Consider the following 288358-nt stretch of genomic DNA (forward strand, 5'->3'; position numbering starts at 1 on the left):
CAACAGCGTAAGACAACATTCCTTCCTACCTACCTACATGCGGATGGATGATTTTGCTTAAAGGTTGCATGCATTCCAGAAATTTCTGAAGTCCACATTTGGATGCAAACACAGTAGTTTGCGAAGAAATGATTCAGTTTCAGGTCTTCTTATACTCACCCAGAGTATTGGTGGTTAAATACATGAAGGAAAAGATACCCATTTTATAGCTAATGTGACACATTTTCCATAGTGTATTCAGCGTAAGTACAACTGGAGTCCTTTCCTATTTTTCAGTTACAACAATGTTGACTGGATTTAAGAACTGGTAACAATATATGGCACTTAGGAATTATACTGTCAATCACCCATGAGCAATCGGGAAATAATTTGGAGTTATCAAGTACAGGGTTGTCCTGCTTTAAATGATCCTTTAAGTAATGCTGACCAGGGATTGTGACTTAGTCACTTCCCATCTTGACTATTGCAACAACTCTACATGGGGCTGCCCTTGAAGAGCATCTGGAAGCTCTAGCTGATGCAAAATGCAGCGGTCCGCATGGTTTTCTGCAGACCTGGGTGTGCACATGTATCCTCTCTCCTGCGGGAGCTGCATTGGTTGCCAATTTGCTTCCGAGTGCAATTCAAGGTGCTGGTTGTCACCTTCATGGCTCGGGACCAGGTTATCTGAGGGACCGTCTCTTGCCGGTCACATCTACTCAATCCACCAGAGCAGGGAGGCAAGGAATGTTGTGGGTACCAACCCCTAGGGAGATATACCTGGTGTGACCCAGAAGAAGGGCCTTCTCCATACCCCCCCAAGATTAGAATAGTCCCCATTCTAACACTCTTTTGGAAGGCGCTGAAGACCTCGTTCTGCCAGCGGGCCTGGGGAATGCAGAGTGGGATGGAGCCCATTAAATGGCTCGTGTGATGTGTTGTCACTGGGGTGGTGGTGGGGTTATTGTATTATATTTTATGAATTTATATGATTCTATTTTTTTAATATGAGATTTTTATATTCTTGTAAGTCACCTTGAGTCGCCATGTGCGAATAGGCGGCAATATAAATTTCCTTAACACATTTTCCATGTTAATGTCACTGAAACAAAACAAATGAAGCTGGAATCCCAAAGGTTGCTCAGATTTTGGGTGGTCATTTCTTTTTTCCTTTTGTAAAACACACTCTGTGGTGAGTGGTCCAATACTGGAGGTTTTAAAGAAAAGGTTGGAAAATCTTTTGTCTGAAATGGGTTTTTTGCCTGATCAGAGGGGTTGGTTTCATTCCAACTCTGTTATTATCTAGCACAAAACTATTACAATAGCACAGAACAATGAAATCGAAATGTACCATCAGTATCTAATAAGACCTATGCTTTCTCCTGAATTCCCAGTGTTTAAAATAACTACTCAATTGAGAACACAAAGCATGATTGTGGGGGTGCATGTATAGCTCTTCATTTAAATGCAGTTCATGATTCCCTACCATTTAATATTTGGCATTGACTGATACTGGTCATCTTTTATTTCCCACTTAAAACTTTTAACATAATTCCCATCAAAGCCTACAGAAAATAACCTAGATATCTTTTGCTTCTTTTCTGTTTTTTGACATGTGGTACAAATAGTGCGTTGAAAAATTCATTATGCTGAGATCCCTTCAAGCACATATATCAATAAGCAATATATTTTTGGTGCTGGGTGTAAAATATTCTTTCTTTTCTTCTAGAAAACCCCCTTCGAAACCCAGATGAGTAGTTTTTGTATCTATTATTCCTCTAGTTCTATTATTCATGTTTCAATTAGCCATTATTTGGAAATTCAATTTATAAAAAATAAAGGCACCAATATTAACAGGTTAGATACCACCATGGAAAAATCAAACACAACAACCCACAACTATAAAGTGTATTGATGAATTACATATTAGAATTTAAAATATATTGGAGGTAGAGCTGTAGATAGATGTACAAATCAACTTGAGTATATGAAATAAATGAGGTTTTTATTGGCATTTTTAAACAGTGTATTCATTCTTTTCAAAGGCAAACTTAATATTATTTTTAAAATAAATTATGCAAATGCTTTATCTCAGGTTTTGGTAATCTCATAAGATTTAAAAAATATCAGTTTGAACAAATTTATAAAATAAAGACAATGTTCTTGACACATGAAGATTTATAGGTTAGGGTTAATCTTTTCATAATTTTTGTTTTTTGATCCATATCCAATTCATTCACCCATGTTTATTTCTAATAATCTAGCCCTAAATTTGCATGATGAAATTGTTGTCATTCTGCTTTTCTTCCATCCAACATTCCTTCTGTTGGTTCTATATTTTCTATTTTAAGAAAAAAGAAGGAATTAACACCTATAAATCTGTGTAATTTTTAATGACATCTTGAACAAACCATTTAATATTCAGCTTATATAACAGTGCTCAATGGAACTGGACTTGTTAATGTCTACATTTTAATAGACATTTTTCATGGAAAAAGTGTCAGGTCAATCTAACCTGAACTGACAAAAATGTTATTTGCCTTAAACTTTTTGCTCCACCAAATCGGGATAGTGTAAATAAATATGGAATTCCAACTGAAAGGCCCAATATACAATTTTCCTTCAAGGATCAACACCATTTTACTGTCATAAAAAACTTCAATAAACTATGAAATAATGAACCTATTGAAGATCTGACCCTACTCTCAATGACATCATACAAGTACTGCAAAAATATAAGAACTGTAACAATTCTACTTTTCCAAAAACTCTTCACTTTTTAACTTGCAACCATTTTTTTTCTTTCTCAACAAATGTATATATCTATGTTGAACTACAAGACTATCAATTAACAAATCTACCTCTGAATGAAGTTCTATAATTATTGATTTGACCAACCAACAACTCATTCTAGGTTTTAGGGTTTGTTTGGATGTTAATATATTATTACTCTCTCTGAAGCAATTTATGAATACAAACACACACAGGTGCAAGTTTACAATTTAGCACGAGAATATAAAATCCACAGTAATGTTGAAGGAAAGATTCCAAGCAGATCTGGTTTCTGATAATTTCCATTCTTTCCTACAAAATTTGCCTGGATTTTTTAATTCGTGCTTTATTGTTAGCTTTTCTGGAAAAGAAATACTGGACTTAAAGCAGTCCACCATTATGCAGGATAAATTAATTTGAAGACATTAACAAAGTTGTATTTACAACACAAATATCAAATTCTTTTAGCTGCTACAGCAATTAGAAGTGCTAAGTCTGTGGGTTCAGGTGAACTCATGATATACATATATATAATTCTTGGCCTTAGAAATTATCTAGGTTTGATAACTTAAAAAATACACATGCTTAGATCCCAAGAGTTACATTCTGCAGAACCAAGAAAGAAATGTTTACAATCTGACATTCAATTCACTGAATCCTAATTTCGAGGTTTAATCCTTAGTAACTTTTAATTCTACTCATAACATGTTTCAATTTAGGTAATATATTTCTTGTTACAAAGTGAGTGTTTCTGAATAATACAATGTAAACATTTTTTTAATATCATTTTTCTTATTCAAAATTTATTCAGATCTGGCAATATGTCCCTTAACATAAATAACCGGCTTCCGTAAATACTATGCTCACACAGATTTCCACTTATTTTAACCAGATTTTTTTTAAAAATCAACTTTAAAACTTCAACGTGGCAATTTCTTCAAAAATGTTTCTTGTCTTCTGCAAGTGAAGAGATAGGCAATGATCTTTAGATATGAAATAATGCATCAAGTAAAGAGTTGATAGATTATAAAAGATTAAAAGCAGGCATATTGTTCTATCAGTAGAAATAGCAATTAATGTTTACAAAGGAGGGAAATAACAGTTTTGATTTTGCAAATGGCCCAAGTCTCTTCTGTTCCCTATCCATATTCATTTTCAATTCAATGCTATTTTTCCTACCCATGAACAGTGCATTTAAACATGTGTCAGTTGTGCTAAAAAAAAAACAATTAAAAAAGATACTGTGCATTTTTTTAAAAAAAGAAACAGCTTATATCCTGACTACAAACAATGTTTAAATTCAATATTCTGGATTAATTGCAATTTAAAAAATAAATGGCCTATTTCTACATATCCATTTTTTTAACAAGGGCTGCATAAAATAAAGCCCCCTTTTCATGACCATTATTTGTAGACCATAATTACTCTTTAAATCCTTACAAGATACTGGGGCAGACCACTCTTCCACCTGCCTTCATTATTTTAGACACTGTTTTGCTATCTTACAGCAAATTCAAGAAATAAAATATTGCTCCAGTGAAACTATTTTATCTCCAATGATTACACAGTATTCCTAACACCCCTAAGCAAAACCTTTGGACAAGTCAGAAAGAGAATACAGTTGAAAACGAGTGTTGTTGGTTTTTTTGAAACAAAACAAAACAAAACGAAAACAGATTGGGTGTTTATGTGGCTATTCCAACTCTTGATTAATGCCACAATCATAACCCATCATCAAGCCTAACGGATCCTAAAGGTCAGTCTGTCAGCTACCAGTCCTATTTTGGAGGGTTTCCTTAAATGGCAGCCTCAAACAGCGATGGTGGGGAAAGTCCATTGAGACTGGGATAGGCCAGAAAGTGACCAAGACCATGGTGTTGTTATTCAGCAGCTGCCTGGCCTTGTCGACGGGAACAGCACCACCATTTTGCCTACCTATGGCAAGTCTGAAGACGTTTCTGCACCATCCAATCCTTTCAGGTTGATATTTTGTTCAGTGATGTCTGACAAACTGTCCATCTTGAGGAGTCACTGGGGAAGAAGCCCCAACATTATCTCAAGCTCTTGTCGGGACGTTGATTTGTCATGTCTTTGAATAAAGAGATTTCTGTGTCTGGAAGTAGCTCACTTCGAGAAACGAAAACATAAAAATTGAGGTTTATTTTCCTAAACATTTAAATCACTTATCTGCCCTTTCTCAGGACAGATTTCTGCTCTTCGACGACTGTTTTGTCTGCAGTAGCAAAGTGCACAGTGTGGCTCTCTCCAAGCCACTTTGAAAAGTCACATTAAATTCCTGCTATAGGCAGTCTTTACATAGTGCAACTTGTCCTTTAAGATAGTCTCTACAAGGGCAGATCCTTTTATGGTTTAGATGAGACCCTGCGCAGCTGAACAACAAAAGATCACCCTGGAAAACACAGTGCTTTCTCTTTTCATCAAAAGATGGGACCAGAATATCATTTGCAGACTCAGCAGTATGACACTGAATGTTGTATCTGGAAAATGAAGGGGAAAAAACCCATGAGATACCTAATCCTATATTGTACATATTGTTTTGTAGTACAAACAATTGGGATAATATTCATATTTTATTACTGATGCAAAACCTATTTTCATTCTTTCTTGTTCATGTTTGTTTATATCTATCATCTATGTATCATCATCATCTATCAATCATTATCTATCTATCTATCTATCTATCTATCTATCTATCTATCTATCTATCTATCTATCTATCTATCATATCTCTCTCTCTCTAATATATTCACCCATCATCTCTCTCTCTAATTATCTGTCTATCCAGCTATATCCTCCTACCCCCTCCTCCTCTTCCTATATATCTCATTGGCACCAACCAGCATGGGCAATATACTGCTAGGAGTTGCCACTGAACAACCCCTGGAGGACCCCATGGCCTTCACACTTGCACAATCTGACATGACTGGTAGAAGGAGGCCAGCCGTTTTGCTTTCCCCCCAATTGCAGTTACACTGAATGCAATTCTACTTCTATCATCAATAGCTCTGAGTAGTGAAAGGTAATCTTAATGGACATAGAAACTTTCCTTATGAATTTCTATATAATTCTATCAATAAATTACAGTGAACAATTGATAATTCTGATACTGAAAGTGAATAATGTCTTGCTGCAAGTGGTTAAACCTAAGCATATTAGAAAAATTCTCTATTTAGGATAATTCTTGTATTAATCAAATTAAACTCTGGGAAACCACCAAATAAAACAACAAATGTAAAAACAATGGGTATAAAAATATAAAAATCCAGAAAAATAAATATTGCAAAAATGGATTAAACAAGTCCCAAGCAAAGAGGATAAAAACAGCAATCTCAACAATGCAGTCATCTAAGCACACTTGCAACTATTGCAGCATCTCCATGGTCACATGATCAAACTTGGCAACTGGCATGTATTTGTGACAGTTCCACTGTCCTGGGGTGATGTGATCAGCATCTGTAACCTTCCTGGCCAGCTTCCAAAGAGCAAAGTCAATGGAAAAAGCAAGCTTCGCTCAATGACTGCATTATTCACTTAACAACTGCAGTAATTCACTAATTGACTGTGGCAAAAGATGTTGTAAAATGAGTCACAATTCACTTCACTGAGTTAGCAATGAAAATTTTGGGCTCAATTGTGGTTGTAAGTGGAGGACTATCTGTACACTGTTTCTTAACCTATAACTATGTCCCCAGAGAACTGACACTGCGGGAGACTCCAGACTGTTACAACTGTGGTGTACAATACATGTGAATCTGAACCTATCTCACAGTGAAAGGGCTTCAGGAGAATCTTGTGGCCACTCCTTGTATGATGTGCACAACACTTTTGTAATATCTCAGAGCTACTGAGCAGTAGTTCCTCAATATACATTTCAGATTAAGAAAACATTTCAACCCTTCCTTGCATTCCACACTTACTTCAAGAGATCTTTGTCCTTATTCAAGTGCTGGAAAAAAGATGGTTCACATATGAGCTGGTTTTCTTGACAAACCTGTTTACACGATTTTCCAGTTTCAGCCATTTTGACTTGAAGAGCACTTAACGGAGGCCACATCACTTGGCCATGACAAAAATCCTGAAACAACATATGAGCGGTTCCATGATTTCCTGAGGGAGAATTACTATGCTCCTATAAAAAGCTGGAAAGACTGTAGTGCCTAGCAGCAGGGAATCCCACAGCCCAGCATATATATTTTAAAAATGATAATCTTTCACATATAGATGAATACTAATAAATGTATTCCTTTTAAAAACGATATTCATACACACACACACACACACACACACACACACACACAACATTTGATGGTCTTCATCTTATAAAGTAACAGCGTAATTGAAAACAATATATCACAAGAACTGTAATTTTTAAAAGAAAGTTGAAATCTCTTTCCATCAATAATTTTTACCTCTATCCTTTTGATATACCACATAATCAGACAGAATGTGAAGAAAACTGGCAAAGTTCAAAGCCCCATCTTATAAATGTCTAACAATCAGTTCTTTAGGCTAGGAAATTTGAAGGATAAAACAGAGACAACTTCATTCCACTTAAATATTTTATCCTCTTAGGCAAACATTACCTAACTGACAATCCACAATGAATGCTTAATTGGTCTTGCCCAAGGGTCTGCAACCTTAAACACTCAAAGAGCCGTTTGGACCCATTTCCCACAGAAAAGGAAACATTGGGAGTCAATAATTTAACAACCGGTGTGACTGGGTGGGTGTAGCCTACTCAACGTCACTCACTCCCACCCAGTCACCTCCTGCTTTGGAATACGGAGCGAGTCTCCATCCCCTGCCATCACCCTTACCTTCTCAGGCCAGGCCAGGAGTGATGGGGAGGGAAGGGGCCAGCCAATGGTGGGAACAGCTGATAGGGAGCTGCAGCAGAGGGCCGAAAGAGCCACATGTGGCTCCAGAGCCACAGGTTGCAAACCCTTGGTTTTGCCTAACCCTATATATTTATCATATATTTATCAGTCACTGCAAATATTAATTAAATATTGCTGCTCTGAATTATGCAACAATGACAATATAGCAGATATCTGCAACACTGTGCACAACCTTCACTATTACTCTAATTGCCCAAATATATTCATGTAGAAAAGAAGCAGGCTCATTTATTCCAGTTTCAAAGGACTACTTGGGAATATCAAAGCCTGCTAAATGTCATCCTCTGTTTTGTTTTGTTTTTCCAATTGCCAGAAAATTTTGTCCCAATCCTTCTTCCTTCTAGGATCGAACCTGCCTTGCATAATGGGCAGACGAGATCTCATCAGCACTTATCTTTCAATTAGGATACTGCTCTGCTGGTTACAACTCCTATTTATTTATTTGATGAGGGCAATGCAATTGGAGGCCATAGTGGTGCAGTGGTTAGAATGCATTATTGCAGGCAAATTATGTCCAGCCAGGAGTTCAATCCCTTCGATCCTGACTGGTTTAAGGTTGATTCACCTGTCCATCCTTCTGAGGTTGGTAAAATGACAGCCTAGATTGTTGGGGGCAATAGGCCGACTCTGTAAACTACTTAGAGACAGCTGTAAAACACTATGAAGCGGTATATAAGTCTAAGTGCTATTGCCAAGTGCTATTTCTGTAGCACCAGTCTTTCATTTCTCTTTGTTTTTCCTCCAAGATACTAAACTGTTTGCTGCAAGTTGGTTACCTGTTGCTAAACAAGGTGCTACTGAATTCTGCAGAATGACTGCTTACAAAAGCAAATACTTTCCACATATGGAAAATGCAGAGATGGAGATAGAGCTGAATCGCTAGCAGATCTACCTTCTATTTCTGGGTTGAATGATAATAGCATGTGCAGAAATTGTGTGCAGTAAAACTACTAAGAACTGTTGTGATACCAATTGTCCTACATGAAACTGTATTGAGCAAAGTATTCTTTACAGAGTCCACTTTGTTTTGACTCTTGGTATTATCTAAGAAATCATATTATTTGATTCTAAAGAAAAAAAGAAATCTAGTATACATAATGACCCTACTTAACGTTTGGGGCAGAGAAATTGTTAGTATTTTGTCTACGGTATAGTACAAATATTTAACTATAAATCAGCACACTGTAACATCCGAAGCCAAGGAATATTACTGAAGTGAAAAACAGCTTAACTAGAGAGTCAAGGTTGGATCTAAAGTAGGATATAATGTGTGTAACTGATTTCAATATCTGCAATTACTCAGCAATATTTAATAGGGGAAATTGAATCAGGTAATTCAATATGTCAAAAATCTATATGCATTTTTTTTAATGGGAAAGTAGCTTTGAAAGCATATTCTATTGGTGATTATGACCCCAGACAGAGATCTGATTAGAGGTGCAGGCATGGAATAAATTTCCATGAATCCTCTCTTAAATCTTCAGGTATATTCAAAATAAAGGAAGAGAAAGGGTCGGTATATCAACTGCTCATAGAAGACAGTTAAAAGCTAATTTGGTTCTGAATAATAACTCAATTAAAAAGAAATTATGAACTATGATTTCTTTTTAAAAGTGAAATTGTTGCATGCTTACGAACAAAGGGAATGACTATTGATGTAGAAACCATACCTGTTTCTCAATGAACACATTCATTCTCTGAAGCATTCCTTCACACGTGAATTCAAAAGGCAAGTAAGGTTCAATCTGTAATATAAATACATTTCAATTGTGCAATACAGAGCACACTGTTCAAAGCGCATCAGTCTGCTAAGTAGTTGAACATATGCTCAGTTAAATTCATTAGTAAATTCTGAATGGTCACCAAGAGTTGATGGCATGACCAACAGGAGGAATTCCTTCTTACAACCTTAGCTGTACTGGGATCTTTTGAGAAGAGGAGAAAGAAAACAAAAGGCATTCCCATTGTGAAAGCTAACGTTCACTTAAGTAATATTGGATTACTTCAGTAAGTCCCAGATTTCTTGGGATTACACTTTCTAATACTGTCAGTCAGGTGCCTGGGAATTATGTCAGATGTAATTCCAATACATGTAAAGAGCACGTGCTTTGAGAAGCCTATCATTCTCATGTATAATTCACTTTTTTCCAATTGGAAATATTCTGGTTCCCAACACAGCAGGATACCCAGAAAACACAGGTAGTCTTCAATTTATGAGCACAATTGAGCCCAAAATTTCTACTGTTAAGGCAGTTGCTAAGTGAGTTGTGCCCCATTTACGACCCTTTTGCCACAGTTATTAAGCAACTCACTGCAGTTCTTAAGGGAACCATGCAGTCTTTAAGCTAAAATGGCTTCTCCCAGTTTGCTTGTTGGGAAGATTACAAACAGTGATCATATGACTCCGGGAAAGTCAACTGACATAAATACATGGCAGTTGCCAAGTGCCTTAATTTTGATCACATGATCATGGGGATACTGCAATGGTCATAAGTGTGAAAACTGGTCTTACAGTCATTTTTTTCAGCCCTGTTGTAACTTCAAATGGTCGCTACATGAATAATTGTAAGTGGAGGACTACCTGAATTACAGCAACAATATCTGCAATCCAGTATTTTTATTAAAATCTCATTTATAATTTTATGCTTTCTCTAATATCCTTATTCCAAGTATCTAATCTTTAGTACTGTAGCAACTTGTTTCAGTGCATAATATGGCACTATTTCCCTTAAATAAATACCCATGAAGTTAGAGATATATATGGAGTTACATAAAAATGTCATGTTTTAGAGATATCCGATGAGCATTTCCTCCCTCCCTCCCTAAAATGATCAATGTGAGTATTAAAAAAAGTCACCCCACATATTTTTTCCAATGCAACTTCTCTTCCAAATAATGGAAAATACTTGACACTGTTTTGTTTCTGCAAATTTTAATATATAGGTAGCCCCACTTAACAAACTTAATTGGGACTAGTAATGCCACTGCTAAGCAAAATGCTAAGTGGGAAGTCGCATGACTGCGACTGGGCCTTCTGAATGGAAAGAGACAAGACCAGTCAAGTTCACATCTTTGACTTTGTTTGCCTACTTTGGAATACTTACTGTTTTGCCTTTGGAATACTGGGGATCCCCTCTCTTTGGAATACTTGTCTTGTATACATTGAAAGCATAACGTGAGCATGGTTACATTGCTTTCAGTGTATGCAAAAAAAAAAAAAACACCTTAACTCTCTTGAAATCTCTCCAATCTCCCCACTCTGCAGGGGGAGGTAGGAGCCAGGCAAAGGAGAGATGACCTCCAGAAACCCCTTGCTTTCCCCCCCCTTTCTCCTTTGCAGAGAAGAGAGTACAAAGAGGAAGTTTTCAGGAGAGTACTATAAGCTGTTTGTGTAGCAAGCCCACAGCTCTCAGCCTTGGGCTGTGTAGAAGATCAGATTATTCTCTTGCAATCCCCTTTTCTCCAATGTTCCTCTTCTGAAAGGGGTGAAGCAAAAAACACCACAGATCAGGCACAAGATAATGCATACTGAATATAATGGCAGCCACATGACTGAGGGAGGCTGCAAAAGTCATATGTGGTGGTAAATGATCTGTAAAGTTATTTAATTTCAAATGGTCACTGAATTAATGGCCAGTAAGCAAGGATTACCTATAATTCATATTATCTTAAAATTATTATATTTGAATTCTATGTTACTTGCTACTTAAGGTATTTTTTATTCATAAGAAATGTTTAATGCTACTTCATCTTCCAACCTTTCTTTGGGTTTATAATATTAAAGCAAAGGTTTTCTAGAATGCTTATCTTTGTTTGGTAAAGCTTTTTTTCTCAAAAAAAAAAAAAAAAAAAAAACCCTTACAATACAGCCTAGCATGTTTGTTTCATTGTAAAACACTGATGAAGAAGATAATTATCTTTATTAACCTTTTGGCTGGAAATTGCTTTCACGGCCTGTTCCACTTCAGAAAGATCATTGATATTTACTGTCCAAACATGAGGTTTCCCAATGTAGACTTCAGCATAGGGATGTTGAGATGTCAACTGAAAGAAAAGGGGGAGAAATGCCATATTTTTAGAGTTTATGTTCGCTTAGTAACTTTCAAAGTTGTATATTTAGAAGGCTTTGTTTTTTGAAATCTTGGCTATCAAAAAAAAATACTTGTCATACTTTTAGGAAACCCTGGAAAGAGAAGCAGTTTTAAGCACTTTTTTTCTTCTTTTTCTGAGTGTCTTTGAGTCAGACTTAACTCCTGGTTGGCTGTCTGGACAAATCCCTGCAATTGGCTTGGAAGTTCAAGGAACTCTTTTTGAGCAGAATGTGACCCAGCCAAACTGATATTCAGAATATCTTGATTGTTCCAGTTTTGAGCTGAAATTAAAGCTGGAGAAATCATCTAAGGTAGGGAGGACACGTCCTGGCCTTCCATTGCATGACTTGTGAGTTTGTGATCTGCTCAATGCCTCCTTATCTACTGAGGTGTCACCATGCTTGAATTCAAGGGTGGTATGTATGTAGTGGGCCTCCCTATGCCTCCAACACATTCTTTGCACTTCTCTTGTACTTCCCTTCCCTTGGCTGTAACTATTTAAAAAACACCACTGCCAAGGGTTTATTCTTCTTTTTTGTTTTCACCTGATAACCTCCACCTACAATATGGCTTTTTTTTTTTAGATCTGTCCCAGAAGAAAACATGTGTTCAGTCCAGACATGGTCTGGCTGAACACTTTGTGGCATTCCTAACTTTGTCACCAAGAAGCCAAAAGACTGGGGGGGTAATCTTAGCTTTGAAGGAAGTCTGTTCAGTCATTTATGGTGAAGCAGGCCAACTTTATCTGATAAGCAGGTCTGTCTGGGAACAGAGATGTTCTCAATATGGCTGCTTCTACAAGCCTTAATAGCTGGAGAAGTTAATAATGGAGCTGAGACAGGGCATTAAGCCTTAAGTGGTTCTTTAAAGCATGAGTGATCAAAACTAGCTTTCAAAAAATGGTTGAACAGCAATTCCATCATGTCTACTGAAGAAGATTCAATGGGATGGAAACCAATTATGGTAATTGTTGCTGGATCAGCCTGATTAAAAACCAGAGCATTTTCAAAGTAAATTATATCTGTCTATCTCAGATTTGAACTCTGTCAATAGCATGGCCTGATAACAACAATACATACTATTGTATTTCAGTACAGGGTTGGGTTAGAAGATGTGTTTCAAAGGACACTGTTCATATATCTAATCAACAGTAATTACAAATAAAAACATACCTCTCTAAGAGTTGGCTTGCCTTTGAAGAAGTCTGTGTTTTTGCTGCTTTTTGGTGGGTTAAACTTTGGGTTCAAAAATGCACATCCATTTGCAATAGCCTCCAAAGGTGCGGGACCCTCATATGGGAAGCCAAGACCCACGAAAAGCTGTAAAACAGAAACTCCCAAGTTAGGTTTTTCTATATTTACATCTTGAGAAAACTTGCTTGAACCCAAGCGGGTGGTGGGCTGATGCTGGTTCGGACTGGTTCTAGCAAACTGGTAGTTCTGACCATCAGCTGGCTCCGCCCACCCACACCCATCCTATCCGGTCCTATATTTCCATCTTTCTCAGCTCAACTGATTCCCGTGGCACAGATTTCTGCGCCTCAGTTGTTCTACTTACCAGGCCTACCCTAGAAGGTAAGCTGTTGAGGTTAAAATCAGTGTTTTTTGAGCACTGAACGCGCTCACCAAACCAGTTGTTAAACTGGTTGCAGCCCACCACTGAACCTAAATCTGTATTTTTGAAGAGTACTGAGAACCTGAAAACTAAATAAGACTCATTTCTTTCCCCAAATCTTTCATCATCTTTTGCAAGTTCTGTTCCAAAATCTTTTGCAATTTCTTGCTTTTGCTGTCAAAAAGAGGCTTTTAAGGTAGCCAGGATTTAGGTTAAGCTTGGCTGGGTTTGAGAATGTTGTAAAGCAGAAAATAACTTGATGGCAAGAGGGGAAGATCTTGTATCTTTTCAGAAAAACAACCTTCCAAGAATGGACAGTGCTGTTTTTTGTGACACAAAAAGAGGAAGAGAAATAATTCTGCTTTGTTTCGTTGTATTAATTTTCTCAATAATCATTTCGGAAAATAACTCAGACAGGAGAAGTAACAAACCAGTATTACTACAGTATTCAAACCTCTTACAAAAATGTTCAGCCAAGAAGCTTCAGTTGCTCAATCCAAAAATAGCCTTAAAATATGTTTATAAATAACATTAAAATAGGACTGCTATTAAAGAACTGAGACTGATAGAATTATTCCTTAATTAACAACTCTAAACCTTATGTAGCCCAGATTAGAAATTAGTGTGATGTGTATTTTAGTACAAGTTTACTTAGTTTGTATTTGGCAAATAATTTACCACAGTGATCTTTAAGAATTGTATTTTTGTAAATTTAGTAACAGCTTTGCAAAAAAATGTACAAAAGTGGAAATAGGTGGAAAATATTCACAAGTTATGTGTGATACATATATGCAATTAATTAAAAATAATAGATTATAATAGGGCAATTTGATTTAAATGTATTTGGAAAAGTACCCCAAATGTACAGAATGCAGATTTTGCAATTTAATTTAATTTTGCTTAAGCCATTTTTTTGTCAAGTCGCCCCCAGTGCTGTGGATTGTTAAATGTTCATATCATTCAAGGAGTCAAAAAAGTTCCAACTACAAACAGTAGGTGGCAGCAAAGTTTACACGTGAATTTTTCCACAGGGGCACAATTTCATGGAAAGTTGTATTAAAAAGCTATTCTTAGAAATTAATGTATTGCAAGAGAATTGAACTGAAAACACAAATGATTCATAAACAGGAAATACAACAATAATTACTGGGATTTAATTCATTTTTAAACTGTTTCCTGAACACTAATATACTACGAAAATTTGTAGTGAGAAAAGAGGATAAAACCACAGGATTATAGCTGCCATCTGATTGTAAGACGTCACAATGCTTACGATAGATATATTTTATTAAGACGCCAAGAATGACATTTTGACTTTGTAAGAATGTGTGCCAAATAAAATGCAGAATGGTAGGTAGATCAGAATTGTTTGTTATCCCCCTGTATTTTACTCCCTCATACACACATTGGTTTAAGCAACACTGTAATACACAAAATTATCCATTTCTGAATTGTTGACTGAAATGTCTGATTGAAATAAAAAATTAGGAAACCTCAGACTTTTTTATATTAATTGCAATTGAAACATGGCTGAAGGGCATTAAAATATCACCAATAATTTAGTGCTGATTTGGTTTTAATTAGATGCAGACATTAATATCATTGGTTGAATAAACATTGTTTGTTACTTCAGTCCAGAGATATTGTTTTCTCTTCTATACTGTCAATATATTAAGGAAAATCTCCTTTTTACTGAACCCGGGAGCTTTGCCTTTTGACAGACCAAGAGAAGATTCTGTCACCATTTAACAATAAATACAAACCCAATTGCTCTTCAGTCATTTTAAGTAACTATTGCAGGCTATAAAACCTATTTTAGAAGTTATTACATTATTCACTATGTCAGCCCGATCAAGCCAAAGGTACCACATTGATGTACAACTTCATTTTAAATGGAAAGGTTTTGTTTATACATTATCATTTAAAAAAGCAACCCCGGTTAGTCATGCTGCAGGAGTGATCTTTTAGAATTAATAAAACCCACGCCAACTTACGTAATACAAAATCTCCAAAACATTATTAGTAATGTCCGTGCTGTGAAGGGATAAACCACAGTAGAACTTTATCCAGATTGTATTTAGGTTAAATTACAAATTACTCAGGGTTCAAATTAGTCCCCAAGACCTAAATTCCTTCTTTGGGGATTTTCAGAAACTGCATCCACTTACCACTTCCAAACTTTAAAGTGTAGGATTTCAAAGACAATCAATGCAAACTGAAAAATATGGGATTCATGGTTTCCCAATGTGTCTGGCCATACTGAAAGCCACGCAAAATTGTTCTAAAAACAGGAAGAATCTGGGTCCCCCCCCTTTTCTCCCATCATCTTGGAAAAGCGACAGGGTGTTCTGAGGAACACCATGGATATTTTGCACAACATTTCAGGAACTTCAGGAAATGAACAGGGAGAGATGGCTATAGAAGAAGTGATCTTCAATGGTTTGAAAAGCAAAACTTGAATACACCGGACAGAGTCCTCCATCTGTGAAGAACTTATTTTCCTAAGGAAAATTCTAAATGTTTACTGATAGTGTTTGCTTCATCTTTGAGCACTTGGGTCAATTATACTCTAATCAGAGAGGCAGAATGTCAAACTTAAAAAAAACCCAACCTCTTAATGCATCTAATTTTTAAAATGACCCAGGCCTTACTAGGGGAGGATAAGGGGATATAATTTCTTGGAGGTGTTTTGGAGGCATCTGGATGGCAAAACCACTATGATCCATTCCCAGCTGAATATCCGCTGTGCAAGTAAGTCCCAACGAGGTGATTGTCTTGCAATGTGATGACCCAGGGCGCGGCACAAAGTCAACACAGCCAGATAATAAATAGGAATCCCTTTGTTAGCTCCAAACTTTACCCCCCAAGGTCCTGGTTACCTTCTGGTCTGGGAGAAAAAACTCTCCCAGGAATAGCCTTTGGCTGCAAAGATTCAAGTCCAAAGCATTGTCAACAAAAACTGTAACTATAAGTCCAATCAAGGCAAGATGAGATAATTAATCCGGCAGGGCAAGATAAGGAGTTCCAGAAGTACAATAACACGGCAGTAAATCAACCCAGTTGGGAGGATGCCAGGAACGCAGATAACCAGTCAACACAAGATAAAGTCAGGTTTGTTTCCGGCAAACAGAGCTCTCAGCTGCCTCTCCTTTAAACTCTCTTCCCAGGTGTGCCTAGTGAAGAGAATCAGGGCCCTTTCCTCCCTCTGTAAGCCACGTTGCTCTCTTCTCCATTCCCCCCTGCATGCCCTAGGATGAAGAGAGGGTGGGCCTGGGTCTTCCTCTGAACTCCCTCTCCCTTGTTCTACCTCTTCCCTGCTCTGCCCAGCCTGACTTTGCCCTTCCCCAGTTTCCTCCATGGCCAATGGAGCCACACTTCTGCTCCCTGTCAGCTGTTCATCTTCCTCCTTGGATTCAGATTCCGACAGGGGCATGACATGTGGATTATCTGCAGTAACTTTACTCTGGGATTTCTGAGGAAGTGAACAGGGTTCTCTGTAGCTCTGGCTCTGCTACTTTGGATGGACCATGATACTTCCTGATACTGAAAACCTCTGGAGATGGGGGTGGGATGGGGGCTGGGCCAAGGTGTTGATAAATGAATGAAGGGATGCTATTGTCCTCCCCAAAGAAGGCAGCGGTGTGCTTCCTTTTCAAGAAGTGATTACTTCTGGGTAATTCTGACTGGTCTTCATCTTCAGGTTGATTAGGAAGTAATGGGGCAGCAGCTGCAGAAGGCCCTGGAATAAACATATTACCTAGACCTATTTCACTCAGGCTTCTGGCCCAGGTATGGTATGGATACAGCACCAACTGCAGTGGTGGATTATCTCTGGTGAAACGAGAATAGGGAGTGTATGGTCCTCTCTATATTACTTGTCCTCTCATCAGGCTTGAATACCGACAACTACAGGTAGTCCTCGACTTATGACCACAATTAAGCCCAAAATTTCTGTTGCTAAGTTGTTAGTTTTTGTCCCATTTTATGACATTTCTTGCCACAGTTGTTAAGTGAATCACTGCAGTAGTTAAGTTAGTAACACGGTTGTTAAGTGAATCTGGATTCCCTGTTGACTTTGCTTGTAAGAAGGTCGCAAAAGGGGATCCCATGACCCCAGGACACTTCAACCGTTGTAAATATGAGTCAGTTGCCAAGTGTCTGAATTTTGATCACGGGACCATGGGGATGCTGCAATGGTCATAAATGTGGAAAACACTTAGGTCACTTTTTTCAGCGCCTCTGTAACTTTGAACAGTCACTAAATGAACTATTGTAAGTCGAGGAATGGTATCCTTGTGCCCCTGAAAGTTGAGAGTGAAGGATAGTGTTCTGCACTATCTTCTCCTTTTAAATGGGGCCCTTCCAGTCATTGATGGTAGAGAAAGACTGGGCCCGTAGGATCCTCAGTTGTGGGGTGTCACAAGGCACCCTGTTCTCCTTCCTTCTATTCAACATCTACATGAAGTAGGTGACAGGTCCTTGGTGCTTTCTGAGCTTGCTTGTTTTCTTGCAGATGTTTCATTACCCTAACTAGGTAACACCATAATTGCTAGTAAGGAGTGCTGCTTGCTGTCTGTTTATATTCAATTTATTTTCAATTTCATTGTACACGTTGTGCATTGACAATAAATGTTTGATTGATTGAGTCTGGTATCTTGTCTGTCTGTGGTCATTTGCTAACATGGCAAGGGTGTCATCTGTTAGCTGATAATACTCAACTTCAATTCCATCTCTGAGCTAACCAGTGATGCCAATGAAGTGTGGTCCAGGTGCCTAGAGGCTGTTTGGATCTTCAAAACAAGGCATTTTGAGAGCACACTTAAAAGAAAGGTGTAATTGGAGCCATGGTGGCACAGTGGTTAGAATGCAGCACTGCAGGCTACTTCTGCTGACTGCTGGCTTCCAGCAGCTCGGGAGTTTGATCCTGACTGGCTCAAGGTTGACTCAGCCTTCCATCCTTTCGAGGTTGGTACAATGACGACCTAGATTGTTGGGGGCAATATGCTGACTCTGTAAATCGCTTAGAGAGGGCTGTAAAGCACTGTGAAGAGATATAGAAGTCTAAATGCTATTGCTATTAAAAATACCAATTTCTCCTAACAATGTAACATCAACATTTGAGGAAGAAACTTCCGTAAGCACGGAATTAATTTTGAAGGCACCTGACTGAAAAAACACAGTTGAATTGAATTGCAGCCTTGAGTATGTATTAAGTATACTACATTACCTGACAGAATGAAAAAAAAACAAAACGCAATAGCAATAGCACTTATGAGCATCCTCATTTTGTGAGACCCGAACTGCCAAACTGCTGGCAGCAGGTGATCAACGTAAGTAGCAATGGGGTTATTATGGAATAGGACTGTGCGATATTTTGGATTTGATTCCCCCCAAGTGCTTCAAGACATAAAGGCCTATAAATTAACCTCTATCTGCAGGAACCACATTTAAAAGCAACCACATCCTCCTCACCCGCTCCCCCCCCAATCACACAGTATAGTTGTAGAAAGCTACTATGTTCACCCTTCTGTATATTCCAAAGGACTTTTTTTGGAACTGAACATATGATGGAGCCATGGAGCGCAGAATTCCAAGTAGTGAAGATTAAAATAATTTAAAGTAAAGTTGGATCATACCCATTTCGACTTTTGAAAAAGCCAGCGAACTTACTTTTGTTCCCCTCAGCAAGAATTGTAAATCTCGGCCACTGAGAATCCCATGGTTTTTAACATAGCTGGGCATATGGACAGCACTTGTGCCATGGACAGTCCCATGAACTTCTGTATAGGCATGAATGACATCCAAATAAGACTTTTTATCCTAGAAAGAAAGAAAAAACCCCCACACAAATTAGGTAGAGGAATCAACAGAGCATCTGTGTGCAATTGTTTGTTAAGTCAGCAGTGATTTACCTATTATAGGTAATCCTTGGCTTACAACCATTCATTTAGTGACCGTTCAAAGTTACAACGACACTGAAAAAAGTGACTTATGGCAATTTTTCACACTTATGACCATTGCAGCATCCTCACATGATCAACATTCGGGCACCTGGCAACTGGTATGTATTTATGAAAGCTGCAGTGTCCTGGAGTCATGTGATCACCTTTTGTGACATTCTTACAAGCAAAATCCATGGGGTAGTCAGATTCACTTAACGACTGTGGCAAGAAAGGTTGCAAAACTCACTTCATAACTATCTTGTTTAGCAATTTAAATTTTGGGCTCAATCGTGGTCATTAAGTCAAGGACTACCTGAAGTCAGAAAGAACCAGAGAAGAACTGCTTTTTCAAAATATGCAGAGTTAAATAAACGTATGGTGTTAATTTCGCGTCACTGCCTAATATAATTCCAAAAAGGGGATATTCCTGTTCAGCAAATTTACAGCCAAGCTTTATTTAACCACTTAGCCAAGCACTATGGAGAAAATTTAGACATTTCAGATGGCTCTTGAAGTCTAGGAAGAACATTGGTCTTTCTTGTATTCTATCTAGAAGGCAAATCTTCTTGTAACATAAAGAAAAATAGAACAAATTCCCTTGCCCTTGCAGACTAGCTGGGAAAAAATAAACACTGAACAAATTTTGGAAGGTTCATTGCTAAACATTAGGATTTAAAGAATCACAAAGTTGATTCATTATGTACCATGTATATTCTCAAGAGTGATCCACCTGATTGTTCTTCCAAAGAATGTTAATGATAGGATCGCCAACAGAACAAAATAAACCATTTTAGTTTCATCATAACATCCCCTGAAAGTTATCATTCACTTTTTAAAAATTAAAATACATTTTGTCTTACATCTGTATTTTGAGATGATTAAAGCTTTTGTTAAAACTTAAGATCCTTAAAGGAATTATGACAATGTTTTTTTTTTTTTACATTCAGAGAAAATGACTGAATTTTATTAGAATTAAGAAATCCCTATTCTTTTATTATTGTATAATTGCACCATTGACACTGCCTGAATCTTTTGGAGTACAATGGCAAGTGCCCATAATTTATGTTTAAATGCCTCAAAAATAAAACAGATATAAGTATAAAATGATCCTTAACAATAAATTATATTGACTTGGCAGCAACAGTAAGATAATATAATTTCCAATCTTATCAGTTAGAACTATGTCCTATTATTTATAAAACAAATAAATACCGTATTTGCCGGCGTATAAGACGACTGGGCGTATAAGACGAGCCCCCAACATTTCCACTCAAAATATAGTTTTTGTTATATACTCGCCGTATAAGACGACCCCCACACTTGGAGGCATGCTTTTCAAGGCAAAAAAGTCGTCTCATACGCCGGCAAATACGGTAAGTTGTAACACTTGGGGTATTCTGGATATAATTCTTGATTGACACCCCCCAACCCCTTTCCCCCAAACTTACAAAGCCACCAAAATGCTTTAGAGAGGCAGCTTCGCCTTTCTCAGGCTGGCACTCAATTCCTCTCCCTTTCTTTGTGACAGCCCCCGCGTGCGTGCCATTGGGACTCCAAGGGTGGGGGATGGACAGCTGCCAACTCTCTCTCTCTGTGTGTGTGTGTGTGTGTGTGTGTGTGGGTGTGTGTGTGTGTGTGGTGTGGAGGTTAATTCCGGCTATCTCTGGCCTCCGCTCGGTTTTAAAATCGCTTGGCCGGTTCCCAAGTCTCAAGCGCGCGCTGGCCGGGAGACGCGGCGCCGGGTGGAAGCTCGGTGCAGGGGAGGCAGATCTTTCTCTCTTAAGCGGGGAGGAGGAGGGGACAAGAGGAGGGACGGGACGGGACAGGGGGTGGGAGGAGGCGCTCGCCTTCTTCCACCGCCCACCGGACCATTTTCTTCCCAAGGGACCCTGGAAAGCAGCTCGGGAGCCGGGTGGCCCTGCCCAGCGGGGTCCCATCAGGAACTTCCTGAGGACACCCCCGCCCCAAGCACAGCCCTCCCGGTCTTTCAAAGAGGAAGGGAGAAGCGGGAGGAGCAAATTGCCGCCCCCCGCCCCGCTGCCCAGAAGGAGGGGCGCCACAGTCCACCCCCACCACCTTCTCCCCCCCACTCCCCGGGCCATTACACGGCTCGGGGCTGGCTGGGCGAAGTGGCCCCACCAGAGACCCTCCCGCTCCACCCCCACCCCACCTCCAGATTGGCCTCCACAAGCTCCCCGAGCCGGGCAGAGGGTGGGTGGGTGGGTGGGAGGAGGAGGAAGAGAGACTCCGGCTGGGCTTGAAGGGGCTTCGCAAGTTGCGGAGCTCCGCCCCCGTCGCTCTTGCACCGAGTGACAATGTATTTACCGGCGTATAAGACGACCCCCCCACTTGGAGGCATGTTTTTTAGGGCAAAAAAGTCGTCTTATACGCCGGCAAATACGGTAAATGTGTTCGGATTATATACTGGCAAGTATCAAAAGCAGCTCTTCACTAGAACAACAATACAATTTTGTCTGCACTTTCCAGATTTGTTTTTGCAGGACCCTCTTTAAAAATCAATGTACTTAATAGACAAATCATGATTATTTATAAAACAGTACACTTTAATCTCCTTTTGGGGTATTTTTTTTACATAAGGAAGTTCGTAGGCATACTTTGAACTGAGTTGCAAAATTCTGATTAATGGATGCTAGAATAGAATAGAATAGAATAGAATTCTTTATTGGCCAAGTGTGATTGGACACACAAGGAATTTGTCTTGGTGCAAATGCTCTCAGTATACATAAAAGAAAAGATACATTCATCAAGAGTCAAGGATACTTTTGTAGATTCAATATTATATGGTGTCCAGGTTTAATGTGAGGATACTGCAGGAGACAATTTCACACTTACAGAATATATTTCTGTACACTGCTCTGAAATTGTGAACTCTGAAAATGTTCAGGAGGAAACTGCAAACAGATAATTTTATTTCTAAACCATAAAGCAATTTTAGAGCTCATTATGTATGAATGCAGCAGAAGCTGAACATCATAATTATAGCATTCTCAGCATGTCCTCACAACATATCCAAAAATACCTACTGACCTAATGAAGCAATAGAACACAGACAAAGGAATAATTAGTTGGACTGATTATAACATAATGTTCTTGATTTGATAATTCACTCTCAGTCCAAACTTGATCATGCATCTGTAGTCTGCCTCATTTTCTATTCCATTCCCATAAATTACAATTTTTTCATTCTGATGTAATTTGCAGAAAAATATGACTAAGCTAAGATACCAAATTTGTAAATAGAGTAAGAAAAAGAGGTGAAAATATATCACTTATTCGTAAATTGATGTCATAAACCACATTAGATTGCTTATTTCTGAATGGCGTCATATTTGAAGTCCATTAATGTTAAATGAGCAACACTATGATTTAATGAACCCTCAAAAAACTGAGTGTTAAGTTTGTTCAGTGAAGAATCGAATAATAAACCAAGGATTAAGGGAACATTAAGGAACTGGGGTCCTTTTTCACTACTGAAAGTTTTTTAAAAAAAAAAGGATCACAAGAAACTCTTTAGACATGTTGGGTAGAAACATAGATAGTTCTTGACTTACAATTACAATTAAAGCCCAAATTTCTGTTGTTAAGTGAGATATTTGTTAAGTGAGTTTTGCCCTTTTTTCATAACCTCTTGCCACAGTTGTTAAGTGAATCACTGCAGTTGATAAATTACTAATCCGGTTGTGAAGTTAATCGAACTACCCCACTGCCTTTGCAGAAGGTCGCAAAAACTGATCACATGACCATGGGACACGGCAATGGTCATAAATATGAACCAGTTGCCAAGCATCTCAATTTTGATCACATGATCGTGGGATACTATAAAGGTTATAACTTTGAAAAATGGTCATAAGTCACTTTTTTCAGTGCCATTGTAATTTTGAATGGTCACTAAATGAACTGTTGTAAGCCAAGGATTACCCACATTCCCAAAACAAAATGAAATACCCATACTGCTTAGGTGCATGAGATTTTAAAAAATAGGTCTCCAACACTAAACACATAGAACAGCAGTGACTAGATGTAGTTTGTCAATTTTCTTGAGAACTATAATAAACTTCCATTTACAAAAAAACCTTTTTTATCATCATGCATGCAATTTTTATTATTTCATGCTTTTTATTTCCTCTACACTTAAAAATGCCTCTTTATAAAACTTCTTTTGGTTGACCTAAGACTGAAAGGGATTTTTAATTCTCTCTTTGAAGGCAATTTTAACAGAAAAATATAATCCTGAGAATTTGGAAAGACGATAATTGGAAATTCAGTATCAGTAAGTTATAAAATCAGAATGGATTGACAAAGGGATGGATGAAACTTTTCCTTGTATATTTTTAGCTTGTAAGCATGCTGTGTTATTTATATCATTTACCCGGAAGCCAATTCTAAAAAAAACCCAACAAACCAATCAGATCATTCTGTGTTTTCCCCAGAAGAAAGAGGTTTAAAAGGTAAGTCAGAAATTTTTGGAGGAGAAAGGGGGACCAGAATTTTAAAGTATTCATAATCCATTCTAAAAGTAAGGATACCATTCCAAAGTTCTATTCACTTTTTGCCTATAAAGAACTTAATACTCTGCCAGCATTGTGACTTGAGCTGGAATTGGCCAATACTGTAATTGTATGTCCTTAACTGTTCTATAATTGTTCTTACAGAGAATAATTCTTACAGAGTAGGACATACATGTCTAATGGTTGGTTGAAGATTAAATAAACTTTAGAAATGGCAGAATGTGGATTAAAATGTTTTTCCTAACATTTTCCTAACATTTAATGCAGCCAGATGAGTAGAAAAAAAAATTATAGCTCTTAATGACATACATTTCAAAATCTCATAAGGGCATAAGCTCAAGCCTAAATCCATTTCTGGCGTTACTTTTCAAATCTGCTTATTTCTTTCTAGAGCAATACTATACCTTCTTGAAAAAATATTTCCCAAGAAACACGTGTGCATACCATTTTTCCACAAGTATCAGCTGGATGAAATCTTGTGCAAACATTCTTAGGATGTGCTTTAATAGAATATTATGTACATATCTCCCTCCTATCTTTCATCACTTTAGAAAATTTAAAGCAACAGAATTGATTTAACAGAAGTTTTTTTTAACATCAGATACAGAATGTGAAATTTTCCACACTTGCAGAATTGGAAGGGAATTATAGGAACTGAAATACAGTGAATCTGGAGAAATGGTTAGGAACGACTATTTTGAATACTTTTAATAAAACCATGATTTTATCTTTGTTACAGAAATATGGTAGATTGATTTGGGGAAAGAAAAACTAATAATTTTAAAACATTAAAGCAATAAAATAAATAGTACTTACTGTAATATATCAACATATATTACAGATGATTTTGTACTTTATTAATTCTAGCAACTCAACAGATATATTCTACAGAATACTAAGATGACTAAGCTATCTAATGTGTTTTCTTTAAATGTAATAGGGAAAAATTAGATGACATTTGGGAAGAAATTGCTAAACAGACAGGTCACTGATAGATGCACGTTAGAGCCAATGGTCAATCTTCAGAAACAAAGAAGGAAACAAATAAAAAGAGATATAACTATTTTCAAAGCATAATGTGATATAGGACCTAAATTTTTTAGATATAAGCAACTGTAAATGTATGGTTCCCCCCCCTTTTTTTATACTATATATACTTATGCATATATTAATAGTGTACTGTAGTTTTAAATTATGTGTCTTGGTTTTGGACGATAAGTAAATAAATATATAAAAGATTCTAGATGTGAGAGCCAGTTTGGACATAAAATTCTTAAAAAGTATCATCAAATTAAAAGTCTTCAACTTTGTGTTAGCTCAACTGAAACAAATTTACTTAATCTGGCAACTCACCTTCCAGAAGTTATCAACTTTCCCATAAACAAGTGATTGATCCTGCCTTTTAATGACATTGAAGTGTTTGATATCACTGGAATTCAGATACTGTTCCACAACAAATCCAAGGAAACTGTTATCTGGAGTGTGAGCTGCAGATTAAACAACAAAAGTGTATTCGTGCATCATTCACTGTAATGCTTGCAAAAAAAAAAAAAAGGACAACTTACAGCCTGTAAACGTGTGGAAGATGCATTGACACAAGTTCAAACATGAGCTGATTTCAACTGTTGAACTACATCCTTAACAGGAAATAATTGTAATCTTATTTATCATCTTATTTATCTGATTTGTCTCTTATACATAAATGATTTTTTTTCTTTCCTGTAATACATTTGTTTTAAAGTCATAAGAAACGAATCAAACATTATCTAATGCAACTTCTTTTGGAAAAGAATACCAGGACAAAATGTCAAGCTCCTTATTCTAGAAGTTGCACAACAAACTTGTTCAAATCCCTTAAAAAATTGCTGTATTTACTAGAGCCATAATTCCTCTGGAAGAACATCTGAATCAAGCAACAATGCATGAGTTGAATACTCTGTTAAGAAACACATTGAGCCAAATCAAACTTGCCTTTTATTTCTGCAAATATTTTAGAAACAAACTCTTTAGGCTGAATTAATTATTATGGGAGACCCCATTGATTTTAAAAACATATTTTTCCATTTTTACAATACCTGGGATTGTCCTATTACATACGATTTTCATAGTGGAAGGCTGAAATTATATTTGCCACTGGAGTTTGTATGAGTTATCATCTCCACATTAAAGTAAGCCATGAGAGCTTGGGAAGGGTGCAAATCCTAAAATGCTTTCTAGATGAACTCACAACGATTAGCAATATGGCAAAACAATTTGGCAAGTGTGATAAAGGATCTTATTGGATGGAAGCATTGTGAAGTTAAATCTATTTCCCATCCCTCAAAAGAGACATTTCGTAGACCTGCTGGTGTCTTTATCATATTATTCAAGACTCTTAAGACATCTTTCCCAAGTGCATATTTGAAATAATAATAAAAATAGTCTTCCTTATCCCATTAAATGCATTAGGAGCATTATTTCCCCAACTTCAACAATGTAATAATTATTTTAAGCAAGAAATTACTAGCTGGGGCAAAATTCCAACTAGAGGCAAAGGAGCCCTAGTGGCGCAGTGGTTAAAGTGCAGTATTGCAGGCTAACTCTGCCCACTTCCAGGAGTTTGATCCTGATCCATCTTTCCGAAGTCAGTAACATGGGGACCCAGATTATTGGGACAATATGCAAATAATTCTGGCATTATAAACCAGTCACAAATGTAAAGCACTATGGAGCAGTATATAAACCTAAGTGGTATTGCTATTGTTAATACTTTAATTATTGGCTTAATTTTGAAGACGGCATGAAAAATCCTCCTAAGACAAGCACCAATTGCGAGTGACATTGAGTTATTTTATTGACAAGACTAACTTACGAAACATTGTATAAAACTGCTGTGGATTAAGGTTCCACTTCCCCCACGGGGTTTTGTGGCCTTTAGACTGGGCGTAGTGAGCATGATTAAACTCTGGTTCAGTCCCAAAGGAATCTAGCACCCGTAACATACACCTAGAAGGAAAAACAAAACACAATCACAACAGATTATATTAGAAATTGTATCTTATAAAAATGAAACACAATGTAATTTGCATCTTATAAAAATGAAACACAATGTAATTTGTATCTTATAAAAATGAAACACAATGTAATTTGTATTGGCACAATGAGGAAAAGAACTATGCGGAAAAGCAAGGTGCTTGAATAAATTGCAGTGATGCCCCTGGGTACAGGAAGAGATTGTGTCTCATAGGACTTGGGAATTGTGCTCTCAGCCACTTACTGGTCATTGAGGAAGGGGTCTTGTACCCAATGGTGGGTGGTTGAAAAGAAACGAAGAGATCCTTTGTTTCCTAATACACATCGTGCGGTTGAAATATATGCAGAAAGCTCGCCTTACATCTAGATTGTGGCATTGTCGTGCCAGATTTTATGTCGGTTTCAGACAAATGTGCGGGAGTATCAGTTCCTATGGTCTGTGGATACCAAAATTTATCTATGGGTGAAAGATGGATCTGGACTAAGGACCACTTTGTCTGTGTAAAAAATACAGAGCTCCTGTCTAACTGACAAGGCTACTAGATCCAAGATGTAACTGGCCGATGTAATGGCAAACAAGAGAACCACCAGATAGGAAACTATCTGACTGTTAGTGATTCATGTGTCCAGACGGTCCCTGGACTCTGGAGAGAAAAAGTTCCTGGTAGAGGGAACGAAGGAACCTCCAAAAAGCTAGGAAGGACTACTTTGGGTTCTATGAAAAGAGAGGAACTTATATTCTGCTTCTAGTCTCTATGAGAGATAGGTCAGGGGCACCACCAACCAAATTATCTCCATATATTGGGGAGGAAGCAAGCTTCCATTAGTTGTGTGATATCTGCTTGCCAATGTCTGAGCCATAGCAGTAGGCGAGGAGTAACCTGAAATGCCCTGGCTTGAGCAGATAATTTAATAGAGTTTTGCGGCATCCTTGTGTGCCCTGATGTTGGAATTTGAGATAATCTCCCTCAGATGGCGGAACAACCTGAGAGACGATCTAGTAAAAAAAAGGGGGGGGATGCGGCCGACTCCGCTCTTATGGCCCTCACATCAGATCAACATGCCCTACATGGGGACAACTCGACCCTGTATATACCCTTTGACTTGAGAGCCTCTTCTGCTTCTGTTGGAATTGCAGAGGAGGATGATAATTGCCATTATTGTTTTATCTACGATCGTGGTGATGAGAACTTTAGCAGAATCAGAAAACCAAATTAAAAGTTTTCTATCATATCCTGTAAGAGGGGTATACGCCACGGAAGAGACCCCTTGTTTCTGGACGAGGTCCAAGAACCTCTGTGGGACAGTTATGACTTCCTCTTACATTATTGGTTGGGAGAAGATTAAATCGTCTGACCCCCCCTTACAGTAACGATTGTTGGGCCGAGGGGAATGGAATATCAAGGCAGGCAGTAGGGTTTGTTTTTTTTTTGAAACAACAGAGACTTGAAAAAAGTCTGAGGGCTAAACAGACTTGAAGGTTGGTGGTCTGGCTTAATGCCTTCAATGTCTGACATGCCCCCCTTATTTAGGGGATCCGCCTCTGACAGATTTTGGTCACTATCGTGAGTAGACCCATCCTCAACCTGTTCCATCTGGTCTCTAGTTCTCCCTCATCCTGTGCATCATGTGAATGTGTAACAGGATTATATAATACTCCCCTGAAGGAGGTACCTGCTGGTAATGAAGGTCCATTCTGCATAGTAACTAAATGCTGTGTCCTGCTTAGTGACCGGAGTTATAGGGAATTCCAATCAGAAGGAACACTCTGTTGTTGGCCAGAGCAGTATGCTGCACCCTCACAGAGATACATTGGCGTATTGCTAATTCCATCCACAGTCTCATCTTTGTGGGGATCTTTTCCGGTAAGTCATCATCTTGATAAAATCTGGCCACTGTTAGAGCAATGTGGCCAGAGAGTCACTTCGAGTCACTTGTACTGATCTAGATGGGCTACCTGATCTTGTACAGCTGCGCTGCGTCTGGATTACACAGACAGATTCAGGGGTGGTTGCAGAGGGTGATTGGAGCCGAAGTAGGCCTGGAGGAGATGAGGTTTGAGAATTTTCTTCATCCTCCCACATGAACTTCTTCATGTGTTTTTCTAGTACCTTATGGCTCATGTTAGCGTCTTTTTCTGCTGCTTAGGAGGTACACTTAGAATGCTTCAATTTGTTTTGAGAATTTGACATGGCTCTTGAGCTACTGCCACTTGCCATTGTGTCCGCTTATTAAATTTTACTGTTAATGAGGCTGAAATGTTGGGCGGTTGGCACGCCCAGGGGCCTGAACCAGCAATGGCCAGGGAACCCTAAAACAATGCTCCCCAGTTTTGTATAATCTTATGTAAGAATATTGAATTCTTATTCTTGTTCCTATTATTATTATCATTATTATTATTTTGTTATTAATATTATTATTTTCGAATTAGCCAAATTTGGAACACCTCACAGGCCTAGAAAGGAGGAATTGTTGAAATAAGATGTAGGCCTGCGACAGCTTCCTGCACAGGTGGACACGGGCCTTGGTGCTCGCTGTGGTGCTGCTGTTTAATTCTGTGAGGGCATAAGCCAACAGTTTCCTCCTTAATGAATAAGGGTCCAAAATAGAATAATTATATCTGAATATCTATATACATACACAAACACATACATATATGTACACATATATACACGCATATAGATACACGCACATATGTATTAGGGTGATTTCCCTCAGGTTCCAGGGAGGAGACCCCTGCTTGGGGAAAGAAAAGCCTCACAGTTCCAGAAATAAAATGCAGATCACTACCGTATGGATAGTGAGTCTGCAATGGCGCCAGCCGTTATCTCTTTAGGCGCGTAATGAGGTAAATCGGCTCAGCAGCACTTCCACGCCTTGTGGGGAGTCGATACTGCAGAGTTTCCCCTTGAATAAAAAGGCGCGGTGGGGCAGATGGGTGCTGATGCCCCCACCCCAGACGGTGTTCCCAGGGGAGAGAAAAAAGCCTCGGATCCTTTTAAAATGGAGCCTCTCCCTTCGGGCGCGGGCGGCAGCGATCATAGCGGCTCGGCTTGAAAAGACTGTAATGGTATGGGCTAAGAAATGTGAATTTTTAGCCATGCGGCTGAGGCGTTATCTCCTCCGATCGTCCTGGGGGCGAGAGATCATTATCTGAAGCTACGGTGAGCTCCCTTGGCTCAAGTTATATTCCGTAAGGAGCTGCTTGACTCATTGAAACTAAAAGCCTTAAAGGAGTTGTTTAGAGTTTAAAAGCAAACCTTTTTGTTGTCTCCTTTTGAAGCCTTTGCTATTCCGGCCAAGGGAAAGGAAATTAAGCTACCTATATCCACGAAGGCTGAGCAAAAACTGGGGACGCTAGGGAGGAGTCCTGTGGAGGAGGAGGAGCGTCCTCTCAATGAAAGCCCAGCCTATCAAACGAGCGACAGAAGCATCATCCCAAACAATGGATGCTCTGAACAGCTCATCTGGAGAAGAGAGAGATATTTTGGAGCTCTGCAGCCACCAGGAGAGTACAGTAGTTGGAAGATATTTTTTCCTCAGAAGGAATGGATGGTCCAAAAGAGAGGAAAACAAGTGCAGGCTGTCCTTGACTTATGACCACAATTGAACCCAAAATACTCACTGCTAAGTAAGACAGTTGTTAGGTGAGTTTTGCTCCCTTTTATGACTTTTCTTGCCATAGTTGTTAAGTGAATCACTGCAGTTCTTAAGTTAGTAACACGGTTGTTAAGTGAATCTGGCTTCCCCATTGGCTGTGCTTGTCAGAAGATTGCAAAAGGTGATCACGTATCCCTGGGACACTGCAACCGTCATAAATGCATGCCAGGTAGCCACCGAATTTTGATCATGTGACCATTGGGGATGCTGCAACAGTCATAGGTGTGGAAAATGGTCATAAGTCCAAAAGATAATATAGGAAGTGTTTTATAGCTGCTCCTAGATCTGCGTAAGTTAAAAAAAGATCCACCATTTCTAGTTTTAAACACGGTTTAAACATTTTGTTGTTTTTCCTCTTTTAATGGTTATTTGGAATACAAATAGACCATAGAAAGTATGATAAAAGAATGCATGGACTTTATATGAAGTACAACATTTATATTCCATATCTGAACAATCTTGGAGAACTTGTAGAGTTCTCCAACACCCTGGCCTTCAGTGAGATATAACTCCAATTTACAAAATTTTCAGCTAATGAAAGCAGCACATATACTGGCTGAGAATTTTAGAATTTGTGGCTTCAACATTCCCAATGAGTGCTTAGTTAAAGAAAACTTAAGATACATGTTAAGATAAATGAGAAATCAAATAAACCAACACAGGTACTATGCTTTAAAAACCTCTGTCAACTGCTTTTCATAAAAATATTTTAAGCAGTAGACCTAGGTTCCACCTGAGTATTTTTTAACGGAACCAGCTTACAATTTCACAGAATAAAGCCATCTGTGCATCTGAATGTTCAAATCACAGGGACGCCTATGTGTGCAAACAGCTGCATATCCATAAAGATTCCTTCATCTAAGCTCAGCAAATATACATCAAGGGCTGCCAGGTATGTAATATAGGCTTTCTTTGTCTGTTCTGTCTCAAAATGTTGTGTGTGAAAGCTGCTTGTAAATAGAGTGAAAAATGAAAATGTCAGGATCAAGAGATTAGTATGGAATTAAAAAAAATGTTACAGTTAGTACAGGTAGGTAGTCCTCAACTTACAAGAGCAACTGAGCTCTAAATTTCTGTTGCTAAGCGAGGCAGCTGTGAACCTTGCCCAATTTTATGACCTTTCTTGCCACAGTTTTTATGTGAATCACTGCAGTTGTTAACTTAGTAACACAATTGTTAAGTGGGTCTGGCTGCCCCGTTGACTTTGCTTGTCAGAATGTTGCAAAAGGTGATCACATGACCCCAAGACACTGCAACCATCATAAATACCAGTTGCCAAGCTCCTGAATTTTATAATGTGACCATGGGGTCCTGCAATGTTTGTAAGTGTGAAAAACGCTCCTAAGTCAATTTTTTTCAGTGCCGTTGTAACTTTGATCATTAAATGAATGGTTGTAGGTTCAGGGCTACCTGTAAAGAGAATTGTTCTGTAAAGGACAAATACTTACTGATAATGAACCCAGGATGGCCCAAGCGTTTTCTTAAACTGAGTGAGTCCCACAATGTCGATATAAATAAGCTCCACCACTTTATCCCCCTGTGTAGGACAGCCAGATCTGTTACCAACTACCTTCTTCATAATCCTAGCCAAAAAGAAGAAGAGTAAACACATTTTAAGGAAAATTCTTTTTACAGACAGAATAATTAACAAAATAGTGAAGTAAAGGCAAGGTTCTTGAAAAGGAGCACTACATCTGAAGTTAAGAAGTTTCAGTCATTTTCCCGAAGTAGTCTAACCCAGAAAATTAGCTGTTCTAAAAATGTTAATAATTATTATTAAAAATAAGACTTTCATTCAAAAAGGCACAAGAAAGTAATAACATTTGATAGCCTTATTAATACTTAAGCAAAACATTCTGCTGATACAACTCATAAATATATCCTGGCTTTATTACTTTCGTAAATAACTCAAGGTGGCAAATATACACAATGCACAGTACTCCTATTGTTCATATTTTCTTGCTTCCCATCCATCCATCCATCAATCCATCCATCCATCCAATCTCCTGGCTTTATTACTTTTGTAAAGAACTCAAGGAGGCAAACACACACAATATACAGGACTCCTATTTTCCCCACAACCATGTGAGATGAGTGGAGTTGAGAGAAAGTGACCAGTCCAAAGTCATTGAGCCAGCTTCCATGCCTGAAGCAGGAGTAAAACTCATAATCTCCTGGCTTCTAGCCTACCGCTTTAACCACTAGACCAAATTTCTTGTTATACAAGAAGAATTACAACAGGTGGGGTTTTTTTTACAACAGGTAATTTTTCAAGTCAACGGTGCAGATACTTGCTTTCACTGCTTTCTATATAATCAAAGGCAGGGCAGATTTTAGTGACAGCTACAGTCTTATTTGTTTTATAGGAAAGCAACATATAATGACTTTTGGGTTTGTTCTAATAGAGTATGAATAGCTCAACAGTTCTGTGGCCGTATCAGTAATAGTCACTGATTTGTTGCTATTCAGTTAAGTCGTGTTTGATTCTTCCCGACCCCATGGACCACAGAGTGCCAGATTCCCATCCTCCACTGTCTCCCAGAGTTTGCCCCAGTTCATGTTCATTGTGTAAATGACACTATCTAACTGTGGCTTCTCCTTCCCCTTTTACCTACAAGAATAGTCATTGATGTGACATAATGAAGTTTTTCTATTAAATAGCCTCTGCTGTGAACAAGGCAAAGCAACAAAATCTGCAGTTCTCAAGGCCTTTCCAGTGCAATATTCTCAATCAGTAAATTTAGAAATTATGGCTCATATGCAATAAGGTTGTCAAAATAGATCAAAATCATAGTAAAAGAGGTATTTTCAAACAAATTACAGTCAAATTATCCATAACAAGTTTCTTATTAAGAAATAAAGATTCATTTAAGAAAGAAAGGCAACCAATTAAGCCCATTTAGTTTTTCTGCAGATGTCTAACACACCTGTAACGATAGGGAATAAAGCTGCGTAATCTGAATGATCTAGTATTCATTTACTCAAAACTCAGGAGGAAGTACAACTACAAAATATACTATCTATTTCACAATGCATATATTTAGCTTATGAAAATAATTTTTATCACTGTTTAGGGAACTTATCACTTTCACGTCTCTCTCCCGAAAATTATAGGCTGTACAATGAATACTTTGAGAAGAATGGCTCTGCTGCTTCACTTTGAAAGTGGATTATAACCTCCTTACTCCTTGAGTTCTGCCAGGGAAGCCGAAATCCTTATGTCATGGCCCAGTAAATAGAGCGATATGATTAAATCACTCCACTGGACTAGCTCGCCAAGTGGGCCACCACTGAAGGCATTTTCTGCAATCTTGAATCCAGATTCTTTTGTGAGGAGCCCCAGATGAACAAGGACCTGCAAAAGGAAGAGACAATGAGGAACAATTTGGGCACCAACTGTTGAAAATTTATAGTACGAATTTCCTTACTTTAATAACTCTATCCTAGATCTTTGGTCAGTGACAAACCCATATATAACAAAGCTGAATAATATATATATTCCTTAAGTTTTCGCGGGTATTTGTATGTATGGTATTCAGCTTTGTTCGGGTATTTTCCCACGTCATTATAGTTGTGCTTTTTCGGCAGAATCTCATCTGCCATCATCAGGCTTCTGTATAGTGTTTGTCTGTTAGGTTTTCTTTTTCATGGGGCCAAATAACAAATGTGTCATTGATGTATCTTAACCATAGTTTGGTTTCTCCCTATGGGATCACCACTGTCACCCGTCATTGCAAACCTGTTCATGGAAGAATTCGAATCCAGAGCCCTAGCCAATGCCACCCACAAACCCAAACTATTTCCAAACACACCTAAACAGCACACACCCCAAAATCAAATTCACCATGGAAACGGAAACAAACAAACAACTACCATTCCTAGATGTACTAATCTACAAAAAAACAGATGGCACACTAGGACACACCATATACCAGAAGAAAACACACACCAACCGCTACCTCAACGCCCAATCCCACCACCACCCAGCACAGATAAACTCCGTGGCTAAAACACTAATTGCCAGAACCAAACGCCTGGCAGACAAGACACACATAAAGACTGAACTATGCACCCTGACTAAAGTACTGATAGCCAACGGCTTCCACAGAAGCAAAATCACAGGCCTCATCCACAAAAACACACTAAGACACAATGGAGACCTAATAAATGAACAGACCTATGGAACAGCTGTCCTGCCCTACATAAGAGGTACTACAAACAAAATCAGTAAGATACTACACAGGCATCACATCAAGACTGCCTTCAAAACAGACAGAAAAATAGCAGCCATCCTAAGAAACCCCAAAGATAAAATTGACCTGGAAAACCAAGGCATATATGAAGTCCCCTGTGCATCATGCCCTGCCACATATATTGGACAGACCAATAGAAGAATAAGTACCCGCCTGGATGAACACAAAAATGCAGTAAAAATGCTGGAACACACTTCCTCACTAGTCCAACACATGAAAGCCACAGGTCATAGCATCGACTTCAATGGCACCAAAACCCTAGCCACTATAGAAAACCCCAGCCACAGAATTATCAGAGAAGCCATAGAGATTGAAAAAGGACCTGAAAGCATGAATAGAAGAGATGACTCCACCAGACTGTCAATTATCTGGAAGCCTGCACTCTCAAACAAAAAAATCTCCACACCACAAGCCAGGCAAACACCTGGGCACAAACAGACTCCCCCTGATACCTCCAGCTCAAACACAACCCAACCAGGCACCCAGATGAAACCTAGCTTCCTAATAAATGATAGCCGTCCGTTTACTCGGAGCTAAGCCGCACTAAAAGCCTCTAATACAGGAAACACAATGTTGCCAATCAAGACAAAAAAAGCCACAAAACAGACAAAAGATATTAGAAACACCAATCAAGCAGAACACAGCAAACTCCAAGACCAATAAACACAGACCAAGACTCCCAACCAATCAGGATGAAGAAAAAAACCATTCTGGCACAGCAGATGGCTAGCACCAAATTTAAAACTGAAACAGCTGTGAAAGTCTGACTCACAGACGAACACAATACAGAAGCCTGATGATGGCAGATGAGATTCTGCCGAAACGTTGCTACAACTTTAAAAGCACAACTATAATGACGTGGGAAAATACCCGAACAAAGCTGAATGCCATTCATAAAAATACCCCCGAAAACTATCTATCTATCTATCTATCTATCTATCTATCTATCTATCTATCTATCTATCTATCTATCTATCTATCTCTTCATTTCTAGTACAGGTAATCCTCAAGTGAACATCAAGTGATCAAGTGTCTGTTCAAAGATACAATGGCACTGAAAAAACTGGCCATTTTCCACACAACTATTGTAGTGTCCTCAAGATCAGATGATCAAAACTCAGATTGGGCAGCTAGCATATATTTGTGATAGTTGCAGTGTCTCAGAATCATGTGAACACCCTTCGCGACCTTCTGACAAGCAGAGTCAATGGGGAAGCCAGATTCACTTAACAACCGTGTTACTACCTTAACAACTGCAGTGATTCACTTAGCAACTGTGAGAAAAAAGGTTGTAAAATGCAACAAATTCTGCAACAGTCTTGGTTATCAACAGAAATTTTGGACTCAACTGTGGCTGTGAGTCCAGGACTACCTGTACACAAGGACTAAAGTTTTATATTTTAGTTTTCCTTATTGCTTTTCATCTTAAACATCACCGTGTGATGTTTAAGATGATTGTCACAGGATCTAATTTTCCCAAATGTTGTTCTACAGTTATGTTGGTTGAAAACATTGAAAACTATAGTTCTATATTTATGAATGAACATATACATTTATTCATTCATTATTACATGCATGTCAATCAAGTAAATATAATTGTCTTACAAGTAAAACAAAACAAAGAACTTTTTTGTTGTCTTTCATTCAATCATGTTTGGTCCTTGGAGGTTGCCCGGACAAGTCCCTTCAATTTTCTTGGCAAGTTTTTTTTTTAAAGAAGTGTTTTGCTATTGCCTCCTGTCTTGATCCGAAAGAAAGTGACTGGCCCAAAGTTACTAGCTAGCTTCGTGCTCAAGGCAGGACTAGAACTCAAGTCTTCTAGTTTCTAGCCTGATGCCTTAACTACTACACTAAATTGGAACTCTTAAGTAATAGAACTATAAAAATGTAAATAATATTATAATATAATTTAAACAATCATCTGCATATTTTAGCTGTCATAAAACCACAAAAATAGCAGTATTCATATGTTAGTTTTTCATACCCATTCAATCCTTGTATCCCCATTTCAATAACATTTTTGGCAGTATTAATAATAAAGATGCTTCTTATTTATTCTTCATATTTCTAAGGATATCCAGTTCCACAGAAGGAAACGTTAGCCACAAATATATTTTCTCCAAATCAGTTCTTTCTGCTCCTCAAAGCGGTTTATTTTCTACTGATCCAAACTGGGCAGGCATATTTTAATTGAAGCTAGTGATCTCATGGACACTTACATCCCATGGCCTGTAAAAACTTAAGTAAGCCATGACCAGCAGCTTTAATTGCATCCAGAAATAAATTGGTAACAGATTCAGTTCCTGCAGTTCAGGCTTTACAAATGAGCATTTCAACACTGTCAGTTTTCAAACTGCCACATTCTGTACCTGCTACAGTTTGTGGGTGGTTTTCAAAGTTAGATCCATGTTGAGAAAATTGCAATCATCAACACGTGTGGACACATGCAGATGAAATCACCAGGAAAATGCAAAGGTATAATTAACAAGCAAACCCCATGACTCGCTGGGTCTTCATCTCAGAGGTATTTCCTCACCTAAACAATGGAACAGAATGGCCGCATGTGGGCAAAAAAAAGCAGTGAGAATGGGAGGAACTTCCAATTTCCCGCCAGCTTCCCCATTTGCCTGTGGAAAACTGGCAGGGAACATCAGAACCAATCCTTCCTTCCTTCCCTCCCCCCTCCCTCTGGCATGGAGCAGAAAAGATGTGTGGTATCAGTCAGGAAAAGGTATATGAGAGGGGCCACATTGGTTGAGGTGGACACGTGGGGATGATGCAGAGGTCAGACGCACAAGGAGTGCCATATGGGTTGAAGAGGGTCTGCAGGGAGCAGCACGGTTTGGGTGCATTAGATCAGTGATCCCCAACCTTTTTGACGCCGCGGCCCGGTACCGCATCAGCTGGGCGCCGCGGCCGGTACCGGCATCAGCTGGGCGCCGCCATCTTTTTGATGAAAAAGTGCTTCCGGTGACCTCACGGGCTGCGTTTCATCAAAAGATAAGCGCGCCGCTTTCGATGAGCTTTTCCGGGTAGAAATGGCTTTCTACCCGGAAAAGCTCACCGAGCTTGGCGCCGCCATCTTTTTGATGAAACGTGCTTCCGGTGAGCTTTCTACCCAGAAAAGCTCACCGGGCGCTGGCGCCGCCATCTTTTTGATGAAAAGCGTGCTTCGGTGAGCTTTCTACCGGAAAAGCTCACCGGAAGCGCTGGCGCCGCCATCTTTTTGATGAAAACGTGCTTCGGTGAGCTTTCTACCGGAAAAGCTCACCGGAAGCACTTTTTCATGAAAAAAGATGGTGGCGCCCAGCAAGCCCGCCCGGTAGGAGTTGTTCCGGACGGTACCGTCCGCGGACCAGTGGTTGGGGACCCCTGCATTAGATTGCACGACAGATGTCACATGGGAGAGTGCACAGGATGAAGCATGGATTGGAAAGAGTTTGTCTGGTTATGTATGGGAGCCTGAGAAGGGCCAAATAGATCAGGGAAGGCTCCTGAGGGGTGACATGAGTTGGGTACTCAAGACTGGAAGGCAGCATGGTGGTGCTAAGGTGCCATGTAGCTTAGGGAGGGCATGGAGGAGGAAGCACGGGTTAGGAAGGATGTGTGGGAGCAGAGAGCATAAGAGGTGCAGCTTGGGACAGAAAAATTGTATGGGAGGTGGCTGGGGGTCAAAGAGGGCACAGAGTGGGCTGAGAAGGGTGTGTTGTGGTTTCTTTCCTTCTTTGCTCAGCAAGCAGGTAAACAGCTGTTGGGAAAGAGAGCAAAGGATTGTGTGAGTGTCCATCTTAAAGGTATCAGGAAATGCTGAATATGAGGTTCACATGACTGTAGTATGATGTGCCACTGAGGAAGCAGCTACTTTCTCAAATTTCAGTCCCTTGGGTATAATGGATCCCAATTTTTTGAAAGTTAGTCCACCTACGGTATCTGCAGTTATGCCTCATTACAGTCATCAATGCATGCAATCTTCAATCATTCATCAAACCTTCAATTTTCGGGCACGTTAAAGACATGGGCAGATTCCCTCGGGCAGTTACTCTAGATAGACCATGGGGCTGTGGCACTGAGTTATTGCCAAGAAAAGTAAACCTGTCCATCTCATTAACAGAACTGGACTGCCACTCAAGGGGGCTTTCCTTTTTAGGTATATAGAGTTGCAATGTGCTTTCCAAGTTTAAACAATGTAAAATATATATTTTATGTAGTGAACTCACTTTTTTTCGTTTTCTCTTTTCCAAGTTTTGCTTTTCAGCAAGTGATTTTATTGCTTCTATCCAAGTATCAGCCATCCTTTTTATTCGCAGCACCATCCACCGGAATTCTTCATGTCTTGACATCATTTTATATAGCAAATCAAAATTGGTTCTGATTTCAGCCTTCAACTAAATAATACATTTTAAAAATCAGTGGTAATGCAAAATCAAAATTTCCCTGCATGTGTTTGTGTAGGCGAGAGGTTGTGGTTTCATTTTCATTAAATGTAAGGAACGTACAGATGTTTCAAAATTCAAAAATAGAAAGTTAACGTTAAAAATTAATGTTAAATTAATGTTAAAAATTATTTGCAATACTACTCACAGGTGTCAGAAAATCTTAGCTGAGTTTCTAAATGAAATGTGAAATCTCTCAGCATTTCACATGAGAATACCAAGATACAGAAGGTCTTTCTGAAATCTAGCAATGGCACTTGGGGACACCAAAGTTGCTGACCCTTGAAAAATCCTGATTTATCATATTTGGTTCCCTTACTTATCAAAATTCTAGTGAAGATATGCTACATCCTAACACAGTTCACTGACTACCAATAAATAAAGTTTCTGAACTTAAATCTCAAATACCTTTTGCAAATTCAATAAATCCAGCCATTACAAATTGAGCCATGTGTATGAATATTTGCTGAGTGATTAAATTTTTAACTTTTTTTTCTCAAAACCTATTTTCAACACACTGGTATTTTCCATAGTAGTTAAAGGGTGTGTGTGTTTTGGGGGAGATGATAGGGCAGACCATTATCAGAATATCAGCTGATACAATTGCACTAATTCTCTGTGTTGCTATCTATACTTTATTTTTCTTAGTGGAAACATTGAGAAATCTATTTAAAAAAACCTAGAACAATTCCAAAGCCAATTTGAAATGGGAGTAAGACTTACCAATGTCTTCTGATCCATTTCTTCGTTGGGATTTTTTGCTCTCCAGGGTAAACGAGGACACCAATTTTCAACCTGCAAAAGTGTTAGGTTCAGCTTCAAAATCCAGTAAAATGACCAACTGTATACTTTGTTGATGCAATTCCATCCTTATTTAATAGCACACATAATAGAACAGCTAAAGTTCAGCAGGTGACAAAAACGTTTTTAGGAAGATAGCAAAAACAGCCATGAAGTTCAAAAGATACAGGAAATAGCTTCACTTCTAAAGGTTTCCTTCTGTCCTCCAATAAATTGGTTACCTTTTATTAGGTCATATCAGTAACATAAAAACAATAGTTCTCAAGACCTGGAAATAGTCCTATCAGAATATTCACTTAGCCTGGAAAACAGAACAGACCCCAGATTAGCTGCTCTCTCTATATATATATACATATAGGCCACTACAAATTTTAGAAATGAAGATATGATACTCATCAAATGATGCAGTTAAATTTTTGCCTGACAGGCTACACTGGAGCTAATTAAGCACATAAGAACCCAGGAAATTCTGATAAGGAATTGTATTGAAGAAAGCAAGGAAGTCATTATGAAATAATTCCAGTAACTTGCATGCATCCAATACAAGATTTATAAAAAGTGACAGCAACGTTCCATTTTCCCATTGTTTATTCTGTCTGAATTCTGCAGAAGGCTGATTGCCCCCCCCTTATTTGGAGAGGGTGGCCTGGTTTCAATCTTTGTCATTTTACAATAACAGCTAGATGTGATATTGGGTTAACTTCTTTCAGTACATGAGAAACCACCCTCCTTTAGTTTCTACTGTTTTGGGGCTGAGAATTGAAATTCAAAAACCAGCTGCTGGCTTTCTGTTATCAAATAATGTCTAAAATGCTATCCACAAGATGAAACTATTCACCAAAGGTCTAAGGACTTCCAAATATACATCCAAATATAAATTGTTTACTAAGCAGAAAGAAATCATTAGAAGATAATCTAATTCCTGATAGATAGAACAACCAACTAACTACTGGGAAATAAATGTCATATTTAAACAATGTTTTTGTTCACTATCAATGTTCACTTTCTCAATATACACATACTGGTGGAAGAGACATACACAGTTTTTGGCTATGTGAAAAAAGCCCATTCAAAATATGATTCAGAACTTGAAAGGATCAGTGATGTGATATTACATATTGTACTTCTTTCCATTCAATGGTTTCAATATTTGGGTTTGCTTTCAGTCAGAAAATACTTCACTTCAAAAGAAAAAGAGAAAAAGTGACATGTAAGAGGAAGAATTTGTGTGAGAATAATGAATATTCATTCTCCCTGCGGCCCTTTTGAGTCTTCAAAAGGCCTTGTGCAAAAAATATATCAGCTTATTTCAATATCAATTGCCATGCAGACCAATATTAACATCATGCATTTCTTTATTAGATTGTGGTTTTATTCCCAGAAAAAAAAAATAAAGTAATTTCCTTTGGTCCTTTTATCCTGATATTTTTTAAAAATCCAGAAAATAATACAAACTTAAAAGCCAGAGAAGTAGGTGAATACATATGCTGAAAATGGGTAAACCAATTTTGTTATCTGAAAATAAAATACAGGGATGGCAGTGCTGAAATGGAAAGTATGATGGTGAGAAAAGTAAAAGAAAGTTAAAAAAAAGTAACTCCAGATTAAAGTAAAGCCACTCCAGATTAAATGAAGGATTATTTCACATTCACATAATTTCTACTTATGGGGTGTTTTTTTTCAAGTTTTGCTTATGAAACATATTCTTGGACTGAGCAGTGTCTGCACTGGTAATGTTTCCACGAAGATTGAATGAAGGAAAATGTTCTTACATGTAAAAAAAAAAAAAAAAGATAGCCAAAATATTTTGGCAATTTAGTCCACAAGCAACAGAAAACTGAGAAATATTTGGGAGGAGGTAGAGATACTGACCTGGTAACAAAGCCAGTATTAAAAATTCTCATATAACTTTATTTTGTAGATAGTATCCAATCCTGCATATTTTATTAGAATTAATCAATTATCAGTATTGGTTAGATAGGGGTATTTCTACAATTAAACAAATAGAGCAAACAAATCTTCATAAAGTACACTGCTCAAAAAAATAAAGGGAACACAAAAATAAGACATCCTAGATCTGAATGAATGAAATATTCTTTTTAAATGCTTTGTTCATTACATAGTTGAATGTGCTGACAACAAAAACACACAAAAATTATCAATGGAAATCAAATTTAGCAACCCATGGAGGTCTGGATTTGGAGTTACACTCAAAATTAAAGTGGAAAAATACACTACAGGCTGATCCAACTTTGATGTAATGTCCTTAAAACAAGTCAAAATGAAGCTCAGTAGTGTGTGTGGCCTCCACATGCCTGTATGACCTCCCTACAACGCCTGGGCATGCTCCTGATGAGGTGGCGGATGGTCTCCTGAGGGATCTCCTCCCACACCTGGACTAAAGCATCCCCCAACTCCTGGACAGTCTGTGGTGCAACGTGGCGTTGGTGGATGGAGCGAGACATGATGTCCCAGATGTGTTCAATTGGATTCAGATCTGGGGAACAGGCGGGCCAGTCCATAGCATCAATGCCTTCGTCTTGCAGGAACTGCCGACATACTCCAGTCATGTGAGGTCTAGCATTGTCTTGCATTAGGAGGAACCCAGGGCCAACCGCACCAGCATATGGTCTCAACAAGGGGTCTGAGGATCTCATCTTGGTACCTAATGGCAGTCAGGCTACCTCTGGCGAGCACATGGAGGGCTGTGCGGCGCCCTAAAGAAATGCCACCCCACACCATTACTGACCCACTGCCAAACCGGTCATGCTGGAGGATGTTGCAGGCAGCAGAATGTTCTCCACGGCGTCTCCAGACCCTGTCACGTCTGTCACATGTGCTCAGTGTGAACTGCTTTCATCTGTGAAGAGCACAGGGCGCCAGTGGCAAATTTGCCAATCTTGGTGTTCTCTGGCAAATGCACGGTGGTGGGCTGTAAGCACAACCCCCATCTGTGGACGTCAGGCCCTCATACCACCCTCATGGAGTCTGTTTCTGACTGTTTGAGCAGCCACATGCACATTTGTGGCCCGCTGGAGATCATTTTGCAGGGCTCTGGCAGTGCTCCTCCTGTCCCTCCTTGCACGAAGGCCTGATGCTGGGTTGTTGCCCTCCTACGGCCTCCTCCACATCTCCTGATGTACCGGCCTGTCTCCTGGCAGCGCCTCCCTGCTCTGGACACTACGCTGACAGACACAGCAAACCTTCTTGCCACAGCTTGCATTGATGTGCCATCCTGGATGAGCTGCACTACCTGAGCCACTTGTGTGGGTTGTAGACTCCGTCTCATGCTGCCACTAGAATGACAGCACTGCCAGCATTCAAAAGTGACCAAACCATCAGCCAGAAAGCATAGGAACTGAGAAGTGGTCTGTGGTCACCATCTGCAGAACCACTCCTTTATATCTTGCTAACTGCCTATGTTTTCCACCTGTTGTCTATTCCATTTGCACAACAGCATGTGAAATTGATTGTGAATCAGTGTTGCTACCTAAGTGGACAGTTTGATTTCACAGAAGTGTGATTGATTTGGAGTTACATTGTGTTGTTTAAGTGTTCCCTTTATTTTTTTGAGCAGTGTATATTCTGAAATGGGCAATTATTCAACAAATTGTAACAGTGAGTTTGCTTTTGAATTGTTCCAATTTAAATAATTATTCCTGAAGAAAGAATATTCAGTTATTAAAATGTTATGGCATTGTGCTTACTGACATAGATGCAACTCCTTGAGCCATACAGAACTTCATTCTGATGTATATAAACTGCATGTATAACCATCATATGAGATCATTATCCAGCTCTTCTATGTCTTAGACCAGGGCTGTCAAGCTCAATTTCATTGAGGGCCGCATCAGGGTTGTGTTTGACCTTGGGGGGCTGGGATGGGTATGGCCAGGGTGGACATGCCCAGCTCAACATCATTCGTGTTGGGTGCTCTTAGGGTGGCCCGAGCACTCTGCCAGCAAAAATGATCTCCCAAGTTCCATTTCCGCCTGCAACGGCCACTTGCAACTCTCTGCCAGTAAAAACCAACTGCAGCTCTCGTGAACTCAGTTTTCAGTTGCAACAACCTCCTGCCACCTTCTGCCAGCGAAAACATAGCTCGGGAGGGCCAGATCTAAGCATCCCACGGGCCAGATCTGGCCGCCAGGCCTTGAGTTTGATACTCCTGTCTTAGAGAAACTAAGTAGGCACAGCACCAGCACAGAAAAGAGTTATAGTCAAGTTAATGTTACAATTAAATATGTTTTCAATATGTTAAATGAAAAGCTACAGTGTGGCACCCCTCTCTTTGGGGGATTTCCATCAGTGATTGTTGAATATAAAATATTAGTTTTTTCCTCCTTAATATATCTAATTTTTTTACCATTAAAATTTCTAGTTCCATTTGTTTCTAATTCTCCTAAAATACTTTAAACATAAACTCTTAATTCTCTACCACTGTCCAAACAGCCATATAAAATGCCAATTCCAAATGACTTTCATCAGCCAGACTAATTCATATATCCCACACTGCTGTAATGGATACAAGAATTTCCTTTCATGTTTGCAATCACTAATACTTAAGTTTTCATATATGGATGCTTATCATAAACCGCAATATGAATGGTAGGATTAAGTGTGCATGCTGAATAACTTGTGATTAAATCCTGATGGCACTTCTTTGCTTCCCCATAGCAGAAGTTCAAACCTTCTGCCAGGTGATCCAGTATCTTTGGATAATATGGAAATGTACGAGCCCTTTGTAATTCAAGAGATGGCTTTTAGTCAGAACATCAGCCATCCAATATTCTAGCTAGTACTGTAGGTTTCAGAAAGAAATACTAAAAGGCAGCCTTTAAAAATTGTTAGTTTTCATTCATAACCACACTAGCAGTAAAGCACAAAGCTCTGCTAAAAAAAGAAAAGAAAAACTGAATTCTACAAGAAAGAGGGTTATAAAAAATTATGTCCCAATGGGATTAAATGCCCCACATACATACATATATCTAAGCCTTAATCTAAGCATGATTTTTTTACAAAGCTGAAGTATGAAACGGCAAAGTTAGGCCTATACTTTCTAATGGATGGATGGGAATATATACTAAAACATTTATGGTATTCAGCTTTGTTCGGGTATTTTCCCACGTCATTACAGTTGTGCTTTTAAAGTTGTAGCAACATTTCGGCAGAATCTCATCTGCCATCATCAGGCTTCTGTATAGTGTTAGTTTGTAAAACATTTATTCATCTATTTAAATAATGTAGTACAAAAAATGTGCTTTCTTCCTGTAAAAACTGTATCTTGGAAGGGTATCTATGTATTTTTAAAATTCCAAATAAGCCAAGCATCCATACATAGCGTTGAACTTGGTTCCTAGCATTTTCCATGAACTTAAATCTATCTAATAGGATAGCTACCATCCAATAAAAGATACAAAGGAAGACAGCAAGACAGAGGTTAGAAGAAGGGGGGGTAGGAAGATCTGGTGGGGGAAGAAAGAAAGGGGAAAGGCGGAGAAAAGCCACAAAGTTTTAAAATTGGATGGGAAAAGAGGAATCTTTTTCAGGGATAAAGGGTAAAGTATAAATTTTCTTAAAAAAGATTTTGCAAGGTACATAAGACGGTATTGTAATATTTGTATTAGAAATAGAAAATTAGAATGGCTTAAGAGTTAATAAGAAATTAAAATGTTGAAATGTTTAATAATGATTGATTTTTAAAATGTAATAAAATATTGAAGGGAAAGGCAATGAGAATGCTATAAGATTTATTATTTAGATTTATTATTTAACTACGTATTTAGGAGGATACTATGTATTTAAACATTTCCGATTTATTACTCTGTTTTTATTGTTATTAAAAGTAAAAATTAATAGATAGAATGTACCAAGCAGAATCAGATTGGATATTAGGTGTCATTTTAAATGTTAATCTAATATTTAGGGAGAGGATAGAAAGGCATCATACTCTGATTAGAGATTTCAGGAGAAATTCTTTTTTTTTTTTTTTATAAGGAATGAGATAGAGGGATAATAAAGGATGGGCAAAAGATACAAATATAATGATTTAAATTAAGATGGATTGAATAAAATAGAATTATGAAGAGTGAAATGTGTGGAGAAGTATATATAGAAGATACAGAATGGTAAACAAAATAGGTAATGATTTCTAAGATGAGCATGAATATAATTAAAGCCCATATAAAGAGAGGTACCGGGGGCCAAGTTACTTTACTAACAGATTTTTTATATGTTTGTTTGTGTCTGTTTATGTTTTTGAGAAGTATTGGTGAAACCTTTTAGAAGCACAGAAAGAGAATGACGATAATCAAGTCAGAAAGAAATAGAGGACAAGAGATGTTTTTATGCTTATTTAGAAATGGTTTAAAATAGAATTGTATTGTATAAGATAAGGTTTTATCTGACTTGTAAAATTTATAATGGAAAAAGGTTCAAATATGTAATGGTTGATGATGATTTGTTTGTTTTTGAAATTAATAAAACTTGTTTAAAAAAAAAAAAAAGATACAAAGGAACAAATGCAATATAAGTGATGACAATTTAATTGGCTCTTTCTTTCCAACTTCTAGTTACTTTTATTCCAGCAGAGTATACGGTAAAGTAGGCTACATGTCAAACAAGTAACAGTTTGTAACACTAGCTAATTATTTGGCTATTGTTATTATTATCTGTTACTATTACAATTGTTAATGTGCCAATAACCAAAGTTCTCAATGTGGATTATCAACCTATTAAAATAATAAAAATATAAAAAAGCAAACAATAAAATACTATGTATTATAAAACATAAAATGCTTATCCTTTATTGTTTGTACACTTAAAATAAAACCTATCTGTAAAAATTACAAAAATACCTAGATAAGAACGCCTCGCCTGGCCCCAAAATCACATTAATATGGGCACTATATACGACATCCAACATTACAGCAAATACTCAGCAAAGTCCTCAACTTACGACTACAATTGAGCCCAATTTTTTGTGGCTAAGTAAGACCATTTTATGGCCTTTCTTGCCACAGTTGTTAAATGAATCACTGCAGTTGTTAAACGAGTATCACAGTTGTTAAGTGAATCTGGGTTTCCCATTGACTTTGCTTGTCAGAAGATTGCAAAAGGTGAGCATAAGATCCCAGGACACTATAATGGTAAATGTGAGTCAATTCCCAAGCATCTGCATTTTGATCATGAGACCGTGGGGATGTTGCAACAGTTGTGTGAAAAATTGATATAAGTCACTTTTTTTAGTGCCGTTGTAACTTTGAACACTCACTAAACGAACTATTGTAAGTCAAGGACTACTTGTATGCAACAAGTGTAGGATTGAGAATTATGAATGCTTTCCCCCTTTGTACTCACACACCTAATTTTACTTAATGCAAACACCCAGAGGGAGAGTTTCAAGGATGGACCATTGTGTCCAGGCAAATATAGCCAGAGATATTCCTGGAGATTAATGTTATTTAAGCTCCTTACTCAAAGCAAAATAAACAGTCTGTTGGATTGGAATTATGATCTCAACCTATTTTATAATATGTTGCAGTTAATCAAAAGTAATAATTTAATTTTTCCATGCCAAAATTAGAAGGGTCAAGATTCACTGCTCTTTTTAAAAAAACACCTTTCAACCAGAATTATCACATTTCTTTTGAAGGTATGGTGGACAAGGTTTATTGTATCCTCTATAATATGCTTATGTAGGCTGTCTATAAAAAGATATTGATAACAACATTTACAATTACAGGCCAGGAATACATGTTGATGTGAGGGAGATATTAATTAGCTAACTTCTTATCTTTTGAAGGCTGACATAAAATGTACAAAAATAATTAAAGAGCTACACACATAGATGTGACACACACTATTCTGTGTCATCTACAACAGGGGTCCCCAACCACCGGTCCGCGGACCGGTACCGGGCCGCGGAACAAGTCTTACCGGGCCGCTGGTTGCTGGGCGCCGCCATCTTTTTTTGATAAAAAAGTGCTTCCGGTGAGCTTTTCCGGGTAGAAAGCTCACCGGAAGCACTTTTTCATCAAAAAAAGATGGCGGCGCCCAGTTGATGCCAGTACCGGGCCGCGGCATAAAAAAGGTTGGGGATCACTGATCTACAACCAAAGCTGATGATTTATCAGCAGATAAAAAGTATGAAACAAACAAGTGTTTATTCAGCGTAACACAATATCAAATTACTCACTTATAATTTTGCATTACAAAAATCAAGAAAGCAAACAATTGTTAATCTTCAATAAAATCCCAGGAGTGGCATATTGAATGATACCAAAATAGTAACACAAAACCAAAGTGCTGAATAATATTCAGACTAACAAGCAGTTTCACTTATCTCACATACTAATATGATAATTCTAAAGATTACAGTCAAGACGTCAACAATACATGAAAACTACCAAAGGTACACATTTGGTTTTAGAAGAAGCAGATGCACTTGATCATATTAGAGATATTTAATAAATAATGGAAAACGCAAGAGAATTTCACTCAAAGGCATTCATTTTTTGCCTTTTCAATTATATTAAGACTTTTTCACAGACTGTCCTTGTTAAACATGTGTATACTACCTATATAATGAAGAATAGTGTGTGGACCAAAAAACAATACTTGAAATGGATTATGCGGCAACTAAATGATTCAAAACCAGGAAAGAACCATTCAAAAAATAAATAAAACTTTAAAACCCTTCTTCCAGACTATTGCTTCATAACTACAGAGTGGAGTATGATGAAAGTCAAGGAAAAATTACCTTGCCTCCACTACCAAAATCTCAATAAGTGCACTGCAGAAACAGAAGGCACAAACCATTCAGCATATTACCAATGGTTTATTATCCATCATGGATAATAAGGTCAATTCACACCGAACACATGGGGTCTCTGAACCACTGCAGCATCAAGATAGTGACTGTACCTGCTCAAAATGTTTACATACAAAACTATACATTATAACAAACAGATCTAAACCACACTGCTTACAATAGATCAGTGTAAGACTTTTTATTGATAAAACATTTATCAGACTCCATAGACCAAGAACAACACATGGAGTTACTTCTGAGTAGCTTCTTTATTGTTGTTCATGTAGAATAGGGGTGTCAAACTCATGGCCCACTGGCCGGATGCGTCATGCGCTGGCCATGTCCACTTCTGGTTTAGTGAAGGGGGGAAAGTTGCAATACATCATGTGACAACAATGTGATGACGCGAGTTTGACACCCCTGGTGTGGAATATTGCAGGATTAAAACAACTTCCGGTATCTGCATAACTATAGATATACTCTGTGAACTGCTAGGAAGAATCCATTTTTACCCTCTTCCTATTCCAAGCTACGCTGCCCCTTTGCTCTCTGAAAAGAAGCTACCTAGGACCCCTGACTACATTTCAGCACAATCTCACATTAACGGAACATATTTTTTTAATTGTGAGGCCATTTACCAGTTTCAAAAGTCCCTAAGATTTGCCGGAAATACTGTTTGCTCCTTCTCCTTTTCTTTTTCTGTTATAAGTAGAACTTTGGTGCTGTGTACAGCTAACAGCAAATTGTTATGTGTGAACTGGACAAAACTGAAGTGTTAACTCTGTCCTGTTGTAACATGCAGGGATACTAACTGGGAAGAAATGAGTGTACACTACTATTCAAAACAGAGGTGGCCGGTCAACCCAGTGTCTGCAAAACACATAGGAACTTGGAATAATTAACACATGGCTCTCAGACCTTCCTCTGAAATTCCATAACCATGGAAAGAGCATTGGTTTTACATAGTATAATAGGAGGAGGAAGAATGAACTGAAACAAATTAAAATAGTTTAATAGGACAATGTATTCACTGCAATGACTGAAGCAAAAAAAATCAGGAGCCATAAATAATTACAGTAACCATTATAAACTCTGATTCTTTTATGATCAATTATCAATTGTTACTTTATACATACATACTAAGTCAATACTTAACAAATCAGTAATAAATGTGTTCATTTTTATTCAATATAACATACTTGAATTAAATTGGCCATTGGTTAAAATGTAATAGGAACAAAGGAACTGTATTGACTCTGGTACTGTAGTTGAGCAAATTTCAGAAGGCAACTAGCAACAATGAAAGAAGCCATTGACCAGGGGAAGTTTGCTTATACAGGCAGTCCTCAATTTAGGGCTGTAATGGACCCTGCATGGGTAAAGAAACTACATTGAACTAATTCCTCATGTTGTTCTTGGTTCCTTGGGTTTGGCAGCCAGTTGCCGAGCACCCAAATGCAGTCACATGATTGATCCCCTGTCTGCTGGTTGGAATGTTGGAACCAGGTTCTAAATATCCCCGGGGAGGTCTGTTGTAATTAAATGGTCGCTAGGTGAATAGTCATAAGTCAAGAACTAGTTGTATTCTACTTGGCACTTCCCGTTAACACAACAGTAACAGGCAAAGGAGAGTGGCTGTGTTGTGGCCCGCCAGCTGCCAGCAGAACTGGTGGCAGACTCGGACAGTGAGGAGGATGGGTAGGAACTTGGGCCAGTTCTCGAGTCTGGGGAAGACTCTGATGGATGCTCTGCGTCAGAAGCAGAGATGGGGCTGGGGCTGTTTGACATTTCCCAACTACCTACAGAGTCGGAGATAAGTGGGGAGGAGGAATGGTTGGAGCCTGTTCCAGATGCACGAATGCGCAGAGCTGTCAGGAGAGCAGAACAATTAAGGAACAGGGGCCAACTCGGAAGGAAAGGCACACATGGACGCTGAATGGCCCCTCCTTAGGGAATAAATAGAAGCAAATGGAGAGTGGTGGTTGCAGGAGACTATTAGTTCACATTTCTTTTGGAAGATTTGCTTATCAGACTCCTAAAATTTACAGCTTTGCTACTGAAGCTCTGGCCTGGCAACTATCCAAGGACTGGTAATGTCTGTTCTTGCAATTAACTCTTGGGAGGATTATTGCCAGGACTTTTCTGTATGTGAATGCCATGAATTCACAGTAACTAAATAAAGAGGGGTTTTTCGGGACAAGGACTCTGTTTCTTGGTTCTGCTAAGCCTGGGTCAGAACAGGCTGATTTATGATGCTCTAAAAGGGGCCACATGCAAAAAAAAACCCAAAGCCAGCCTTCATTAAAGCAAAACATTTCCTCAAAGAATGGCAGAGCTCGTTCTGGCATCTAAACCCAGTTCATATTGATAAATTATAATTAGTTGAAAAGAGGAAAAGGAGATGCCATTTTCCTCAGGAAAGAAATTTGTACAGCAAAATGAAAACTTAATATTTTCATGCTATTAGATTAATAAATTAGAGTAATTTTTCATAGGCATATCTATAGTAATCTCTTGCAGCATAAGCAATACAAACTCTTTTACTCTAAAGACTGGCAAATATGTATAGCCCAAGATTTTACATACTACTACCTGTTTATCAGATGCTTTCAGATCAACTTCACTAAAACATAATATATTAGTTGAAATGAAAATTTACTCACCTCACTGAGGTAAATAAAGAATGAGCATGTAGACCCATCAACACCGTAACTTGCATAACAAGGATCTGATCTCCACATATCTTTCATCCACTAGAAAGGAAAGCAGCAATAATAACAACAACAACAAAAATACATATGCATTCAATCAACAGGTTTGGGTTCTTATGAATCTTGGTGCAATACTAAGTACACTGCTGTAATAGCATTTTAAATCAACAAGGTCAAGGCAAAGTTCAGTTATCTGGAATAGATAATTGCTATCATTTATAGGGAAATGCTGATCTGTGGTGCAGTGGTTAGAGTGCAGTATTGAAAGCTGCTTCTACTGCAGCCAGCTGCTTACAATTTGGCAGTTCATATCCCACCAGGCTCAAGGTCGACTCAGCCTTCCATCCTTCCAAGGTCGGTAAAATGAGGACCCAAACTATTGGGGGCAATATGCTGACTAAACTGCTTAGAGAGGGCTGTAAAGCACTAAAAAGCAGTATATAAGTCTATTGCTTTTTATCCACATAGGTGACAAGAAGTTTACATTGTTTATATGGAGTTCATCCAACCAGGTTTGTCTTTGTAAATGAGACAGAAAACTAACATTTTTATGTATTTATATATTTATGTCAAAATTCCTAGATACCCATCTCCTCACAGAAGGGCTCTTTTTATTCTTGCCCTTCAAATACAATTGCAAATTACAATTTTACTATTCAACTTCTTCATAAAGAAGAGGTTTATACATTATTTTTGGCATCTGAATCAATACCTTATCAATTACTTGATCCCTTATGAATTATTACTTTGCTTCAGCTATCATACTCACATAGTAATATGTCACATGCTAAGAGACAATTGCATTTTTTTTCACCCCAGTCTTTTGATCAATTAAGAAATTGTCAGATGAAATGGGAGCAACAGAACATTTTCTGTTGGAGAATTAATACATCCAGGCAAATAAATGGTGTAATAGATGAAGCTTACTTTTATTTTGCCCTCACAGTGAGGAAAACCATCCATAGGAGGCAATTCACACTGTTCCTGGGCTCCGTTAATGAGATCTGAAGAAGAAAAATTAACACAATGTAATACGTAATATTAAACACATGAGAAGAGATTAGCATTTTTTCCACCTCAGCTGACTGAGGATGAATCATTGCCAAGATACTTATGGAGTTCTAAAAATGCAACAGTCTTCTTCCTCATCTCTTTGCTGGGAAATTGGAAAAGGGCCATGAAACCAAGGAATAATAAATGGAATGTGCATCAAATATGCTCAGACATGAGAGGTTATTAAGAATTAATGGAAATAATTGTTTATCATTTATAATTAAGTACAACTAACTTTTTAACCAGAAATGCAATTAACCTATTCGTTAAACTAAAGTACAGCTATCATTCAATTAGCTGATGGAAGTCAAAGGCCTGAATAACAATTTTAGTAAGAAGAGTAGATAAAGGCTCAAAACCCGTTAAAATTAAAACGGAGTTTTCCAATAAATACATGCATTTAAAATACTTTATTATATGTGTAAAAACAGACAGAAATGGATATTAGTGAGAACTGTAGGATCCAAAACCTTCTCTCATTTTGTTATTCAACTCAGTTGGGATTCCAAAGTTTTGGTAACCTGTCAGACATGTTGAAGATTCCCAGGCTAACGATTTTTGAGAGCAACTTTCATGTTATGACAGAATAAGTCAGGAATTCAAGGTTGCCATGACAACAAACAAGACAGTAAACCAAGATATATACTTTGTGCCACACTCTTGTACTGGTGGTATTGACTGGGCAGAAATTTTACAGTGAGGTAATGGGAAGTTGACCCCACCGTTACAGTCATTTTATTTTACATTTTATTTTATTTAGTTCATTTGGATAAATAGCTCTTTTTCCCCCCCAGCATGATAATAATAAAAAAAAATCTATTATAATGATTTATCACTGGGCAGTGATATAATCTGATGGGTCCTCAAGAGCTTTAGGCAGAGTTTTTAAGCTGACATGTTTGTTACACATGAGAAAGCTCAATCTGTATCATATGGATTATGTTAATTTGTATCATATGGAAACGAGTTTGGAGTAGGCATAATTAGCTTAAAGCCATGTATCCTTCTGCTGAGCAGGAATGCTTGATAAATCATATAATGGGGTGGAACATCAGGAACTAACGGTAGGTAATAGGTGGCTCAGACAGAAAATGTGGTGCAAATAATAACTAAAGCAGAAAAGACTATTTCAATTCTTGTGTAGCAATAACTATGGTAAAAAAGCAATAATTCTCTAAACCCAATTCTATTCTTAAAATAGATTTCTTTTCAGCAGAACTTTTTCTCTGTAGCCCTGTAATATCTAATTTTGGCTTGCTCTATTAATAGTAGCTCTGTTGACAGTTACTGAAGTATGAAAACTCTCTTAGGATGGGAATGTCAAACCAAACGTTTGGAATCACCTTTTCAAGCTACTGATTTCCCTTACATATATCGAACAGTTTAGGCTTTATGTAAAAATACCATGCGTTAGGAAGAGGAGAGAAGATAGCTGTGGAAGTAAAAAGTGTTAATTAATATTTCTTTTTAATAAAAAAGCTTATTTTTATAATAAAACACTTTTAAAATGGAATTTATGTACATGCATCTTGCTTAGTGTTTCTACTATCTTGAACTTGCAACAGGAACAAAATGACAATCCACAAACTGAAGGCTTCCTGATGGAGCAAGTCCAGATCTTGGCAAGCCTCCTAAATTCATGGCTATAGCCAGATAGGAAGGTGGAAGCCATACCAGCGTTATCTGCTGCATCCATTCCTGGAGGAGGTGCCCTGGCTACTTCTGATAATACCACAATGCCTTATGACTGACTTTATAGAGTTATTTGGAAATAAGTGCTAAAAGTAGTAGTCAGCTCTGTAAGAAATCTTCACAGAGAATATTTCAATCAGTGTTAATGCATTGGTGCGCTTTTATCACAGCATGATTCAAAGCACAAGTAGTCTTTGACTTACCACCACAATTGAGCCCCCAAAAGCTAAAACTTTCATAAATATGAACCAGTTGCCAAGCATCTGAATTTTGATCATGTGACTGCAGGGATGCTGCAATGGTTGTGTGACAAATGGTCTTAAGTCACTTTTTTCAACACCGTTGTAACCTTGATGAAAAACGAACTGTTGTAAGTTGAGAACTACCCATACTGGCTTTTGAGCTATAAAGCCTTACATGGCTTAGTGCCCAGATATTTGCAGGATTATTTCCTTTAAGTAGTACCTCTCCACCTGTTCTGGACATCCTGCGTAGGATATCAAGAGCTTCTTTTGCAGGAATTTCGAAAGACTGAAGCAAAATGCTTCTCAGTTATGGCTCCAACCCTTTGGAACAACCTTTCCATAGAAAGCCATACAGCAACCTATCTCCAAATATCCTGGGACTGTGAAAACAGAACTGCTCAAAAGAGATTTTAACAGTTAAAATAACTGTTGGTGGGTTATGTCCAATGCACATTTTTACTCATATGCTACTTTTATTTGATGGTTATGTGGTTGTTTTACTATATGGTAATAAACCACCGCGAGTGCTCAGTGAATGTAGCAATATAAAAGCAGAATAAATAAAATCAAGAAGATAACAGGCTTGTATGTTAGGTGCAAATGTAATTTATTTGCTACATAGCTCAAATTGCTGACACAAATGGATTACTTCATAATGGAAGAGTTATGAGGGGATTGACAACAGTCCAACCTGGTATACCCAGATATGATTGCACTGCAGCTTTCAAATTTATAGACAGTATCACAGTACTATAGTATTTTTGGCAACTGCTACATCAATATATCTGATATGCAGGTTATGGAAGACAAATATATGGATACTAAAGGGAGACGTCTATGAGAACAAAGGCCTTGGAACTACAAGAAGAGAAGGCAGACCTTAGTACTAGCCATGATAACTGCCAAGACTATCACAGTAATTAAGACAATCCCCTTTAAAGCCTGTGCATAATTAACTTAATCTGTACAGCTGACATTTTAGAAAACACAGGAAACCTATACACAATTACTAATTTGGCTGAGCTCTATGCCTGTCACTCAGTAGATGATCTGTAAGTAATTCAAAGAGAAGTATTCAGAAGACTTATTTTTCTGTCATGGAAGAAAGTAAGTGTAAAGTCTGTTTATAATTATCACCAAGTTTTCTTTTTCTTTTTAGAAGGACAGAAATCTCTTTCTTTTTTTCACTCAACATAGCACTATTTCTGTACAGTTTAAAGATCACAAGGCAAAAAAAAGCAACTGGCAATTTAACAAAGCAATGATTATTTTTTATGTATCTTGACAGAGACAGGCTTAATATGCTATGTCTACTTCAGGGGTGTCAAACTGGCGGCCCGTGGGCCGGATGCATCACGTGCAGACCATGCCCACCTCAGCTCCACGAATGGGGAAAAACTTTGCAAAACGTCACGTGACTGCAACATGATGTGGCGAGTTTGACACCTTTGGTCTACTTCATCCCTCCTTCTTAACTTCCTTAATAAGTTAAATATGTCACAATCATCAATTTTCCCCTCCATCCTCCCAAGATATATAGTTTGAAATGATGTGTTCATCTTAGGAAAAAAGAAAAAAAAAGGTATTTTCAGAAAACCTTACAAATAGTGAACTCACATGGAGCATGAAATATCACAATCAGACTGTTTAGGTTATTCTATTCAGATCTTGATTCCACAATCTGCAAGGTTAAACTCAGCAACTGGGACTATGACACTTCCTTTCCTGCTATGCCCATGCTGTGATGCAACTGTTAAAGAGGTGGGTGAGTTTGAGTTAAGCTTGTCATTAATTCTTAGCTGAACCTGTTCCATAGTAAGTTGTGGAAAAATTGTTGGAGTGCAATGTGTTCTATATGGCATTCCTAGAAGAAAGGTGGAATATTATCTAAGGAGTTAATCTTAGTCTTACACAAAGCTAAATAAGAATATCCAATCTTTATTTAACCTCAACTTCAGGCCTCCAAATAATTATTTCCCATATTGCTGTACTGTACTAATAGAAGGCCAGAAAAGTTCATTAAAAACACCACACTTAATATTATCATTTTAAGAACATGAAATGTATCACCACTTATAGCATAGCAATTTTATTTATGAAAAATTAGGCATAATTTCTCTCTTAATTAAACATGAATTACAACAGTACCCAGTTGCAGAATGCAGCACAAAATAGAATCAAAACATGCTCCTTTATAGCAACCAGGAAAAAAAATGAGCAGACTGATTGACAAATAAAAAACAAACAAAAATCAAGAAACCAAAGGGGAAAGATTGTTGAGACATGGTAAATAGGATAGAGGCCATAACAATTATACTTCGTAAAATAGAAGAAAGAACTATGTTTCTAAAGAAAAAAACAACTCAAAAATCAATACCTTATAAAGCAATTAACATTATTTTCATTCATCATTTTTAAAACAAGTACTCCTTTTTCCTCCAAACTGGTTTTCTGCCACAAGCTGGAAGGAATAATAGATTTTCCTTTTTCTCATTTCCTATGCTGCCTCTCTGTCCATCCATTTCTAGCACTAGTTGATAAATTATCAAGATTCTTTTTGAACTGACTTATATCATTTCTAAACTTTCAAGAAAATAAACCTTAAAAAAAAACACCAGGGAGAGGGAAATCACAAATGTCAATTCCTGTCTATGTATTGCAAATTTTCAAAAACTCCTAAAAATATAATGGACAACTCTACTCCTTTCTGTTGCTATAGCAGGGGTGCGAATAAGCCCTGCCAAAGCAGAAAAGATAAATAAGATATTTATCTCCCTTTATTTCTTTGTTGGTAAATATAAATTTAACATAAATAGGATACTTTCCTCTTTACTGTCTCAGTTTGCCTCCACAACCCAAAACAAAAAATAAATTCCCATTAAAGTCACTCTGGGATTCAAAATTTCATGTATTTTTTCCTTCCCTGAATGTTTTTTATTAGTATTCTTTAGCCTAAGATATGATGTCACATATCTTAAGGATTTCTACCTTTGCAGAAAATAGCCCTGTCCACCAGCAGCGCTTTTCCATTGGATTTATGTTTTGGTCCCAAGAGGCATATTGGCTCAGTAGTTAAAAACCCTGAGCTTGTGAGCTGGAAAACTGACAGCTGGGGGTTCAAGATCCCAGTGCTGTACAATGGGGTGAGCTCTCATTACTTGCCTCAGCTCCTGCCCACCTAGCAGTTCAAAAGCATGCAAATGAAAATTAATAAATAGGTACCACTTCAATGGGAAGCTAATAGTATTCCGTGTGCCATTGGCATATATTCATGCTGGCCACATAACCATGGAAATGTCATTGGACAATGTTAGCACCACCAGCCAAGAAACAGAGATGAGCATAGCGTCCTAGAGTTGGACACAACTGGACACGGGAAACCTTTACCTTACCCAGTATTCAATGAATATGCATGAGGTATGGGAATATGGCTGTTCTTGAGGACTGTCATTCTGGTGTGATTCCATTACAGATAACAGGAGTGATAAGAATGGAAGAAAAAATGAACATGCAAGGAAGAAGTGTATCTTACCCTGTGTCACACATTATAGAAAACAAACAGAGAGTGGCCAATGTTGTAGAGTTGTAATTGCAGGAATGTTCCAATCTTGGATGGCAAACCTCAGATAAAGAATGTTTCCAAGCAAATACAACTCAGGTAAACAAAGTCACCAATCTAAAGGAGGATTAGAGAGAGGAAGTAAACATATGTTAGACTTTAACTAGAGATAATTAATTGTATGGATTACTGTGCAAAACAGTAACGAAAGTTAAGCAGTAATCAAAGTTAACCAGCGATGGAGGATAACTAAAAATGTGTATAAATGCAAGACTAGACTCCAATAAAGATCATCATGATTCAGTTGTTCATGATCAAACAACTCGACTGCCTCGTCATTACAACACAATGTGACATAGTTGTTCAGATGTTGGATGTAACTAACAAGGGCTAGCCAGGTTTAAGTGTCCACCCAATCATTAAACTTATGAGTCACACTAGGATATTTCCTATGGCCAAGCTACAAAGTTGCTGAGAGAACAAAATGTATTTCTCCACCACATCTATATCCTACTTGAAAGGCAGAATATAAATTAAATAATCATACAGCTGTAACAGCTGTCAGGATTTAGCTAGGAACAGATAGCCCGGAGGGAATACAATGCAAAACAGAAAATGTTACTCGTTCATTACACCCTTATTACTTTTTTAAGCAATACCACACAGCTTCCAGGTTCACATTACATTGGAAGGCATTTCATAATATAATTTCATCTTATGGCTTGAGAAATTTTGAACAATTTCTGCCTAAAAGGAGCCCTACTTAACATAGGATAGATAAAAACTATCAAACAACATCAAAAAAAGAAAACAAATGTTTGTATTTCAGAATCTACAATAAAAATGGCTGCAATATTTTAGTTGGAAATTCAACTTCAAACAAGCACTACAAATCTTTACTTAGAGGCATTGTTATGCCTTTAAACAGAAGATAGATATTTGACTTCCAAAAGTCTCTCAGAAGCAAATGCGTATAAAACACATGTTCTGAATTTAAGCCCAAGAACAAATAGACTACAAATTTTCAGGTATGGGAAAAAAATCTTTACATTTTTTGTTGTGAAATATGGATATGAGGTATTTCCTCTTAATGTTTCATTATTCTGAAATGGTATAGGTCTCCTGCTTGAGCAGGGAGTTGGAGTAGAAGACCTCCAAGGTCCCTTCCAGCTCTATTCTGATTGATTGAATGTCTCTTCATTTTAAGAAAAAACGATTTAGCTCAGGACTCACTTTCATGTATTATATCAATATCCAAGATGGTAAAGATAAGTGAAACACACAGACAGATTTAACCACAATTTAAAATGGTTGGGAAAATGTGACCATCCTACACCAGCCAAGTCCAAAAAATGCCAGGGAATTTCTAGAAGCCTAGCATTCTGACAAATCAGCCATCAATAGACACACAGACATAACAACATCTATAGATTATGTAAAAGAAACAACCAACTAGCTAAAAATGGAACAAAAAGACCTAAGCACTTCTCCACCAATAATCAGCACCCAGATCAGCATAGATTAGCTACAAGATGAACATCAGACCAACAATCAAGTAATCAATATCCCAATCAAGAAACTGCCAAAGAAGCCAACAGTAAACAGCCCAACCAAAGAATCTCTAAGATCACCCTCACCATCACTGACAGGTTAAGCCACTAGAATATAAACCAACAGTAAACCCCACTCCTTACTAGCATTCATGATGTTACCTAGTTGGATAATGAAACATCTGCAAGAGAACAAGCAAACTCAGAGAGCACCAAGAACACCTCAATAATGGAGACAGCAAAGAAAGTAAGCTCTCCTGTCCTCTATCAAGAGATATATAGGTATAGATGATAGGTTGCTGGCTAGACTTTCTGTCCATACTTTAGACAATGGAAAGAGTGGATTCTTGGGAGATGGTGGAGACAGTGTCTACATTAATTTACATCACATAGTGGATAGCCAGTGACTGCAGCAGCAGCATTTCAGATAATGTGTTTGGCTTCTTCAGCTGCTGAAGGCTTTGCATGACCACCATCTTCTCAGCTATATGTGAAGCCAATCCTGAACTATTTTGTTTCAAATAACATGTTTTTGTACTTTGAAGAGGTTTCTCTGGGGATCTTGGGCCTGTGGATGAGAGTGAGGTAAATGTACTTGGATACTCTTCTCTGGGTGAGAGTGGTCAATGTCTGGAATACTCTACCCGACTCTGTAGTTTCTTCCCCAAACCCCAAAAACTTTAACCTTAGACTGTCTACTATTGACCTCACCCCTTTCCTAAGAGGTCTGTAGGGGGCGTGCATAAGCGCACCAACGTGCCTACCGTCCCTGTCCTATTGTTTCTCTTATTCTTCTTTTATTTTTCTTATATGTACCCATTTCATGTATTCACAACTATGTATACACTTATACTTATTATCTTGTAAACAATTGGCAAATCAAATAAATAAAATAAATAAATAAAATAAATAACCAGGGGTAAGACTGGTGAAGTGGCTCCCTGCAGCATGGGTGAAAGCAATTAACAACTTGAAAGGGACCTTGAAGGTCTTCTAGTCCAACTCCCTGCTCAAGCAGGAGACCCCATACTATTTCAGACAAAGTTCTTCTTAAAAACTTCCAGTTTTGGAGCACCCATAACTTCTGAAGGTAAGCCGTTCCACTGATTAATTGTTCTGATTAATTCATTCCAGTGATTAATTAGTATAGGGTATTCTTGCTAGATGAAGATATGAGTAGGGAGGCATGGTGACTTGAAGATGCTGAGAGCTGTTGCTATAGCACCTGTCGGGTTTTCTTCTACCTGTAATGTATATTGTTTAGAGTGGGGATGCATTTTAGCTTGAGAAAGGAGGTTGAGGATGAGGGATGAACAAACTGGAGGGATGAATAGGGTGAGGTACTGTATCTCAGTGGTGTTGGATATGGGGAGATATAATGGTTGGGAGATAGAGAGAGACACTCAAAGGGAACACAATCCCAATGTTTTAACCTGTTTCATGTTCTGGCCCCCTGCGCTCAACCAATTTAAGTGGTCAGCAGAACAACAATGGCCCAGGTTTTGGGTTATTGCTATTAAATTCCAGGTCAATCTTAGTAAGGCTCCCCTTATTTGCTGATTTGATCATCACGGAGAAGGCTGATCTAGTTGGCATCAGATTCCTGCTATCAAAAATCCTAATTTTTACCATGTGACTGTGAGGTGCTGCAAAAGCTGTAACTTTGGGCACAGGTCATAACTCCCTTCCTTCGGTTTTATTGAAATTTTGAATAGTCACTGAATGGTTGTAAATTGAGGAACCTTCCTTAGTTTCCTTCCCCTCCCCTGAATCTTTAAAATAATAATAATAAAATCTATTTTAGACTATTTTATATTATGTTATATAGTTCACAATTAAAGGGCAGAAACTAAGAGTCTTCAGACCTACCTGCAACATTCAGCTTTTCAGCTGTCCCCGAACTAGGAATTGCAGTGGTGGTACTATTTGTGGAATTTGTACCTGTGCCATTGATTACAAGGTTCTCAACCTTAGACTCAAGCTTCCCAATGCGCTGCAATATATTATCCAGTAAGACTGCAAGAGTTTTCTTCAAATCTAAATCAGGAAAGGAAATGAAACCAATTAGCATTACAAAAAAAAAACACATAAACAAATAGCTAATCAATATTTTCATTGGTTCAAAGCAATGATACTACATATAATTGAAGCAAATTATTATATCCCCTAGAAGTCCCCAATTCATTTTATCTGCTTAAGTAATGTAAGGATAAAGATATACCATGTGTATACAGCATTAGCATTTATGGCAATCCGTGTTTTTTTTATATGTGAATGTGTTGTGACAAATGAATGTACCGTGACAAAAATAATAGCTTTGCTATTTGAAGCAGAATCAAATATAGTACCATACATTCAAACACCAAACCTTTTATCATGCTAACTGCAATGACTTGTTTATTCACAGTTTTTGGAGTAGATTTTTCAGAATGTGCAGGAGTATATATGAAACAATTCTTTTCTAATAATTAAAAACAGCTTCTTATTTTTCATGCATGCAGTAGTTTTGCACAGGTTCCAGCTGTCTCTAAACATGTGTCCAGTTTGCTTGGCTTTCTTCAAGTATTGAAAAATACAGAAGACGCTGCTGTTTTCATAATTCAATTTATGCTTTCATAATAATGATGAACCTCTTTCAAAGGCTTTACACAGCCCTAGTAGTCAAGTTACTTCATATGTCCCTGAACATAAAACTTTTATTAATCACCTTTTTAACTCATTTATTTTCAAGTCAGCTACCAGTTTGTGAGCCGTTGTCTCTAGTAATTAAATCGGAAGAAATTCAGCGGACAGTAATACAGGTGGACATTTAACTAATCACTCATTCAGCAACTGTTCAAATTTGTGATGGCACTGAATGAGTGGTAGTTAAAACGGTCCTTGAAATTCCATTTGGCACAGTAATCCTGTGGACACATGATTGCAATCTGGGTACTCAGCAATTGGCCCAGATTTACCAACCGCTACAACATCCCATAGTCACGTGATTGTTATTTGTGACTTTCCCTTTCGACTTCTCACAAGCCAAGTCAATAGGAAAGTCTGCATAAACTTCGAAAATGTAATAAGGTCCTCTCTTAACAACATGCATGGTCCCTGCTTAATGATGGTAACCTGAGACTTGCCCGAACTGCCACCATTAAGCAGCTTGTGTTATGACTGCATCATTTAGCAGCAATTATTGTAGTTAAGTGGGGGTTACCTGTACAGTGCCACTGTGCATTTCAATAGCAGGGGTGATGGCAATGGTAGAGATCGCATCTCTGTTTTTTAAGCTTTTGACAAAAATGACTTCATTTCATTTTTGAAATGATTTTTTTTTCCTACAGAAACTCCAGTGTTGACAATAAATGCAATTTCCCAAAGGAGATTTTTCTAACAAGCAAAATTTCTTGCCAGGTTCCCTGTTACTGAAAACTTCATCTGCGGAACCAAGAGTTTGACAATTATAGCAAACAAAATTATAGCTGAAGAAACCACAAGGCAAATGAAGTTAAAATTTAGACAGGGTGTCATTTTCAATAATATAGTTGGTTTTCCTTGCCGTACAGAATTAAGGCAGAAAAACTTTGCTTCCAGGAACAGCTTTTAGCATCTGCTATCTTACTGAAACTTCTATTCAGGTTCAAAAAGAATAAATTATGGATCCTTGTGAGGAGAAACGTGGCACATCAATAGTCTTTAAATGTATTCTTTTCAAGGACAAGTTAGCACAAATTCTGGCCAATCTGCAATATTTAAGAGGAGAATCAGAATGTAAATCTTGGCTGTAGAGGCTCTACCATGCTTTACAAAACAAGCACTAATGTTACACGAATGACAAAAGCAGTGCAACAGGCCTGCTTCTAGGGACGGCAACCTCCACCTTTCTGACAGTGATCTTGTCAGAAAACGAGACAAAAGCGACAAAGCAACAATTGGGCACTTGTTCTAAAGAGCAGCTTCCACTGCAGACAGAGAAGGAGAAGAAGATACTTAGGGAGATATGAAAGGAGGTTAAGCCCTGACCTGTAAGCAGGTCTATTCAGGGAAGTTGCAGCCTTTCGGTTTTTGCCAAATAAGTAAGATTTCATGATGATAAGATAGGATGTGGAGGAAAGAACAGTTGTTGAGAGAAAACAAGGAGAACCACTTAGCATTTGAAAAAAGGCAGGCGCCTTCTGGCAAAATAAACAGAAAGGTTAGAAAGTGAAAACCAATAGCAAAAGAAACATCCTGGACAGTTTGTATAAAGCAGCGCTGATCCCATTCAGGAGCAGGAAAGCATTTTTTCCTCTCCAAGTTAGTTTTGGACTATGAATGATTATGGCTCAATATAATAGTACATGAATATATTTATTCCTTCTCTCTCCCCCACTTCTTCTTGTTTCCAATATAGGAGGAGCAAATAAGTTTGCATCTTTATTTTAAATAATCTTAAGCAGAAACAGAAAATGATACTTCTTGTTCTTAGGTAACATTTCATTATAGATGGTCCTCGACTTACGACCTCAATCGAGGCCAAAATTTCTGTTCCTAAGTGAGACATTTGCTAAGTGGATTTTGCCCCGTTTTACAACCTTCCTTGTCACAGACACGTAAGACACTTTTTTCAGCACCATTATAACTTTGAACGGTTGTAAGTTGAAGATTACCTGTACTTGCTATCCTGTTGGGATGTTTTGTAAATGATTCATTTTAGTATCGTTAGAGAAGTGGGCCAAGAAGGCATTTACACTATTAAGGGGAACTTCTGATTAAATTAATTAATTAAAGAAGTAAACATCACAAAAAATATAAAGATGATAAATAGCATACCCAGATAACAAACATTAGGAATTAAATAAAAGTATTTAAAATCTGTTACATAAAAAGATAAAAGGGCTGTCTTTGCTTTATGTATGATTATGAATGATTTTCTTCTGAGCTTGATAAATTTAACTAATAGGACAGACTGTGGACCTTTCTTCATGTAATACTCATACTGCGTTATTGAACTATTTCAACTAATAATTGTTCCAGTTTTAAAATAACCTATCTGCTTCTACAGCCGTAGCGGCACAGTGGTTAGAATGCAGCATTGCAGGCTAATTCTGCTGACTGCCAGCAGTTTGCCAGTTTAAGATTGACTCAGCCGTCTATCCTTCCAAGGTCAGTAAAATTGTCGGCAGTCAGCAGAATTAGCCTGCAATGCTGCATTCTAACCACTGCACCTCTACGGCTGTAGAAGCAGATAGGTTATTTTAAAACTGGAACAACCAGATTATTAGGAGCAATATGCTGACATTTGTAAAACACTCAGAGAGTGCTGTAAAGCACTATGCAGCTATATATGTCTAAGTGCTATAGTGCTAAGTGCTATTGCTTCTGCTATTATGTGTGTGTGTCCAAGTAATTCCTAAACTCTTTTACAGATGCAGACAGCAAAATAAAATATGTAGGGAGAATTCAAGAGGATACTTACACAGTAATTAAACCTCATTGTTTATAATGGATCCTCCAACTCCTTAATACTAGAGAGGACATTATTTTAAAATTCTTCTAACATCCTCCTACACTTTCAAAACTTTGCTAAGTTCAGTGTGTCAACAAAATGATTTTATCTGGGAACTTATTTTGCTATTTGATAGACTGTGGACCTTTTAAATATAATTTCTTACTTGGAAATTACTTGCAGAATCTGAATCCTTTAATCATCTTGAAGTGATGGCAGTTTTGTAAAAAGTATCCAGTGAAACCTAATTTTACTAGGCTTCAATGCAACTGATTTCTCCTGCAGCAGAGCATATTTCCACTGCAGTTTGCATCACAACTTCACTACACAAATGTTGTCTGCACCAATTTATACAGTGACATCATGAAAATGATGTGTACTTATGTAAATAAATCCATGTAAAGCACTACTCTCAAAATTCTTACCTCAATAATGGATAAGCCCTTCTACAATCTGCTCAATGCCATTAATTTCCTTTTCTATTGCACATACTTTACTTTTGTGCTATCCATAATGTGTGGAATAAAAGCTTCTTATATAATTATAAAGTCCATCACTGGCTTATTTCAAAGTTCCTACGGATAATCAAGACAGAATCTGGATGCAGAGGTCATTGCTTATATTGCAAATGCTCTTATTAATTTCCTCCTTGGGGACTATCCTTTGGCATCTGGTTGGACTCTGCCAGCCTTTGACACAGGCCAGATCAGGTAACAGAGATATTAGAATTCCAGAATTCTACTCTATTGAAATAAGCCATAAAACAGATAGCCTTGACTTACAACTGTTCGTTTAGTCACCATTTGAAGTTACAATGAAAAATGAAAAAAAAAAGTCTTATGACCATTTTTTATGTTTATGACCATGGTTGAAGCATCCCCATGGTGACATGATCAAAATTCAGTTGCTTGGCACTAGCACATATTTATGATGGTTACAGTGTCCCAGGGTCATCTGATCACCTTTTGCGACCTTCTGACAATCAAAGTCAAGGGGGAAGCCAGATTCAATTAACAACCTTGTTACTAACTTAACAACTGCAACAATTCACTTAACAATTATGGCAAAAAAAGATTGTGAAATGGGGCAAAATTCACTCAAAAACTATCCCGCTTAGCAACAGAAATTTTGGGCTCAACTGTGGTTGTAAGTTGAGGACTGTCTGCAGAAATTTTAAGGCCTAACAACAAAGTGGCATGATCTTATATTTCTTTCTTATATTTTCTTCTTTTCTTGAGCTACACTCATGTCTACTAACAATCACCATATAGTTTCTCTAAGGTCATCTCTGCAGTTGTCTACAGATTCTAAACGCTGTATTAAGTAGGCAAAAATGTTTTATTATTTTTTATATTTTTATTTCACCTTTTTTTCATATGTAACTCAAGATGGTATACTATATTAAATAAGTCTTTAAAACAGTAGAAATGTTTTGATGTTACACCAAGTTTAGTAAAAGAACTTTTACAGGAACTAGACAAAATGAGTATCGTACATTCCGATTCATTCTAAAAGCTTCTTAACATGTCTGGTTAACACTGGCATCTTTATGTGTCCTAACATTCAGGAAAAAAGAATTCTTTCATCTTTATTTATTTGTGGAGATTACTCCTGTAAATATTTAGGCTCTGCATGAAATAATGGGGAAATGTCACCTGAGATTTAGAGCAGGGTATACAGTAAAACTGATGTTATTATGCCTAGCCTTCCAATTCAACAAATTTCAAAGAGATGGTAAAAATTCGGCCCTGCCTCTGGGCAGAGTGGGACTGATTATGGCTTAACAAACTAAAACTGATGCCAACATCAGATAGGAACCTATGTCACACCCTGAAAAAAGAAGATATAGCTATCCAGAGCCACTTGACAGTCAACAATGGGCAGCGGATGGACGGATGGATGAATCAATTACACAAATACAAAAGATGCTTATAGAAATCCATTCTAGATCAGTCTCCTTTGAAAAGCTTCAGAGACATCAGGCCGAACAAAATGTGACCATTTCCCAATCTAGAAATCTTCTAGGATGGTGAACTTCCAGGATTCCACAGCCAGAATGATCACTATGGAAAATTTTGAGAATTAAAATCCATATAGGCACCCTGTGAGGTTTGGAAACACTGAGCTAGAATGTTAGCTGATGTCTATGGAGATTCTCAGTCATCCAGGTCATGATTGTCCCAAAGGTGCTTTTTCAAGAGTCAACTGGACTTTTTGGTTTTTCTTTCAAGATGTTTCACTTTCTCATCCAAGAAGAAGCTTCTTGGATGAGAAGCAAAACATCTTCAGAGAAAAACCAGACAGTCCAGTTGACTCTTGAAAAATCACCTTTGGGACAACGTTAGCTGATGTGTGCTTTGCAGAAGATGTAATGTTAGTTTGGATCAATTATATTATCTTTCAACTGGTATGAAACCAAAGAGTAGGTGCTGGATTTCACTAATAAAACTATGAACAGTCTGAGACCAGTGTATCTGAAAGATTATAATTGCCTGGAGGAGCATAGGCAAAATGTGTGTTTATGATGTCAAACCCTATATTTGAAAGAGGGGCTTTCCCCAGGAAGTATATACTGCGTCTTCTCTTAAATTTCGTTCTTACTTAAACCCTATATTTGAAAGAGGGGCTTTCCCCAGGAAGTATATACTGTGTCTTCTCTTAAATTTCGTTCTTACCTTTAACCCTATATTTGAAAGAGGGGCTTTCCCCAGGAAGTATATACTGTGTCTTCTCTTAAATTTCATTCTTACCTTTAACCCTATATTTGAAAGAGGGGCTTTCCCCAGGAAGTATATACTGTGTCTTCTCTTAAATTTCATTCTTACTTAAACGACCGTATTGTCTTAACCAGGGTTTTACAGTATACAGGTGGTCCTTAACACATGACCATAATTAAGCCCAAAATCTCCATTGCTAAGCAAGACAGTTATTAAGTTAGCTTTGCAACATTTTACAACCTTTCTTGCCACAGTTGTTAGGTGAATCACTGTGGTTGTTAGGTTAGTAATGTGGTTGTTAAGTGAATCCGGCTTTCCCATTGATTTTGCTTGTCAGAAGGTCACAAAGGTGATTATATCACTCCAAGACACTGCATCATAAATATGAGCCAGTTGCCAAACATCCAAATTTTGATCATGTGACCATGGGAATGTTGCAACAGTTGCAAGTGTGACAAACGTTCATAAGTCGCCTTTTTCTGTGTCGTAACTATGAATGGTCACTAAACGAATGGTTGTAAGTTGAGGTCTACTTGTAATTAAGAGAAAATCAGTGTAGTATAAATGTTTGTTTTCTGAAAATAATGTATACTATTGTTGTATCACTTTTCTTTCTGTTTTTACATTCACTAAATGGGGAGGTAAATCAAAGCAATTGGGGAAGAAATTAAACAGGTAATGTTTCTTGCCCTTTATGTGATGTATTTTTAGCTGCTGTCCTAGCAGCATATTTAATCATGTATCTGCTATTACACAATATGTTTGGGAAAGGGAAGATTTTTTTTTTAAAGCAGCAGTTCTCTGGCCAAAATTAAATCTTAACCTTTTTTTTTTTTTAATGGAAAGTGGAAAGGCTGAGCTCATACTGCTCACTGCCAACTTTTAAATAGAAGTCTCCCAAACTTTGAAATTTCTTTATAAAAATAGAAAACAAATGAAACATCGTATCCACAAAAATCTGCAAGATTCTTCTTTCCTGCTATGGACAACCACTTAAACCAACATTTAATGAATTGGAGACAAATTTCTCTTGTTTTGCTCTTCCCCACTGATAATTCTCTCTAAAAGCAAGTTAGTTACTGGCTAAATCTTGGGCATTTACTAGCTTATACTGTTTTTTCCCCTTTGCTTTTCATTCCATACTGAAATTCATCCCTGAACAAAGAGATATAATTACTGCAACACACAATTTTCCTTAATTTCAAAAGTCTAAATTCAAACTTAGGGAAATGTTATGTATACGTTATAAATATAAACAGCTGCTAAGAGCTACAATGATGTGAATGCGCTATTCAGGCTGCTGTAAACATCCATGATCCAAAGGAAGAAAACCAATGCTACATCCAGAAAGAGTGAATTCTTGTTTGCTATGAGGGGTAACTTCAACATTTAAAATTCCCAGAAATCTTCTATATTTGCTCTGGTTGCAGCTATTTTATCTTTTTCAGACTGAGGGAGATGTGTGAGAAATCAATGGTTGAAACACATTTTTCTTTTAGCAAATACCCTTGAGATCCAACCAAGTTCTCTGCTTCTCCTGATTTTTTAAAAATTGTCTGGGAGATTGGATACCAACCTGATTTATCTCTTTAAATTTTGGGGGACTGGATGTGATTATTCTTTAAATTCTGAAGGCCTACTTACAAAACAAAAGTGGAAACTGAAGCTGTCCTGAACCAAATATGAAAGGTTGGATAATGCTTTTTGAAAATTTTAGTTTAAATGGCTTTAGTTATAGTAACAATTGTAAATGACCTCACAGAATTTTTGAAAATTTCTAACCCTATTTTTCACTATATAAAGTTTTTAATTTTATATTAACTTATGAATTATTTTAATGCATTGTAGCACTTTTTGTTAAGGCATGAAGTAGGAGGCCCTCAACTTGAATCTCCTTACAAAGCTCCTTTTGATTGGGCAGATGATAAACACAGTAGCCACATGGGCCTTTACACAATTCTGGCTCATGTGCCAGTTCCAGTTGTATCTGCAACATAAGGACTTAGCTACAGTATAATTCATGTCTTCATCATCACCCAGATGAACTACTGCTCCCAATGGGGCAGCTTTTGAAGACTATCACGGAGCTCAAGTTGTTTTAAAATGCACTGCCCCACTTGTAATCTGACACACATTGCGAGGAGTCTACCACACTTGTGTTGTGGACTTGTTTTTAACAGGTATCCAAGGTCTAAAGTCAACTTCTAGAACCATACTATTTTACCAGAATCAGCCTAATTGACATGATTGTTTCAGGAATCAGGTGCTGGTTTTATTCCACTTTCTTCAAATTGGGGACTGTATGTGCGCGAAGGTGTTGGTTCTTTGTTGCGCTGCCTGTTTGGATCAGCCTTCTGGTGTTTGCTTTGAACCTAGCTGAAAACAGGTCTTTTGAAAAGGCTTTGTGAATTGAATGCTGATGTCCATTTTTTTAAATTTTGTACTGCTGCTAGATTTTACTTGTCCTTACTTACACATTAATACAGTACTTATATGTATCCTGCATATTTAGATAATGTATATTTGTTTAATATCAGGAGTCCTAAGAGATTACAAGTTGAAAAAATAAATAAAAATGGATCTCCTTTTGAAAACCTTGTAATTTTACTCCTCTTTGAATGGGCAGAGAGAAGGCTAAGTAAATTTCCCTTTGTCTCAATTAAAATATTATAGACATACACTGACAAAAAGCTCATATGAAGATAATTATCAAATCAACATCTATTTTGTAGTTTTATTTCCTTATTTTCTTCATAGCTTTATGTATTGCTGTTTCACCAAGAGCCCAAAGTGCCTTACATGGACATTTCCTTTCATTTTATCTCTACAACAGCAACCCAAAGAAGTAGTGGTCCATGATTATACATGTTATTGATATAAAGCTATTATTAGCATACACATATGCTCATTGCAATACTTCATTAAAATTGTAATATATATAAACTTAAATCAGAGGAGATGGGTATTCCTGTGTACTCTAGACCAAGTTTTTATGTGCCTAGCTGATTTAGCAATAGCACTTAGACTTACCACTTCACAGTGCTTTACAGCCCTCTCTTAAGCTGTTTACAAAGTCAGCATATTGCCCCCAAGAATCTGAGTCCTCATTTTACCGACCTCAGAAGGACGGAAGGCTGAGTCACCTTGAGCAGTCAGGATCGAACTCCTGGTGTGAGCAATGAGTTAGCTCGCAGTACTGCATTCTAACCATTAGGGCAGCATGGTTCACATACAGCACAAGCATCTGGAAACAATTTATTAAAGGAGATACTGTTTATTCTTGTAGTAGAGGGAGGGAGGGAGGGAGGGAAGGAAGGAAGGAAGGAAGGAAGGAAGGAAGGAAGGAAGGAAGGAAGGAAGGAAGGAAGGAAGGAAGGGTCTAAATCCCAGCTATATAGGCTGATGAGTTGATTGGCCAGATGATACTGAATAAGGCATGAAATATTGCTGTTTCAGTGTAGGAATCTATGCAAACCTACTCACCATATGCAGTCATTGTCCCTACGTAAGGTCCATCCACTACATTTCTATTTTCTTCTGCTAATGCTTTTATGTATCTTTTACTGAGATCTAGTATTTGTTCACGAAGCACTGAACTGCTTTCATGCTGAGTCTTCTGTTGAATAGTAAAATGCAAGAGCATCATTCCCCAAATAAAGCCAAAAGTCACCAGAAAGAAGCCAAGTTTCTGAGAAGACAATTTCCATGGAGTGAAGAGTGCCATGGCTGTTTATACACTTCTGGAATCCCTTGGAAAGATTTTGCAGCTCAAACTCCCAGCGTAGTCCACACAAATCACAATTTTGAAGTTACAGATTCTGGCTTGTTAGTCAGCATACTTTCTCCATTCAATTCCATCCTGCTGCTGAAAGAGAAAAGAAGCATATGGTGATTTAAAGAAATAAAATTCCTCCTCCCCAGATGGCTTTATATTTGTTTATTTAACTCACTCCCCACCTCTGAGTAGCACAATATATTTCCTCAGTAAATTGGCAGTTGTTGCAACTCCCTATTTTATGACATGAAATATTTCACAAGAAGAGTTCTCCACTCCTCTACTCCTTGTAGAATACCTTATGCCACCAGACTTGAAATTCTAGAACTAGAAAACCTTGAATTACGCCGTCTTCGGTCTGATTTAAGCATGGTATATAAAATCATACATTGCAATGTCCTACCTGTCAATGAATACTTCAGCTTCAACCATAACAACACAAGAGCACACAATAGATACAAACTCAAAGTTAACCGCACCAAACTTGATTGCAGGAAATACGACTTCAGCAACAGAGTGGTCAATGTCTGGAATACTCTACCCGACTCTGTAGTTTCTTCCCCAAACCCCAAAAACTTTAATCTTAGACTGTTTACCATTGACCTCACCCCTTTCCTAAGAGGTCTGTAGGGGGCGTGCATAAGCGCACCAAGGTGCCTACCGTCCCTGTCCTATTGTTTCTCTTATTCTTCTTTTATTTTTCTTATATGTACCCATTTCATGTATTCACAACTATGTATACACTTATACTTATTATCTTGTAAACAATTGGCAAATCAAATAAATAAATAAATAAATAAATAAATAAATAAATAAATAAATAAATAAATAAATAAATAAATAAATAAATAAATAAATAAATAAATATCAGAGTCAAGACCGTATTTGGAACTACATCAAAAGATGTATGTCACTAGTTGTAGAATCTACCATTCAACAACTTGAATTCAATTTAATGTTTTCAGTTTTCATTTCTACAGAGAGCTTTTTCACATGATAGCAACACAGAGGCATATTTTTAGAAGGATATGACTGCAAAACATTCAATTTAATTCCAATTTCATTGTAAAAGTCTGCAGTTTTGATAAGAACAATGGCATATCAAAAAAAAAAGTTTTCAGTAAACCTTTCAAAAGGAAAAATAATTATAATAAAAAAGCTTTCCTTAATATCCTTTCTTAAATTTCAGTTTTAAGAGTATTTAAAAATATCATTGACACTTCTCTAAAAAGAAGTTGGGAATAAATCTTGGGTTTTCCCCAATTTACGCAATCTTTTTCTAAGCTTCACCTTACAGACTGAATTACACTCCTGAAGTGTGAAATATAATTACAAAAATACATAATCTGCCTACATTTCAGGGAAATCATACATTCATGTCATAAATGTAAATAGCTGCAATGGTCTGTGCAGGAGTCATTTGGGTATATTATTTGTTTATTTAAATGAATTCATATGGTTGTCCAGTTCATGATGCATCTCTGGGTGGACCTATTTCTGGGTTGCAGAAGATCCGCCACATTCCACTGCTGTCCAAGCCAAAAAACTCAAAATCCTTTTTGCGTATGTGATAAACCTATTATCATTAATATGTATGGCTAAGAGACTTGGCAGCATTCACTACAGTTGAATGAACAGATTTTTGATTAACAAGAAAATTATCTAAATTATTTAAAATTAAGAATAGTCATGATGATCCATAAGAAAAAAGTTGAAGAGTACTTCTAAGTACAATTTCAGATGATAGCCATTGCCTTTAATCCAGTTCATAAAAGAGACCTTAGTTATCTGAGGGGCAGCCTCCCTCTAGCTGTCTGCCCTTCAGTTATGTGGAGTATCCATACTCCTCATTTTATTAGGAAATTGTTGAAGACCTGGAGCTTAGAAAAAGACTGGGGAAAACCCAATTTCCTCCAGGCCTCCAGAACAGGGCAAATATGGAGCCTCCTTTTGGTTTTGTTGTTATTTTGGTTTGATTTTTTTTTTTTTTGATTTTTCAACTTTTGAACCTCCTGGTTTGAAGTATTTTTCCTTTAATGAGTTGTGCTTTGGTTGTAAGATACCCAGTCATTTGGGACTCAGACATCCTACAAATGAAATAAAACAAAATATAGTATCTTCCAGAAGTAAATTATCTGCAGAATATGATCTGCAGAATATGCAATAGAACAGCTGGAAAAAGACATTTGGGACGAAGGTGAGAGAAATTACAAGGCAAAACCCATCTCATTTTTGTTGAGAATGTTATTGATCATGTATCAACACAGTAATGAATCTAACATATAGGCAATTTCTTAATTGCACTATGCATTTTGAAATGTCTCCAATTTTCTGCTTAAACATGTTTTCTTATACTGCTGAGCCCTACAAAATGGAATCCATCACAAAACATTTGTCCTATTATGTTCACAACCCTCCTGCCTTTTAAAGTAAAAGACCCCTGTTTTCTGTAGATGGCACAACTTTAATGACCCTATCCTTTAAGTCTAGGAAAATAAAAGATCACTGCACATTAGACAACCCCTATACTAAATGAAGCCAAGCTATAAACTAGCTTGGCTGCTTTTTGAATAAATATTCCCAGAGAAAGAAGCTAAGTGAGAGGCTGTACCTTTGTTAGGTGCTCTCCCCTCAACTAAGTTAAAACACTAAAATAGGTATTCCATAACAAGCAGAACTAAATGAGTTTTAGTTCCATATGAATTTTAACATCTGCATGTTATTTCAAGTTAACTCAATGTGGAGGAGGAGTCAGGATTTTTGGTAGAGCAGTCATATTAGGTTGCAACTATTTAACTATAGGGTTGCAAAAACTTAACTTAAAGAGGCCCCAAACTACAAAACAGAAAACATTGCCCAGAATATAGAGTATACTGATACTGAAAAGAATTTGTGAAGCTATAATTCAGAGCAGGGGGATTAACTAATCTCACATCTTGCTCATGAGACCCAAATCCCAGACTGGGTGGGGCATACATATCCAACCATACTATCACTAATGTCCCAGAGTCAGTTTACTCAAGAAATTACAAGGCAAAACAGATGACAATCACCAGTGCCCAAATAATATAGTAATAACTTATGAAAATACTATGGAGTCAGATCAAAGCCATTAGTCCTGCAGCAATAGCTACTCTGACCCCCATTAGAAGTGGAAGAAAATACCGTAGTCTTTAGCTCCCTAGAAAAGGCCCTGAAATTTCTCTGGAATACAGCTGTATATTTTTAAAAAGCTATTTTCTTTAAGGTATTTCTGAAACGTATTTCTCTCAGGACTCACATGTGCAATTGTTAAGGATACCAGAGGCTATAGTTCAGCAAGATCTGCTGGGTCAAAGATTCCCTATCCAGGAATTAAAAGATGCTATCAATATTTTTCAAAGAGTTTTATCTGATTTGGGGGCCCTTCAAGTGTGTGGGCCTCAGTTTACAAAATTCTTTAGCCTGGCTATGCCTGAGTCTACATTACTGAAAGTTGAAGCTCACATGTCTGGACATCGACAAGTGGAGAAGTCTTTTATAACATTTCAAATGTCATTTTTTTAAAAAAGGTGACTAAGACTCCTCTTACATCATCTATCTGAAGTATTTAAGTGATCTGCAGAATATGCAATAGAACAGCTGGAAAAAGACAATTGGGACGAAGGTGGGAGGTCAGTGCATTTTATTTATGTTTTCTGGTTGAAAAAAGCTTGCCTTTTGGGTAAGTTTTTATTTATTTATTTATTTTTGTCAATTGCTTACAAGGTAATAGGTATAAGTAAAAACATAGTTATGAATACATAGATACATATAAGAAAAAAAAAGAAAAGAAACAGGGGCGTTGGTGCGCTTATGCACGCCCCCTACACACCTCTTAGGTTGCACCAAGTGTTTTTTAGTTTTGGCTTATGATATATTTGGAAAGTTAGCTCAGAATAGAAATGATTTTTTTTAATTGCTGGTTATTTTCTAAGAGTGAGGAATCATTTTAAACTGACTTTTAAATTAAGTCTCTAATCAGATTAGCAGCAAAAGACCAGAGTGTTTCATCTGGATGATCAGCAGGAAACTATCATAATCACTCTTAAATAAAATTCTGAGCTTTCTTATAAATTAAATTCTGCATTGTTTCTAACAAAGACATAAATGCACACAGGCATTGATAGGCAAGTTTTTGCATCCTTTGTATTATTCCATGATTCTGATCATTCTTCTCTTCTTAAATCTTCTTATTGTCATTATTGCTCAGCTCCCAAACTGTTTGTTATTTAGTCTTCATATCACCAAGGTGCTTGTTTGATGGTCACACTCAGCAGTGGGACCCTTCTACCTGTTCTACCACCGGTTTGGTGATTGCGCGTATGCGCACCTAACGCGTGCACACAGCTTTCCACACACCAGCTGAGGCCTGCAGCGCCAATCAGCTGAGAGGCTAAAGAAAAGCGCAGGGGCAGGTGGGAGGGCCGATCCTGCGCTTTTCTCTTCTTTCTCCTCTCAGGTGACTGTCGGAAGCTTTTTTTACTACCCGTTAGGCCGAATGAGGCCGAACCGGTAGAATACCAACGCTGGTCACACTTAAAAATTAATCTATAAAATGGTGTTTAAATTTGGGGAGCATTTAGACTTCATTTTTATTCAAGAAATTCTTATTCTTCAGCAACTATTTTACATTATAATTATCTGTGTAGCATGATTTCAGACTGCAAATGGAGTTGCAAGCTATTTTTCATCATTCTCAGTGTGGTTCAAATTTGCAGTTAATCAAAGTTAATTGAGTGATTTGCCTTTAAAATCAAAGCTAGGATGACAATCTAAACGCATTTTGCATTTCAATCAGCATATGCCTCACTTTCCACAATGTTTAAATCACTGTTTAGGCAATGTCTTTTGTTTAACGGGTTCTCCCAGATTTTAGTCCTGCAGCAACTTTTCACAAAGTTTTCACCATTCCAATAAAACCAGAATACTATAAATCAGGGTTGTCAAACTGGCGGCCCACGGGCCAGATGCATCATGCGCAGGCCATGCCCATCCCAGCTCCGTGAAGGGAAAAACATTGCGAAACATCACGTGATGGCAATGTGATGCCGTGAGTTTGACACCCATGGTATAAACTATTAAGCATTTCTCATCTATTTTGCTTTATTTTTATGCTGTTAGTCATACAGGTTGGTGGAGCAGCAATATTTTCAATCTTTAAAACAAAAATGAAATGAGAATTTAAAAGTGCAATACCTGTATTTTTCATTCAAAAAGTACAATTAACAAGCTATTGAGTATTTGATTTAGATATTAAAATTTGCCAAGCATTTATCTTCTACTTTAAAGCATATCCCATGATGTGGTTTCATTCATGTATATGAGATAAATGTCTTTTAAAAGGCTTGACAAGAAACTTATCATGATGACACACCTGCTGTGCTTTATCTTTTAATAGTTTCCCTCATAGAAACTATTAAAAGGTTATATCATGTTACCCCATCAGATAATGAAATGTCTGGAAGCAAATAACCAAGCTCAGAGAGCGCAAACGTCTCCCTGGGTTAAGACAGCAAAACCATTTAATATGTAATATGTGCTACAAAGCTTTGAAAGTCACTTTGACACGCCTCAGCCTTTTTGGAATCAACTCTCACTTTAATTATATTTGAAATCAGATCTCTTTAAGTTTAGAAAAGCAGTAAGAATGTTTTTTTTCCTTAGGTCCCTGTGAAGCTGTCCTATATCCTTTATTTATTAATATAAAGGTGTTTATATTATTATATTTTATGGACATTTTACTCTAGAGGATCCTTGTTTTAAACTGTGATAACATATAGCTTGTCATAAAATTATGGCTGTTTTTATTCTACTTACATACTCTACTGTTTTTTCTTCCATTGTGCCCAATTCTTGGAGACTACCTAAAAGTCCCTGAGGTTTTTCAGAAGTGGTTTGCCATTGCCTCCTGTCTAGGGCTAAGACAAAGTGACTGGCCTTTGTGCCCAAAGTGAGGCTAGATTTTGTTGTCTTCCGGTTTCTAACCTGATGCCTCAACCACACCACCACATTCTCTGGTGAGCTACATATGAACAATTAAGTTAAAATTAAAATCCATTTTAAAGAATCACCTCTATAATCAGCAACAACTAGTGGAATAAAATCCACAGGGACTCCTAAAAGGTTATACACCTATTGTAGTTTTCAACAGAAAATATATTACCAGTATTGCTCATCAATTATTTTAATGCATCCTACATAAAACAAGCTCTATACCAATCTGACATAGAAAAACCAACCATCAAATAATTGAATAGTATAACTGAATCTCTTAAACTATAATTCATTAAAGGTGCAATTTAGTCAACTAAACCTTTGAAGTGATATAAGTTTGCGGAGTTAAATAAAAAAAGTTTTATGCTACATATATGTATATTTGTTATGATAGCTTATTATGGTCAGGATGTCAAATATCTCCCGATTTGTTTTATTGAAATGACCATTGTTACTAAGGTAGTCATACCATATACTGTATTTTTCCACTACTTATAACTATACATGTATGAGTTTTTAATTATGATGCACAATCATAATTGAATCTGATGAAATTAACAGCATAGGATCAAACACATAAAATCCTCAAGTAATAGGTTTCCTGTTGTAAGAATTTAGAAAGTACAAAAATGAAACAAAGAGTATTAAAAACATAGAAATCAAATAGCATACAGATTAGAAAATCTTCATCCATTTATTATTTGAAAAAAGCATAATCAGTTCCATCAGCGTATGCTGTCTCATACTTTACTTCATTACACAATGAAGTGCTTGGGAAAACGGACATCATTCAAGGAATAACTAAATTAAGATTCGCTAGTAATCTCTTGCTCAAAGGACAAAGTGTTCTAGTGTCTCCAAAGTACTATATAATTACATTGCATAGGCAGCAAGTGAGTAATTTTTTTTCAACTTTGTATCCTCAAATAGGATGGACTTCATCTCACATAATCTAGCTATAGTGTTATATAACCGCTGGTGTAAGGTTGGTATCGGATGGGCAATGACAGGGTACATGATTATTACCTGGACAGACAAGCGCTATCATCACTGATAGGATTTGGAAGCTATTTGTGGTTTTGCATAGCAACTGAAGTGATCCTGGAAATGACTTGGAAAATTTTAACTGTTTATTATTCAAATAATAATCTAATAATGTGTACAGTACATATAGTCCTCAAATTACAACAGTTCATTTAGTGACCGTTCAAAATTACAATGGTACTGGAAAAAAAAGACTTATGACCACTTTTCACATTTATGACCATGTGATCATGGTCACCATTTATGATGGTTGCAGTTTCCTGGGTTCATGTGGTCACATTTTGCAACTTTCTGACAAGCAAAGTCAATGGAGAATCCAGATTCACTTAACAACCTTGTTACTAACTTTGTTTAGTGAATTTTGCCCCATTTTTACCACCTTTCTTGCCAAAGTGAATCACTGCACCTTAAGTTAGTAACAAGGTGCAGTGATTCACTTAACCCTAGCAAGAAAGTTGCTAAAAATGGGGCAAAATTCACTAAACAACTATCTCACTTAGCAACAGAAACGTTGGGTTCAATTGTGGTCATAAGAACTACCTATACTGATTTTAAATGTTCCAGGGCAATATAATTATCATCTAAACCAATAGCCTTCAACATTTTGGGTGCCAGAGATTGGTTCCATGGTGGGAGGTTTTTCTGTGGACCGAAAGTGTGATTTTGTGCGCTGCCTGGATCCTGCATGTGTGGAGGTGCTTCATTTGCTTGCGTGGGCCGGTTCCTAGCAGGCCGTGGACCGGTGCTGGTCCGCAGACTGGGGGGTTGGGGACCCCTGATGCAAAGGTTCCAGAAGGCTATCGTGTTATTGTTTTAAAATAATTTATCTCTGCTCTGTCCTGAATAATAAAACAGATCAGGAATAATAATGATAATGATAATAATGATAATGATAATGATAATAATAATAATAATAATAATAATAATAATAATAATAATAATAATAATAATAATAATAATAATAATAATAATAATAATAATAATAATAATGTCCTGAATAATAAGAGATCAGGTGTTTGCTATACATTGAGTGCCACATCCCTAAATGCCATCCCCCCCACTCATATAAAACCAAATTACAGAGAGCATTGGACTACAATTAGGCACTAGAAATAGTTCAGCAATACAGAAGTTAGGATAGCCAGATCTATCACTTCTAAGTGTTATTGTACTGTGACAAGACGGGTGAGGGCAATACTCAGTCAAGCTATTCATTACTGCTTGGCTGAAACTACATGCAGGAACAGATATTACAGAATTCTCTCTAAAAGTCAACATTTCCTGCACACCCTTCAATTAAATGCAGAGAGACCTGCAGTTCAGTTCTCAAATTTCTTATGCCTTTAAGTCCTGTGGTTTGCAATCAAACAGCAAAATAATAGTGTTGAAGTTTTTCCCCGGAAAAGGAAATAAATAGTTTTTCAAAAGGAGATCAAAATTTACATGCAACAGCATATTACATCTCAGGGGTCAAAGCTTATCTTCAAAACAAATGTTGCAGTTGTTACCACTCTTATAATCAGACGCAGCCTTTTTTTGCTTTCGATGCATATTGCTTTTTACACAGAATAACACAAGAAGATGTCAAGTACAGTTAAGATGGCTTTCTGTTCAAGAACACAGAAAGCAGTTTCCCCGAAATAAAAAAACCAATAGTCTTAAAATGGGTAAATTGAGCATTAATTCCCCATTGTTCCTTTTTAACTATTTAAGTTTATTGTCTTCATTAACCAATTGGTATTCAAATATCCAAAATAAATTGACAGATTTACTGGACAGACAGTTAAAAATATATACTGGACAGATTAAAAATGGCTAAAAACAATGATTTAATATTGTTCCTTTTTAGAGGAACACAAAAAATGAGCACTCATTAATACAGGTATGAATGTCCTGAGCACTGACACTACACTCCCTGCAATAAACCAATATTTAACCCTTGTTAAATATATCGTATCATTCGTAAATTGTAAATATATTGTATCATTCATTGCAAGATCCTTTCTCACTGGAAAAAATTTACTATAGTTCTTGACTTACAACCACAATTGTGACCAGAATTTCCATTGCTAAGCAAGGTAATTGTTAAATCAGTTGTGCCCAATTTTATGATCTTTTCTGCTATGGTTGTTAAGCGACTGCAGCAGTTAAGCGAATCATGTGGGCATTGAGTGAATCCAGTTCCCATTATTCACTGTGCTTGCTGGACGTTGGCTGGGAAAATTGCAACTATTAAAAAAAATGATTTCTGAAAATAATGTATTATTTTCACTGGTATCCATGTTAGCTCATGTGCGTCTCCAGAAGTTGAGGAAGATATCACTACATTAGATGCCACAAAGAAGACTTTTTGAAATGTATACAATAAACATGGGTATCAAATTCCTAACTTGGAAAATATATGGGGACAAACACCTCCCAGAAAAGAAGACATTTTATTATTTGAAGAAATTAAATTTGGTTGTAATTTGTTTGCAAGAAATGCATCTAAGAAAAATTTAAAAAATATTTTATTAATGAAAACTTGGGAGAGGAGCTCAGCTGCTTTAAGTTAAAAAAAGTTGTTTTGTACATAAATCCCCATTTGCAACCAAAAATGATATTATGTGATGATCAAGGCAGATATATGGGAGTGGAGATTAATAAAAGATAGATCCTTTAGTGGATTTATGCTTCAATAAAAATAAATCTGATTTTTTCAATGGATGTATGGGAAAATTAATGGACCTATCATATAAAAAATGGTGCCTAATGAGAGATTGTAATGAAGTAGTCTGCCCACAGCAAGCTCGAACATTAACCAAAGGAATTTAAATTATGCAAGGCAAGCTACCAAAATATTCTTTGAAATGATGGATAATCTTGAATGAATTGATATATATAAAAATGGTGACTCTAAATAGTGTACTTATCTTTCATAAAGATATAGTTCTTCTTCCAAGATAGACATGTTTTGAATTTCCAAAAGTTTGGCCACTTGTTGAAAGTTGAAATATTGCCAAAGACTTTCTGTGACCATAATTCAGTGACTTTAATATACAAGAAGAAACGTAGAAGTTGTAGATGGGTACCAAATGAAATATGACTACAGCTTGATTTAACAGAGTACCGTAATGGAAAAAGAATCTTTTTTTGAAAAAAGAGAGTAACCTCAGCAAAATTACTGATATTAAAATGGAATGGGATGCCAGCACAGAATTGATAAGAGGACAATTTATTCAGCAGAACAATAAACTGAACCAGAAAATAGGTGAAAGATTCTAAATGATATAAAGATAAAAAAGGGCACACTAATGAGATCTATAGGGAGAAAAAAATAAACTCCTGCACTGTCAACTTTCCATGTTAATGGAGAGAAAAATGGAAATAAAATTGAATTTTGTCAGAAAACAGGAACTTTGAGTCAGCAAATAAACCAGGGAAATGACTGGCTTTTAGCCTGAGAAAGAAAAAGAAAAAAATTGATTTAACATAAGGGCAAATGAATATTTAAAGAAACAAAATTTATTAAAGTTAATAGATGCACCAAAATGATCTATTAAGAAGGAAAATTTGTCATTTAAAGAAAGGTGAACAAATTTAGAGTCCCTGATCCAGATGGATTTTTTTTGTTTCATATAAAAAATGTTTTACAAAATTTTAATCACGAAGACTTCCCTTTGTTTTTTTAACCTAAGAGACAATTAAGAGATACTACAGGGAATCTTCAACTTACAACCACAATTGAGCCCAAATTGTATGTTGTTAAGTGAGATAGTTTTTGAGTTTTGCCACATTTTATGACTTTTCTCACCACATTTAAGTGAATCACTGCAGTTGTTAAATTTGTAACATGTTAAGTGAACCTAGTTCTTTCAATGCTGCTGTAACTTTGAACAGTCACTAATGAACTGTTGTAAGAAGATGACTACCTGTATTAGAAATGTTCTTAATGTATTAGAATACCTGGAATAACACCATGAAAAACAAACTTCCTTTACATTTTTTTTAATAAAGTTTTATTGAATTTTAACAAAACAAATAAAACATCTTATTTGAGTACAGCATCGTTCCGGGTTATCACATTTCCATACAGACACATATTCATATGCATATTCATCTTATATATTCAACTTCATATCTTATTACTCTTTTTCCAACTTCTCACTATTTCTCCCTTTACTTTTCTTAATTTTCTTTTATGGTTATCTCATTTTCTTCTTATTCAATTGTATTTCTTTTACCTAAATTTCTATATATTTTTATTCATTGTACTTATACTTTCGTCTGTCTTGTTTACAATTTCATATGTTCTCTTCCAACATTCTTAAGAAGCAAAATTCCCCCTATGATTGCCAATCGAAGTGCAACACCTTTGAATCTTATTGTTATTATCATATGAAATCTCATTAAACATTGACTTTGTGCATTCTAAAATTATAAGTCAAATTTCTAATATCTATTTTATATCATGTAGATCTCATCATTCAGACTCTGCTTGGTACTTCCCCTTGAAAATGTAAAAAGAAAAATTCTAAAAACATAGCAAAATATCTCTCTCTCTCTCTCTCTCATATATATATATATATATATATATATATATATATATATATATATATATATATATATATATATATATATATACATACATACATACACACACACACACACACACACACATACACACACACACACATTAGTAAACAAAATAGTTATTCAAAATCATTCTAGTACTGTATGAACCTTGTAAATCTTTCACGTTTCTTTTCAATATCTATCAACCTTTGAGGACAATTGAAATGTTTCCCTCCCTTCTTCATTATTACCTAACTGTTAATAAGCATACCATTGGATAGTCATAGTTTTATCTTATAAATTATTTACTATTAATAAGCAAAATAATTATTCAAATTCATTCTAATAACTGGTATAAATTTCCCTGTAAATCTTTCACATTTCTTTTCAATATTTTATCAATCTTTAGAAACAATTGCAATGTTTCCCTCTCTTCTTTATTACTGCATTAATTATAAATAAATATACCATTACATAATAGTTTTATCTCATAGATTATTTACTTATTTCATTTCTAACTCATTACAGTATTCTACTGTCACAACACTATCTTTTGTACCTTTGCAGAATCCTCACTTTTAACTTAATTTAGCCATTGTCTCTGTTTTCTAGCTGAGCAAATAGTTTTAATCCTAGAACGTTTCCCCTTTTTCTTTATTTCCTGTTTTTGTCCCTCATAAGTTCTTTCCCTTTCTATCTTTCCCTTTTTCTCATCCCTTTTTAAATACCCTTCTCTCTCTAATTTTCCCTTCTGTAGTTTTCTTTTCTGCTTCTCCTTGCTGTTATACTTCTTTTTCAGACTATTTTTCCTTTTGGCTGTTCCCTTTGATCTCAAACTTTTAACTCCTTTCCCCCTTTTTCCCCTTATTACTACACTTTGCATTATTTGATCATTGAAAATGGCTTCTTCTTTGTCCCGCCCTTCTTCTTGCTCTTGAAGCTTTTCCTTTTCACAGTTCAGGATCTCCATTTCAAAAAATTCAAATATGAAGCCAAAGGATCTTCCTCCCCTTTCTGCATCTTCTGTTTTTTAAGACTCATCTTCAATTCCTCCAGGAGTGATGGCATTTTAAACACTTTTGAACAACCACTTGATTGACTTTAAGTAAAAACAGAAAAAGAAAGAAAAAAATGCCAAAAACTTTTTTTTAAATCACCAAATGATCCCAGACTGTTCCTTCTTGTTTCTTTCCTTTACTTTTCCTTTCTGTGGGTTACTGTATCTTTTAATAAGGTTTCAATTACAATGTATCCTCGGGAGTCTTTTCAAAGTTTCACTGTTAACCCTCTTTATTTTTCCAGGTGGCACTCCATTTTTCCATTATTCCAAGTCCCACCCTTTTACCTCCACTCTTCTCCTTTTTAGGGCTTTAAAATGACCAAAAAAAATCTTTATTCTCCTTTTGACACTTAGATTTCAGCTTAAGGTTGCCTATTAGTGTCAAAATAGATTAATATAAATTTCTTTGCATACCATTTGTAATTGTCAATATAAAGATTTAAAAAGGGGGGTTTTAACCTCCTTTTCTCTCTCCTTCACTGCTTAAAAGTCTTCTTTCAGAAGTATCCCTCTAGGTACTTTTAGATTCAGGGTACCTTGCTTAGATGTTCTCTGTTGTTTAGCCCGGTCTGTCCTGCTTTCCTCTTTGTCTTCCTCCTGCACAATCTTATCCAGTCGGGTTCTTCTCTGAGGTGGCCATTTCTGACCACCGCTGCAACCGCCTTCGGGGAAGGGAGTTTAGACCAGCCTCCACTCGGCTAGCAATCTCCCCCCTCTTCACCATCTTATGGAGTGGCTTCAGCCCCGAATCCAAAGGATCGGGGCTCTCCAGCTGCGAGCACAGATTGAAACCGTGCACGATCGCGGATTTCGGTCTGTCGCTGAAGATACCCAAACTGGAAGTCTTCCTTTACATTTCTTGATGCAGAGAAAGCCTTTGACAATTTAAACTGTTTTTTTCTTTTACAAGTTTGGAAGGTATGGATTTTGGAGACAACTTTATTACTTTATTGTGAAATCAATATGTACTACAAAAAGCATAAATAATTATGAATGGTGAATTGACCAAGCCAGAAAGGAACAAGGAAGGGATGTCCACTTTCTCTGTTGTTATTCATTCTGGTTCTTGAAGTTTTTAATAAAAACATAAGATGCATTGGTGGTATTCAACTAAAGTTGCCACCGGTTCGGTGGGCGTGGCTTGGTGGCCGCGCTTTGCGTGCGTGCACTTTGCGTGCATGTGTGCGCCAAACACGCACTTTGCACAGGCGCAGAGGCGTTCTAACTTGCCTCCTGCAAGCCTGCATGATGCTGGTCGCTGCAGCAGCTGCCGCATGGCACTATTCTGTGCCACACAAAGCAGGTGTGATTTGAATTCTGGCCATAAAAGTGAGTATGTGAGCCCAGGCGGGCGGGTGGGCCAACCACAGAGCAGCGAAGAGAACCAGTTCGGTCTCCACTGCTCACTGTCGCTACCAGCTCTCCAGAACCGGGCAGAACCGGTCGAATACCACCACTGATAAGATGAAACAATTGCTTAAGTAGAAAGTTAAAAAACTAAGGACATTTGCCAAGAACTTAGTTTTTGTTTTGGAGACTCTTTAGTATATAATATATAATTTAATATATAATTAATAGGTGTATTAATGGAAAAACTAAGAGAATTTAATGTAGATTTAAAATTAATAAGGATAAACAAAATTACTGACAAAGAATATTAAGGTGGAAGACCAAAAAAATTTGTCTGTGAAAACTAGTTTTCATTTTGAGAAAAAGTGAAAATCTTAGCTAATAATAAAGTATGGGATAAAAATAAGAAGTATTTATTAAGATGGAAAAATTATAATTGTCGTTGAGAAAAAATGCTATGTTAAAAATGAATGAGTTATCTAGAATGTTCTTATTTAAGACAATACTTGTTTTCAGAACTGATGCACCATTTAAACAATGGCAAAAAACAAAAACAAAAATAATAATAACCAGGATTTATATGATAAAAAAAAGAGTTAATTATAAGATCCTCCAAGATGTAAAGGGAAGAGGAGGGCTAGGATTACGCGATTTTAAATTGTATTTTCCTCCCTGCAGTTTGGCCAAAAGAACAGATGTTATTAAGAAATAAAAGACTTTTAGATTTAGAAGGTCATAGTTTGGCTGACCTGGTTATTGATGGTATGATAAAATTAAAGGAAATATAGCAATTATATTAGGAATGCTATATTATAATTATATTAGGAATGCATAGTACAATGACTATGGAACAAATACAAACCCAGGCTATGCTCCCAAATACCTTTATTGGCTTCAGTTCAAGAAGCGTTTTATGGAAAAGGAGCAGATAAAGACAAATGGTTAACATATAAAGATTTACTAGCATAGGAAAACAGGGAAAGTCAGGAAAACAATTGAATATAAAGAGATTTAGTTTTCAATGGTTCGCATACGCACTGTTAAAATAAACTTTTAGTATAGATTAAAAAGTACCAGGAACAGAATGTGATAAAACAGAATTTGAAAATGAATTTAGTGATTGCTAAACTGTATAAACTTTTGTTGAAATATGAAACAGAGAAAGAAAAAGTTAAGTAGTGTTTTGGTTGTAAGAATTTTGGTTGTAATATTCACGGGAAAAATGTTGTTTAAAGGTCTGAAATTCACATTGCCCTATAATTTAAAAGAGATTTTTTTAAAAAATGATGTACCATTGGTATATGATGCTACAGAAATTGTCGAAGATGTATAAAGGTACTTCTAATCCCTGTGGGAAATGTGAAAAACATGAAGGGACATTTTATAATGGACTTGTGAAAATGTGACAAGATACTGGATATAAATACATGCAGAGTGTTTTAAAAATTAACATTCACATGAAATTGGAACTTTTCTTATTAGGATTTATGGACACTCAACTAGGAAACGCTGATAGACAATTGGTTTTATATATGGTAACTGTGGTAAGGTTATTATACACACAATGATGGAAGATTACAGAAGAGAAATGGATTTAGAAGATGGCTGAGTTTCCAGAAATAGCTAAATTGACTTGTTTGATCAAGGAAGGAATTACAGCTAATTTTACAAAACACTGGAAACACTTTATAGAATTCTTGCTGTAAGTGAATAAAAATGAACTGCTGATTTTGGGATTTATTGATTAAAAAGGTATGTTTACCTTTTTACCTATGATATGCAATATGGGAGAATGGAGATGGTAATTGCTATGGTTGTAGCTGCTGCAAAGAAGATTGAAAGTTGCTTCTTCATATATTTTTCTGTTTATTGTTTTTTGGTTGTTTGCTTTTCCTTTTATCCTTTTTGTTTTTCTATTTCTCCTATGTTTGCAGTTTTAAATTTATTTTTTAAAATGCCTATTGCCTGAGGGGAAATTGAGAGAAAGAGAAAAAAAAATCTGATTCCCTTAAGACAGGTGAAGTGTATTTCTGCTAAAAAAAAAAAAAAAAGGATTTTGTTCCCTTGAATATATTTTTCAACATGCAGAATAAAACGGATGTGAAGTATTGTCAACCACTGCTGAGATTCTGGCACTTACTCTCCCTGGCTTTGTGTACAAGGGTATCTGGATGGGAGTTGTCAAAAAATTCAGGAAAGTTATTCTTATGTAGTTCTTGTTTACCCTCTAGAGCAGGGGTGTCAAACTGCGTCATGTGTATGCCACACCCACCCCAGCTCCGCAAAGGAAAAAAATGTCTCAAAATATCATGTGATGGCAATGTGACACCGCAACTTTGACACCCGTGCTCTTGAGTTTAGGTTCATAACTAGCTTGCCAAATTATACATTAGCACCTGAATAAAATATCTTCTCTAAACTACATTCCCGTAACGATTAATTTAGAGTTTTCATTCAAAATTGAACACTGTTCAATACCACTAAATTTTATTTAAAATTATTCTCCCTTTTTTCAATCTATAAACATAGTGCCTCTATCCTAATGGGCAAGCTTGCCAATTAGGGTAAAGATGAAATACTCATGCTAAGTAACAGGTAACAGCATAGTCAAGAAAAGGACAATGTTTAACTGTTTGTTTGGTTTATCTTTACTGAAATGAGCACAGGAATGTTTAAAATGCACATTTGAAATAAACATGGAAAATTTCCATATTTTAGAGAGAAGATGATAGCTCAAAGTTTCAAAATAGCCCCAGGTAGAATTCAATGCTAAAAGATTATGGATGACTTGAAAATAAAAATACCAATCAGATGGCAATATTAAGTTCATTGTGAAGAGCCCTTGGCTATCCAAAAATGGAACTATTTATTTGTGTCATCTCTCTCTACAGGACATGAGGCTTGCAATGCTGTGAACTGTAATTTGTCAACATGTTGTAAATAGTCCATACTAAGAAATTAATTTTCCAACACAGGAACTGAAGACATTTAATATATAATGTACATTAGCAACTAGCCAATCAGCTATGAGATGGTTCTCCAAAGAATCTTTTTGTTGGAGTTGTAAGAGAATCAGAGCTATCTCTTCTTTCTCTCATATAATCCTTGAAACCTGCCTTCCTCCATATCCCGATGTGTTGTTCTATAACTCAAATAATTTAGATCTATGTTCTAGATCAGTAATTCTCAACCTGTGGTCCACGGACCCCTGGGGAATTGCGATGTTATCATAGGAGGCCCACAAAGGCTTGAAGAAATGTTATGATTTAAATTTTGAGTTAGGTCTTGGGGGTTCGTCACCACAAAAAGTATTTAAAGAGGGTTTGTGGTGAAGAAAAGGTTGAGAACACTGATCTAGATCAATGAAGCAGATTAGGGAAATGTATATGTAAAACATTTTGCATGTTTTAGCTTGAATTGCCATTGTATTGAAATAGGTTTCAACACAGTATTGTGTCTGTAAATTATTTCTTAACTGTGAAGACCAAAACCTTCCTGTTTGGAACAACAAAATACCAGAATACTAATCTATAATCAGAAAGAGTTACCACGGGTAAAGAAAGTTCATTTGTCATCAGCAGTGATAATACAGACACAGGTAAAATACAATCTTATATCCTATGATACTCTTATTAGAGATAACTTAGTTATAATTCAATATTTCCAACTATGTGACAAAAGCATTGATTTCTCCTGAAGAAGGATATAGATATTTAATACATTTTAAAAAATCATTGGTGGTGCAGAGTTGTATGTATGAGGCCTAAAGCTGCAATAACTATATCCAGTTTCTTCATAACCTGATAACAAATATCTGAAAACTAAAAAAATGCATATAAGACCATTCAGAATCATGAATCTATTCAGAATTTTGGCAGAAAGATTCACTATTGATTTGCATTAGCAATCAATACATTCTGAAATCACATATGCTAATTAGTCACTTTTCTCTGTGCATGTCTGCTAGCTTGCTTTTCTCTTACGATGCATCAAAATGTTCTCTTAAAAATGTAAAAACAATGCTGATAAATAGTCTGCTGAAGTTGCAATAGGAAATCAGGTCCATTTTCCTGTCTCATTAACATTGCATAGCTGTTGCCATTTTACCAACAACAATAGCTTCTGGGAAGCTGACACAATCAGGTCATAGTGAAGATAAGTAGCACAATATTAGAGGACAAATCTCAATGTGAACAAAGCATGCAGCTTTCACTCTCCATTCTGCGTGAATCTTGCCCAAAGCTGAAAAATTATCCAGTTCTCTTTCTCTGTTAAACTATTTCATGAAAGCAAAGCTTTATCAAAATAAAGAACCTATTTCACACACAAAAAACCAACCCAGTGATATTATGGATACTGTTTCATATGGTCAGATAGGAAGAATGGACATAAATAATATGGAAAAGGAGAAATATAAGGTCAGGTAAAGGAAGGACCCTTGGATTCCACAATAAGACACTTCCTGTAACTGGTTAACTATATCTTAATTCTCATCAATACCAGGATGGGACATTGTTCTAAAAACTCATAACTAGAGAAGGTGAGATCATAAATATTAAGCTACAATAATGATAAAGTTCCCTCAGTTAAGATCCATTTCATGTAGTAAAGGAACTTACTGAAGAAACAGGGTTAAAAATGTAATGACAACAGCTAACATCTATTTCCTTTTCATAAAAATTGGTTTTGTGAGGAGAATCAGCATTACTATATCCATTAAACCACTAGCATGCATAAATAATGCTAATATTGATTCACAGGGCACTTTCAATTTTTCCTCATCTTTCCACTTAATTTTCATCAATAAGCTTTCTCCAGTAAAATTTCTTTTTCTACAGTTCATTTCCCTCTTTAAGCCTTATTTAAATTACCTTAGGTAGTGATTCATTCAGCTGAAGAATCTATTTCTGAAATAGATTTTAATTGGTACCTAACAATAACATCAGTCCCTAAAATGGTATTATGGCTCCACTAGAATGTGCATTGTACTTTTAAATTTGAAACAATAATTAAAGTCAAGGGCAATGCTTTGAGTTAAACTAAAACAATATATTGTTAAGAATGTCATCCATTTATTTTACAGAAATATATTTTTCACTAATACCACAAAGACCGAGATTCCAGGGATTATACAGTATAAAATCCTGTAAATTTTGCTACAGATTATCTATTTTCCTTATTAGCAATTGAAGTAACTGAATGAACAGGGAATTTGTTTTTTCAAACAAAATCCATGCAGATTGCTATCACAGAATTATACATTTCAAGAAAACATGCTTATACAAAGATATCAACATTTTCACTCTCATTAATATGTAGTTCACGAGAACTACAATAAAACCAAAATAGTGATCACAGCAGAAGCAAACAAAAGATTCTCTAATAATATATAGCACATAAAACCAATGTTATTTGTTTGAATACTTGGGTGTCTTTTTCAAGGAATCATGGTTGAAGATGCATCTGAAAACATTTTAACAACTGCTCAATTTCAGTGGGCATTATTCCAATGGGTTTTTTAAAAAAAAAAATATATCCAGAAATTCCAAAATATTTGAGGACAAAATTCTGCAGTTTCTTTATAGGGAAGACATTTGGAAATGGGATAAGAATGTAACTCATAAACTGGATATACAACAGAATAACAGTTTAAGGAAAATAATGTTTAAAAGTCTGCATCTTCCATAGAGAGCCCTTGATGGATATCTAAGAACGAAGAGAGATTCATTCTCAATATTTGATACAACCCACATACAATTACCATTACATTTTAAGAAACTTGCTAACTTCCTAGATTGGGGTGGACCCTTTACAACCTTGTGGACTTCAACTCTCAGAATTCCTGAGCCAGCCATCTTGGAGCTGGAGTTGAACTCTACAGATTGCGAAGGGGCCATAGTTGCCCACCCCGTCCTCTGTCCTAGATTATTGTTGAGTAAATCTTATTATGGTAACTTGGAGAAATTGGTAGGCAAATATTGTACCTCATACTGTGCAATTACCGTGCAATCCTGGAGTAGGGAAAATATTTGTGATTGGCTCCTAAAGTGGGACGTAGCTGAGACAAACTCTTGATCCATTGTTGAAAACTCTAACTCAGGGCTGTCAAACTCACAGCCCACAGGCCGGATGTGTCACGTGCTAGCCACGCCTACATCCACTTTAGAACAGCCTTTCTTCAATTATGGATCACTGAGCACTAAAAATAACGTAGAGACTACCAATTAAACAAATATCCATGCCGATGTTTTAAGAACTTAGGAGTTCAGAGTTCAAAATTTATTTATATATGCTTTCCCACCCTTAAAAACATTTTTGTATATAAATAATAATTAAGCATTTATTTACTACTTAAAATTATTTTGGTTACTCAAAATAATATCAATAATTATAAGCACAAAATGCAAATCAAAAATGTTCTTCAATATATATTTCTGAATATGAACTTCTCATATTAATGAGGGACATACAGTAGGTGTTCTGTTCCCATATCAGGAGATCAATTTTCAATCTTTGAGGCATAAGGTAGGAGCTAAACAGCATTTAAGCTGTTATCCGTGACAACACAGATATTGGATGAGGTGCTAAACAGATTCTGGGTTATTAACTAGGAAACCTATAGCAGACCAATGGGTACTTAGATCACATTTTGAGAATAACTAGCTTTAACATGTTGTACAGGTAGTCTTCAACTTACAACCACAACTTACTACCTGAATTATAATTTTATTTAGTTTTAATTAGGAATTCTGCTTTGTGTATTGTGTTTTATAACCACCATGTAGTTTGAGGTTTCAACAATAAACTGTATCAGGGACACTTATGAAGGGTAGCTTTAGGTAAAATTCAACAGAAGTATCAATTACTTGTATTAATTACTCCATGCTGGAAATGTGAATAGTATGCAGCATTGATCTTGTCCTGTTTATTGCCTTCCTAATATTATTTGAATAATTAAGTGTTAGAAACATCATCAGATCCTGCACTCAACAAGATTGTCATCATCTATGGCAGTGTTTGCCAGACTGAGCAAACCATTCAGATTTCAGTTTATTTATTTTTTTATTTATAAAGATTTGTTATTGTAGAGAATTCTTAGAAAACTCATATTATTGAGAACTCTTAGAATTGCATACTTCTCTTTTTACTCATGTCACTGATTAGTCGCTTTTCATAAAATGGTGCTGTTTGTATTCCTTTCTGAACAGTTGTCTTTAATCCAGAAGTCTCGCGTTGCAAATCAGACAAAAGAGTAATAATGAATTCTAAACAAAATAGTCTGTGGTGATTGATTCTTCTGCTTATTGAAGAATTATTACCCACAAATAGCAGCCCTTCTGAGAACATTACAGAACTACAGTAATATACATTGCTAATATTGTTAAGATATTGTTAGCATACACACATAATTTGGAATGATCTGGGATCAGAGAAAAAAGCAGAGAGCAAGCTAAATTCAAATTTAGCATTAACCTATCATCTCTGTCAGATATTAACTATAAACATGTTTTCATTTATATAACAAAATGACTCAATCACAATCACAAAATGACAAAGATATTTCTAGAGATACAAATGAATCAGGTTTTAAACATACTAACGTTCTAAATGGGCTTATTATTTTAATTTACAGATGAGCCAAAAATGGTATTTATTTCTCAGATTTTACCCCATTTTTATTATTTTTATAAATAACTCAAGGTCACAAACTTACATAATACTTCTGCCTTTCTCCTATTTTCTCCGCAACTACAACTCTGTGAGGTGGGTTTGGCTAAGCGTGTGTGACTGGCCCAAGGTTATCTAGCCAACATTCATGCCTACGACAGGATTTGAACTCAGAGTCTCCAGATTTCTAGGTAAGCCTCTTAACCACTGTAGTACATCAAACTGGTGTAATTAGAAATGATTCAACAGAAAAATCATCTTAGTTTCTTACATTACTGTTTTCAAAAAATAAAAAAATGTCACTACTAATCTTTATAATTTAAGTACGTTACAACTGAAGTTCTATGCTAAATATAGTGTCCTTATGTTGTCTTCTTTTGAAAGATTTATGTTCTTCGTTTAATACAAATTGATGTTTTTTTCCTGAACATTCTGCAACCAATAGTATTGTCTGTTCAGTTGTATGCCATAAACCTGTAGTTGTTATGATGATAAATAGTTAAGAAGAATATGTGCATTTAAGTAATTTTTTCCCATGTTGGTGCCTTTTAGATTTTATAATCTCCTAGCTTGACTATCAACTGCAGAAAGACTATAATAAAAAACAGTTAAGAACACTCCCTGGAGAAAAACTGAAATAGTAACCTGTTTAAATCATTTTGAAGGAATACTTTGTCCCATATGAAATGTTTTTAGTATACTAAAGATACTAGATTATCAATTGGTTATGCAAAGTTATATGTAGTGTTACCTCTTTAGAATTGAATTCCTTATAAATACACAAAGAAAAAACTAAATATTAGGACAAAGGCAACTAACTCCCTGTTACAAAATAAGACTTCATGGCTAGAAAGCAAATTTTATCTATTTATTTGTACCCCACCTTTATTATTTCTATAAATAATTTAAAACAGCAAATATAACTAATACTCCTTCTTCCTATTTTCCCCACATCAAGAACCTTGTGAGGTGAGTTGGGTTAAGAGTTGGCTTTCATGGCTAAGGCAGAACTAGAACGCACTGTCTCCAACTTTCTAGCCTAGTTCCTTAACCTCTAGACCAGGAGTGTCAAACCCTCAGCATCACATGATGTATCACGACTTTTCCCCACCTCCCTTCGCTATACCAGGGGTGGGCATAGCTAGCGCGTGACTCGTTGTCTATTGAAAAGACTTCTTTACCACAAATTCATATAAATGTAGACATTCTGTTTTCCAATTACATGCAAATACACTGATTCAATGCATGCTGGGATATAGCACCAGACACTGTATTACACCAGATTGACTTCTATCAGAATTTGTGCACAGTTCATTGAGTATGCACCATCAAATCTTTTAGCAACCACATAGATGTTTTATTTTACAAGCAATTAATTGTAAACTTCCCAGAGTTGCTGGGAACAGGTTGCATTTAAATTTATAATAATAATTAAGAAAGAAAAGATAGTAGCAATGGTGAGAGGCATCTTGAGTGCTATCCCCAAACATCTGGAGCATCACTTGAACACCATGAGCTGAGCACTGACAAAATCACCATCAGTCAATTGCAAAAGGCAGCTTTACTTGGAACAACTTATATCCTGTGATGATACCTTTAATAGCATCAAATAATGTCCACTTATCCCAGGTCTTTGAAAATGACTAAATAGGTGGAAAAATGCCAAATTCAGTCTAAACATTTGGCGATGACAACTTATTTTAACTTGCCCCGGTCTTTTCTAAAAGTGTAACCAATCTATATTTTCAGTTAAATCTCAATTACTTTTCCATTTACAAAGGCTTTTATTTTACAGGAATTTCACCAATTTCTGGGATAGATTTGGAGAAAGGCAGAAAGGGCTTCAAACAAAGGAATCAGGCCCACTATCAACACAATCAATTTCAGGTTCTGTCCCAGAAGGATGATTCCTAGACTTCTGGTGAAGTAAAAACGCTTCACCAGAAGAAGAAGAAAAAACCCTGGGATCCAACTACTGTCCCAAAAAGAAAAAAAGGGTGGTGTTGACTAGTATGTGTGACTCAGTTCTGAGAGGAATAGAGTCAGCAATTTCCACAGCAGACATGATTGCAAGGGAAGTGTGTGGAAAATGTGAAGATCCAGTATGTGATAGAGAAATTGATCTGACTAATCAAATCTACTGACCACCATCTCTCTCATCTGCTTCATACAGGAACAAAGGCCACTACCAGAAAAAGACTAGAAATTATACCAAAGGACTATGAGGATATAGAGGGAAAATAGTTTGGAGCACAAGTAGTGTTTTTGTCCATACTTCCAACTGAAGGTCATGGCCCAATAAAGGAGCAAAGGATTCTGAATGTCACCCACTGGCTCAAGTTGCCATAAAATCTTTGGATTCCGGGGACCATGGTCTATACTCTCTACAGCAGGGATGTCAAACACACGTCACGGCAGTGTCACGTGACGTATTGGAACTTTTTTCCTCTTTGTTAAACCGGGCATGGGCGTGGCTAGAGCATGATGCATCCAGCCTTTGGGCCAGGAGTTTGACAATCCTGCTCTACAGGAAGGGCTTCTGGTGAAAGATACATTTGTACCTTGCTAAGATTGGGAAGAATGAATTAGTAAGGAATCTTGCTCAGGTTATCTAGCTGGTTTTAAAGTAAATCTGGAAAAAGACTAATATCCAGAACCACACTCAAAGCATAAACCTGAAACAACAAACCTTACAACAAGAAAAGAAATGGTAATAAGGAAAGGAGTGCTCAGAAATACAGTAGGAGATACAGGTGGGAAATTAAGAAGTCTATACTAAAGGGTTCAGATTCCTGTACACCAATGCTAAGACATTATAACATACATGAAGAACATTCTGACATAAGAGACATAGAAATAGTTAAATAATATACACAAATAAATTAGCTCAAAGTCCTAGTCTGGGAAAGCAAATATAACATTCTGAAATCTAATAGAATGGAATGAAACATAGTATGTTGTTGGAAGGGTATAAATTGTTCAAAAGAAACAATAAAAGACGAAGAGGGAAATTATATTATGCATAAGGAAATAAGTGACAAGGGTAAAAATGCTGCTGAAAACATCTTAGAGAATATTAAAGGAAAAAGAAATAACAACAATAAACTGTTGTAGGAGTGTGCCATACCTAACCAAGCAGAAGATATATGAACTCTTTGGAATCAGATGGCTGAGGTGTCCATTATATACAGTTGCCTGAATAACTCTACTCCACACATAGTCTTTAATGGAGACTATGTATTCACAGAGAGAGATACATAGTGGGGTACCCATAGATCCAGTGTCATGAGCCCAGTGATCTTCAATATTTTGATATATAAATTAGGGAGACAGAAGGGATATTCAGTAAATTTGCATCGTTGCTAACAATTCAGAAAACAGGATCAAGAGGTTCAAAAGGATCTTGACAGACATAACACTGAAGTTTTCCCAACAAAATGCAATTCAATGAGGAGAAATGTAGGTTTCCATACCTAGGTAGGAAAAATCAGGTGGACAGGTACAAAACAGGCCATAATTGGCTCAGCAAGAACAATCCCAAAGGCAGACTCATTGATCAAAAGGATCTTCGCTATTAAACATTGTACAAAGAATTTCATGCAATCTTGGGTTACATCAACAGATGTATAATGTTGAGATTATGGGAAACAATCATCTTTTCTACACTGTCAGGTCAGACTGCTCCTGGAATATTGTATCCAACTGTTATCATCACAATATTAGAAAAATGCTGAGGACCTGGAAAGAGTACTGATAAAGCAACAAAGATGGTGAGGGGCTTGAAGGCTAGATTCTATGAAAAACACAGTTAAAAGCATTGTGTATGCTTAGCCTAAAACAAAGAGAAGGCTGAAGGGAAACATGATAGCAGTCTTTCAGTGCTTGAAGGGCTGTTACAGGAAGAGGATGTAGATTCATTCTCTGTAGTGTCTGAGAATAGTACAAGAACCAATTGATAGAAACTTTACTCAGAGAGATCCAAATTCAAAAGTAGGAGTAATTTCCTGACTGTGAGATTATAATGCAATATAGTTGTATAATGCAACAGTCCTATATTATGAACAGCCTAACTGTTGGAAAAATGGGTGCTCCATTACTACAAATTTTCAAACAAAGGTTGGACATCCATATGTCTGGGATGATCTGGGAATTCATGCTCAGGATAGGGGAATGGATCAAAAGACCTCCAAGATACTTTCCAATCCTACCGTGTTTCTCACATAATAAGGCCGGGCCTTATTTTTTTTGAGCCCCGAAAAAACGGCTAGGCCGTCTTTTCGGGGGGTGACTTAATTCCCCCCCTTGCATCCTCGCCACCAGCCGCTCCTAACGGGCGATCATGGCCAAGCACAGAGAGCTCCCTACTCCCACCTTTGCTGCAGACACCTTTGGCACCTTTGGTCCGCGCGAAGTTCAGAGCGAGCTGACCAAAATAAAAAGATCGCCCACCGTCATGTTTGGAGGTTCCGCATTTGGAGCTTCCGCCGCCGTTTGGAGCTCCAAACAGCGGCAGTGCTCCAAACACGAAGCCGGTTGCTAAAGAGCCAGAAAGCAGCAAGGGCGCCAGGTGGAAAGGACAGGGTCGCGATCACACGGAGATGCCCAAAGCGCAGGAGGGTGAGACGGAGGGGAGGGCGCTGCAAGGAGGGAAAGGCGAAAGCTCTTTAGCAAGGCATCGCGGTCTCCCTCTCTTGCTTGCTCTGAACTTCGCGCGGACCAAAATAAAAGATCGCCCGCCGTCATGTTTGGAGCTGCCACTTCCGCGTTTGGAGCTCCAAATGGCGACCGCGCCCAATCACGGAAGCGGCAGCTCCAAACGTGGCGGCGTAATGGGCAGAAGGAAAGCAACAGCGGCGGGTGCCAAAGGTGTCTGCAGCAAAGGTGGGAGTAGGGAGCTCTCTGTGCTTGGCCATGATTGCCCGTTAGGAGCGGCTGGTGGCGAGGAATTCCGGCCCGCCGGGCGCTCCTAATGGCAAGTCTCCCGCCCTTCCCCTTATTTTGCATATTTTAAAATAGGCCTAAATTTGGGGGGGAGGGGCTTAATTTGATTTTATGCCCAAAACACATGCTGGGCCTTCCTATTGGTGGAGGCCGTATTGTTGGAGAAACACGGTATATTTCCTTTTTCAGAAAACAACACTTACTCTTTAAGCTGAAATCTGTTGATAAAACTTTATAATTTAAAAATAACCCTTCTTTTCTTTGAAAACTTTTGAATACTTTTGGAGTCCTGCCACTGCACAATCTGTTTGAATTGCAAGCCATATTCAACACAGCATAAACCAAATCCATTTTTTCCTTGTTTCATCCCCCCCACTGCTGATCACAGATATTTTCAGAAGCTAGCTGAGTGAGTATGAAACATGAGCTGGGAAACAAAGGGTCTGATGGGCAGCTACCAGCAGAAAACAAAGCATAGGAGAAATGGCCTTGAATAGCATTTCAAAGAAAAATTGGTATGAGATTCCAGAACAGCCAGATATTTTTCAGGGGGTGCTGTGCCATTGGTCTAAGCAGAAATGAGGTACAATTCTAATATGCTGAATCTTTAGACTACAATGTGCAACATTTATAAATTAAGTTGAATAACATCTAGGTGATCTCTTTTTCACTGCGGGAGGAAAATAGTAGGGCATATGGCTACTATGGATTTTCCCTTTTTTCTGATGAACCACTTATGCTGTCTAACAGCAAAGATGTATCTATCATCACCCTTTCTTCTTTATTCATGTGTTGACAAGATATAAGGAACAATTGCAGCAGAAGAAAACAAAAAACAGTTACAGGAATTTTTGCAGGGTCACGCAGATAAGACCTAAGAGACCAAACAAATGTGATCAACAGCAATTATACAGAAGACAAGTCTGAGCATATTTAGAAATCTTTCAAATTACTGGTACATAAATATCTAGCATTACTGCTGTGCGAACATGATAATGAAAAAAATATTTGAAAGAATTATAATCAAGACCAAGACCAACTCGCCTCCCCTTTTTGTTACACCACATGCAAGTTTCATTCAACCAGTGTTTGCTTCATGTGCAACAATAAGGCAAAATCAATTTAACTTCTGAGAGAAAATAATAAATTTCTAAATAAGAATCATTAAAAAAAGAGGAAAACAACAAAGTGTTCTTTTAAAAAAGAGAACATGATGCAAATGATCTAGAGGAAAATTAGTAACTTGTTTTGTTAGGAGTCATTCAAGAGCTGTTCCAAGAATGAAACTCAAGAGACCCCACTTATTCAGAGTGACACAGTAATATTCAGTGCATTATAATCACTGCTTGGGAACTAATCAGATTTTTTTGTGATTCTTGCACGTTGCACTCTGGACAATGATGTCATCATTCAATAGAATGAGGGCAGATTATGTTCTCTGAATGGATCAAGCATGTATTATGTTAATAAAAATATCTGAATACAGGCCATGGGATCAATCATTTAATTGATATTGTTGCTGCAAGGAAGATAGGACATGAATACTTACGTCCCACTTAGAGTCTCAAAGCTGCTCATAAAACAATTGGATTTTCAATTTATGATTCACCTCATGCAAATGCCTTATTATATTCTGTAAAACACAGGGCTTCCTGCGAACACAACAGCAAAAAGGAAACATAAAACTTGATTTATCAAATAAGTTATTATAACCCTTGGTTTTAGCAAGTGGCAGAAACCTTGGTCTGAGACAAAAAATCATTCTAAGTTGGATCCGATTACTACCTGAAAGGGAAACCTCCAGAAAATATCAAGATATCTCCAGAAAATATCAAAATATCAAGCTAGGCTCAGAACTTTAAAAAAATATGCTCACAATGAAGGTAATGGAAGTCCACTTCTATACTCCTGCCAAAAATACTACATGGATGTGCACATGAAGTCAACTTGGTTCAACTTGAATGAAATTTTTGGTCATTAAAAATTTCTAACCAAAGGTAGATGCACTGAAATCACTTGAGCTACAGAGGTATCTTTATTTTAAATCTATTTCCTATGGAGGAAGGTCTTCAACTTTCAGCCATTCAGCTATCAATGCTACAATGAAAAAGCTGTGCATTAAGCCTAATGCATCTGAGCATACAAAAATCAATGGTACAATTGTCTTAGATAAGTCACTACAACTGAATCCAAAACAAGTTCAAGGAAAATACTTGATTTGGAGACACAAGGAATTATAGTAACTTGACATTAATACTGTTCATTAATTTTTGTTCTCTGTTATTCTAAAATTACATTGTCTTAAAATCACACCCAACATGTGATGATCATAATGTGATGCTTGAGCAATGAGAAAATATGTGGATGAAGTATTTAAAATTTACATTAAATTATAATCTAAAAGAAAATTTCTGTAAAATGGACTTATAATTTTTATAAGATGGACCAACAATCCCTACTCAGTCGTTCATGCCTTAGTAACTTCCCGTCTTGACTATTGCAACGCGCTCTACATGGGGCTGCCCTTGAAGAGCATCTGGAGGCTCCAGTTGGTGCAAAATGCAGCGGCCTGCATGGTTTTGTGAAGACCCTGGTGTGCACATGTATCACCTCTCCTACGGGAGCTGCATTGGCTGCCGATTTACTTCCGGGTGCAATTCAAGGTGTAGTTTTAACATTTAAAGCCCTTCATGGCTTGGGTCCAGGTTATCTGAAGGAACATCTCTTGCCAGTTACATCTATCTGACCCATCAGAATTGGAAGGCAGGGAATGCTGTGGATCCCATCCCCAAGGAAGATACAGCTAGTGGGACCCAGAAGAAGGGCCTTCTCTGTGGTGGCTCCCTCTCTGGAACATCATTCCACCAGAGATTAGAATGGCCCCCATTCTAATTCTCTTTCAGAAGGCACCGGGGGAACCCAGAGCAGGATGGAGCCCATTAAATGGCTCGTGTGATCTGTTGTCGCTGGGGTGGGAGATGGGGGGGTGATTTTATTAAATTAATTTGATTCCTCTTGCTAGTTTTACTATTTTAAATGTGGTTTTATATCTTGTAAGCCGCCTTGAGTCACCATGGGCGAATAGGCAGCAATATAAATCAATCAATCAAACAAAAAAACAAACAAATAAATAAATAAATAAATAAGATGGTGTATGATTGGTATTTAACACCAGATAAATTATCTAAGATGTACAAAAGCATGTCAAATGAATGTTGGAACTGTAAAAGCAAAAAATGGACTTTTTATCATCTATGGTGGACATGTGATAAGACAGAAAAATTTTGGAGTATGATTCATATTTTAATACAGAAAATTTTGAAAATGGAGATAAAAATGAAACCAAAACTTTTTCTTTTGGGCCTAATAGAAAAAGAACTGGAGAAAAATTTGGAACTATGTTATTATATATGTTGACAGCAACAAGACTATTGTATGCACAAAAATGGAAGGACACTTCAATTCCTACTATGGTTACAGAAGTTGATGGAGTTGGCTGAAATGGCAAAAAGGGAATTGGTACTTACCTGATACGCCCGTTCTCTTCGAGCTGTGAAGAGCATCCAGTAGTGGGAGGTGCTTCAGTCTCTGCATGTCTAGGCTGGGCTTAATTTCCGGAACACTCCTCCTCTTCCATGGGACACCTCCCCAGCGTTCCCCAGTTTTGGCGAAGACGAGAGAATAAACAACACTTGCCCTGAATGCCTTAACAATTCATTGGCTGAAACGGGACCCCACCAGATGAAAAAAGGGGTGGGACTGGATGCTCTTCACAGCTCAAAGAGAACGGGAGTATTAGGTAAGTACCAACGCCCTTTCTCCTATGAGCTGTTCAGAGCATCCAGTAGTGGGACATACCAAAGCTTGGCCTGTCCTATGGGAGGGACTCCATCTGGCTTGGAATTCCCTCCTGGTCCCCGTGGACCCGTTGCAGAATTTGTCTGCCAAAGGAGGCCTCAGCGGATGCAAACACATCTATTTTATAATGGCTAATGAAGGGCGGAGAGGCCCAGGTTGCGACTTGACAAATATCAATTATTGGTGTCTGTGTGGCCCATGCTGCCGATGTTGCTATGCTCCTTGTTAAATGAGCTGTTATGCCCCTGGGCACCTGTAGTGATTGAGTCTGATACGTTTTCGCTATTGCAGCCCGTAGCCAACGGCCTATTGTGGAAGAAGAGACCTTGCATCCCTGAGTGTTTGGCTGAAACGACACAAATAAAGCTTCCGTTTTCCGGAAAGTCGCTGTGCGGTGAATATATATTCGCAATGCTCGCCTCACATCAAGCCAATGCCATTGTAGTTCCAACCTTTGAGATGGCCTGGGACAAAAGTTAGGAAGTCTCAGCTCCTGTGCCCTGTGAAACGCCAAATTAATTTTGGATATAAATGTAGGCTCAGGACAAAGGACCACCCGGTCAGAATGGAAGACACAAAGGTCTTTTCTGATCGACAAAGCTGCCAGTTCCAAAATACGATGAGCGGAAGTGATCGCTACAAGGAAAACAACTTTGTACGTCAGAAATTGGAGACTTGATGATTTCAAGGGTTTGAAAGAGTACTTAGTGAGTACAACGAGGACCTTGTTAAGGTCCCAAGTGGGATAACAGTGAACCGCTGGCAGGTGTAAATTTGTGGCTCCTCGAAGGAAGCACTGTATGCGTGGGTGATGAGAAAGACAGTAGACCCTCAGAAGTGACAACCGATGCCAAAGCTACCACCTGCCTTTTCAACGTATTAGGTGATAATCCCTTGTCAAGCCCCTCTTGTAGAAACTCTATGATTTGAGCCACTGATGGATAGATGGGATCAGTTTGAGACTTAGTACACCATTTGCAGAAACTGGACCACGTGGCATTGTAGATGGAAGTCATTGAGGGGTGTCTGGCAGCTTGGATGGTGGCGATAATTCTGTCGGAAAACTTTTTTCTCTTCAGATGTCTCCGCTCAACCTCCAGATGGTCAGGTGCAACCATTGAGGGTCCGGATGTTGAAGGGGTCCCTGGGTTAGCAAAACCCTGTCCGATGGAATTATCCATGGTGTTGATAAGGATAGACTGTGGAGGTCTACAAACCATGGCCGTCTGGGACAGTAAGGAGCTATTAGCAGCAGCTCCGCCCTCTCGTCCAGCAGTTTCTAAATGACCTTGGGGATCAGAGGAAGTGGTGGGAATGTGTACAGAAGACCCTGGGGCCAACGGCAGCGGAGCACATTGAAGTTCTCCGCTCTTTGCTAGGGGTACCTGAAAATGAATCTGGGGGGCTGAGAGTTGAGGGGGAAGCAAACAAGTCTACCACCAGCTGCCCGAATCTCCTGACCGCCTCTTGAAACAAGGTTGGATGGAGGTGCCACTCCGATTGATCGATCGTGGCCCTGCTTAGCCAGTCTGCCTGTGTATTCGACAGGCCTGAAATGTGTTCTGCTTTGATGGAAAGTAGGTTGTTCTCCGCCCAACGACACAAGCGCTCTGCTTGCCGCATGAGGTGTTTCGACTGTGTGCCCCCCTGTTTATGTGAGCTTTGGCTGTTACATTGTCGGTCAATATTAGTATGTGTTGATTGCGTACCTGTGGAAGGAAGCTGCGGAGAGCCAGGAGTACTGCTCGAAGCTCCAGCCAGTTTACGCTGCATGACTGTTCTATGGCGGACCAGCGGCCTTGGGTTGTGAGCGATTGAACGTGAGCTCCCCATCCAAACAGGCTGGCATCGGTGGTGATGGTAAGTCTGTGTGGCTCCTTGAAGGGGCAGCCTCTGTTGACTGGTCTGGTCCACCAGAGGAGAGATGTGAGGACCTTTGGTGGTACGCTGAACTTGTGTTTGGAGTTGCTTCGGCCGGAGCGCTGGTACGGGAGCAGGAACCACTGGAGGGATCTAGTGTGGAGCCGGGCCCAAGGGATGATATACATGAGATCATCTTGCCTAACAATTTTGATAGTTTAGATAGGGACACCCTCTTAAGACCCCTGATTTCCTTAACTAATTGCTGAATGCTATTTAGTCTATCTGGTGACAGGTAAACTTTGCCTTCCACCATATCTATGACCGCCCCCCAGATGGATTAACCAAGTCGATGGTGTTAAATGACTCTTCTTCCAATTTATTGAGAACCCGTGTTGTTGTAGGGACTGTAATGTGTTCTGAGTATCTCTGACTGCTTGATGATTGGAAGATGACAAAATTAAGATGTCATCAAGGTAACACTGGAGTCGTACAGGGATATCACGGAGATGAGCAGCTAGAGCTGCGAGAACCTTCGTGAAAGTCCTGGGGGCAGAAGCTAGTCCAAAAGGAAGGGCCACATATTCGAAATGGTGGTTATTACAACAGAATCTCAGAAATTTATAGTGGGAAAGCCAAATAGCAATATGTAGGTACGCCTCCGTCAGATCTATAGACGTAAGGACGTCACCTTTTCTGATGCCAAGTAAGATAGATTGCAGGGTGTGCATTTTAAACTTGTGATATACTAAGAAACGGTTGAGACGTTTCAGATCTAATATTGCTCTCCACCACCCCGAACTTTTGGGAACAACAAAAAGATGTGAATAGAAACCCCGTCCTCATTGGTTGGTGGCTACTGGTTGGATGGCTCGTATGTCCAGTAGATGTTGGATAGCTGTTTCCATGAGATTACATTTGACTGGATCTCTGGAGAGAGGGCATGACATGAAAAATCTGGGGGAGTGGATTGAAACTCCAGCGCAAGACCAAATCTGATCGTGTCTCTGACTCAGGAATCAGACGTTGAGGAGTCCCATTGGTCCACGAATAATTTAAGGCGTCCGCCAATGGGAGTCGGGTCCAGGGAGTTATCTTGGACTCCGAAAAGACCTGTTTCCTGCTCCTTGAAAGGATCTCTTGGATTGGCCACCCCTTCTGCTCCGATCCCCGAAGTCGGATCTCTCTGGCTGCTGCCTTGGTCTGAATGATGGGGGTCTCTGGTATCTGGGTGAAAAGGGTCCCTGGTAAAAGGGCCGAAAGGATCCCCTCCGAAAGGACTGAGGGTTTCTAGAATCTGCCTTCCGAAAAAGGGAAGGTAGAATTTTGTTTTTGTTTCGGGTTTCAATTAGTAGCGGATCAAGGGAAGGGCCAAACAGTCTGTCTCCCACAATAGGAGATGAAGCCAGTTTGCATTTGTGCTTAAAGTCCGTTTGCCAATGTTTTAACCATAGTAAGCGTCGCGCTGTGACATGTGAAGTAATGGCCCTGGCTGAAAACTTGACCGCATGATAATTTGCGTCAGCTGAGAATTCAGCAGCTGCTATAAATTTAGCAATATATTGGTGCTCTCTAATGTTGGAATTAGGGACATGTTCCCGTAAGAGGCGGAGCCATTTGAGAGAACGGGTAAAGAAGGAGGCGGCTGTGGCTGCTCTGATGGCCCACGCATCAGACTGATGGGCCCTGCGTAGGGCTAGCTCGGCCCGTTTTTCCTCCGGCTTTAATGCCTCCAGCGCTTCACTGGGAATGGAGGAGGACACTAATCCCACTATAGATTCATCTACCTCGGGAGTATTCAATAATTTTGAGAAATCAGGGGCCAAATTGAAATATTTCCTGTCATATCCAGTGGGGGCCAGGTATGCTGCTGCAGACGCCCACTGTTTCTGTACCAGGTCCGAAAACATGGGAGGAACTGGGATCACCTCTGCCTCGACTACTGGTTGGTTGAAAATTAGATCTTTTGGTCCCTCTTCTGAAGGAGCTGGAGTGGTAGAAGGGGTTGACTTGTTCAGGCGTGCAATGTTTTTTGCCTTAAGAGAGGTCTGAAAAGTTGTGGGTGGAATAAGCCTGTAAATACAAGTTGATCGGGAACAAGGCCCTCATCCTCAGACATCCCCCTTTCTAAGGGGTCTGCTTCCGACAGGGGCTCGCTGTCATGTATTGATCCTGATTCAATCTGTTCCATTTGATCAATTTGATCCACTTCTTCCTCCTCCTCTTCCTCCTCCTCAGTCGGCCCTCGGAGGGGCACTTCCCCTTGTAAAGGTACCTGGGTATCGTTGACCTGGTCAACGATCTCAGCGATTGGGAATCATAATCAGCGGTTACAGGATGTTCCCTGGTCAGAACTGCGTGTTGAAGACCTGCTGTGATTCCCTGGCAGATTGCCAGCTCCATCCAGGCCTTCATCCTCTCTGGAACTTCCTCTGGAAGAATGTCGTCCTGTCGAAGACCAGCAGCCGTTGGAGTGAATGTAGCTTCGGGAGCCCTTTGCGTGGTTGGTGTTCCAGGTAACTGGGCCTGTTGGCTTTGGGGAGCCAAGCTGCGCCTGGATGAGAGGGAGAGATCTAGGGGAGGAGGAGGGTGGGAAGAGGTAGACGCACCTGGACTGGAGGAGGGAAAGTCCTGTGAGGCCCTGTGCACCCCCCGTGTGCACTTATCTATCTGCTTTTCTAATGCTTTATGGTGCATGTTGGCATCCCTTTCTGAAGCTTTAGAATTCCCTTTAGCCTGCTTAGGTTTGTGCTGAGATTTGGCTTTGACCTTCAAGGATGAGATCTGAGAGCTACTACCATGTGCCATTTCAATTGAAGGAATTACAGTATGCTTATCATTCAATGCAATACTGTGAAGGCGGTTGGCATGCCGAGGGGCCTGATCTAAGGACAGACCGGTTGTCCTGATGTTTTTATTCCCCTTTTTTCTCTCTTTTTTTTAAATACCTATCTATAATGAGTCATATCTCAGTAATATTTATTGATATTAAAATATACCGAATAAAATAATAATAATAATAATAATAATAATAATAATAATAATAATAATAATAATAATAATAATAATATCACTAATATATATTGCTATATGTATATGAATATCAATTAAATAGCACGAGGCTAAAATGTTGAAAACCAAACAGCCAAATTGAGTACGCCTAAAGGCCCAAATTGATAAAGGTAGAGGCCTTCAACAGCTTCCCTGCACAGGCAGACACAGGCCTAGGTGCTCGCTGTTGTGCCGCTGGGTTGATTGGGCTGTGAGGGTTAAGCCAACAATTTAAATGTAGGAATAGCCTCGAATGTAGAAAAAACAAGACGAGGGTATAATGATCCCAAGAGAAACCTCTGCTCAGGACAGAAAGTACCTCACACAGCACGAAATGAAATACAGTCAGCATGGCCATGAGGTCTTTGTAAGAAAAAATGGCCTCCGGCCGTTAACTTTTTTGGCGTGCTCCCCAGCAGCAAACTCCTGCCGTGTGAAGGAGTAGCCTCCGAGGGCTCTTCCTATAAGGCTAAACGGCGGGGAAGGGTGGAAGGCACTAAGCATTTGAATCTTCCACCCCCAGGCGGCGTTCAGAGGGGGGAAGGAAAGTGATATGACTCCGTTGTGAGCAAAGAGCTCACACCGCTGTTCAGATGAAAGAAACTCTGCGGCTATCTGTCAGAATGGCAGGGGTAGAAAGAGCAATTGTGGGGAGGGGGTGCGGAGCAGCGCCGAAGCCTCCCTCCGCTTCAGGGCACGAATCAGCGCTTCCCTGTAATGCGAGCGATTTCCGACTGCCTGATGTTAAAGAGCCAATGTCGAGAGATCGTAATACGATTAGAAGGCTAAAGAGTTCTAAAGACAAACTGATCAATTTTCAAACCTGCTAGTAAAGAAAGGAATTTTCCTGTTTCGGCCAAGGAAGAATCACAAGCACTGCCTATCCCTCACGAGGCTGAGCCAAAACTGGGGAACACTAGGGAGGAGTCTCGTGGAGGAGGAGGAGTGTTCCAGAAATTAAGTCCAGCCTAGACGTGCAAAGACTGAAGCACTTCCCACTACTGGATGCTCTGAACAGCTCATAGGTGAATTGACTACTTTGATTTAAAAAAAGAACATAAGTACTTTTGTTTCTACATGCTTCTGAACTTGATGTGGAAAAGAATAAAACTTTGATTTTGTGTTTTACAGTAGATTGATAGATCTTTACAGAAATAGCTTGTTCATATTATTATGAAAACACAAAAAAATATGATTTGATGTTAATGCCTGATTTTACTGCAACAGAGAGTCAGAAGTCAATATTTCTTTTTCTTTTCTTATCCTTCCTCACTTCTCTTCCCCTTTCTCCCGCACTGCTTTTCTATTTACTTTTGTATTTTGTATTTTACAATATTTTATAACTCAATAAAAATGTTAAACAGGAAAATAGCACTCAATATGCAAAGCAATATGCAAAGCTATCAGAAAAAAATACAACAAAAAAACCCCAAAGGTACCCACAACAGCCAAACATTTCATAGTGGAGATTTGGACACTTTCTACCCATACTTAGGTTGCTTCATTCAATTCCTTCCAGATACTATTGATCAGATCCTCTAATCTCATCTTGCCCTCCGTATACTACTTCTACTGTCTGCAGAGATGTTCTGAACAAATGTCAAATGTATTGATTCAACGAGCACTTAACAAGAAGTTTACATTTATTTTCAGCTCCTCTCAGGCCAAAGAACAGTCCATTAACAGAATATAACAGAGCCTCTGCTTCCTTAAGTGCAAAATTCTGCAACCTCATTTAACATTTATAGCCCGGTCCTGTTCATTTCTATGTATCCCCACTAGCAGAAGAGCGATTTCACCCTGCAGGTACATAGACCATTATAGAAAATATCCCTTTCTCAACAGCTTCCACTGGTGCAATATTAGAATTTATTATGAATACAGCACTAGCAAAACATGTAGCCTTGCACAAAGACCTAATGGTCTTCAATATTTTTTTTTAAAAGAGGAGAAGTCGTAATAGAACAGCATTACTCACAAATGTAAAAAAAAAACATCTTTTTATTCAATTTTTACTAAAACGCCTTCCAATGAAAAACAGATTTATAGGTGTTTGAAGAATTTTAAGAAATCTGCTTCTATATTTTTCAAAATAATAATCAGTAGTTAAATAAGCTACTGATGTCACCTTTTACAAATGGTCGACTTTATAACTTTCTCCCAATAAATATGAATATTAAGATTATTAATGATAACATGTCTCAGTAACTTACAGGAACTGGTTCTGTATCTAAGCATTAATGACTCATACAAAAAGATGAATGGATAACAAGTTTTGCACGAAATAGTAATTTCTGCTTTCAAGGCAAAGGTTAGTGGAAAGCCCAGCTCTCTTATCTTGACCAGACTGATGTCATAAAACAAAATAATCTTTAATCATCTATAAAGTTTATTTTACAGTGGCAAAAACCTGAAAGATAATTTATTCAGCAGACTCCAAATATATTCTTGTGTAAACATGCACATCTGCATAAACATATAACCCGGCATTTTTTGAAAAATAGCCCTACTATGAAAGGGAAGTGACAGAAGTCTAAATTCTCTCCTGAAAAAAACAAAAAACATTGTTGCATGTTTTTAAGAAGAAAACTTAACACTGTCCATCTCTGTATCTATTTTAATATAAGCAAAACTGCACCTTCTTTGATTAGGCATAGTTCACAAGTGGACTATACAGCTAATCAACTTGCAACAGTTCATTTAGTGATTGTTCAATGTTACAACGGCACTGAAAACTGTGACTTATGACCATTTTTCATACATATGACTGCTGTAGCATCCCCGTGGTCATGTAATTTACATTCAGATGCTTGACAACTGACTCATATTTATGACGGTTGCAGTGTCCTGGGCTCATGGGATCAACTTTCTGACAAGCAAAATCAATGGGGAAGCCTAATTCACTTAACAACCACGTTACTAATTTAACAACTGCAGTGATTCAGTTAACAAATGTGGCAGGAAAAGTTGTAAAATGGGGCAAAATTCACTTAACAAATTCCTTACTTAGCAACATAAATTCTGGGCTCAATTGTGGTCATAAGTTGAGAACTATCTGTATTCCAAATAAAGGACAAGGTCCTCACCACTCCCATCACCCTTTCTTTTATTGATTTTATTTCTGTTTGAGGAAATAAAGAGTATGATATACAAGAATGACAATGAAACGAACAACCTAAACTTTACTTCCATTTACTTCCTGCAACTGAAAATAAAACCTCTATTCCAATGATACAAAGTTTAATTCAAAGGTATGGTTGATTTCTGTCCACAAGATGTGGCACCTCCAGATTATACAATATTGTCTAAACAATATGTCCATTGCATTTTCCATTGTATTCAAAATATGCAATCCCCATCATTTTCAGGAAGAGACAGAAAAATCAACAGATTGTGTTATCTTGTAAAACAAAAATGGTTTTGTGACTACTGTTATTGTACAACCTTGAGAGTGTGCCTGATAAAGAGACTGCATAGAATGAATGCAAAGATTATGTTAACACTTACTTCTTAACAAGAAAAAAAAGGATGTGAAGTCCTTTTTAAAGTTAGCTGCTGCTGAAGATTTAAGGTTATCAAATATTATTGCAAATATTGACACAAAATCCAAATCCGTACTGTCTCTCCGTATAATATATTACGTGACATAATAATGTGGTACTTAAGGAGTTGAATACACCACCACGCTCATATAATGTGTCTGAAAAAAGTCCCCCAATCAGATTAAAAGAAAATAAAAACTAGAAAAAGAAAAAGGCACATTTTGAGGTTTCAATGATTTTTGTAAGGTTGGCCTTTATTTTACACAAATATGTGCAAGCCATCATATGAAATCCAACAGCTGACAAAGATACACTGGTCCTTACTTTCCTGTGCACAGTATCACATTTTTAAAAAAGAAACTTTATTAAAGTTTACAAATGCAAAGATAAAAGACTTAAGCAAACTAAGAAACATTTGAAAAGTAAAGAAAAAAGTGAAAAAAAAAGGAAAAGAGAAAATAGCAATAGCACTAGCACTTGGATTTATATATACTGCTTCACAGGACTTCCTCTCTAAGCGGTTTACAGAATCAGCATATTGCCCCCAACAATCTGGGTCTTCATTTTACCCACCTCGGAAGGATGGAAGTCTGAGCCAATCTTGAGCCCTGTCAGGATTGGAACTACTGGCAGTGAGCAGTGAATTAGCCGGCAGTACTGCACTCTAACCATTGCGTCATAAGAATAAGAAGGTAAGGTAAAGGTAAAGAAATAACTCTCCTCCTAGACAAGTATTGACCTTTAAAGTACTTCATGGCATAGTGCCTGCTGTTTTGAGGGACTATCTCTCCCCCATTTTACCTGCCTGCCTTACCACATCCAGTGGAGAATGCATGTTATAGATTCCGATTCTAAGGACCTACATTTGATTCCAAGGACCTACATTTGGTGGCAGGCCTTTTCTTCTGTAGCCATGGGCTCTGCTCTCAATGCCATTTTCAGTCCTCCCATTACTTCCCTGGGCATGAAGAAACCTGGGGTATGATATCATAACAATATTGTGTTCTTCATCCAGAAACAGGGTGGATAAAAATCTATGTTTTTTTTTTTAAATAGTATTTTTTAAATTTAAATTTGATTTTTTTTATTTAAATCTGATTTTTTTTTATTTTTATCAAATTTATTTTAATAAAATGCTTTTGGAGTAAAAATCTAAACATAGTTTTCTATTTAAAATACATTAATAATTTAGTTTATTCAGCATGAAATGGAGCTTAGTTATGTAGCACGACGCTGTATATTCTGCACTATTTACATTTTTGGTAAACTCATTCAATGAATCCAAGCTCTGTAAGCTAAATAGGAAACCTTGACTTTGTTTGCAAATAATAATATTAAAGATTCTAACTACCAGCAAGAATGAGTCATTACATTTAAAGACCACCTGTCGTTTCAGATCCATCATGGCAGCGTCTGTTAGTGGGCATCCACTCACCTGCTGCCCGCCACGTCCCTCACCTTGTTGTGTCACTGCCACATCACCAGACGTCCCATTAAAGTGAATGGGACTGTTGGTGAGTCAACTGGGTCAGAGGAGGAGCCACTGTGCGACAAGAGGTGACATTTGCTCTTTAAAAATTATTATTTAAATCAAGTTGATTTAAATCAAGCCTTTTTAGTAGCTTGATTTAAATCATGATTTAAATCGTGATTTAAATTGGCTTGATTTAAATCAAATCCACCCTGTCCAGAAAGGTGAAAAGACATCTCAGAAGAGAGTCCAGAAGAATGTCCAGAAGAAAGCAAAGAAACAATAGAGGGCCTGGAAAGAAAAAATTTTGAGGAATGATTGGTGGTGTTGGGCATGCTTAGCCAAAAAGACTGTTGGGAAGACGTAAATGCTTCAAGTATCCGAAGAACGGTCAGGTAGCAGATAGGGAAGAATTGTTCAGAGTTGTTCCAGAAGAAATGGCAAGCAACAATGGCTAAAAGTTACAAGGAGCAGATTTCATGTGGTTCAAAAGGTTTCATGTGGCGTAGCTGTTTGACAATAGAACAGAATATCTCAGGTGATGCTGGACTCTTTTTATTGGAGATATTTAAATAAAGGCTCACTGGCCAACTAAAAATAATGCTATAGTTGTGGTTACCTACAATAGATGGGATTGGATTAGATGATTTCTAAGGTTTCTTCCACCTATTGTATTTTGTAACTTCCTTGTCAGACTGACACATGAAATGTTTTACCTGTACAAAATTTGCAAAGAGTATTACTTCTGTCTGGAAATAAAGCTAATAATCCAACTATATATACCTGGAGCCATTAATTGGCCTGGATGATCAGTATGTCATATTCTCCATCTAAAAGCAAGTTAGAAAATAAGTAAAATTGCCTATTTTGCCACCATTCAAAAACAAGATTATCATTACTACAAAACCTTGCCAACCCACCACGTTCTTTAAATAACTTTCAAAATATGTGATGTTACTTTGTAAATGTATTTAAAATCTCAAAACTTTCCCTTTTAGACATCTACCTTTTGTGACTCTTCCCCTTAACGCAGATCAATACAAGTGAAATGATGTAATAGCTACAGTATATACTGTGAGATTTAAAAAAACAACTTTAATTCTGTATCACTGAGGTACAAAGAACAAAGCTTCTGTATCTATGTAGAGTTCTGAATTATTTTTAAAAAAAACATACAGATACCTTATCTTTCTAAAAAACATTATACGAATGCTAATCAAAGGGCTTGTTGTATTAATTTCTAATCAATAACAAAAATACCCCCTGAACAAGCATATGCATATCCTCTATAGCAAAAATTAATTTACACAAAATAAAACACTATAGAATTCAAAATCCTAATTAAATTCTTTTGATCCTGTAGTTATATTCCATTATGTCATTTTCAGTAGTGGTATTCTACCAGTTCAGCCTGGTTCTGCAGAGCAGAGACCAAACTGGTTCTGCTGCTGGGCCTGCCCGCCTACCTGGGCTCCCATACTCACCTTTATGCTGCTGAAGCGACTGGTAGAGTGCAGGCTTGCAGGAGGTGAGTTGGAACGCCTCTGCACCTGCACAAAGTGCCTGTTTGGCATATGCAAAGTATGTGCATGCGCGTAAAGTGCGCCCACCAAGCCACGCCCACTGAACCAGTGATAGAACTTTTTGAATCCCACCACTGGTCCTCTTACATTAACATAAAGCATATTATCTTTTTTTTCTTGGAAATAAATTCATTGGCATCCGTGATATTATTTTCATTAAAAATGTATATAATTTCAACTTAGAGACTTGATACAATTCCTATTTAGTTTCAACTTACAACAGTTCATTTAATGATCATTCAAAGTTACAATATCACTGGAAAAAGTGACTTATGACCATTTTTTACACTTACGACTGTTGTAGCATCCCCTTGGTCATGTGATCAGAATTCAGACCATTGGCAACTGACTCATATTTATGACCGTTGCAGTGTCCTGAGATCATGTGATGATCTCTTACGATCTTCTGACAACCAAAGTCAATGGGAAAGCCAGATTCACTTAACGATGGTGCTACTAACTTAACTGCAGTGTTTCACTTAACAACTGTGGCAAGAAAGGTTGTAAAATCAAGCAAAAGTCTCTTAATGAATGTCTCACTTAGCAACAGGAATTTTGAGCTCAATTGTGATTGTATGTCAAGGACTACCAATATTTACCTCATTAAAAAAATCCAAGGATGCTGATAAATATGATTTATTTCTGAAAAAGATCTGAGTTCATCCCATTGAAAATGAAAATCATTTAAAGTAAGCAATGCTATGTGGGTGTTTGTATACATATACACAGACATTCAGATACAATTTTTGTACAATCACGTGGAGCAGGTATGAGATATCAATCGCAATTCTATTCATCAGCACACAGGAATGTACCATAGTTTGCCCTGACAGTTTTGATTGGGGTGTGGTTTCTTCCTTGAGTTGATCAAGGAATTCCCTAACTCATTATCTGGTTTTCTTTCCTGCTTCTCTGGGTGTTATTGCTAGGAAGAATGTATTCTGGGTTGTTTGTTTCCTTGACTTTTGGTGCTGTAAAATGGTGCCAATGCTATAAAACCTCGTTATATAAATGAGATTTATCTTTGTGTTTCTGCTGTTGGCTGACTTGTCAGAATGCTCCATTTTCTAGGAATTTCCTAGCATTTGGAGATTTGTCTTGTTCTAAAATATCAAGTTTCTCAGTTGAAATTGTGGTTGAATAAATGGGCGTTGGTATAATTACCTGAGAATGCCCTTTCTATCTACGCTGCAAGAGAGTCCAGGATGGTATGACTCCTCCCTCTGATGTCATAGAGCTGAGTCTGCCACTATATAAAAAGCCAGCCCCTAGCTGGTTCTCCAGCTGTTAGGCAGAGATGCATGACAGACATAAGGTGCCTCTGGAAGATAAATCACAACAATTAATTTACCCCTCCCCCACCAGGACCAGGCACCTAAGGGTGGGGGCTGGATTCTCTTGCAGAGTAGATAAAAAGGGTGTTCTCAGGTAATTATACCAACACCCATTCTCATCCATGTTGCAACGAGAGTTCAGGATGGGACATACCAAAGCCTGCATGTCCACCGGAGGGTCATTGTCTGGTCCATTCACTCCCGACTGTGGGACCCTTCGTCCAAACGCTGCCTCAGCGGAGGCAAAGGAATCCAGGTGATAGTGCTGTATAAACGGAGGAGACGCCCAGGTAGCCGCCCGGCAGATCTCTTCAAGCGATGCCTGGGTATTCCAGGTGGCGGAAGTAGTTACACTTCTAGTGGAGTGGGCCGTAATGTTCTTGGGAACCGGCAGAGACAAAGTCTGGTAGGCCTTGGAGATACACGTTCTAATCCATCTACCAATGGTAGTTGAGGAAGCCTTGCTCCCCAAGGATGAAGGTTGGAGAGACGAACATGGCTTCGGATTTCCTAAAGGTTGCAGTATGTTTGATGTAGATATGAAGAGTTCACCTTATATCCAACACATGTCACTTGTGCTCCAAGGCATGGAGTGGCTTGGGGCAGAAATCTGGCAACACAATGTCTTGTGCCCGATTGAAACCAAGAATTCACTTTTGGGACAAACGTAGGGTCTAGCCTTATAATCACCCTGTTCTAATGGAAAATACACAGGTCCTGTCTAACTGAGAGTGCCGCTAGCTCCAACACTCTCCTGGCCGAAGTAATGGCCACTAGAAAAACCACCTTAAATTGAAGAGACACAGATCTAAGAGGTTCAAATGGGCTTCCTGTAAGGGCCTGCAACACTTTAGGGAGGTCCCATGTGGGACACACCTATGAACCACCAGGGGGGCAGAGATTAGAACCCCCCTTCAAAAACCTGTGAAAGGGTCCATGGGGGGGTTCGGGCGGCTGGAGCAAGAGGACAGCGCCCATCTGTACAGGGGACAAGACTGTCACCCAAAGCTCTGGGGCGGGAAGCAAAGCGATGCCTCTGTGGGAGGGCAGGTTCTCGTCAGCAGCGGGGTCTGTCCCGCCGCTGCTGCCGCTGTTGTTGGAGACGGTGTCGGCAAAAGAGGTGCCAGCACCGGCGGGAACCATGGAAGCTACAGAGGCGGCTCCCCTGCCCGAGAAGCAGCTGAAATGCTGCCGGTGGAGGAATGCGCTTGAACCATTCCTCCACCTACTGGAAGGGCCACTTCTCCGCTACCGCTATGCCACGATGTTCAGCATGGACTCCGGCCTCTGCGTTTTGCCCAATGGCAGCAGTCCAAACACAGCATCCACACCAACGCCGTCCGGCCGCTGACCCGGCCTGCAGCCAGCATCATACCCAGGTCTGCAGCAAAGGCACTTGGCGGGGGTAGGGAGCCCTCCGCCATGACGTTCTCCCCCACCCTTCCCCCCCATTTCGCATGTTTTAAAATAGGGTTAAATTTGGGGGGAGGGGCTTAATTTTACCTTATGCCTAGAAAACATGCTGGGACTTCCTATTGGCGGGGGCCATATTGTTGGAGAAACATGGTATTATATTCCTATGTTTCTGATCACCCTGTTAATTCTCATTATGAGCATTTGCTGTAGCAAGATAAAGAACTTTTAAACTTGAGTAAACATTATGCCTGGTTATTTCTATGGATTATGGCTGTGTAAAAGAACTTTACCCTAAAAACAGGCACTTTCCCCCACCCAAAATTTAATACAACATACAAAAACAAACCAAAGAGTAGGAGTGTTGTAACACACAACTGGCTACCTTGAGAGTTGCTACCCAGGAAAGGAACTTCTTCCTTTCACTCTGATGTCATGGGTAGCTCAATATGATAAAGATTTTGTAATCCTATCTAATCCCTTCCAATTTAGTATAAAGAGACCTTAACTAACCTTTGACAGTCTTTCATTTTTTCAATCTGAAAGAGGAATTTAAGAACAGGAAAGAAAAGAAGCTGGATTTGGCATTTATAATCCATGTATAAGAACAGATTTTGGTTGGCATAAAGTGGTATTTTCTATTGAGTACTCTCAACAGAATTTTCGCTTAAAATAGCAACATAAATTACATTACAAAGAAAATAACCAATGGAAACAGGAGGAATTTACATACTGCAGAGAAAGATATACTGGTATAAAAATAAATCTTCATTTCAGTAATTCAAGATAGTGGTTTAGAAATACAAGCACACAGACAATATATGTATTATATCTTTTTACACACATCTCACTTTAATTGCAAGCATACAATACAGTTAACTGATCTTCCGTTATTTTTACAGAGTTTTGTATTATTATTTAACATTACACAAACTTTTGTTCTTTTGATCCACTTACTGTAAGGAATGATAATTTCATTCATTTTGAAGTACTGAAGAGTAGTACTGAAGTACAGAAGCAGTTCAGATATAAGACAGGTAGGTCTCAAATTATAATTCATTCAAAGACTGTTTGAAGTTACAACTGCCCTGAATGAAGGAACTTATGACCAGTCTTCAAAATTCTGGCTACTGCAGCACCCCACAAAGTCAATGGGGAAGCCAGCAGGGAAGGTCATAAATCACACGAGCTAAGTCTCCCCCTTCCCCAGCTGCTGGCCTTTCTTCACTCACATGCACCACACCTGCCTTCTCATCTTTGCTTGCATGCATACTGCACCCTCCATTCTGGTCTACTTGCACTCAGGTATGTATGTATGCACCCAGTGCTCCATTTCCCTGACCTTTCAACAGTTCCATTTATCCATCCATTCACCCACCCTCCAGCATCGTCCTTCCTGGGCTGCCCTATGCTCACACATTTGCATGCATGCATCCCATGCCCTATTTTCTTGTATCTCTCTCCCCCCTCCCCCCCCCTTGTCTTTCCCCAGCCTTCCTGACTTTGTGCCACATCACAGCACCCCACTCCCCCAACTTAACTGAGTCTGTTTTTGGCCTCTAAGGACCCCCCAGCACCTCCACTGTCCTTACCTGGGGACTTCCTTTGTTTTCCACTTAATGGCCCACATGCTATAATAACCACGATTGACTAGATTGTTGTCACTAAGGGATACAATCACATGATGGTGCTTTACAACTGCATCACTTAGCGACAGTATCCAGGCAGTCCTGGTTGTCATCAGTTGGAATTGGGTATGTCTAATTTAATGAAAAGAAGGACTAGGATAACATGATAGCAGTGTTCCAGTATCTCAGGGGCTGCCACAAAGAAGAGTCAACTTATTCTCCAAAGTAGTGGTCGCCAACCAGTGGGCTGGGAACCACTGGTGGTCCGGGAGAAAATTTTGGTGGTCCGCAGAAAAATGTCACCCCCAAAGCAATTAATCCAGGCTGTGCAGGAACACAAGGCTGTGCTGCCCACATGGCCACAAGGTTTGCGTCACTTGCAGTGCGAACCATACAAGGTAGTGAGCAGAGGAGGGGAAAGGGTAGAAGGGGTAACCTGCCCCACTCGCCCCACACACCTGGCCTGGCCACCGGGCTGCTTCTTTCTGTTTCTTTCTTCTTCTGCTTTTGGCTGCACGCAAGGAAAGCAGCAAAAGTCTTTCTTTCTCCCCCCCCCAAACTCCATCAGAAATGAGTCTTTGGGACCCTGCAAGGCCTCCTGCTACAAGAGGCTGCACCGGCGCGACAAGTCTCACAAAGACTCATTTCTGGTGGAGTTTGGGGGAAAGAAAAAAGACTCCTGCTGCTTCTGCTGCTTTCCTTGCATAGAGCCAAAAGTCTCTCTCTCACACTCTCCCCCCCTCAGAATGGAGCTGGAGAAGGTATCCTGCAATCCCAAATAAAGAATGATTGATTGGTAGGAAAACAGGGTGGGGAATTTTCCTGCATACTTTTTTGGGGCTTTTCCCAGGGTCTCTGGTCCGTGGGATTTAAAATTATGAGTTTGGTGGTCCCTGAGGTCCAAAAGGTTGGCGACTCCTGCTCCAAAGCATCTGAAGGCAGGACAAGAAGCAATGGGTAGAAACTACTCAAGGAGAGAAATAACCTAAAACTAAGGAGAAATTTCCTGACAGAACAATTAATCAGTGGAACAACTTGCCTCCAGAAGTTCTGAATGCTCCAACACTGGAAGTTTTTAAGAAGAGATTGGACAACCATTTGTCTGAAATGGTATAGGGTTTCCTGCCTGAGCAGGGGGTTGGACTAGAAAACCTCCAAGGTCCCTTCTAACTGTTATTCTGTTCTGTTCTGCTGTATTCTATCATTATGAATGAATCATTAAGTGGTCACATGATACTGCACTTTATAACTTCATTACTTAGCAGTTGGAATCCCAGTCTCAAATGCAGTTATAATTCAAGGACCATCTGTACAAGATCAATTTTTCCTTTTTTCTTCCTGGTATGTTAGCTTTGTTCTCAGAAGACAAGCCATGCTTGAATCCTATGATTAAATGAGATTTGTGATGAATGATGGTTAAGTCTGTATTTTAGGCTCTAAAATGTTTGTTTCTTATATGAAGTTAAAATCCTCATAAAAAAATTAATACAGATTATGGTATTTCCACCAACATTAAGAGTCATAATAGGTTTTTTTTTAATGTAACAAAATTTTCTAAACCCATAAAGTAATACTTTTAAAATAAACTTACAATACTTTCAACTTACTCCATCTATACACCAGATTCTTTGTTTTTCAATTTAGCTAAAATAACATGTCACATTTTACATATATTTATTCTTGTAAGTATTTACTAGGGATCAGATATCTTATTCCGTTTCACTTACATTCGTAAAAGCTTAGTTACCTTAAATTATACATAATCTCTCTTTCTTATAATCACACTGCTGTACAAAGAAACAGAAACATTATTTAAAAAGCTTTCTTTAAGACGTAAGTGGGTAGGTGTGACCATAACTGATTTGTTAATTTAGTAGGTATAGCTCATAGGGAAAAATAAAGAAGTCTATACCATCAAAATGAGTCACAGAATAAAAACTTTTACCCCCATGGAGAAAGAACATCAAAAGGAAAGTTGAACTATACAAAACTGCTGACTTCAGGATATTTCTTCTTTAAAAACAAGACCAAGATGGAAATATGCATTCCCCCCTACCTCCACCAAATTGTTTCTGGGTAAACAGAAATTATTTCAGAAACCGCCTGGAGTTAAACATACATTTCAATGTATTCTCCTCCGATAGTGCTTTTACGTAATTTTGGAATCTGAAATTTATCTTGCCAGCTGTAATATTTCAACTGTGAAGTACACATATAAAATTTCACTTCCCCTCCCCCAAACCATCCCACGGTTTGAAATTGCCTTTGCATCCCTGATATATTAGAACAAGAAAAACAATAGCAGCAGCCCAGAAGCAGCTGCCAACTCAATACAAAAATATTGTAAACAAATAGATAGCAAGAAAAAGACCTCCATGACACAAAATGGTTGTTGCCCGATTTACCAAAACAGCATTACAGCACATTACAGTATACAGCAAGACACGCACACCCATTTTTAATATTCCCTGTAGTGTCTGTTCCCTTGGTAAGCATCAAGACATCTTATTTTGGTTGCACAGTTTGCTTCTTACATAATACAGACGTGTTGCCCAACTGCACATTCAAGTCATCCCTCTCTTGCAAAACCAGTATGTGACACTGATGGGTTTTCAAAAGAAAAACTTGGGACTGCTGCTTCATTTCTCAAAGGGCTGCTAACCTTCTAATGGGGTGGGGGCACAGATCTGTAGTGTTCCTTTATAAAAAGCAATTCCAGATAGTTTGGAGGAAAGAGATAAAAACCAGAGTCCTCTGTTAAAGGATATTATAGGCCTTGATAATTAATACAAGGATAAGTAATTTAAGTTGCTGGACATCGCCTTTAACACCCTGCATGTTTGAATATTTGCGGGGTGACCTTTATTGCAAAGTCAAGTACAGTAGGCTCTTTCCATGCCCAATAGCTAAAAACCTATCACTTGACAGTGAGTGACAAGATGGCTTTTATGACAGTCTTTCCTTTGTAGTAACATTCTGGCACAAAAAGCCCCTTTCCCTTTGTCATTAGGAAACTCTTTAAGGAATTAGTGGTTGAAAGTATGGTTGGCTTCCTGGTTATCTATTCCCAGTTCTAGACATACCATTTATATGGATTTTGGTTTCTGATACAATCTGAGTTACAGAGGAAGGAATTGTATGACACTTAAGAGTAGTCTGTGATTGGAGTGGCTGAAAAACTCTATGAGATACCTATACCACCACCCATGTTTTCCTTACATTAATGCCTGCCAACTGGAATTGTAGCTGCAGTTTGTGGTGGAGTCTAGAATCCCAACAAGAATTAGGGGATAAACACTGGTACAGGAAAAAATATTCTTTCCCCTGGTAGTCCCTTAATCACAATTAAGCTTGGAGTTTTTGTTGTAATTGTTGTTTAAATATTCTGTATATTCATAGACATATACATTTGCTAATGTACTATAACATCAACCCAGTTTACTGTGTTTCTGTGTTTGAAACTCTTCTAGGTAAGGTTTTCTCTGTTACTTACATTTCAAAGACCAGATCCTGCTGCAGAAAATTAATAGCTGGGCAGTAAAATAGTTTAGAAACAGGAAATTACTTACAATAACTCAACATAGGCAACAAATGGCATCATGTACATTGCAAAATAATTGGACAATGATTTAACAATGTCATGGAATGATTAGTAATAAGTCCCACATATTTGTAACTATTGTTGGTGATCAGATGTTCAATGGAATTTAAATATCAGAAGAATTGGGAATTTATGCTTCTCAGCTAATGCGTAAGGATGTTGGGAAAAAAAATTATGAATCAGAATATTTTGAAATTATGGATTGAGAATCTTGTTTTAGCATTGGTTTTATAAATTTATTATTAATCTTCTATAATGCAGATTTTCGTATACTGTACTGCAAATAAAGAAATGCATTCATTGCATGTCTTAATTTTATTAAATCAACTTAGCAGTCCTACATATTTACTAATTTTAGAGAACTTTTTTTTTTCTGTTTAGGTACATCATAAAATTACAGAAAGGGCTGGTGCCTTTCAGAACCAAATAAAAACATTTTAAACTAACCATTTCCTGCACTTCCTTCTGGGTGAGGAATGATCTCATCTGACAGCCACATGGTGACATGACAATGTAAGAAGGCATTGCTTATGTGACATGTAATTTACTTTTCAATCTCTATGCAACTTTTGATACCATCTCCATGGTATTCCAAGTTAGGGGTTGGAAATACATCTCTTGAAGTTCTACTCCTTCCTGGACAAAAGGCTTCAGATTGTAGTTCAGGTAATTATCATTCTACTTTACAACTTTTTAATTACAGGATTTCACAACTTTAAGTGTATCCCCCATGTTTTCTATCTTCTGTATAAAGTTGCTAGAAGTGATTTTCAGAGATTATGAGACTGAATACCACCTATAGGTAGATGACCACTCAAGTCTACTCCTTTCCATATTGATCAAATACATCTTTGGCTGACTTCTGGTTGATCCTGAATTATGGCAGGAGAAGCTATAAAACTTGAAACTGAAATCAGACAAATTAGTAGTTGGAGAAATTTGATTGGGGCAGAGAAGTCCTAACCTCTTTATGACTTCCAACTACACCTCTTCTTGGTTAGGTCTAATCAGGCTATTATTGTGCATGTAAGGGCTATCTACTGATTAAATAACTGTAAAGCAGGTTATCCTTGAAAGAAATTTAGAAGTTGCACTGGGTCCAGAATGTGTCATCCAGACTTCTGTTGAATGTTTCTCAATGACAGCATATAACATGTGTTCTGTCAATACTATAATAGCTTCCCCTTTTGTTCTTGTTCAAATTCAAGGTGCTTGATACATAAATCCTTTAATGCTTTGAATCCCGCCAAGCCATAAAGAGGCTCACCTGAAAATGACTAGAAAGGTCAGCTTTCTTAGTAGCATCACTGTATTTATGGATTTCCCTCTCCTTAGAAGTTCAGACTATTCCATTCTTAGTTTGTTTAAGAAGCTAAAAAACATTTTTATATCCAAGCTTCCTTCCATAACCACACAATATATTACTTAATATATTACTTAAAATTACTGCTCAAATATTTTAAGATTGGAGCTATGAATATTCACCAGTCATGGATCATAATAATTTTTAAAGATTATAAAATGTTATCAAACGATTATCAAATTTTTATTATTATTTTAGATCTATACTGTGAACTATTGTGAGCTGGTAAATGAGACAGAACAAACGAATGCTCTGGCTGTTTCTGAAGCAGTGACAAAAATATGCTGTAAAGCATAAGTCTGTTTCTATGAAGTAAAAAAAATTAATCTATAGATGGGTTTACAGTCACTGAAAAATGCAATGAAGTTTTGGTCACTAAGTATACTCTATGAATTGTGATTTTCAAACTGTGGTTTATGATGCATTTTAATAATTGTGCTTTATGTAATAAGTCTCAACTGAACACGTCATGATTTGGCAAAGGTACAAATCCAAGCATTATGTATCATAATAGTATGAAATGTCAGTCTTATCTTTAAAGCATCTCTTTCTGAACAACTAAATCTTCATCTTAGATTTATCAGAATAAAAGGCGTGGTTATCTCAGGGTTTGTACTCCAAGATTAGATATTTTACCACCCTACAAGATTTTGGCAATGACTGCAACACATTTGGCTTACTGGGTAGCCTTTTCTTTTGTGGAGAAAACTAAGCCAAAACTCTGGATGACACAAAATTCTGTTACTGGTTTTACACAACATATATCTCAAATTTAAGTAAACTTGACTTTCCCCCCACAATTTTCTCTCTTTTTTTTGAGAAATGAAATCTCATGTTCTTTTAATTCTGAATCTCACACAAGTTTATAAGTATAATTTATCTTCTACAATTATACTATTCTTCCCCACTATGCTTGTAAAAAAAAGAAAAGAAAAATAGTATATTTATGCAGAGTTCTAAATAAGTGAGTGCAGTGTATATTAAAGTTCATGTTAATTAAGCATAATGCAATAGTACCAATTTAATGTCAAGTTCTTAATTGTGATGGCCACATACTAGAGAGTTCATTTCTTCTAACTGAAGAGATCTGAGAGCACATAATGACAGAGAGAACTGCAGGGTACATGTAATCAGCAGTTTCCACAGGTCTTTAAAGCAACCTTTTAACTATCTTCCACATTGGCAGCTCTGCATTTGTTGTATCTCTGCAAGGTTTCTGAAGCAGCCAAGTTTATTGTGATCCAGTTATCACTGCAAAGTCAGCAGTGATGTTCCTTCATTGTAATTGTTTTAACTCAGTGTTATAAAATACTTCAATGTTCAGCGAACAAAGCATCAGTAAAGTACTTTAAGTCATATTAAGATGATCGCTGCAGCCCACAAGGCATCTACACAGATTGCATACTTTTTTACAGATTTTGTGGGTAATTCCCCAACAAAATAAATTCTCCTGCCAACTTGTACAGTAGTTATTCCCACATGGCTATTCTGTGTGCTAGTGCTTGCCATCTGGAAAGAACTTATGGGTGTCTCCTATAACAACTTTTAGCTTTCTACTGAAAACTAATATTTTTACTTAGGTTTTACCTGTGTGAATGATTTTTAGTCCCCTGTGTGTCTTTTTAGTCCCCCTACCCCAATTTTAAATAAAAAGTTTACTATTTCTGCATTGTTTTAATTTAGTGTACCCACACATGCATATATTTATAACAATAAATATGAGCTGTATTTGCATAGAATGGGTGTTGGTGTACCTGAATGCCATTTCTCCTTGTAGGTGAGACAGGTCAAGAATGGGTTGCTCTTGTCCTAACTGCTTGGACTGAGTCTGTCTAAAAGGCTGATTAGCCTAGCTCTGCCCACTCTGGGTGGCTCCTCCCAGCTTTTGGCGAATGCATCACGACAGGACTACCTCTGAAAAAGACAAATAGAGACCGTTATCGGGTCCCACTCCCACCTGCCCCATTACAGACCAGTTCCATCAGGGTGGGGCTGACCTGTCTCGCTTACAAGGAGAAATGGCGTTCAGGTACACCAACACCAATTCTCCCTTGTAAGGCTACGACAGGCCAGCAATGGTACATAGCAAAGCTGGATTGTCCTCGGGAGGGTCCAAGACTACTCCCGGCCTCCATGCTCCATGACAACTCTCTGCAGAACCCTTCTGCCAAACGCCGCATCTACTAAAGCAAAGATGTCCGGATGGTAATGGTGAATGAAAGGAGATGGAGATGTCCATGTGTCTGCCTTGCAGACCTCTTCAATGGACGCCTGCGTTGTCCAGGCCGCAGTTGTCGCAGCACTGCGAGTGGAAAGAGCCGTAATGCCTCTGGGTACCAGGAGGGAACGACTCGAGTATGCTTTGGATATGCACGACTTAAGCAACCTGCTGATCGTGGGTGGAGTTACTTCTCCCCCCCCTCAACATAGCAGGTTGGAAGGAACAGAAAAAGGGATTCTGTTTTGCGGAATTCCGAAGTTCCTTTTGAGATAGATTTATAGCACCCTATGCACATTTAAGGTGTGCCAAGCTTTCTCCATGTCATATACAGGATTTTGGACAGAAATCTGGAAGAACCAGCTCTTGAGATGTGTGGAACAAGGTGTTGACTTTGGGGATAAATGCTGGATCCATCCTCAAAACTATCCAGAGGGTGAAAAATACATAGGTCTGGCTGAACTGAGAGAGACAACGCGACCAATCCCGACACTCTTCTGGCCAAAGTGATAGCCATCAAGAAGGCTACCTTCAAAGTAAAAGGGTGCAGACTGGCCAATCTTAGAAGTTCAAATGGAACCTAGGTCAGGGACTGCAACACTTTACATAGATCCCAGGTACGATACCTGTGCGCAATAGGTGGGCGCAGACTGCTCGCCCCTCTGAGGAACATACGGACCGCAGGATGATGTGCTAATGACTCCAATTTGCCACATGTCCTCACCGAAGGAATGGCCACTACCTGACGATGAAGGGTGTTGGGAAAAAGACCCTTATCCAGCTCAGCCTGTAAAAAAAAAGTTCAAAAAGTTTTGCTACAGAGGCCTCCAAAGGTTGGATGTGTGATTTGGAGCACCAACGGGAGAAGGCTTGCCAGGTAGCATCATAGATGTACATGGTAGAAAGTCTCCTGGAGGCCTGAATGGTTCTGCCCACTTTATCAGAGAGATGGGCGCATTTTAACCTTCAGAAAAAAACCTAAGAGATGGGATCACCTCCTTTCTCACCATCAGTTCGTCGAAGAGAACATTTGACTCCGTAGGAGGCTGAGCAGCGGCCTCCTCTTCATCCGCATCCTTCAGATTGGCTGAGTTCCTGCTTTGAATAGCAAAGGAGTGAATAATGTATGCTTGAAACCACCTGTGAACTCTTGAGATTTCAGGGGAAAAGCCCTCATCCTCAGACATATCAGATTCTATCTTGTCTGGTTTGCCAATCAAAGAATGCACAGCAGCAACAGATGGAGCATAGGTCGATATAGGAAACACATGTTCCTGAATCAAGGAACCCCTATCTGATAGCGGCTCTTGATCCCAGGAAGGTTGCACCGAAACCTCAGAAGCCGCTGAAGAATGCCAGGCAAACCTGTGGATACCTTCAGAGATACCCTTCCTGATAGCCCTATCAATCAGGACTGTACATTAACCAGGTCATCTGGGTCAGAAGGCTTGGCAGGTCTAAGACCAGTAACAGTGGGCATAAAAGAGGCTTCCACTCCAGGCCTACTGCATTCACGCTCTTGCCAAGAAACTGCACTGAAACCTCCAAGAGGGACACCAAATGACTTCCCTCATCTGAGGGATGAGGAGAGGCCTCCCTTCATCAGGGAACCACGTTTGGGCTATGGTTCTGGAGGAAGGTCCATGTTCCTGAAGGTCAACTGTGAGGCGAAGCAGGAGATTTTTTTTCCCTGAAGATCTTGCCCCAGAGGCCTTTTGCACCTTGCAACATGCTTCTTTATGGACCTCTGGCGCCTGGAAGCATCTTTCTCCTCCGCCTTAGAGGTCTTCTTAGCTGGCTGCTTTCCTTTGCTGCTTGAAGCAGATGGAACTGCCCTGTGGGATCCTGCTGCTCTGGAGACCCTGTTGCCTCTAGGGGCATCTGCCATCTTGAAATCAGAAGGCCTTCTGGACTAACAGTCCCGTGCAAGGAGGAGAACACACGAAGGGTTTTTTAAAATACAGGGGATATCTTCTTACTTATCCCTAACCTCCAAGAACCACTCTTCTTCAGCCCTATGCAACTTCAATAGGAGGTTTTAACACCTAATACTGGGACTCATATCCATTGGGGCCTAATAGGGCTATTGAATATAGACTAGGCCTGGCCTGAAGCTTGGGAGCCCTGGTCTACCTCGGAGATAGGGATAGGTCCCCACCAGGATGAAATAAATTAAACAGCGCCTACCCTTCATTGTCTTCAGGCCTAGCAACGATGAGAGATTGTTAGCCTAGTGCTGGCCAGGTGCTGGAGTGGTGGAGGAGCAGGCCTAGCCTCTTCAAAATGGCCACCTCAGGCCTGGAAGACTTCCAAAATGGCCACCAGCGGCCATGAGGTGGTTCAAAATGGGCACCTGTGGCCACGAGGCTTCCTGCTTCACCAACGAACCCCGATGGAGGTTCTCCGGCCTTTGGCTGCTCCCTGGGGATCAGTGGCAGCTGAAACCCTAACCTCTCGAATAGCGGCTCTTCTCTTCACCGCAGAGGCTCGTAATTAGCCCCGCAGCTCCTAAAGTGCTAGGATACAGCGGCTTCCCCTTCACCGCGGAGGCCTGAAAACGGCCCCACAGCCCTCGCTGGCTGCTCTGGGGGACAGGACAGCTCTCAGCTGTAGCACAGCTCCAATAACCAGCTGAGAGTTGAAGCTGCATTATATTGAGCTTCAAGGCTTTTTTTGTTGATTTTTTTCAATTTGAGAAGATTTTCAAAATAGAAGCCTGCCTTTTGAATTTGAAGGCAGGAGAGGCATTGAATTGCAACCGTCCTGGCTGAGGACTGAGTCGAAAGCTGAGAGGAGCCACCCAGAGTGGGCAGAGCTAGGTGAATCAACCTTTTAGACAGGCTCAATCCAAGCAGCTAGGAGAAGAGCAATCCATTCCTGACCTGTCGTAGCCTTACAAGGGAAAAAAGTGTGTTGAGATATATTAAATACATGGATACATACAATTCTGGAAAGCTTCAATTAGGAATTAGAATTCTGAATACACTTTTGGAAATTAATAAAAATAAAATTGGTATCGGCTGTGTTCCAGGAGAGAGAGGTTGACTTAGGTGTGTCAAATTAACAGAAATTATGCCTTAGCTATGTGAAACCTGCTATGGGTTAAGTCACTGAAAATGTTGAAATAGCCCAGGCACTTTCATTTAATCAATATATACAGCTGCACTTCATTTACTAATATGCTCCTCAACCACTTTCTATGCCTGCCTTCTTTTCATGTATGTGTAGGCTACTTGTACTCAGAAATTCTAGTGATTATATTTAGATGTTCTGTGCTTCCATTTATATTTTGGAAATCTTTTTCTAGCATTCAAAGCTGGAATGGATCCTGAAAACTTTGGTTTTAATCTTAAATTAAATTTATAGAAGAGTTAGAATCACTTTCCCCTAATAGATACTTTGCACCCCATCCAAAAGAACTTTTAAAGCCCAGTTAGGGACGCACACAGAAAAATATATATATTTCCATTAATTTCTGTATATTAACTTATACAGTATTAAGATCTGAGGTTCTACTTTCTAACAGGAATGAGGAATGTGTTTATGCTCGGCAATCTTCTCCAGAAAAAGTAATTAAAATTCAGCCAAAGTGCCAGCATTGTTAATGTTTTTAATATTTCATTAAAATAAAGATCACATTTGGTATTCAAGTTGACAAAGATCCATGCTTACTATCTTTTATTTCATTGGCAAGTGCAAGTAAAGTATAACTCTCAGAACACCTGGTATGCCCCCAAGCACTCTCCTGTTAACACTTATGATCTAAGAAGAATGTAACATGATTAACTAGTTCTTCCAATGTTGTTTTAAAGCCAGTAGCTCTCAACAATAAGTCTTTCAAAAACAATGGGTTAGAATTTGAGAGAACCAAATAACATTTTTTATAATTACCAAACTATCTCATGCTATTTGTGGAGAAGAATTAGATGCTGGGGGAAAAAACAAGACTGTTTGATAACTATAATTCAGTATAACTGAAAGCTCTAGGACTTTTCAGAAATGACTACAGAAACAGAAAAGAAAGAAAAAAGTTGTTTTTCCACAAAGTGGAAAATACTATTATGGATATATTCTAGTTTTTCTTCCACACCTAAGTAACTATCCCTTTTCTGGTCAGGAAAAAAATCCTAGGTCAAATCGATGTAGATATCTACAGCATGTTTACTTGATTATTTACAGTTAATTAATTTGGAACACCTTTCCTTGGAGTTCCCAGCCTTCTGGAAAGTCTTGAAGAGATGGCTTTCCCCCACCTGTGTTTGGGGTATAGAAAAGTTGGAAAGTACCGGAGGTTTCTGTAATGGTTTTATATACAGTATTTATTGTTTTTATTACTATGTGCAAGGCCCATTGTGTTTAAAATGGGCAGCTATTTGTCTTTTCACTAAATAAAGCTGATAATTTCTGCACATTTATTGGGCTCTAATTTCTGAAACAGATTCTACACCCATCTCCTCTCAAAACAGAACCACATAAATAGTTTTATTTAAAGCATGTGTATACTTTGCTGTTCTCACCATTCAAATGTTGTTTTATTTAAGGCAGAAGTGGATAAAGTAGCAGAGAACACCACCTGGCAGAATACAATTAAATAACCTCACTTTATTAAATCAACTTCCTCCTTGTTAGTTTATATTCAAAGCAAATATAAAATGTCTTGGGCATAATAACCATAGTGATATTGTTAAAAATTCCTGAGGGACACGAACTGCAACCACAGCCTCAACAGAACAACAGAATACTGAGATGGAAAACTGCTCTAGCCACTTTCTCTACTCAATCAGAAAACCCCTCTTTGAGCAAAAATATATAATAACTGTTTAACAATTATAAAGTTGTTAAGATGTGCTATTCATAACAGAAGCAACGTGTCTTCTCAAACATATTTTAAGTGATCCATTTAATTATAATTTTCTTCAACCTTCTTTGAAGAACAAGACAAACTTTCTTGTTAATTCTGATTTAAATGATTAAGAGACAGCAGTCTTAGTATTTTGTGTTTTGTTTCCTTTCATCATGCACCAAACAAAAAGTAAATGAACCACTCAAATATTTTTCAAAAATGAGACCGGACTAGAAATCAGGACACCATGACATGAAATCCAAATGGGCATGAAACTAGTAGAGAAACAAGGCAAGGATATCAATTCACTCCCTTATTAACATTCATCACTGCATTAGAAATATTGGCAGAAAAATTACAAGGTGATAAAGAAGCAACAGGTTTTAAAATTCATAGAGAGAGCTTGAGAGATGGAGGAACCTAAAGGTTTCTTGGTTAACATCTTTTTCAATAATCCAACATAAATGTACTACCCAAGGGAGACTATTTCAAATGACACCAATCAGAATTTCAGAGAGAATTTTACATGAATGACAAGAAACTGTCAGTACAGGTAGTCCTTGGTTAACAAAAACTCATTCAGCAACCATCTGAAATTGTGATGGTGTTAAATGAGTGGTACTTAAAACTGGCCCCTCAAAGTTTCAACTATCATAGAACCCCTGCAGACACCTGACTGCAATTCAGACGCTTGGCAATCAGCTTGCAGTTAAAAGGATTGCAGTGTCCTGGATTCATATTATCACCATTTGCAACCTTCTCTGCTATCTTCCCATGAGCAAAGTCAATGGGTAAGCCTGCAGGGAAGGTTGCAAGTTGCCCTGAGCCCCACTACTACAGGGATCTCATATTTTGTAGGAGATGCCAGCCTGACCTATCCTTTATTTGCATTCCATAGTGCATGCGCACCCACCTGGCCATGCTCACATGTCAACACTCTCCTGTCTGTGTAGCAACACCTCTCCCCTGCCCAGATGCTGCTCAGATGTCTCTATACCATTCACACCATCTGTTGTGAGCTGCCTGGGACTTGTGACTTCCTACCGGCTTCCCCACTGATTTTGCTTGTTGGAAAACAGCAGGATGCAACAAATCACAGTCATGTGAGGTTGTTGCTTAACAACCAGCAATTCTTGCTTAACAATGACTGCCAGATCGCCATTGCTAAGCAGTGTAATCAAATGACATCACACTTTAGGAGCACTGTGGTTAACAATGAAAATTCCGGTCCCAATCATCTTTGTTAAGCAAGGTCTACCTGCAAATTCATATGGAGCAGAAGAAGAGTCAAACAAAACTTTGTACACAGAGAGAAGTAGCCTCGCCCTTCCAAACTTTATATAGTATCATAAAACAAGCCGCCTATCACAATAACAAGTAGATGAAGTTTCCAAATAGCAGAATGACAATTTTTGAAGCTGGCTTAGCCAATGCACTTCATAGGTACTTATGTTAAGAGAGTTACACAGGAGGAAAAAAAAAACTTAAGAGGACATATTACACAACTTTTTGTAAAAGTATGGAATTCTGCAAAGGGAATAGTAAGCCTATCAATTTACCTTCAGCTTCTCCTTCAAATGTTTTTCATGTCAAAGATAATTATAGCAAGAAAAAATATAATTACATATGCAGGTATAATTTACTTAGATTCTACAAATACACTAAAAACACTACTTACTGAAGGTTCAAATATTCCATGGCTGATGTATTTACAAGCAGCCACAAGGATAAAATCAAATCTTGAGGAAGGAGAGTATACCGAAAGAACAGCTCATTGTCATTTGATTCTCCTGCCAATGAACACGCCTAAACAAATTTGTAAACGTTCCATGGTAGACTCATATGCATATTGAGACAACTGTTTTGCCATTCCTAAATGCTGTTTCAGTTTTTGATTTCTTAAGGGAATCCTCCAAGACAAAACACCCACCTGGAATTTAGATGCCAAAACATGTCTCTTTTGGCACCATAACTGGCATTTGTGCATGAAACCTTAGTCAGTTAACACTCTCTTCATGTTAAAGCAACAGGAATGCCACTAAATGAATTGGGATCATGTTTTTCTTTGTTATCATTTATATTTTAGGAAAACCGGCAGTCAATATCAGAGATGAGGTTATCTGGAGATTTCCAGTTTACGAAAACTGCTTTAGAATAATAAAATAAATATTATTGAACATGTAGGTAGGAAGTTTATATCAACTTTTTAGTCTTTCCCTAGAGTTGCCAATAATGAAGTCAACTAAACACTTGCCACAAACTGAGGACAAAGGTAACAGAAAAACAACCAGTTAACAATTAGCTTCAAATTTAGAATGTGAAACTTACTCTAACTCTAACTATGAGGGTATTATAGGTTCTGCATATAAATAGACATCATATTAGCAGTGCTAATTTCTCTGGTTCATGACACTGTGACATCCCCAGAGTAATTCTGTAGGTTAAAAAATATAATAACTATACATTTACATGTATCCCCTGCCTTGTGGAATATTCTCCCCTCAGAGATTAGAATACCCCAACCCTGTTGGCTTTTTGTAAAGCTTTACAAACGTGGCTATGTATTGGGACCTGAGACTTGGAACATGTTAAAGGCCCAGTTACTTGGCTTTACTATTAGTTGATTGATTATCACAGCTGCTTGTTTGTATTTATTTTGTGGATGGTTTATTTTAATGTTTTCATAGTTTTATATTTTTAGAACTGTAAGCCACCCAGAGTCACTTGGTTGAGTTGGGCGGCCATAGAAATTGAATAAACAAATAAATAAAATTTAATTAAACAAATACAACACAAACACAGAGCACTGGATAAAAGGCAATGAATTGATAAATCTGTTCTTCCTTCTCAGTCAGCTTCAGAGAAACCCAGCTTTATTCCATGTCAGCTCTCAGTCTGTCTGGACTCTATAATGACATATTGCTTGTTTTAATTTTGGAAACCATATGCCCCAGATACAGAAATCTGTACCATTCTTAGACAGTAGAAACAGTGTTGTAATACAGTATCTTCAAAAGGCTACTTCAGATATTATACAGCTCAATGTACAGTGCTAATTTTAGATAGGCTGAGTAAAATAAGTAACGATTTCTCTTTCAACAATACTGTGGCATAACATCTCTATGGGGGATTTTTTTTCTGAGTAAATAGGCTTCAAAGTAATAAGGAATATCCAGACTGTTCCAAATATTGTAATTTGGAAATATCTGGCCTATATAATTAACAGCTGAATGACAAATAAGATGAACCTGGGTCTAATCAAAACAGAGCTTTTCCAGACCTTGACATCGAAATTCAAGTCCCAGAATCTCCCAGTCAGCATGGACATTGGTGAGAATTCAGAAATTTGAAATCTAATGTCTATATTACAAAAGGCTACCATTACCATATAGCAACAGATAAGCATTTTGACCAGCTTATTTCTCCAAAATACAAGCAAAATATCATGCTACTAAAATACCATAAAATTCTAAATTAATGTACTCTTTAATGGGCCAACTATAGTCATTGAATTAATCTGCAAATTTATTTGCAAGCTATCAAAACATTGGTCTTTTTTATAGATAGGAAGCAGAAGTTAAAAGAAATTAGACAAGATTTAATAATAACAAGCCAGAGATATGACTGAAAGAGAGAAAAGAATATTCCCTTTCTGCTTACCTATTACTTGACATATGGTAGTGAAATTACCTTAACTGGCAAACCATCTATGATAATCAGAGAAAATTACAGGAAACTATGTCAAATGTATATTTACCATCACTGTTAACTGCATGAGGAGATACAACATTTTCCTACTGTTTGCACACACCTCAAATTAGTCATGATAAGAGCAGTGATTTCTTGAATTGTATATTTAAAAAAATTAAACTTGACAAAAACGGGAAGGGCAAAAAATGAAGTCTAAAATCCGTGAAGCTATTTTTCCTCACAGCAATTTTTAATGGCCTCTCTTCTCAGGAAACAAATGAGGAAATTAAGTAAAGGCTTGATCATTTGTTAATTCTTCATCACTGTGCTATCACAACCCAATTTCCCTGTCTAGCTACCAAGTATATTTGGTCAATTATGTAGTTACATTTCATACACACAAATTACTAAGCAATACAGAAATGGAAAGTTTCAGTATTGCTGAATATGTTACTAATATACAGAAGTGTCTATTATATAAACCAGTTGTATGTAAAGCTGAAGGCTTCCCTGGAAAATCACAGCAGGACAAATAACAATAGTATTTTTAAGAGCCAATTACTAAGAATATCTTGTCTGATCCTATTCATATTATACATCAAGCCATGGTTTCTATTGCTTAGTGTACCATTAAAGATTCACAGCAATCAAATTACTGTATTTATAATTACATTATTTAAAATTGATGTAATAAGTTTATGACGAGCAAATGTAAGAGTCATACCAAAATGAAATCAAGTACTTCTACTGGAAGTTTTAAATGAAGTCTATGTAAATCATAGCCAGAGTAGAGCAAGGCTTAAGGAGGCTGTAACTATAGACTCAGCATGCTTGGAAATTAACCAGCAAGGAAGGCTGCTTCTCACTGCTTGTTAATTATTGAACTTCCCCAAAGTAGGAAGAAAAATCAGAGAAGAAATGTACAAAGCTTTTCTCCATAGTTAAAGAGATTTTATTCTTCTACTTCAGAAGAGAAGACCAATGGTTTCAAATTCCCAAATACTCCTTTGGATCTGTACAGTTTGTCCTAAGTAACAAATTATGTGTAGAAAGTTAGCACCTACCCCTCTCTCAGAAGAATGAAATACTTTAGGAAATACTAAAAAAGGAGAGAAGGTATAAATACCCCCCCCCCACTCTCAATTCCATGTGGTCAGCTGCACCAGAACCACAAAAAAGTGCTTCTGTTCATCAATAAATGGACCCTCTTTCCAATCAGCCTCCAGACTCCATTTTGTCTCAAGTGTCTTTCTCCTGGCTTGGAACTGCACTGGGCTATTTCTTCCAACATATGCATGGATCTCATAAGGAAAGTGCACAGATATTTATTACCTATTAAATGGGAGATGAAATCTCACTACTAATCTATATCAACATATGCGATCATGCTTCTGGATAGAAGCCAGTATCATACTTATTAAAATATTCTAGATCCTATCTTACTGATGTTTAACATTTTATTTAATGAAAACTACATTGATTAAAGGATTATTTTCTTCTAAAAATACTGCTCCTGAAACCAAAAGTCTTATATATTTATTTACTAGGTCAATATGCTTCACATATTGTAATCTCTCAGTAATCAATGTATTCATTTATTAAACAAATTTAAATGGGTGCCCAACTCACAGTGATTCCATGCTGCTTACAAAATTAAAATCTACAAGTCTATAAGCTCCCCGACTTCCCGCACAGTCATAACCATTACTTGATTGGCTCTGTAGCAACCTGGGGTCCCTAATCCTGAAAGTGCTTTTTCAAAAGGTAACTGGACTTTTTGTTTTTCCTTTTCCTTTCACTTCTCAGACCAGGTCAGAGCTGAAGAAACTTCTTAGATGAGAAGTGAAAAGTCTTCAAGGAAAAACAAAAGGTCCAGTTGCCTCTTAAATCAACAATGTCTGGGCAGCTTCATAAAGTTAAAAGAGCAATTCCATAAAAATATCTATACAAGTATCTATAAAGCCGCCACCACTCAAAGAAACAAAACTACACTAACGAGATTCAAAAAAAAAAAAAGAATTTGTGCTGATGTACATAATTTTCCTCCTACTCACTGCAATGGGAAGGAAGTCAGTGGACTCTCCTAACAGAAAGAAATGGGGTTAGAATAAGTTGATACAGGTAGTCCTCAACTTACAACTGTTCATTTAGTGACTGCTCAAAGTTATAACAACACCAAAATAAGTGACTGATAAGCATTTCTCATTTACAACCATTGCAGCATCCTTATAGTCAAATGATCAAAATCGGCCACTTGGCAACTTGAGAATTGTAGTATCCCAGGGCTATACAATAACCATTTTTGATCTTGGATAAGCAAAGTCAATCGGGAAATCAAAATCACTTAGCAACTGTGTTATTAACTGAACAACTGCAGTTACTGACTTCACTGTGGCAAGAAAGGTCATAAAATGGACAAGTGTCTTGCTTAGCAACAGAAATTTTGGCTCAGCTGTGGTCATAATTCAAGGATTACTTGTAGTGTAAAATGAATCTTATTAAAGCAAGTGTGATAATGAGTGCTTATAAAATATAAATTTTCTATAAATTTGTTACTTTTAAAAATATGTTAAGAGACAAATCCATCACATTTCTATATATACCTGCATATTAAGCACTATTGTTATTTAACCTCAACAGGACCATAGTATATGTATGGGCTAATACTTCTTATAGGCGATCACAGCTCCTGCATATATCAGTGGAAAATTGAATATTCAAAGTTTTTTTAAATCTCAGATATGCTGGGTCTATAATTCCCAGCCAGTTTCTGAGGACTAGGGCCAGCCTGAATCAATAAGCTACATCATACATTCCCAAACGGACAATTGATCAAATAACTTTGGTAATACCAACTGTAACATGTTGACAAAAAATAACATTAAACATTTTTGATTATGCTATAAACATGACTTCAGAACAACTTTGGGATGAAGTTTAAATTACTTTTCTGTAAAAATGGGTTATCAATACTTACATGTCTTTCTGATTTCAGTGGTACAACTTAACCTTTCAGACATGTTCAACCTGAGGCCCATGTGCCAAATGTGGCCCAGGACAAGTTAGTAATGAGGCCTTATAATTTATGACTCCCCCAAATACAAGAATTTTATTACACATATATATGTAATAAACTCTCTCGAAATATATATACATATATAAATATATACATACATACATACACACATATATATATAGTATTCAGCTTTGTTAGGTATTTTCCCACATCATTGTAGTTGTGCCTTTAAAGTTGTAGCAGTTTACGTAGCAGAATCTCATCTGCCATCATCAGGCTTCTGTATTGTGTTCTCGACATGAACACAATACAGAAGCCTGATGATGGCAGATGAGATTCTGCCAAATGTTGCTACAACTAAAAGCACTACAATGACGTGGGAAAATACCCAAACAAGCTGAATACCATACATGTAAGTACCAAAACTTAAGAAAACACACACATACATATACATATACATACATACACATACATACATACACACATACACACACACACACATATATATATATATATATATATATATATATATATATATATATACATATATATATATATATATATATATATATATATATATATATATATATATTATGTTTTCTTAAGTTTTCGGTACTTACATGTATGGTGTTCGGCTTGGTTCGGGTATTTTCCCACGTCATTGTAGTTCTTTTAAAGTTGTAGCAACGTTTCAGCAGAATCTCATCTGCCATCATCAGGCTTCTGTATTGTGTCCGTCTGTGAGTCAGACTTTTACAGTGGTTTCAGATTTGAATTTGGGGCAGCCTATTGCTGTGCCAGAATGGTTTTTCTTCATCCTGATTGGTTGGGAGTCTTGGTCTGTGTTTATTGGTCTCGGAGTTTGCTGTGTTCTGCTTGATTGGTGTCTCTAATATCTTCTGTCTGTTTTTGGCTCTTTTGTATCTTGATTGGCTGGCAGCATTGTGTTGCTTTAATGGAGGTCTTTAGTGCAGCTTGGCTTGGGTAAATGGACGGCTATCATTAGTTAGGAAGCTGGGTTTCATCTGGGTGCCTGGTTGGGATGTGTTTGAGCTGGAGGTATCAGGGGGATCTGTTTGTGCCCAGGTGTTTGCCTGGCTTGTGGTGTGGAGATTTTTTTGTTTGTGAGTGCAGGCTTCCAAATGATTGACAGCCTGGTGGAATCATCTCTTCTATTCATGCTTTCTGGTCTTTTTTCAATCTCTATGGCTTCTCTGATGATTCTGTGATTAGGGTTTCTATAGTGGCCAGGGTTTGGTGCCATTGAAGTTGATGCTATGACCTGTGGCTTCCATGTGTTGGACTAGTGAGGAAGTGTGTTCCAGCTTTTTGACTGCATTTTTGTGTTCATCCAGGCGGGTGCTTATTCTTCTATTGGTCTGTCCAATGTATGTGGCGGGCATGATGCACAGGGGACTTCGTATATGCCTTGGTTTTCCAGGTCAATTTTATCTTTGGGGTTGCTAAGGATGGCTGCTATTTTTCTGTCTGTTTTGAAGGCAGTCCTGAAGATGAACAGACCTATGGAACAGCTGTCCTGCCCTACATAAGAGGTACTACAGACAAAATTAGTAAGGTACTACACAGACATCACATCAGGACTGCCTTCAAAACAGACAGAAAAATAGCAGCCATCCTTAGCAACCCCAAAGATAAAATTGACCTGGAAAACCAAGGCATATACGAAGTCCCCTGTGCATCATGCCCGGCCACATACATTGGACAGACCAATAGAAGAATAAGCACCCGCCTGGATGAACACAAAATGCAGTCAAAAAGCTGGAACACACTTCCTCACTAGTCCAACACATGGAAGCCACAGGTCATAGCATCAACTTCAATGGCACCAAAACCCTGGCCACTATAGAAAACCCTAATCACAGAATCATCAGAGAAGCCATAGAGATTGAAAAAAGACCAGAAAGCATGAATAGAAGAGATGATTCCACCAGGCTGTCAATCATTTGGAAGCCTGCACTCACAAACAAAAAATCTCCACACCACAAGCCAGGCAAACACCTGGGCACAAACAGATCCCCCTGATACCTCCAGCTCAAACACATCCCAACCAGGCACCCAGATGAAACCCAGCTTCCTAACTAATGATAGCCGTCCATTTACCCGAAGCCAAGCTGCACTAAAGACCTCCATTAAAGCAACACAATGCTGCCAGCCAATCAAGATACAAAAAGAGCCAAAAACAGACAGAAGATATTAGAGACACCAATCAAGCAGAACACAGCAAACTCCGAGACCAATAAACACAGACCAAGACTCCCAACCAATCAGGATGAAGAAAAACCATTCTGGCACAGCAATAGGCTGCCCCAAATTCAAATCTGAAACCACTGTAAAAGTCTGACTCACAGACGGACACAATACAGAAGCCTGATGATGGCAGATGAGATTCTGCTGAAACGTTGCTACAACTTTAAAAGAACTACAATGACGTGGGAAAATACCCGAACCAAGCGAACACCATATATATATATATATACACACATACATACATACACATACATACATACATATATGTATATATATAAAGTGTTTTCTTAATGAATACCATATATATATATATATATTATACATATACATATATATATATATATATATATATATATATATATATATATATATATATATATATATATATATATATATATATATATACATATACATATACATATACATATATAGTTTATATAGACAAATTCCTCTTCACTCAGAGCGCAGGCACCTGCTGTAGATCATTTCTTACACAACCACAATAAACCTTCTTTGGCAATCTTTGCACACGATAATAGCATCATTATAGGTGATTATTGTAAGTACATTTGCCCTTCCTACTTTGTTTTACTGCCATTTTTGCTAAATGAGATCTGATTTCTCTGCAGATTAGATCTTCTTTTTTCAATTCAGTACAAATGTATTATTTGTATTAATAATGCAAAAAATGGCAGCTTTCTAGACCAGGCTGGGAATTTTAATCAAAAGATTTCAAATTCCATTCTCTGTATTTTTAGCATAAATATTAACTATATCATGAAAACTCTTTGGTATGATACCAGCCACATTATTATCATGCCTGACAAGCTAAATAATAACATGAAACTATAGTTCACGTCCTGCTATACTGCATCTTGTATATGGACTCATGGATTTAATTTATAACACTTTACCTGATAAAATATCCAGGAAACACTGATCTTTTTTATATGCAACTACTGTTATTATCAGATCAGTATGAAGTAGTTTCTTTGAATATGGTGAAATTCTGCTGTGCTGTATGTAAAATTAGTCAAACTTTAATTGACCACTGTTAATCCACAACCAACTCCAATATATTATGTCTTTTATTTTTATTTTTTATTATCCTTTAATGCATTTATTTGCTGGTCTGTACTGACCATAATAAAGATTGAAAGATCATGAAATGTAAATGCAACATTGACATGTCAACATTGCTGTATTGCTGCATTTTCTTAATATGCTACTCCCCACAAAAAATATAAGCCACGAGGCTACACTGATCAGTCAACAGAGGTCCTCAAAGCACGAACACCAGTTATAACATTTTTGCTCACATTTTCAATGCTAATACTTTAGCCCCCAAACTCAATATCCTACCATTATTTCCGAGGAGGGAAAATACTGTATGACCTGAACTACCTTGGTGAAGGAGCACAGAACAAGGCCAAAGAAAAATGGGGTATATATAAAAGGAAGGCCAACAAGTGGTTTTGTTGTTGTTGCTTCTCTTTACTCCCAAGCATTTCTATTCCTCAGCATTTCTAGCCCCTTAAAAGAGTGCTTTTATCCTCTAAAAATGGGGGTGGGGGGGGTCACTGCTAATAGGATAGGGAGGGGGTGAGAAAAGCTCCTTTCCTTTCAGAAAGAATAAATAACAGCTGTCTGCAACAATACAGACTGGAGGAAAAATAGCACTAACATGACACTAAAGGTCGCCCGTCTGCAAGCAATAGGCACAGAGGCGCCTCCTGATCCATTCAACAACTGAGACGCAACCTGCAAGACCTTGGATCCTGTATCCTCTTAAGTCTTAAACAAGGCAAGCAAAGGAGACCCGACAGCAAACAGTGATTATTAGCAGGGAGAATCAGCCACCTCTCCAAAGCGGGGAAGAAGCACCGCCAACCTTTAAAAAAAAAAAAAAAATCGAGAAAAATGAGGGGAAGGGGGAGGAAGCAGGTGTGGCAACCTGCTCTGTATCTATGGCCAAGGGAAGGAGGAGGAAAGGAAAACACTTTTTGTGCAAAGGGAAACAAAATAACGCCTCAGCCTTGCCTCAACCACACCATCCGATAGAATGAATTATCCCAGGCACCGAGGTCCTCTCTTTGCTCAAAGGAGGAGAAAGACCAAAAGCAGCAGGTGACGAAAGGGTCGGGCGAGCGAGGAGAGAAGCCGCCACAGCGCCTCGCCTCCAGCGGTCCCGCCAAAAACCAAGGGGCGAGACGACTTTGCCAAAGTGTCCCGCAAAAAGCCAAAAGGGACAAAGCGGGTCGTCTGCCCGCTTCTCCGAGAAAAGCGAGGTAAACGGAGAAAGAAAGAAGGAAGAAAAGAAGGAAGAAGACAACGCCGCTCCCCACCCGGCAGGCAAATGCAGGCATGCACGCGGGCGGGCGAAAGGAGTAAACCTACCTATTCCAGGGCTTTTCCAACGGGAGAGGCGCTCGCTCGTCAACGCGGGCGAGGAAAAGGAAACTGCTGGGTTTTCCATTGCGACCGACCGACTCAGCACGCCAGCAGACCGCACAACCGGAGGGGGGGGGGCAGCAGCGGCGGCACGAGAACCGGGAGGGAGGGAGGGAAGAAGGGAGGAGTCAGCAGCTCCCTCCCCACAGGCGCCAAGCAACACCAGGGTAGACCGCGGGGCCCTCACACGGCGCGAGCTCCGCCGGCGGCGGCGGCGGGAAAGGCTCCTCCTTCTCTTCTTGCCGGAGCTCGTGGATGCTGCTTGGTCCTTTTCGGAAAACAGGGCGGACGGGGGGTGGGGGAGCAAAAGCTTCTTACCAGCTTTCCTGGCGTCGCCGCGGCGAGGCGGACTCCCCACCTATCCACCCTCCCTTCCCCCCCCTTCCTCGTCCATCTTGCGTTCTCTTTCTCTCGCTAAGCGGGGGCCGGGGGTTGGCCTCCCCGCCGGAGTAGCGGGGAGGCCGGACATGGAGCAACGCGGGAGCGGCGGCGGCAGCGGCGCTTTGAGGGTCCGAGCTCAGGCAGCTGCCTCCGCAGCGGAAAGCCAGCCGGACGCGGCGTTCCCTTCTCTCTTCCGACTGCGGCGCGAGGCAGCCCCGGGCCGAGCAGGGAAACGTCTTGCCAGCCCGGGAGTGTAGGGGCGGAAAACCCCCAACAAAACAACCTCGCCGGAACTAAGGGAGCGTCTGCAAACTACCCACCGTCAGCGGGAGCGACCAATGCCGAAAACCCTGCAAAAGACGGGCGGGGAGGGGGGCGGGAGTTGGTGGTGGTAGCGAACGACTCTATTAAGCGTAACGCGAGAATGAGTCTATCTCCGGCCTAGGAAGACTCGCTCTCGGCAAAGGCTGGCGGGCGAAATCTCCCAGGCCGGCATGTAACCGGCCTGAAGGGGAAAAAAACCAAAAGGTTGAGAGCTGCAGCACGTCCTCGGTTCTCCCGAGTGCCGTCGGAAAGAGTCCCAGAGAGGGGCAGGAGAGAGTTAAGGCCGTTTATCGCCGGGTGTAAAACACCTTTGCCTGAGCAGGAAGCATGTGCAATTTCGCCCGGACGGCAGCATGCAAAACATAACTTGCTCCTAACTGCTTGGGCTTCTCAAGCGTTGAAGAAATCAATTTGCGGGGAGAAGGGGAGGTGGGGAGAAAAAAAGAAAGAAAAAAGCTGCACGGCGGCAGGGTCTGTTTTCTTCCTAAAATGCTAGACGCGGCGCCGATGCGATGCGCCCCTCCTGCATTGCAGACTTTCCTACCTTGAAAAAAAAACAAAACAAAAACGGAAACGAGATAAAAGCGCGAAGCGGGCAAACCTTCGAAATTGCCGGCGGGAAAAACCGTGCGGAATCCGACTCTCTTGCCTTGGAGGCGATTAAAAAATGGAGAAGTTGGTGAAAGCGGAATTGGAAACCCATGGAAATGGGTCGAGGTTCAGCGATTATCAATGCAGTGCAGCTGGCCGCCGCCATCACTAACCCCCCCCACACACAAGCATAAAAAAAAAAAAATGCCAAGGGCGCTCAGATAGCAGCTTTATCTGCTTGGCCACAACCTGAAGCGACAGATAACCTTGAGAAGAAACTGGATCATATCCCTTCACGTTGACTACAGCAATTAGTCACCGTGATATTCTCTGTTAACCCAATTTTCAGCGTAAAATACAGAACAAGTCATATTGCAGGATTTGGTCAGCATACTGGACTGAAATGAAGCTACCTTTTGGTTCAGCTTGTCACACTGAAGCACAATGACTGACAGTCAATCAATCACATTTAATCCTGATTAGGTTCCTGTTCTCTCCCATACCCTTATTAGCTCCAGAATTCTATATAGATTTGTACATATATTCCGTGGTATATTACTATACAAGGTTCTTTCCCAACTAGAAACTTTTCCTTTGGTGGAGTATCTTTGTGTGCATATACCAATGGTTCAATTAATTATTTAAATATTAAACTCTCATTAAACTGTTAGGAGGTCTCATCTATTAGTTTCAGATGAGGGTCTGTCTATCTATCTATCTATCTATCTATCTATCTATCTATCTATCTATCTATCTATCTATCTATATCAGTGGCATCGCCCGCGGCCACATCCGGCCCGGGTTGGTCTGTCCAATGCCCCGCCCCTGATCTATCTATCTATCTATCTGTCCAATCCGCCCGCCCCTGAAAAAAATCGCTGGGCTATGGCCCCAAAACTGCATGCGGAGCGATCTATCAAAGGCCTTGGCTGGGAGTTCGAATCACCTATCTCCTATGAGTCCCCGATCCCTTTTTTTCCGGGCTTCCAGGCTTAAACTATCTATGCTTGGAGCCACCCAAAGCTAGGCCGCGCACAGGAGCTTTGCCCTGCCTTGGTGCCCGTTCGGTCGGGGTCCGCCGGGCACAGCCGCCCCAGCACCCGAGGCCCTTTCCAGCAACTTTCGCTTCCTAACGGCGCGCCTGGCCCCGACCCGCCAGAAGGAAGCCGGTGGGCGGAGGCTGCTAAAGGCGACCGTGCCGCGCCAAGGCTCGCGGGCTCCGCTCAGGTGTCCTGGGCTCAGGAGTGACGGGCAGCCCGCGGCCCAGCCGCCTTGGGAAGGAAAAGGCAAAACCAGGGCGCTGAGCGAGCCCGGGCGGGCAAACCACCGCGGCTCCCTTGCCCCTTCCCGAGCTGGGACGGCGGCCGACGTAGCACTGCGCTCGAGGCCTCCGAGGGAGGGCCCGAGGGAGGGAAGGAGGGGGGGCCCCAAAATCTGGGACCCGCCGCGTCAATTTAAAGTCACGGCCCCAGCCAAAGTTTGCCCACCCTATCTATATCGTCCGTCTCTATCACTATAACCTCCAGAACTGGAGAGATGATGCAAGACTTGGTCCAATGTCTAGAAGCTGTGAAGAACTGGATAGAAAAGATCAGACTTAGAAAGAATCTCAACAAGATAAGATTGCCACTTGTCCAGAATTTCTCTGGTTCCATCTTAACTCCAACTTCTGCTGTACATAGATAGCATTTCCCCTAAAAGAGCAGGTGCTCAATCTGAGGATTTGTGCACTGTTCAGAGTCTATGAGACTATGACTCTGTGAACTGCACTGGTTGCCACTTAGCTTGTAGGCCCAACCTGTGTTCATGACCCAGATCCTTGCTGCCTGTTTGTTCTAAGTAGAACCTGCTCATCTGACTGATAGGATGTGCTGAGGATTCTCCCCAGGGTGGGCTTCAGACTGTTTGTGCCAGTTCGGCCGAACCGGGTGTTCATTTTACATATGGTTCAGTGAACCAGTAGTCCCAATGACTGGCTGCCCCACCCCCACCGTGCCCTTCCCTTCCCAACATAGTCCCCATATACCTGTTTTGGATCGCAGGTAAGTGCAGGGCCCATGTGAAGGTTCAGGGAGGGCAAAAAACGGGCCTCCCAGACTCCAGAAGGCTGGAAACGGATCCATTTCTGGCCTCCAGAGAGCCTCCAGAGCCCGATTAGGGTGAAAATAGCCCCTCTGTGGTCCGTTTTCATTCCCAGGGTGGTACAGGGAGGCTACTAGGTTGAAAACAGGGCACAGGGGGCACAGCGCAGCCCCCACATGGCCCATTTTTGCTTGGTGGTGACTAGGCCTCATCCACCCAGCAACCGGGCAGAGAAACAGTTGTTAAATTATTTGAAGCCCACCCCTGATTCTCCTATACCTCAAGTTATTGAAGGGAAGGGACCCAGAGGCAGGCCCCTTAGGGTCTAGGACAACTCACAGTGCCAACTTTCCCCAGTCAACTCTCCCCAGTCATCTTATCCTGGTCTGACTCTCCCTGGCTGACTTGCCACAGGACAATTCAATGCTTGATAACTCAAGAAAGGGAGAAGTGAATTGCTGTGGGTCTTGTCTTGATTTAGGTTTGAAACTTCTCCAGTTAGAAGTCCTCGAGGTTGGGGCAAGCTGCAATTTTACTTGTCCCTTTCTTGAGTTATCCTGCATTGAATTATCCTACCGCAAGTTATCCTATGGTGAGTTAGCTGTGGCAAGTTGTCCTGCAGCAAGTTGGCTGGGGCAAGTTGACCGGGACAAGTTGAACATGGTGAGGCAGCCAGGGCGAATTGGCTGTGGCAAATTCCAGCCCCCTCACTCTGGAAAAACTTTTCCTTTGGTGGTGATCCATACAAATTTTGATGGTTCATGCAACTCTGGAGACAAATGGCCTTCCTATGGCTAGAAGCAACTCTTTGGCAAAGTGGCTGGTATTCTGTTCAGTTATAGTTTGAGTATATGGTTTAGTATATGTTTTTATATGAAATATAAGCCACTATATTCTTTGATGAAGTGGCATACAAATTGTTGTAATTAATAAATAGATGCTTGAAAAGAATATCAGTATGAAAATGTACTGAATACTAACCAGCCAACCAAGGTGCATGGATGTGAACTTACTCAGCATGGTCACTGTTATGTCTCCAGCCTCAGTAGCTTACAGTATATAAAAGATCCTTTCCCAAGAGGTTTCTATGCCCTCCAAGATTCTACTTATCTCGTGCAGTTCAGGGATGTGCTGGGATCTTAGTACAGGAAAAGAAATAAATTAAAAACTCAGTCAGTCTATGTTGACCTTTCAGTTATATGCCAAAGGGCACACTTCAGAAAAATAGGAGAAATTAGATCAAGAAAAATTGATCAGAACTAGGACAAGTACTTAAAATAAATACATTCACAACTAACACGATAATTCCTTATAATTTAACAATATATCATCTTTTTTATTCTAAAGCTATAATCCAGTAGGGGAACTCTAGACTTGAACCTAAGATACAAAATCGCAAGAAAAATTATCAGAAAAAATGTAAAGTGGATATTTTTAAAATAGGAAGTTCAAGAATATGTATTTATATTGACCAATTGATCTGGTTACACATACATTTTGAATCTGTAAATTATCAGTATTGATTCCTATTATCCTTAGGTCAGTGATTTGATTACTAATGGACACTACCTCCAATTCTACTTTTCTCCTACGTAATATGGAGATTTTTAAAAATTAGTTACAAGAAAGCATGTGACATATTAAAAGTTTATATGTTTCTATCAATCAAAAGTATTAATGTTTCAATCAGAGTCTAATAAATTAGAAATTATTTTAGAAATGACTCAGATAGTAATTCACCCCCTTCAGACTAATTTCAAGAAACAATATTTTACCCAAAGTATGGTTGAAATTGCTATTTGGAATAAAGGTCATAAAATATGATATCAAACATCTAAGTCTAATCCTTAATTTATTTACCAAGATATTACAACATCATAAAGTGCAATTTTTTTGTCTCAGAAATATCCTCCATTACATGGAGAAGTGGTTGTGCAAGCAAAAATTAAATTATATATCCGTGGTATGTATATGTGTGTGAGTGTGTGTGTGTATTCTTTGCAGTTTTCTAAAATTAAAATGTGTTGAGTAAGTTTTTTAAATACATATATTAATTGATGTGTGGCAGGGGTGGGATTCTACCAGTTCGCACCTGTTCGCTAGAACTGGTTGTTAACATTCTAAGCAGTTCAGAGAACCGGTTGTTAGAAGAAATTACTGGCCTAACCCTGTAAGGAAGGCAGGAAGGAAACATTCTGGTGTTGCTCTCTGTTAACCCATATTACATTCTTGGCAGGACGAGACTTCCTGTCTCAGGAACTTCTCTGGAGTTATTTTTCCATCCTTTGCTGGTACTTTGTGTGGAGTGACCATTCAAAGTTACAATGGCACTGAAAAAAGTGACTTATGACCATTTTTCACACTTACGACTGCTGCAGCATCCCCACAGTCATGAGAGGCCAGGCGAGGAGATGCGTGCCTTGATGTGAGTGATATTGAGTTGGCCACCAAGCCATGTACATCCGATCACATGACCACCAAGCCACGTCCACCAACTGAGCCACACTCATAGAACCAGTTGTTAAAAATTTTGAATCCCACTCCTGATGTGTGTGTGTGTGTGTTAAGTTTTCGCGGGTACTTACATGTATGGTATTCAGCTTTATTCGGGTATTTTCCCACGTCATTATAGTTGTGCTTTTAAAGTTGTAGCAACGTTTCGGCAGAATCTCATCTGCCATCACCAGGCTTCTGTATTGAGTTCGTCTATGAGTCAGACTTTTACAGTTGTTTCAGTTTTAAATTTGGGGCTTGCCTATTGCTGTGCCAGAATGGTTTTTTCTTCATCCTGATTGGTTGGGAGTCCTGGTCTGTGTTTATTGGTCTTGGAGTTTGCTGTGTTCTGCTTGATTGGTGTTTCTAATAACTTCTGTCTGTTTTGTGGGGTTTTTTGTCTTGATTGGCTGGCAACATTGTGTTCCTGTATTGGAGGCTTTTAGTGCAGCTTGGCTCCAAGTAAATGGATGGCTATCATTTATTAGGAAGCTAATAATTAGGAAGCTGGTTGGGGTGTGTTTGAGCTGGAGGTATCAGGGGGGATCTGTTTGTGCCCAGGTGTTTGCCTGGCTTGTGGTGTGGAGATTTTTTTGTTTGTGAGTGCAGGCTTCCAAATAATTGACAGTCTGGTGGAATCATCTCTTCTATTCATGCTTTCAGGTCTTTTTTAAATCTCTATGGCTTCTCTGATAATTCTGTGGCCATACATATACATATACATACACACACACACACACACGCACACACACACAAACACACAAGTTTCTCCATGAGGTAGATGGGCAGTTTTAAAAATTAGATAAAGAAATAAAATACAATTTTTTCAGGAGAATTTCTGTAGGATTTATAGTTCAAAACATTCAGAGAATATATATCTGGTTGAGTTTGATTGCAAAACTAAAATAATGTGTATTTTTCTGGGAGAGGATACTAATGAGATTTATTTTTGAGTAAACCTATGATGATGAATCTATAGCATGCATGCCGGAAGTGGCAAGCAGAGCCATCTCTGCCGGCACACAAGCCGTCGTCCCAGCTCAGTTCCACTGCGCATGTGCGCGCGCCTCCCGCTAGCCAGCTGATTGTTGGGTATCTGCCGCGCATGCATGGGGGACGGGACCCATGCAAGAAATGTGCATGCATGCGCAGGGGGGGGGGCGTGGGCGCGCTGTGGGGGGGGAGGGGGGGTGCGGCACAGCGGGGGGGTCACGGGGTCGTGCATGTGTAGGGGTGGGGGGGGGGTGATGCAGGGAGTGTGTATGTGAACGAAAAGGTTAGCCATCACTGCTATGTAGGATTATATTGTAAAAGTAATTTGAAAGGGAGTCTTACAAATATCTGCAGGAAATGCCTTTGTTTAAATTTCCTGTTTTGACCATTCGAAAATAATTTATAACATTATACATTTGTAAGGAAAGCATAAACATATATAGGACAATCATATTATATTGTTGGAAGAAATATCCTTCTGGGTTCAGTTCCAAGTGGGGAAAAAGACACTGGAAAACATGGAGGCTGTTTGGAAAGATGGTTTAATGGTGGACAGGATCACATGCCTTGGAGCTCTTGGGCAAAGAAAAGGGAAGAGATGCTGAGAGTCCCTGGGTTTTATACCCTCTCTGGCTTTGAACTTCCTGGGCCACAGGAAGTGTATCCTGATTGGTTGCTGTCAGAGGTCATAGCTAGTTTTGTAGGTTGTCTGTGTGCTAAGTTTGGTTGAAACTTGGTGGGTGCAATGAAGGGCAATTAAATGGCTCTGCCTGAAGGAGGCAGATCTTTGTTGTGTAAAATAGACTGGCCCAGGCCTTAATGGCCATTAACAAAGGTGGGGGTGACTGAGTTGCTGCCTCTCTGAGTTTCTACTTCTCTTTTAGGGGAAATATCCTGCCTTTTTAGTATATCCTAAAATATTTCATTTTTCTAGAAGAAGGGTGGATTTCAACTTCCAAAAATATCTAACACCATATTTGTAATAAAAGCCCAATGTCCATGGTGTATTTTCAATATTTGATAGGAAGATCTTGTGTATATCCTACCAATACATGAAAGAACTAGATAATCGCTTTGTAGCCTTCCCCACTATAGTGAAATAGTCATTCTTTCTTGTGTGTGTATGTGTAATCCGCAGGGGCGGGATGTGTATGTGTACAAAGCACTGTCATTTTCAGAGATGTGTACTTTTTTCACTTTCAGTATTTGCACTTGTTAGAAAAGAAGAATGAATGTGTCTCTATTTCCAGCAATGTTTGGAATTCATTGTCATACTATTCCATTGACCTACAATGCTAACTTAATATTTAAATAACCCAAACATAGGACTGCGAACTCATGCTGAAACACAAAGAAATGAATGTAATTTGCACAGCTTCAGTTGTGCGCTGCTGCAGCGTATTTATTTTTGAAGAGCAATGGAAAGTCCATGACATCTGGTGGTTAATTTAATTCTTAGAAGGTTTTTGGGGGGTGGGTGGGGGGTGGGGTGGGGACATTTAATAGCAATAGCACTTAGACTTACATATCATTCCATAGTCCTTTACAGCACTGAGTGGTTTACAGTGTCAGCATAAGAATCTGGGCCCTAATTTACTGACCTCAGAAGGATGGAAGGCTGAGTCAACCTTTAGCAGTGTGGGCAAAAGTAGCCTGCAATACTGCAATACTGCATTCTAACCACTAATACCGCCGCAGCTCTTTAATAAAGAACCATTTTAATTGGTCATTACCACTGAAATGAGTGGCACTTTTATTCCATGCAAATGATAAAATGCTTGTGAAACATATTCAATCCCATTGCTTCTATATTAGGTCATTAACTAAACTCTCTAGTTTTCAGCTGTGTCTTGAAAAGATTGTATATTATATGATGTCCAAGATCTGACATGAATGGTTCAGTTTATGCATGGAAACTATCCCAAACTATGAAAAAACTAAATGGCAAGATAGCGTTATTTTGAGGATTAGAGCAGGCAGACTGGTACAGGTAATCCTCGACTTATAACCACAATGGAACCCCAAATTTCTGTTTTTAAGTGAGACATTTGTTACATGAGTTTTTCCCCCTTTTACGACCTTCCTTGTCACAGTTGTTAAGTGAATCACCGCAGTTGTTAAATTAGTAATGAAGTGCTTGAGTGAATCTGGCTTCCCCATTGACTTTGCTTGTCACAAAAGGTGATCACATGACCTTGGGACAGCAACAGTCATAAATATGAACCAATTGCCAAGCATTTGAATTTAGATCACATGATTATAAGGGCACTGCAGAGGTCATAACTGTGAAAAATAAATCTTTTTTTTTTCCAGTGCCGTTGTAACTTTGAAAAATCACTAAATAAACTGTTGTTAAGTCAAGGACTACCTATATTTAACACTAGTCTTTTGTTTCCTGGACCAGTGTGTTAGAAATAGTGAAATATGCAAACGTTGAAATCACTATCTGCAATAAACTGTATATACAGTAATCTATGACTGTGTATTTATTACTATATAACTTCTGCTTTCCAAAAAAACCCTTGTCACTTAATTTAGGAATTGTAATTTGCACAGGTGACTGATGATCAAAGTCTTGGACCTTTCCCATACAAAGGATGAGCTACTTCTGAAGTTTCTTCTATGGTTCATGGGCTTTGTATAACTGGGTCCTTTCACAAAATGAAAGCAGTTGAAATAATACTGTTTTCAACCACTGCAACAAAATCCTTTTCAAGAGTCTCAAGGTGAGCCAAGGTTCAGCAGAATTCTGTCCTGTATATTATGCAGAAGCAGTTTTCAGCATTTGTAAAATGTGCTTCCATCTTTCTTTTTTCCCACAAAACCCACAAGAAAAATAAATGTGGAAAGCATGATAGTTTTGAATATTGCAACATTTTATTTTTGTACGAATCATGTCTAATTACAAGGTATGATCTATGACAATCTTGAACATTTTGAAGTTGTAGTCTGTAGATGACATAATATCTTTCCAATAGATGAATTAATTTGTGCAGTCCTGTTTACTAGGAATGAGTACCTTTTGCAGATTGCAGGTTTCATACTAGGTTTCTGAGGGTGCTATGCACATAAAGGTACACACAAGTAAGGATAAAAACATATGTGAAATCAAGCAAATTCATATGATTATTAACTTAATTCAACTAAAATTGTATCAATGTGATTACATATTATTACATTTTAGATATTCAGCAGGCCTAGGACCTTGGAGTAGGTACACCTGTAAGCACTGGGTTGTATTGTAATATATTAATGTATTAATTAGTTATATTATAATGCTATAAACGTATTAGTTATAGAGTTAGTCATGACATTTACTGAATTGAAAAACAAACCATTCGTACAAATTATCACAGAGCCCTACGACAATTAGTCCGATTCTTGAGGTAAGTCTATTTCCTTTGTTCTGTTCAGTTATATCTCAAGTCTGTGTTTAGGACAGAGTTTTCATTCATTGCCTGGTCAGATTGTTATTATTTGGAAATGAACCAGGGGAGTGTGAGCATGCTCATTCTGTTTACTATTCTGGTGGCTAATGAAGTAAGCCATGGGGCTGTTTTACAATGATACTGTTTTGTTTAACTACTCTGCCTCTTTTGAATGTTTCTCAGCGTTCTTGCTTTCAGAATGTGACTAATAAATTGGGCTGCAAGTTCCTGGATAACCACCACATAACAGCAGAAAGAGAAAGATAGTTCCTTGCCATCCTCACCAGCTCATGGTTGACTCAAGCTTCCATCCTTCTGAAGTCAGTAAAATGAGGACCAAGATTGTTGGGGGCAATAGGCTGTAAAGCCCTCTGAAGGGGTATATAACTCTAAGTGCTATTGCTATCTAGTCATCATCTGGATTTTTGAAACCTACATGTGTATGCCTACTAAAATCCTTTTAAAAATTGTCTTGGGAGATCAGATACATTCCAAATCCAATCCCTTTTTATTCCAACAGCTAGTTTATTAGGGTAGGAAAATTCACAGACAGGAACATATGTTGTCCTGTAAGTTTTAATTGTTCTTGTGTCCTCTTAACTGTATTTTTCTTCTCTTCCTTTTTGCTATATACCAGATTTTTCCAACCTGGCACCCATTGCATTTTTTTCTTTTAAAGTAGCTGCTATCACACATAAGGAGGGCACCAGGTCACAAAAGGCTGTGTGTTAACTGATTTTCATTTCAGAAATATTTTTAACCTACAGTACCATGGGCAAAACAACAGAAATATGATCAGCCAGTATAGGTTATGAATTAATGGCAACTCTGTTTTCAAAGGGTATTGAAAAAGTTTAACCTCGCATAGCCTTTATTCCTCAGAGGCTAGACATTCAGCTAGTAAATATTTATCACAGTGCATGACTTCGTACAAGTTCCCTTCTAAATCAACATAATTATCATTTACTTGGTATGGATTTAGGACTTTTGAACTTCAAAAGCTGTTGGCTTGAACATGTGAGAAGACTTGAAAATGGACAGAGAACTGAACTGCATTTTCAGCCTGCTTCCTGCTCTTCCTGCTCTCTGTGCATTCAACTCACATTGTGAAGAAAAGTTGCACTCTTGCATTAGCTTAATTGCTAAGATTTCACTCAGCGTGATGCAGACAGAGGTCCAAGATGTAAATATGAATACTGTACAGATCTTCCAGTTCTAAGTTTGTACATAGAGAGATTAGGATTGACCAGCATATAAAGCCCATCCTTGCCCACTTTCAAGTCTTGACACATTTGAAGGTGGCTACTGTTGTACTTAATATACATTGATATTATGGAGCTGTAGTAACTTACACAGTAAAGAAGAGATTACTACATATCCCAAACTGAAACTGAGCTGTGACTATAACATTTTTGTGTGTGTGTGTAAATTTGAGATTAGAAATTCCCTCTCTTGTACAGATAGTCCTCAATTTACAACCATTTGTGTAGTGGCCATTTAAAGTTACAACAGCACTGAGAAAAGTGACTTGCGACCCATCATTGTACTTACAATTGACACAGCACCCCCCAGTCATGTATTAACATTTGAGTGGTGGGCAACTGGCATGTATTTACAACAGTTGCAGCATCCTGCAGTAATGGGATCACCACTTGCGACCTTCCCAGCCGACTTTTGGCAGCCAAATCAATACAGGAAGCCAGATTCAGTTAATGACCAAATCACTTAACAACTTCAATGATTTGCTTAACAACCGTGGTAAAAAAATATTGTAAAATTGGGCACAATTCACTTATCAATCTCCTTATGTAACAAATTCTGGATTCAATTGTGTTGTTAATATTTTTTTATTTAAGAAAGTTTATATGGCTGCCCACTCATTCTCAGTGACTGGGCGACTTACCAAAATAAAAACTCAATATACAAACAATAAAAGTAGTAAATTCCCACCCTCCTGGGGTCAATTAAACAAGCCACTTGATGGGCTCCATCCCATTCTGGGTTCCTCAGACCCTTTGGCAAAAGCAGGTCTTCAGGGCCTTGTGAAAGAGTATCAAAGTGGGGGGCAATCTTATCTCTGCAGGGATGATGTTTCAAACTAAGGGAGCCGCCACAGAGAAGGCCCTTCTTCTGCTTCTGGCTGATGTAGCTCCTTAGGAGAGAGGACCTGCGACATTCCCTGCCTCCCATATATCTAGAATACTACATTGTATTTGTAGTATTACTATTTTTTGTATTTTGTTTTCAATTTACATAGAAAAGGCTGCAGTTCACACCTCCAGTCTCCCAAATCCACAGTTTAATTGCTGTTTCAGTGTGACTTTGTGGTTTCTTTGTTGCTTGCTGATAGAACTCGTGCCAAAGTAAAACTCTGTAGTTTCTGCAAGTCTTCTCCTGGAGAAGTTATTTGGGTGCTGTGTTATATAGAGTCTGTTTTGGACTTTATGAATAAAGCCAGTAATTGGTTAATTAGTTTCTTTCTTCCCTCCCTGCCTCATGCTTATAGGCCACTTCATTTGCATATAAATGAGCAACAATGCTGTAATAAAGCAGAAAGATTAAAATAATAATATGGTGCAGAAACAAAATAATAAACTTTATCTCCACCATCATAAAGAATATCATTCTCAATAACATTTTAATGGCAAACCACAGAGGAAATCCATTGTTATATAAATCCCTATAGACTTAACAACAGCTTGGCAGCTTTTCTAAATGCCAACAGTTTGGGCAGCAATGGAAACTGCCCAACTTTGTTATCCCTTATCCCTAATTATGGCATGCCTGCAAAGACAGGACTTGAAGATGTGGAATTGGTGGTCTCTTGCAATCAGATTCCAAACTAAATAATGGCCATTTGGGTATTTACTACCCACCTTGAACTGCATTCATAAACCAGTAGCAGCTCCAGTGAGGATGTGAAATAGCAGTTTCCATAACAAAGTGCAGCTTCCATAACAAATATGTAACATGAGAATAACAAGTTTGTTATAAGCAGCCACGCTGTGTACCACTTGAACTTTCTAGATAATTTTCAAGAAGACTTCCAAGTTGAACGAATTACAGTAGTTTCTTTGAGAGATGGCCTGTAAATGACAATAATCCAACCTATCAAGGACTCTAGATATCTATAATGCTTCCTTTTCCAGGAAAGGCCATAACTGTTGCATTAGCTGTAGCTGAGCAGTAGCTGAAAATCCAGGAATATATGCAGACTGAAAGACTTTTTCCCCAGGGGAGTGTAACTCCAAGTTTAGTAAACGTTGTTATAATCCTAGAATAGACGAAGTTTTGAATTAACAGCTCCATTCTTTTGCTTGGGTTAAGTCTGAGCTTGTTTCTCCCTATGCATATTTTGGTATCTTCCATGTACTGTATAGTATCACATTAAGACTTCCATTGCACCTCCTGCTTGGCTTGGAATAGAGATCAATAACAGGCTATCAACTGCATATTCAATGATACAAGGCCTCATGTTGATTTTAAACAAAACTGGAAAGAGCCTAGCTCTGCCAAATGCCATACATCATGGCATGGAGTCACTACAACATGGTACACCTTACTCCTATGAGCAGCCCAGAAGCATTACAGCAATGGTTGTCTAGTATACCTTAAGTAATGCCTTAAATTCATTAGAATGCTTGATATGCTCATCCTCAAATGCAGTAAATAGAAGCTGATATAGATGCAATACCCTTTGGAACCCATTTTTGAATAGGAAGTAGGCTGCCATATTTAGATTTAGAAAATTCAGGCCCTTATTAGATTGTTGCAAAGAGTTAAGCTTTTCTGTATCCTTTTTCTTTTTTAGACAAAGTAGCTCAATTTTTAGAACATTAAATAGTAGTCAAACATGGTCATAGAACACATACCGTACTTACATATAGCATTGTAAAAAGCAAAGGATAGAGGGAAGTAGACAACCAGTACCTACTGGATCATCATTTCAGAGATGTTTATTACTAAACAGAGAAACAAAATGGCCATAGGCAGGCAAAAAGCAGTGGGACCTATCTCCTGCCACTTCCCCATTAAGTTTCCTTGTGGGAAACTAGCAGGGAGCTTCAGAAATCTTCCCTCCCGCCTTCCTTTCTCCTTCCCTCCCTCCAATTCCTGCCAGCTCTGCCATTTACTTGGCTTGTGGGAAGTTTGCAGAGAGGAAGTCAGTAGGGAAGCTAGCAGGAAGATGTAAGTCTGTGGCTAGCAGGCAGGTAAATGGCTAAGAGATGCTATTTGGGTCAGAAAAGGTGCGTAGGCATTCACAAGAGATGCCACACATGTCAGGGAAGGCACATGAGAGAGTGATGCAGGTTGAGAGGGCAGCGTGGACCAAGAAGGATACCATAGACATTTCTTTGTCCCTCTCTTTCTCCCTCTTGTTCTTCCTTTCCTTTCATTTTCCCCTCCCTCTTTCTCATCTTTTCCCTTCTCTCCACTCCCCTTCCCATCAGGCAGGTAAGTTGCTGCTGCTTGGTGGCGGAGGGAACAAGGGATTGTGTGAGTGGCTGGGAAATTGTTATGCAAAATTTAAAATATGGATCATGTGACTGTAGCAGTCTAGCAGCATTGAAGTAGCCACAACGTCCCAAATGTCATTCTTTTGAGAGTAATGGATCCCACCACGGATCCCAGTAAATTAGCCCATTTGAATTAACTTTGGTTCAAAATTTGTTGCCCTTATGATGCTCTGTTTTGCCCAGTTACAGGTCATGACAATGAAAGTTGTAGTAGTATGTCAGAAGATAGATTAGAAAGTTCATGAGTTTTTGCAGCCCATAGCAGTGCAGTAGCAGCCCCTAATTGCTGCCATGTTTGTTTGTTTTTAAGTCCGTTAATTCTCTACAATCATGCTGCTTAGGGCCAAAACAAAGTTTAAAAATAATTTGATCTTGATTACGAGTACAGTTTCATTCATGCAAATTTAAACTAGCTCTCAAAGAAGGGGTAATTTCCACATGTCAAACCCTTCTCCTAAAAAGAAAAACTTTGGAGCAGTAGCTTTTAACCGTTTACTAGCAGCTCTACAGTTTAACTCTTTGCTGGTCCTAATTTCACTGATAGAAGAGTTTAATGGAACATGTCTGGGTGTAGGCAATTGGAGTCCGAAACTATTCTCACAAGCAAACTGGTATCATGAATTTGATATATGTAAGGACTTGGTAGTACACAGGAACTAATTACAGAAAAGACCTGCGATGCAATGGGGAAAAACTATGTTTTTAGGAGGACAGGAGAAAATAATTTTGATGTTTTCCTAAAGGAAGTCCTTTAAGTTCTTCAAGGATTAAGAAACTTATAGCGGTCAAGATAATATTTTATTTCATCTTCCGCAAGCTGTTGAACTGGAAATGGTTTGTTTTTATTATGTACAAATTTTGAACACCACATCACAGACTACACACACCAGTCTTTCCTAATCTGATGTCCTCCAGTGATTTTGGACTAGAATTCCCAGAGTTCCTAGCCTGCATAAAAGACTATCAGGTGTAAGCAACCATAGCCACCGGTGAATAGCATAAGTCAGTAGCTTTGTTGTTTAACACTTATTTTACAAGGATTTCTTCTTTCCTCTCCCCTGGGAACAACCGCGTAAAGCTTGAGGGTGGGGTAGGTCCAGCTTATGCAGTTTGCAGTTGCACAATGACACCAAGTTAGGCTCTTGCTTGAACTCTCCCTCCAACCTAGCTGGAAATTCTTCAACATCACCTTATGTTCTTGAACATGAACAGATTGCAAGGTATTGAGTTTCTTTATCTGAGCTCATGGAAGAGGACCCACTGAATGTTCCTGAGTGTTCTCAGGGCAATGATATATGCTACTGGAAACATCTTCTTCCTACTCCCTTTTTTCACATTACATAAAAAGAAATAATTACATTTCATATTTTACATTTGCCATACATTCCCGCCAAATGGATTAATGGTCCTCTTTCTTTCTATGTTTATATTTCTCTAGATAAATTTCTTGTACGTTCAGGGTAAATGTTCCAAGCTAGCTCAAGCGCTGGATTTTTTTTACAGCAAATTTACAAGTAACCTTTAAATGAGCTGCCTCTAATTACTTTATTTTACAGATTATGTAAGGGACTTAATGTATTATAGATGCAGATTAATATTCATTTTCTTTCCGCAGAAGAAGGATATTTGTGTAGTCTAATGCAGTGATAACAACAGCTTCCGATTCATGTAATTTAAGTAGATGGAAAATAGTTTTGAATGAAATGTAGAGTTGCCTGTTAGTACATTTAGAACTCATATACTCTGAATGGCATGAGTCCATGCTATCTGAGGAACCATCTCACCCCAATGGGACTGTCCTGTCCCACTGATGTTGGCAGAAGGGGCATGTTGCGGATCCCATCAGTTAAGGAATTTCAGCTGTCGGGTCCCAGGGAGAAGAGGGTTTTCTGCCATGGTTCTTGCCATCTGAAAGATATTGTTCCCCGAAGGTGAGACCTGGCTGACCTTCCGTAAGGGCCTGAAGACCTGGCTCTGCGACTTGGCTTGGGGTCCAATGAGGGTGCATCACTCTGGAAAAGGTTGATGGATTAAGAGAAGGCCTCCCCCTCTCCCCCCATGCATCCTGATTCTTTCCTCTCCGTATTTTAAATTGTAATTTATGAATGTAAATTAACAATATTTATTGTTCATGGTTTTATTGTCTTTTAAGGTTGATAAGACAGAAGCAAGGTGGGCAGCAAATCAATCAATCAAATCAAATCATATACATTGGACTTAATGGGGCTTGCCACTGATTGAGCTGCCAGTCAATGAATTAATTTAATTCAGTTTACATATTTCTCCATTGTGAAAATATAAGGGGTGACAAGGAATTGACAATCAACTAATGCTGAGGTATTTGGAAAATGTATGCAATCTTTACAAATTTATTGAGGAAGTATGGCAGTACCCATTTCTGGGCAAAATACATTGCTTTATTTTAAATAACTTCTTAACTAATAAAGGAGAATATTTGTAGCTCAGGGTTGAAATTAGGGGTCCTTGGTGCTCTCTGAGCTTGTTTGTTTTTTTGCAGACATTTCATTACCTAACTAGATAACATCATCAGTGCTAATAAAGAGAGGATTTGCTCTCAGTTTATATTCTGGTGAGTTGCCCTGTCAGTGTTGGTGGGGGTGGTCTTAAAGATTATTTGATTGTCAATAGTAAACAGCCCAATCAACTAGACTTTAAGACCACCCTCACCAACACTGACAGGGCAAGCCACTAGCATATAAACTGACAGTAAATCCCATTCCTTACTAGCACTGGTGTTACCTAGTTTGGGTAATGAAATGTCTGTAAGAAAACAAGCAAGCTCAGAAAGCACCAAGGACCCTCCAACATCTTAACTCTTGGAGATGATAGTTGAAGGTGATACTGTATACTGGTAGGAAATAATGTTTGAATCCACTTGATTTATGCTAGTCAAGAACTATACAGAACAATCCTGCAGTTTCCCTCAACTCTTGGCTCATGCATCATGCTATGTCACTAATTTGTTTGTTTTTAGCTTAGCTAAATACAGACTCATATACAAAACAACTTGTGATTATAAAGATGAAATGGATGAGATCATGAATCTTTCTTCTTTAAAAAATAAATAAATCAAACTATTGTTTAGTATGATGCATGAATTGAGTGCATTCTGTAGAAAAGACTTTCATAAGATGGATGATAGTTGCTGCTGTGGGATGACAATAACTCAACATAGGAAAAAAATCTTTGTCATCTTAAGACAATTAATGATACCTATTCATTATATATGCAAATTAAATATCTGGAACAAAATTTAAATCAATCAATATTATCATAACCTATAAATGTGAATATTTTGAATGATGAACTTGTGAAACTTGGTATTATTTAAGACTATTTTCCCCCTTTGGTAGAGTGTGACACTTTGTGCTTTGATTTGGATTATCATTTTTTTTTTTTAATCTTAAGGTTCACTAGAAATATCAAGAGGTTGAGTCAAATTTTGGGGCCCCGTTTTTTCAGGGATATTGGATCTTTTAACAAATATGATATCCTTATGTTTCTGTTTTGAACTTCATTAAGACGACAACTAAAGTAGAAAACAGAGTGCTAAAAATTGGATATCTCATCCCAAATTTCAACAATTGAGCATAATAATAATAATAATAATAATAATAATAATAATACATATTTTCATTCCATATACATTATATATACATATAATCATTCCTTATTCTCTTGAATCTTCCTCTTCCCTAGCCAACCATAAAATTTATCCCTTATTTTATAATAATCCGAATCATCCTTATTTTTTAATTCCTTTGTTAATTTATCCATTTCTGTGCACATCATAATTTTCCTAATTATTTCAAATTCATTTGGAGTATTTTTACTTTTCCATTGCTGTGCGTACACCAAACTTGCTACAGTAATTATATGGATTATTAAATGCATATGTTCCTTGTCATATTTCCTCGTATTAATCCCTAACAGAAACAACTCCGGTCTATATTTTATTTTCATCCCACATATTTCTTCTAGTCACTTCTGTAATTCTTGCCAATATTTTTGGGCCTCTTTGCAGCTCCACCACAAATGGTAATAAGTTCCTTTTTTTCCCCTTATCTCAGTAGATATGGGTGCATCAAGCCAAGCATCTGAATTTTGATTACATGATCATGGGGATGCTGCAAAGGTAACTGAAAAATTGTTACTTTTTCCATGCCATTGTCACTTTGAACAGTCACTAAATGAACTGTTGTAAGTTGAGAGCGACATATAAAAGAATTCTGGACAGAATTTGCACTATCTAAAAGATCAGTTTCAAGTTCTATATTGGTTCTATGTTTTAGTTCTATGTTAATAATGTTTATTGGTCTAAGATTATATGCCAGTTTTACCATGGATAGCCTGAGAATAGAAATTCAAATCCTGGACAAAATGTATTATTCTAATGATTTTTATGTTGGAGGAATGTTATGACTAGAGTTTTATGTTGAAGGAGATTTATGTCTGGGGGCAATTTGAAATCTTCAGTTTCTTCAAACTGAATCAAAAGGCTTTATGAATCCCAGTTAGTCTATATTAGAGCAGAATTCACAGGATGATGTTTATATTTAAATCCTGTTCAGTTCATGACTCAGAGCAACTGGAGGTATTCAAGCATTTTTGCAGAATTTTCTCCTGGTAGCCCTACAATTTGTGATCAAATGGGTAGCTGTCACAAAGGGAGCCATTTCAGGGTACTACTTTGAGGAATTCCTCCCCCAATAACCCATCAGTTCCAATACTATCAGCCTCTTGCTACCAATCAAAAGTTCTTTTCTCTAATTTAGTAATATATGCTAATTTATGCTAGTGTTTTAATGTGCTGTTATTTTTATATTTTAATTGTGCAGTATCCCTTGTTGTAAAATATTATGGTGTCATAAAATATCTTCCATTTTAAAAATAGTTTTTATTAAAGACTTTACATAGATAATAAGAAATGCCTTCAAAGGAAAAGAAAAAATAAAGCATATATGAAAACAATAGAAAAGATAGATAAAAGAAAAAGGAACAGAAAAGATAGATAGATAGATGATAGATAGATAATAGATAGATAGTTAATATACAGAGAGGAAGAGTGATGTAGCTCGTGATCTTTCTCTTGACAGTGATACATAAAATTCTAATCAAATCTCTGTCTGCAAAACTTCATCATAACTCCTTTTTATAACATATTTTTTCTAATCATCAAACCATAAGTCACAAAATCATTTTCTTTCTTATGCAAAGAGTCAATAAGGGTTTTCCAGTCACTGATAAATGTCAAAAATAAAATATTTTCCATGGCTAAATTGAGTTATATCCTGTGGTTGCCTTTTTCTAACACAGGGTAACTCAATAATGTTCACTATTTCTTCCTTATCTACTGAAGTCAACCAGATCCCTGCAAAGGTAATTTTGAGAATTGAAGGACTTTCTCACTCAACTACTGTGTAGATGGCTATTAGAAACTCTCCTTATTCTTCATATATGCCTGGTTATATAAACCTGTACTTGGAATTTTGGCCTTCTGTGAAAATAGATCAAGTAGCCTATTGTATGCCATATATTAAAATGAAAACATGTATTTTTGGTATATGAAATTAACCAACTTAAAATATGATTATATATATTTTCTCTATAGGAGAGTCTTGCCTCTTCCTCATGGGTTGACAAATTGTTCAAACTCTCTTACTATACAATTATATTTCAAAGTTCTCTACTGAAGCCATATAAAAGTTGGTAATTTTTTTTTTAGAAATCTTATGTAGAAACTCTACAATCTCATAATATTTGAGGGATTTCTATTATTTTAAATGCTATGGATCCTGGGAATTGAACTTAGTATAAGTAAATATTAGACCATTAGTATGATCCTACCACAACTCCTGATAATCTTCATAAATTAAAGTCTTGAAACTTGAAATAACTGCATTTGTGTAATATCTATTACTGTATGGAAAAATACTGTAAATCAGCAGTTTGTTTTGGCCAGAGAAAGAAAAATCAATATGAATTCCACTAGATATCATTGAAAATGCAAGGAATGTTCCTTTCGAGGATGGATTAAAAAAAGATGTACACACATCTTTTGCCTGTCTATTTATTTTCTAATAAATAAGGTGTTTGTTTATATCCATCTCCAAAACACTCTGAGAAAACAGCATTCACAATTTTTAGAAGATTACTCAAGTTATGAGGAAATGGCATATACAGCAGTTGTATAATATGGATTTTATTATTCCCTACTACCAAGAAGAAATACAAGAACATCTGTGAAATTGTGATCTAATCAGGTAAGATAATTCTTACTCTTTTTGGGGGGCACATAATCTGTTAGTGAGTATATTTAGGAGTTAAGTAGTGAATATGTTGATGAATGTTTCGAAAGCAGAGGCAGATGGAAAATGAAGTTTAGAAGAAGAGTAATTGGCAACACTAAATTTTAAGGTTGGAAGTAATTTACCTATATTTCATATAAGCTCTGTAGTTTTTATAGCAGAGGTACATAGATTCAAAATCTAAGATGTGAAGGCTGGATAGGACTCTCAAAGATCTTAGATTCAACTCCCGAGAAAGTTCCAAATGCTGCTGTCAATTTATAACTCTTTATGTCCAAAAAGAAAATTATGGAATACATGATTACAAACTCATTATATTAACATTATGGGACCTAGGGTGATATAGTGTTGGTAGTGTTGGAATTCTTTTTATTTGGAAGAGCCAAGTTTAAATTGGAAGCTCACTAATGACTTTGGACAGCATACCTCTTATAGGTAAAAATCTGCTCTCATTTGTGTTATTCTGAGAACAAATTAAGTACATTAATCTCAGGATAGAGCACAATGATCGTGACTTGCAATGAATCTGGTAAAATAAATAAGTTTCATTCTGTCAAATCCAGATAAACTGTAGTTTGAAAAAATAATTATTTCTTTGATTATTTTGGGAATGGCAAAGGAATATATTTTATTCTTCAACTAAAAGTTTATGACAACTGTTAGGTTTGGGAAATAATGGAGACCAGACATCTGACCAGTGACTTCAACTCTTTAATAACAGTAAATAGAACAGAACAGAGCAAGGCTATGGGCAGCAGTAACCCTTTTATAGGATTGGCTGCTACCCTATTAACCAATAATAAGTGCATAAGGTTCAAACCAATAACCAATAAGAAGTGTCCTAAGTTTGGCCAATCAGGGGCTTTTATGAACCAATCCTTGTTCGCTGTTCAAGGACCAATCAAATGTGCAGGCTTCCAAAACCTACTTTGCATTTGGGCTTAGTTACTTTTATTCATTCACAACACCCCTCCCCCTTGGGTTCCGTTTGAGGGGAGCTGTAACAAAATCTTCAAGATAGATAGGCTGTTTGGTCTGTCTGGATGATTTCCGTGGCTCCACTGGTTTTGTCCTCAAGTCCGGTTCCGGTGGAGCGTTTGGATGATCACTATTAAGTTCCGTTTCGCTGCACGGTGATTCCGTGCTGCTTCCGTTGTGGTTGTCTCCGCCAATCAGTGTTTCTTTGGGGTTTCGCAGTTCGGTTTCCCCCGTGTTCAAGTCCCATGGAAAAGTCAACTCCCTCCCCGCTTCAATCCCCGGTACTTCGCTGGGCCGTAGGGTTTCCGTTGGCCTGCTATCCGTCATATCGAAGTCAATTTCCTCGATATTTCCTCCCCCCTCAGTTGGTGAACCCGGGGAGCCATGGGCGCTGGGTGGTAATCTCGAACGGAGTTGGTCTATGTGGCGTTTCCACACCCTCCCATCGTCTGTTAGCAGGCGGTAAGATTTAGGCCCTGTGAGGTGGGTAACGGTTGCGGGTATCCATAAAGGGTCGCCGGAGAAGTTTTTGGCAAAGATTAAATCGCCTACCTTAAATTCCCGGCATTTGCTGCTGGAGCCGAAAGGCTTTTTCGGGTGCGTATGCGGGGTGGAGCCGGTCGAGGTGCGATCGTAGTTTCCGCCCCATAAGAAGTTCGGCGGGCGTTTTGTTGGTAACGCTGTGGGGCGTGATGTGCTGCAACAATAAAATTCCCATTGATTTTCTCATCGATGTTTCCGAATTCCATTTTGTGGAGGTTTTTTTTTACAAACTGTACCATGCGCTCTGCACGTCCGTTTGCCGCAGGGTGCGCGGGTGAGGTTAGCGCATGGCGGATGCCCCGGTCAGCAAGATATTGTTCAAATGGTAATGCTGTGAACTGTGGGCCGTTATCCGAGACGAGAACGTCCGGAAAACCATGTGTGGCAAATAACCTGTTTAATTTGTTGATAACTGAGTCCGTTGTAGTTGTGTTCATTCGATGGATCTCGAGCCAATTTGAATAGGCGTCGACTGTAATAAGGAAAGTGTGCCCTTTTGTAGGCCCCGCAAAGTCAATATGAGCTTAGTTCCCTCGGAGTTTCCCATTCGGTTGGGCTTGCTTTAGATGGGGCGTTGCTGACGTCTTGGCAACGTTGACAAGTAGCGACCCAGGCCTCGATTCTTTTGTCGATTCCCGGCCACCAGGCGTAGCTCCGTGCGAGTGCTTTCATCCGCACGATGCCCGGATGTCCGTCATGCAATACCGCTAAAACAGTTTGTTGCAGTTTGCCTGGGATTACGACTCTATCGCCCCACAAAATGCAACCCTTTTGAGAAAACAGTTCGGTTTGGCGGGCTTTAAAAGGCGCCCATTCAGGTGATAGCTGTTCTGTTGGCCAACCCCGCTCAACCCAGCGTAGGATGTGTTGCAGGACCGGATCTCATTTTGTCTCGAGGGCAATGTCTCTCGCCGTCAATGGCGGCGCGTGTAGAGTCTCAATTTGCAACGTTGTGATGGTTGGGGCTGAATCTTCAACCGATTCTGGAAGCGGTGTTCTGCTCAATGCATCAGCGTGGAGAATTGATTTCCCCGGGCGGTGTTGCAAGGTGTAGTTGTACGCCGCCATGAATTCAGACCAGCGGGTCATTCTGGGGGACAATATATACGGGGTTGGTTTATTACCCGCAATAATCCCCAGTAGTGGTTTATGATCAGTAATTATTGTAAACGCATGCCCATACACATATTCATGAAATCTTTTAACTGCGGCCACAATAGCTAAAGCTTCTTTATCCAGCTGACTATAATTTCTTTCAGCTTTAGCTAAAGTTCGTGAAAAAAGCGACGGGAGCTTCTGCTCCGTTCGGTAATACGTGGGCCAGGATTGCTCCAACCCCAAAAGGTGAGGCGTCACAAGTAATAGTTAACGGTAGCGTCTCGTTGTACTGCATAAGTACAGAATCAGAAGTTAGCAGTTTCTTTACTTGTTGGAAAGCGTATTGTTCACGTTGTCCCCAAACCCACGTTGCTTTTTTGTCTAAGAGTCTATGTAATGGTTCAGCTACCGTTGCTTTATTGGGTAAAAAGACGTTATAAAAATTGATAAGTCCAAGGAACGCCTATAGATCTGCCTTGTTCCTTGGAGTGGGGGCCTTCTTAATTGCCTTTAGTTTGTCCTCAGTGGGATGGATTCCTTGACTGTCCAGGAGGTATCCCAAAAACTCCACCCTTTCGGTACATAACTGGCATTTATTTTTTTTTACTTTGAGGCCTGCGTTTTGGAACCTTTGTAAAACCACTCGGAGTCGTTTTTCTAGAATGTCTCTGTTAGGAGCGGCGATGAGTACATCGTCGAAATACGGTACAACCCCTCTTATTCCTTGTAACAGCCTTTCCATTAAGCTCTGAAAAATTCCTGGAGCGACGCTCACCCCGAACTGGAGCCGGTTGCATTTAAATGCGCCCCTATGCGTGACGATAGTTTGCGCCTCCGCGGTGGCTGGATCTACAGGCAGTTGTTGATACGCCTGCGCTAGGTCTAATTTAGCTAAAACTTTCCCGCCGCCCAGGGAATGGAGCAGGTGTTGCACTACCGGCACTGGATACGCACTTTGCTGAAGTGCGTGGTTTAGGGTGGCCCGGTAGTCTCCGCAAATTCTCAGTGACCCATCAGGCTTGGGGTTTCCCACCGGGCGTGGTCGGTGGGTTCCAGCACGCCCTGTTCTATTAGCTTATCGAGTTGTTCATCGATTTTAGGTTTCAGGGCGAACGGCACCCGACGCGGCTTAAGGCGGATGAGTGCTACCTCAGGGTTCAAGTTAAATGAGATCGGGGTCCCCTTGTACTTGCCTAGTCCGTTCACGAAAACGTCTTGGAATTCTTGCACGAGGGCTTCCTCCCAATCGTTGCTCTCGGCACGGTGGACTCCGGCTACAGTGATTCCAAGCGGTTTGAACCATTGAAGGCCTAAAAGACTAGGCCGGTCACGGTCCACGACAGTCAGTGGCAGTGCGACGGTGCGGTCCTTGAAAGAGACCTGGAATCGGCGGGACCCGACAACGGGAATTCGATTACCCTGGTAATCTTTGAGTATAACCCTTTGAGGGTTTAGGTCTTGGCGGCGAATCGTCGGGATGAGCTGTTGAAGCGTCTTCCAGGACACCATCGAGAGGGATGATCCTGAGTCCACCTCCATTACACAAGGTTTGTTTTCGATAGCGACCTTTACTCTGATTTTCCCGGCATCAAGGGATGTAGCGTGGCCTATGGTAATTGTTTGGTGGGTCTCTTCCCGCCTGGTTTCTTCCCGCCTGGTGGAAGTGGTGGACGGTTTGTTTCTGTAGGAGTGGCTTCCCCATTGGTGATTCAGTTTGTTTCGGGGTGTGCCGAAGAATTCTGAAGACTGGCATTCGGCCTGTCGGGGTTTGGAGTTGGAGTTTTGTTTGCTTCTGCAAACCTTTGCGATGTGACCTCTTTTTCCGCAAACGCGGCAGAGTGCGTCGAGGAATTTGCAGCTGGATCATGGGTGATTCGCCCCACATCCTGCACATGGTCGAGATGAGGGTTGTGTGAACTGGTCTCGTTCCGTTTGGAGTCGGTTGACCTCTTCCTCATCGCTTTCTGATGGGGATTCTAGGTCTTCGTGGTGAGTCGATACCGGGTGTCTCTCTGAGCGAGGCGAGGTATCTTTGGCGAGTTGGCGTAGCGGTGCGCTGGTGCGGCGCATTCGGGCTGCCGACTTTTTGGTCGCCTCCGCTGCAGTGGCTTCTTTCAGGGCATCGGTGAGGCTGATGTCCCCCTTAGCCATGATTTTGCTCTGGAACGTGCCGTCTTCTAGGCCCAGAACCAGGCGGTCTCGGAGGGCTTCTTCTAAATCAGAGAATCCGCAGAGGCCTCCAAGGTTGCGGAGGTCTGCGATGTAGTTGGCAAGGCTTTCGCCTTTCCGCTGGTCCCTCTGGTAATATTCGTGTCTTCTGACTAAGGTGGGCACGGTGGGTGCGTAGTGGGCCCATAGCAAAGGCTCAAGGACGTCCCAGTCCATCGCTTTTACTTCGGCTGGCTTGGCAAGTGATTTTGCCATTTTAAACACAGTAGGGCCGCAGTGGGTTAGAAATATAGCTCTTTTTTTGCTGGTTGTTGCGTCTTTCAAATTGTTGGTCTCCAGAAACATCTGGAACCTATCCATGTACGATTCCCAGTCTTCGGTTTCTGGGTCGAATGGAGCGGGTGGTACGGCACCGCTGGTCATGTTACCGTTGATGGTGCGTGTTCGACCACGTGCTCTGTTGCTTGCTCTGTAGATCAGTCAGCTCTTCGGTCTCCGCATCCCATCCTCGTCGCCAGTGTTAGGTTTGGGAAATTATGGAGACCAGACATCTGACCAGTGACTTCAACTCTTTAATAACAGTAAATAGAACAGAACAGAGCAAGGCTATGGGCAGCAGTAACCCTTTTATAGGGTTGGCTGCTACCCTATTAACCAATAATAAGTGCATAAGGTTCAAACCAATAACCAATAAGAAGTGTCCTAAGTTTGGCCAATCAGGGGCTTTTATGAACCAATCCTTGTTCGCTGTTCAAGGACCAATCAAATGTGCAGGCTTCCAAAACCTACTTTGCATTTGGGCTTAGTTACTTTTATTCATTCACAACAACAACAATTTGAAGAACTCTTTGATTCTTCTCTTGTTTAAAAGATAAAAACCAAGCAAAGGGGAAAGGCCAGAGTCTTCAAACCGCCAAGGCACAGTTGGCATTTCTGTGTTATAGTGAGACTTGGTTTTTTTAAAATTTAAATTGTAATTAATATCATTGAGTTAAAACTTTGGGTATAAATTAACATACACAAATATTATACATCTGCACTTTTATATTTTCTTGTTTTACAATGTCTTCCTTATAACTTATATGAGCAATCTGAAGAGATAATTGCTGGATTCACTCATCATGCAAGCCAAAGTACTGTATGTTTTGGTTATTTCAACTTAGTCCTATATAATTTCATCCCTTGTCATCTGCAATAGTTATTTTAAAGGAGCTCTTCGGTAAATGAAGGTGGGGTTTTGCTTTGCAGCATGCCAGTTTCTGATTTCTTTTTAAATGTCTAAATACTAGGTGAAGGAACAGAGTAATTAGTAGACAACAAAAAAGTTACTGTGAATCATAGCTGCCACATTGCTTATTCTATTTTAATATGAAGGTATTGATGGTGATGAATTTTGGGCTTAACATATCCAAAATTCAGAAAATGCCTAAGTAGACTTTGCTGGGGTGTCTCACATTCACACACATCCCAAACAAAAGAGTAACAATTCTCTATCTTCCTCACACTTAAGCAACACCCAGGTTGGGCGTAAAATAGAGGCCTCAACTTCAATTTCAGGCCTAATGCAAATGCGAAAACTCCAAAAGGCCATCTTGCACTGTTCCCCAACATGTGATTGTTCCCACATCCCAGTGCTTTCCAGGATCTGTTGCATGCTGCTTACTTTCAAGCTTTCTATGGACATGCCCCTGCAGTCTACCCCGGGCTGTTCCAGTTGCATGAGGCCTCCATTCTTGAAGCAGCTTCAGAAAATGCTCTTCCCCAGCCTCTGCAGCCTCTGCAAACTGCACAAAAGTGAATAGTTGTTGAAACGTTGGTGCATCAACCAAAATGTAACGTATCGCCTTTGACATATGTGCCATAGATTCCCCATCACTGATATAGAGCATGAGAGATACTCCTGTCTCAGAGCATGGAGAATCACTGCTATTTGGTGTCAACATCACTGAGCTAGATGGATGGAGTCAGTAGAAACCAATTTTCTATATTTTACTTTTCTAGATTCAATGCTCTTGTATTACTTGTGTATGCATGCATGTGTGTGTGTGTGTGTGTGTGTGTGTGTATAAAATATATATGTATATATAATGTATGTGAGTGTGTGTATAGTATATGCATATATGTGTCTGTGTGTATATGTGTGTGTGTACTATGTATACATCCCGTTTCCCCTAAAATACAACCTACCCTGAAATAAAAGTCCTAGCTTGAATTTTACACGTGCACCCAATATAAGACCTACCTCCAAAATAAGCCCTAATTAAGATCCCACCCACTCCAGAATGCACAAGTAAAAATTAAGTTAGGGTGGGGATGGGGATGTGCCTCTATAGCTGATAACAAAGCTCTGGATCAATTCAAAACTCTGTTATTGGCTATTAAAACTCTATTAAAATTCAAAACTCTGTTATTGGCTGTTATTGGCTATTAGAGGCTTTCAGGAAAGCCTTGCTGGTCGCAGAAGAAGTTCCTGAAGGCCGCTGACAGCAAAAAGGAGGTGACGTATGCAAGTGAGGTTAGTCAGTGGATGAAAAAAACCAGGTACCTTTTTTGGTGGCAAAAAAAAAAAAAAAAAAGACAGGGTCTTATTTTCTGGGAAACATGGTACACACACACACACGTATAAAATATATATGTGTGTGTGTGTATTATATTTATATAGTGTATCTTTCTATCTATCTATCTATCTTTGGTTATTCGGGTTTTCTCCCGCGTAAAATTGGAAGTATCTAGGCGACGTTTCGATGAAGTCTCATTCATCATCTTCAGGCTTGTGTCTTCAGCTTTGTGCTTCTCGGAGTAAACGTCGCCTAGATACTTCCAATTTTACGTGGGTGAAAACCCGAATAACCAAAGATCCACATACCCGCGAGAACCTCAGAAAACATATATATACATATATACATATATACATACACACACACACACACACACACACACACACATATATATAATTTAGGTTTCTTCGGGTATTTTCCCACGTCTTAATATTTGTACTTTTATTATAGCGACATTTCGGCAGAATCTCATCTGCCAACCTCAGGCTTGTTTATTGGGTTCTTTTTAATCTTGTGTGTCAGGCTTAGCAGCCGTTTTTTGTTTGAATTTGGTGCTGGCTTTCTGCTTTACTTGTATGGTATATGAGCTGTCCTACTTCACATTGGCACTGAAAGCATAATGAAGGCAGGATGGTCATGTCCCCTACTGAACTGACCAATCACTTCAATAAATGAGAAAGGAAGTCTCCTTCATGCAAGGAGATAATCTTATCACTGAAAAGTTCTTATCACAGGTAGGAGTCATCCCTGAACATACCAAGAAGTATGGAGATAGGAAAACTACTTCATATTAATATCCATCGCGTGCATAGTAAATAGGGAAGAGACAACATGCAGTCTCACAAATAGTTAAAACCTTGCTTTTGTTGGAGGAAATGGATCCAATGACACTGACTCTTCAATATCTAATCAACATAAGGGGACAATCTTATGTCCAGAGTTAAGAATTTACTCTGTGTCTCCTCTTTGTCTATAACTTTGCCTGCTCTTTCTCTTAAGAATTTGCAAGGATCACTTCCTCCTCCTATTCTTTCTAGGCACAAACATATTGCATGCTCCTTAACTCTCTCCTGATATAATTAGCTGGAGGCTAATCTCATGTGCATTTCCTGTAAATCATCCACCTTTCTGTTATAATACCTGCTTCACTAATCATTGCTTAGATCAGATCAGATTCCAGTTTCCGTGAACACTCTCACACAAAGAACACTTCAACCTTTAAAAGCTTTGTTCTTCACCTTTGATTAGAGACAATAACTTGATTAAATTTCTTGCGGCTTGGAAACCAGTGTTAGATTTCCTACAGGAAAAGGAGAAAAATGAAGATTTGATTTTGGGATTTGAGGATTACATCTGATTTGATTAGAGAAATATTGTGGATTTTTATTTTTGTGGTTATGATTTGTTGATAGTTGATAAGTTATTGTGCATTGGACTAAAGTTGAATTAAGAACATAGTATCAATATTGGGTTTTTAAAATATTGATTATTAGTTTTTAAAGAATTTTTAAGTATTATTGTCATTTAATTAAATTTAGAGTGAGACTATTCTTTTCTCTATGTTGGAAAAGGTTGGGGATCATTTTTTATTTGTTTTATGTATTTCTTTGTCACTTTTTAACTTTACCCTTTAATTCCCTTTCCCTTTTCTCCTTTATATTGGTTTGTATTTTAATGGTTGTTTTAAATTTAATAAAAAGAATGTAAAGAAAACTTTGTTCTTTAGGAACCATTTCTATATATATCTTTATAATCTGTATTTCACATGGAAGTACAACAGAATGAGGCTAAAGTAATTTCGATTATTTAAATGGAAATCCTTATCCAAATTTAAACTGTATTAAAAGATAATAGCCTGAAGATTTTCTGCTGAAAATTATAATTTCTAGTTGTGACTTTGGGTTTAAAATGGGAGGAAAATCATCCCAAATAACAGTTAAGATGCATTGTAGTTAAGATGGATTGTTTCGAAGATGAAAACATAGAATAAGACTGTTGACCCTCTTCATTTTTGAAGATGGAGATGGTGCTGCAGGATTTGAAGAAGCAGAGATAGAAGAAATAAATTGTTTAGAGTTTCTGTTCCATCCAGGGGCAATAAAAAGAAGGAAGATAGAAGATACCATCTCCTTACTTCTCTAGAACACCACAGAATCTCTAAGGTGTGGCACTGTTTCCAGCAGAATCCTCATAAGAACCACATACAGTGTACCAAAGCTAACCTAATTGTTCTGGCAGGTACTGGAGGGAAAAAAAAAAAAACCTGTTTATGAACCCCAAAATAAAGAATGCATAGTACTGTAGTGCAGGTAGTCTTTGATGTGTGACCACAATTGAGCCCAAACTTTCTGTTGCTAAGTGAGACATTTATTAAATGAGTTTTGCCCCATTTTATGACCTTCTTGGCACAATTGTTAAGTGAATCAGTGCGGTTGTTAAGTTAATAAGAGGGATGTTAAGTCTGGTTTCCCCATTGACCTTGCTTGTCAGAAGGTTACAAAAGGTGATCAAATGACTCTGAGGACAAGGCAACCATCCTAAATATGACTCAGTTGCCAAGTGTCTCACTTTTGGTCACATGATAATCAGCAGGGGTGGGATTCTAGTGGTTCTGTCCACTTCTGTAGAACTGGTTGCTCTGAAGAGCAGCAAACAGAGAGCATACATAGAACCGGTTCTATGTTTGCTGCTGTTTTGGCCCACCCACCCATCCTGGGCTCTTACCTGACCTTTATTTCCTGCGTTTTCAACCGCAGCTGCTTTGCGCGACACAGCTGTGGTTGAAAAAGCAGGAAAAAAGTGCTTTTTCAACTGCTGCGCATCCGCGCGCCCAGGCAGCTAGCTGACGACGATATACATGCACGCACAGTGCATGTCAGGCGCGCGTATGCGCAAAGCACAAAACATAAAATCACCGAACCGGTAGTTACACAGGTCGGATCCCATCCCTGATTATGAGAAATGCTGCAATGGTTGTAAATGTGAACAATGATTATAAGTCACTTTCTTCAGTGTTGTTGTAACTTCAAACAATCACTAAGTTAACTGTTGTAAGTCGAGGACTACCTGTATTCCCAATAAGTCTTGTCCCACTGAAGCTGCACAGCTGATTTCAACTTCTTCTGGACAACTACTTATGCATATGATTATAAGCACAGTGACTTCCATGCAACCCAATCTGCATGTTCTCTGCTTTAAGGACCTCGGTGGTGACATTTATGAATATTTCTATATTTTGGGTTATGTAGAATAAAACTTTAGTACATTACATGGGGTTAAGTACTATCTCTATCCAAGCAGGAGGGAATAAAAAAAGTAATAATTGCTACATTTGAAAGTACTTATAGAATCTATCTAATTAGCTAATTAATTTAAAAGCCTGCTGCTAGATCATTTACTGAATGTCACCGAGTGCAGAGAGAAATGCTTCTCATTAAATACATTCATTGCAAGCAACATTTATGCATAATAAATTTTTCTTTCTTATTCTTGCTTATGAATAAATGCATAATGCACTGCAACTGTTAATAACAGAACATCATCATAACTTTTGGGTACAGAAAAATATAATAATAACCGCACTATGCTTGATGCAAACCTAACTGTTATTCTGGAAATGAGTACATTAAATAATTTTCTAGGGGATTAATTGCTGAAGATGGCTAGCTATTGTTTATATATAGAAAGGGGACAGAAACAAGAAGAAAGACAAATGCATGAACTTAAAGCTGGTAAAAACAGATAAAATCATTTTAAAATATTAGGCATAATCCTAGTATCTCAAAAAATGGTTGCAGCGCATAATAAAGCAATTCCATGTATTTTTATATGTGCCACTAAATTTAATGGAGGCTCTTCCAAAGAGCCAAGGTTACAGCATTTGTGAAATTTATAAAAAAATATAGCTGAATACAGTCAGTGATTGTGATTACTGGCAGCCAGCCTCTTTTACCAATATATATTTGGCATGGGGTCAAATATAGGCAGTCCTCAACTTATAACCATCCCTTTAGCAACCATTCAAAATTATATCAGCCCTGAAAAAAGTGACTTACAACCAGTCTTCCCAGTTATGACCATTTGCAGCATCCCAATGGTCACATGTACAAAATTTGGGTGCTTGGCAACTGGCATGTATTTATGACAGTTGCGCTTCCCAGGATCATGTGATCACCAATTGCGACTTTCCCAGCCAGCTTCTGACAAAGCAAAGTCAGCAGGGGAAGCTGCATTCATTTAATGACTGCATGAATCACTTGACAACTGCTATGATTTGCTTAACAACGATTTTTTTAAAAAGGTCATAAAATTGGGCGTGACTCACTTAACAACTGCCTTGGTTAGCAGCAAAACTTCTGGTCCCAATTGTGGTTGTAAGTCAAGGATTACCTATAAGTTAATGTTGTGATTCAGCTCTGAGAATACATCATGCTCAGATTCAAATAACTGTAAACATTTTCATACCTCCAATAATTTATTTTATTGAATCTCTGGAATTAAAATATCCTGCTGACCTTTTTAATTTCTGAAGCTTCCAGCCCAGTGATCATCAAGAGCAGAAAAATGTTTTTTGTACAATATTTATTTCAGAGATGGGATGGTGCATTAAATTTACCTTGACTTGAAAAATTTAACAAGAATAAAACCATGCTACAAGGAGGTCAATGGTAAAGGAGCATCTGGATGAAATAAGCTATAAAAATTTTTGTAAGCTCTGTAACATAAATTATTCATAACACATTTCATATATACTTCATTGGGTTATTCTCCCTATCATATTCTGGACAGCTATAACATATACTTGTATCCAATTTTTTTTAATCTTGAATTTTATTGACTCTAAAATCAGTGTATGTTATTGCAAAACTGAATAAGAATCGCTATTACTGTTACAGTTTTTTGGAGGCAGAACTTTGGGTTCCCTACTTATGTAAGAAAGTGGGTAAGTATCAGGAATATGGTCTTCTCAGTGCTGGTTTTTGATCTTCTTCCTTATGTCAGTGAGTTTGGCATGTGGATAATATGCATGCCCTCCATAATACCTCGAAGCATTTTAAATTGCTCAAGACTGAATAACAAGGCTTTAAGGATTTGCTTATGGATGAGTTATAGGAAGGAAGAGATAATTTGTTCTCTTTTAAGAGAAGGAAATATTGTTAAAATTGTTTAAACGTGTGCTGAAAGGGAAGATTGTTTCTTTATATACTTCTTTTTCTTTATTATTTTTCATCTTTCTATTTTCTTCTTTTCTGCACTTATTTTTTTAATTCTTTTATTTTTTTAAAGTTTGTATTAGTTGTCTTTTTAACTGGAATTTTAATAAAATTATTATAAAAAGCAAAGCTGAAATCGCTTATATCCATATATACAGAGTTACATTTTTCCCTCCTAGTTTGTCTTGTTTCCTTCATCATTCTGAAGCATTGCAATAACTAGAATCTTCTGCAACATAATTCTGTTATCCTTCAGAAATAGTTCCATAGTCTCTATTTTATGTTGGCAGAACAAATCAAACTAGCTGTTTGTCAACTTTCCCATTGAGTGGTTTGATGTACTGTCCAACATATCTGTTCCCCAAAGAATCTTTGGCTTAGATTCTTTCAGCAAAGAGAATAATTGTGCACATCTATACTCCGTAATATGCCAGCTTATATGAGATAGCGTGTCCCTCATGTGCTATGAAGTCATGCATTTATGAATTATTAAAATAAACAGTGTACAGGAGTAAAAAAAATGGCCTCCAAGAAGGAACTGAACAGCAATTTAATAAATACTAGCTTAGACTTAGAAAGGAGGAGTGACTGAGGAAGAAATTTGAAAATACTCAGCTGCTTTGGTAAAGGGAATGAGAGAAAAGAGAATTTCAGTCAGGCTTTTGAGATTTTGTGATAAAATTTAAGAATAAAAATGAGTTTTGCTACTTCTTGTGGTATCGGCTTCTTGACTTGGCCTCTGTGAAAGGGATGACAATTAGCTTATATATAGCATTTTAATTGTAGCTGGGTTAATGTATAGCAGTTTAGTTAAATGGACTGTGCACACAGAGTAATCTTATTGTAAGAATTAATACAGTGATAACGGTGACAAGAAATGGTGTAACCTTGAGTTGCTGAAAAGCTATTTCCAATTCCCGATTTAGAACTTCCATGGATGAAACAGATTCTTTATGTTACTGGTCTGATGCTAAATTTTAGGGAGACTTATAGTGTGCTAATTGCAGAAGGAAAGTGCTGGATAATTCCATTAGTAATTTGGTTAAAAAGGATATAATTTTGGGTGTTGCCTGGGACTTTGTATGGTAAGTCATAGTAATGAAGTTTGGAGCATCTGCCTAGAAAGTTAAATCTTGAAATCCTGGATTAAATCCCTTCACCCAAACCAGATCTCATATACAGGAAGAATTGAATGTGTACTTCCTATTTAAACTAGGACCAGCTTCTCTAAATTCCTTAATATTTTTCATTTTTACTTTGGAGGGCCTTCCCCCGCCCCCAACTTCTACCCTTCAAGCTGGACTTTTGGCTGTCCAGGTCTTAATTCATCTTATATAACCACAAAATACTCAGTCCTTTGTGAAGAAAAGCTGGATTCCATCAGCTGTTTCTGACCTAGCAATGAAGTTATGTTTGTCTTGGACTTTGTTGGTAACAGGAGCTATAATATTTTGAAGTAATATCTCAAAGGACAGTGCAGCGAGAGGCGGTTGCAAGCAAAAACTAAATTGGAAAAAAGAAAAAACATAAACTTTGAAGGCACTACTAAATCAAGGAGGAATACCTTAAAATTTTCTCAATTTGAGAGCACCCTCATAAAGTTACTGTTTTCCAACTTTCTCCCAATTTACAAATACAAAATGTACACCTGTATTTTCATCATCTGTCTTGCTCTCACCACCCCCAAATATTTGATGGTTCAAATGTTAATGTATGTGACTGCATTCCAGTATTTATTTGTGAAAATATTGTATCATAAGCTTAATAGGTTCAACTGTAAATATCTGCTCAGAGTTTACATTGGACAAAAGATACAATAGGCGATAGCTTAACTAGAAGCATTTATTTCTAGTAAATTCAAATAAATTCATTTCTCAGCCTGTGAAATACATGATGTTAAAAAAAAAGCCTTGAATCTTTCAGCCTTAATATGTGAATTCAAAGAGAGCGGGAGGGAGATATTAGGAGATATTGAGTAAAGTTAAAATGTAATGTTTTTCAAAAATACAAACGGCAATGGCATCCAAAGAGAACACTACCAATGTTATGAAGAAATAAGGATTGTATAGAAGACAAGTTTTATTTTTATAAGTTCTTCATGAACTTATAAAACTTCATGACATTTTACAATGCCTTCAATAAAATAAAATAGTCTGGCTGTAACTCAATTCAAACACAGCTGCTGCTGAGAACATTTTTTTTTTGCTCTCAAAAGCCTATAAGATTTAAAACAAACAGCTGTCTGTGCAAATGGTATTGATAGAAGAATCTGGTTTCTGGAACCATGATGAAGTATTGGTATAAGATTAGGTGTCAAGAAAGTTAAAATTCTGAATGAATTAAGGTTGATGGAGGATTCCATAAAAATATAACTATTTTAAATATGCTGTTCAGTGAAAAGAGCAAAATACAACAGATGGCAAAATAAGCTGTATTACTCAACAATAACCCCCAAAAGTTCATTCATTGGCACTTGATCTGAATTCATTTTTCCAACTGTAGAGATGTATTTTGTTTTACATATAACATACTTTTGTAGCCTGAGTATGTTCACTTGAATAGCTTTCTATTAAATTATGAAAACATTTCCAGCCTACCTTCTTATTAACAGGTAAAACAAATAATGCAACCGAATAACCACCTGTAATAAAGAAAAATTTACAATTAAAGTTAATTATCATTACTATAAAATCAATCTTACTACTTGTATACATATCCAGCATGTTTCAGGGAGTCAGTATTATACGTAGTGCAAAAAAGGAGTGAAAAATAAAGAGAATAAAGAAAAAGGTATGACATAAGAAAAAGAAATAAATTAAATCCACAATGCTTAGTTTACCACCGGATACCTTTCTATCTTTGCAAACTGTCTGTGCTTTCATCATACACACTTCATGGACTATTCTTGTATTTTTTAAAATTCTGTCCTCTTTTTTGAGAATCTCATCAGTTCCTGTGAGGTTACTGGTCTTCTCCTTCCTCTTAAGTCATTCACTCTTTTTTCATATATTTGCTGTTGTTTAATATGATCCTCATTTTCACTGTATGACTAAAGCATCTCAGCATGCTTCATTTATACTTGAGACTTAGTTTATGTCAAGTGCTGGGGAAATCAGGATTTACTGCAACTTAAGCTCTCTACATGAATCTGACCAACTAGCACTCAAGGAAATGAGAGGGAGATAACAGAGGAATTCAAAGTGGGCTGGACTTAGATCTTTTGTGGGCGCACAGGGACTCATGACTTATGACGTGTTTGACCCCTCCCTCAGGCTCAGCCTGATCATCTCCTATAGTTTATAATTCATATTTACACACTTTTATATTCAAACCATATTTATTCATACTCATTGAATAAACACCCTCTTGACCTATTTTTTGCTTTACATTTTTTCCCTAAGCAATTCATACACACTGCAGTCAGCATTTAAGTTGTTCTTAAAATCAATTTATCACTTCCATATAACAAAGTGATCAGAAGCACTCTTATAAATGACCAGTTTCACTACTTCAGAGAAACATTCATTTATATTACTGACTATCTTCCTACCCGATTTGTATGTTTTGAAATTTCTTCTCTTTCTCCATTAGTAGTAAATACTCTAATAAGGTAAATGAACATATATGCTTGCCCTGCATTTTTATCATTTATGCATAATGGTCAATTATATTCTTTCCCTTAGATCCCTTTCATTAAAAAAAAAAAGAAAAGAAAAATTTCCATTAAAACTCATTCCTGTCTTCTTGGTAGTAGCACTCATGTATCATTTCCTACTTTCATGCATACTGAAAACAACTTTGATGACAACCAGCTGAAATGAAATGTTGAGTGAAATGAAGTGAATTGCAATTAAAATGTAGGATTGAAGGAACTCTTTATATCAGCCCAATCCATATCCACATATTCTATTGCAATAAAAGTGACAATCTGGAAAATCTTCACAAATAGGGTAGGATATTTTGTCGTTTGCCAACTAAAACCCATTGCTCACTTTCATAATGTGTTGTTCTGTGTATCAACAAATTGCCTCATTGCTTTTGATGGATGTGCAGTATTTATGTCATTGCCAATCTTCCAATACCATTTAATGAAGACTAACTTCAAAATTATATTTCACAATACTCAGTTTATTATTGAAATGTTTACAAAATTAATTGTAATGAGATGTGTTTTTTTTAACTCACTTTCTCTGAATAGATCATCTCTAATTTCATTCCTTGTATGTCTTTATTTGCTTCATTTGGGCATTTAAAGGAATAAGTTACTTTCCCATAGCTTGAAAATCTTCAGTTATGGAGAAGGATTCCAGTGCTAAGATGGGGAAGACTGGCATATATTGACAAAACCTCCTTTCTCATCATCAAAGGCAAACAAGGCAATAGAAGTGGAAGTAGGGTGAAAGTCCCATCAAATGAAGATAAGAAGTCATAGATCAGATTCTAGTGAACTCTCAACTTTCAGCCATAACTGCCATACATAAAGAAGCAATAAAGGAAGGTGGAAGCTGAACTTTCCCTAATTGTTTAAGAGTTATGTACATCTTTAGATATAGGTAAAGATGATCCTTCTTTTTAAGCAACTCTTGGAGAGTTGAAAATCAATATCTATGATTTGTATGAAGGTAGTGAAAATAAATAAAGCTTATGCAGTGCTTTTTATTGATTTTCTGTTGCTCCTGAATCACCTTAATTGAGAAAATGGATATAGTGCTGAGATACACTAATTGTCTTCAAAAACATTTGATTTTGAAGTTGTCATTGGCCATGGGATGAATAAAAAAATTGTGTTCAAACATACTGGACATTTATTTCTCCTGGAGATTCTTCAGGTAGCAAATTTTTCCTACAACCAGTAAGGCATTAGAAATGGCTACAATATTTATTTCTCTCTTCTTTAATATTGCTAGAATTCAGGTTCAAGTGTTGCATTTGGCTGGAATAGAGAATTGGGGAAGATGAAATATTTGATCACCAAAATGTGTAATTAAAAGTTTTTTTTTACTACCGGTTAGATAGCATTAAAAAAGGGATTAGAGAAATTAATTAGAAAGATCTATTAGCCACTGAAGCTAAGCATTAATATTCTAATCTAATGTTTCTCCTACTACTACTAGTTGTTTGTGGCAGTGAAGGAATGGTTCCTTTACTTTCTGCTTGTGCATTTCCTGGAAACTTCCAAGTGATCATCCTTTTCCAACCTGACATTTTCCACATTTTGGTACTGCAACTTTTAGGATTAGCAGCCAGCAAGAGAGTTACATCTTCTGAAGGATGCTAAATTGGGAAAGGATGAATTCAATAGGCCTTTAATCAGATCTGGTTTTGCCCTTTTGCCTTCCACAGTTCTAATTAAATTTGGTAAGGAATGACAGATTTCACATGCTTACTTTTATTGCAGCTTTTTTCAAATGTTAATTTTTTTATTAGTTTATCTAAATATAAAATACAAAGCAAAATGAAAATAACGGCAAAGTAAGGGAGGAAAAAGTATAGGGTAGTAGGGAAAAAGAAAGAAAAACATTGACTTCCAACTTGAATAAAATTATAATATACAGCCTCAACTTTTAATGTTTACATAGTACATATTAGACAATTTTATAACAGCAAACTGGTAATCAGAAAAAAATCTTTTTTTTTTTCACCTTAAGCAAAAGTCTAGAAACAGTTTCCAAGTGGAAACAAAGTTAGTTGTATTATTTTCTTCAATTAAAGCAGTTGATTTTGCCACCTCTGCTAACTCCATCAGCTTTTGCAACCAATCACCCATGTTTTATTGCAGCCTTTAATCAAAAATTAATGAATAGGTTACCTTTCCTTGGAAGGCTGTGATTGATAACCAGTCTACTAACCTAAACAAATCTATTGTTTTCTAAAATAAATCAAATTTCAGCTCTAAATTTAACCCTTTACATGGTCTGTAAAGACAATAAATATGATTACTGCTGTATTGTTAGAAAGCATTACAGCTATTATCATCATGTACCTATGTAGTGTAGGAATCACTAATAAGCATGTTTCTAAACATATAAACACATTCTCACATGGAGATTTTTATACTCCCCTTTCCTCTCCCCTGCTAACATGCTGCTCAAACCCAAAAGTGCTTTTCAAGAGGCAACTGGACTTTCTGGTTTTTCTTTCAAGACATTTTGCTTCTCATCCAAGAAGCTTCTTCAGCTCTCCAACAGTTTCAAGAAGGCTCCACACCCCATTGCAGCACTCAGGTAACCCTGGTGACACAGACAAACCTCTAGGTGGCCTCAACAACTCTCTAAAAGAATGCAAATGACCAGCTGTCTGCAAGGAGTATAAATCCTTCCATTCCCCACCATCCAGTCAGAGCTGAAGAAGCTTTTTGGATGAGAAGCAAAATATCTTCAAAGAAAAGTCCAGTTGCCTCTTGAAAAAGCACTTTTGGGACAACCATGACCTGGATGATTGAGTATCTCCATAGACATGCTGCCCAAACTTTATCAACTGACATCATCCTCATCCTCATCCTCATTTCAGGGATATTAGACAGTCCTGCTCCATTTCCTCACACTTGTCACAGTGTACATTCTCCAAAGGGGCAGATGAACAAACCAATAGCCAACAGAACTAGGAAGAGCAAGGCTTTGGAGAATGCAGAGGTCTCCAGCCAAATGGACCTCAATAATTTTTTAAGAGAATAACAGAGTTGGAAGGGATCTTGGAATAATTGTCCAATGTCTTCTTAAAAACTTTCAGTGTTGGAGCACCTACTACTTCTGAAGGCAAATCGTCCCACTGATTCATTGTACTCAGTGCCAGGAAAGGACTCCCTAGTTCTAGGTTGGTTGTCTCCTTGACTAGTTTTCATCCTTTGCTTCTTGTCCTGCCTTCTGGTGCTTTGGAGACTAGGTTGACCTTCTCTTCTTTGTGGCAGCCCCTCAGATATTGGAACACTGCTATCATGTCACCCCCTAATTCTTCTTTTCATTAAACTAGACATACCCAGTTCCTGCAACTGCTCTTTGTATTCCAAGTGTGGTCTTATTAAGGCATTATAAAGCAGTACTAACATTTCTTGATTCTATCCCTTTGCTAATGCAGCCTAGGACTGCGTTGGCTTTTTTGACAGATGTAGCACACTACTGGTTATATCTATATTGGCATTATTATTGTTTAAAAAGGATTCATAATACCTGTGTTTTGTTTATCTTGAAGTTAAATGGGAAGCTGTAGCCTGAGAAATGGGAATAGTAAAATTATAATTGACAGATAGATATTTGTTTATTTGTTTATATTTCATGTTTCTAGACTGACCATCTCCCACAAAGAGGGCCCCTGTGTGGTAATATAACCTATTGATCATTTTATCATTTTCTGTAAGGCCTTTGTATAACTAGCAGTAAGTCTAGGAAGATGTGGGCATTCTTGGTGGGGTAGGAGTATCTTTGCTCAGAGTGCCTCATTCTGTTTTGATTCTGCCAGTTTAGAAGGAATAGGAAAATGGGTGAAAGTTCAAGGTACAAGATACACAGTTGTGCTTTCTCATGGGACTTTCCAAACTTTCCCATGAGACTTTCCGTGGCTGTATGATCTCACCCTAGCAAGGTAACATCTGGGACTTTCCAAGATTGTGTGTTCTCATGCTGGTGAAGTAATCTCCTGTTGAGGTCATTGTTTTCTGAATATGCATACTGTATATTTTGCTTGTGTTTTTCTCAATAAATACTGCTACCTGAGTTCTCTCAGGGTTGGCATTTTCTCAGAGACAGTTCCCTGTGTCTCATTTCAATGTCAAACCACCATAAATGGTGACCCCGACGTGATAGCTTGGAAAGCTATACGTTTCCCGCATCCTATACTCATCGTCGCGGACGTCGACTGGCCCTCATCTTCTTCGCTGGACGAAGGTAGATTCTTTTCGTGAGTATGGGGGAGATCTCTCAAGGCTCAGAAAGAGCACATCAGGGAATTGAGAGGGATCATTGGGAATAGTTTTGGGTTTGGAATTGGCAGTAGGGGTTGTGCTGTAGGAAAGAAAGAAATTGAGGACTTACTACAGTATGTTTGGAAAAATATTAAGTCATATCCGGAGGGAGGTAGTATTAAAGTAGAGTCCTGGAAAAAGATAGGGAAATTTTTGCACGAGGAACCTCGTGCCCCTTCTTCAATTTTGTTAACCTGGAGGGTGATAATGGATGCATTAGCTACTTATGAACAACCGCTCCTATCACCCCCGAAGAAGGTTTGCCGCTTTACCATGCGGTACGTTTGTTGCCGCCGGCACGGCACCTCCAGATAAATCTGGGGACTGTCTGGCGCTAGAAATACTTTGTCAGAGGATAAGAGTTTACCTTTAAGGGTTCAGGTGGATGCAGTTACTGCAGCTATTCAAGAAGCAAAGAATAGAGGGGAACTATCAGGAGATGATTTGGTGGAGTTTGGAGTAGAAGTTCAACTTAATCCAGTGGAAATTGTCATGGATGCTGCATTAAATCCGCGGCGGGAGTGGAAGCCTTTACAGCTCAGAATTTTGAGGGAAGTTAAGCAAGCAGCAAAAGAATATGGTGTTAGAACGCCATATACTCAGGCATTGTTAGAAGCAGTTGGTTATGGAAATAAAATGATTCCAGCTGACTGGAAAGCTCTGTTGAATATGATTTTAACTCCAGCTCAATATTTGGTGTTAGATCAGAAATGGAGACAGCTGGCAGTCCAGAGGGGAACAGCAAATGTTACCCCAGATCAGCTTTACGGAGCTGGTAATTTTACAACAGTGGAACAACAGAGAGATGGTATGCCTGAGGAAGGGTTCGTTCTTCTCCCACAAATAATTTTTCAAGCCATAGGGTCTCTCCCTGATGGCGAAGGTGGTGAGAAGACCTTTACTAACATCAAACAAGGGAACAATGAACCCTATGAAAATTTCATTAGCAGATTGAAATTGGCTATTGAAAGACAAATTGATAATCAATTCGCCCAGAAAGAGTTACTTTTAAGTTAGCAGTAGAACAAGCTAACACAGATTGCAAAAGATTTTAAATCCACTGGTAGCAAGTGGGGAGCGAGAAATCGCAGATTTGATTAATGCATGTAGAAAGGTAGGGAGTCAGTCTTTTAACATGGAGACTTTAGCTCTGGCTTTACAAACAGGACATGCTCAAAAGGGGAATTGTTTCAATTGTGGGAAGCCTGGACATTTTAAAGCACAATGTCGGGCTCCTGGAGGAGGTCAAAGTCAGCAAAATAAGAGATCAATGGGACAGGGTGTTCGGTCCTAAATCAGTGTGCCCAAAATGTAAGAAAGGATACCATTGGGCATATCAGATGCTCCTACAGTTTTTACTGATGGAGGAAAGTTTTTGGTGCTTGTGTTTGGAAAGATAAATCTGGAATTTGGCATACAAAAGTGACTTCAGAGCAGAAGTCTGCCCAACAGGCAGAACTTGCTGCTGTAGTTTTGGCTTTTCAAAATTTTCACAATCAGGATTTTAATTTAATAGTGGATTCATTGTATGTGTATAATTTGTTACCCTTTGTAGCAGGTTCTTATTTGTCTCCTGGAATATCACCTGATATTTTAAGATTGCTTTTGTTGTTACAAGGATGTTTGGAGCAGCGTGTGAATGTGTGTTTTGTTGCTCATATTCGTAGTCATAGTAATTTGCCTGGAATTTTATCACAAGGTAATGCCAAAGCTGACAGTGCTGTAACTTCAGTTCTCACTGTCCAGCCATGGGACAGTCATAGTTATTTTCATCAAAACGCTAAAGCATTGGCACAGCAATTCAAACTTACTACTGCAGAAGCTGCTGCCATAATTCAACAATGTCCAACTTGTTCAAAGCAGGGCACGAATATCCCTATGGGAGTTAACCCAGAGGGTTGAAACCTTCAATGATTTGGCAAATGGATGTTACTCAATATCCGCCATTTGCGCCTGGAAATATATACATGTGACTGTGGATACTTACTCAGGATTTTTAATGGCTACCCCTCAAAGAGGTGAGATGGTTAAACATGTCATCAATCATTGCATTAAGACTTTTTCAGTTGCTGGTACACCTAAAACTTTAAAAACTGATAATGGTGCGGCTTATCGGAGCACCGGTTTTGATCAGTTTTGCAAACAATGGTCTGTGGAACATAAATTTGGGATTCCATACAATTCTACTGGGCAGGCTATTGTAGAACGTCATAATTCCACGCCAAGACCATGTTGACTAAATTAAATAAAAAGGAGGAAGCTCCTGGGGCTTCCGGCGATTCAAGATCAATTAAATCTAGCTTTATATACTTTAAATTTTTAAATTTGTCTGGTAACCCCCCTGAGCGCGCCAGCAGGCATTTTTCTTCTCCTTCTACAGATGCGGTGAGACCTCGGTGTTGGTGCGGTTCCTTCCAGATCCGGCATGGGTTCCTGCTGAGCTGATAACGTGGGGACGTGGTTATGCAGCAGTTGAACATCTTGGTCAAATTCGTTGGGTTCCTGGTCGGTGTGTTCGCCTGATCATTCGCAGGCACCTGTGAAGGAAGTTTCGAAGAGCAGGATGGCGCATCTGTGGTTCCTGATCCTGCTGATTCTGCCTAATCTGTCCTGGGCTGCTCGGGTGCGGAGAGAGCAGCGACAGCATGTTCAGCGTGCCGGAGATTTGGGCGATGATTTGTGGACAGATAATAATTACATTAAAGATTTGCGCACAACTGCCAAAAACTTGAACATCACCAATTGTTGGTTGTGTATGCACCTTCCTGGGAGAGTGGGAGAAGGACTAACATTGCATGGAGTGCCTTTGAGGAAAAAGATTTAATAAAGAATGCAACCTGAGAAAACAGTTGTCTTGTGCTACAACAGAGCAATTCCAGATGTTCAAAAGAAAAATGCACACATTATAATCGGAATGTGACGGCTAAGGTCAAGGTGTCTTTAAAGGGAAGGGCGTATGTATGCTTCACCCGAAATGACTTTGGAGGAACTTTCCTAGGGAATTGGTCCAGGTGTAATGTCACTTTTCAAATGCCAACCATCTGTTATAATAGCAGTGTGCAGAACTATACCTGTCTCCCTCAGTTCAATTCTCCTCAGTGCTATATGTGTCAATATCTTGAGAAGATGAAGAATGGTTCTGAGGTAGCCCGGGGGAGCCTTGGGCTATGGGGAATGATGTATGGTTCCTATGTGGGGAGTATGGGTATCGAGAGGTTCCTGGGAATTGGTCTGGGATATGCACATTGGGGTATGTAATACCTGTAATTTATAAACTGGATCAGTTGCCGGAAGGCAGAATCCGCACAAGCGTGAGCTGGAATCAGGTCTAACCAGGGGAGGTAATCTATGGACACAAATTTCTCGAGGTCTTATCCGCCTTTGGGAATTGCTATGAACTATAGGGATATTCATATTTTAAATAATTTTACTGTTGCTATGTTTAATGATACTATAAAGAATATTAAGATGATTAATGTAGAAATGTCTGAAATTCGTACAGTTACTTTGCAAAATCGATATGCTTTAGATATTATGTTAGCTGCTCAAGGAGGAGTTTGTGCTTTAATTCATTCACATTGTTGTGTTTTTATACATAATTATGAGCCAAACATTACAAAGACTGTTCAGGACATGGAAGATCGTATTGCTCAGCATCAATCTGGAGCTGATGGGTTTAATGCATCATTCTGGGACAGTCTGTGGTCCTGGCTTCCTGATGGATCATGGTTTCGCTCCTTATTGCAAGGGGTTGTTATTATTATTGCTATATGGATGTTGTTCAGTATAATATATAAATTATTAACTGCAATGTCACACCTTTAGAAATAAAGACAGTTGGTAACAAAAAGTAAATGCCATATGGAGTCATCAGAAGTAAATAATAGAAGAGTAAAAGAAGAAAAAAAACACAATACAGAAATTTGTGCTTTCAACTCCTTAATATTTGTTTCTGCTATCTTAACGTTCTTTTAAAATTCAGTAGAAATTTTCAATTTCAAAAGCCTGCAAGCCTATTTTAGGAGTAAACCAGAGAGCATCCATGCATACTAGGAACAATTTGAATGCTGAATTCAGCCAATCATTAAATATGTGAGAGCTAGTTCTCACCATGTTCAAAAGCAAACAGGCTGATATTGGATCTGGTCATTCTCACACAAGAACAGATGGTAGCAATCTATTTTGCCCTGAAGAACGTTGCTTCTACTTAAAGCAGCTGGGGAAAAGAAGTGCAAAAATCAACATTGATTGCTGTTCAAATAAAACTTGTGTTTCAACTGTAATGAGCAGTGGAATTTTTTTGGTTTCTGAGTTTTTCTCCAATAAAGAAGTTGTTCTTCTATGCTCGTTTTTAATTGTTCCATCTAGCTTTCTGGGGAAAAGCCTACTCAAATCGTAATGTTCCTAAAATTAATTGACTACTGCCCTGCTATGAATTAGGTAAATGGTAAAGCTATCTCTGGAAAAAGTAAGTTGGTGTGAAAGAGACACAGATTTACAGTGTCTTAGTAGGAGAGGGGAGCGGTTTCTATAAAACCAGTGAGGGTTTGAGGGGAAAAAAATAAGCAGAGTGCAAGAGCTAACTCTTTGGATCTTTTTGCCAATGTACATAACACACCCACACTTGCAAAGGAAAAGGGAGGACTTGTTTTCATAAACCTACCTGCCTTCAGCTCTAATCTGTGCGTGTTAAAAATGTGGGTGGGTTAGCATATACTGAAGGTTCTATGAAAACATTTTATAGTTTGCTACTTCTACTGCATTATGGCTTTATTTTTTTATTGTGTTTTGTATTTGCTTGATCAAGAATTGTGGAGAGCATAGAAGATGCTTTAGACAGTCCATGAATCCCACACTTGATTAATTTTCAGAACCAATCTCCCTTGGTATTATTTTTTAAAGAGTGATAATGGAAGTCTAAGAGAAGTGAAGTGGATGAGCCTCCTTTAGATATCAGAATATTTCATGTATTGCTTACGAGTGTACCTTGGCTCTGGGAAGTGCATATTATATTACGTTGCTTCACAGCAGATTCTTGCCCAATGAAAACTAAACAAGTACTGTATCCATTGTTCAGGCTCATTAATAACCCAGGAGCTGAAGGTGCCTTCTTATCTAAGCCGTAGTGTGAAAATATATTGAAAATATATTTTTTTCTGAAAATAATTTGCTTCCTTTGGCATCCCTTTTTGGATTGCTGCTTGTAAAGAACACCCAGCCAATAAACAATATGGCAAACGATTAAATTAAAAAAAAATCCACACATTTGGAGGTGGAGAATAAACATTAAAAAATGAATGAGGTGATTCATTGACCATTTACAGTAATACAGATCCAAGAATGTTCAGTTACATTAGGATCCTTCTCCCTGCTTATTAACATTTCCATTGGCAATGCAAAGGATCTTATTTATCGCCCGCATTTTCATCTCAAATAAATTTGAGAATTTATCACATTAGAATGCTGTTTCTGTAAAAGCTCTTGAAAAGCTCTTTGATCCCAATGATTCAGATCTACTTTACTACCTCAGATGAATTGTTAAAGAGTTGGACTCTGGACATAACATTTGAAATGGCTATATTTAATAACACTCTTGCAAAATCTGCCCTTTACTTTCCCACAAGCTTCCTTCTCTTGAAATTTTTTTTACATTCTTGAAATACTTTGATATTTATTTTGAGTTATTTTCTTCGTATGTTTGAGATTGCGTTAGCATTTGCAAATTGTCAGCATAGGTAGTCCTCACCTTACAACCACAATTGAGCCTACTATTTCTGTTGCTAAGAGAGACATTTGTTCAGTGAATTTTGCCCCATTTTGAGACCTTTCTTGACAGCTGTTAAATGAATCACTGTAGTTGTTGAGTTAGTAACATGGTTGTTAAGTGAATCTGGAATCCCCATTGACTTTGTTTCTCGGAAGGTCACAAAAAGGGATCACATGGTTCTAGGACACTGCAACTGTCATAAATATGAACAAGTTGTCAAGCATCTGACTTTTGATTACATGACCATGGAGAAGTGGCAATGGTTGTAAGAGTGAAAAATGGTCATAATTCACTTTTTTCAGAGCCATTGTAACTTTGAACGGTCACTAAATGAATGGTTGTAAGCCAAGGACTACATGTATTGGAGGTTTATATTTTCCATTACTATTTAGTCCTTTGGACTCCCAATGGCACCTGGTTTTTTTAAGCATCAATGTGACTTTTCTTAGGATTTAATTGACAAAGCCAGAATGCTTGCAAACCATGACAATTTGCACAGTACAAGCCAGGGCACTCCAATAACTTTTAGTCTGGAGATTAAATGAAGTGTGAGAAATCCAAACCCTATTCATGACAGTTTCATGGGATTTTATTTTACGTGGTTAAAAAAAAAATCAAAATAAATTTATTCTTCCTTAAAACTGAAGTTTTATAAAACAAACAAAGAGCAGATGAGCAAGATTAAGGGCAAAAATAATGAGTTTGTGATTTCTAGAACTGGCTCCGCCATAGTATCAGTTATATTTATACCAACATCTGGAGGTGCTGTGTTTTTCATTTGAAATATTAACTTCATGAGCTTACCTGATTTAAAACCAAAGTTCTGCTGTCTTAGTAGCTGCTGAGTCAGGCATATATTGCATTCATGATATCTTAAAGATGCTTCCCTTGGCAATATACTGCATAATGTGAATGCCTGTTAGATTGATTGAATGGACCAACATCATAGTTTCTATTTTACCTCAGAAAATGTGGGTGAACTGAGGTTTGCATTTTACTTTACTTTCATTTCCCCAGTTCAGTTAGGGTTTTTCAGGAAACCTATTCTATTCACATGGCTGATATTAGTACTGTATTATCCTAGACTTGAAGGGACGCGGTGGCTCAGCGCTAAGATGCTGAGCTTGTTGATCAGAAAGGTTGGCAGTTTAGCAGTTCAAATCCCTAGCACTGCATAATGGAGTGAGCTCCCGTTACTTCTCCCAGCTTCTGTCAACCTAGCAGTTCAAAAGCATGTAAAAATGCAAGTAGAAAAATAGGGGCCACTTTGGTGGGAAGGTAACAGTGTTCCATGCGCCTTCGGCGTTTAGACATGCTGGCCACATGACCATGGAGACGTCTTTGGACAGTGCTAGCTCTTCAGTTTTGTAACACTGCCCCCTAGAGCCAGAAATGACTAGCACGTATGTGTGAGGGGAACCTTCATCTTTACTTTATCCTTGACTTTCTTTTTAATTTCACTGTTATTCAGAAAAATAGATGATGCATAGAAAGAAAATAATTTTCTTAGATTTGTCCGATCAATTTATAGTTGTTCTACCTTATCTTCCTTGAGTCTTGTTTTGGTGGCCTTATCTGTTCACTGTGTGATCCTCCTCGGTGCTCTCTGAGCTTGGTTGCTTTCTTGCAGATATTTCATTAATTTGATGTAATTAAGTTACATCATCAATGTTAGTAGGGAGTGGGGTTTGCTCTCATTTTATATACTAGTGGCTTAACCACTAGAAAAATAGAGGATGCATAAAAAGAAAATAACTTTCTTAGATTTGTCTGATCAATTTATAATTGTTCATGGTGATTCCTTGATTAGGCTGTTGTTCATTGTCAGCTTGTATGTCTGAGTTGTATTCTATCCCCATTGACATATTTATCCCTCCTATGCTGTTTGCCAAGTGATTCCTCTAGAAGCTCTTTAATCCCTCGGCTGTGGCTCCCTGTCACTCAAAATATGTGTCACAATCACCAATTTGCAACACTCACCAGCACACGATTTATTGAGCTTTTCGACCCCTGGTAGGCCAACCATAGATAAATCCAAGAAAAGAAAAGTTTCAGAACAGAACATTTAATGGTATGTCTTAGTTAAATAAAGACATCCTTTCCTTCTACCGTTGTCCTGCCTCTTCAATATAGCCCATATATAATTTATGGAAAGTTTTCCTTCTTTTAACAGCTGAATTAAGTCTGTTTATGTTAATTGTAATCAGTTTTTTCTCTTCCATGGTTATACTTTATAAGTAGGTTTGGCAGCTCTTGTAGATCTTGGTTCACGTTGTTCCTTAACTTCCACCTTTCCACCTACTGCACCTTCTTCTTTTTCAGTCGCTATTTGGCAATCCTCTTGGAATTCAAATTAGTGACATTTCTTTTTTCTGTCTCCTCTTCTCTCCCTCCAAAGTATTCAGTATAAAATAATTCAGCTTTCTCAATTGAGTCAATTCTGTGTCTCTGTTCTTGCCATGTGAACATTAAACCTTCTGGAATCAGCCATCTATAATTCACTTCTTTTTTAAGTAGAATTTTAGTCAGGAACCGGTATTCTCTTCTTATCTCTCTCACTCTTCTGGGTACTTGTTTTAGGACCACAATCTCCTTATCTTTATATTTCAATGTTTTCTCTCTTGCCACCTGCAATATTTGTGTTTTAATAGCTTTCTTTGTAAATCTGATGTGAACTTCTTTTGGTAAGCTATTTCTCATTGCATATCTTGTGAAGACTCAAAAAAACTTGTCTATTCCATCCATCATCTTCTCTTTGGTTATTTCCAGAGCTTCAGCCAAGATTTCTATCATTATCTCAGCTAAGTTTTGTCCCTTTTCTTCCTCTATGTTTTGAAATCTGAGATAAAATTCTGACCTATCCATCTCCCATCTCAGCATCCCACTTTTATCTTGTTCAACCACTGTTAATCTGCCATCAATATCTCCAATCTTCTTATCTCTTTGTTTATCTTCTTCTTCAATTCTTTTGAATTTCTCATCATACTTCATCGTCATTTGTTGAATATTCTCCACCTTTTCATCAGTTTTTTTCTATTCTCTTTTCAATATTCTCTGTTCTTGCTTGTATACTTTGAATTCCTTGCATTATAATCTGCAATGTCACCTTTTCCTGTTCTTTTTCTTGTTGTAACACATATTCAAAGTGGGTGGAAGTAATGATCATGAAAACCGCCACAGCAGATGCTGTGATTAAGGTATTGAGTAAATTGTTTGCCACACATGGGTTACCAGATGTTGTGGTATCAGATAATGGCCCCCAATTCACAGCAAACAATTTTGAATGTTTCCTAGCTGAACAGGGAATCCACCATGCATTATTAGCACCTGGACATGCCCAGAATAACGGGCTGGCAGAGAGAGCCAAGGAAACCTTAGCAAAAATGGGACCAGGGGATTGGCAAATGAAAATAGACAAATTCTTAATGATACAACATATCACACCTTCAGCCACCACGCACAGAAGTCCAGCAGAACTTTTAATGGGGTGGAAGTTAAGATCAGAGCTAGACAGATTACACCAACACTACAATCCAAGCACACCCGCAGATTTGACAAGTAAATGCAGATATTTGAACATAGGTCAATCGGTCTATGCTCACAACTATGCAGGGGGGCCACCATGGGTCCCTGCACGAATAGTGCAAGTCACAGGCCCCCGATCTTATAGAGTAGAACTAGAAGATGGGAAAATATGGAGCAGATACATAGACCAACTCCGGGGACGATTGGAACAGAATCTGAATGACCAGAAAACCTCAGAAACAGAAACACAACATAGAGAGGTAAGACCAACCCTAACAACTACAAATACTGAAACCACAAGCCTCCCCACTCTAGGATGGGACTCAAACTCAAGTACACCGCAGGATAATTTAGCTGAAGGGGAGGAAATCCAGCAAAGGAACTCAGAGACCTCTGTTCCATTGGAGCCAGCCCCACCCCTGAAAAACCCTGAGGCTGGCTCTGGAGTGACAAGAGACCCAACTAGTCAGATTGCCACCGCTGGGGGGGGGGTGAACTGTGAAGGTCCAGTCGCACTCACTGGAGTCCCTCCTACTTATGTGATTAAGTCTGTGAGTGAGAGCTGATCGGATGAATGCTTCTTCCAGGAGGGGAGGGATGTTAGATATTCAATGGGAAAAGTCAGTGATGTCAGACTTCCCCCATTGGTTCATTTTCCAGGCGGGAAAATGAACAGCCGTCAGTGGCTGAAATTGTGGACAGCAGCCTGTAAAAAGAACAGCAGGCACACCGGGCGGCAGTCTTTTGTTCAGAGCTAAATAAAGAAATCCTTTCCTTCTACCATTGTCTTACCTCTTCAATATAGCCCATATATAACAGTATGTGAGCAGATTCATTTGCTTTCACTGATGGCGAGACTGGTTTAGCATAAATGTAGCATAAAGGTAAAAGCATAAAGGTAAAAAAATGCAGTGTTATCTACATTTTAGATGTCAAAAGGGTTTTGTGGCTCCCAGTGTTTTCTTTTCTATGGGAAACAGGTTCAAATGGCTGTTTGAGTGTTTAAGATTGCCAACCCCTGCTCTAGAGCAAACCAGACGAAAGCAGAAATGCCAAGTGGGATCAAACAAGATTTTTCCATTGCCAGCTTGTTCCCTCATATCTATATTTTCCTGTAAATCACCTGAAGAAAGAGTTGGGAATGGCCAGAGAAGCAGAAGATGAACAGACGAGGGAGGGAAGGCTGGCTGAGTCTGACAGAAAGAATGAAGAGATGATGTTCTAAGACAATGGTACACAAAATGATAAAATGACATGAAGGAAATGAAATTACAAAGAAATAAACAACTGTGTAAGTATGTGGTATTTGTGAGTTAACTTTTTCAGACCAATGGTAGCCTAAGAAGACAAGGTGGAATTCAAAATGTTTTCTAGCAGTGCTGTACCATTTTGCTACATCACTATGCAGGGATATCTTCTCAATGAACTGAATGCAACTTATCGTTAAAATAAAGAAATTTCACTGAAACAGCTATGTCAGTGTTGCTTTCACATAGTTCCCATATTTCCAACCCCCCTCAATCCAGTTCTATATCAGTCATTGCTGAAATATTGCAATTTTAATAATAATGTGTGAGAGCCAGGGGACAGGTTTCTCCTGGCCTCATTCTCTGCATCTTTTGAAAATGTTAAATATTGAGTACCTGCTAGCAGTCTAACTGGTTTTGGAAACCGAAAATGTTTTATAAATCGCAGGTAAAAGATCCACCCAGAGGGGGATCAGGTGAAGTTTTTCTCTCTTTTCCCCCCAGAAAAGATAAAAAGGCTTGTTTTAAGAATAGAATGCAGTAGAACCGAATAATCCATGAAATCTTTAACATGCTTATATTGCTATAATTTTGAATAGCAACACTCCCTCGCCTTTTCCCAAATTGTCTGTTTGTTGTTCATTGGCTAACCAACTTTAGGGGATTTACTGAGCTCTCTGCATTTACCCAGGAATTAGTTGTACAAGGAGGATTTCATCTGCATACACATGATGGCAATCCAAGACTTGTTGAACATGAATCACCACAATTGCTTAAAGCAAATAGAACAGTCCTGATTTTGCTTGCAGCATTCCGCCTCCATTAGAGCAAGTGTTTTGAAGCGGATCCTTCCTTTGTCTTGGTTTCTTCTGAGGAAAGCACTATTTGATTTCTGCAGAATTGGCTTTTTCACAATTATGCTTGGGATCTGTCATAAATGTCAAATACATTTCCCCCCCTTCTCATTTAATGTTCAAAATGAGATAAACGGCATGTCTGATTTGATGTAATTAAATTATTATCTTTACAATAGCATAAAGTCCCAGTTCTACTTTCCTGCTGCAACTGTTTTATTTAAACTGACTGCTACAATGAGATTCATAATTAACCACTTCAGAATCTGGATTGTTGATTCTTTGAAGGATGCCAGGCTGAAGGCCTATGATCTACAACATGTAATTATTGTAGATTGAACAAAGGTATTACTGTGTTTCTCCAACAATACGGCCTCCACCAATAGGAAGGCCCAGCATGATTTCTAGGCATGAGGTGAAATTAAGCCCCGCCCCCAAAATTTAGGCCTATTTAAACCATGCGTTTCCCCGCCATTTCTCACATTGTTCATTAGAACTACACGAGGTGAAGAGAAATGGGGGGGGAAGGGTGGGTGGGTGGAGAAAACTTGCCTTTAGGAGTGCCTTGCAGGTAGCCTAGGCTAGAATACCCCGATAGCAGATAGAAGCTCCACGAAGGCAGAGTCCCAGGCCGCTTCAGGGCATGGCGTGGCTGCCCATGTCCCCTCACCTTTGGGCAGTCTCTTTCGGGCGATGGAAGCTCCCCAAGTGCACTTCGATCGGCCAGTAAAAGGGGCCTTGGGGTGAGCGTACACACACACTCCCCTCGCCGTGAGGCCGCTTCTACCGGCCGATCGAAGTGGCTGGTGACTGCACTTGGGGAGCTTCCATCGCCCGAAAGAGACTGCCTAAAGGTGAGGGGACACGGGCAGCCATGCCTCTAGTGTTTCTTTCTAGTGTGACTGGTTCTGGCTCTAGCTGGGAGGAAGGCAAGGAGTAAGAGCTACTTTAGCACCAAGTATCTGAGCGTCAGGAGGTGTTTCCCTTTTGTGAAATAATGTTCCCCTACTTGAAGGAAACTGATGGCTCCTGAAACCTTCTGGTTTGGAACAATGGAACAGAGCCAAAATGGGAGAGTAGCCTGTCGCTTCCTCCCCTAAAGTTTATGAACTGAAATATAAAGTTACCTAATATGTTCCTGGAGACTTTGGTAATAAAACATGTTAAGTAGTTATAGAAATCTTAAGAGCCACATTTTTTAGGCACATTTGTCATGAACTTTGAAGGTTAGTTGCAAAAGGCGATAAGGAGTGATTTATGCACTTTGTATGTAGGCACAATCAGAACCTGAACAAACTTTAACCTGAGTGACTTCACTTTTAACATATCTCCATAGATAATGGATATTTATAAATGATATCTATAAATGTGTGCAAATGTGCATATTCTGTTTTACTATTTCCTTGGCATCTTCATGTGTAGAGTGCATGCTAATTTTACAGTTTGCAGTGACCTAAAACTGGAGATACATCCTGATATTTAGGAGGCAAGCTCAGATACTCCCAGTTACAAAAAAAAATGAAAGGAAACAAAAATTACTACAACACAATTATGAATTTTTAAATAGCTGGAGCTTATTCCATAGTAATACGAGTTCATTAAATTCATCCCTAAGTCTTGGCAAAGTTCCTTCTAAACAGAAAGGTGGAGAGCTGACTCATGAGTAACAGCAGCCAAACACTGAACTCCAAAGATATAGAAAACCTACAGCACTTATTCTTCACAGACTCTTAAGCATTCAGGGCAAGGGTGGAAAGCAAGATAGTTTCTTTGGAGTGTCTGCAAGCCAGTTCAAGCATAACATTTTCAAACATAAAAATAATCAGATCGAGGGAGAAAATGGGACAAAAACAGAGGTGGTTTCAGCAGGTTCTGACCAGTTCTGGAGAACTGATAGCGGAATTTTTGAGTAGTTCAGAGAACCGGCAAATACCACCTCTGACTGGCCCCACCCCCATCTACTCTCTGCCTCCGAATCCCAGTTGATCAGCTGAGTTTTTGCTTGTTGCCCTGCACAGGAGAACAGAGCTGGAAAGCAGGTTAGTGGGGTGGGAAGGGAATGGGATTTTGCAATAACCTTCCCCCAGGAGTGGGGAGGGAATGGAGATTTTACAGTATCCTTCCCCTCCCACGCCCACCAAGCCATGCCCACAGAACGGGTAGTACACTTTTTTGAATCCCACCACTGGACAAACAGCAGTAGTTTGAGGCTTGGTATCTTGCTTTACACCATTGGTACCCCAGCCACAGCAAGAAGCCTTTATTAAACTCTGGCCAGTTGTAATTAGTGCCTGACAAATGAGCCAGATCCCAAACAGACAGCATAGAATAGTTAGGGAATCTGTTTCTATGGGCCTTGATAAGGGAATTCCCACCATTTCCTCTTTGTCATTGTTTCTAGTGCCTGCTTCCTCCATCTTCTTCTCCAATCCCTACACTTGCCCTTTCAATAGAGCAGCCTTTAAGCTTTGTTGTGGGCCAGTTGCTAAATCATGTGTGACTCTTTGCAATCCCATGGAACATAGCACACCAGCCCCCCCCCCCTTCATTGTCACCACAAGTTTGTCCAAATTCATGTTTATTGCATTGATGCCACTATCTAACCACCTTTTTAAGCTTAGCCAGTCCTCAATCTACAGGTATATGTAATCAGGAATTGTGGCTTACTTTCAGGGAATCCTAGAATCATAGAGCTGGAAGGGATCTTAGAGGTCTTCTAGTCCAGCCCCCTGCCCAAGGCAGGAGACCTTATACCACCCTGGATAAATGGTTGTCCACTCTTTTCTTGAAAACCTGCAGCAATGCAGCACTCACAACTTCTGAAGGCAATCGGTTCCACTGGAGACTGGTGTTTTCGCTTCCTCGCTCACCATTCAACTTTCTTCAACTGATGGCTGGATTTTCACACTGAATACAGTAAAAGCTTCAGAGCCTGCAAATCCAGCTATTATGGTTGGCAGATTGGAGTGGATGGCTTAGCATTGCTGTATATGTGAACTCAGTCAATTTGGTTTCTTGACTAAATCATGAATACAGCAAATAATAGCTCGGTGTATATACAAAAAAACAAAAAACAAAAACCCCTTTTGGTTTCATTTGAGGAACTCTGAGGAATATCATTTTCATCTTTTGGATTTCCCTGTCTTTTCCCGAGTCATCTTTAAGAGAGAGCAAAACTGGGAGAGTGATCTTGAAAGCTTCTTTCTGGGGTATCCCGTTCTATAATCTGTTCCTGTTCCAACTACGAAGTGACTCAGGACTGAATCAAGGAGAACAGAATACCTTATGCCACCAGACTTGAAATTTTAGGCTTAGACAACTTAGAACTATGCTGACTTCGGTCCAACCTAAGCGTAGCACATAAAACTATCCATTGCAATGTCCTACCTGCCAATGACTACTTCAACCACAACAATACACGAGCACACAATAGATACCAACTCAAGGTAAACCGCACCAAACTTGATTGCAGGAAATACGACTTCAGCAACAGAGCGGTCAATGCCTGGAATACGCTACCTGACTCTGTGATTTCTTCCCCAAACCCCAAAAACTTTAACCTTAGACTGTCTATTGTTGACCTCACCCCATTCTTAAGAGGTCTTTAAGGGACATGCAAAAGTGCACCAACGTGCCTACCGTCCCTGTCCTAATGTTTCCTTTTATTCTTACCCATTCCATGTATTAATAACCATAGTATACTTATATCTGTTATCTAATACATGCTCGACAAATAAAATAAATAAATCAAATAAATAAAGAACATTGGAAGGACAGAATGATGCTGTATCATGTCCTTCCTGGCTCATGCATTCCCACCTAGGTAGGAGAAAGGGAAACAGTTCATACAGCATCACAAATCTTCAAAGAGGCGTTCCATCAAGTAGAACTTCTCCAAATCATTTTAAGGCCTTAATAACCTCAGAGTCTGAGACTGCAACAGGAAGTGGTTTTCTTAGCCTGATACACGAGGTGTGACCTGACTTGAAAGATATGATAAGCACAATCATAGTCTAGCCTTAGTGAATGGATAACTAAAACTATACTTGTTTTTAGTTGCTCCAGACTTTCATGATTCCAGGCTGCTGTCACGCACTCTTCCCAGAAAGTACAACATCTATGAGAACTCCCGTGCTTCAGATTATGTTCTCCATTCAGAGTAGAGCTTCAGCAAAGACCAATTCTCCAGCCTGAGTGACTGATCCTCCTCCTCATTGCATCCATACCCTCTGTGTTGTCTGAATTAAATCTTGGCTGAGATCGTTGGAAAGAAGCCACAGAAAACAAATTAAAATGGCAATATTGTGTTTCCCTCCAACCAGTCAGCAAAACCTTCTCTGGAAATCATGCACAAATGTTTTCTTTTACAGTGAAAAGGAGGGAAACCAACTTTCTCCTTCCTTGGGAGAAAAACAGGACAGCACTTGTTTATCAAATTACTTGGGAACAAAAGTGTGATGTTGACCGCACTTCATTTGTAGAAATGACATCATGTCATTTCTTGGCAAGAAGGAAGTATAGCAGGTAAGAATGGCTAGTTTGAACAAGAGGCTTGTTGTGGTACATCAGATAATCAACTTTTCTGGAAATGTGGTATTTTTTATAGTTGGCAGAACATCTATAGTCGATAGGGATCTTGGAGTCTTAGTGGACAACCAGCTAAATATGAGCCAGCAGTGTGCAGCAGCAGCCAAAAAAGCTAATGCAATCCTAAGTTGCATTTACAGAGGGATACAATTGAGATCAAGAGAGGTACTAATGCCACTCTATAAAACCTTACTAAGACCACATCTAGAGTACTGCATCCAGTTTTAGTCACCACTCTATAAAAAAGATGTTGAGACTCTAGAAAAAGTGCAGAGAAGAGCAACCAGGGTGATTAGGGGACTGGAAACTAAAACATGAAGAACGGTTACAGGAACTGGGCATGGCTAGTCTAATGAAGAGAAGGACCAGGGGAGACATGATAGCAGTCTTTCAATATTTGAGGGGCTGCCACAGAGAGGAGGAAGGGGTCCAGCTATTTTCTAAAGCACCTGTAGGCCAGACAAGGAATAATGGATGGAAACTGAACAAGGAGAGATTTAACCTGGAAATAAGGAGAAACTTTCTGACAGTGAGAACAATCAACCAATGGAACAACTTGCCCTTGGAAGTTGTGGGAGTGCCATCACTTAAGACTTTCAAGAAGAGATTGGACTCCCATCTGTCAGAAATGGTGTAGGGTCTCCTGCTTGGGCGGGGGGGTTGGACTAGATGACCTACAAGGTCCCTTCCAACTCTGATTATCTGTTATCTGATAAAAAAGCTAATATAAATATTACAATAAATGGAAGTTTAGAGGATTAATATGTTTGCCCAGCTTACTTTTGTCTTGTATTATTCTGAACCACTTGGAAGCTGCATTTCAGGAATTTCTTCCATGTTTGTTCTCATAATCTAAGCCTCAAACATGTCAACCTGCTTTGGATACCATAGAGAATTGTACTATAGAATAATTACTTTTCAGGCTGCTCTCAACTTACATCAGTAATTGAGCCTGGAATTATGGTTGTAAGTTGTTGCAGTTGTTAAGGAGTTGGCATGTGATCATGCCCTATTTTACAATCTTTTTTGCAGCAACCATTAAGTAAATATGGCAGTTAACTTAATCTACTTTATCCAATGGGTGTTTTTTTGTTGGAAACTGGAAATAAATGCCAGAAACTGGCAAAACCTGTTGAAAAAGATAGTTATGTGACTGTGGGACCCTGCAAATGGCTGTAAATATGAACTAGTTGCCAAACATCCAAAATGCAATCATGATTATGGGGTGGTGTAATAAGGTTGTGCCTTTTTGGGGGGTTAATTGTGACTTGAACAGTTGCTAAGTGACTAGTCATTAAGTGAGGACTATCTGAAGTGTTCAGTATAGGTCTGCAATGTTGATGAAAATAATATGGTGGTAAAAATCTACCAGATAAGACCAGTATTTTCTTGGTGATGTAATCCCAGTCTACCAAATCGTTTCTTTAACAGTGCAGAATAGAGTGCGGTATCACCTGATGTCCTGCTTTCCATCTATTTTGCTGCAGGATAAATGAAAGGGTTAATACTGAAATGAGTATTTAAGTCCACTCCTTTTGGAACTGTCCCTGCTAAGCATTCACAGTATTGTTTTCAGTAGTTCTGGAAAGTTCTGTGTCTTTTGATATATAACTATAGATGATGCAATTAGGTATCATTTATACAATTAATTTATACAATTATGTATACATCTACACAATGATATAATTAGCTATTATCCGAGCCGTTGTTTCTTCTTATGCCTTGTTTGTTGTTCATGTCTTTTTTTTTTTTTTTTGGCTTCCTTTTGCCTGCCTTTTGTTTCATTCTGCCAGTTAATTTTTTTTTTTTGGATCGTGGCTGATCTTTAAACATTTAGTATATTTTTTATTAGCTGAACTGAGAGGTGCGTGTGTTTGCTGTGATCTAACTTGCATAAGTCAAGGATTACCTAAATTATGGTCTTAAGTCATGGGGGTCAATGATCTGGTCACCATCTGACCATGCCTCATTTTACAACATTTTTGTGGTGGTCATTAAGCGAGCACTGCAGCCATTAAGCAAACCCATATTTTTTCCAATGGGCATTTTCCAGAATTAAACACCAGAAATTGGGAGCAAACATTTCAAATCACAATCATGTGACTGCAGGAACCCCCAAATGACCATACATGTGAGTCAGTTGCCAAGTCCTCAAAATGCAATCACATGACCATGGGAGAGGCTATGTGGGCTTGTGGCTGTCACAACTTTGGCACTGGATCACAAGTAGCTGCGGGAAGGTCCGTCCTAACTTTGAATAATTGCTAGCTTAGTGGTCATTAAGCAAAGACTACCAGTCTAAGGATTTATGGGGAGAGACCCGGAGGTAAGTTAGGCTGGAAATTACTCGCTGTAATTTTTCAACACTCCCTAAGTATAAGGAATTGAGAATGTTGGATTTGCATTGCAGTAGAAGGTAGTGAAATCATATAAATCTATGTTACCATTTCAGTTAAAGGAATTAATCAGTGGAACAACTTGCCTCCAGAAGTTGTGAATGCTCCAACACTGGAAGTTTAAAAAAAGATGTTGGATAACCAGTTGTCTGAAGTGGCGTAGGGTTTCCTGCCTAGGCAGGGGGTTGGACTAGAAGACCTCCAAGGTCCCTTCCAACTCTGTTATTCTATTCTATTCTATTCTATTCTATTCTATTCTATTCTATTCTATTCTATTCTATTCTATTCTATTCTAATTCTAGCGTATTGTCCTGTCCTATGTTGATAGAAGTGCTAATTTACAGGGTACAACAGAGACTGGAAAATAGGCCTGCAAGTGAATCTCAGATGATATTACAGGACCTTGAAAACTCCAAGAGAGACAAATTGTCTGTGTTCTTCCTTGGTCCAGATCTGTCTGTTCCTGAACACCGCAGAGTCATTTAATTTCCCAACTAAACAGTGCATGGATAGTAAAAATGGAGGAAAGAAGAAGAGAGATAGGGACACACATATTGAAAGAGAACTATTAATGGCAGTTTATGTTGGATATCACTATGAAAAACACATGTGATTATAAAAGAGTAAGAATAGGGCAAAACAGAGAAAGCCTTCAGGAAGTAGAATATGAATCCAGTCTCTTTTAATCTGTTCCTTGTGTATTGTTTGCTTTGACATCAGATACTGGCACATGGACTGGACATAAAGAGGCCCTGTTCTCCCAGTTATGAAGTTTGGTTAGGTGATTTCCAGGCCTTCGTTATATTATGAAGGCCTCTCTTTAAACTATAACACATATGACGTCAGTCATGTTATCATGTGGCCACCTGCAGTTGAGCAGAGTTCCAGCAATTTGGTTCAATTCAGTCTGCATTGTTATTCTTTATTTATTTTAGGAAAGTTATATTGCCGCCTATTTGTACTTGGTGACTCAAGGCAGCTTACAGGAATATAAATCTTCATATATAAAACAATAAAATTACCAAGGATAATCACATAATAAATTAATAAAAAATATAAAAATCCCCCACCCTGGTGACAACACATCACATGAACCATTTTATGGGCTCCATCCCTCCGTGTGTTTCCCCAGGCCCGCTCTCAGAACCAGGTCTTCAATTGCCCTGCTGACTATGATTGTGCAACATCCTGACACAGCAACTAGGCAAACCACTTTTTAGCCTGGTGTATTGTGCCAACTCATCTGGTTTAAGTAGTTGGTTCCATGTGTGGTGTGAATGAAGCCAATGAGTATTCAGAGAAATCTATCTGAAGTTGGATTTTCACAATCTGTAGTGCAGAGAGTCCTTGCCTGGGAGGCTCTGGGATTACAAATCATATGCTATGGTCCAGTGGTGGGATTTATATATATATATTTACTACCGGTTCTGTGGGCATGACTTGGTGGGTGTGGCAGGGGAAGGCTACTGTAAAATCTCCAGTCAGAGGTGATCTTTGCCGAGGTGAAATTTCCGCTACCGGTTTTCCAGAACTGATCAGAACCTGCTGAATGCTACCTCTGCTGTGGTCTGGTTTGACATTTTAGTCCTGGTCTCTCTCTGTGTGTTTCTGTGTGGGTCTATGTGGGTTTCTCTCTCTCTCTCTCTCTCTCTCTCCCTCTCTCTCTCTCTCTGTGTGTGTGTGTGTGTGTGTGTGTGTGTGTGTGTGAATAAGAGAGAATCAGCTGATTTTTCCTCTTCTCAGCTAGAAGTTTATTGTTTACTTATTGTTTAACATAAGTAAAGAATATAGGTAGTCCTGTAAATAGCTTAGGCCTAAGCTATATTGTCCCTGTTGTTAACATTGACAGATGGAAGCCCTCTAGATGCTGATTTGTGTAATAACTACTTGCATCTACCATCTGGCAAATTTAAGTTCTGTTGTCCAAGTTACACAAATAAATCCTAATATCTGGATCTTGTCCTAATTCTTGCTTGGGAACTATTCAAACAAGCCTTGGGAAAAGCTATTTTTGACCAGCTTACTCTCTCTCCAAGTCTTATCTCAAAAGTAAAAGAAATATTCTCTCTCTCTCTCTCCCCCCATCCCTCCCTTCCTTTCCCCCTCCCCCTCTCTCTGTTTTCAATATTCACATTGTACATTTCTTTTTTTCAACTCCAAAGCAGGCCCACTACAAAGAGAGCTTTGAGCTGTATTTACTTCACGTTCATGGTTCAGTACGTCAATTTTAAAATGGCATACAGGCATCATTACAAAGATCAACTTTTTTTTTTTTACAGGAAACATTTGCTCATCATGAGTTTACAAACATTTTCCCGTGAAAGGCCCTATATTTGCAGGGAATAGGGAATCACAGGGTAGGCTGGGCTAAAGCATGTCCTGGATGGGGATTGGAACAGAGTTTGTATTGATACTCATTCCGTCTTTGACGTCCCTACTGGTTCTTCCAGGCTGCAAGCAAAGGAGAGACAAATGTCCTTTAGGTCTTAATAGATTTTTATTTTTTTTATTTATCAAATTTATATGCTGCCCATTAATTAAAATAAAACTAAGCAGGATGGAAAGGGAGGGAGCAAAGCAGAGGTGGTATTCAGCAGGTTCTGACCAGGTCTGGAGAACTGGTAGTGGAAATTTTGAGCAGTTTGGAGAACTGGCAAATACCACTTCTGATTGGAGGTTTTACAGTATCCTTCCCCTGCCATGCCCACCAAGCCACGCCCACAGAACCGGTAGTAAAAAATATTTGAACCCCACCACTGGAGCAAATTATGCACAGGGAGGAAGTAGTGTCTTCACCATCAACCACATCCAACGTGCACACCTTCATGGGCCCCAGGTTAGTTGACAAAGCCATGCCTTGCATATGAAATTAAGATCCATATGCAGGTCTAGGATCATGGGTTGCCTATCCTTGATGGAAGACATATGTCAGTTCTAAGCAGATTAAAGCAAATAAACATAAGTAACTGCTGTAGTGTATAGATATCTTTTTAAATTATATCTTTATTAATTCCAACATCAACCATTAAAATACAAACTAACAAACTAAGGAAAAAGGGAAGGGGAATAACATAAGAAAAGTTATGAGGCAAAAATTATACATCAAATAAATATAACAATAATGACTTCCAACTTTCCTTTAGTACGGAGATAACAATTCAGCTGGCTCTTTCTAATTTTAAACAAAAAACACTTAAAAACTTAAAATACTAATCAACATATTAGAAACCCCCAATATTCTTAAAATGCTCTTAATTTCATCTAAAACATAGTAATTGTATTTCGTATTGAGTGTTAATAACTCTATATTTAAAAAGCTAGTCAAACCCAATCTAATCCTCAAACCACAAAATCTACTATATAGATTTCTGACACTAGCAGTTCATAGACTGGTAAACAGGTAATAATTTGGTTGATTATTGAGAAATGAGCATACTTCTTCTTGAGGTGCTCTAAAGATGGAAGAAATGTATAACATTCAGTGATGCTTAATAAGGCAGATTTATCATGCTTCATTCATCAATGCTTGATGAATGTCCACTTAGGAAAAGCTGTGTTTGTTTTAAGTTAGGGTTAGGTTTAAATATAAGTCTATTCACATGTATGCCTAGCAAAGGAATTAATATAACTGTATTAACTTGATCATTTGTAATTAGAGACTGAGAAAATTAATGAAAGATATAAGAGTAATGAGAAGTTCTGAATGTAGAACAAACCAGGTTTTTTCTATGTGAAAAATCAGCATAGGGGGAATGTGAACATGGAAATAAAAGGAAGAATGGAAAGAGAAAGAATAAATGCTGTATGAAAAACTTTAGAAGATAGATTTATCTCTCAAAATAATGAATAGAAATTGAACTTAATTAGAGTATAGCTTGGCTTTGTTCTGAGCAAGGGATGTGCATATCAAATTTTTGCTCTTCAGCCAGTCATTGAGAAATGTGTGACTATAGCAAAGAAGTTTATTAAACTTTGTTGATTTAAAAAAACACCATATAAGTATGGAACATTTTGCAGGAGTATAGAGTTGAAAATTGGCTTTGAAATGCTTTAACAATGACATATTATGGAAGCATGCATGAAACTAAATAGACTGTTCAGTGCATAGTTCATTATTGATGATAGAATAAAAGAAGGATGTGTGATGTCCCTCTGGTTGTTTAATGTATTAGGGGTAAAAGTTTTATGGTGACATTAGAGATGTATGAGTTGCAGGCATGAATGTACATATACTTTTTTTAAATACAATGCTGCATTCTTGGCTGAGAACTGGAATGATTTACAGTGAACGTTGGGTTGTATCATGCCAGGAGAAGAATGAATATCAAAATTAATGTATAAAAATAATGAAGCTCTTTTTGACAGAGAAAATGGAGTGAATGATTGGGAGTGATACAGATATATATATACTGTATATATCACTCCCAATATATAAGGCAAGAAGGTAGAGTAAGTAGGTAATTTATATGCTTTGTCAATACATATATCTTTAACTGAAGATAGGAAAATAGAAGGAGAAATGTGAAGACGTGAAAATTCTTGTAGAAAAATTGTGAGTCCTAGAGAATAGTGTAGTGTTTATTGAACGATGTGGAAATGTCTGTGTAGAGGGACAGGTTTTATTAAGTAGAAGCAAGAGTTGAGTATATTTGGAAAATATATAGAATAGAATAGAATTCTTTATGGGCCAAGTGTGGTTGGACACACAAGGAATTGGTCTTGGTGAAAATGCTCACTGAACATAACACGGCAAGTTCAACCCAGTGGGAATAGATTACTTAGGAAATGTATACAACAAAACAAATAGAGATTGGGACAATAATGAATGGATATTTTAAGTCAGGGGTGTGAAATTCACGTCGTCACGGCGGCATCCTGTGACGTATTGGGATTTCCCCCCCTTCATTAAACCTGGCGGAGGCATGGCCAGCACGAGACGCATCCGCCCCTTAGACTGGGAGTTTGACAGCCCTGCTTTAAATGGTCCTTGGTGTTTTCTAGCTTGGTTGTTTTCCTGCAGATGTTTCATTACCCAGATTAGGTAACATCATCAGGGCACTGCAACAGGGTTAACTACCGGTTCGGTGATTTATGAGGTTTGTTGATTTACGATGTGCTTTTTTGCACGCTGCGTGCGCGTGCCTGTAAATTGTCATCAGCATGCTGCGTGCCGAGAAGCAGCCTTTGAAAAAGGACTTTTTTCCTGCCTTTTTAACTGCAGCTGTGCCTCGCACGGCAGCTGAAGTTGAAAAAAAATCAGAAAATAAAGGTCAGGTAAGAGCCCGGGTGGGCAGGTGGGCAAAAACATCAGCAGACACAGAACCGGTTCTATGTCTGCTGCTCTTCAGAGCTACCGGTTCTACAGAGGTGGACAGAACTGGTAGAAACCCACCCCTGCACTACAAGAAAACAACCAAGCTCAGAGAGCACCAAGGACCTCTCATTTCAACCCTGAGCTACAAATACAGGTAGTCCTCTACTTATGACTACAACTGAGCCCAACATTTCTCTTGCTAAGTGAGACAGTTATTAAGAGACTTTTATGACCTTTCTTGCCAAGTTGTTAAGTGAATCGCTGCAGTTGTTAAGTTAGTGATATAGCTGTTATGTGAATCTGGTGTCCCTACTAACTTTGCTTGTCAGAAGGTTGCAAAAGATTATCACATGACACTCATCATAATATGAGTCAATCATCATAAATATGAGTCAGTTGGAAAGCGTCTGGTTGTAAATGTGAAAACCAGTCATAAGTCAGTTTTTTCAGTGCCGTTGTAACTTCGAAAGGTCACTAAATGAACTGTTGTATGTTGAGGACCACCACTGTATTCTCCATTATGGATACTTTCCATTTTGACCTTTCCTCAAGACTTCCAACTTTCTCTTTCTAAGGATATCATCTACACAGAACAGCATTTTCAGTCTAACTCTTTCTTCCTTGACTGGTTTTGCACCTCAGCCCTCTTTCATTCTCTCTGGGTGACCAAACCATCTCGGTGAAAGCTTTAAACAACATAATATATATAATCAATATCTGAGGTAATGTATGGACATACAATGGTGGAAGCAGAGATGGTTTCAATGACATACAGAAATTGGGAGGTATATTAAATGTGAGGGCAGTGGGTTCCTTTGAGTCAATTTTGGCTCCTGGTGCCTGCTGGATGTACCTCTGCAGCCATGGGCAAATAGGCAGCAATATAAATCAAATAAATAAATGAATGAATGAATGAATGGATGGATGAATGAATAAATAAATAAATAAAGCATCTTTGCCAAGATTTTTTGTTTCCCCTTTCCTTCTTCCTGTGGCTGAGATAATTTATGTTGCTAATTCTGAGTAGTCTTAGTCATGTTTCCATTTATTTTTCTTGTGTCATGCCTATAATTGCTTCAGCTTCATGTTTGTTTTCCCCTTTTTCCACTTCGCATTACCCTTGGAAATCAGTAGTGTGATGGGCACAAATATATGTCTATGTTATGTTGCCTTTGAATCATGAGTACTCTGATTTAGACACAAGATCATCTGGATTGGTTTCCAGTTGGATAATATTTAAGAATCTAACATCCCATCCCAGATAAAGTCAAGCTGAAGTTTCCATGTCAGCTTCAATTAAAGTGTAACATACTTTTAAATGTTCATTCTGTGAACCACCCTGTTTTCTGATGGCAAGTAGTGTTATTAAAAATTATAGATATGTGGACCGGAAGAACACTTCTGGTTATTAATGTGCATTGGAAAATCATAACAATAGATTTGGCCATTTTGATTTCTGTTTTTAGAAATAGAAATAAATATTCATATGCTTCTCTCTCTACATATTTGTATATGTGTGGGTAGACAACTAAAGATAGCAGAGATAACAGATAACAGATAATCAGAGTTGGAAAGGACCTTATAGGACCTTGTAGAGAGAGGAATGGAAGGAAGGAAGGAAGGAAGGAAGGAAGGAAGGAAGGAAGGAAGGAAGGAAGGAAGGAAGGAAGGAAGGAAGGAAGGAAGGAAAGTCTGTTTGATACTTGGGGATTGCTTACCCCTGCAGTTTTCTTAGCAATATTACAGTAATAGTTTGCCTTTGCTTCCTTCCCAGGCTGAAGGTGAATGACTGGCCCAAGGTTACCCAGCTGGCTTTGTGTTTAAGCCAGGACTAGAATTAAGAGGCATTTATTTATGATATTTAAACACAATAATAAATTGTGTATATGATTATTGTAATGCATATGCTTTTTCCTCTGTTTTGCAACAGTCGAAGCATTAGTGCATCTCATAAAGGTTAGAAATATTGGCCTTTAAGTTTATTTATTTATACAATTTATAGGCTTGCTGCCTCCCTAAGGCCTCTGGATGGCTTCCAATTAAAAGTATAAAATGCAAAAGATTAACTGCGAACAGTTCTCCAAATATCATATAACTAAAGGAAAACGATCCAGTAGGGGCTCAAACTTCATTCTGCCTCAGAGCCTGGGACAATAGTCAGGTTTTTAAGTAGCTTCTTGAATGTCATCAGAATGGGAGCATTCGGATCTCTGAGGGATCTATCATTCCAGCAAGCAGGTAGCCTAACAGAGAAAGCACACTTCCTAGATCCCACACTGCTGGATGGATGGGACCCAAAGCAACACCCACTTTGATTGGTAGAAACAACAAGAGGCTGGCAGTTCCTTAAATAATGAAGGGCTTAAAGGTGATGACCAGCACTTTGAATTGCAGTTGGAAGTCAACCAGGAATCCATGCAGCTCATAGAACAGTGGGATCACACAGGCATAAGAAGCATGCCCAAACATTGTCCATATGGCTGCATTGTGACCCAGTCTGTAACTTCCAACTAGTTTCTGATGGTCCATGTAAGAACAAGGGTGTCAAACTTGATTTCATTGAGGGTTGCATCAGGGTTGTGTTTGACCTTGGGGGGCCAGGATGGGTGTGGCCAGGGTGGGTGTGGCCGGCATGACATCACTCATGTTGAAGGGTGCCTGCGGTGGCCCAAGCACTCTGCCAGCGAAAACGGGCTCCCGAGCTCCATTTTTGCTGCTATGGCCTCCTGCAACCCTCTGCTAGCAACAACGGAGCTCGGGAGGGCTGTACGAGGCTCTTGCGAGCTCTGTTTTTGCTGGTAGAGGCACCTTGGGCTGGTCCTTTGCTGTTTCCAGGGCGGCCTTGCGGGCCAGATCTGGCCTCTGGACCTTGAGTTTGACACCCCTGATGTAGAACATGTTCAAGTAATCCACTTGTGAGTGAACAAGGCATGAAAGACTATATAAATGGCCCCCCAGTTCAGGAAAAGGAACATCTGGTACACTACATTTTCTTGTTTAAAAGTCCTCTTGACTGTAGCTGCTGACTACCCTTTGAGGAGCTGTGGTGACCATCAAGTGCAACCCATCTGTGGTCAAAAATAGAAGATCTCCAGAACCAGGAGGCCTAAATTTGTGCAGCTGCTCAGTCTCATCAAAATTGAGCCTGAGTTCGTTCTTCTCCATCTTGACCCATACGGTTTCCAGACACTGAGACAATACTTCAATAACATCCATTGTTTGGGCAAGGACCCAGATGTATAACTAGTACACCACTATATTAATGGTACCTGACACTGAACCAGCCGGTGACCTCAACCTTTGTATACCCCAAACTTCAGAAATTGCAAATATTAGCTTGTTCTCAAATCCTTCCAAGTTTTAAGAAATCTCTGAGCATGATTTAACACTGCTCTGTCTGATAAAATCACACCGTGTCTAAAGCCTCTCCATCTATGTATTCTCCAAAACCGGATATATTTTTCTCTTCTTGTGTTTGTTTGTTTGTTTCTGACAACGCATTCTCAAATTTGAAAAGCCTGCGAAGTTTTTCTAAAAGCACAGTTAGCTTGACAGAAATGCTGCCTCTGAGGAGTTGGAGATAGATATACTGCTGTTTTACCGCAGTGCCCTTTTAAGTTTTTCAGAAGTTTCTCAGAGGTTTTCCTGGCTGGTGCAGGACCATGCCACATGGGCTTCAAAACAAAGGCGCCTCTGTGCTCAGTTGAATACAAAGCACCATATAGTAGATCAGTACAAAAATACGTCTAATCCCAGCAGTAAATCAGATGAAAAGCAACATGGACAGAAGATAGCTTCTTTACAACGTTCAAATGTGATTTATACTTGAACTTGCTGTACAAAAATATTGCAGCCCTGAGCTAAACCGTTAACTTTAACTCAGAGGATTTGCAGAACCAAATGATTAGATTCAGGGTTTTTTTTTTGTAAAAAAAGTAGTGATTATAAGGAGTCATTGGAGGCCTCTGGGTATTTCTGGGAACTTTTCAAAAGTGTATCAGATACTATCAGAAAGTTGTTGCTATGCAATTGTGTTGGGGGAGGGCATGCCTGCTCAGTACAAGGCAGAGCTGGAGTTGGAAGCTGCACACCCCCAAAATTCTTCTACAGCAGGGGTGTCAAACTTAAGGCCAGGTGGCTGGATCTGGCCCACAGGGTACTTAGATCTGGCCCGTGGAGCTGCCCTGGAAACAGTGAAGGACAGTGCTTCTGTCAGAGAAAACAGGCTCCCAAGGTCTGTTTCGCTTGCCACAGCATCCTGCAACCCTCTGCCAGTGAAAAATGGAGCTCAGGAGGGCTGCCTTCCTGAGCTCCATTTTCACTGGCAAAGGGTTGCAGGACACTGTGGCAGCCGAAAACAGAGCTTTGGAGCCTGTTTTTGCTAGCAGAGCACTCGGGCACCACAGGGCCCCCGACAGGAGTGACATTGAGCTGGCCATGCCTACCCTGGTCACGCCCCCCCCACTCCCTGAGGTCCAATACAACTCTGATGAAGCCCTCAGTGAAATTGAGTTTGACACCTCTGTTCTACAGAAATGATTTCACAGGTTGAAAGATACGGAATTTATACAGAATTGTGGATGTGTACTAAGTCTGACACCTCCCTTACCCCTCCCCCAATCTTTTTATTGATTTATTTATTTGTCAAGTGATTATAAGATAACAGGTATAAAACATAGTTATGGATACATGAAATGGATATATATAAGAAAAAAAAAAACAGTAGGACAGGGACAGTAGGCACGTTGGTGCGCTTATCCACGCCCTCTACAGGCCTCTTAGGAAGGGGATGAGGTCAATAGTAGACAGTCTAAGGTTAAAGTTTTGGGGGTTTGGGGAAGAAACCACAGAGTCAGGTAGAGAGTATTCCAGACATTGACCACTCTGTTGCTGAAGTCATATTTCCTGTAATCAAGTTTGGTGCGGTTTACCTTGAGTTTGTATCTATTGTGTGCTCTTGTATTGTTATGGCTGAAGCTGAAGTATTCATTGACAGGTAGGACATTGCAATATATAATTTTATGTACTATACTTAGATCGGACTGAAGGCAGCAGAGTTCTAGGTTGTTTAGGTCTAAAATTTCAAGTCTGGTGGCATAAGGTATTCTTATGTAATACATTCTTATGTATTATATAATTATATAATATTCTTATGTATGTAAGGTAATCTTACGTACTTTGGACTTATCTACATGTCCCTCTACAATTCTTTAGTCTCAAGTTGACATCAGTGATGAAAATACACAATCCTCTTTCTGATCAGTGTAAGAGTTTTCAGAAACAGGCTGTTCTTTTCCCTTCACTTTCAATTAATTCCTCCCTTTATTTCACATTTTTTGTGTGCGTGTTACATTTTTAAAGACTTTCCTTCTGGGAAGAGACGCTTACTTTAAACAATTACAGGCATAACACTGTTGTGCTCCAACATATGCCAAAGCAGCTTCCTAGAACTGAAACCAAAGTGTTGTGCAGTTCTATTACACATGTGGGCGTATACACTTACAATGCAGCCAGTGGTTTTCTTGACCATTCTAGCTGGGGTGTGCTTCCCTCTGCTGGTGAATTGATAAAACTATTTTTGAACTGTACAAAACTAAGTCAGACCGTCAACTGGCTTGTTTAGGACATGGTTAAAACATACCTGGAAAGGGGAAAGGAAATAATAGATTTTCATTAATGCTGTGCTGAAATTGGTTCCAAATTTCAACTTCAAAACTGGTTGAGAATTTTTCAGTTTCTTTTAGTAGTGCTGTTGAGTTCCCCTCTTGTTGGAGGTAGTGACAATTCATACTGCAAGGTTTGTTGCTTTCTGTCATATGATTCCATCTTTCTGAAGGCTAGAGCAGATGGCTGAAACTTTTTCAGGATGTGGAACCTGTTAGTTAAATGGATCTCTAGTCAAAAGGCACCCGTGATAGAAAATTGGCTGGTGTTCAAGTGAACTCTGACCTCCATCTCTCATGGAACTCCATCTAAGTCCTAGTTGAATTAGGACTTGGTGAAACACAGTGTAGGAGATGATCAGGTTGAGCCCAAGGGGGGTGTCAAGCACGCCATCAGTTTGGAATCCCTTTGTGCCCGTAAGAGATCCAGGTCCAGCCCTCGTTAAATTCTGTTGACTCTTATGACCAATTTGCTTTGGCCATTAGTAGTTCAGATTCTTATAGAGAGCTAGCATGGAATAAACTTGCATTCATTTGAACAGCCTTGTTTCTGGTTTCTTATGCCTGAAACATAGTTTGAAAAACCCTGGTCTAGAGTTACCATATTTAGGCTGCGTAAATAGAGGCGACCATTTTGTTTGTGCCTCTGAGTCAGTGTTAACTCCTAGCTGGACTATCTGGCGCTTTCTTGGCAAGAATTTTCAGAAGTGGTTTACCATTGCCTGCTTTCCATGGCTTTTTTTTTTTTTAACAAAATCAAACTGAGGTTTCATCCTATTTTTCTCTGGCCAGTATTCCAGTTACCTTTGTGGTGGCTCGTCAGCTATCACGTCCTGATTATTTGCTTTTAATTTTGAAAACATACAAAGAAAAGTAGGCAATATTTTTCCCAAGTCTCTTTGTTTCTACAAAGTGTCTTGCCCCGGTGGTTTTTCTTTGTATTATTTGGAAAGAGAAAACACCTGCAATGAAGAACATGCCAAATAAAGCATTTTATAGTAAGTTTCTACCCCAGGTATTCTGAATATCTATTAATGATTAGATTTTTGGGGGAGAAGATTAGTTCTTACTTTTTTTTTTTTTGCTTAGGTTTAAATAATGAGAATGAAGTAGCTGAGATCCCTTTGCAAAGTGCTTGTAGCCTGCCAATCCCTTTTATTTAGTGACCCATTGATTTCAGTTTTCTGACAAATGGCTTAAAAGAAGTTGCTTTTCCTGCCAAGCTTCACAAATAAAATTTCATCAGGAGGCCTGTGTCTCCGGGATGTGAGAATGGAATCCAATTTCTCTGAGTTAATGCCTTGGCTGATACCATTGTTTTCTAAGAAAGCAAGGTCTATTGGTCTCTTTAATTACCTGTCTATTCACAGCTTTAATTCCGGTGAAGTGTTTGTGCACTAGGATATGGCAGAATATAGTCAACTGCCGGGCCTATTGGATGACTTTGTGACAAGGATTTTACAGATGGGCCTCCTGATTTCCTCCTTGTGAATTTGTGCAGAAGAGGAATCTGATCTTGAACTGCAGGAAGCAAAAGAAGTCCATCTGGGCTGAACATGAATTTTAACAAACACTGCAGCTACCATTTCATGGCCTGGAGAGATGAAACTGCACACAATCCCACTTGCTTCTTATCTCTCTTCTAAAACAACTCCCACCTCCCCATGAGAAGCGGATTGGAAAATGCTAAGAGACAAAGCACCCACAGCAACTTACAGGACCATCCTGGGGCAGGTGTTAACAGACCACAGTGTAAGCCTGCTGCAATGGAGCAGAATCTCAAATACATCTTTTGTATTTTGGAGATAAGGGTTTATAAACCTGTGTGGATAACTTTTCAAGATAATATGGGTTTTACAATTTGAGTGGGACTTCCTCTTTGGGAGATATTGATCTTTTTTTTTTTTTATAAATTTTTTATTGATTTTAACAACACATAAAAACACATAAAACATAACATAAGAGCATCATCATTCTTCATAAATTTACAGACAGTGTATGGGTTGGTTTACCACTCCTTTTTGTGCATCCATTTCGTAGTCATCATAATAATTATGTTACATAATAACTCATATTATCAATCAACAATTATATATCCTAATATCATTATTAAACAATCATTTGACTATAATTTTACTAATTCATACTTAAGCAAGATAACTATAATTTAGTTAATTTATTTTATAACAAATCGTAAAATCATACCAAATCTATCTTAATAAAATATTCTAAAAATATTATCAAAACCAAAAAAATATATATATTCATTGTTTCCTAGGTTTCTAAATATTCTATTATTATATTGTTTTATCTAACCATTGATAAAAAAGATCCCAAACTTCATAAAATTGTTTATCTTCTTGTTCTCTAATTTCAAATGTCAATCTACTCATTTCAGCACATTCCAGTATTTTCTTAATAATTTCTTCCTCTAATAGTATTTTCTCACTCTTCCAATTTTTAGCAAATACAATCCTAGCCGCTGTTAACACATTTACAATCAAATACTTTAAGTTTTTATTGAATGTATCAGGTAAGATTCCCAATAGAAAAATCTCCGGTTTCAAATCTATATGTTCTTTTGTTATTTCTTCCAACCATATGCGAATTCTAGTCCAGTATTTCCTGGCCTCCTCACAAGTCCACCACATATGGTAATATGAGCCAGGGATCTGATGACATTTCCAGCACTTTTCAAATTTGTTCTTGAACATTCTTGCTATTCTTGTCGGGGAAATGCCACCTGTAAAACATCTTATACAAATTTTCTTTATATGCTACTGACATTGTCATTTTATAATTTTGAGACCACAATTTTTGCCATTTCTCTAAATCAATCCCATATCCAAAATTCTTCCCCAAACAATCATTGTTTCTTTGACTTGTTCTTCCTCTAATTTAATTTCCAACAAATAACTATATAGTTTTTTAATCACTTTTTCATCAGAACCTGTCAAAATCCTATCTAGATCAGTCAATTTATCATAAAATCCTTCTGTTTTAGAATCTTTAAGATACCTTGAGTGTATTTGCGCATATGAAAACCAATTCATCTTTATAACTTGTTCTTCTAGCTTTTGCATCGTTTTAAGTTCACCCTTTTCATCCAGTATTTCCCGATATCTAACTGTTTGTTCCTCCTTATAGATTATGGGATAGGAAAAAGCTTCGATAGTTGATAACCAGACTGGTATTTTCAAATAACATTGTTTCTTAATTTTCTCCCAATTCAACCATAACGATTCCCGGTATATAATGCCTTCTGAAATAACCCTGCGATTTAGTTCCCTTATACCATAAAAAGGCATGCCAACCCAATAATAAGTCATGTCCTTCCAATGCCAGTAATCTAGACTTTCTTAACATTATCCATTCTTTAACCCACATTAAATTTGCAGCTTGATAATACAACTCCCAATTAGGAAGGCCAAATCCTCCTCTAGTTCTAGCATCCTGTAAAAGTTTTAGTTTTATTCTCGCTTTCTTACCTTGCCATATATACTTCAACACCATTTTATTTAATTCATCAAAGTAGCCTTTACCAAGCCTAATTGGTATTGTTTGAAACAAATATAAAATTCTGGGTAAAATATTAATTTTAATTGTTGAAATTCTACCTATCAAAGATAATTGTAGGTTTTCCCATTTTTCAAGTCAGATGCTATCAGATCCTGGGGCAGGTGTTAACAGACCACAGTGTAAGCCTGCTGCAATGGAGCAGAATCTCAAATACATCTTTTGTGGGGCATCTGTCTCATATTTTGGAGATAAGGGTTTATAAACCTGTGTGGATAACTTTTCAAGATAATATGGGTTTTACAATTTGAGTGGGACTTCCTCTTTGGGAGATATTGATCTTAATAATCATTGTTAATATCTTTTTTTTTTTTGAAGTGGTAAATCCTTGCAAAATGTTCCCAAGCAAAGGGAAGACTTGCTTAGATGGCTCCATTGTTGAGAGGGCCATTTTATCCTCCTTTTGCCTATGGTTTGTATCTTTGGCTTTTATGATGAGTATGTATGTATGTATGTATTTATGCATGTATGTATGTGTATATTAAGGTACGGAGGGAGGTAGAGAGGGAGGAAGGGAGGAAGGAAGGAAGGAAGGAAAGCAAGTCAGTCTGACATCTAGGGACTGTTTTATGGTCAATTTGCTTCTCAGATACATAGAAACCTGAGCAAAATATGAAAAGGCTACAGTGATACTACAATGAATGTGGAATCTTTACTTTTCAAGCAAAATCTTGGTAAAAATGAAAGTAATAATTTGATTTTTTTTGAGGACTCTTACATAAATGTTTTTTAAATTTTTTTTTTTTTTGAAATGTAAATGACATCATTGAGAGCAATATTGGCAGGCACAAGCAACCAGAACCATTCTGTGAATAGGCGCATGTAGATACTCTATTGCTGCTCACCTATATTACAAGAATCTCGCCAGTCTGTCTGCCTTCCTTAGGAAATGACAGATATAGACCTCGGGCTTTGACTTCAGATGTTTCCTCCCTGAACTGATTCCAAGCTGGAAGGCTTTTTACTTATTGCCATTGGGATCCCCTCTCCATCAGCTAATATCCTACAAAATATGATGGCTGGTTTCTTGGTAGGTATACCTTGGTTAACTGCCAAGAGAACATTGTACTTGTGTTGAAAGTTCTACTGGTTGCCAACATGCTTCTGAATATAATCTAAAGTGCTGCTTTTGAATGATAAAGACCTCTATGCTTTTGTGCTGAGGTACTTTTGGAATCACTTTCAACCACAAGTGATCTGTCCAGTATATTACTCATGAGAAAAACTTGCAAGAATCCCACATTAATATAAAATAAGCCAGGAGACAATGTTTCTCTGTTATGGTGTGGTGGTCTCTCATGAAAAGAAGACACAACGCAAGGCTGTCTTGGGATGAGAGCCCAGAGCAAACCCTGAAATCCTCTTTTATTAGAAGCAATCTTTGTTAACGTAGCAATTTTTGTTAACGTCCTATCACAAACGCATTACATCACACAAAATGCACTGATCATTCGCATAAGCACACAAGGCTGCAAAGTTTAAGTTTGGTACAGTTCTGGTTAGAAATGGCAACAATTTGTCCTTGCTCCGTGTTCCAGCCAACCACCAGAAGGCTCCGTTGTCCTAGCACGTACACAAAGAACAAAGAATAATTCCCATCTCCCCTGTTTTTCCTTTTTAAGAGACAGGGAGTGTTTTAGTCCCAATAACAGTCTTTGTCAGGCGTGGAGGCAAGAGTGCTGTGCATGCTGATGTTATCCACAGCGTTCGTGACTTCTTCAACCATCACAAACATCTTGTCCTCGTTTGGGTCGTCACAGGTTGGCTCTCCTATCTCATCTTTGGATGGCAGTGGTTCATATGTGTTAGTTATTTGTTGATTCCAGAGAGCCATTACCTGCGCAGTGGCTTTTTTCTCAGCCAAGAGGGATAAACTGTTAGAAATAGTGCGTACAAAGATGGGTAATACACAAGGCAATACAACACATCCCACAGCAATCATACCAATGAGCGCTACAATAGCTTGCAAACCAGGCAATTTTGGGAACCAGGATCCAAACATGTCTCTTACTTGAGCAGAGTCAATAGGTGGGGTTTACCAGTAGTTGTAAGCAGTGGTGGCCCCCACGTTAGTCCCGGACACCTTTTGAAAGAGATATTTCTTTTCCTGTAGATAAGATCTCTGCCAGCTGTGTGAGCCGCAGGTAACTCCTGCAGCGTCGTTAGGACCTTGACCTTTGCTGATGGCAAGGCAAGCATCAAAGCATACTGAGGTGTTGGTACCCCCGAGTGACATTATGGGTTATGTACCCATTTTTGTTTGACTGGTTGAGAACATTCCTGCAAGATCAGAACTGGAGCCACCTTTGTATGCATAGACATATAGGGATGCTGTAATGGGTCCCACTGCCTTAGGCTCATAGCACTGAATGCCTTTGGCAGTGTAACATCGCACATATTGAGTGTTGTTATGCAGACAAGGGGAGACCGTCATGGAGTTGCACTCAGGCTTCAAAGTATGATAGATCAGGGTGGATTGGGTTTTTGTTCCGCTGCGAGTAGTTTTGATGCAGGTGTCGCAGGAGGATGGGGTGGCTGTCGTATCGGCAGGAACAATGTGGAAGCCCAGGAAGCAAATGATGAATGCAGCGGGCAGCTTCATGATGCTGATGTAGGCAAGGCTGGTTTGAGTAGAAAAGGCCTCACTTGTCGTCCGGGGACCCAGGTTGTTGTTGTTGTTGTAGGAAACAGCAGCGTACCCACGTCCCCAGGTTATAAGTTCAGCAGGCCTGTGCCATGTGGGGTCTGGCAACTGTCGAAAGTAGACTGGAGGTCTAGGAGCATCCTTGGATGGAGAGCAAAAGTGTCAAGAGGCGGCAGAAGAAGCAGGTGTGCCAGACTCATTCAGGAAATTCAGTGTAAATAAGCACAAGTTAAGCTTGTTTTGCAGCATGGGTAGCCCTGGGGTGAGTTTCCCCATTCGAGTTTTGAACTTTGTCAAGAGCATTCTTTAGGGTCAGATTGTCTCTTTCTACTATGGCCTGCCCTTGAGAATTTTATGGAATGCCAAATTTGTGCAAAATGCCCCATCGTTTACAAAAGGTAGCAAAGTTGGTACTAGTATAGGTGGGGCCATTATCAGTTTTTAATTCCGAGGGCTTTCCCAGGCACGCAAATGACCAGATGCAGTGGCTAATGACATGTTTTGTGGTCTCTCCTCTTTGCGGGAGGCCATGATGAACCCTGAGTATGTGTCCACTGAAACATGGATATATTTCCATGGTGCAAAAGGCGCATACTGGGTTACATCCATTTGCCAAATTTGGCAGGCTTTTAAGCCTCTGGGATTTACTCCCATTGGCAGGGCAGGGGCTTGCTTGCTGCAAGTAGGGCATTGTTGAATAATTGCAGCAGCCTCTTGGGCGGTGATTTGGAATTCCTTCATAAGAGCCCTTTTATTTTGATGAAAATAGTTATGACTGTCCCAAGGGGTTAGGGGAGAAAGAGAGAAAGCGGATAGGATAGTAGCAGCGGGTGCGGCTGAAGCAGCTGTGTCGGCTCTGTCATTTCCTTCTTGTAATGGGCCGGGAAATGGTTGATGACTTCGTATATGAGCAACAAAGAAAGGGTGGGAGCGGGTTGAGATGAGTTGCTGAAGCGAAATGAATTTAGTAAGAAGGTCATTGTCCAGAGTGGGGAGAGATATGCATCGGAGATATTCTTTACTATAAAAGTGACATAAAGACTGTCCAAGATTAAATTGAAAGGTTGATCGGGAAAATGTTGAAAGGCCAATATAGCAGCAGCAAGTTCTGCCCTTTGGGCAAACGATTGTGGCTGAGTAACTTTAGTGCGCCATTGCCCTTCTGAAAACCAGGCACAGGCGCCATATTGCTTCCCTCCATCTGCATATATAGTGATCGCAGAGGGAATGGGGGCTGTGGATTCTATTGATTGCCAATTAAAAGGAACTAGCTTAAGTAAATTAAGTCGGTCATCTGCAGGGAGATGGCAGGAAATAGTCACCGGCCATTCTCCCATTACAATTTGTAATGATTCTGAATTCAATAACATTACCTCCCAATTGGACAATGACACGGGGACATATAGTACAGAAGGTTCAATAGCCATTAGGGCTTTACAACGTTGACGCCTTTGTGAATAAGTATAGAGAAGAGCAAAGGTTTGGGGTTAATGGATTTACGAGGGTATGAGGCAGATGTATCCATTCTAGGATGAGAAGTTTAGAGAGACTTTGAGCAAGAATTGCAGTAGGTAGCTGAGGTGTATTGAGCAAGATTAAGGAAATAGGAGAATTGTTGTGACATCGGTTGACCCACCTTTTCTGCATAATGTGCTGTATGTCCTGGGTGATTTTTAATTGATGATCTGTAAGGGTAATTTTATCCCCTGGAGTGGTTCCTCCCTTTAATGCATCAAACAGGGGGCTGAGCATGTGTGTAGTGATGCCAAAATAGGGACGGGTCCAATTAATAGCCCCTAAATATTGTTGTAGTTTTACGAGGGATGTGGTGCGGGCAGGGCTAATGCTGGTAAAACTGGTGCCGAATAAGCTTGCATTAGCTTATGTCCTAGATATTGAAAAGGATGTTGTGTTTGAACCTTTTCCGGGGCTATGTGTAAACCACCTTGGTGTAGCAAGGTGATAAGATTGTCCAGGGTAGCAGCAACTGTGCCTTCTGGACCGGGGGCACCTATGAGAATATCATCCATATAGTGGTAGACTAGAAATTGTGGGTGTTGTGTTCTATAGGGCTGAAGGATTTGATTAACATAGTATTGGCACATTGTGGGGCTGTTAAGCATGTCTTGAGGCAATACCTTCCATTGATATCGTTTAGTGGGATGAGAATTGTTAGGTTGGGGAATAGTAAAGGCAAAGAGTTTGCGGTCTTCCGCATGAAGGGGGATGGAAAAGAAACAGTCCTTGAGGTCAATGACAACAACGTCATAGTTAGTGGGAATAAGGTTGGGATTAGGTAAACCACATTGGAGTGAACCCATGGGTTGTATGATGGAGTTGACAGCCCTTAAATCATGCAAAAAGCACCATTTCCAGATTTTTTCTTTATAACAAACACCGGAGTGTTGTATGGGCTAAGCGATGGCTCGATATGATCATATTGTAATTTTTCGGCTGTTAATTGCTGCAATGCAAGCAATTTATTTGCTGGCAATGGCCATTGATCAACCCAAACAGGAACATCTGTGGTTAAGGTCAAGCGAAGGGGAAGAGGGTGAGTCATTCTAGCTGCAATTTAGTGCCAAATTGAGAGAGCAAGTCTCTCCCCCACAAATTTGTGTGAAGGGGGAGGATGACGGGCTTAATTTGTGCAGTCCCTGTGAGATTTTCAGCAGTCACAGGGAGCCAAAATTTACTGATGCGAGCCGTTTGAATCCCTCCTACACCTATTACCGATGGGGAGGTCTCTGTTTCCCAGTCTGTAGGCCACTCGTCAGAGCGTATCACCGAGACGTCCGCACCAGAATCCAGAAGACCGGTGAAGGGGCGACCCTTGATTAAAGCCAAGAGTGTGGGCTTTGTTTCGGTGATAGATCTAGTGAGGGCAAGCACATCAGAGGGAAGTTGCGGTACCATGATAATTTTTGCTACGACGTCACCCTTTTGTAACTTCGTTGGAAGAGTGGATAGAAAGGTTAATGGCTGAGAGTTTTGAGGAAGGATAAAGCAGATCGGGAACCACAGAGATTCCTTTGAGGAGGGCATGAGGGTGAGATTGTACAAGAGCAGTTTTATCGGAGGAGAATGTGGCAGAAGGAGGAAGCTGTGCGCCGACAGAGAGTGGTAAATGGGGAAAGGATATGAGCACATCTTCTGCCACTGATAATTCATACACAGTGGATGGTATATGGGCAGCCTTGGGGGAGGGGCTAGCTGCCGGCCCCTCTACTCGTTTCCCGAGGGTTCAGTTTTTGATCGACATTGATTAGCCCAATGATAGCCTTTCTTACATTTCGGGCAGACTGTTTTTGGTCGAACATCTCTACTGGTGGAGGGCTTTGCTGCCCCCCCGCCGGGGGCTCGACATTCTGATTTAAAATGACCGGGCTTCCCACAATTGTAACAATTACCAGATGGCTTATTACCTCTGGTGATAGCTGCAGCCATCATTTCGGAAGTGTATTGGTGTGTTCCCACCACCCTGCGGGCTTGTAGGAATTGGGCTAGAGTGGCATCTGGAGAATTAATCAAGGGAGTAAGCAAGGTTTTACAGTCTGCATTAGCGTTCTCATATGCCAATTTAAGAAGAATTTCCTGCCGAGCTGCCTCATTTGTAATTTGCCTTTGTAGGGCCATTTGGAGGCGTTCAATAAAATCGGCATAGGGTTCATTGGAATTTTGTAGAATTTTTGCAAAAAATTGTGCGGAGGTATGAGGGTCATCCAAGCGAGAGAGAGCAAGCAAAGCGGCTTGTGCAGAAAGGTTAAGAGCATTAATAGGGCTATTATATTGAGCTGTGGGAGCAGCAAAGGCACCCTCTCCTGCCAGTTCATTTGTGGTAAAATTCGGATTTTGAGCTGCCAATAGGAGACAATGATGGAGAAACTCCGATCGCCATACAACAAATTAAGTCCCTGTTAGAGTCATATGAAAAAGGCTATGCCAATCAGCTGGGATCATTATATGGGCGTTAGCCATCATTGTAAATAATCCCATTGTAAATGGAGCCTGAATACCATACATTTGTACAGCTTGTTTGATATCCTTGATTAATTTAACAGGGATGGGTTCCCAGTGTGGGACATTTTGTCCCTGCGCGTTCTGCGTATAAACTAACGGGAACGCCGATGGGCAGTCGGAGTGATCTAACTCGCCAGTTCTAACTCCTGCAGCGATGGCGGCATGAACCGCGCCCATAGGAGGGGGTAGGGCAGGAGAGGAAGGCAGAAGGGAGAGCAAGAGAAGAAGAAGAGGGATTGGGTGAGGGGGGGTCAGGAGAAGAGGGGAAGTTTTACCGACCTCATTTGCCTCCGGGGGGGCAGTCGGTTTAAGAGACACAGGCGCCACAGCGGGGGGCAAGAGTTGTACAGCAGGATTCACATAGGGAGGGGGTCCAGAAAGGGGGCCAAGTAGGGGTTGCTCTAGAGAGGAGAGAGCCTCAAAAACCACCCTCCAAGCAATTAATATAGACGAAGGGGCCCTAGGACTTGCGTGAAGGTATTTTCCAATCTCCTTCCATACTGTAGTTTTGATACTGCCTTGATCATTTATTTGCTAGCAGATCAGTGGTGGGGTTAAAAAACATTGACTACCGGTTCTGTGGGCGTGGCTTGGTGGGCATGGCAGGGGAAGGATACTGTAAAATCTCCAGTCAGAGGTGGTATTTGCCGGTTCTCTGAACTACTCAAAATTTCCGCTACCGGTTCTGCAGAACTGGTCAGAACCTGCTAAATACCACCTCTGTAGCAGATGTAGGGTCACTGCATTATGGTGAATTGGTTCAGTGAACAATGAACGCTAATTATGTTATGTAATGCTGTTAACTGGTTGGATTGTACTGTAGCCTTTTTAATGTCATTATTATAGATCAGGGGTGTCAAACTCAAGGCCCAAGAGCCAGATCCGGCCAGTGGGGTGCTTAAATCTGGCCCGTGGGGTCACCCTGGAAACAGCAAAGGATCAGCCCGTGGTGCCTCTGCAAGTGCAAACGGAGCTCAGGAGGGCCACGAACAGCCTCCCCTGCTCCATTTTCACTGGCAGAGGGTTGCAAGAAGCCATTGCCGCAGCTGAAAATGGAGCTCGGCAGCCCATTTTTGCTGGAAGAGTGCTTGGGCCACCACAAGTGCCCCTGACATGAGTGAGGTTGAGCTGGCCACGCCCACCCTTGCCATGCCCACCCAGGCCCTTCAAGGTCAAACACAACCCTGATGCGGCCCTCAATGAAATCAAGCTTGACACCCCTGTTGTAGATACTTTTGTTTTACTATATTTTTAAAATCTCATATCAGGTTTCAATTATTGTTATCAGTTACCGTGAGTTCATATTGTCAGTCAGTCAATCAATATCTTTGCCATTAGCCTTTGTTCATAGTATTTGACATAGACATATTTGGAGAAGTATTGCTGCTGTCTGAAAATCGCTTCCTTCCTGGTTTTTCCCCATCCCAAAATTTATCTGAGCTGAACAGTTTGCTTTCTAGCAGTTTTTCTTCAACAAAACCATCTATTGCAGGATCCAACTGAGCTTCTGAAAAGAAGATGTCTTCATTTTATCGGCTTTCTCTTCCTGTAGCGAAGTCCGTCATTCTGCTCAAGCACCCGGTCAGACTTTGAAATCACTTCTACTCATAAAGGATATAATGACACAAGCATGAAGGACACTTTATGAAATAACATAGTGAAGCCACAATCTCTCAAAAGAATTGTCAGAAAAACAGCCAGCGGGGGGGACGGGACCCCAAAATAATGAAGAAAAATGGCATCCAAAGAATGGATTGCGGAGTATCTCATGAGTGAGTCAGTTATCACTTTAATGGAATAAAAGCCTTTATATAAATCAGTCCCTACATGCCTTATAGATTACTTTTTTAAAAAACAAACGGATGTTATATCAACTATATATAGTCCTTTCAATTACTCAAGCACAAGGGCCAAACGCTGGCGTATATTATATTTTTTTGTGAGAGGACAAGCATTTGGCATTTAAGATCTTTAGCAACTCTTCGATGGATACTACCTGGCCTTGATAATTTATTATTTTAAATAAACAGCATAAGAAACATAAAACCAGCGAAATAAACAAATCCTTATAGTACCTGTTTTAATTTGACAGCAGATGCAGCCTGAGCGAAGAAACAAAAGAAAGTAAAGCTGACTTGTGCAGCAAAGAGAAATTGTGCTGAAATAATGCAGTCGGAGAAATACAGTATATACAAATCAGGATATTGTAATAAGGAAAAACCCGACGAAAACATCTGTCCTGACAGCATTTGATCTTCGTCCCATTTCACCTTCATGCAGACACGCCTCTCTTCCTTTCCTACCGATATAAATCTGCCCGCAGACTTGAGGCCATCTGCTTCCCTCTCATCTTTTTTTATTTTTTAAAGCAATATAATTAATACCTTCTGTTTAGCCAAAAGGTTTGAACATTCAGCAGGAAAACAAAACTGTCTAAAATGTAAAGATACCACCGAGACTGACAAAGAATCTTCAGGCATTATTTCTTCTTCCTTTCCTGATTCTACAAATCTACATCTTCATCGTTTTGCAAACTCACTTGGTTTCTTGCTGGCTGTTTACTTATCCACTCAGAAACAAAAACAGAAGCTCTCTGCTATGTACAGCAGATGATAAAAGAAACTAAGATTAGGATTTAATTTAGTCTCAAACAGGGAAGGCGGGGCTATTGGACTGGCGTCAAGGAGGCAGCCTTAATATTGCAGGATTCAATCTGGGTTGTCATCCTCCGAGCTTTCAGATTCGTGCGGGAGCCCATCCACAGGGAACGTCTTCCTTGTTCAAGTTCCTGAAGGTGAGTTCTAGCATGAGTCTGAACACATGGAAGACTAAACTTCTAGTCTTGGTGACCAATCCAGATTGGATCCTGTAACATTATCCCTGGACATGTATACTCACCTTCATTCAGGTGAGGACCTTAAGACTCTCAGAGAACTCGATGAAGATATGTAATAGTTAGCAATTTACATGGCTCAGGACTGTAATGGCTGTTTAGAGAAAGAGCAATGTGGGCTAGTAATGTTATAATTGACAGGGAGGTGTTTATTGTCCTGAAGGCTTGTTAGGTGGAGAGTGGCCTGAAGCCCACAAAGTGAAGGAGGGCAATATTGTCCAGGACTTTAAGAAGAAGAGGTTTTTCTAGGTTAAGCCTGTCCTTCACAAATGACCTCTTGGTGAGGTTGAAGACAATGGAAGATTATAAGTTTTACTATTCAAAGACAAGCCAGCTGCCAGAGTCAGTGACAGGAGGAAATCGGTGGTCAGTCTCTTTAGAATATTTCTTAATCCTAGATAGTTGTGCTTCAAGTATTTAGAAACATACGAGGTACGTCTACACCAGGGCTGTCAAACCCCAGCCCATAGGCCAGATGCCTCATGCACTGGCCATGCCCATGCCTGGTTTAGTGAAGGGGGGAAAAGTCCTGATACGTCACGTGAGGCCCATGATAACGTGGGTTTGATACCCCTGGTCTACACTAAGCTAAAAGTCTGTCTTACAAACCTATATAGCAGAGGTGGCATTCAGCCAGTTCTGCCAGGTTCTGGAGAACCAGCAGTGGAAATTTTGAGTAGTCTGGAGACGCGGCAAATTCCACCTATGACTGGCACCCCCGATCTATTCTCTGCCTCCCGAGTCTCAGCTGATCAGCTGGGTCTTCTTTTGTTGGCCTGCACAGGAGAACGGAGCTGGAAAGTAGGTTAGTGGGATGGGGAGGGAATGGGGATTTTACAGTATCCTTTCCCTGTCGTGCCCACCAAGCCACGCCCAACAAGCCACACCACACTCACCAAGCCACGCCCACAGAACCGGTAGTACAAAAAGTTGAATCCCACCACTGCTGTACAAATAGCCTTCACTTAACCATTTGTGTAGCTGTTCAAAGTTAGAATGGCACTGAAAAAAAAGTGGCTTAGAATGACTACAACCATCGCAGCATCCCCAGTCACGTGATTGTGATTTGCATGCTTGACAACCGTTGTGTTTGTGATGGGTGCAGCATCCTGTGGAACACCATTTGCAGTCAGTTTTCAATGAGCAAAGTCAAGGGAGAAGCTGGCAGGAGGTTGTACATCATGGTCACATCGTGCCTCGCTTTACAACTGTGGGTGATTTGCTTAATGACTACAACAGGGATTTGCTGGAACTGCTGTTGCTCAGCAGCATGATTACATGTTTCACTTAACAATTGTTTTGCTTAGTGATGGAGTTTCCAATACCAATTAGGATTACTGTATAGCCTTAAAGAAGGTTTAAGCTACACAGTTAAGAAGAAGAAGAAGAAAAAAACCATGTTAGATCTCAGAATGATGTTGCACTCCCTTCTCTGTCTGATCGATAAACGAGCCAAAGTTGACTTGGCTGCCTGTAAATCGTTTTGCTAAATAACATCGTTTAACAAAGGGAAAAACATTCTAAGGAACCCATAGAAAGCCCAGTCCCACTTTCCTAGTTACGGTTTTGTGCAGTAAATAACTAGGTTGCTGGGCAAAAGAAAGGAAGTGATGGAAGAAATGACAGGATTTTAAATACAGCTAAATATCATGAGTTTCAATGCACGGCTGATTAGCTCAAAATGCAACACTGAACAGAGTTTATAAACCAGAGAGGCACCAATGTCACAGTCAATTTGGTTTTATAAATGCAGGGTGCAGGGAAAAGGCTCTTGTAACTCAGATCTAAATGGGAGACTGGATGTCAAAGCAGAAATGCTGGGAATGGTTCTTAGCTACTTACCTGAGGGAAGATAACAAGTTCATACCTTGACTATACTTTCAACCAGGAACAGGTCTAGTTGCCCTCCTCCCAAAGAGGATATGAAATGGAAAGATTTTACATACCTTTTTGCTATAGGTTTAAACCCCCCCCCAAAAAAAAACCAAAAAAAAAAACAAAAAACCCTGTCTGCCATCCAGCTTGGGAAGTGGGAAAAAAAAGACTGGTTAAATTCTGAGCCAAAACTTTGATCACATTTGTTGTTGTCATCGCAGGTGTTGGTGTGATGCAGTGTCGAGGTAACAGACCGTAAGTATCTCTTTTCTACAAGACCATCATTCTTTTCCCTCTAGGAATGTCTGAGAATGGCAAATTAACACTGTTCTCAACTTCCATAGTAAATTTTATAGCCTCGTGTTGATCCTTTGGGTGGTCTAGAAATTTAATCAACTCCTTTTTTCCTTGCGGCCAAACAGGCAAATCTCTCTCTCTCTCTCTCTCTCTCTCTCTCTCTCTCTCTCTCTCTCTCTCTGTGCATGTTAGCCAGCTCTTTGGCTGTAGGGAATCGAATTCTAAAGCTGCCTTCTGAAATTCTTCCATAAAGATATCATTAAAACCTGGCAACAATGGCTATCCTTTAGCTATTCCAAAATAGATAGATAGATAGATAGATAGATAGATAGATAGATAGATAGATAGATGGAATATACAGTAGATAGATAGGATAGAATAAAATGGATAGAATTCTTTATTGGCCAGGTGTGATTGGACACACAAGGAATTTGTCTTGGTGCAAATGCTCTCAGTGTACATAAAAGAAAAGATACATTCATCAAGAGTCAAGAATCATAACAGTACAATGCTTAATAATAGTCGTAGAGTACAATAAGCAATCAAATCATACTAGGAAAATTCTGTTCATCATAGCTCCATTTGGTAATGGAGAATAATTATGTAATGTCAAAACTCCTGCGATAATATTAGCATTAAGTCTCAGGCTTTTAAGACATCAAAGCACTGCTGGGATTTTCTTTTATAGAATGTTCTGTTTTTCCAATGAAAAAAGTCCGGAGATGTTTCTCAGTATATTGTGACAGTCTAAATGAGAATTTTACTTTCAGCATTCAGGTTTTTCCATCTTGGTTTGGAGGCTAAAACAGAAATATCTGCTTATAGTGCCCTTCTTTTGAATAGGAAGGAAATAATAATAATTACAATTTCTTTCGTTCAATATGTACATCTTAAAAGTTTCCAGGTGGGAATATTGTGATCTTAACTTTCACCACCAGATGGCAGTAAATTTCCAGACTGAGTTTGAGTTCACCTCTTAAAAAGACTTGTGTTCACTATTTCCAAGCCCAGATGAAGCAGACCAGAAATAACAGAATAGAAAAAAGGGAATTATTTATGGCAGTCTTCAAAACTGAACTGTTGTGATATTTCTGGTGAGGCAGCAACCCTGGTTTATTTGATATCAACTAAATGTAACAATTGAAGCAATAACTGATTGTCAAATTATAGTCATTGGCTTCCTTTGATGCAAATATTTCAATCATCGTCTTGACTCTCTTGTCTTTTGCTGAACAGAAAGTCTAAATATGATGCTGTAATGTTACTTCCTCTCCGCCATTTGGGTTAGTCTCCAGTGATGACGAAGACCTCAGAAAAATGATTGCTGACAAGGGTGAACCTTCTCTTTCAGTTGTGGTCTTCCCTAATAGCAGCAAAGAACTACAAGCTGTGGCTTTAAATTTTTTGCACAGTGCCTGGGATTGCACTATAATTCAAATGCACACCTGTCCAGAGTTGGTTATGAGATTGGTAGCTATATAAATGTGCTAAACAAATAAGCAAAATAGTAGAAGCTCCTAGCTGCTAGTATCCAGGAAAGGCATCAATGCCAATGATATGTGCCAGAATCTCAGCAGCTGCCCCAAGTTGCCAGATACTAATGGCAGGCTGGCCAACAATTCTATGTTAGTTTTAAACATAACGTATTTGGAGAATTTGCTCAGCAGGATAGCAAGTTCATCCATTCTTCATTTTTGAGGGGAACGAAATAAAATTACCCTGCCTATTATCCAACACCACTCTTGTTTTTTCCCTTCTGTGCTGGCCTGATTCTGTGGGGCTTGCATGGATGTTTGCTATGGCCCTAGGATTTTGTACACTTTTTATTGCCTTCCAAGCACACTTGATGATGGCTTGCCATCCAAACCCTGCTCAGTTAGCAGGCCAAAGAGGATAAAGAGAAATGAGAAACAACTGTATAAAAGCCCCTGCAAATACCAGCAATTTCCCACTCTCTATGTGTTCTAGCCTGGTTTCTTCAGGCCCTGAATTACCTTATGGTTTATTCTTTCTTCCCGAATGCAATAAAATATTTATCTTGCTACCCAATCTGGGAACATGGCTAGATGCTTCAGTGATGGGAATATAAGATGCTCCTTATTTTAATGTTATACTTCCTGTTGACAGCCAGAGCTCTAAGAATCCTTTCTGGAGCTGCAGAGGAACAGCCTTGGTAGTATTTCACATGGTATTCAACCAGTGATGTCAGCATCCATTAAATACAGTGATGTAATTGATCCCAACTTTTATCAGCACCTTTAAAATGCCAAGGTACCTGGTGAGGTTGCTGGTGCCTGTAATCTCTTTCTCTCCTTTCTATTGCATTGTTAGTTTAGACACCTCCAAGCCAAAGAATTTGAGCCCTGTGTTATATTCACATCACTCTTTATGGCCCAAGTTCATCTGGAGCAAATCCATAAGAGTTGGAACCAATCTCTCTAAGACCATTGCTATTTTAGATAATATACAATGCTGTCTAAAAGTTTGAAAATACATTTTAAAAAAATAACCTGCCCAGTCCCCATATATTTCAGTTGCCTTTGCTTATGAATTCCAGTCCCTTTAAAATTGGTCTATACAGATAATTAACAATAGCTAGATCTTTTCATTTTGTAAATCATACCTAGGTTGCTCTTTAAGTCTTGTTATTCATGTTGAAGGATAGGATTTACAGGATGCCAAATAAAAGAATCCCAGGTTGGAAGGCCTATTGGAGGGATTACAAAAAGATACAAATGCTACTTTACAAAACACACTTCAATTCAAAAATAAATAATGTTGACTTTTCTTTCTTCCCAGAGTTTCTAAGTAGAATAATACTAAGTAAACATCAAAAAATCCGTGTTAGGAACACAACTGGGGACCAATGTAAAAAGAAAAAAACCCTGTGAAATGGAATATTTCTATTTCTGTGTGTTCATATACTGTAATTTAAATTGGAAGCAGTCTATTCTCATCTGAACATGGTTTGCATGTTGAAAAAAGGAGCAAAATGCCTTTAATATCCTACAAATGCAGCTGGACTGCGTTAAACCAGCTGAATGACTTCGCCATGACTTCATTACTTCTTTGTCTTGCTCTTAAATAAGAGGAGCAATGCAGCAATCTCTGTCAGCCAAATATTTTTCTAATCCCCTATCAGATATGGGAGGCCCTTAGAAGATCATGAGGGCGATGCTAATAAAATGCAGTCTCATCTTTCTGTCTTGAAAAACATGTAAAAACAACAACAACCCCACCCCAGATTGGGAGATACTGTGTCTTCCTGTGAATTTGCACAAAGCTGCCAACCTGCTTTTCATTTTATGGTCTGCCTGAAGAGAACACATGGTCCTGCTTCATCTCATGGGTGTGGAAATGTTTGAAAATATTTGTAAATAGGCAGGGGTCATGGGTTAGGAATCACTTTCAGTTGCGGCTTTTGGACATGAGCCTGCCACATGTGTCAGGACATTTATTACTTTGGGGTTCAGGACCCAGACAGGCAGTGCAAATGCTGAAAGTGCATTCATGCAGATACATGTGAAACAGACTTTTGTGCTTGTCCGAGTCCAGCTGGAAAATGAGGAGCTGAAAGCGGACTAAGGCCATGCTGCAAAAGTGTACCAAGGAGCAGGAGGCAACCTGAAGACTAGTGGACTTCAGTCCCCAGAATTCCTCAGCCAGCATAGCTGTCAATGAACTCTAAACTAATAGCATGGCTGGCTGGGGAATTCTGGGAGTTGAAATCTACAGGACTTAAAGTTGCCAAGGTTGGACATCCCTGATCTGCAGCCTCCAAAAAGATCCAAAAGTTATGGAGATAGTCAGTGGCTGGGTGGAATAGTCCATTCAGTTTTACACTTTAATAGAATGTTTATTTTCTGTTTCATTGTACCCACAGTAGTGCAAAATTAAAACTTTTATTAGCACAAACATATCACAGGACAATGCTACTCCTTGTAGACTTTAGAACAGGAGGGGATTGAGCAAAGAACAACAGACACATTTTTAAGAGTACATGTGAGGTCTCTATCTCCCACTTTCCATCTTCACTGGGAGTTTCCACACAATCTATATTGCTCAAGTTGGATGAAACAGAGACGGTTTGTAAAGGTTCTTGGCGTAATAATCACCCCCTTTCTCTATTCCTTCAATCAGGCATTTAGGCAAAGCTAAAAGAAAGAAAATGCCTGATCCTTTTTGTAATTGAATAATAATAATAATAAAAATACAAGATTTCAGTCTAGCAACCAGTAGCTGACCTAGTAGTGGACAAGATATTGGCAATCTGAGGCATGATACAGATTAGAGCTCTCAAGAAACAACTGGCCTTACTCTGAAAATATCTGCTTAAAATGATATTTATTTTTTGAGACATGTATCCCAGCAAAGAGAAACCTCTGTGTGTGTGTGTGTGTGTGTGTGTGTGTGCGCGTGTGTGTGATGGGATAAGTGAAAAAGGACTGGATTCCAAAAGTAAGTGTAATCCAAGGAGCAATAAATAAACTCATTTGAACTGAGGACAGAATTTTGTGGAAAAATAAGCTGTGAAAGGGATCGGGCAAGGCTTGGAGCCATATTGAAATCTCTAATGTTCTTTAATGGCTTATTTAATGACATTATACATCTGCATGTGATTGATTTTTTTTTTCTCCCTGAGCCCTGGAAAATCCTGAATCTGGAGAGGGATCCTCCTCTCTTCCCATCAGTCAGAAGACTCTAAGAAAAAGCTTCCTAGATATTTTTTTAAAAATGTATTTACATAGGAATTTAGGCAAAACTGTTATGTTATAGTCACTTGACTGGATCAGACTTTTTTTTTTTTTTTTAACCTTGCCAGGAAAAAGCTATTCCTGGAGAAATATCTATGGAGTCATCTAGATTCTAGGTCATCATATCTCAGTCATCCAGATCGTAGTTGTCTCCAAGGTGCTTTTTCAAAAGGCAGTGGGACTGGTTTTTCCCTGAGGAAAGCGTTACGCTTCTCATTCAAGTAGCTTCATCAGTTCTGGCATTCTGAGATTACTGCTGGGGACATTCTCATATAAGACATTCTCATTTCCTAGAAATAGCTTTCAAAAAATGGAGCTTTTGCTTCACAGGAACATGCCGAAAATACATCATCCTATCAGCTGTATTTGGATATTCTAACTGCCACACAGGTGGGAAGTGTTAGAAGGGGCATGGATTTGGGGTGACCAACTCCAGATGCAGACAGCAGCTGATATTACCATTTTGAACTCAGTTTTCTCTATTGCCGTGGTGATGCAGGGGTTAGAATACAGTACTGCAAGCTATTTCTGCTAACTGACTGAAGTTTGGCAGTTCAATTCTCACCAGCTCAAGGTGGACTCAGCCTTCCATCCTTCCGAGGTTAGTGAAACGAGGACCCAGATTGTTGGGGGCAATATGTTGACTCTGTAATCTTGCTTAGAGAGGGCTGTAAAGCACCGTGAAGCAATATATAAGTCTAAGTGCTATTGCTATTACTCTGCAACCAAATAACTATCTTATTTTCATTTATACACTGCTTAAGTTTGCTTAAGGTGTTTTTTTAAGGACTTGAAGCCATTCCTGATCATGATCAGAAAAGTAGAAAGTAAAATAGCTCTTTCTTCTTTCTAGTCTTCCATTAGTTGCCAGTTCACAATCAGTTTAAAAAACTAGTTTAACTACTAAAGACAATAATAATTCAGCCCTAGTCAATAGTTGTCTTTCAAATTTTCTTGGAGTTTATTTTTTATTTTTTTGATAACTATCAACCATGATATTCTTCCTGAATACCTAATGAGATTTGGCCTTGAGGGAATTGTTTATTATTGATTTATTGTTTAACAGTGACTTTGTTTTCTCTTGTTGTGATACAACTAGTATTTATTAATTTTTGATGTTGCCTAACTCCCCTACACAGTGACTCTAGGTGGCTTACAGGTGATGCTGAGGGATTACTTTTCATCCCCTAGGCCAGGGGTGTCAAACTCGTGTCATCATGGCGGTGTCACATGATGTATCATGACTTTTTCCTCCTTCGGTAAACTGGACATGGGTGTGGCCAGCATGTGACGCATCTCGAATTACAACAATTTGTTTAGTGACTTTTCAAAGTTACCACGGCACTGAACAAGGTGACTTGTTCACACTTATGACCATTGCAGCATCCTATGGTATTGTGATCAAAATTCAGATAGTTGGCAACTGATTCTTATTAATCACAGCTGCAGTACTCCAGGGTCATTTTTTACAACCTTTTGACAAGTCAATGGGGAAGCCAGATTCACTTAACAACCATGTTCATAATTTAACAACTGCAGTGATTCTCTTAACAACTGTGGCAAGAAAGGTTGTTAAAGGGGACAACATTCACCTAATAAATATCTCACTTAGCAACAAAAATTTCAGGTGGTAATAAGTCAAGGATGATCCATACTAGTGGCCAGTGTTCTCTTGAAGCAGTTTAAGATGTTAGTATTAGGGCCATGCAAAACTTTGAAGGGATGATTTGGCATTGAAGAAGATTTAATGGAATAACCCTTAAATCAAATGTTCAGATTAAATTACTAGATTAGTACAAGACATTAATCACCCAACTTCAATCTACTTTAGATAGAGCAGTTTAAAGATTCGGGAGATTTTCTGGTCCTTCTGGCTTTGAAGATCTCTTCTGGTTTTCCTTCTACATATAGTCAAAGTTGGGACTATGCTGCTGGAAGATGTAATGGGATGTCTTCTGTGACTTTAATAGCAATAGCACTTAGACTTATATACCACTTCACAAAGCTTTATAGCCCTCCCTAAGCGGTTTACAGAATCAGCCTGTTTCCCCCAACAATCTGAATCCTCATTTTACAGTCCTTGGAAGGATGGAAGGCTGAGTCAATCTTGAGCCTGGTGAGAATCGAATGGCGAACAGCTGGCAGTCAGCATTCTAACCACTGCACCACCATGGCTCAGTTGGCTAAAGAGTTACAGCAGCAAACCTATCGACCCAGAAAAGCAGGTTTTCAGAGGCTGATGGATTCTAAATATTGAACATAGCTACCATTTTAAATAAGGTTTGAAAACGTTTGTGTTACTGGAATGTAACACGTTCTGCCCTGGTTCAGCGCAAGTTCTCAAAATACCCTTTGCTGTCTTCCCCAAATCCTTTGTTTCAAAAAGAGTAAGGGATGATTATTTCAAAAATGTATTGTGCTGAAATCTAGAAACTATCTGAAGCTTGGTAAGATTAATGCCTTTCAAGGTTCTGCCTTACTGCTATTTTCATCTAATTTTTGCCAAAAAATAGAATTAAAAAATTAAGCCTCTGTAGACATGTTTGATACTTCTCTATTATATTGTCAAATTAGGTATTACAAATTGAATCTTGTTCCCTTTAATCTCAGATTTTAATACTGTAAAACCTTGCCAACTTCGTGGCATGAATTTGAATTAGATTTGGATGATTTGTAGAATTCTCAGTTGAGATTAATCCTTAAAGCCTCTTCCCCCCATTATCTGCTTACCTTGTTAGAAACGTACCTCTGTGTCCATTAAGACCTGTTATTCCGATCTAGAATGGAGCCATTATGAGGGTCTAGAAATAATTCTAGAAGTTCATTCTCTACATACTTTGGCTGAAGGGTTTCATTTAGGAGACACATCTTCTTCACCAGGTTTATAATTGTTGATCATTTACATTTGTGTCAATTTATGTTTTTAGTTTTATTTATTTACTTATGTATTATTGTTGTTAATGGCCAATGGGTCAAATGGAATCGGAATAACAGGATGAAGTAAAATAATAATTACTTCAAATTTTCCAAGTTGGTTTTAGAACACTACCATCAGAATTGTTTGTCTGCATCTATAGAGGAATAAAATTGGATTAAAGTGTGGATATTTCTGGAGGAGGTGCAGGGTGTCTTACCCTGCATCATCCTCCTCCTCCTCCTCCTCCTCCTCCTCCTCCTCCTCCTCCTCCTCCTCCTCCTCCTCCTCCTCCTCCTCCTCCTCCTCCTCCTCCTCATCATCATCATCATCATTTTTCATCATTTTTGTATTGGAAATACCTCCTTCCAAGGTCATTCTGAGAGAAAACTGAGGGTAGGTACACTCTACTATGCATGGCTACCATGTATCAGGGAACTATTTTTTTCTTCCACTAAGAATGTACATGAAAAAGTTTTCTTTTTACTCACAAAAAAGAAAAAAGAAACCCAGTTCCTAATGAAAAGGGTCAATGCATGGTTCCATGTACAATAGCTATGGATTTCTTGAAAAATGATGGCTTGTAAACAATTTTTTTTCATGGAAAAACATGACTATCTTATAACATGTGGGTAGTGTAGTTTTGCTTTACCATATAACAATCTAACCTAGGCAGCTCTGGTGTGTAAGTACATGTTTTGGCTTACAGGAAATCATCAACAATATCCATTTCCCAGTTCCTTTCTAGAGAGGAGATTACACAATTATTTGTTTGTTTGTTTGTTTATTTGATATGCCACCCATTTCATTAACAAGTGATTCTTCTGCACTTGTGTCCCCTTGAAAATACATCACTGCTATAAGAAATATCTCTAAGGCATGTCCTATAAATCAGCAAATGTGATATTTTAATATACAAGTCACTTATGAAGCTTTGTAACACCACTGAAATATTTATATTCAGGCACCTAGAATTTTATAGATGTGGGCTTCATTAGTTAGAAACAGAAAATATGTGGTTGTGTAATATTGTTGGGCAGGTGAACACATCTTGGATGTATTTTATCCATTAATGAAATGCAGGTTTAGAGCTTTTATCCATCACAGATGTTCTAATGTGCCCAACAGGTTTAAATGAGTTTTTTCCCCTTCCTTAGCCCTGCTGTGGAAACTTTCCAAATTCTGATTAGGGAGATAACTAAAGTAGCATGGCCCCAATTTTGCAGTGGCAGACAGAAGTAGGAGGAAGTAAGAAGGGGAAAAAAACCCAGCTAAAATGGTTATGTTGGTGCCAAATCCTGATGACTTTTGTGAGCAATTATGAAGGATTCAGACAGGAGGTGAGGGGGAAGAACATTTTCCCCTCCAGTTTTTCTCATTTACTGCAGAAGCACACCTCAGCAGCAGCAAATCAGTTCCTAATGCTTTAAAATAGAATAGAAACCTATTTCCAGGTTTAAAAGAAGAGATGGGTAAAGAGAGCAGTTAGAACTTTTCAGCTGCATCTATAACATGCAGGAGAGTTTGAAGTCTGAATTAAATGGTCTTCCCAAGCAGCTTGAAAGGCAAATGGTCTGTTGTCTCTTTAGATTTGTGATGTGAGAGACTCTCCGATTCAATTATTTCTCTGTTCAAAGGAGAAATGTGAAGGGTCACGTCACTCCCAAATCACCACCGCTGGCTTTGTTTCCTCGCCCTCTAAAAGAGGTTCAAACGGATTCACAGTAACTGAAAATGTGCAGAATCTTTCACAAAGCAGGAATTCCAAATGACTAATTAGAGAAAGTTTTTTTTTTTTAAAAAAGAAGTCTGACCAGGGTTTGGTGCCTATATTCCAGTGGTGGTATGTTACCAATTCGGCCTGCTTCAGCCAAACCGGTAGTAAAAAAACCTACTGGTTTGGCTGAACCTGTTCCTCCGACGATCAGCTGATAGGATTAAAAAAAGCGACAAGCGCATGGGGTGGGTGGGAGGGTTGCTCCTAGCTTTTCATTTCTTCATCCCCTCAGCCTATGGGTGCGTTAGGGGTGTGAACGCACGCAATCATTTCCCAAAATGGTAGTGAATAAGTAGGAACCCACTACTGCTTATACTCCGCTTGTTTTATTTGGTAATTGAAACATTGGAGTGGCTGCATCAAGAATCCAGAAAACCACCAGGTGCAGCGCCCACCAAGTGCCATTCTTCTGCTTATTTTCTGAAGGCAGGATTGAAATGACAGCATGATGCTATATCAACTGGACCTTTCTGGAAAGGTGGAAATGATCACTTACAGCCAGGAGTGCCTGCCAATAGAAAATGGCCTTTCTTTTTAGAGCATCAGTATTTTTAACTGGAAAACCAGATTTGTTTGATTCCAGTTGAACTGCGGCTGAGCTGGAATTAAGCCAGCTGAACTGCCGAACAGAGATAACATCATGTACTAGGGCACCGAAGTGATCTGAGAGGGGCGCTGTAGCAGTGCCCTCAATCTGTCAAAAAGCAACATCGGATCATAAAGCCTTGTCTCTAAATCTCTTATTGCCTTTTCAGCATGGTAAGCAACTGGTCTGCTCCAAATAGTTTGGACCACAACTGCCAATATTCCTGATCGTTAGCCACACTGGCCTGAACATGAGGAACTATAATTCAAAGCATCTGGAGAACACCAGATTGCTTGCTTCTGCACTAAAGTTTTTATTAGTTCAGGGAAATGTAACTGTGTAAACACGCTTGTCTAAAGCTTTAAAAAAGGACAATCATTGAGGATTGATGATTACTCCCAAGCAACTGTCTTTCTCTTTCATAAATAATGCAGCTACCCAGGGTAATGTCTATTTATTAAATGTATATGCTCCCCATCTCACTGTCAAATGACCTTGGGTGGCTTATAATAATACTAGCACTAGCACTTAGACTTATATACTGCTTCATAGCGCTTTACAGCCCTCTCTAAGTGGTTGTACAGAGTCAGCATATTGTCCCCAACGATCTGGGTGCTCATTTACTCACCTTGGAAGGATGGAAGGCTGAGTCAACCTCGAGCCGGTCAGGATTGAACTTGGGGTTGTGGGCAGAGTTAGCTTGTAATGCAGGTAAAGCTCAATTTACAACAGTTCGCTTACTGACTGTTTGAAGTTACAATGGCACTGAAAAAAGTGACCTATGTCTATTTTTCACACTTATGACTGTTGTAGCATCCCCATGGTCATGTGATTTGCACTTGGATGCTTAACAAGCGACTCACATTTATGACAGTTGCAGTGTCCTGGGGTCATGTATCCCAACGTGAATCTGGCATGTTGGAAGTGTAAAAAAAGACAAGGTACTTTCTATCATATATGGTGGCAACATAAATTTTGAGTTTCATTGAGGTTGTGAATTGAAGACTACCTGTATGGCATTCCAACTATTGTTCCACCATAGCTTTTACCGTAGAAAAGCACAATATAAAACAATAAGAACAATAAACACATTCAAAATTAAGAATTAAAATGAACTAATAACTAAATAAAAAGGGACCAATGCGTAAACTTTTGGAGTTGGGGTCTTCTCCTAAATCTATTAACCACCTCCAAGACAGTTGTATTTACAAAGTTGCAGCATCTTGGGGTCATGTGATCACCATTTGTGACCTTCCCAGTTAGCTTCCAGCAAGCACAGTTACTTGGGTTCACTTAATGACTGCATGATTCATTTAACACCTGCAGTGATTTGCTTAACAACTGTGGCAAAAGAGTGGGCACGACTCACTTACAACTTGCTTAGCTTAGGAACAGAAATTCTGGTCTCCATTGGGGTCATAAGTTGAAGAACATCTGTTTTCCACAACCCATGAGTAAATAAATTATGGCTTGCTGTAACATGTTGAAAGTAAGTCCAATGAGATAAGCCACATATCAAAATATCTTTGTATGAGATATCCTCTGAGCCAGCAGTGTGCAGCAGCAGCCAAAAAAGCTAATGCAATCCTAAGTTGCATTAACAGAGGGATACAATCAAGATCAAGTGAGGTACTAACACCACTCTATAAAGCTTAGTAAGACCACACCTGCATCCAGTTTTGGTCACCACATTATAAAAAAGATGTTGAGACTCTAGAAAAGTACAGAGAAAAGTAACCAGGATGATTAGGGGACTAGAGACTAAAACATATGAAGAACTAGAGACTAAAACATATGAAGGAACTGGGCTTGGCTAGTCTAGTGAAGAGAAGGACCAGGGGAGACATGATAGCAGTCTTCCAATATTTGAGGGGCTGCCACAGAGAGGAGGAAGGGGTCCAGCTATTTTCTAAAGCGCCTGGAGGCCAGACAAGGAATAATGGATGGAAACTGAACAAGGAGAGATTTAACCTGGAAATAAGAAGAAACTTTCTGACAGTGAGAACAATCAACCAATGGAACAGCTTGCCCTCGGAAGTTGTGGGAGCACCATCACTTGAGACCTTCAAGAAGAGACTGGACTGCCATTTGTCAGAAATGGTGTAGGGTCTGCCGCTTGGGCTATAAGGTCCCTTCCAACTCTGATTATCTGTTATTATCTGTTATTACAGGCTTTCTCTGGACAATCAAGAATCTTTTTGGGATAGGGTTCTCTGCCATGCATGCAGAATCAGTGCTGAGTGCAGCTTTTGTGACAGAAGCAATGATGTGCTATTAGAGAAGCATAAAATCACACCGTTCAGCCTATATGACTCTCCATCAGCCCTCAAAAGAACAACAAACAGCTTTATGTGTATGGAGATTCCCGGTCATCAGGGTCATGGTTGTCCCAAAGATGCTTTTTCGGGAGGCAACTGGACTTTCTTGGTTTTTTTGTTTTTTTTTTGAAGACGTTTCGCTTCACATCCAAGGAGCTTCTTCAGATGAGAAGCAAAACATCTTCAAAGAAAAACCAGGAAGTACAGTTGACTCTTGAAAAAGCACCTTTGGGACAACAAGCAGCTTTGTACTGCTGAAATAGAGAGTTACACATTTGAGCTCTGAGCTGTTTCTCAAGATTAGGTATGAACAAACGCTCTGTGCAAAATGTACACTGTTTACGCTATTTCCCACAGGCTACCTGTAGTTGAATCAGCCCAAACAGCTAAGATCAAAACTAAGTGATATTTTCCAGGTGAGATAAAAGTTATTTTCTCAGAAGGATCCATTTATTGCAGCCTTAATCTTTCTGCTGTTCCATAGCGTATTGTCTGTTGAAATGAAATAACTTATGTTACATTTCCCCACCCTCTTAATAGAGTAATTTTATGATCTAATAAATGGGGGGACTCCCTTCCCCCCAGAATATGATCCTACCTAATAATTTCTGGCTTATGAAATCCATGGAAAAAAGATTGTCAAATCATTCACAAAGATGCAGATGAACTATGCAATGTGAATGGCTATAAATCTAGTGGTAGCTCTGCTAGGTACCACAAAATAAACGAGAACAGATGTAAGGTTCCTCTCTTTTTCAATGAGTAGATTAAAAAAAATGTTTGGGATCAAAATGTATGGCTTCAACCACTCATAAAATTCCCTAAAACAGCTCACAAATAGGTTCCCGGTTGTACCTACTAATGAAATGCAACTCTCAACACAACATGCAAAGCCTGCTGTGATCCTGCCTTGAGCTTACTAAAACTATGCACTCCTGGATTATGGCATTTCCTAAACACAGCCAAAACAAGTAAATGATGGCTTTATTGCACAATTTGGATATGTGAATGGGTCATGGAGAGGGTCCTGTTAGAACAGGGCTGTCAAATTCTCGGCCCACAGGCCAGATGCATCACATGCTGGCCAAGCACATGCCCAGTTTAGTGAAGGGTAAAAAAGTCCCGGTATGTCATGTGACGTTGCTGTGACGCTGTGGATTTGACATCCCTGTGTTAGAAGAAGGGAAAACATGAGGTCTTTTCAAGTACAGGATGTAGCAGTAAACTTGGGGCCCCTCTAGGTTTCTGGGCTCTGGACCTCAAACCGTTGAAAGACAGGGATTTAACCTAATGAAGATTCCATCAAATATTTTGTGAGGGAAATTCCCACCGGGAAACGAATCACCCATATCTCTTGTAAGGAATCAATACAGCTAGTCCTCTTTTAACAAATGAACAACTTGAGAGCTAGTTTGACCCAGTGGTTAAGGAACCAATCTAGAAAGCAGGAGACTGTGAGGTCAAGTCCCATCTTAGCCATAAAACTCAGCTGGGTGACTTTGGGCCAGTCACTCTCTCACAGCCCAACTCACCTCACAGGGTTGTTGTTGTAGGTTAGGGTTAGGAGGAAGAAGAAGTATTAGGTTTGTTTGTAGCCTTGAGTTATTTGTAAAAACAGTTAAAGGCAGGATGCAAATAAAGAAAAAAAGCTGCCTCAGATAGTGACCTTTTGCGAATATACTGGTAATAAATGGTAATACAAAAAAATAATAATTTTCTGACCAACGCATGCGCTCATCCCAATTTTCTGTCCTTGACAACACATGCTGGAGTGGCTGTTTGAGAGATCTATATCTGAATGAAACAGGAGCAACCTGTGATCTTTACAGTTTATCTTTCTCAGTCCTGTGATCCACTTAGCAACCATTTTGCTGGAACCAATTGTCATTGCAAAATGAGGACTACCTGTACAAATTTCATTCCAAAATACCTTCTAGTTCGGCATGGACTAATGTAGCAGAACTTAAAATTCCTACCGGATGCAGCAAGGTCTTCATGACTGAGGATGCTTTTGTGCTTCAGGATTTTAAGAATCTCCAGAATGTAAAATATGAAGTCAGTGTTATATCTAGTAGCACATCTTGACCCCCCACAAAAAATCTGGAAAATGTTGCCCAAATTAAATGCACTATGAATTGATATTATTATATTGCCTTTTCTTCAGGAGCACAAGACAGTTTACATACCTTAATTTTATTTCCATGACATCAAACTCTCCAATTGTAGTTCTTGATGACCAGTCATTTAAAGGAATAATCCCAAGTAATTTAAAGTCACGATGAGAAAGATTTAAGTTTAAAAAAGCCCTCTATGTTTTCAGTACCCTGAGTTGCAAACAGGTCATCCCTGACAAGAGAACATAGATTCTGCATTAGTACTCACTACCAAAAATCCTGATACTTTCAGAGCTGACAGTTTCAGCTTTAACATTACTTAACTTCACGGCCAAGGGCATTTTTGGCAAATATCATTGGACATATTCAGTTATTTAAAATACCAGGATTGGGGAAAATGCACATCCACCTCAAAAAATCAGAAAAGCAAGCTAGTTAATAAAAAGAAACATAAACATGTTCTGAAAAGTAATCTTCTATGAATTTGAGAAACATTTTTAAAATATACTTTGAATTAGAAACCTGTGCATGCAAAAAGTAACACAAGGAAGGAAGATGTTCAAGTGTTGGAGAGTAAAAAAGGACAGGAATGAATCCAGCGATAGAGTGTTCTGCAGCAAAGAAAGAGATTTTTTTTTTTATTGTTACAATGTAAATAGAGTAAGCAATCTTTGCTTATATTTCCAATATATAGTTTTATCTCCTTTATATGTGTGCATGTCTTAATTACAAGCCCAATTTAGCAATCTAATGTACATTTATTGGTTGAGCTTCCTTGAGGTTCCTTAATTATTTTAATTGCTCCCTTATGCACACATTTGCTAAATTTAATTACTGGGATTTTGTTTGGTAGGTAGGAGCAAGAGAAAGGGGAAGAAGGTTATCATTTAGAATTATACCTAAATGTTTTTTTTTAAAGGTTTACATTTATGATGGATGCAAGGCAAACTTGTCATGCATAATGCTTATCTGTAGTGTGTGCAGATTTTCTGAGTAGACCCTAATTTTTTTTTCCCCAGGAGAAAATCATTAATTGTGATGGCAAGGATGTATAGCAACTCACCATAGTCAACTTGCCACAATCAACTTGACATGGCCACCTTAACACAGGACAACTCACCATGGGACCAGAGTTACACTAATATCGAAGAAAGATTGGAATAGAATCATTAAAGAAAGGATGCCAAAGGAGGGACAAAATAAAATGTGTATGACAAAAATTAAAATATGTTTTATTAATTTTTTTTAAATAATTAAATTGAATTATGGAATTGTCCTGCAACAAGTTGTCCTCTGGCAAATTGGCAATGTCAAGTTGGCCATGGTTGGTTGGCCATGGTGAATTGGTCGTGGTAGGTTGACCGTGGTGAATTGGCTACAGTGAGTTGTCCCATTCCTTGGTAGGAAAGGAATTTATCTAGGGACTGGAGAGAAATTCATGATGTACTGAAATAGCAGACCATAGATAAACTTCCCTGGAAATTTTCTACAACTGCAAAGAAGGCCGTTTGTATTTAGATGGGATTCAAATGCTTATTTTGAGTCTCTCTCTCTTTTTTTTTTTGCAAACAGTGCTTGCCTTAGCTAGCTAAAATAACTTACATCTTTCCTGATAATTTTTAAAAAAATCATCATTAAATATTCTTCTTATTTAAGGAGCTGGCTTATATATTTTTGTTTCAGGGCTGAAGACAAGATTCAGTCTTCTTTAAGCGAAACTCAAATGCATGGATTTATTTTCAAAGAAAATTTTTTTATTGCTCTTTTTCAAATTTTGCAAATCTTGATCTTAACATTAATGGTACAGTGACATCATTATTACCTATACCAATCTCATATAAATATATACATTTATATACATTCAGATACATTTGTCTACAATTTTTTATCTCTATTATCCTTATTTCTATTGTTCAACCATTTGTATCAATTGTCCCAAATTTCGTAATGCTCTGACTCTTCTTTATCCTTTAATTTTAATGTAAGTTTATCCATTTTAGCACAATCTAAGATTTTTTGAATTACTAATTCCTCTGATGGCGTGTTATTTTGTTTCCAACATTGTGCGAATGCTATCCTTGCTGCTGTCAATATATGTAGTAGGATATATTTAATCTTTTTACTATATTTTGCATGGATTTATTCTTGTAGTGTCTTGGGAAATGTTAAGGAAGTGGCTTTCCATTGCTTTTTTGCAGATTTTTTTTTAAAAAAACTTTCCCGGCGTTCTGGTGGTTTTCCATCCTGGTACTCTTATTTTTTCAACATCAGCAAAAGTTGGCTAGATGCTTTTAATTATTCTTTAAAATAAAAATGCCTAGGTATTGACTGAATGTATTCTTGCATGGGCTTCATGATTCTGGGAGAGCAGTATTGTCATGGGTTTACATATGCACATTCCGTACTTAATGATATTGACCTTAAAGAAGAATTTAAGGCTCTTCTGAAGATTAAAAAAATAAAAAATGTGGATTTCAGCTGAAAGAAAGAAACCCACTCCTGGCCAAATTGGGCTAGAAGCAGCTGTGTCACAATTCAGCCCAGATGTTTCCTCAGTGCTATCTGAAGCTACTTTAGACTGAACCTAGAACAGCTCCCCTAATCTGATACTCTTTAAAGATATGTAACTATAAATCCCATTATTTAGACTAGTGTAAAAGAAATTAATACAGAAACATATTGCTATTAATTATATGCCACCCAACTCTGAATGACTTTGGGTATTTATAGTCCCATGTAGAGCTCATTGTAGTAGTCAAGAAAGATACTGTAATGTGATGATTCTTCCAAGCAGACTTTTTTTAAAATTGTTCTGCATCTATAGACAGAATCTTGCCAAATTGAAGCAAACTGCTACCTATAGTCACACTTTGGTGCTTGACTGCTTCAAAACTCATCAAATTTGAATACCGTGTTTGCCGGCGTATAAGACGACTTTTTGCCCTGAAAAACATGCCTCCAAGTGGGGGTCGTCTTATACGGCGGTATATAACAAAGGTCGTCTTATACGCCGCAAATACGTTGTTGTCACTCGGTGCAAGAGCGACGGGGCAGAGCTCCGCAACTTGCGGCCCCTTCAAGCCCAGCCGAGTCTCTCTTCCTCCTCCTCCCCCACCCACCCACCCACCCACCTCCGCTCGTGCGAGCGGACAGGCAGGCTCCAGGCTTTGCCCCATCCCTCACCTCCTTCCATCCCCCTCCACCCCCCACCAGTGGCAGAAACTTCGCCGCACATGGGGACGAGTGGAGGGTGGGAGCAGCGACGCAGCTCAAAGCTGAGAAAGCGCCATCCTTGCTTTTGTGCTTCGGGAAGAGTTCGTGTTTTTGTTTTTTGTTTTTCTCCCAGGAATGGGATGCTGCTCGTGCGATTTTCTTTGGGAATTTTCTCTTCCCGGTTTCAGCCTTTGCTCGAATCCTCCCCCGATTCACTTCTGGAAAGGATGCTTGTGTAACTCTTTCCTAAGCGTTGCTGGGGTGGAGGGGGGCAGTGTGCAGCGTGAGCGAGAGGCTCTTTTCCTTTCTCCCTGAGCGCAAAACCGTCTGCCTTCTTCTCTCTTGGACGGACCGAGCAAGGCTAATAAGATAATAATAAGATAATAAGATAAGATCCTAAGCGCGTTGGAAACAGATCTGGATCTCATTGGAGAAAGGTAGCAAATGAATGAACTGGACTTTTGGCAAGTCTCGGGTAGGAACTCGACGCTTTCTGGAAAGTTAGTGAGCAGGAAAATAGACATCCTTTCCGCTTTCTCCCAGCGTGGGTATTTCATTATCCCTCCTGTAAGAAGTAACAACCACAAAGCCAAGGGAAAAACGATGCGCAGGAAAAAGCCACAGTAGGAAGCAAAGATTTCTCCCCCCACCCTCTCTCTCTGAAATAATTAATGTCGCAATCAGTGTGGTGCACCCTTGGAGACAAATTGGTTGGGGAGGTGGAAAGATATTAAGAAACAACTCGACTGTTTTTCGTCCAGTTTTATTTTTATTTATTTATTTTCCCCTGAAAAAAGCAGATCGCTCAACGGTGTCACAAAGAAAGGGAGAGGAATTGAGTGCCAGCCTGAGAAAGGCGAAGCTGCCTCTCTAAAGCATTTTGGTGGCTTTGTAAGTTTGGGGAAAGGGGCGGGGGTGTCAATCAAGAATTATATCCAGAATACCCCAAGTGTTACAACTTACCGTATTTGCCGGCGTATGACTTTTTGCCCTGAAAAACATGTCTCCAAGTGGGTGGGTCGTCTTATACGCGAGTATATAACAAACTCTATATTTTGAGTGGAAATGTTGGGGCTCGTCTTATACGCCCAGTCGTCTTATACGCCGGCAAATACGGTACTTCACATGTTTTGAAGCAAAAATTTTGTCCCGGTACTCATCTTTCTCCTGGTACTCGACACGCAAGGTAGAACAAGGGAGAACTCAGCTGCCCTGTGACTTGCTACTTCTTCTGGACAAAATAAGGATCACATGTTAAGTCATGTGGTTTGCTTGGTACTCTTGTTTTTAATACTTGTTGTGCCTCCCAGAATGAATCTCAGACAATACCAAGGTACCACTGTGTATGAAACATATGCTCTGAGAATTATTAGTGAGGGATTGTCATCACCCTTCATCTATCACACAAAATATTTGAACTGAGTTTATTTATTTATTTATTTAATTTATATTGCCCCCTATTTGGGTAGAGAATCCAGTTGTGTTGTTATTATTTTGCTGTCATCTACTGTTGGCTGATCTTAAATTACTTATAACAGTTCATTTAGTGACCGTTTGAAGTTACAACGGCACTGAAAAAAGTGACTTATGACCATTTTCCACACTTACAACCATTGCAGCATCCCCATAGTCATGTGATTAAAATTCAGTTGCTTGGCAACTGGCTCATATTTATGACAGTCACAGTGTCCTGGGTCCATATGATCACCATTTGTGATCTTCTGACAATAGGGAAGCCAGTTTCACTTCACAGCCATGTTACTAACTTAACAACTGTGGCAAGAAAGGTTGTAAAATGGGACAAAATTCACTTAACAACTGTCATGCTTAGCAATAGAAATGTTGGGCTCAATTGTGATCATAAGTCGAGGACTACCCGTACTGAGGTAATTTATGATGTATGTTTGTCCATATCACAGAAGTGATTCCAAGTATTAAGAGTTGTAAATCTAATCTTACGAAGCTTCTCCTCTGGAAATATAGAATTGCTAACTAGGGAATACAAAATGATTGCTAGACCAATGCTTGAATACAGCTCATCTGTCTGAAATCCTCACTGTATATCGGACATTAATACAATCAAGTGAGTCCAGAAGTATTTCACGAGAAGAGTACTACACTCCTCTGCTTGCAACAGAATACTCTATATCACCAGGCTTGAAATTTTGGGCTTGGACAACCTTGAACTATGCTGCCGTTGCCCAAAATTGGAAAAGTGATAAAATACTGATAGAAGGAAAAATAATTGAAAAAATATTTGAATGTGCAGAAATGAATAGATTGACACTGGAAATTAAAGAAAAAGAAGAAACTGAATATTACATGGTATGGAATATGTTTTATCAATGGATAGAGAATAGAACAACCTAAAAAAGATTTGATGTATTTATAGAACTATGCCGCCTATGGTTAGACTTAAGTGTAGTACACAAAATTATCTGCTACAATATCCTACCAGTCAATGACTACTTCAGCTTCAACCACAACAATACAAGAGCACACAACAGATACAAACTCAACATAAACCGCTTCAAACTTGATTGCAGAAAGTATGACTTCCGCAACAGAGTGGCCAATGCCTCGAATGCACTACCTGACTCTGTTGTTACACCCCCTAACCCCCACTCCTTTAACCTTAAACTATCCACTATTGACCTTGCCCGATTCCTAAGAGGTCTGTAAGGGGCGAGCATAAGTGCACCATCGTGCCTCCCATCCCAGTCCTATTGTTCCCATTTATTCATACTTATTTCCTGTATTCTTACTCTGTTTATACTTATACCTATTATTTTGTAAGCAATTGACAAATCAAATAAAAATAAATAAAAAATTAGTGTATGGAGATTAAAAACCCAACAATTTTTTTTAAAAAAAATAACCTATGCTGCTTGAGATAAATGATACATTCCAGTCTTAAACTCCCATCTATAACAGAGCTTACTTAACCTTCTGACCAGAATGCCTGTGGAACCAGATAGGTCTCCAGAGCCTTATGAAATGAGAGGAACTCCTCTCTTTAAGAATGTAACTGAATTAACAAGTGTGTAGAAGTTCTCCTGACAACAGTGAGGTGAGAAAGACAACAAAGGAATTATGTTCCTCTTTGGCTTTCTCCTTTTCCTCTGTAGTTCCTCCCCAGTGTTACTCTTGGCACCCGTGATGGATATTACTCCACTCTCCATAACTGGAACAGCTCCGGAAGGCTGCTATCATTTGAGGTATTTTGCACTTTGATAGATTGATCTAAAGTAAGGTTTGAGGAGAGCAAGTTGGCAAGGCAAACCTGCAAGCATGTTGATTTACTTAAAGCACCCCTTAAATCACTGGAGGAAGGCTATTATTCTCAGTCTCCTTGGGATTCAACCATTGAGTTTTCAGCAGACTCTTGGATACAATGATGGCTAGCTTGTCCTCTGTATAAGCTTTTAAAAGTCTAATTGATTCAGGTTGAATTCTTTAAGCCTTGTGTCTTAAGAGACACGCTCTACAGCACAATGTGTTCAGTAATTTTACGAACGTTTCAATCCAAATGGGAAGACATCAGTATAAAATATTTAATTTGGAAAGAAAAATATAGCTATAAATATATAATTTGTTTCTTAGTGCTGACTAAACATCCAGCAGTTAGGAGGTGGCTGAGATACAGTAGTATAAACATTCCCATTGAGTGTAGTTTTCATTTTATGTAATTTTTTTTTCTATGTGTTCATCATACTAATGCAATTTCTGGCTTTGACTTTTATCAACACATAAAAAATGAAAGTAAAGCAGCTTGCTTACTTTGTCTAAAAATGCCATGCAGTATTATTTTATATGCATTATTCCTTAAGCAAAAAAAGTGTAAGATATAAGATACACAAGCAGAATAACTGAAGAAGAGTTCTAAGCAGTAGATATGATTTTCATACCTGTAAATATTTTACTATTCTTAATCAAACTTAGCAGCCAGTTTGCATATAAAAAAATTCTCATTCTTAATATCCTTACTGTGTCCCATAAACTTGCATTAAGCGTGTGTGATTGTCAATGTTTGACTACTAACAACACATAACTAAATCATGACCAATTTGTAATTTTGCAAGTTAAGTTTCTATAAATCTTGGATCAAAATTAGTTTATCTTCAACATTTCATCAAAGCTGATTATACAATATCATCTCAGAAAGAGGTGTATATTGTTAAATCTTATGATCTTTGGAAACTGGGTTTGCCCCTGGTGCTGTACCAAAATGTCACTTGTTTCATTTTGGAAATGCAAGTTGTATGAATATTGCCTTGAGGCAGAGGTGGTATTCAGCAGGTTCTGACCAGTTCTGGAGAACCGGTAGTGGAAATTTTGAGTAGTTTGGAGAACCAGAAAATACTACCTCTGACTGGCTCCACCCCCATCTATTCTCTGCCTCCCTTCTTTTGTTGCCCTCATAGAAGAACAGAGCTGGAAAGCAGGTTAGTGGGGCGGGGAGACAAAGGGGATTTTTCAGTATCCTTCCCCTGCCACGCCAACCAAGCCACGTCTATGAAGCCATACCACGCCCACCAGGCCACGCCCACAGAACTGGTAGCAAAAAATTTTGAATCCCACCACTGCCTTGAGGTCTGCAAATACTGTACAAGTTTATGGTTTATGGTTATTTAGCTCTCCAATTATTATGTCTTATTCACCAAGTAATGATTAAGCAAAGCATAGTCTAGTTTGATACTTGAACTGGTCAGCACTTTGAAGAGGAAAGATCAATAGAAAGCAGATACCCCATAAAGTCAGTGGACGAACTGTTTTTTTTAAACTAAAATATTTTTAATCTGGGTCTTCAGAGCCAACTGAATAGAAAATAACCCAATTCAGTTTCACAGCTCTATAACCAGGTGGGACAGGTAAATGTCATCGGCATGGGATGGTTCCTCAGGTATTCTGGTTCCATACCATGAAAAGCAGAGGTGGTATTCAGCAGATACCAGTTCTGGAGAACCGGTAGCGGAAATTTTGAATAGTTCAGAGAACCAGCAAATACCACCTCTAACTGGCCCTGCACCCATCTATTCTCTGCCTCCTGAGTCCCAGATGATTGGCTGGGTCTTCCTCTGTTGCCCTGCACAGGAGAACAGAGCTGAAAAGCAGGTTAGTGGGGTGGGGAGGGAACGGGAGTTTGCAGTAACCTTCCCCCAGGAGTGGGGAGGGAATGGAGATTTCACAGTATACTTCTCCCGGAGTGGGGAGGGAATGGGGATTTTGCAGTGACCTTCTCTTGCCACGCCCACCAAGCCATGGCCACAGAACCGTTAGTAAAAAAAAATTTAATTCCACCACTGTATGAAAAGCTTTAAAGGTGATAACCAACAGCTTGAATTGAACCCAGAAGCAAACTGGCACACATTTGCTCTAGCTTTGAACTGGACCATTGGTAATAATGACCGTCAAAATATGCCTTTTACCAGATTGATTTCTCTGTAGCCCGCTATTGTCACCCAAACTGGTTTTGATTCTTTTATCTGGATGTGCCAGTAATTGAATTTGGCATGATCTATGTGCAAAAATATGCATTCTGCCACAGATTATAGAAGGGACTTCAGCAGAGCTTGACTCCTGATGGACTTTATGGACATGCCTGTATATTTTCCTTGGTAGCAGCAGTATGGAAATAATTTACATTGCCTTCATCCAGGATATTTTTTGATTTCCCATTATAGCCTAAAGTTTTGTATTCCCTGGTAATCTCCCACCCAAATGCTAATCAGGCCCTGTATTACTTAGTCTTCAAGTCCAGACAAGGTAGACCAGAGGCTGCCATAATCCCTCCTAGATTGAAAATTGCACATCCGGGAAGCCAAAATTAAAACATAACAAAGCAAAACAAAACAATCCAGGCAAATCAAGTAAGTATTTCATCAGATGTGATGAATTCTGTGGTGGAACCTTATTTCTTCTCTAACTTTCCATTCTAGGTTGCTAATCTAATTGCACTGATTTTAGATGACATCTTATAAAAGGAGTATTAATGATTTCATTAGGCCAGGGGCTTTGAAATCCCTCAAGAGGCCTAGCTTCGGTGAAAACTACCTCACCTGCTTGCATAAACACCCTTTCTCAATATTGTACAAAGACCCGACGGTTATCCGTTTCACCGGGAAAGGAACCAAGAAGCAGGAATTTAGAATTTGAAGACATTAAAGGAGAAATATACACCCAGGTCACAGATGACAAATTAGGACTATCATTTTATTATATCTTAGATTCAACTGAGAAAGTGAGAAAGAAAGTGGAAAAAAAATCAGATAATATTGTTTCCTTCTGAACCTTTATCTTGTAGCTGAAATACTTTTAATGTCTGAAAGGGACCTCTCATAGAGGCTCTTGGAATTAATTAAAGGCATATACTTCCATGACAAACCTCTATGTATTTAATGGTGATTTGATAGGAAACAGGTATGCCGAAGTCAACAGAACATAAAATCACTACAGTCAGTTCAATATCTCAACAGTTTCACACAGGACAGCAATATCCTTCTCTTTTATTTACTGACCCAGACATCTGCGGTTGTAATGAATAGTTTTATAATGCAATACTTGTGCTATTTGTTTGAAATGCATTGAAGGACGACCGTTGCAGCATAATTTAACCTTCAAATAATGCTCATAGATAAATGTGACTGATATGGGTTTTTTTTTCCTTGATGGAACTTCACTCCCAATAGATGTTTGTATCGTAACCTATCTGCTGACAACAGATGAAGTGTGTTGTGGAAAATATATTATACTACTTTAGGTCATGTTTTATTGCTGTCATCATTACTTCCCAATAAAGTAATCTGAAATAAAAACTGTTCTCTACAACATGACTTGCTTGATGATTGCATGGTGGAAAATTTTCTTGCTCTAATTCAAGTATTAAATGTGAGTTTTTTTCCACAGGAAAAACGGGCTTGTCATAGAAGTTATGTTGATAGTCCTCTGATTGTGAAAAAATTGAGTTTAACCTGTTTTGGACAAAGTCACTGTAAGGGGACTCGAGTCTAGAGAGACTAGTTTTTAATTTGAGAAGTACTAGAAAATCCAGCATTACCAGCCTTTGTCTGTTTCACAAACCTAAAGTTACTGTGCCAGCTTTGACCCCTAGTATTTGTTTTTAATATCTAGATGTTTTTCGGCTAGACTACTACAATATGTTTATGAATTTGTATTTGAGTGCTTGCCTTTGAAATGCCTTTCAAACTCGTCCTTCAATATTTCTGCATTGAGTGTGACTATTTGAAATGGGGCAGTATGGAAAAATGATTTCTTATGGATGGAGCCAGACAATTTGACTGTTCAAAAGTTCTGATTGCATGGTCTGCTTACTTATAAGAAATTGCTCACCTTTTTCCAGATGCCTCACTTCCAAAGCTCAGGTGGGCATATAACATCATGAGTTACAACCTCATTTAATCCTCTAGAGCAAGGGTCTCCAAACTTAGCAACTTTAAGACTTGGTGACTTCAACTCAACTTCGACTCAAATGCCTCAGACAGCCCTGTTGGCTATAGTATTCTGACAGTTGAAGTCCACAAGTATTAAAGGTTGCCAAGTTCAGTGAGTCCTGCTCTATACATTTACTCACACAAAAGAAATGACCAAAAAGACTCATCAGTGGGGTAATACAAAAATGTTACATGAATATGTAGTAATAATAATGGACTTTGTGAAGAAGCAGCTAAACTGTTTATGTATTAATCAGAAAGGACTTTCACAAAAGCAAAAATCCCTGTGCATGATTGTGTTCCTTGGGACCTCCTAATATCAAGCATTAAGGCTATCTTGTATCTCCTTCAAGTACACGATTTTAAGATGTGTGATGCATAATGACCTCTCACTTCCCTCATTTTGTTTTCCCACAGCCGGTGCTGAGGAATTGTTATTTTGTTTTCTTAAATGAAGCATTTATTGCCCTTTGGAACATTCATCAAAATTTCTGAAAGAATGCATTTCAACGCTGATGAACAATTCATGAAAAACCTGACCCCTTTATGCTTGGAACATTTTTTTTCTTCATAAAGGATAACATGTTGTTTCTTTCAGCTTGTGGAATCAGGTTTCAGTTTTCCTCAGCGCATATTTTCAGAGGTAGATTCAGACCGAAAGCCACCTGATTCAATGGATGACTTCTCTGGGCGCTTAATCAGGTCTCATCAGGTACATGTTACAAAATGTCCTGAGGGGAAAGTCCTGAAGAGTTTGTTTTCTCACCTCATTGGCATTGAGCTCAAACCCCGTGACTAATAAAGCCAGTGGCCTTCTGCAAAGCCTCCAAGAACTCTGTATGGTTCACTTTGCCTGAAATATTTAGATTTTCATGAGTTTCCCCTGCATTCAGCAACTTTTGCCCTTTTACTTACAGATAATACTTTACACAAAACTTGGTAAGAGGAATTAAATATTTCGGTTTATGCACTGCATCATTCTTTCACTTCACCATCAGCAACCTCTGTAAGGGGCTTTTAAAAGGTGGCAGCTGTGACAGTTGTAGTCTATGATTGTGTACTCAAAGTGCAATGTTGTTATTATTTTTAAACATGTGATGCTTATGATGCATGTGAAAAAAGAGTCTGGGTTCTGTTGTGGCTCCTCCTTGATATTTTTTCTTAGTCCTGTCTGTGTGGATGCATCAATCTAGAGTTGGCATTCAGCAGGTTCTGACCATTTCTGGAGAACTGGTAGCGGAAATTTTGGGTAATTTGGAGAACCGGCAAACACCACCTCTGACTGGAGATTTTATAGTATCCTTCCCCTGCCACGCCCACCAAGCCATGCCCACAGAACCAGTAATAAAAAAAAATTGAATCCCACCACTGCATCTACCCATTGTTTCGTTGTTTTTAGGAAGTTGCACCATGGATGCAGTTCTTGATCAGGAATATGTAGTAGTTTTGATACACCATTTGGAACACGTGGCCATCGTCACTGTTCCATGGGCTAGTTGCAAATTGTAGTGCAGGTATAATCTAGAAATGATGTGATGACCCTGGACAAGGCATGAAGGCCACATAGCCAGCAGCAAGTTCAAACTCCCCTTTAATGCTCCAAATTTCCCCCAAATGCTCCCATGTTCTTGGCAAGTTCCAGAGCAAAGCATATGCACACACACACACACAGCAGCATCTGGCTGCATGAATCCAGCAAAGCAAAGGAACAGGGAAATGAGTACCTGAAGCAAGGAACAAACAATGAATCCATGAAGCAGGGAACAAGGCACTGAGTCCATGAAGCAAGGAAAAAGCAATGAGTCCATGAAGCAAGGAACAAACGAAGAGTCCATGAAGCAACAAAGAAGCAATGCTTCTTTGCAAACTCCAGATGTCTGCAATGGCACACAAAACTTACAAATTCAGTGTTTGTTCCTGACAAACACCCTTCCCCGTAGGTTGTCCTTAAATCTCAGTCCCCAGGTGTGCCTTGTGAAGAGAGGTGGGGCGCTCTCCTCCCAAGTCATTGGATTGGCCTGCGCTTTTCCGCCTTCTCTCCCCTCTCTGTGCTCGGGGATCAGGAGAGCGCAGTCCTTGCTCATCACCTGATCTCTGTTGCTCCTCATTTCTACTGCTTGCCTTCTCTTGATTATCCTGCCCCTGTTCCTCCCTGCTAACAAGCCATCCTGAGGGGCCTTGGGCTGCCTCATCCTGCTCCTCCCCACATTCTTCCGAAGTCAATGAAGCCGCCCCCTCGATCTCCATCAGCTCCAGCTCATCCTCCTTCGCAGATTCAGGCTCTGAGGGGGCCATGACAAATGATCTCAGATCAATCCAGAAACCATTTTTAATAATATCAAGACTTCAATAGGTGGAATTCACAAGGCTATGGTAGCTTACATGGTCAAAACTTCACTATCAACCTAAAAGTTGCCTTATAATATTTTAGGCACTTAATGCTTTGGTTGATGTTAGTGCTTCTTCCCAGCCCTTTAAAGCAAACCATTTTTAAAATTTCAACTGATTACTCACACCAGTTTTCTTAATAGCAACTCACATAATTGCCTGTAGTATATTGAAAAAAAACAACAACCCCTGATGCCAGATTAGGAGATATGGTGCTTTTCTTGCTTTGGAAAATCAGTGTCAGCATAGAACTGTGAGGCAAATATGTGAGGTGTGCAGGAATCGGTGAGTGGGTATATACATATATTTAGCAGTATATTAAATACTGTATATTAATTTGTTCATCAGATTTTCAGACTGGATGTGGCATTTTTATCCACCAATTGAGCTCTTCCCGAGGACCTGGGATAGCTAGATTTGATGATGTTTGAGGTATTATTATTATTGTTGTTGTTGTGTTGTTGTTGATTACACTGTCAGCCAGATGTTCAGACTGGATTATTTATGATTATGATTATAATTATGATTTATTTATGATTTATTTATTAATGTATTTAGTATGTATTTATTTAATAAATACTGCATATTTATTTACTGTGTATGTATGTATTTAAATAACATATATTTAAATATAGGTAGTAATATATACTTTGCACAGTATATACAGTATTAAATACCCTATACCATATATACTGTGGAAAGCAGATCATTTCTATGTTCAAAGATAGCTGGGTATGTAGCTGAATAGACAGGCTGAGACACAAAGTTGGAAGAAAACATATTTGCACACCGATTCTTAGGAACTACAAATGACATCAGCAAAACAGTTCAAACATTTCTAAAACCAGAAATAATGATTGTTTCCATATCTACATGGAAATGTTAACAGTACAGAACAATAATGTAACACTAGAACCCATAAAGGAAAATAAAAAAGAAAATCCAGGTCTAACAGTAATGCTTCAAAAATGTAAGCCTACAAAGCATACACAACCCCATCCACCCCCCCAAATGTGTTTTACAGACCTATCACAATGCTTATCATTGGCTAAAAGTTTCCTTTTATTTTCCTTTCTGTATTGCGATCCAAGTTCCATCAATAATTGCATTAAATGTGGATTAAATGTAGAACTTGGTGCCAAACCTCTCAGAGTTTGCAAAACATCTGCAGCTTCTGGATACTCCTTTGTTTTCATTTTTTTGTTTGTTTTAGTTTTAGTATATTTCTATTCACAGAAGTCAAGGTAACCTGGCAATTTTTCACCTAGACCACAACAAGAAGTCTAGCTAATTAGCTGGGGAGATTGGAGAAGCAAACTAGTAAATTTTCCAACTCATTTGACACAAGGTTTTTGACATGTAACCTAAAAGCCTTCATAAATACCTTAATCGTATTGTTACTCTAGCACATTGCAACTGCCATTTGGTAGAACAATCTCCTCATACAATTAGCAATTAAAAAACAACAACAGTGGCAATTATTCTGCTCCCATGTGGTAATAATATTTGTTCCTGGGAACATGATGTGATCCAAAAATAGGCTACCCTAGTCCATACTTAAATGGTGAAATTCAAAGAAATGGGCCTTAAGCTTTCTAAAGTCTTATTAAATTGGAGCCATTCCAGGGAAATAGTATCCGTGCTAAATTTTCAAAGGAATTTAGGCAAGATCCTCACACCCCATCTTCTAGATTTTTTTTGTTTTGTAAGAACAAGTCAATGATTTGAAATGCAATCTCTCCACCTGTATGAACAATGACTTTGACCTCAATTTTAGGAAATGGGTAATGTAATGGGAAGGGGAGTAGTCTGCTATTGAAGGCATATGAGAACAAATGAACGTCTGCACAATAGAATAGACTTGTGTAAATTAAAACAGTACTCTGTTATTCTTCTCGTTGTGTGTCAATCTAGTCATTCAGTACACCTGGCATTCCACCATAATAAATTGAAAGAAATATGTTCTTTCTTTCTTTCTTTCTTTCTTTCTTTCTTTCTTTCTTTCTTTCTTTCTTTCTTTCTTTCTTTCTTTCTTTCTTTCTTTCTTTCTTTCTTTCTTTCTTTCGTTCTTTCCAGTAAGAAGTGGCTAAACAGAAAATAAGGAAGAACAAAAGCCTCCAAATAATGTCCAATATTCTGATTGTTCACTAATTATTTTGATTTTGATTTGTCTGTACAAATTGGCTTCTTTCTTTTATTTTGTTTGTTCATTTGATTTCTATAGCCACCCATTGCAACAAGTTACTCTGGATGGTGTAACACTTCAGGGAAGTATACTTCATAGAATTATCTGTTATATTTTATTTTATTTATTTATTTGATTTGTCAATCGCTTACAAAATAATAGGTATAAGTATAAACATGAGTAAGAATACAGAAAATAGGTACGATTAAATGGGGACAATAGGACAGGGACGGGAGCCACGATGGTGCATTTATGCACGCCCCTTACAGACCTTTTCGGAATGGGGTGAGGTCAATAGTGGATAGTTTGAGGTTAAAGGAGTGGGGGTTTGAGGATGTAACAACAGAGTCAGGTAGTGCATTCCAGGCATATTAATCTATTGGAATCTCTTTCTCTCTCCCATTTAATTTAAAATTTCATAAAACAAGTGCTTTATCTATTTCCAACATGTTGAATACTCAGGTTATTAATATATAATAAGTATATATAATAACTCTTCACAAATGGCTGTTCAATTTCTTCTTGAAAACCTCCAGTGTTAGAGCTCCCACAACTTATGGAGACAAGCTATTCCACTGATTATTAATTCTCACTGTCAGGAAATTTCTCCTTAATTCTATGTTGGATCTGCAAGAAAAAGGAGAAGATTTAGGATTAGGTTTCAGGAAGGACTAGGTCTAGGTCTGTTGTCTTGACTTGGTATCATGGAAATATATTGTTCCAGATTCATTTCCTGGGCATTAACTTCTTTTTCATCCAGTCTCTTGATATTGCTTCATATTCACAGTGATTATTGAAGCAACTTGAAATCTGCAGGACAAGGTTCCTTTTTGAATTTCCTACGTCTTAATGAGGAGAAAATATGCATAGTGTGTCCTAACACATGGTCTGGATGTTAAGATCATCTGACTAGGTCTGGGCTGTCAAACTCATGGCCCGCAGGCCAGATGTGTCACACGCTGGCCATGCCCCTGCCCTGTTTAGCAAAGGGGAAAAAAGTCCCGATACGTCACCATGACACTATGAGTTTGACACCTCTAGAACTAGACCTTCTCAAAATAGTTCTTCAGGAAAGTTATATTAGGAATTTCCAAAAAGGGATCTTTTTTAATCTTTAAAATAGCATTACAAAAGAAATTTTAGTGACAATGGTATTATTTTCTTTTTGACATCATGTTGAATCACCCATTTTGCCTAGGCATTTTGGATTTTGTTAAGTTTTCTGCTGGATAAATGTCCTGCTGTTTACTCTTCTTCTGACAGATATGTTTAGGACTGCATCAAGGGTAATTCTATACAGTACCTGACTAATCAAATTTACTCAACATATTTCTGAGTCAGCAAATCTGAAGCCAGCATGTGGGCAGCTCTACCCAAATTTTTATTTTAAAAAAAAACCATCTATTTTTAATTAGTGATATGACAATGACAAACTCTATTTGAAAAATCTCAATTTTTAAGAGCAGAGAAATGCATTTATGCGTATTTGACTATCCTTCCCCAAGGTAAGCAATGTTATTCAAAGTATAGATAGAAGAAGAGAAAGAAACAACAAACGAAGTAAATCAAAGGCATGCTATATAACACAAAGAAATACAACCAAATGGGTTCACAGAGAGCTTTGTTGTGGCTTTGGTCAATCAAGACTTTCACATTTTGTTTCTTAATAAGAACAATAATGTACAAATTAGATTATCAGCCTAAACGCTATAGCCTTGTCACATGCATCGTTCTCTGCTGACAATATGCCAAAATGTTTGAGCAAATTTTAGGTCAAAGCAAGGTTTAATTTCAAGTATACTCAAATTATGCTATGCAATTCAGGGTCTCTAATCTAGAGATTCACTTGAAGTCAACATACTTTTGCCTGCATTCCATGCATTAGGAGAAATGTGCAAGGTTTTGACACATCTTCTGGATACATAGGGACAATTATCTTTAAAAATATGATAGAGGCAGTGCTGCCTTGGCTGGTGAGTGGAGGTGGAAAAGGAGGCAAATGATGAAAGTAGCACCAGACTAACATGATACAAGTCCTACCTATATTTGTTTGTGTATCTCTGCAATGATATTAGACACATATACATAAGGGGCAGAATTTGTATCTCAACAGTATAACATCATTTTCATTTTGGATCAAAGCAATGGATACTAAAGACACCTCTTGGGGGAAAATTCAGCAGCTCCCTTCAAAACTACTGGGCAGGGGATCAGAATTAGGTTAACACAAGCTTTTTTCTCAATTTCAGAAGCATTTGTCTGAAGCACTAGGAATATATACCTGGGATTCTTGACAGGCCTGGAACTCTTGACCTGTAGGAATTTCCCCATCTAAACCATTCTTCCTAGGTATCTTCTCTCTCCAAATCAAATCTGGGAAAGGAAAGCATCCTTAGACCCAATCTGTGGCCAAGTGGAATCCTTTTTCTGGCCCTACTTAGTCCAGTTTCCACTGAAGTTGGGAAGGGCTATTTTAAAGAAGCGTCACGGTTTGACTACATTTTCCAAAGGAATTTTCTATTGGAGCGGGATTTGCCAGTTCTAAGTTCCATAATGTTGCTATCCTATCCTTAGTAAAATCACCTTCCCACTCTAACATCAAGAGAGATAATTTAAAAACTCAATTGCTACCAAGTGGGCCATTTAAAAAAAGTTAATTATATTAAAAAATGATCTGGGTATCAATGTTTTTACCCATTGCTAGTTAGATTTAAAGACAGAAGCCAACATTAGCATTCTGGAAAATCTCTTTCAAACAACCACAACACAAAAGACCCCGTTTTGCCCATTAATCTACAAGTCCATTTTCCCCATCTAAAGACCTTCATTCTCTTCAGCATGTGGATCTCTGCAAGAACAATTATTACACAATTTATCATCATTCTTGTTTTATTTCCCTCATGAAATATAAAACCAACAGCCAGAGCCATAAAAAACACCAACTCTCATTTTTTTTTTAAAAAATCAGATGACATTTACACAAAGAGAGGACAGTGTAATCCAGCTAAGCAAAACTTATGTTCTGGGTTTTGCAGGCTTCGTGCACTGAGGAATACATTGAAGTGTATTGGAATGAATCCTGCAGCTCTTAACTCCAGGGGCAAATAATAAATTACACTGGGTCTGGCAAAACTGAGTACCAGCTTATACTGCAAGATTCAATTTCCCATATTCCTATAACTCTAATTTTTGTCACATTCCCCTGTGGGGATAATTTGTTGCTGAAATCCAGTGATTTGGATTGTAAGCCCACATTCCTAAGATCTGGCTTCTCCATCACTGGAAATCTCCCATCCATCAAAACGACAGAAGAAAGTAACATATTACAATCATTCCCAAACCTTGGTTTCCACAGCAAAAAAATAATAAAAATAAAAGCAAACTGCTCAGAGCAAATCTAAAGGCTGACTATCGATAAACTTGAACAAGTTGCTTGTGATATTTTCAATCCAAAGCTACATATGTTTTTGCCAGCCTATTATCTTCTAGGTTTATTGAGAATAACCCTCTGGCTGGAAGATTCCCATATGGGGAAGAAAATCTAGGTTGGCATCAATTTTATTGCCCCAAGATAGTGATAATTATTTATTTAGCACATGATGAGAACATGATAAAAGAGAAATAAACATATACACACAATCCACTTAATTGTAAATGCAGTTGGACTAGTAGACTTCCAAGGTCCCTTCCAACTCCTATTCTATTCTATTCTATTCTATTCTATTCTATTCTATTCTATTCTATTCTATTCTATTCTATTCTATTCTATTCTATTCTACTCTACTCTATTCTACTCTACTCTATATACCAAACTACTATGGGGGTATGATAGTGGCCTCATAATTGGATGTCCAATTCAGTTATCTAGGCCAGGGGTGATAAACTTTTTCCCCCTATGCTAAAAGGGAGGTGGGCAGGCTGGGAGTTTGACCTAGGCAATCGCCACTGGCATTGCTTCATGCAAATTTTCAAAGGAACCAGAAATGCATATTGTGAGCAGTCTTGCACAACATATTTCATTGTTTGCATATCAGCACCACAGCCTCAGCACGGGGAGTCTTTCCAGCTGCATTGATACAGGGCAGAGGCACTTCTTCCAGAAACATTAGGAGCTGTGGTGGCGCAGTGGTTAGAATGCAGCATTAGCATTGCTAATTCTGTTGATTGCCAGCAGTTTGATCCTGACCGGCTCATGGTTGACTCAAACTTCCATCCTTTGGAGGTTGGTAAAATGAGCACCCATATTGTTGGGGGCAATATGCTGATTCTCTAAACCACTTAGACAGGGTTGTAAAGTATTGTGAAGTGGCATATGAGTCTAAGTGCTATTGCTATCATGCAATAATTCTATTCAATTTCATCCAGAGTGAGGCCTGTTAAAACCACATGGTTGTAGTTCCTCATTAGAATTTATTTATTTGTAAACAAAAATTACCAATTCAAACAAATCAAATGAAAAAACTGAAATGTGAAATGTGACAGATAGGCATCTTAGTGCTAGCATTAGCACTTATACACGACCCCTTTAGTTATCACTTAAATATGGAATGAGATCCACAGAAGTTAAATTAGAATTAAAACTGTTAAAATTAGTAGCTAAGACAACTAAATCGGGTAAGATATTCCAGACTTTGACAACTCTTAAAAAAAATCATTTTTTTTACAATCAAGTTTAAAGCAGTTTACATTCAGTTTAAAGCAGTTTTTTATATGCATTACATTATGATTAAAACTTGCTCTTGGTCTCCACACAAATATAGATTTCCTATCTTATATTGTAAATCAACATTTGCCTATATTTGGGAGGGATGGTGTGTTTAGTATTGTTTGGCAGTTCACAAACTGTTTGAATGCTTCTTTAGTAGAACATGAATGAGAAAAACTGTAATAGATGAATCTATATTTTAAACACACTGGAAGGAGAGAAGTGATCTCAAATTGATTGGAGAATCTATCTATCTGGTAGAAAGATTGTGAAACTAGGATGTTGAGCTATGCATACATCTTATTCTCCCTTGTCAAGGATTTTTATACCATGGATGATTTTTACTTCAGGATGGACTCAAACGTCTCTGTTTGAATAACAATTCAATACAGGCACAAAAGGGGAGATAGCATGATGACTCAGCGATTAAGATGCTGGGCTTGTTGATGGAAAGCCGGCAGCCAAGTGCCATATGACAGGGGGAGGTTCCATCCTTGCCCCAGCTCTTGGCAACCTAGCAGTTCAAATGCATGCAAATGCAAATAGATAAATAGGTATCACTTTGTTGGGAAGGTAACAGCATTCCGTGACATCATGCTGGCCACATGATCACAGAAATGTCTTCAGACAGTGTTGGCTCAATGGTCTTGAAATGGAGATGAAGATGAACCCCACCCCGCCCTAGTCAGCAACAACTACCACAGTAAAATCTGCAGGGACTCCTTTACCTTTCTATAGGCACAAAATAATAATTTTGTTGGGGATGGCACAAAAATTCAACCAACCAACCAACCAATCAATCAAACAAACAAACAGTTTTAATTCACATTTGATAACAGAGTGAGTCATATCACTGCCATAATGGTACAAGCTTAGGAAGTATTGGTCAAGAAACCATGTTTCAAGAATGACACAGTGAATGCTTTACCAAGTAAAGTATAGCACAAAAACTTGTATCTCAACAAGTTGGGATAATCGTTGTGGACACTTTAGCCATCAGTTGACTAAAGAGGGGCTCTGTGAAATGCTTTGCTGAAACTAAAATAAACTACAGGCACAACATTCCAACAATCTACTAAATTATTATTTAAATGAAATGAGAAATAGATCTAGTCACTTAAGCTTTCTTCTTACCACACTGCACATACTAAGTGGAAGAGAAATCTCTAAGGTATTTTCTGACTTAAATATGGCAAGATGTATAAATTGGAGCCCCAAAGTAGTGACCAGTCATGCAAAATTATATAGCTTATGATTCTACTTCGTTATCAGTAATTTATGTAGTCACCAGGTTATATGGAGAAGCCAACTATTACATTAATATCCCCATGATAAAAGGGATTTCATTTAAGGCTGATAATTTACATCCTCCCACATGCAAGAAATAGTCTGATTATCTAATCTTATTTATTCCCTAGATACAGATGAAATTTATAGGCAGTTTGGTCTAATGGTTGAGACCCCAGTCCTGCCTTAGACCTGAAAATCTAGGTGGGTGATTTTGGGCCAGTCATCCTACAACATCAGGCTCAGGTGACTATCTGGTCAGTCAATTCAAATCTCCATCAATGGATCAATACTTAGTTGATCTGGGGGGGGATAAAGCAGCCCCTGCACTCATTGGAAAACCACACACCCACAAACACCCACACATCTAGTATAGTACTACTACTAATAGATAGCAACCAGATGGTAGGCAAGGATAGTGATAGGTGTAGCAGTGCCAAGTGACAGCAACATCAGGAAGAAGGAGTGTGAAATGATGGAAAAACACCAGGGCCTGATGGAGGATCTGGACAGCCCAAAGTAAAGACCAAACTGGCTGCAGTGGTGGTAGGAACATTGGGGACTGTAACTCCTAAGCTGGGAGAGTGGCTTCAACAGAACCCAGGAACAACTTCAGGGCTCTTTGCCCAGAAGAGTGCAGTGCTAGGAACAGCTAAGATCTTCAGCTGAACTTCAGACTTGATGGAGCACCTGAGATTGAGGAAGACATGTACATTCCCCCCTGTAAGAGTGAGAGGGAATTTTTATACCTAAATACATACAGATAATCCTCAACTTACAACTCCAATTGAGCCCAAAATTTCTGTTGTTAAGTGAATCATTGCAGTTGTTAAGTCACTGAACGGTTGTTAAGTAAATCTGGCTTTTCCATTGACTTTGCTTGTTAGACGCTTGCAAAAGGTGAACATATGACCCTGGGACATTGCAACCTGTCGTAAATATTGCCAAGCATCTGAATTTGGATCATCTAAACACGAGGCTGCTGCAATTAAGTGTGAAAAGTGGTCACCAGTCACTTTTTTCAGGGCCATTGTAATTTGGAGTGATAACTAAGCAAACTGTTGTAAGCCAAAGACTACCTGTACAGAAAACTGCATTCCTTTAAGCGGGCGACTTTGTTAGTTACATAACAGATAACAGATAATCAGAGTTGGAAGGGACCTTGTAGGTCATATAGTCCAACCCCCTGCCCAAGTGGGAGACCCTACACCATTTCTGACAGATGGGAGTCCAATCTCTTCTTGAAAGTCTCAAGTGATGGCGCTCCCACAACTTCCGAGGGCAAGCTGTTCCATTGGTTGATTGTTCTCACTGTCAGAAAGTTTCTCTTTATTTCCAGGTTAAATCTCTCCTTGTTCATTTTCCATCCATTATTCCTTGTCTGGCCTTCGGGTGCTTTAGAAAATAGCTTGGCCCCTTCCTCCCTGTGACAGCCCCTCAAATATTGGAAGACTGCTATCATGTCTCCCCTGGTCCTTCTCTTCACTAGACTAGCCAAGCCCAGTTCCTGTAACCGTTCTTCATAGGTTTTAGTCTCCGGTCCCCTAATCATCCTGGTTGCTCTTCTCTGTACTTTTTCTAGAGTCTCAACATCTTTTTTATAGTGTTACCATACAGTTTTTACATGTTACCATTCAGTAACTGACCTACCTTTAAAAAAAAAAACAATAACACCGTCCGTATTTCACCGAAGGGTGAAAAAAAAATCAAATACATTAGCCAGCTAATGCATTTTTCATGTATCGGAATGCGCTAATTGACTGAGGCTATCCCATGAAATACTGTTCCATGAATTATATAGCTGTAATCTGGAATTTCCTCTGTTAAAGCAAACACACTTGTGCTGGCTGACCCTGTTCTGCTCTGTTTAAAATGTTATATTGATCAAGCAAGACTAGAAACTATTTTTCATTCTTTGAAATTATTATTTTAAACAACTGTAAAGCCATTATTTATATGGAGCTTCTGATTGCCGAATGGTTTAAATTAGCCAAGATTACTAGCTGAAGCTTTCGGTTATAAATCAAGGTGAAGAATGTTAGAATTTGCTTAGTGAAATGTTTAATGTGCAGAAAGACCTGACTTCACAAGTCATGTGCAGGGCATATATCTTGACAGATGGCGATGCCTATATGCAGGCTGCCCCCTTCTCTACCGAGATGGATCTATTGGGGGCAGAGCCTTGTGGATGGCATTGAACAGAAGACTTTAATTCCTTCAAGGCAGACTGGCAGCAGATGTTCATTGGAGCATTGCCTTTTCTCCTGTGTTTTAAACAAGTCTGCCTCGGAGGTTTTTGCATCCTCCTCTTCAGTATTTATGTCACATAGGAGCTATGCAAAGCTGCTGGTCACAGGTTTTTTTTTAAAATATATAAAATACATTACTGCAAAAATTATTTTCATTAACCAAACAGAGGATTGCTAAATTGAGCAAGTGAAGTAATTTCTTCATTCATTTATTTAATATCCTGCAGTTCTATTTGCCAGCATATTATAAAAAAAATACGCCTTAAAATTGAATACTTTGTATAGTATTCAGCTATTCTTGGCTACCTCTGGAAGCTCTTCCTTTCTGATATCTAATTAAGAACATCTCACACAGATTTGATCCCAAACGAAATTTAAATAACTATTATGGATTGCTGTAATCATAGAGGATTAGCATCACAAAGAGTTCTGTCTTGCTCTGGCCTTTTTCAGACTGCTTATGCATTATTCTGTTGTCTTCCTCTTATGTAGTCTCAGATGAATTTCATCAGGTAGCCCTTTCATTATTCAAAATAAAGTGTGGGCAGCAATGTGAGGCTCCCAATCACACAGAGGATCTACATAATCTAAGATTTATCAGATAATGTAATGTCCTAGCCCATGAACCATATTAAATTAAAATAAAAGAGTTACAACCCTGTAGCTGGATGAAATTTACACTATCCCATTAAATATGGGTAGACAGTGTCCATCTCTTTGCCAGTGTCCATCTCAGTTTTGAACATAACACAACTAAAAAAGGATATCTGACATTACAGACATTTATATGTGTTAGTACTACTTTATAATACCTCAATAAGACCACACTTGGAATATTGCATCCAGTTTGGGTTGGCATACTATAAAAAAGATGTTGAGACTCGAGGAAGAGTGCAGAGAAGAGACACAAAGATGATTAGGGGACTGGAGGCTAAAACATATGAAGGACGGATGCAGGAGTTGGGTATGTCTAGCCCAGTGATAAGAAGGTTTAGGGATGACATGATAGCAATGTTCCAGTCACAAAGAAGGGGGGGGGGTGTCAACCTATTCTCCAAAGCACCTGAAGGCAGGACCAGTAGCAATGGATGGAAACTAATCAAGAAGAATAGCAACCTAGAACTAAGGAGAAATTTCCTGACAGAACAATTCATCAGTGGAATGACTTGCCTCCAGATATTGTGGGTGCTTCAACCCTGAAGGTCTTTAAGAAGAAATTGGACTAGTATTTGTCTGAAATGGGGATAGGGTTTCCTATTTGAGCAGGGGGTTGGACTAGAAGGCCTTCAAGCTCCCTTCCAACTCTGTTATTCTGTTACTTTTATTCAGAAGCCAGTTTTGCTAAGTTTGTCAAAATATAATAGTTCCAGAGATAGGCCTATACTTAAGGATTAAAGAGTTCCCATTAATACTGTCATTGCTGCAGGTCCATTGAAAGCAAATCAATCCATGTCAATAGATCTTAACTCTTGTGTTAAGGAGCGTAGTCTAAACCAGCAATCATAAACACATTTACTTTGCAATCAATATAACTGAAAAGCTAAGATTCTTTTTTTTCGCCCCCAAGAAAATGTAGGATTATTTGGAAGCAGTCTAAATGCTATGATAGATTTTATACTATAATACTAGATTTTTTTAAAAAAAATGTTAACGTAAGCCACTTTGAGAAGGCTTTGACTTAAATGGTGGCCTACATTTTTATATGCTAATAGTACTCTTATTTGTAGTTAGAGAGAACAGTGCACAGATTTGCTGTTTCAAGGACATCCATTGTCCCAGGCAGCTTTATCAAGCATATTTTATGTGCTTTGCATTGCTAATAAAAATTCAAAGTATGTGCAGAACAACAAATCCGAATCTATTAAACACCTCCTGCGTATAAGGAATAGATAGTCCATAGCAAATGTATTATCAAAAGAAGAGCGAGTTGTGTTAAATTAAAAGTGTAATCAGTCTAAGAAGGTGCATTCAAAACAAATAGTAGTGGTTTCGTGCTGGATGCTATTAATCTCAAACAGCCACATGTACGAATTGGAAGTCGGTAAATATCTCTCTGAGCTGCAGAATAATAAATTTAGGCAGGTACTGAAATATATCTGGAACTTATTCTATTACCAATGTACGACATAGGCGAATAAAAGTTTATGTGGTATAAGAATACAGTAGTTTTCTTCTGTATTCATAGGAGGAGACACTAAGGTCATCTAATGAAACAGAAGTGAATTCAAGGAGAGGTAAAAGCAAGTATTTCTTTAAGAAAAGCAGAAGTGTTGTTGAATATTAGGATTTTGAACCTTACAACCCCATATCACCTCAAACACATTGGGTAGAGCCCATAGAGAATTCCAGAGGTTGTTACCAAAGTGTCATTTTTGAAGTGACAGAAAGAGAAAATGATTAAACATGTGCTTGGAGATGTCTATGGAGATTTTCAGTCATTCAGGTTATGGTTCAGAGGTGGTATTCAGCCACTTCTGACAGGTTCTGGAGAACCGGTAGCAGAAATTTTGAGTAGTTCAGAGAACCAGGAAATACTACCTCTGACTGGCCCTGCCCCCATCTATTCTCTGGTTCCCGAGTCCCAGCTGATCGGCTAGGTCTTCGCTTGTTGCCCTGCACAGGAGAACGGAGCTGGAAAGCATGTTAGTGGGCTGGGGAGGGAATGGGGATTTTACATTATTCTTCCCCTGGAGTGGGGTGGAAATGGGGATTTTACATTAACCTTCCCCTGCCATGCCCATCAAGCCATACTCACAGAACCGATAGTAAAAAACTTTTGAATACCAACACTGGTATGGTTGTCCCAAAGGTGCTTTTTCAAAATGCAACTGGACTTTGCTTTGCCTTGGATGAGAAGTGAAATTATCTTCAAGGAAAAACAAAGTTCAGTTGCATTTTGAAAAAGCACCTTTGGGATGTGCCTGTAGTCTTAGCATCTTAGCTATTTTCAATTGTAATTAAATATTGAATCAAACGAACCTGTTCTCACGACTACACTTGTTGGAGCGTAGCCTCCAGTATGTCAATTCAAAAGCCCAGTATAGCCCATGGGCTGGAAAAAAATTATCCACTCATGACAGAGGATACAGATAAATTATGACATTTGTTATTATAAACTGTAGTGATGGCCACCAATTCAGAATCCTTTAAAAGAAGAATAGAATGAAGATAAAGGTGCAAATAGCTACAAGCTCTTACACTTACATACATCACCTAAATGAAAGATGAAGATTGGAATTAAAAAAAAACCCAACCAACAAAAACTGACTTCTTCCAATACTATAGTCTCAGCAGGTTGAAGACCTATTTTAATGAAAAATTAGTCAGGGGATGAGGGAATTAGTTTTTCTTTGAAATAAATACAGTATTATCACCAGTGGCAGAGTCACTATGTCTCTTGATATAAACTCCTAGCTACTGCAAATTTTTTTGGCTCTCGAGTCATTTAACTGCCTGAATTCAGGAACTTACAGTAAGAAGCTTAAGTAACAATATGATTAAATTATCAGGCAAGAATAAAGCCATATATACACAGACAACCTATCTACAGTACACAGTAACAAACCTTATTCATTATTTTTCTCTCACCTAGTTAATATAAATGTGGCCATTTAATTTATGATCTAGAGATTGAGAGGCACTTTAGTTTCGTTTCATCTGAAGTTCCTGCTTTGTAGTCTTCATGCCTTCCACATATTCTGCTGGTGGGGCTCTATAGGCCTACAGGCCAGAGGTGGTATTCAGCAGGTTCTGACCAGTTCTGAAGAACCGCTAGCAGAAATTTTGAGTAGTTTGGAGAACCGACAAATACCAACTCTGATTGACTCCACCCCCATCTATTCTCTTCCTCCCGAGTCCCAGCTGATTGGCTGGGTCTTCTTTTGTTGCCCTGCACAGGAGAACAGAGCTGGAAAGCAGGTTAGTGGGTTGGGGAGGGAATGGGATTTTGCAGTATCCTTCCCTTGCCACGCCCACCAATCCACACCCACAGAACCAGTAGTAAATTTTTTTGCTACAGGCCCTCTATAGGCATCTAAACAGAGTCCTGACCACTACAGAAACAGGGTCCTGACAATACATTCTTTGGCTCAGTATTTGTAAACAGAAATGGATCATGCCCAGTATTTCCTAGTCAAACCACAGACAACTACAATGATCTAATACATATCAATTTTACAGAAGACAACGTTGAAAAAGCACTATGCAATCTAAAACCATCTCTATCTATTGGACCGGACGGAAAATGTGCCTACTTTTTAAAAAAGCTATCCACTGCCATAACCAAACCTCTAAGCATAATCTTTGAAAAAACTTTCAGGACCAGCTCCTTGCCAAACCTATGGTCACTAGCCACAGTCATCCCCATCTTCAAAAAATGGTCAAAATTGGGAGCGTCCTATCAAACTCTGCACCTGTTGTTAGGAATGTAAGTCACCTAGCAGTTGGGTTGGAAAATATATAAACCAGGATAGACATTTTAATACTGTCTCTTTAAGGGAATGCTAAAATTGTGATTGGGTGTGGTTCCTCAAACGGTCATAAGATAGAGCCAGAAACCTGGGTTGTTCTGTTCTGTTGTTGCTGAGAGTGTTGCCGTTCCTGCATTTCCCTATTGACTGTTACTGATCATCGTTGTTAGGTATAACATTGATACCAAATATGGTTTGGGTGAATAAATATATAAAACTTAGATATCATGGTTTAAGTGCTTATCACTTTAAGCAAAATGCAGCAGGCAATTAGCCGATTAAGGGTGCGGTTAGAAGTTACAATATAAGGAAGCATTAGAAGCAGGAAAGCTTACTGGCTGTAACTGTCTGTAACTGTGAGTTTACTGTGACTGTAACTGTGTGCTGCTGCGACTAACTGTGATTACTGACTGTGAGTGCCTGTGACTGAACTGTTATTGTTTGCTACTGTTTGCTGATTTACTGCGTAACTCTACTGAATATCCAGCGTTTGTTTCTCTGGAGAGTGAAACCGGAGGAGGAGAAGATATCTTTATCGGCTGATAAAGATATTGCAAGGACTCTTAACTTGGACTATACTAGTGAGTCTTACTGGATGGAAATACTGTGAATGACTTAATGGACTGAATGACAATGCTTAAACTCTAACTGGATTAAAAACTATTTAAACTACAAACAGTGTTTGTGTTCAGTGTGTGTATACTCTGGGGCCCTTCCGCTCTTCTTTGGCTGCCTGGCTTGACTACTGCTGCAATACTCTGCTAGGGTTAATTCCCAAACCCTAACATTGGTTATGGGCCCAGCAGCATAGTCTATCTAACCAGGATATAGCAGAGAGAGTTGGTGTGAGTTGCACATTACTGTAAAAACAAACTGTTTTAATTAGTTTAAAATAGTCAAAATATCTGAAGAGTAATGGCACAAGTAAATTTGTCACAACTGTCCATGATATCCAGGCTGGATGGAACAAACTATGTTTCATGGTCAATGAAATGTAGTTTACTTCTACGCAGAGAAGGTTTGTGGGACATTATAGCAAACCCACCAGATGTGAGTAGCTGGGATCCTGCTAATGATGATGATAAAGAAAAGTTACAAGACTTTAAACTGAAGAATGAGCAGGCTTTATGCATCATAGGACTGACTCTCTGTGATCAGCAGCTTGTCCATATTCGTGGAGAAGAAAATGCTGCAAACTGCTGGGAGAACCTCAGGAAGATTTATGTTCGGGACAGTGTAGGAGCACATATAAATCTTACACGGAAGCTTTTTCGAACGCATCTTCAGAGGAATGGAGATATGTTAGTTCATTTAAACTGTATGAAGAGCATTTTTCAAGATTTGCAAGAAAAAGAGCTTATATTTAATGAACTGCAACAAGTCTACATAATATTATCTTCATTAGATCAAAGCTATGATGACTATGTGACTTCGTTAGAGGTATTGCCAAAAGAAAGCCTCTCATTAACCGAGATTACAGGCAGGCTACTAGAAGAAGCCAGAAGAAGGCGTGAGCGTGACGAGCTGAGAGAAGATAAGGAAGAAGAGAAATTATCTTCAAAGCTTGAAAGAAACCAGCAAAGCAAAGTAAAGCACCTGGAAGAAGAGAATTTATCTTCAACGGCATACACAATTAAAAAGTGTTTTAATTGTGGAAGCAGAAGACATTTGGCAAGATTCTGCAAAAGGAGAAAAAGCCAGAATGTAAAAAAGCCAAAGAAAGCATTTGAACTAGCCACGTTTAGCAACTCTGATGTGAAGAATAATTTATGGGTGGTTGACAGTGGCGCATCCCACTGCATCACAAGAGATAAGACAAAATTTATAAAAATGTCTACAAGCTCTCAACATATATCTCTTGCCAATGGCTGGAACCTGAAAGCGAAAGGTCAAGGTTTTGCACGTTGTCCGTACATAAACCAGGATATAAAAATGTTGTATGTACCGCAACTAAAGTTTAATTTGCTTTCAGTAAGGGTATTAGATAAATTAGGTTATGTAATTACTTTTAAAGATAATAATTGCATAATTGAAAAAGATAACAAAAGGGTAACTGCAGCTTTAAATGGAACATTATATGTATTAGATAATAGTAAGAAAGGGGAGGCACAAACTGTATTTAATAATATAAAGCCTCATGATGAATGTATCCATTTATTGCATAGGCGTTTGGGGCATGTAAATTTTAAAATGCTAAAACGTACAGTTGAGTTATCTGAAGGAATAAGGTTAAAACCTTGTGATAAATATTTGCGTTGTAATGTTTGCTGTGAAGATAAGAGCAAAGTATTGCCTGCAAATAGGCTAAATGGTTTCAAAACAAAAGAACCTTTAGAAGTAGTATTTGCAGACATAATAGGTCCAAAGAAACCCAGTATGGGGGTGCTAGATATATACTGAGCATTATGGACCATTATTCTAGATATGGGTTTTGCTATTTAATGAAAAGCAAAACTGAAACATATCAACATTTTTCAATTGGCTTAGGTTTGTTGAAAGAAAGTCTAAACGTCAACTGATAACCCTGGTGACAGATAATGGTACGGAATTTATTAATAACAAATTCCAGAACAGACTTAAGGTATCTGGAATAGAGCATAAGAAGTCTGCTCCATACAGGCCAGAACATAACGCTTTTATTGAAAGAAGAGGCCAAACACTACAGGCAATGGTTAGAACAATGTTAAATGATTCTGGGTTACCTGATTCTTTGTGGGGGAGGCTACAATGTGTGCTAATAACATATTGAACAACGTTGTTAATACAACAACAGGTGAAATACCATTCACCAGATGGCATGGCAGGAAACCTGACCTAAGTTACCTGCACACATTTGGTGCACCAGCATGGGTGCATATTCCTGCACAACTCAGAAAAAAAGGGCAACATAGAGCTAAAAGATTTTTCTTCGTTGGTTATCAGGCAAACCATAGGGCATATAGATTTTGGGAGAAAGGCACATCTAAAGTGTTATGTAGTGCTAGTGCCCAATTTCTAGAACATGAAGGATGGGAGAAATTAGAACAGGATGCCAATAAAGATGTAATTATTGAATCCTATCGAAATCCCATTAGTTATCCCTGTAACTTTAAAAATAAAGTAAAGAGACAAATACAGGATGAAATAGTGCCCATAAAGGAAGAAACAGATTCAATAGCTGAACAGGATGAGGAAGATGAACAGGTAGTAGTTCAACAAAGTCCTCCTGTAAGCCCTGTAATTCCCAGAAGAACTACACGTGTATCTAGACCGCCTGATAGGTACCAGGCTAACACAGTGTGTCAGATTAATCAAGTTCCTAATTCTGTTGAAGAAATTAAAAAGTATCCTAATAAGGAAAAAGTAAAATGGTATGCAGCAATGAATGAGGAACTGAATTCATTAAGTGATATGAAGGTGTATGAAAATGCCAAATTACCTGTAGGAAAGAAATCCATTGGCTGCAAATGGATATTTAAGGTAAAAACAGATAAGGATGGTAATTTAATCCATAAGGCAAGGTTAGTAGCCCAAGGTTTTAGGCAGAATGCAAATGACTATGATGAGGTGTTTGCACCTAGTCTTAAGGCAGCAACCTTGAGAGCAGCTTTAGTGTGGGCAGCTAGTAAAAACTATATAGTTAACCATTTAGATGTGGAAACTGCTTACTTGCACGCCCCATTAAAACATATTATTTATATGAAAAAACCTGTTGGTATTAAAAGTGAAAATAAGGATAATAATGATTGTTGGTTGTTAAAGAAAAGCCTCTATGGTCTTAAACAATCAGGCTATGAATGGAACCAGTATATTGTAAAGGAACTAGACAATATAGGATTTAAAGCTGGTTTAGCCGATCCATGTCTGTTTAAGAGGGAGACAAATGGGAAAGTATCATTATTATTACTATTCACAGATGATATTGCTTTGATAACTGAAACTAATGATGAAGCAAATAAAATAATAGCATCATTAGGAAAGAGAATAAAGATCAAGCAATTAGGGGAGATAAAGAAGTATCTCGGTTTGAATATAAAAGAAAACAAGGAAAGGTTTTAAGATATCTCAGGAAGATAAGATAAGCAAATTGCTAAAAGATTACAAGATGGAGTTTTGTAAGCCAGCTAAGACTCCAATGAGTCAGGAGTTTAGCAACACTGATGTACAAAGCCCTGAGTTTGATAAGGTGATTTATCAATCTTTAATTGGTAGTTTGAGTTATATTAGTAATTGGTCTAGACCAGATATATCGTACTGTGTGAATCAGTTGGCTAGATTCAATTCTGCACCATGTGAAAGACACTGGAATGCAGCTAAGAGGATATTAAGATATCTTAAAAAGACAATGAATTATTCATTGTATTTAAAACCAAAGGGTGATTTAATTCTGAGTGCATATGCAGATGCTAGCTTTGCATCAGAAAGTGACACTAGAAAGTCGACTTCAGGAACAGCCATAATGCTGGGTAAGACATTAATAGGCTGGAAGTCAATTAGACAACAGCATATAAGTTTGTCTACTATGGAGGCAGAATTCTCCTGTTTATCATTGTTATGTACAGAATTAATAATGTATAAACAAATGTTAATTGATATAGGTATAACTGTAGATTATCCTATAATTATACATGAAGATAATCAGGCAGCAATTCAAATGGCCACAAATATTGGAGTAAAAACAAGGAGCAAGCATACAGATCTAAGATACCTAAACGTGAGACAATCTGTAAGAAGTAAGATGATTCAGCTAGAGTACTGTATGTCGGAGGACAATTTAGCTGATAATTTTACTAAAGCCCAAGGTGCCAGTAAGCACCAGGAGAGTTGTGAAAAATATGGGGTTAGATTGTAAAGATATTATATATTTATTTCACCCAAAAGGGAGTATGTTAGGTATAACATTGATACCAAATATGGTTTGGGTGAATAAATATATAAAACTTAGATATCATGGTTTAAGTGCTTATCACTTTAAGCAAAATGCAGCAGGCAATTAGCCGATTAAGGGTGCGGTTAGAAGTTACAATATAAGGAAGCATTAGAAGCAGGAAAGCTTACTGTCTGTAACTGTCTGTAACTGTGAGTTTACTGTGACTGTAACTGTGTGCTGCTGCGACTAACTGTGATTACTGACTGTGAGTGCCTGTGACTGAACTGTTATTGTTTGCTACTGTTTGCTGATTTACTGCGTAACTCTACTGAATATCCAGCGTTTGTTTCTCTGGAGAGTGAAACCGGAGGAGGAGAAGATATCTTTATCGGCTGATAAAGATATTGCAAGGACTCTTAACTTGGACTATACTAGTGAGTCTTACTGGATGGAAATACTGTGAATGACTTAATGGACTGAATGACAATGCTTAAACTCTAACTGGATTAAAAACTATTTAAACTACAAACAGTGTTTGTGTTCAGTGTGTGTATACTCTGGGGCCCTTCCGCTCTTCTTTGGCTGCCTGGCTTGACTACTGCTGCAATACTCTGCTAGGGGTTAATTCCCAAACCCTAACAATCGTTATTCTTGAATTTGATGTGAGTCTATTACTGAACTGTTTTTGTTTGATTTGGATTATCCCTGGACTGAAAATGACAGCTTTAACCGTGAATGACTTGGACTGTTTGTTGAACTTTGCTTAACCGTTTTACTGGAAGTAAAAATCTACATTTTACTATACAGTGTATCTGTGTGCTGGTTGTGTGTTATTCTTCACCACTGTCCCTACGTCTCCCTGTGTGCGCTCATTCTCCTAACGGGGAATTACCTCAACACCTGTCAACAGTTGTGTCCCCCAAGGCAGTGTTGTAGGACCAGCTCTCTTCATACTCTACATAAATGACCTCTGTGTTCATATTAAGAGCAACTGTGTTCTTTTCGCTGATGATGTAAAAATATTCAACACCACTGATAATAATGCTACCCTTCAAAAAGACCTCAACTATGTATCAGAATGGTCAAACAAATGGCAACTTCAAATCTCAACAAATAAATGCTCTATCTTACATATTGGCAAAAAATAATAATCAGAAAATAAAATCCAAGCTGAATAGTCAAGACCTTGTTGATGATCTAAACTCTGTCAAGGACCTTGGAGTACTCATCTCTAATGATCTAAGTGCTAGAGCCCACTGTAACTACATAGCCAAAAAGGCACTAAGAGTTGTTAACTTAATCCTGCGTAGCTTTTTTTCTCCGGTAATATCACATTACTAACTAGAGCATACAAAACATTTGCTAGACCAATACTTGAATACAGCTCATCAGTCTGGAACCCACATTAGGTATCTGATATTAATACAATTGAGAAAGTCCAGAAATATTTCACAAGAAGAGTTCTCCACTCCTCTACTTGTTGCAGAATACCTTATGCCACCAGACTTGAAATTCTAGACCTAGACAACCTAGAACTACGCCGCCTTCGGTCCAATCTAAGTATAGTACCTAAAATTATATATTGCAATGTCCTACCTGTCAATGAATACTTCAGCTTCAACCATAACAACACAAGAGCACAGAATAGATACAAACTCAAGGTAACCTGCACCAAACTTGATTGCAGGAAATACAACTTCAGCAACAGAGTGGTCAATGTCTGGAATACTCTACCTGACTCTGTGGTTTCTTCCCCAAACCTCCAAAACTTTAACCTTAGACTGTCTACTATTGACCTCACCCCTTTCCTAAGAGGTCTGTAGGGGGCGTGCATAAGCACACCAACATGCCTACTGTCCCTGTCCCATTGTTTCTTTTATTTTTCATATGTATCCATCTTATGCATTGATAACTATGTTTATACTTATACCTGTTATCTTATAATCGCTTGACAAAATAAAATAAATAAATAAATAAAAATATCAGTCTTGAGTTGTGATCCAGCACAGTTGTTAAAAACACATGACACTCCCTTATTGAAATAAGTTAAATTAGCTTTCAGTCTCTTTCCAGGCGAAATTCAAAGTGCTTGATGGGGCGACACTCTTTAAAGTCTTGAATGGCTTCGGCCTAGGATGTGAGTCTGCTTCCTATGATCCCCAACACTGGTTTTCATTCAAAACTTGGGAGAACACAGGAAGAGATGGGCATAGTTTCTTTTTATTGGGCAGGACAGAATTTTTAATTGGATGGAATTCTTGGTGTCTCACTATTTTTAAAACGGCTTTTCCTAAATTATTTTACTATTTTATTTTGGCTGAGATTAACTTTGAGAATAGCAACAATCTTTCTCTAGGGCCCCAGTGCTCATAGAGTAGGAATTGGGTGTGGAGAACCAGGAAAAAGTTCTTTTGTTTTAAAAGAAAGCAATGGACTTTCTCCCCGATCATATGCACGTTTATTAACACAGAGCTTTAAATCCCCCTAAATCCAGTAGGATCTATTCCTATGGAAAGACCCTTTCTATTCATTAACTGGCACAATAGATCACCGGAGGTTTGATTTCCTAAAATTGCTGGCCCTTTGGGGTTTTTCAGTAATGCAGTGTCTAGTTTCAAAGGCCATTTTTACAAGGCAGGATCAGTTTTTTTCTTGCTTCTCTCTTGTCCCTGTGAGACGGGACTCATACGGCTGAGTTCTGTGTAGCAAAGACTCTGGCTGGAATATGATGGGGAAGACTGGAAAACAGATCCCACATCCCATGCCATATTCTGAGCCGGAGACAACCATTGTCTTCATGCCAGAGGTTCTGACTTGCACTAGTCGCACCATTTAGCCCTCAACGTACAACCACAATTCAGCCCAAAATTTCTGTTGCCAAGGAAGACATTTCTTAAGTGAATCTTGAACTATTTTACGATGTTTCTTGCCACGGTTGTTAAGTGAATCACCACAGTTCTTAAGTTAGTAACACAGTTGTTAAGTGAATCTGGCTTCTCCATTGACTTTGCTTGTCAGAAGGTTGCAAAAGGTAAATCGACCCTGGGACACAGCAATTGTCATGAAGTATGAGTCAGTCTGACTTTTGATCACGTGTTCATGGAGATGCTACAATAGTCACAAGTGTGAAAAACAGTCCTAAGTCACTTTTTTCACTGCCGTTGTAACTTGGAACAGTCACTAAATGAACTGTTGTAAGTCGAGGACTACTGGGAAATCTCTTTGGTCCCACAGTAATATTCCTTTGAGTGGTATAATTATCTATTTTAAAATCACATTTTTTTTTAATCAGGGGTAAATGATAATTAAAATATTAAATTGCCAATTGTTCATCTAAGCATAAGTTGTTGGTTTTTTTTTTGCATAAGATCTTTACAAGTAGTCCTTATACTGTAAGTACGACTGTTGTAAGTCATCATCTCCTTTGAATGACTCCCATAATCCCTTGCGGGGTGGAGTCTGGGCAACTGAACGGAGCTGAGTGTTTACAGGCCGGATGCCTTTCCTGTCCCCAATGAGGAGTTATATTCAGCAGATATATACTCAATGTGCCCAGAGAGAGAAATATCTGCTTCTACCTAGGATCAAACTCACAGCCTCCTGATTGTGAGGTGAGAGCTCAACCTGTAGGCCACCGCACCACTTGATTCACGACTGTAATTGAGCTCACAATTTTGGGCCGTAAGTTGCAATGATCGTAAAGTGGATCACTGCATGACCCAGACCCAATTTTATGACATTGTGGTGATCACAAGGACCCAGATTGTTGGGGGCAATATGCTGACTGTAAACTGCTTCGAGAGGGCTGTAAAGCACTATAAAGCGTTATATAAGTCTAAGTGCTATTGCTATTAAGCAAGCATAGTGGTTGTTAAGTGAATATGGTGGCCACTAAGTGAACCTATTGGTGACTAGGGAGCAGTTTTTGCCAAAACTGCCAATTTCCGACAAAACCATCATAAATCATGATCTGGCTTCACAATTAGCCCTAAATGGGGGCTGGTTGCTGAGCACCCAAAATGTCATGTTTCTGTGTTGAGAGGAACAGAAGTTGGAGACTGGGTTCTAAATCCCACTTTTGGGGTCTACTGTAACTTTGAATGCCACTAAGCAACTGATCATAAGGACCATCAGTATTAGTAGACATAGCCCATTTTTGTTTTTCTCCATCCTCTTCATTTTAGCACAGACTATATATCTGGTATGATTAAATATAGCCATCCACCATAAGAAGACAAGAATATTGGGGAACCTTGGTTCATAAGGATAATGTGCTTTCTCTCACTTAAGTCATGTGTTTGTGATAAAGTGTTTCAAACTTGAGTTGAAATTGCTTTCTAAATCTTTTTATTTTCTGCAAAGATCCCAGAGTGAGTTTTTTCATAGGTCATAATTTAGTGTAAAGTTTTCTAATGCAACTTTGTCGAAATGGATAGAGTTTTTAGATAGCGTATATAACTATTTGAGAAATCCAGACTGAATCACACCCATTAGCTGTGCTGGCTGGCTGACCTTCGCATTCCTGCCCTTTCGGCTGCGGGTGAAAGCCAAGACAATTTCTTTTGGCATTTTGATAATCTCATTCATTCTGCAACTATTCCTAAATAAATGCAAAAAGCAAACACATTAAGGCACCTTATATTGCTTTTCTTTAAAGTAAAGAGTAGGTTTCAGGCTTTGTATATTTCTGCTTTTTGGTCTGCATATTCTAGTCTTGAGTGGCTCTTTGTTAATTCTGTTCAAGGTTTGGCTGCCAAACTTTATATAAGCAAATATTAGCAGGAATTTTTAATGCATATTATGAGGGTAAAATAGTTCTCATCAACATTGGAGAAGCTGGTTATTATTGCTGCAGAACATTCATCTACTTTGGATTTTACAATAGTTTAATATTGCCATTAGCTTTTTAATTAAGTAAACAATTATGTCTAAATACTCATATTTCCATAAATAAATAAACTCTTTTCATTTGGTGAAACCTACTTAAAACTAGTGTGATAAAGTTAAGCCTTTTCCATACAGGGTTGTAAATACATTACTCAAGCAAGATAGCTTCCCTCTCTCCAGGGTTTCTATGTGAGTCCCAGCAGTCATGAATCTTTGCTTCTTCCTGCTTTTGTCATATGTATTTGAGCAGGGGTGGGTTTCAAATTTTTTAACAACCGGTTCTGTGGGCATGGCTTAGGTGGTGGGTGTGGCTTGGTGGTCATGTGACTGGGTGGACATGGCTTGGTGGTCATGTTATTGGCTGGGCGTGGCCAACTCAATATCACTCACATTGAGGCACGCATCTCCTCGCCTGGCCCCTCATGACTGTGGGGATGCTGCAACAGTCGTAAGTGTGAAAAATGGTCATAGGTCACTTTTTTCAGTGCCATTGTAACTTTGAATGCTCACTCCACACAAGCAAGGTACCAGCAAAGGAGGGGGAGAAAAACTCCAGAGACGTTCCTGAGACAGGAAGTCTAGTCTTGCCAAGAATGTAATAAGGGTTAACGGAGAGGCAGTTTCTGTAAGCAACACCAGAATGTTTCCTTCCTGCCTGCCTTACAGGATTAGTAATTTCTTCTAACAACTGGTTCTTCAAACTGCTTAGAATGTTAACAACCGGTTCTAGCGAATAGGTGCAAACTGGTAGAATCCCACTCCTGTATTTGAGGATCTCTCTCTCACTCATTCTAATATGGCTGCCCATCTCACACTCTGGATGGCTAACAGGAAATAAAACAAGATAAAAACATACCAAACAAAAAACAAATACAACAACCAAGATAAAACTAAACTGCACAATCAGCATAAACAATGGTGGTATTCATTTGGTTCACACCAGTTCACATGAACTGGTAGATAACTTTTTCTGCAGCTTGGCAAACTGGCTGATTCCACCATTGGCTCCCCCTCCCCCTCGCCCCTCTCCTCCCAAGCACTCCTCGCCTGGCTGGCTTTTTGCCTAGGTTTGTCTGACTGTCAGGGAGAAATGGATGGGGGCCTGCTGCAGCTGCCCACATCGCCCCATTGTCAGCCAGCCCTTGCTTGCCCACCCAGTCAGGGCAGAGTGTGGGAGTACCTAGCCTCCTAGCCACTGGCTGAGGGGGAAGAGCCCAAATGGTGCTGGACAAGGAGCGGCTGGGGGGCAGTGAGGGATGAGGCGATGTGCCCCTCAACATGAGTGACATCAAGTTGGCCATGCCCATCCAGTCACATGACTATCCAGCCATGCCTACCCAGCCGGTCATTAGGACAGAGAACCATTTGTTAAATTATTTGAATCCCATCACCGAGCATAACCCCAATATTGGCTCAACCATACTCTCTGGACTCCAGGCTCTCTGTTTTCACTGGCAGAGCACTTGTGCTACCATAGGCACTCCTGACATGCCCACCTGCCCCCCATGAGGTTAATGTGGCCCTCAATGAAATCGAGTTTGACATCCCGATCTAGAATCACTTTAATAAAACTAAGCAAAACTGGTCTTATCTCTACAAGTTTTAAGGTAATTTTATAGCTAAAAAGGTTCCTGTTGGGCGGAGCTGGCATCGCAACGATACGTCATGCGATCTTGGAGGTCTGAGATCGCTGCCGATATCTTTGCTCCTGGACAGTCCTATCGGTTCTAAACCGTCCCGAAGAGATGGTGAAAGTGAAGAGCGCATCCTGTCGATCCCAGGGACACTGCAAAGTCCCTGGTAGATCCAGGAGAAGCTCTTCTTGCCAGCGGCAAAGAGGCAGCCATTAAAGCTGCTGAAGTTGGGACAGCTCCGAAACAGAAGAGAACAGAAAGAGAGAGTGTGCCGGTTTGGTGAGAACTTTTTCTTTATTCTAAGATCTGAAAGGACACCCAAAGGAAAAGAAAGAATCTGTAAAAGTTTTGACAGAAGTGATTAAGTGGCGATTTTAAACAGGAATGTCAAAGTAATGTTTTTTTTCTTCTTCTCATTGCTGGATTTTCTATATATGATCTTGTATTTTGAAACTGGACTGGTTTTTTTCATTTATATCTATTTTTTTCTTCTCCTTTTTGATTTTATGATATTTTAGGCTAGAGGCTCCCTTTAGTTATTTCATGTTTTTAAAATATCTTTTTCTCTTTTTTATTAATTCTTATTATATCCTGCTCGGAAAAGGAGGGGGAAAGTGAGAGCAAAGAAACTTTGTAACACTGCCAACTAGAGGCTTGAAAATATTCTATTTCCCTGTGATCAGACAAAGCTGAGAAAGAAAGAACAGAGACTCTTTTTCAACGACATTGCTATTTGATAAGATAGAGGGAAGAGCATGGGAGAGGATTATTGCAGGTGCTCTTCTGGGTTTCTATCAACAGCTGGAGTCTGGTGTTGAAACCCTCCTCGCCAGCTTTATTGTATTTCTTTTTATCTTTTTTTTTTTGTAATAACTATATGGGTTTTTGGCTTTGTTGGAGCTTGTCTTTGTTTTTCTTTTTTTCTTTGGAAGTCCAATCTCTACGTTTGCTTTTTATTTTTAAGGGAAAGCCTTAAAAGCCTTTTTTTTCCCTTTCCTGGTATTTTTGTTTTTTCATCTATCTTTCTGGTTTATTCTTATGTACTTTTTTCTATTTGAGACCTTTCAATTGGATTAAGGTGTTGAAGAACCTGCAGAATTTTTCCTTTTCCTTTTCCCACCCTTTTTTTCCTAAGCCTTTTTTTCATCTAACTATTGATTGGATTAAGGTATACAAGAACCTGAAGAAATTTTGTCCTCTTTTTTTTTCTTTTTTAAAAATTATTATTATTGGGCTTCTTTTTTCTACTATTTTTATTTTGAACTATAATTGGTTACTTCACAATTGGATTAAGGTTTAGAAGAACCTGAAGATTTTGAATTGCTTAAAATGAGTAGGAAATTTACAGCTCCTGGTTCTTCAACTTCTACTTCTTCCTCTCCACCATCTGGAGGACAACGTTCAATACAGACAATGTTAAAGCAAGAAAAAGAACAAGAAAAAGTGATTCTGCAGATGATTATGCAAGGAATTCAAAATATTCAAGCAAGATCAGAGAATATTGAAAAGAGAATAGAGAACATCGAACAAAAAACAGAGAACATTGAACAAAGAACAGAAAACATTGAACAAAGAACAGGGAAGACCGATGAAAAAGTGGAGAACATCCAACAAATGATGTTGAAGTATGATGAGAGATTCCAAAAAATTGAAGAAGAAGATAAACAAAGAGACAAGAAGATTGGAGATATTGATAATAGATTAACAGTGGTTGAACAAGATAAAAGTGGTATGTTGAGATGGGAGATGGATAGATCAGAATTCTATCTTAGATTAAAAACATAGAGGAAGAAAAAGGACAAAACTTAGCTGAGATAATGATAGAAATACTGGCTGAAGCTTTGGAAATAACTCAAAAGAAGATGATGGATGGAATAGATGAGGTTTATCGAGTTTTCTCAAGATATGCAATGAGAAATAGCTTACCAAGAGAAGTTCACATTAGATTTACAAAGAAAGCCATTAAAACGCAAATATTGCAAGTGGCAAAAGAGAAAACATTGAAATACAAAGACAAGGAGATTGTGGTCTTGAAAAAAATACCCAGAAGAGTGAGAGAGATGAGAAGAGAATACCGATTCCTGGCTAAAATGCTACTTAAAAAAGAGGTGAATTATAGATGGCTGATTCCAGAAGGTTTAATGTTCACACGGCAAGAACAGAGACATAGAATTGACTCAATTGAGAAAGTGGAATTATTTTATACAGAATTTTTTGGAGGGAAAAAGGAAGAGGTAGAAAAAGAGATCTCACTAATTGAATTCCAAGAGGACTGCTAAGTGGCGACTGAAAAAGAAGAAGGTGCAGTAGGTGGAAAGGTGGAAGCCAAAGAACAATGTGAACTAAGATCTATGAGAGCTGCTAAACCTAACTATAAAATATATAAAAATATATGGAAGAGAAAAAATTGATTACAATTAATATAAATGGACTTAACTCAGCCGTTAAAAGAAGGAAAACCTTTCATAAATTAGAAAAATTAAAATTTGATATAATTTGTCTACAAGAAGTACATGTCAAAAAACAATATGAACAATTGTTGGTACAGCCAAAATTAGGGAAAATATTTACTTCCTTGACACAATGTATATATTAAAGAGACCACCCCAGCAAAATTGATCTAGACCAATGATGTTGGAAGAATACTAATGGTGGAAATAATGGACAATAATACGAAAACACTCCTGATTGCAATTTATGCTCCAAATGACAAACAAGAAGAATTCTACAAAAAATTACATATGAAAATAATCAAACTGGACTATGCTAATATAGTTATGATGGGAGATTTTAATGGAATTGTAGACAATAAATTGGACTATACAGAACAGAAAACAATAAAGCAAAACAGAAAGACTCTCCCTAAATCTTTTTTTAAAATGGTAGATGAAATAAACTTAAAAGATACATGGAGAGAAAGAAATGCTAAAACTAAACAATACACCTTCTATTCAAATAGACACTTATCACGGTCCAGAATAGATATGATATGGATGTCAACAGAATTAATAACTAACATTCAAGAAATAAATATTGAAACAAGTACTTGGGCAGATCACAATCCAATGACAGTTAAATGGAAAGGACAAAAAAGAAGATCTAGATGGACGTTAAATAATACTATTTTTAAGGAAAAAGACTTCACACAGTGGATGGAGAAAGAATTGGCCTTTTTCTTTAGAGAAAACAAAAAAGAAGATACATCAATTCAGAATGTATGGGATACAATGAAGGCATATGTTAGAGGCTTGATAATAGACTATACAAGGAAAAGGAATACTATGAAAAGGCTAGCCTCTAAGGCCCTAGAGGATGAGCATAAAAGACTTGAAAAAGAACTACAGAAAATGCCACAGAAAAAGGACATCAAGTTAAAAATGGATATAATTAAACACAAAATGGGTCAAATAGAAAAAGAATTAGCACAGAAAATTAGAGGTGCTAAACAGAACTTATTTTGAAGACGCAAACAAACCAAGTAGATGGTTAGTATACAAATTGAGAAAAGAGAAAGAATCAAGGAAAATATTGCAATTAATAGATGACCAAGGCCAAGTTTGCCATGGTAGCAAAGAGAAGAAGAAAATCAGTCGAGACGTCTATGGGAAATTATATATGCAAGAGAATATTGATGAGGAAAGAGTTAAACAGTACTTACAGAATGCTAATTTACCTCAGATACCTAAAGAGACTGAAAAAATGTTAGAAAGCAATATAACGATGATGGAGTTAACTGAAGCACTCAAGAAGCAAAATAATGGAAAGGCACCCGGCCCAGATGGACTTCCGGCAGAATTTTATAAAACATTACAAGAATCATTGAATCTTCCATTGCTAGAAGTTATGAATGAAGTTATGTTAAAGAAGAAGATACCTAAATCATGGTCAGAAGCCTATATTACACTTATTCCAAAAGAGGAGGCCAACCCATTACAAATTAAGAACTATAGACCCATTTCTCTACTAAATGCAGATTATAAAATCTTTGCTTCAATATTGGCAGAAAGACTTAAAAAATATTAAAAATGGATTTCTGCCAAAGACACAAATTAAAGACAATATGAGAATAATCTTGGACACCATGGAATACTACGAGGCACATCCTGAAAAACAAATGGCTCTGATATTTCTAGATGCACAGAAGGCATTTGATAATGTGAATTGGCGATTCATGTTATTACTGTTGGAACAGATGGGTTTTGCTAGAAAATGTATTCAAGCAATAGAAGCTATATACTATAAGCAAATGGCAAAGGTAATGATAGAGGGAGAACTGACAGACTCTATCAATATAAGAAAAGGAACAAGACAAGGGTGCCCACTATCACCTTTGGAAGTGCTAAACAGAAATATTAGAGATGAAAAGAATATAAAAGGAATGAAAATCAAAAAGGAAGAATTTAAGCTGCAAGCATTTGCAGATGATCTGGTTTTCATCTTAGAAGACCCTTTAGAAAGAGCATCAAAATTGATAGAAAAGATAGAGACATATGGAAAGGTGGCTGGTTTGAAAATAAATAAAGATAAGACAAAGATCTTGACAAAGAATATGCTATTAAGACAAAAGGAAGAACTGGCAGACGTACATTAAAAGAGAATAATTATATCAAACTTAAACAGCAGATAGAGTTAGATTTGGCGAAATGGGAAAATTTACAACTGTCACTAATAGGGAGAATTTCAACAATCAAGATGAATATATTACCCAGAATCTTATATTTGTTTCAAACAATTCCAATTAGGCTTGGAAAAGACTACTTTGAAGATTTAAATAAAATTGTGTTGAAATATATATGGCAAGGTAAGAAAGCGAGAATAAAGTTAAAACTTTTGCAAGATGCTAGAATTAGAGGAGGATTTGGTTTGCCTAATTGGGAGTTGTACTACCAAGCTACAAATCTGATGTGGGTTAAGGAATGGATAACACTAAGAAATACTAGATTGTTGACATTAGAAGGACATGATTTGTTGTTGGGGTGGCATGCCTTTTTATGGTATAAAGGAACTAAAACACAGGGGTATTTTAGAAGACATTATATACGGGAGTTTTTGTGGTTAAACTGGGAGAAGATTAAAAGACAATGTTATTTGAAAATTCCAGTCTGGTTATCAACTATTGAAGCATTTTCTTATCCTATAATATACAAAAAAGAACAGTTAGATATGGTGAAATATTGAATGAAAAGGGTGAACTTAAATCTATGCAAAAACTAGAGGAACAAGGTATAAAGATGAATTGGTTTTCATATGTGCAAATACTTTCAAGGTATGATAAAGATTCTAAAACAGAAGGTTTCTATGATAAACTGACTGATAAGATTTTGACAGGTACTGATGAAAAGGTGATTAAAAAATTGTATGGATATTTATTAGAAATTAAACTAGAAGAAGAACAAGTTAAAGAAACTATGATTACTTGGGGGAAGAATTTTGGATATGGGATCGATTTAGAGAAATGGCAAAAATTGTGGTCTCAAAATTATAAAATGACAATGTCAACAGCATATAAAGAAAATTTGTATAAGGTGTTTTACAGGTGGCATTTTCCCCCGACAAGAATAGCAAGAATGTTCAAGAATAAATCCGAAAAATTTTGGAAATGTTATCAGACACCTGGCTCATATTACCATATGTGGTGGAACTTGTGCGGATGCTTAAAAATACTGCACTAAAATCCACATGTGGTTGGAAAAAATGATAAAAAACATATAGACTTGAAACCAGAGATATTTTTATTGGGAATTTTCCCTGAAATATATAGTAAAGACTTGAAATACCTGATTGTAAATGTGTTAACAGTGGCTAGGATTGTATTTGCTAAAAACTGGAAAAATGAGAAAATACCATCACAGGAGGAAATCATTAAGAAAATATTGGAATGTGCTGAAATGAGTAGATTGACATTTAAAATTAGAGAACAAGAGGATAAACAATTTTATAAAATTTGGGATCTTTTCTATCAATGGTTAGACAATAAAATACAGTAATAAAATACGCAGACTTTTAGAAAATAATAAATATATAAAGATGTACTTTTTTCTTATTATATCTACAAAATGATTTTAGGATAGATTTGGGATGATAATATGAAGTGTTATAAAATAAACTAAGTAAATTATGACTATCCTGTAAAACATGAATGAATAAAAGTATAGTCAAATGATTGATTAATAATGATACTAAGGTATTTAATTTTTGATTGACAATATGAGATCATATGCAATGTAATTGTAATTGAAGACTATGAAATGGAAGCACAAAACAATTTGTAAACCAACCAGCACACTGTATGTACACCTATGGAAGAAAGCTTGATGCTTTTATGTTTTGTTTGTTTATGTTTGTTTTTAAAAACCAATAAAATTTATTAAAAAAAAGGTTCCTGTAGTTGTGTAACTAAAAGGCAGAGCTACTTTTATTGCTCTATTGTTGCATGTGTCAACATTGAAATTCAGCTGCCACTTTTGTTAAAGAGAGTTGGAGGAGTTGAAAAGTTCAAGGTTATTCTGTATGTCGTATGAAGAAATTCCAGTGGCAGTTAATTGGTTCTCGTGATTTATGGAGTGTAGAAGTGGGAGGAGAGAAAGGAGAAGAGAAGGTGGATTCTGTATAATGCTGCGAAAAATTTTCACTTTGGGAAATTGCCTTTGACATGCCAGATCTGTTTCTAAATAAATCAATTGGAGAGAAAACGTCTCGGAGTGATTGATATCATGGATACTTTTTGGATGCCTTACAGCATGTTAACTTGATGTTTCAGGTGCAAAGGAAGATCCTGCTACTTCCTTGCCCTTTGCTTGGTCCCACCAGCTTGGCACCAAACCTGAAACTTCAGAATGATAACAGAGGCGA

General features: G+C 38.5%; 1 protein-coding gene, 1 long non-coding RNA gene and 1 pseudogene across 9 annotated transcripts in view; all 3 read right to left on the minus strand.

The window, feature by feature from the left end:
• Positions 1-1958: 1958 nt before the first annotated feature.
• MGAT5 (alpha-1,6-mannosylglycoprotein 6-beta-N-acetylglucosaminyltransferase) lies at positions 1959-142806 on the minus strand. 8 transcript variants are annotated; one of them, XM_087950126.1, is made up of 18 exons: positions 141361-141475; positions 112790-112836; positions 71301-71679; positions 61497-61664; positions 52456-52532; positions 51481-51570; positions 39928-39999; positions 38989-39156; positions 33704-33873; positions 31967-32101; positions 26698-26831; positions 25200-25333; positions 19046-19195; positions 12934-13080; positions 11598-11714; positions 9341-9415; positions 6690-6847; positions 1959-5249 (listed from the first exon to the last, which is right to left on the minus strand). In XM_087950126.1, exons 3-18 carry the CDS (start codon positions 71539-71541, stop codon positions 5051-5053), a joined length of 2235 nt encoding a protein of 744 aa, XP_087806252.1. In that variant the 5' UTR covers positions 71542-71679; positions 112790-112836; positions 141361-141475; the 3' UTR covers positions 1959-5050. The 8 variants fall into 8 exon arrangements, with proteins under 8 accessions (XP_087806252.1, XP_087806247.1, XP_087806248.1 ...); XM_087950121.1 differs by having other exon boundaries at positions 71301-71682; XM_087950122.1 differs by lacking the exons at positions 112790-112836; positions 141361-141475 and adding an exon at positions 142721-142806 and having other exon boundaries at positions 71301-71682.
• A 79013-nt stretch (positions 142807-221819) lies between these two features.
• On the minus strand, positions 221820-222838 carry LOC148133176 (endogenous retrovirus group K member 8 Gag polyprotein-like; annotated as a pseudogene).
• A 34757-nt stretch (positions 222839-257595) lies between these two features.
• The window catches only part of LOC148133177 (uncharacterized), an 80132-nt gene continuing 49369 nt past the window's right edge, over positions 257596-288358 (minus strand). Inside the window, exon 3 of the long non-coding RNA XR_015746551.1 lies at positions 257596-258053. This is a non-coding gene — a long non-coding RNA (uncharacterized LOC148133177). The remainder of the gene's footprint in view (positions 258054-288358) is intronic.

Source organism: Notechis scutatus, chromosome 1 (assembly GCF_049901735.1).
Source record: "Notechis scutatus isolate UNSWTSFEM ecotype Mainland chromosome 1, rNotScu1.2, whole genome shotgun sequence".
Classification (NCBI taxonomy): domain Eukaryota; kingdom Metazoa; phylum Chordata; class Lepidosauria; order Squamata; family Elapidae; genus Notechis; species Notechis scutatus.

What these genes read in the sequence shown, in the direction of transcription:
- MGAT5 (XM_087950122.1), bottom strand. Translation starts at nt 71,541, where the DNA reads ATGGCACTCTTCACTCCATGGAAATTGTCTTCTCAGAAACTTGGCTTC. An exon ending in TGAAAAGCTGAATGTTGCAG is followed by an intron (nt 52,533 to 61,496) that starts GTAGGTCTGAAG and finishes TTTCTTCTTCAG; the next exon opens with ATCTCATTAACGGAGCCCAG. An exon ending in AAGGACAAAGATCTCTTGAA is followed by an intron (nt 5,250 to 6,689) that starts GTAAGTGTGGAA and finishes TTCATTTTCCAG; the next exon opens with ATACAACATTCAGTGTCATA.